The 288,358-nt window shown below is 34.8% G+C and overlaps 2 protein-coding genes across 7 annotated transcripts; one reads left to right on the top strand and one right to left on the bottom strand.

Annotated features, from left to right (window-relative positions):
* Positions 1 to 92,643: 92,643 nt before the first annotated feature.
* On the bottom strand, positions 92,644 to 212,114 carry CSNKA2IP (casein kinase 2 subunit alpha' interacting protein). Of its 6 annotated transcripts, XM_032882223.1 has the most exons (5): positions 212,058 to 212,114; positions 210,461 to 210,534; positions 129,877 to 130,023; positions 119,527 to 119,657; positions 92,644 to 96,162 (listed from the first exon to the last, which is right to left on the bottom strand). In XM_032882223.1, exon 5 carries the CDS (start codon positions 95,881 to 95,883, stop codon positions 93,730 to 93,732), a length of 2,154 nt encoding a protein of 717 aa, XP_032738114.1. In that variant the 5' UTR covers positions 95,884 to 96,162; positions 119,527 to 119,657; positions 129,877 to 130,023; positions 210,461 to 210,534; positions 212,058 to 212,114; the 3' UTR covers positions 92,644 to 93,729. The 6 variants fall into 6 exon arrangements, with proteins under 6 accessions (XP_032738114.1, XP_032738116.1, XP_032738115.1 ...); XM_032882225.1 differs by lacking the exon at positions 212,058 to 212,114 and having other exon boundaries at positions 129,940 to 130,023; positions 210,461 to 210,661; XM_032882224.1 differs by lacking the exons at positions 210,461 to 210,534; positions 212,058 to 212,114 and adding an exon at positions 194,143 to 194,229.
* Positions 181,888 to 183,855, top strand: LOC116882025 (glycerol kinase-like). Its single transcript, XM_032882230.1, has 2 exons — positions 181,888 to 183,572; positions 183,660 to 183,855. The coding sequence occupies exons 1-2, from the start codon at positions 181,991 to 181,993 to the stop codon at positions 183,668 to 183,670; spliced, it is 1,593 nt and encodes a 530-aa protein (XP_032738121.1). The 5' UTR covers positions 181,888 to 181,990; the 3' UTR covers positions 183,671 to 183,855.
* Positions 212,115 to 288,358: the final 76,244 nt, after the last annotated feature.

The following is a 288,358-nucleotide window of genomic DNA, read 5'->3' as shown; positions in this document are numbered from 1 at the left end:
TAATTCACTCCCTTTGATTTCCCTCAGCCGCACAGATTAAAGATGGGTCTTTCTTTTCGCCTGGTGTGTCTCGCTGTGGACGCACTCGGAAAAAGAAAGAGCCAACTTTAAAGGATTCTTTGTCCAACATGGTCTCTTTAACTACGGAAACATCTTCCGGGATGAAGTGCCAAGGGGTTTGATGGTGGCTCAACTAAATACCACTTTCCGTCAATCAAATGCAAACCCAGGAACTGGCAGCACACTATGAAAACCAGAAAAAAATAATAGAAAAGGGGGGGAAGCTCCCCATTAAAAATTCAGTTTTGAACTACCTTACTCCATTCAGTTCCATAAATATGAACTGAAGCGCCAAATGGAAGAAATCATTAAAACAGCTCAACTGAAAGGAATGGATCAGCATTGTTGTAAGAGGATGGACTCCAGCTCCGCGGGCACACATCTTCTGTATAGGCTCATGGCAGTGAAGTCACAGCCCATCCACCTATCAATTGATAACGGCAAGACTGATGTTTCCAAATCAGCAGCCATTGTCAGAGCACAAGAGCAAACGTGTTCTAACCATATGTCTTACATGGTACAATCACTCTGTGTACAACTAGTGCATCTAACACCATGTATATGGCACTAATACACCCTGAGAGCTGTGCTACAGACAGATAACACATTTCCCAGATCATTGGAGGCTCTAATTCTCCCCTTATGCCTCACAGCGCTTTCCAAGAAGTGTGTTATCTTGAAATAACACACCCTTGGCTTGCGCCTTATTGCTTAATTATAATCCTGAAAATGTCAGATCAGAATAATTGCCATCCCAATTTGCCATTACCCATTGTAGGCTTTCTTGAATTAACCTAAGTGAGCATTTGAAAAATATGTTCAAAGTTTTATTGACCTTGGAGGGAGATTCCTTTACTCGTTCCTGTAATTACATTATGAGCAGAAAATGCCTGGGGAGAGAAGCAGAGAATCAAGGAACTGGATATTTCTATGCTTTGTTTTTAATACAGCCCAGCTTCATAACTTTACCTGCATTCCAGAGTGTACACTTTCCACTCTATCAATGTAAAGCCATAAATGCATACTATTCGTACTCACTTAGCAAAAGCAGACTTCTCTTATCTTTCCCTGGCAGATCACAAGACTGAGTTAACTCCACAGATTGTATCTCTAAGAAGCACTTTTATCCTCATCCATAATACCATTCAATTATACTAAGACAGGGTTGGTACACCCTACAGTAAGTATAAGAGCCTTCCCCACCAACCACCAAAATGAGTAAAACATCTCTCAATGCCTGGGGTTCGTAGTATTGAAGATCCATTTTGCATATGCGAGAGCTTCCCAACTTGTTTCCCTGCTAAGGAATCCTCTCTGCAACCCTTCCTATACATCATTATCAGAATAATTTTTAGATACAGCTCTGTCATTTACATTCTGGAAAAAAAATTTAAAATGAAACCATTCTGAGGCTGCCTATTCATTTTAGAATGAATATCTAAATTCTGAATCTAAAACTAAAAGCTCTAAACTCTAAGACCTCAATCTATTCCCTCATTTGGCCACCTAGTTCATACCCCTCCCTCATGTCATGATTAAACTAAACTCAAAAACTTGCTGTACTTACCCTGTGCTTTCCAACAGCCGTACTTTCCTTTTGTGTTGTTTCCACTTGCATGAATTTGTTCTCCACATTTCTCTGAGTTCATGTTTCTTTTCCTTTTCTGTTGTTGAATCCAGTTTCATCTATTCCTAAGATTCTATCTTATTCACTCTCTACCTCCACTTTGTCAGACACGATATTGGATGTTCACATGAGAAAACAAGCTCAAAAAATCTAACATTGACCAGCTCAAGGGAGAAGTGCTATGACAGATGCAGCCCTGGTGCCGAAAGGTGCCCAGATGAGGGTTACCTAACTCAGTCTGTGTAGTCAAGGGAAGCTTCCTGGAGAAGGTGGCCTTTGAGCCTCAATGGGTGGAAGAGTATAAGCTTAGTTGGGGGAAGGAGCAGGAAGGTCTTTTCAGGTAGAGGGAATGGTGATCACTGCTGGACCCAGATTCTCTCCATACCCAGTGCCTTTGGTCTGGCTCAGGAGCTGTCTGTCTCTTACTTGGGCTCCTTCAACACTTTCCCTGCTTCCACTCTGGTTGCTACATAATTCCCAGAGAGCTTTTCATAGAAATTGAGTGTAATCACTTGCCTCTCTGGTCCCATGGATCTTTTCAATCTTCCCCCTGCCCCCACTGGGCACATTCACTATTATTCCATCTGAATGGCATGCCTTTACCATTTTTTCATTAATTCTAAGTAGATCCTTCCTTGTACTCACAAAGCAGAATTAATTGATCCCACCTCTGTGATCTTATGCAAGCTGTACATCCTTTTATCATAACACTTTATTTTGGGTAGCCACATGGGACTATTTCTTTTAAGCACTTCCAGTGTATATCAGGTTGCCCTTTCCACTGTTGCCCAGCTCAGAAATGCTAGCAGCCACCTTTCAAGCTCTGCTAAGAAAAGTCAGTTCAATGAGTTTTATTTTATTGATTTAATTTTATTGTGATATAGTAGCTTAAGAGAGACAGTTATCACTTAAACTCTTCATGAGTTTAGGGAGAAATATGATCTGACTTGTATTGTAACTTATTATATTCTAGGCACTGTATCCAACACATGACCATGATATCTCCAATTCTCTCTCTCTTCCTCTCTCTCTCACATCACCATCACCATCACCACCACCCCAACAACAACAACAACAACAAAGACAAAGGCTAAGTGCGCATTTTTTCTACATATAAAGTGCAGAGATTATGAACCTACAGAGGCACAGCTTGTAAGAGGTAAAACCATGTACAAGCCCAGGTCTGTTGGTGCCCAAGGACTTTGCCTTTACCTGAGAGTACACAGCAACATTAAAGTTTGTGGGGTTTTGTGCTATATTTTATCATGTCTTTGGGTTATTATGTCTTATTTTTCTTAAATTAGAAATCATCTAATAGACAGCACTTCTCCCAAGCCATCTATTATAAAAAGGAGAATGAAAACTATCCTTGGGTTCTTCAGTTGTATCATGAAATCCATCATCTTCTTTCTTATAAAATTTCTGAATACTTGAGGTATACTGGTTTTTATTGTAATATAGGATAGATTTTAATCCTCCTAATTTAACTTTGAATGGCAACTTGTCCCCAACTCGACAATCATGGTCTCTATTAGACTGGGTTACACTAGTTCCTATACAAAGTAAACTCTAAATTTCAAAGGCTTAAAAAATTAGAAATTTATCTCTTGCTCACATAGAAATAACATGAATGTTCCTACTGCTAGGGAAGTGGTGAATCTCTGCACCATAGAATCACTTAAGTTGAAAGATGATTAACTTATAGTGACCTAAATAATTATCCATAAGATGTTTGAAATTTTTATGTAATCATACATATATGGACATACATTTGTACAAACATGTAATTTATTTTTCTAATGTTTCACATTTTATTTTTATTATAAACTAATTACTTATGAACAAAACTGTGTTATAGACTATATTAATCAGGCCAAATTTATATAACATTGATTTAAAATGCTCAAATGCATATTATATGCGTAACACTGTTTTTATTTGTTTCCTGATTGTGCCATTTGTTAGATGTGAAACTGGAGGCAAATGCATAGATCTATCTGAACATTCTTTTTTCATCTGCAAAATTGTGAAGACAGCATCTGCTTTTTAGTATAGTAATGAGCATTACTTGACATAACACTCTGCATAGAGGCTAGAAGAGTCAATGTTCTATAATGGCTATTTTTTTTCTTTTCATAATTATCAATACATTATAATTTTAAAACCTCATGTTAAGGAAAGTATTAAAGGAATTTCATATCAGGAGAATTTAAGAACCATTTAAAGGATGTAGTTACAACACACCTTAAATTGTCTGGATGGTTTTCTGTGTTCTACAATAACAAGTACTAACCCTTGATATCACAACCCTAAACCAGGAGTTCTCTTCAGCACTTTCCTACCTTGGTTCATTTAACCCTTTCGAGGGCATTGTGAGGGGATATTATGCACATGGTATAGATCTGAAAAACAAACTCCAGACTAATTTTTAATAATTAGTAATAATTCTTATTAATAGAATAACCAAATTTTTATAATAATTATATACACTTACCCAATGATAAGTCATGAATTTACAACCATGGGTACCCTGATTTCAATGTTCTCCATACTTTCTTATATTTGACTATAATTATACCTATTTCTATATTCCTTTCATGTACAATTCTATATTTAGAAGTGCCAATTAACAAAAATTTCTCCAAGGGAAATTTGTATACCTACAAAATTCATAAATTTAGTATCTTGGTGGGCAGGTTCTATTTCATATATTTTCATATACTACAAACAATGCATATACTACAAAGTGAGTCATAAATATAGTTACAGAAAGATTATGTAAATGAAAACCAAATGAACAAGAATATCTTAAATTAGTTATGGTAAGAGGTAAAGATAAAGAGGTAAAGATAAAATCTTACATCTTTCTCCTTAATGTTTCATTATTTTCTTTACTTTTTTTTAAAAGATTTTATTTATTTGACAGACAGAGATCACAAGTAGGAAGAGGCAGCAGAGAGAGATGGGGAAGCAGGCTCCCCGCTGAGCAGAGAGCCCGATGCAGGGCTCGATCCCAGGACCTTGGCACCATGACCCAAGCTGAAAGCAGAGGCCTTAACCCACTGAGCCACCGGCACCCTATTTTCATTATTTTCTTAATAATTATAACTGGTAGGGATAAATTCTTGATAGCCTGATTTAAATAGAAATCACACACATGATAAAGCCTTGCAAAGATAAAAACATTATTAAGGGATATGTGTGTGTGTGTGTGTGTGTGTGTGTGTGTCCTCTCCATGAGCCAGAGAAATGATTTTGGATCCAGGTAGCCCAAATCTCTATGCATGACGATATCTGAAGTAGGACTTATACTAAAGAAGCTATCAAGTTTCCTGAATAAGAAATGTAAGAAAAAAGGAACAACAACAAATACTATAGTGCATACAAAATAATTTCTGATATCAGCTTCTGGTTTCTCCTAAAAATATAGTAACAACACTTGGTTTACTAAGGCTCAGTGTGGCATTTTCCTCTAGTTCGGGCAGATTTTCCATTCAGTCCCACGCTGTTGTGTCCCTTTACTTCCACTATAATTGAGCCATATCTTAATCAGGGACCTTCTTAGTCCTTATAGAGTAGTTTCAGATTTGGCTATTCTACTTGCTCAAGGTTTGTTTCAAGTATCAAGTCCTGAGCACCATTTTCTTTTTGAGGTTTGCTTCTGTTGATAACTTGCAAAACACCTGCTGCTATCAACCCCAGGGGGGCGCCCAGCTCTCTAATGTGAGTACTCAAAGTTGAATCTATGTGTTTTTCCCTCCATATGTTTGCATTCTGTTGTGTGATGTAGATACTCTTTCTAGTTTCGTGAGTGGAAACACCACTCTCTAATTCAGAGCATAACAATAAATGAATTTCCATTCGTGGGGCAGAAATGTGGGTCTTCATTAACAGACTCCTTCCTTTCTACTGGAGAGAGGTTTTAGTGCATTATTACTTGATGATGTGTTGCCTGAGGAATATTTAATCGCATCAAGCTTCCTTGACTGGAACATCTCAGACCTTATGAGGTCCAGCATTTGCTCTACTATTTGGCTCTGCTGATATTCTGCTGAGTATCAGCCTCTTACTAGGAAACTTACAGGAACAACTTAGCAACAAATGATAGTGACCTTCATGGTAAGGTACTAGGCTATACCCAAATGGGAAACATCTCCTTAAATACTCTTGATAACCCATAAAAATGAGCAGTTAAGTTTTAGCAAAACGAGACTTCAAAGACATAGCAAATTTATCATTTTGAACTTTTATTGTAACATACTCATCTGTGACATACTATAAGGAATATGTGAAAACTATTGCTGGCTTATTTTATAAAGGAAAAATGTCAATCAATTTGACTTTATTTGTGAATATGTTGAAGTTTCTCCTAGCTAGGTAAAATATAAATAAATTCTCTTTAATTTAGCTGTATTGGGAATCTTAGCTGAGCACTGATCAGTCATTTTCTCATTTTTTGCTCATAAGCAAGCTATAGAGACTTTCAGGGTGCCATTGTTCCACAGTACCCATGCTTTGGATTTGGCCTACTTTGGTAAATATTCAAAATATAAATTGTAAAAATTACTTATTATTCTTTACAAGGAAGTAAAAACTAGATAAAGGTACAATATTTTTTGCCAATTATGGATATGCATTCATTAATTTTTTACTACTTGAGAGCATTTCTATCATTTTGGGTTTTTTTTCATATAAACTTTTTAAAAAAAACAACATGTGGAAAGTTAGCTGAAATAGAACTGAAAAGCTGAGTTTATGAAATTATATGACTATGGGCAATATAGTCTTAAATAACATATAAGCAAATACAGCAAGAAATTTTTTTTAAATATACCTCTGTGTTCTACCACAAAGTCCCATCTCATTTTCAGAACTGTTTTGAAATTATTATTCTATGCAAAATAAGTTTCCCTTTTTATTAAAACCCAAATATTTTTATTGTCCTTACTACATCATCAAATAAAAACCTGTACAAACTAAACAATATTCTATGGACTTTAGAGATGTAATGGTACATCTTCATTTGATGAGAAGACTGAAAAAAGTGATTGGTGTCTCCTGCCTCAGGGCTTGTCACTTACTGTTCCCTCTACCTGCAACATTCTTCCCTTCACTTCTGTGTTGATCTTGACCTTGTCACTTTTGGATCTTAGCCCAAACATACTTAGAGAGGTCTGCTATGACCAAACTATAGAACAGTAATATTCCCTATCCATCTCCTCAATTTCTTTATCCTGTGATCTTGCTTTTTTCTCTTATTTGCAGGTGACACATGTGTACCTTTTTACTTATTTTCTGACTCCCTGTGCTAAATGGTTAACTCCATGAAAAACAAGATTTTTTTATTTTTTACTGCTCTATCCCCAGTACCTAACATACAACCTGTCCAATAGTAGGACTGCAACAAATGTTTGTTAAAAATAATAACTGGATAAATAAATTAGTAAGTTTAACAAGTCATAATTGTGTATACCATGTTTAATAAGAATCCCTCAGAGTATAAGTTATTTGTTGTATTTTTTACATTTCCCTCCTTACTCTATATACACATATAGCCATGAATTACTTCTAATTTTTCTAACTTACTAAGTATATGACTCCAGTGTTCATACCTATATCTCAATATGGAATGCTTTTTCTACCATCCCCCATCCAATGCCAAGTTCAGACACTGATCATTTTTCAAAGCTCATATTAAAAGACATTCCCTTCATGAATATCTCTATTTTCCCAAGCAGAATTAATCAATTGTTTGCTCTCCATTGCTACTGCTATATTCCTGTTACAATTCTTACTTAAGTCTTTGTGACCCCATCCTAATTGGATACTAGAATTTAAACTCTTGGTTAGTAAAGAAGTTCATTTATTTCTTAGTACCACGACGTACTCAACACAATGCATTGCATTTTTAAGATATCTAAAATATTCTGTGGTAGAAAAAAAAGAGTAAATAAGTGTAATTTAATGTTTTCAGTAAATGTTCATAATAACATTTAGGGTCAGAGAGGTTGTTGCTAAAATTACCATGAATTCTATTTTATTAATTTGATCTACACTTTAAAAACATGAGGCCAGTTGAAATTGACCAACATAGGTAGAATAAAAAATAAACCTGCAAAGTTGTATCTTCCCTCCAAAAAAATCCTATCCATACATGAATTTGGGGGAAGCATGTTTATAGACAGAACAGTGCCTACTTGAAACAGGAAAAATATATCAGCTGCAGAAATTCACAGCCTGATGTTTCTGTCTCTGTAATAATTCACGTGTCTTAAAATGTTGAAACTATTATGTGTAGCCCTTAGTTTGCCATCACATGTGTTCAATAATATAGACACTCAATATCTAGGTCAATGAATACATTTTGAGTGTATGTCTAGTCCCACATATATAGATCTCCTGGTGATAATGAGGAAACTTCAAGAAGGTAGCTGAAATGGTTTCCTTTTTATCCAAGGCTTCTCAGTTTCTAAAGATGCTTCCTGATGGGTGGACAGCCAATAAGTATCAGCACTGCCAACATCCTGACACAGCATCAGATCCTGCTCTTTGTGGCCATTTCTTAACACTAGTGGGAAACAGCACATATTGACACCGAAATCTATTTAAAAGCGAGGTTCCTGACAACTAAACTTCAAGAAGGCAGAGCCTTTGAAAATGCACACAGGCACATTTTGTTGACAGCAGGCACTATTGACTTTTCTTGCTGAACAATCCCAGGCCAAGGGCTCAGTAAAGGCACGAAGAGCCTTGGGGGAGAAAAGTCACTGGTTTTTCCTAGAAACTACCTGCTGTCAGTAAGTTTGGCATTATTTGGGGCAGCAGGTGTTCCATGAGATAAAAAGAAAGATCATTAGAGAATTTTTTTTTCCTTTTTTTTTTTTTTTTTTGACAATTCATTGATGGTGACACCTAGTTGTGATGAAAGTTCAGTTCACCTTGACAAGGTAGCTTTTTCTCCAGGCTATTAACCCAATCATTGGCCTGTGACAGATTAGGAAAAGGGAAAACATAGAAATTTGACTTTCCCTAACTTGACTTTTTTTTTCCCCCTGTACAACAAGCTATAGCTGGGTAGATAAAACCATGACTGCATTTCAATACAGCTTTCCAAAACCAATTACTATGCAAGTGTTTTACTTCTGTGGGGTTTTAAAAATCTGTCTCTTTGGGGGCACCTGGGTGGCTCAGTGGGTTAAAGCCTCTGCCTTCAGCTCAGGTCATGATTCCAGGGTCCTGGGATCGAGCCCCGCATCGGGCTCTCTGCTCAGCGGGGAGCCTGCTTCCTCCTCTCTCTCTCTCTGCCTGACTCTCTGCCTACTTGTGATCTCTCCCTATCAAATAAATAAATGGAATCTTTAAAAAAAAATCTGTCTCTTTGGACATCTCTGATCTATAGGAAGATTATACTTTGCATGACGCTGCTATGCTGTATTGCCTGAGGTGGATGACCTGACTCTGTGTAAGGTCAGTAGATTAAATGCATGCAATTTTGTGTTATGGAGCTGGACATAATTTACCAACAGGAAGAAGTGGTAGTGTGCAATGTCACAATTTCACGACTTGAATTCTCATTCTGTGGTGATAATACAAGGCTGCTTTGTGTCTGGATTAGTAGCAAAAATGTGTCCCTGTCTGCAGAGAGGTCAAAGTAAAATTCATGAAAGATGCTAAAAGTAATAGAATGTCCAATGTTACTACTACAGGAAACAGTGGAGAACCATGGGTGCATTTGGCATTTACATGAATATTATATGTTAAAAAATAAAACAGATGATGAGGGCACTTGGTTTAAGCAACGAATTAATTTTAAGTAAAAGCTGTCACCATCACAACTGAAGAAAAGAGAGAAAGACTATAATATGCTCTCGTTAAAAGTGGATTAACAAGGGGGGGTGGAAAGGCAAGGAACCATATGTAACAAGCGAAATTGAGACAGATTAGATTTAAAGCCAAATTTGTGTTCATTTAATTATAATAATATGCATATAATTATAAATACATAATTAGAATAACATAATTCACTACAAATTGCTTAATTTAAAATGCTGATAAATACTACAAACAACACAAAATCAAAAATAGCATGATATGCTGAATAATTAATTTCCTAACACTTTTTTCTACCTTTTGGGGCTATATTGTCTTTGGTTATGTCTTCATATGACAATAATTTTGTAATGTCTGTTTCTATAGAGAGAATAGAAAAATAGAACAGTGTTTCCTCTTGCAGAGTTGATCAGAATTTGTTCTTTGGACTTGAAAATTTGGATGATATTCTTCCAGGTTCACAGCCCACTGGTAATGACCTGCCTGGACTTGATCTAGCCTGGCAGGATGCATAAAACATAGAGCTTTCCACACAGTCCTTAGTGTTTGTCATACTGCTGCAAAGTTGTTCCTGAAGCACAGGGACCCTGCATAATTCCCATTCTGAAAGGAAATGAATGTGTAGTGTATTTTTAATTATTTATACTGCATTGTCAGGAATATTCTTCACAGGAAGTCCCTTTGACCAAGCAGCCACGGGTTCTACATTCTTTCTGAATTGTCTGATGGATTAGATGAATTTTTAATAGACTAGTTTTTTGGTTTCTGTGTCTGTGCTGGGAAAGCCAAAGAAGTAGCAGGATGTCCAGTTTCCCAAAGATCAGGTTGAGAAAAACACAAAGGAAACCCAAAGGTCAGGTTGAGAAGCTGAACTTATTATGGTGGCAGTGGACTGGTCAGGAAGTTATTTTGTTTTTTTGAACAGCTTTACTGAAATGTAATTCATATAGCACAGAGCATACCCATTTAAAGTGTACAGTTCACTTTTTTTTAATTGTACTCAGCATTGTGAATCATCATCACAATTGAATTTTAAAACATTTCCATCACCCCACCACACCCCAAAAAACTCATACCATTTAGTAGCCACTCCCATCTTCCCTACCTCCAGCCTATGACAATCCCCAATCTATTCTCCATCTTTTGGGATTCGCTTATGCAGGACATTTTATATTAATGGAATTATATAATACTGTGTATGAGGATTCTGGCTTTTCCACATTTTCACTAATGCTTGTTATTACCTGTCATTTTTATTACAATTATTCTGGAGGGTGATTTTATATATAATATATATAATATTTTTTTCCAATCTGTCACTCCCCTACTAATTTTCTCAATGGTGTCTTTGATGAGCAGAAATTGCCATTTTGATAAAGTACAGTTTATCAAGTTTTTCTTCAATGATTATTATTTTTGGTGACCTAATAAATTATTGCAATTATATTATTATATAAGATACATAATACAGGTATATATATGTGTATATGCATATTACATATTATAAAAGTTGTACATGTGGTATATACCTATTAAATATATATTAAATATTATATATATGAATGCATTTTCTATTTATCCTATTTGGTGCACTGCATTCCTTTCTAGAGATTTGGGCATTCATCTAGTATCATTTCCTGTTGCCCTTAGGAACTTTTCTTATAATTTATTTTAGTGAAGAGCCTAAATAATTTACTATCTAGTCCTTTACAGAAAACATTTGTCAACCCCTGCTCTAAAACTTAGTCTTCAGCTTTCCCAATACCAATAGACCTGCTTTCCATTGTGTTTCTTAGCTGGCTGAAATTTCTTTTGACTTTTTAATCTTCCACTTACCCTAGTCTTCAGTGGGCTAGTGTATTGCATAAGATGATAACCTTCTTTAACTCAGAATGTGAAATGAATTTCTCTTCATTCCCCAGTCTTGTCCCAAACTTTGTGCACTACAGATAGCCCATGAAAGAGTTCAGAGTTGGAGGCTGGGTTGCTTTAGGGTTGGAGCCTCTTGGGGTTTTAATCTAATCTTTAACACCTCATACCAGTGTTAAAAGTTTTTAAATCTTCTCCTAGGTTCACTTTTCCTTCTGACATTCTGCCAGGGATGACAACAGCCATGATTTTCCTCTCCCATCAGAAAGATTCATCTTTTTTTTAAGAATGTAGTGCATTTTGGTTCCTTTGTATACTCAGATATTTTAAGGTTTAAAAAAAAACTATATAATTTTATGGCTCATCTAGTCTGATCTTATTGTCAATATGTGAACAGTAGTCTCTTGTGACTTGCTATATCCTAATCAAAAGCAGAAGTCCGGAAGTTTTACTTTTAAAAGTATTGAATTACCATTCATTTAAAGTGAAGAACATTGGGGTTTACAGTCCTTTAAATTCTTTTTAAACTAATAATCTAGTTTTCACTTCTGCTCAATTGTTTTAGTCAATTTTTTATGCTAAAAAACTATACATTGTTGTTCTAATTATATGAGAGGCATTTTTTTTTCTTTCAGTGCTTATTTTTCGTATTCTGCAACACAAGGACTCAACTGTAGTTTTCAACCCATTCATTTTATTCACATGCACATACACATACATGTTTTTGTTTATGCGAATGATGTGGAAAAATTTTATTAAGGAAATGTGGAATCTTTATTTTGTGGTAATATTGACTCTTACTAGTTAAATATTAGCTATTTATAAATGAGAATTTGACATTAGCATTCACCACTGTAATTAACAAGTTACTAGTTCTGGCAAAAAAAGAAAAAAAGTCTATTTGGGATACCTGGTAAGCTGTAAATTCCTGAGGGATGCTAGCTGAATCAGAGCTTTCTTGTTTAGACACAGGATGTTGATTTAAATAGGAATACGTAATTATCTTACTGTATTCAAATGTGGTGGCAGAATAATGGCTCCCCCCAGGATGTTCAGGTCTTAATCCTGAAATCTATGAATATGTTATCTTGCATGGCAAAAGGGACTTTGCAGAGAGGACAAAGTCTAAAGAATTTGAGATAGGGAGAGTATCCTGGATTATTCAAGTAGACCCAATTTAATTACATGGATCCTTAAAACTGGAAAACCTATCGTAGCTGTCTGAGAGAGGGAAAAGTAACTATCAAAGGATGGTCAAAGAGAGATGATTATGAGGAATGGCCAGAGATGCCACATTCCTGACTTTGAAGACAAGAGAAGGATACCACAAGCCAAGGAATGTGGATGGCCTCTAGAACCTGAAAAAAAATCAAGGAAACAGATATCTCCTAGAGACTCCAGAATAGAACACACCCCTGCCAACACTTTGATTTTAGCTCATTTTGACTTGATGAACTTCTAACCTATAGAACTGTAAGATAATAAATTTGTTTTAAGTCATTAAAGTCATGATAATTTGTCATATCAGCAGTAGGAAACTAATATATTAAAGAGGCATTTTAAAATAAACTACAAGTGTTGTAAAAATAAAGGTTGTTCATAATAGGAATGCTTCTCTAGCTGAAAAATCAGATAACATAAATGGTCAGTAATAAGGGATTACTTAAATATAATCCAATAGCCAAATTACTGAATAATAAACAATCATTTAAAATGGTTATAAAATATATTTAAAAAAAAATTAGGAGAATACTTGGGGCTCCTGGGTGGCTCTGTGAGTTAAGCGGCTGCCTTCAGTTCAGGTCATGATCCCAGGGTCCTGGGATCTAACTCCATATCGGGCTCCCTGCTCAGTGGAGAGCGTGCTTCTCCCACTCCTTCTGCCTGCTGCTCTGCCTACTTGTGCTCTCTCTCTCTCTATCTCTCTGTCAAATAAATAAATAAAATCTTAAAAAAAAAAAAAAACTAGGAGAATACTTATTTTATGAAATAAAAAAAAAAGTGCTCAGCTCATTATGCTTAGTTTGACCATTTTGTGTTTTTTTTTTTCCTTTCCATCACACTTTATGTATTTTTATGGATGTGTTGTTTCCCTGATGATTATAGAGGTAATATTGAAATTAGAGTGAAAAAAAGAAAAAGTTGTATAGTTGATAATTATTAAAAAGAAATTAACAAATAGAATCCAGATGTTTGCACCACATTTTAATCTATTTATCACCTACTAAACAAAATAATCAATTAAGTTGTACTAATGGTTGTATTTTCAGGGAAACAAGTGTTAGATTTATTTCCTAATTCAATTCTGTACTAATGGCATCAACTTGCTTGAAAAGATAGAATTTGATATTGGTTTATAGGAAGGGCAGGTTTAGATACATTGAATGATTGCTCTCAGGATTTTCTTTCATTTTTTCTGCTATCCTAAGCCTTTGCTATATTACTAAATCTAAATTCACACATCTTGTGAATTTAGTACACTTGTTGGAGACAAATGCAGGACTTGGAATATATTTAACAGTATGTGAAAGGGTCATGTTTATATTGTTTGCTCTAGAGAAGTTAAATAGCAGAATGTCTGCGGCTTCTCCACCATAATGCTTCAGTTGTTAGAAGGATAAAAGTTTGTCAAATAATTAGAAAAACAATGTAGAACTTTTTAGCACATAACTTAAAACACGCCTGAAAAAACGTATTTCTGAGAGTGAGGATTATGGAATTTTAGCACTTTTTTCCATACTAACTCAACTTTGAAACTTTGACTTCAAACAGACTAGAATCCATGTGTGGCCAAAAGAAAAATGTTTCATGTTTCCTTTTAATTACTGGCATTACAAAATAGCATAATGAGAGAAAAATTAAATAGTGCTTAATTGATATTACTCTAATGTTTGACTTCCCTTTTCCATCTTGGTCTCTCTAATAAACTAGCCCAAAAGAGCCATAACTAGTCTGATTATGTTAGACAAAATTCTGGTATTTTCTTATTACATCATAGATTTTAGCATATATTATACCTACTATCCAATACTATTAGGGATCTAAGTATTTTTAAAGACTTTTTAAAATTCTCATTATTATTCAAGACAATAGCCTAGATCAGGGGCTGACCAGCTATAGTCTGCATGCCAAATCCAGCCATAAATAATTTTTTTGGAATACAGCCACCCTTAATCATTTACTCATTACTTATAGCTGTTTTTGGTCAGGATGATGGAGTTGAGAGTTGTAACTGAGAGTCTATAACCTGCAAAAACTTTAAAATATTTACTATTTGGCCTTTTATAGAAAAAAGAAATTTGCTAGTCCCTGGTTTAGATGCAAAATAAACATAAATGTTGTAGAAGTCCCTTCCCAATAGGCTCATCAACTTAAACAAATGAAGAGAGCTAAGTGAATAATGAGTGGAAAGTTTTCATTAGGAAAAGTCATTAAGTAGCTAGATGGTAAATAGTACTTAGTTTCAGAAATCATTGAATAATTGACTATTAATAGATTTTGCTTGAGTAATACTTAAATTGTATATTTAAGAAATGAGTTAAATAGTTTCAGTTAAAATCATGCTACAATGAGAATTAAAATCTGTCACTTGGTAAATATTTAATATCATGGTGATTATTTTTCTGTTAAGAGAGTGTGTCCAAAGCATGTACTACCATTTTCTACCCTGAGTAAATAAGTATGTGTATGTAATGTTAATGTATATTGACTTATTTAAGAAGAAATCAAATATCCAAAGTCAGTTGCCCACATAAATGGTTTATTTTAGTACTTCTCTTTGGACCATATCCCTCTTTTTGTCCCCCAATATTAGAATAAGATATGTTTAAGGTTTAATCTCAAAATAATATGATAATGAACCCATCAAAATTAATAGATATCTATTTACTCACATAAAGCTTAGAAATATGCCAAAATCCTTCTTGCTAACTCTTACACCAGTTCTCATACATTACAAACACCGATTTATTTTACTTTACATTTAAAAACTTGTATACACTAAATATGTGTTTGTCTTCATTTTATTTTTCAAATACACTAATGCATATTAGTAGAATTTCATTTTACTGCTTCCCTATAGTAAGTTCCTATCTATCTATATTTCTTTAGAACTTGACTAGGTTTAGTACCATCTTCCAGCTGATATCTACTAATTATATTACTTGCCTCACTTATGAAAATATTAAGAAACATCAGATTTAACATTGATACCAATGAAAATATGCTTGACAATTATGAATACACATTCATCTATTATTACAATTAAACTAATTTTTCATCCATTCAGAAGCCTATGTAATTACTTTGAAATACCAGTGTAACAGTACAAAAAACACTGTTAATCATGTTTTATACCTGAAAATGCCTTTAGAAACAAAATTTGACCATGTTAAAATAAAAATCAGATGAATTTAAATTTCTAACTGTAGATGTGATACTTTTTAACCTTCCCTTATTTTGAAAGTACGTGAATACATTTTTTTTTGCTGTGTGATGATTAATATACTAAATACAATTTTTTCTTTAAATAGCTATAGATATCTTTCTCTTTTCCCTAATTATGGTTCTGAGTCTCATCTGTAAAACACAGAATGTAATATTTAGCCCAAAGTTTTTGAGCATATTAAAATAATGTTTAAAGCAATTTATCAACTACAAAACAAGGAGAAAAAATTATTATTTGGCACTTTTATGACCATCATAGTTATATTTTGTCCATCATGGCAACTAGAATTTAGAATTTATGTATCGAAGAAGCTTTTTGTTCTAATTATAAAGTATCAACATGAAAGAGGATAAACAAATCTGCTAAATATCTATCATGTTAGGCATTATGTTTGGTGCATTATTAAGAAATATAAATATCTTTGAGGCACCTGTGTAGCTCACTTGGTTAATCATCTGACTCTCGGTTTCAGTTCAGGTCATGATCCCAAGGGATAGTGAAACTGAGCCCCATGTCAGGCTCCCCAGTTAGTGAAGTTTCTTAAGTTTCTCTCTCTCTCTCTCTCTCTCCCCCTCTGCCCATCCTCCTAGCTACATGTGCTCTCTCTCTAAAAATAAATAAATAAAAATCTTAAATATATATACATATATATATATATATATTTATCCTCATTTCTTATTAACATATGACCATACAATTACTGCCATAGTAACCATTAAATCTAATACCACAAATTCCTTGTCATGCAAGAACTCAAGCCCCACGAAAAATTCTCCTTCAAATTCCAAATAGATATTTTGGAAATATCCAAGGAGTGTCTTTGTTAACATTTATAAATTAGCTTTCATCCTACCTAACGTGGGAAAAATCATTGCCATCTCTACTGAGCTAAGATTCTGCTGAGCAAAGGTTCTGCACACCTTGGAAATCTACAATTGTTACTGTAATTTAAGCTGCAGATTTGCCAGTGCCAGCGGGGTGGAAAGCCGTCCTTAGCCTTCCCTGACCATTAATGCACTTGACCCTTATAGCACACAAGATTAAAAAAAAAACAAAAAAAACCTCTTATGCAAGGAGTCTTGAACCTGGGAAATTTTCAGTTTACATGTAGGCCTTGTCAAACCAGATGATAGAATGGCACCAAAATGGCTCAGACCAGATTCAAGTGTGAGCCTTTTAACTGCAACTGGAACCTCTATATCCTTCTGACTTATTGACCCTCTAGCTTAGCCTAGCTCATTATAGGAGAATTATTTCTTGTGACTGTGGAGGTCACAATCCATATCATACAAAAACTTAACTTCTTTACCAAATGCTTGGCCCCACATCGGTCCACCAACTTGTGTATGTGTATCTTAATCAACTTTTTGGGTGAACGCCCTTTTCCTTCCTTTATAAGCATAAAGATACTCTGAGCCACCATATAAATCATGAAAAAGAAAGACTTGATCTCTGCTTAAGAGGTTTGGGGAGAGTTTTAGGGAAGAGTATTACTTAAGCAAATATACCAAATGTATCTGTATCTCAAATCTCATTTATGTGTGCCTTTTCCGATTTTATTATTATAATAGACTTATTGTTATAATAAGTCTATATATAATATATAATGATATATTATATATATATATAATGAATGTTTTAAAGATAATAAAATTGAAGCTCAGAAAACTCATGTGTTATTAGTTACATCATCTAAGAATTAAGATTCTAACTAAGGCCTATGTAAGTTCAGTGCCTGTTTTCTTTTATTACATTAGAAAATTAGAATATTATATGGGCCATTCATACATTTTACATGCACACCTACTTATAACATTAGGCACATACAATTATTATTACTAGATAATTTAGGGGGCAATGAGATTGTCTGCTCTCTTTTCCCCAATATTGCTGAGTGTTTTGGGGAGAGAGAAGGAGAGAGAAAGTGTGTATATCTATTTCCATAGCTGTGTGTGCTCATTTGCAGCAAGGTGAGATGAGAGAGGGAGTAGGTGCCAAGGAAGAGATGCTAATTCTTCGGGGAAGAGGAGACAGCACACAGAATGACACAAAGTGGCTCACTGCTATTCTTAGTGCCTCTGACCCTCTCCCCACAGCCTAATTACATTATGCAGGAGTTCAAATTAATGCCTGAACGCTTCTTCTCTGAAAGCTTGAACCTGAAAGCATGTTATCATGCTACATGCACCTAGCATCAACAATTGATTTTTTTTAAAAAGGTGCGTGGCCTATTTTTAAATGCATGATGTGTACTATAATAAAATTTCTCCTGAAATATGAATTTTCCCTAAAATCAAATTCTTAAAAGAGCAAATAAAAAGGAATAAAGTGCCTGAGACATGTTCAAATTCAAGGGCGCTGTCAGGTTATCAGCAAGACTTGTACGAATGTCTCCACTGAATCCTCAGCAGCACAAAACAAACTTGCACAGGGCTCACATGGTGTCGTGATGTGCGGGACCCACATTATAATAGCTGCTAAGAAGGTATATTACATGTGGGTCAGGGACAGTATTTGTCATAAAATTATGCCACATGTTTTTGAATAGTCAAGTGCTAGACTGACTCCACATATCTAGGCTTTGACAGGCTCAGAATCCAGGCATTCCAGTGGATAATGTGATTCCCATGGACAAATAACATAAACACTTCTTCCTTTCAAATCTTTAGCAAGTAGACTCCATCACTCAGAGAACCAGTGACCTCTGGGTCAAAATTGGCAACAGTGCTGTCAAACCTATTAACATATTACCATCATTTTTTCCTTTCAAGAAGCTCGGTTATAAAGAATACTCTTTCACCTTTGGACAGCTCTTTCTCCCAGTGGTCTTCAATCTTACAATTCCTACAATTACACATGACCTCAGAAATATGAAAGGAAATTTATCTGTCCCCAAGATATTTTTCCTATGCATGCTTCTCCATTAAAAATAAAATGGAACATGAAACAATAAAAAAAACTAAAATTGATTCCCAGTAATTACAAACAATATTGATTTTTCATACTGATCAGAAAAGAAAACTGAAAAAAATCATGTCTATAGTCAAAAGAAATTATGTTTTCAATTTGCATATGATTTATCTGTTGATTAAGGAGAAAGGTCCTTCCAAATTAAAAAAAAATGCCACTTTCTTGTGAGTTTTTCTAATCTTTATTCCTTTGTATTTTATGAAGGGAGGATACTGGGGACATAGTATACTTTAAAGCAGTAAATTCAAATTACCTAGGAACCTGTTGAAATGCTGTCCTGGTGTGAGGCTTGATAATTTGCATGACGTCACACTGTTGGTCCAAGGTCCATACTTTAAGTAGTGAAGTTCTAATCAATAGTACAGAAATTGCACTTGCTCCAGACAAAGAATACCTGTCAGATCATAAATTTATGTAATTGAGATATCTACTTAACAGAGTAGTTCTTAATTAAGAAATACAAAACATAAAATCTTACATTGGTGAACGATTTCATTATATTGTGAATTCATGAAAAGAATAGTGAAAACTCTACCCTATTTAATTCATTCATCTAATAAATCCTTATATAATATGTATATAATTACATAATGCTTATATAATATAGTCCTTATGTAAATTTTACATAATAATTTATGTTTCTTCTTCCTCTTTAATATACTTTATGGTTATAAATCTCTTTTCTTCCTTATAATAACCCTATGAGGTAGGCACTATTTTTATCCTCACTTTACCAGTGAGGAAACTAAGACATAGAGTGGTCAAGTGATTTGTTAAACATTACAGTCTATTAACTGTAGTATCTCATGCTACATGTCACAAAAATATTTTTAGATTTTCTTTATAAGAGTGAAAATCCCACAATGCTAAAATCTTCTTACATCCTTAACTAAAAAACATATCCAACTATATTCATACTCACATTCAAATATATTCATATTCAACTACTTTGTTTAGTACTTAATATGTGCCTAGTAGTACTAGTTTTTTCCCTCTTAATTTTTAAAATAACCTTACGAGATATATAGTGTTATCACTAGTTGGCAGATAAAGTAGAAAAGACCATAATGGGTACAGTGACGATGTAAGTTATAAGTCATTGGCTGCACCACATTCATGTCTACAGAATTCATGCAGACTTCTTTTTTGAATGTATGTATGTTCCCCCTAAATAGAAATCACCCAAGAATGCTAATGAATAGTATAAAAAATAATAGGTTTTCTCCTAGGAAAAGTGAAAATTTCTTTAAATGTATAATTTAACATTTTGTATCTTACAAAATTTTATTAAGTTGATATGTAAAATATTTTTAAATAACAAAGATAAACACATTTCAAATCATTAATAAAGTGGTTTGTAAATACCTCAACTACTTTTAAGTTTAACTAAATTAAACTATATAGAGTTAAATGGATGTTTTCTTTTTGGGGGCACTCTTTTGAACACTCTTGATATTTAGTTACTGAAATCAGTAATATATAGTTGAATTCCTTACTAGTGATTTAATTATCAAAGCTTTCTGAGAATTTTGAGGGTGAAGAGACACCAGGAAACAGCAACTAAAGAAAACATAACTGGTTGTAATAGAAATAAAATTATATTCATACACACACAACATAAGAGGGGACAAAATCCTGGGAGGCCAGAGTCTTCAATGGAACGGCCAGAATGGGGAGGTACAGCTGCTAGATGTCTTTTACACTGGGATGGTATTACTGGAGACAATCCAATCTGCAACTGTCAGTCAAACACATAACCTTCACACTCACCTTTTGCAAGTTATCAGGACCACATCCTCCTAATAATGGGCATGCTTGCCAGTGGATAGGTACCGGGAGTGACACCTGACTTAAAAGGTTAATCCACATTCTAAAATAAATGTCTCATACTAACATTATAAACAATGAATGGTTTGGGGTGTTACTTTTCTCCTCTTATACTTTATTCCCCAACACAATAGCTAGATTTTGATCTTATTTATTTATTTCCTTTCCTCCTCTCTCCTCCCTGTCCTTGCTACTTCTTTTTCCTTTCCCTTTTCTTCTCTTTCACCTTTCCCATGACCCAGGGCAGAGGGCAGGATTAGACTAAAACAGGAAGACACCCAAGCAGACTCATAATTTTAGAGCTTCTGCAAACAGATGAACTGTGTGTATTTTCCCAACATTTTCTGGGTGGGTCTTAGGAATGATTGATTTTATTTATATATAAGTTAAAACCCTTTTTATTTGGTGTATCCCTTATACAGGTTGTCTACCTATGTCTTATTATGGCTCCTACTATTGTTTATATTTTTAATACACATTCTTACCAATTTAATTTCCAATTGTGAATTTTCTGGTCATGAAATTCATTCATTTACATATTGTGGTATTAATAATTTTCTTATCTAAGTGAATAAAATATTGTATTCAATGCATAGATTTAAACTTTCTTTTGTTGTACTTGCTACTGATCTATGTTCTCATCCATCAATTGTATTTGTTTTGATTCTTTTTTCAATATACAAGCTTTTATGATTTTATAGAATCAACTCATATCTTTATTTGTGAATAATTCTCTCATTTCTAAGTTAACATAGAAAGTCAATTTAGGCTTGAAAAAATAATATTGATATTCCATTGTATTATGCAGAATGATGTGCCATGTATCAGTGAATTGCTTACCTCTACATACACACTTCATTGTTCTACTTTGTGAAACTGGAACTAGACTCTGCAAACATTTTTCCTTTGCAAGCTGACACAGTGCTAAGTGTCATCAATAGAAGGGAGTAGAGGGACTCTACAGGAGAAGTCTTCTCTGTCTTTCTTCTGTTGTGCTTCCTCTTTTCTTGCTCCTATATCATAGATGCCAGCAGTAAGTGTACCAGGAACCCACTGGTTATCACCCTCCAGCAAATTTTTTTTGAAACCCCGGTTCCTGGTTTCAACAACTGTTTTATTGACATTTTGTTATCCATTTTAACGATTAGAGATGGTCAAAAGTAGAGTTCTACATTGATTCATTGGCAGTTATTAACTGATTGGCTGGATGATCGGAGACTTAGAAGAAACAGGATTAGAATACTGGTAACAAGGAAGTCAAGAAAACATATGTGGATAGAAATCTCAGACTGGACACAATCTATGAGAATATGTGTGCCTATGTTGTGAATGCCTGCCAAAGGACATCTACCTTAGAGGGGCTCTTAGTGATCAGGTAGAAAATTAACAAACTCGATGGGTGTCCGTCAGCTTCTTTCTCCAGCCATCCCAGCACTTGCTCAGTAAACACATGAAGAAAAGTGGCTTTGGGGCCAAGAGCTCAACAACATAGATTTACCATTACCAAAACCGGCTAGCACTAATACTCACTGCCTAACTCTATAGGAGACACCAACCAAACCCCAGTATGACACCAGTTAGGCAATGAGATAGTCCTCTTTAAGTAGCAAGTTGTTAAAGATTTAAAGCTGTGAATGTAAGCAGGTTGGCAAATCTGGAGAAACAATTTCTAATAATTTCTGCCAGTGGTTGTGTAGGTTGGTTTTATTTTCTAGTGGTCAGTTAGGAAAAGGGCCTCCTTTTCTAATGATCTAAGGATCTTCTTTCTAACAACATACAGAGGCAGATTTACTGTGAAGCTAATGATGTTGAAACTTCACAGCCTTACACTGTCCTGAACCCCTTCCAAGATTGGGAGGGTCCTAATAAGGTATTAACATGGTCAAATGGTTTTGAAAATTTGAGAAAGAGACATTGTATATTCCTTATTCATCCCATCAGAAATGCCTACCACATAAAACTGTATCAGCTAAGGCCTCACAAAACTGGCTCTGACCTGAAAGTATATTCTTATTAAAAGAAGAAGAATTAGAAGGAAGGAAGGAAGGAAGAAAAGAAAGAAAGAAAGAAAGAAAGAAAGAAAGAAAGAAAGAAAGAAAGAGAGAAAGAAACAAGGAAACAAAGAAAGAAAGAGAAAGAAAGAAAAAAGGGAAAGAAAGTGCCTGGGTGGCTTAGTCAGTTAAGCATCCCACTCTTGACTTTGGCTCAGGTCATGATCTCAAGGTTGTGAGATCAAACCCTATGTTGGGCTACACACTGGGTGTGGTGTCTGCTTGAGATTCTATCTCTCCCTCCTCCAAAAAAAAAAAAGAAAAGAAAAAAAAGAAAAAAGAGATAAAGATTCACTCAGAAACTCCTCAATGCAATTATGTTTAGTAATTATTTTAATCCACACTTGAGAAAGTTACAGGGCTTTCTGAAAATATTAAATGTAGTTTTCTTTTATTTAGCTTATTTTTTATATTACTTCTACTATATGAGCATTCATTCTTTGATTTATGTGACCCCTTTCCTAAAATTCAATGAGACTGATCCTACATGGGCTAAGTTAAAAAAAAAAAAATCAATATATAAGGGATAACCAGATACCTTGAATTTATATGAAGATTCATCCTTTTCTATGAAGACATAGATACAGGATTTCTTTAAAACTCCAGAATGTTAACAATATCAGTATTCATGGAAGCACATATGATGATAGCATAAGGATGTTTTGACTTCTGTTGAAGAATGACATTAACTACATCCATAAAAACAGAATTAATTTACCACAAATGAGTTTATGAATACCATGGAAAATCAATCTTGCCATTCTAAATGCCTACAGAATCTGAAAGTCTTATGGAATGTCAGGCATTACTAATATTGTAAAATAATTTTAATGCTAGCATACAATTTTATAAAATGTTTGATCACATTGTCTTATAAATATTCATAAAAATATCTCCTGAGTTTGCCAAAATATCAGTGGCTTCTTGTTATTTTCAGCAGGTAACATAAAGCTAAGTTGGAAGTGCCAATGCAATCAGAACTACAATTTGGGAAGAGCAAGTGAAAAGAGCTTCTTTTGGAAGAAGTTTCCTCCATTTTGTACAGGTCTAGAACCCAGAAGAGTAATGGCTCTTCCCTTACTTCATGTAGACTTCTCAGGCTTCAGACTGGCTTTGTGAACTCTTTCTTTTTTCTTTTTCCTTCTAGATGTCACTGAATTTTTTTAACTCATTGTGTGTGTGTGTGTGTGTATACATATACACACACACATACATACACAATATTATATATAATTATATATAATATAATGTTAATATAATATATATAATATGTATTATAATAATAATAATAACAACAACAGCAACAACAACAACAACATATCTTTTTGAGTTAGTGTTTTCATTTTCTTTGGGTAAATATCCAGAAGTGGAATTACTGAATCATATGGTATTTCTATTTTTAATTTTTTGAGGAACAGCCATGGAGAGGGGATGGACAAAATAGGTAAAAGGGACTGAGAGATATAGATCTCCACTTGTGGCATGAACAAGTCACAGAATAAAAAGCACAGCATAGAGGATATAGTCAATGGTATTTTAATAGTGTTCTATGGTGGCTGATGATAGCTACACTTGTAGTAAGCATAGCATAATGTATAGACTTGTGGAATCATTATGTCATACACCTAAAACTAATGTAACATTGTATCAACTATATTCAAAATAACAATAATAATAATAATAAGATCAGAGGGAAAGTGTGATTTACAATGGAACCTATAGCTTTTCAGAAATGGCTTTGGTTACAACTATAATATCAGACAGGTAACAGGCAATGTTCCCATCTTTTAAAATATTTTATCTATTTATTTGACAGGCAGAGATCACAAGTAGGCAGAGAGGCAGGCAGAGAGAGAGGGGGAGAAGCAGGCTCCCTGCTGAGCAGAGAGCCCGATGCAGAGCTCCATCCCAGAACCCTGGGATCATGACCTGAGCTGAAGGTAGAGGCTTTAACCCACTGAGCCACCCAGGCACCCCCAATGTTCCCATTTTTAAAAAAGCATGGATTGTATCCTATAATCCAAGTGGGTGGAAAAAATCTTGAAAGATTGAGAGTTAATTTTTAAATCAAACACTTATATTTAATTTGTTTCTGTGTGGTCCAGTTGTATTCAGCATTATATTTGTTTCTATTACTTGCAATATTCAGGTAGATTTTGTCAACTACCTTAAAATTTTCATTCTTACATAATAAATCTATAAATGAATGATATGAAGAGATTAAACAATCTATGGAGAAAAAAAAACCGTGTTTTCTAGTATATGCCTTCAACACATGTAACAAATTATCATGAAGACACATATTTTTCAAAATATGTCCATATTATTTCTAAAGTTCAGTGGAAGTATTTGGTTCTTACAATTCCTTTTTGGTCAAATGTTGTAGCTTTGAAAAGAAAAACTTAAGATCATTAAAAAAAAAAAAGAGTGAGTTACATATTAAGCCAGTACCTTTGCTAGATATGAAATCTGAAGTTTGGGGAATCTCCCCAGACTAAAACCTAGTAATAATTTATATTAAATTACCACAAAATAAATAATAGAATAGTATAGCATATTATAGGATAAGAACAGTTATATTGAAAAGGATCAAATGAAAATATAATTATCTCCCAGTGAACACACACATACACAAAAGAAATATAAATCCATATCACCTGCCAGATCATTTTTCCTTTTTATGAAACAGGAAATTTAAAACACACAATTTATTTTACCTGTTGAAGTAATGTAAATGAAGGTGGGTTTAGCCCTATGATAACTGCATTCCTCTTTAGATTTACCAAATGGAAACTAGGCAACCATTGGTTATATATTCTATCAAATAAAGCTGACTTTCAATCAAAATCTTATAAAATATCATGTGTCATAGGAAGAAAAACAAAATGCACCAACTATAACAGCTGAATAATAAATTATGAGAGTTGGAATGTTTTAGCTTTCCTGAAATAGGAAGGAAATATATGTGTAGTTTTAGTATTTGTGGCAAGCTATGTGACTTAATCACTCTAAGAGGTAGTTTCTATATCTGTAAGATGGATTTATCAATATCATCTACCTCATAGGATTATTGTAAAGATATATAAAATAAAAATTATAAAGAACTTAGTGGAATTTAATACACATTTACAAATATTGTTATTGCTTGATAAATTACTTTGCTCAGAACAAAGCTAGTTCTTTCTTTCCCCACATCCATAATCTTTTTGTGAATACTATTGGCCAGAATAAAAATGTTAAAGGTATATCTGATTTTGTTCTCTTTAAAATCACATAATAAAAAAAAAATCCTGAGTCTAATTAGGATATTTCTATTATAAGAACTATCTGGAATTGAAATAATATGTCTCCTTCATTAATCCACATTTTTTTTGTTATAAACACTCCCCATGTACTCTTCACTTATTGAAATATACTGAAGAAATTAAGAGTTAATAATTCAAAAAAGCCTGTCCTGTATGAGGCCAATCCTAACAGATGTATTTGTCAATTTAGTACAAAAATTACTATCGAGCACTTACTATCTACAGGCATTCTGTGAGGCACCACATAACAACATTCCAAAAATTTTATAACACACTATATTGGTGAGTGCGTGGGAAATAGGCCACCCTCATTCATTACTAAAGATAAATTGATAAAACCTAATGGAGACCAATTTGACTATATTCGTGGAAAATTTAAATGAAAATACCCTTTGAAAGAACAATCAGGATTGTTTTTTCTTTCTACAGATATTGCAGGATAGTGGCATTATTTGGAATAGCAGACATGGAGCATACTAAATATAGATCAGTAAGGGAGATGATATGTAAACTATATTACAACCATGCAATTGAATATAAAGCATCTATAAAAGGAAGAAGAAGGAGGAGGAGGAGGAGGAGGAAGAGGAAGAGGAGGAGTAGAAGGAGGAGAGGAGGAGGAGAAGAAATTACATTGTGTGTAGTAATAAGAAAATGTAGAAATAAGAAATATTCATTGCTAACTATTGTGATATTGTGAAAATAAATAAATAAAAATATACAAAAGTTCACATTTACATTTGCCAATAAATTCAAAAAATAGATTTTGAATAATACATAAGATATAAGAAGAATGATATCAAATGGGAAGGGGAGTAGGAACTAGATCAAGGAAAGATCGGCTTTTCACTATATGCCCTTTTTATATTTTCTGCATTTGGAATAAGATGACTGTTTTACCTTTCAAAATAAATTAAAAAATTGACTATTCTGTCTTTTCCTAGCTGTTGCTGTGGAATAAACTGTAAGAGAGTAAAGTAGAAAGCGGAGAGACCAGTTAGGATGCTATTGCAATGGTCCAAATAACAAATGGTAGAGTTGATTCTGGATGTATTTCAAAGAAATTCAGAAAGGAGTTGGTGATTATTAGATGTGGGTTTAAAAAAGGGAAGAGATAGGAGAAGGAGTTAATATGGCAGTGTAGTAGGGGGACCCTGGGCTTTCCTCATCCCTTGAACACACCTAGATCACAGCAAATCATTTGAAAAACTAGAAAATCATCTGAGGATTAAGGCAACAATCTGCACAATTGGAGGGAGAAAACATGGTGGATGCAGGGTTCAGAGATGTTAACAGAAAAGCCACAGTGCTGCAGAGGGGAGGGAAGCCTTTCAGCAGAGAGAGGTTAAGGAGAGAGGGAGTTAGCAGAAGAGAGAGAAGTGCATAGGTTTCACACAAGATGCTGTGGTGTGGGGATCTCATGGTTTGCACTGGGAGAGAACTGTTTCCCTTCCTGGAGCACATTTGGAAGAGGGTATATTGCCTCTCCAAGAACAAAAGACCCACTAGGTGTCATCGAGCAGCCATTCAACAGCAGAACACAGAGGCACATGCAGAGGACAAATAACCCGGTAGGAGCTTTATGCTGTGCTTCAACATAGACTCTGGACATCCACACACACTTTTCTGGAACAGAATGGTTCCAGGAGCAGCACTGTGAAGCTCTCCTCTCATGGAGGGGAGTGGGTCCATGCCTTGCGAGGTCCTTTAAGATTTGGAGTTTTTAATCTCAGCCACTTACCAGAGATAAGACATAGGAGAACTGTGGTGCCAGGCATTCTGATAGTCTGGGTAAAGGCAGGTTGAGGGTGGGGATCTGGCCAAAATCCTGGGATACAGGAGCAGAGATTGTTCACTTTCTGTGAGGACCTTCTGAACAATTGTGTCTCTGATTTCCCTTCCCATGGGACAAGAAAGCAGAGTGACACCATCTTTCATGACCACCTCCACCCCACTCCCCTGCTTCACCTCTCCCCACCAGCCATGGTAGGACTTCAGAGAGAAATCCAGTACTTCCAGTGGAAGTTTGAGTCACTTACACCAAACCCTACCCCACTGTGTCACAGGGACATCTTTATAAGAGCAAGTCTAACCATGAGCCAGCACAGTGGGCCTCTCCCTCAGAAGAATGACACAGCCCCCGCCCCCCCCCCCAACATTATCAAGTCTATTGATTGTAGAGTGTTCCAAAGTGTTAGTTTCAGTTCTGGTAGAAATAGGACCAGGATTTCCTTTTTTTTTTTTTTTCCCCTTATATTTTATTTATTTTTTTTTTGTTTGTTTATTTATACTTTGGAATCAGGCTTATAGTTTTTACTTTGTCTGTTTGCTTGCTTTTTTGTTCCTTTCCCTTTTCTCTTCTCTTGGATCACAATTTTTTATTCTTTCTAATCAGGCTTACCTTAAACAAATCAAAGCACACCTATTTAAATTTCCAAACACTCCCACTGCAAGCAAGGAAGAGCTCGGCAAGAAAGAGCAACCAAAACACACCAGCAGAATGCACACAATACACACCAGAAACACTTCCCAGAACTCTAGGCCGTGGACAGTGTAGGACCCATTCTTAATATTACTATTACCCTCATGGGCATAACATGCAAAACACAGAAACCAAGACATAATGACAAGACAGAGGAATTCTCCCTCCCAAAAAAAACGAAAGAAGAAATCACAGCCAGGGATTTGCTCAAAACTGATATAAGGAATATATCTGAACAAGAATTTAGAACAAGTCATAAGAATACTAACTGGGCTTGAAAGTAGCAGAAAAGACACAAGAGAAACTCTTGCTGAAGAGATAAAAGACCTAAATACTAGTCAGGGTGCAATAAAAATGTTATAACTGAGACAGAAAACCAACTGGATGTGATCACTATGAGGATAGAAGAAACAAAGCAATGAGTAGGTGATACAAAAGATAAACTTATGGAATATAATTAAGCTGAAAAGAAGAGAGAAAGAAAACTATTAAATCATGAATATAGACTTAGGGAACTCAGCAATTCCATAAAGTGCAATAAAATTCATATCACAGGAGTTCCAGAAGAAGAGTGGGGAAAAAGGGCAGAACGTTTAATTGAATAAATTATAGCTGAGAACTTCCTTAATCTGGGGCAGGAAACAGGTATTCAAGTCCAAGAGGTACTGAGAACTCCCCTCAAAATCAACATAAACAAGTCAATATCAAGATATATCATGGTGAAACTATCAAAATACAAAGATGAAGAGAAAATTCTGAAAGCAGCGGAAGACAAAAGGTCCTTAACCTATAAGGGTAGGCACATAAGGTTAGCAGCAGATCTGTCCACAGAAATTTGTCAGGTCAAAAGACAGGGACATGAAATACTCAATGTGCTAAGCAGAAAAAATGTGCAGTCAAGAATAAAGGCTGTCATTCAAAATAGAAGGAAGATCAAGAGTTTCCAAGACAAGCAAAAACTAAAGGAGTTTGTGAACACTAAAACACCTCTGTAAGAAATATTCAAGGTGACCTCTTGAGTAGGAAAGAGAAAAAAGAGCAACAAACACTAGAAAGGAACAGAGACAATCTATAGGAACAGTGACTTTACAGGTAACACACTGTCACTAAATTCATACCTATCAATAATTCCTCTGAATGGAAATGGACTAAATGGTCCAATTAAAAGACATAGGGTATTAGAATGGAATTTTTTTTTAGAAAGATCCATCAATATGAAATCTTGCCATTTGAAACAACATAGATATAAGAGCCCAAAACTCCATCAACAGATGAATGGATAAAGAAGCAATGGTGTTATATATACAATGGGATATTACCCAGTCATCAAAAAGAATGAACTCTTGCCATTTGAAATGATATGGATGGAACCAGAATGTATTATGATAAGTGGAAATAAGTTAGAGAAGGACAAATATATTATTTCACTCATATATGGAATTTAAGAATCAGATGAACATAGGGGAAGGGAAGGGAAAATAAAATAAGAAAAAAAAGAAAGGCGAACCATAAGAAACTCTATAGTTAAGAGAACAAACAGTGTTGCTGGAGGGAGGTGAGTGGGGGTGGGTAAATAGGTGATAGGCATTAAGGAGGGCATTTGTTGGGAAGACCAACAAATGGGCATTATATGTAAGTGATGAATCACTAAATTCTACCCTGAAACCAATACTACACTGTATGTTAACCAACTTGAATTTAAATTTATAAAAAAGAAAGAGAGAGAAGTAAGACAAAATTAATGGTATCACAGAAGACCACTAGAGTAACAAAATTGTAAGATAAATGCCAAGAAGTTTGTTTTTTGTACATATGAGACTAAGAATTTTTTTTTTAAATGAAAAGATATACTAGGTATTTAGCCCAAAGATATAAATGCCGTGATCTGAAGGGGCACCTACATCCCAATGTTTACAGCAGCAATGTCCACAATAGCCAGCTATGGAAAGACCCAAATGTCCACTGACTGATGAATGGATAAAGAAGATACACTTGAATATTACTCAGCCATCAAAAAAATGAAATCTTGCCATTTGCAAAAATGTGGATGGAACTAGAGGGTATTATGCTAAGCGAAATAAGTCAATCACAGAAAGACAATTATCATATGATTTTACTTAGAGGTGGAATTTAAGAAACAAAATGGAGGAGAATGGGGAAGGGAGGGAAAAATACAACAAGATAAAATCAGAGAGAGAGACAAACCATAAGAGACTCTTAATCATAGGAAACAAACAGCATTGCTGGAGAGTGGGTTGGTAACTGGGTGATGGACATTATAGAGGACACGTGATGTAATGAACACTGGGTGTAATATAAGAAAGATGAATCACTGAACTCTACCTCTGAAACTAATACACTGTATGTTAATTAATTGAATTTAAATTTAAATTTGGATTTGAATTTAAATTTAAATTTAATTTAAATTTTAAAAAATGAAAAGTTGACATTAATGTGCAGAAAGAATAGATAAAATGGAGACTAAACATGGAACTGAAGATTATTTTATTCAATAATTTTATACTTGTTGGACCCTTAATTAGAGTGGTGGAAACTGCAATGAAAAGGAAATAATTAAATGAAAGAAAAATGCATTTTGAGATATTATGGAATTACCTATCCATTTATATGTTTATTTATTGTACTTTTTGCTTATTTGTACTTTTTGCTTATTGTACTTTGCTTACATATCCATTTATGTGTTTATTTATTGTACCTTTGCTTACTTGTTTTCACATATTTTGAGGAAAGTATTATATGCTTCCACAGTTTGAATTTATGTCAGGGATGTCATTCATTGGTTGATTTGGAGTTCTAATCTATTAAGGTATACTGAAATACTTTTAATTTGAATGTCTTTGGATAGGGAAGTACCCTTGAGTTCCTAGGGCTTTTCTTTTTACATTTTCTTATACAGTTAGTGTTTGTACTTGTCTGTCCCCTCGATCTGTGGGCATTGAGTTTGTTTTAGGTTTAGGGTTTTTTTGTTTTGTTTTTATTTATTTGAGAGAGAGAGAGACAGAATGAGAGAGCACAAGCAGGGCAGACTTTGAGGGAAAACAGACTCCCAGACTCTCTAGCAGAGAGACAGATGTGGGGCTCAATCCCAGAACCCTGAGATCATTACCTGAGCCAAAGATAGACACCTAATATACTGAGCCACCAAGGTGCCCCAGGCATTTAGTTTTTGATCCCAAGTTACACTCTGCTTTTCCCCCAGGATTAGGACACTTTAAAAAGATAGATGATAGATAGATGCAGATAAATAGATGATAGATAATAGATTGATGATAGATAGATAATAGAGAGATGATAGATACATAGATACATAGATAGATAGATGATAGAGAGATAGACATGGTTTCATTCTGAGAATAGATTCTATATGGCAGAATACAAATTTGGCTTTGAGCTTGCGAATTACCGCTGACAGAAGGAAATACATGATTCACAATGTCCACAGGATAAAAACAAATGAATTGCTATAGAAAAACTAATGAAGAAAATCTAAACCAAGAAATAAGAAAAAAAAAAAAAAACAAGAAGAACAACAACAATAAGTTTTTCTTAAATTACAATATTAAAGAATTCTTTGATGGGTCTTTATATAAATCATCAAAAACATTTCTACCATGAATGCAAAAAATATTTGGATGAACATAGTTCTTAAGATATCTTTCAATGTACAAATATTAAAATTCAATTTCCCATTTGAAATTATGTAAAGGTTCAAAATAATAGGTTATTTTTTAAAAAAGATAAAACTGTGTGGCCTGGGGCGCCTTGGTGTCTCAGTCAGCTAAGTGTCTGCCTTTGACTCAGGTCATGATCCCAGAGCCCTGGGATTAAGTCCAGCATCTGGCTCTCTGCTCAGCGGGGAGTCTGTTTTCCCTCTCCCTCTGCCTGCCATTCTGCCTCTTGTTCTTCTCTCACTCTCTCTGCCAAATAAATAGATAAATTTTTTTTTTTAAATTTAAACACTTTGTGAACTAGAAATCCTTTAGATATTTGTCAACAGACATTATTTATTAAAACCACATTTTAATAAAATTTGGTACACCAAATCTTGGAAAAGTATCTGGAAATATTTATTTTCAGAATAAGAGCAGATTTAAGGTTCTTAAAAGGAAAGCATGATAGGTGAAAATTAAATGCTGGAGATAAGAAAGAAACCTGTTCATAAAACTACCAAAGTCCCTGTCACCTCTGCAGGAAATGGCTGGGGAAAATAATCTGAATCTGCTTCAATTTATTGAAAAATCTAATGGGTAATTAAGGTTTCCAAATTCCAACTAATATAACGGCATTACTCAAAGTGCTGGCACGATATGATGCATTACTATTAATTTTAAGGTATAATGTAAGTAATTTGTTAAAATATAAAGTGCAAAAGCTTGTGAATACTTGATGAAAAGAGTGATTTTTTACATAATTTACTTACAAATTTAAGCTAACACTTCAGTAGAATTTCCTAACTGAAGTTTTCAAATGGCATATTTCCAATTCCCCATTCTATCCACCAGGTCTTTTGTTTAGCCTAATGCCAAGTCAGTCGCCTTTTATCGTAATCCTTACATTATTATTTCCCTTAAAATAGGGAACTCTTATCAATAGTTAGGTTTCTATCAAAAGTGGAAAAACAAGATGAAAGTAGAGAGTGATAAAAATTCAAGAAAAATGAGCTCAGCATATTTTTTAGTTTAATATACATGTACTGAAGCATCTTCATTCATTTGCATTGCCTATTTGGTTCCCAAAGACATTTGAAATTGTCTATCCCTTTTCCAGTCAAGAGATAAAAGCAGCTAAAAGAATGGCCCATGGCTAGACATTAATGCATGAGGGTGAGAGTATCAAGAAGGCAAAAGTAAACGCAGATCTCTAGCTTTTAAACCACCATCATAACCAAAATATGCAAAACAAACCAACTGTGACCCAAGATTACACAGGACTTCCAAGGAAGGTCCCAGTGAGAAGGAGAACCTGAACACTCCTTCTTATAGAGTCTAAAGCTTTTGGTACATCCAGAATCAAAATGACCTACATCCAGTTAAGCAGCTTGCATTAGTCATGGTCCTCTGGAGAAACAGAACAAATGGGATGCGTATTTATATACAGAAAGAGATATATTTTAAGGAACTGGCCAATAAGATTATGGAAGCTGGCAAGTCCAAAATCTGCAGGGTGTGCCCACCGTCTAGAAATCCAGGAAGAGTTGATGTTGTAGTTCAAATCCAAAGGCTGGTTGCAGGGAGAACTTCCTTTTGCTTAGGGTAGGTCAGTCTTTGTTCTAGTTAAAACTTCAACTGTGTGGACGTGACCCACTCCCATTATGAAGACCAATTTCCTTTAAATGTCCAAAGTCCACTAATTTGAATGATAAGCTCATCCCAAAAAACCTCCACCAAAAAATAAAGAATAGTATTTGACCACATATCTGGGCACCATGGCCCAGCCAAGTTGATGCATAAATTTAGCCATCACATATTTCAACTTAGGGAATTCTTCATCAGTCAAAATTTATGCTCTAATAAAAATTCACACATTTTCTTTGTGTAGAATTCATTTAATTTTTATTTTCTTTCTTTTATTTCCTATTTTTTTAGAGAGAGGGTATGTGCGGGGAGGGTGGGACAGAGGGGGAGAAAGAAAGAAAATCTTCAGCGGGCTCCATGCCTAGAACAGAGCCCAACATGCGGCTCAATCTCACTGAGATCATGACCTGAGCTGAAATCAAGAGTTGGACACTTAACCAATTGAACCACCCAGGCGCCGCCCCCCATTTTTATCATTGTTTTTATAGGACAATGTGAAAAAAAAAAAAATCCTGCATAGAAAACTGTCGACCATTCAGAAATAGTTAATTTGGACCTCCCTGAAAACTTGAAGAAATATAGACATTTTTTCATTTATTTAGCTGACTCTGATTTGTGGCATTAAGTGCTTAGTGAGCTATGGAAGATTCAAAATAAATCAATTTATGCATTTATTGTTGCCAGTAATATTTACCTTTCTGAGAATGTCCAAGAAAATTAGTTATAAATTTTATCTACATTTACGTATCTACTTACAACAATAGTTATAGTATGTTTCCCTGGCCCGGTTACTAATGTGAAGGATTTTCCCGTGGTTTGAAATGAACATTTGTAGAAACCAGATCAATTTTCTTGTGTGTTTTTGTTTTGTAGTGTTAGCATTTCCACCAGTGGCTGTTGTGTGTTAAAGCTTAACCATGTTTATAAATACTGTCTTATAATGTTATGCTACGTGGCAATCATTAGTTGTGATTATCTTTAGCTTATGTCACTTGAGCAAAACTGTTACTTTTTTATATAAATCCAATATTATTTGGATCTAGTGGGCTTCTTGCTTCCAATTTTCAGAAGTTTGAGATGTACTGCAAGATTTTGTGTCCAGTTACTTTGGGATATAGTATGAAATGCTTCAAAACACCAATATTATTTAGAATAGCAATATTACTGAAAAGGATGTTATCATCCTTTTCATTTTTAGAAATGACTGACATTTCCTTAAGATTTTATTTATTTATTTGACAGACAGAGATCACAAGTAGGCAGAGAGGCAGGCAGAGAGAGAGGAAGGGAAGCAGACTCCCTGCTGAGCAGAGAGCCCAATGCTGGCTCTCTGGACAATCCCAGGACCCTGGGATCATGACCTAAGCCAAAGGCAGAGGGTTTAACCCACTGAGCCACCCAGGTGCCCCTAGAAATGACTGATATTTCTTAAAGATTATTATGTATTAGATCTTATGGCAAATTCCATTAACTTTGTGGATAGTAAAACCACATTACCAATAGTTAAAAAATTATTCAGTAAAGAGAGGATATTAAATGAGTAAACTTTTTGGCAGGCTAGTGCAAAGGGGATCTCCAAAAGTACTTTAAAGGGATATTTAATAAGCCCACCAGGACGTAATGTATAATTATTAGCAGTAGTCTAAAAAAAGAAGAAGAAGAAGAAGAAAAAGGAAGGAAGGAAGGAGGGGAGGAAGGAAAGAAGGAAAAGAAAGAAACTTCTATTGCCAATTGTTACTTTTGTATGGATGTACTAACATAAAAGGATTTTAAGAAATTAAATCACTCACCCATTTTCTAATATGTTTTTCTATATATTTGCCTCCTTTTAAGATTGTTTCGCCATGAGCAATTTTACAGGATATTATAGATTTATTAGCACCACATAAAAATCTTTGGGAGCATGTTAATACAAGGTTTGAGTCTCCAGCATATGATCTTTTTAAACAAGAACTGCTTTCTTTAATATAATAATAAATTTTCTCTAGTTTTTTTACTTTAAAAATTAAATTTCTAATCAATTAAAACTGAGTTCCTTTTTGTATCTATTTAGTTCCTCCATGTTAGAATATTTATAAAAAAATTATTATTTGTCATTATCAATTCAGATCTTCATTATTATATAAATATTTTGTGGCCTGAGAAGATACAGAAAAAATTTAGAAATATATACTTATCCAATTTAGTTGGCACAGTTATATTCAAAAGGAATAAAAATGACACTTCACTTGAAAAATCTTATTTCTCTTGCTGGTGTGTCCTAAGTCTCTTCAAAGCCAAAGGAAAAAATAACTATTGTCTATGAAAGTAATGTTAAAACTCAGCATATTGCAAAATTATAAACTAACTAAGTGAAACCAAATACTAACCAAGTGAACTTCAAATAAAAATTGTTTTCATATTTTATTGTTCAATTTAGTGGGTATTTTAAACTGATTTTCAAACCTCATATCTGATTACATATTTGTCTCCTAGTATAAAATTCCCTTTTTGGTAAATTTTTCTTTGACTCAATTATTTAGCCCATAATTATATCTTTGCATTTATCTACTTAAGGCAGTGATTTAATTAACATATTTGGATAGTTTTAATATCTGTCATCTTTTGTATCAATGAGCAGCCCAGTTTATTCAGATTAATTAGTATATATTTTTTCTCTTGAAAACTGTATATAATAATTTTGTTTTTTTTAATTTATCAAGAATTTATTAGTAGCTTGTATTACAAGGACTTTCAAAGTGCCTTTAAAAAGTGACACTCCTGATGTCAAAATGCTCATTGTTTATAGTGCCTGAGCTCTGCTTAATTAAGGATTCTTTGTGTGAATCATTCATGTTGTTCATCCAATGATGCCAAAAAGAACTAAATAATGACATTGAGATTAACAGTGTAGTGTATTTTGTCATATGCACAGTTTTAATTGAATGTTCAAGGTCATATGAATTGCCAATTTGACTAATTTATCTTATATAAGTTTGGGAGAAACTAAATATGCATCAAATGCATATGGATAAAGGAATGATATTTATTGTAATGCATGTTAAAATTCTTGAGTTGCAACTTTTCCCATGAAAATGTATCTTCGAACATATGAAGAATCCATTAGAAAATAAGAATCAATGTCTCAAACATTTTAAAGTATATTGTATGTAATGTGTCTTTTATATGAAGCAGAACATATATTTTAGATAAAGTAAAAATGTATTTATAGCGAAAAATATAATTTCACTTGATGATTCAAATTACATTTGATGTTTTCAAAAACAACAGATAATGTTGATTAAAGAAAATAATAAAAGGTGTGTGTGTGTGTGTGTGTGGACAGGTGGATGGATGAACAGGTAGACAGGTAGAGAAATACATGGAGAAATAGATATTTCAGAAATACAAGTAAAAAGTACTCTAGAAATTGAAAGTTGGGATAAAGATGAGTATTTCAATATATTGACACAACTAACATATTAACATTTAAGGAAAATGAAATGATAAATAATACACTATCATACTCACTTCTTGGTAAACAAATTAAGAATAACACAATATCATCAAAAACTTTTACCAGACTTCCAAAAACAAATATTTTTGCAGACAATAGAGTTCATTGATTACAGGTTGTTGTAACCTTGATATTGAAGTTTGATAAAGGAATTAAACAAATGAAAAATAATTTAATAAACAAGTTTGCAAAAACTTCAAGTATAATTAGTCAATGAAATCTTTCAAGGTATTAAAATATAATTAATCATGTCAAATATAATTTATTCTAAAAATGCAAGATTGGTTTAAGATAACCAAAAAATTTAATAAAATTTATCTTATTTTGGAAAAGAAGAAAAAATTATATATAGAAATTAAATACAGAAACAACATTAACTTTCTTGACTGTCTACACCTATGTACGATAAAATGTTTTAAGATATCAAAATGATGCAAGAATTCCCTTAACCTATAAATTCTGTTTCACAAAAACCCACAGCAAATATGCACTTAATATAATTCTAAACTTGAGTAACATTTCTTTAAGATTGGGACTAAAACAAAAATATCTATCATATGTATTACTATTTAACTTAGAACTAAAGGTCTGACCAAAGTAATAACTCAAGAAGAAATAGGTAACAAAAATACTGTAAGAGAGAAGCAAAACCTTCATTATCATCTGATACAAAATATTTTATACAGAACATACACAGAAACAATATTTAAACTAATATAAATTTCAGAAAGGTAGCCAGATAGAAGATTAAGAAAAACAATAATTTTCCTCTTTAATAGAAGGAGTAAAGGGGTCCCGGGTGGCTCAGTTGGTTAAGAAACTATCTTCAGCTCAGATCATGATCCCAGGGTCCTAGGATGGAGCCTCACAGCAGGATCCTTTCTCAGTGGGGAGCCTGCTTCTCCCTCTCCCTCTGCCTACCACTCTGCCTGCTTGTGCTCTCTCTTTGTCAAATAAATAAATAAAATTTATTTTAAAAAAGAGTCAAATAGGAGATGTAGTAAACAAGAAGTTGTCATTGGGTATAACTTAAAATCAACACAAAAAATAAAATAAACGTAAGATTGACATAGCCACACGAGCCATGAAACTTATCCAGAATGTTTAAAAATATTTTATAGAGCACACAAAAGATTTGTATAAATGACATATGAACATTATTAGTGGATTGAGAATTGGAAGATTAAAAATATATAATTTGGAGGCCAATTAATAAATTGTATTTATTCTAATAAAAAGTACTGCACTGTTTTAGAGAATTTTGATGGTGTGGTTATAAAATGTATATAAAAATAATTTAGGGGTGTCTGGGTGGCTCAGTTGGTTGAGCATTCAGCTCTTGATTTTGCCTCAGGTCATGCTCTCAGGGTTATGAGATCAAGCCCTGCATCAGGCTTTGCATTGAACATGGAGACTTCTTAAGATTCTCTTTCCCTCTCCCTCTGCCGCTTCCCCACTCTCTGGCTTGTGTTCTCTCTCTGTCTTCCAAAAAAAGAAGAGAAAAGAAAAGAAAAGAAATCCCTTTAATGGCTAAGATAAGTTTTGGAATATTAAAAAAAAAAAAAAAAAAAAAAAAAGCTGACCTGTGTCTTACTTAATCAATATGAAAAAAAATCAAAGTTATTACAGTAGTAGGTATAGGCAGAAGAACAGATAAATAGACTTTTGGAACAGACAGTAGAACCTGTGATAATAGGATATATATGGATGGCATATTATAGAAATAATATCAAAAATCAGGGGTGCCTGGGTGGCTCAGTGGGTTAAGCCTCTGCCTTCAGCTCAGGTCATGATCTCAGGGTCCTGGAATTGAGCCCCGCATTGCATCTGGCTCTCTGCTCAGCAGGGAGTCTGCTCACCGCCCCCCCCCCACGCCTGCCAATGCCTACTTGTGATCTCTGTCTATTAAATAAATAAATAAACTCTTTGTAAAAAAAGAAATAGTATCAAAAATCAGAGTGGCTCAGTTGGTTAAGCAGCTGCCTTCGGCTCAGGTCATGATCCCAGCGTCCTGGGATCGAGTCCCACATCGGGCTCCTTGCTTGGCGGGGAGCCTGCTTCTCCCTCTGCCTCTGCCTGCCATTCTGTCTGCCTGTGCTCGCTCTCTCTCTCTCTCTGACAAATAAATAAATAAAATCTTTAAAAAAAAAATCAGAATGAAATCTACTAAATGGAAGAAGATATTTGCAAATGACATATGCAAAATATATAAAGGATTTATAAAAATCAACACCCAAAAAACAAGCAATCCAATTTAAAAATGGGCAGAAGGGGCACCTGGGTGGCTCAGTGTGTTAAGCCATTGCCTTCTGCTCAGGTCATGATTTCAGGGTCCTGGGATAGAGCTCTGCATTGGGCTCTCTGCTCAGTGGGGAGCCTCCCCCTCTCTCTCTGCCTGCCTCTCTGCCTACTTGTGATCTCTCTATCAAATAAATAAATAAAATATTTTAAATAAATAAATAAATAAATAAAGGGCAAAAGACATGAACAGACATTTCTCCAAAGAATCAAACAGATGGCCAACAGACACATGACAAGATGCTCAACATCACTGATCATCAGGGAAATGCATATCAAAAAACTGCAATGAGATATCACTTCACACCTGTCAGAATGACTAAAATAAAAAACATTAAAAAATAGTGTTGGCTAGAATGTGAAGATAAAAGAATTTTCAGGTACTGCTGGTGAGAATGCAACTGATATAACCACTATGGAAAACAGTATGGAAGTTCTTAAAAAAAATTAAAAATAGAACTACCCTATGACCCAGTAATTGCACTACTGGGTATTTACCCAAAAAACATACAAAACCAGTAATTCAAAGGGACACATGTTCCTTTATGCTTATTGCAGCATTACTTACAATAGCCAAATTATGGAAGCAGCCAAAGTGCCCATCAATAGATGAATGGATAAAAAGATGGAAAATAATTCAGACATTAAAAAAGCATGAATAATTGCCAATTGAAAACATAGATGGAGCTAGAGTATAATGCTAATCAAACTAACTCCACCAAAGAAAAACAAATACTATATGATTTCACTCATATGTGGAATTTAAGAAACAAAGCAAATGAACAAAGAGGGAAAAAAATTAACTGAGAGACAGAAACCAAGAAACTGACTCTAAACTACAGAGATAGGGGGTAGGAAAATAGATTAAATAGGTGATGGGGATTAAACAGTACATTTATCATAATGAGCATTGAGTATTGTACAGAATTGCTGTATCACAATATTGTATACCTAAAAGTAATATAACACTGTATCTTAACTGTATTGGAATTAAAATTAAAACTTAAATCAAAATACAAAAGATAAATCATCTAATACAAAGTTGTAGAAAATTGGTTTGTTTTATGAGGGAAAAATAAAAGTTATATCATGTACAAAAGAAACTGTAGATGGGTTAAAGACTTAATCATAAAATACAATTTAAAAAAAATTATTTGTGAGGGGCACCTGGGTGGCTGAGCTGATTGATTGACTGCCCGACTCTTGGTTTCAGCTCATGTCATGAAGTTATGGGTCATGGATTGAGCCCTACATTGGGCTCCCAGCTCAGTGGGGAGTTAACTTGAAGGATTCTCTCCTACTGTCCCTCTCCCCATGCTTGTCCTCTCTGTCTCTCTCAAGATAAATAACTAATCTTTAAAAAATTGAGAAAATATGTGAACAGTACTTACGGCATTTGTATAAAAGCATTGTTGTTTTTTTTTTTTTTTAAGAAAAAATGGTAGGAAGGGAGAGATGAAGGGAGAGAGAGAGACAAAGGGAAAGAAGAAAAGAGGAAGAAGAAGGAGGAGGAAAGAAGAGGAGGAAGGAGGGGGAATAGGAGGAGGAGGGAAACAGAAGACAAGGAGGAAAAAAGGAAGGAAGGAAGAAGGAGGACAGAAGAACAAACTAAGCCCAAAGTTAGCAAAAGGAAAAAAAAATAAATACTAGAGTGGAAATAAATGAAATAGAAGTAGAAAAACAGTAGAAAAGAACAACAAAACTAAGAGCTTTTTTTTTTTTTTTTTTTTTTTTTTTGGAGAAGATAAACAAAATTCACAAAACTTTACCTGGACTAAGAAAAAAAAGACTCAAGTAAAATAAAAAATGAACTAAAAGACATTGCAGTTGATACCACAGAAATATAAAGAATCATATGAGAACACTATGAATAACTAAATGCCAACAAATGTGATAACCTAGAAGAAAGGGATAAATTCCTAGAAACATACAACCTACAGAAACTAAATCACAGAGAACTAGAAAATCTGAACAGACCAATAACTAGTACTGACTCAGAATGAAAAATCTCTCAACAAAGAAAAATCCAGGACCAGATGGCTTCACTGGTGAAGTCTTCAAAACATTTAAAGAATTAATATCAATCCTTCTCAAATGCTTCCAAAAAATTAGAGAGGAAGGAACAAATCCAAACTAATTTAATGAGGCCAGCATTATTCTATACCAAAGATAGATAAGGAAGCTATAAGAAAAGAAAATCACAGGCCAATATCCCTGATGAACAGAGATGCAAAAATATTTAACAAAATACCAGCAAACCAAATTCAAACGTACATTTAAAAAGTAGTATGCATGATTAAGTAGGATTTATCACTGGAATTCAGGGATGGTTCAACATATGCAAATCAATAAACATGATAAACCACATTAATGGCAGATAGATGAGGATAAAAATCATATAATATCAATAAGTACAGAACAATCATTTAACAAAATTTACAATCTTTCCCTAGTTAAAAACCCTCAAAGGGAACATAGCTCTACTTAAAAAGGCCATCTATGACAACGCAAATTTGACATCATATTCAATGATGAAAAGCTGAAAGTCTTTCTTCCAAGATCAAAAACAGGACAGGTATGTCCACTCTCACCATTTCTATTCAACATAGTACTGGAAGTCCTAGCCAAACAATTAGGCAAGAAAAAGAAATAAAAGGCATTCAAACTGAAAAGAAAGAAGTAAAATCATCTCTGTTTGCTGATGACATGATCTTATATATAGAAAATCCTAGAGAAAACCCTACCACCAAAAAACTATCAAACCTAATAAACAAATTAAGTAAATAAAATTAATATACATACACCAGTTGTATTTTTATACCCTAACAAGAACTATTGGAAAGAGAAACTAAGAAAACAATACCATTTACAATAGTATCAAAAAGAATAAATACCTAGGAATAAATTTAACCATGGAGGTAAAATACATGTATACTGAAAACTATAAGGCATTGATGAAAGAAATTGAAGAAAACACAAATGAGTGAAAAAATATTGTGCTCACAGATTGAAAGAATTATGATGTTGAAGTATTCATACTACCCAAAGTAATCTATAGATTCAATTCAATATTTATCAAAATTCTGAGAGAGAGGAATATTTTATATATTCAAATACTATTTATTACAACATAGATGAAATTGGAGGACATTATGTTAAGCCAAATACACCAGACAAAGAGAAATATTCTATTGTTTTATTCATACATGAAATCCAAATGAAATTTGAACTTATAGAAACAGAGTAGAGTAGTGATTTCCAGGGGCTAGGACATGGGAGAAAAAGGTGAAATTTTGGTCAGAGTACAAATGTTCCTTTATACAATGAATATGTTCTGAAGATCTAATGTCCAGGATGGTGACTATCATTAATAAATAAAAATGACAGGAAGAAAAAAGCAAAACAATCTCAAAGCCACAAATGAAAATATTAATGGATTTCACTACTGCAATATGAAAGGTTCTTGTTCAACGAAAGACAATATAGAAAAATTAAATATAAATATATTTAATATTCACAAATATTATATAATGGAAAATTTTTTGAGAAGCAACAAAAGATAGAAATCTAACAAAAAATGGGAATTCACACACAAAAAGGGAAACCTAAAAAGTATTAGATATATGAAAGACAGTAGATATATGAAAAGGTTCTCAACATCATGTCCTAGCAAAAAAGGAAATTTTTTTAAATGCTTATTTTTATAATCAGGTGGGCAAAATTTTAAAGGGATTATTTCCAGGGGCTGATGATAATACCCCATTACACACTACAGTGGTGATGGAAACTGGTCAGATGTTCTAGAGTAATTTGGAACATGAATTGGATATGAAGAAACACTACAGCCCAGTAAGTCTGCCCCCACATTAGACTTTAAATTTTTGTCTCTGCCTTTATTAAGTAGACATAGAGAGGAGGAGTTTTGCTGCATAATTTTAATAGTGAAGAATTGTAAGTAGGATGGAGAAGTGGTTAGATAAATGTGGAACTTTCATATATAAAAATATATAAGATAGTAAAATAGAATAAACTATCTCTTTTCATCAGTCTGTAGAAATGTGAAAAGCCTAATAGGAACAAGAAAAGGATATTTAGCATTTATGTAAATTAAATACTCAGGGATTGGAGATGTATGGGAGGCTAATATGATTAGGGAAGAGAAATATGAGTTCAAAAGTAAAATAAAATAAAAACACAAAAGGAGTGATGGATAGTTAACAGTGTATCATAAACTGTTCCTCATTAATCCCTCTAGAAATATACTGCTCATTTTCTAGTTAGTACTTTATATGTGGGATATTTCATATAATGTCATGTGACTTTTTAAAAAATACATTGTGGATAGCTTTCTCTATCTGAACATAGAGAACCGTGGTATTATTTTGAGGTGGTATTTGTAATAAATTATATAGATGAATCAAAATTGATTTAGTAAATCCCCTAATGGTAAACATTTAAATTATTTTGAATTTCTTCCTGTTTAAAATAATTGTGCTGTGAATTTTTTTTTAAAGATTTTATTTATTTATTTGATAGAGAGAAAAGGAACATAAGCAGGGGTAGTGGGAGAAGGAGAAGTAGGCTTCCCGCTGAGCAGGGAGCCCAATGTGGGATTTGATCCCAGGACTCTGTGATCATGATTGAGCCAAAGGTAGACACTTAATGACTGAGGCACCCAGGCACTCATACTATGAATATTTTACAATATTTTTGCAAAATTATAAAACATAGCTATACTTTGTCTACTTACATGATTTTAACAGTGGAATAAATGCCTGAACACTGATTGCTAAATTGAAGATTATGTGAATTTTAATTTTGGAAGATATTTCCAAACTTTCCCTTTGGTTTTACATTAAACTCAGAAAGACCTTTCCATATGAAATTTTTAAGCAAAACACTATTTTTGACACATTATGGTTTCTTTTTTATATTTAAATCTCTGAGCCATCTGGAATTTATCTTAGCATAAAAAGAAAAACAGGGATATAGTTTTACTGGGTTAGCCAGGTTCCCCAATATTAGGTACTAAAGAAATCAACATTTTCCCACATTTATTATAAGCCATATCTTCCTATGGATCTCAGTCTCTCATTGATTATCCTTTCCCTTAACAACACAAACTTACTACTAAAGTTTTATGTTGTGTTTTTAAATGTGATTGCTCTAATTGCCTCTCCTAAATATTTTTAGGAATTTCCCTTGATATTTTCTCATAGGTGTTTTTCCAGATGAATATAATGTAATTTTATCACAACTGGAAAAAAAAATCATTAGTATTTTTATGTGGATCATATTCCACTAATTACTATATGAAAAATTAAAACTCTAATAATACTGAGTATTTTTACTTAAGAACAAGACATATGTTAAATATATTGTCTTCTTTCATATCCAGAAATAGTTCTAAAATTTCTTCATATAAACATTCTGAATTTCTTATCAAGTTTATTGCTAGTATTTTATTTATAAATTACTTCAGTATATGACATTATTCTGACATATTACTAAATGGTTGTTTAAATCACAAAACATAAACCTCTTTGACATTGGCTGTAGTAACTTCTTACTAGATAATATTTCCTGAGGCAAGAGAAATGAAAGCAAAAACTAACTATTGGGACTTCATCAAAATAAAAAGCTTCTGCACAGCAAAAGAAACAATCAACAAAACCTATGAAATGGGGGAAGATATTTGCAAATGACATATCCAATAAGAGTTTGGTATCCAAAATAGATAAAGAACTTACAAAACTCAACACTGAAAAAACAATCCAATTAAAAAATGGGCAGAAGACATGAACAGACATTTTTCCAAAGAAGACATACATATGGCTAACAGACACATGAAAAGAGGCTCAATATCACTGATTGTCAGGGAAATACAAATAAAAACTACAAGGAGATATCACCTCCCACCAGTCAGAATGGTTAACATCAACAACATAGGAAACAACAGAAGTTGTTGAGGATGCAGAGAAAGGGGAAACTTCTTTCCCCATTGGTGGGAATGCAAATTGGTGCAGCCACTCTGGAAAACAAGACAAAGGTTCCTCAAAAACTTAAAAATAGAACTACCCTATGACCCAGCAATTGTACTACCAGGTATTTACCAAAAGGACACAAAGTAATTCAAAGGGATACATGCACCCTGATGTTTATAACAGCATTATCAACAATAGCCAAATTATGGAAAGAGCCCAAGTGTCCATCAATTGATGAATGGATAAAGAACAGGTGGTGTATATATATACAATGGAATACTACTCAGCCATAAAGAAGAATGAACTCTTGCCATTTTGCAACAATGTGGTTGGAGATAAAGAGTATCATGTTATGTGAAATAAGTCAGTCAGAGAAAGATAAATATCATATGATTTCACTTATATGTGGAATTTAAGAAACAAAACAAATGAATATAGGGGTGGAAAAAAAAAAGGGAAAGCAAACCAAGAAAAAGACTCTTAACTATAGAGAACAAACTGAGGGTTACTAGAGGGGAAGTGGGGGGGGATGGGTGAAGCAGGTGATGGGGATTAAGGAGTGCCTTATGATGAGTACCAACTGTTGTATATAAGTGATGAATCTCTAAATTCTACACCTGAAATTAAAAGATACACCTTATTTTAACTAACTGGAGTTAAGATTAAAACTTGGAGAAAAAACTAAAATCACAAAGCTAACAATTTTTGAATATTAATTTTGAGAACAAGTAGCTTAGCAAACACCATTTCTTTTCAATTTTCCAATCATGAATTATAACATATGCAATAAGAATAATAACTTTGCATTCTCCTTCCCATTCTAGTATGTATTCTATCTTTCTGTTGACATTTTTATTGACAAGAATTTTTTTAAAAATGTTAAATAATAATGGTGATAGTGTTCCAGTTATTTGTTGCTATACGACAAACAACTACAAGCTTTCACAACTTAAAAACAACTACGACAAAAATCAAACAAATAAAACAAAACAAAACAACCACTTCTTAGTTTCTCTCACAATCCTCTGACTTCCCTGGAAAGCTCTGCTCCTCTTACTTGAGGCTGCTTATGTAGTAGTCCTCAGATAGCACCTGGAGCAAGAGTCAACCTGGCTGGGACACTGTCACAGCAAGGGTTCTCCTATTTTCATGTGTTCTCAAGGCCTTTTTGCTGATCATAGTCTTCCAACATATTCTCTTCTGCACTATAATTAGGCTTCTTAAATGGAAGTTCAGAGCACCCCAAAAGTGTAAAAGTGAAAGAGAGAGCAAGATCTTCTTAAGTCTTGAGCTTGGAACTAGGTCAGAATTACTTCTGCCACTTTTTATTGGCTAAACAGTCACAGAGACAACCCAGATTTAAGGGATAAAGAAAAAAGTTTCAGCTCTCAATGGAGAAGTGAAGAATATGCAGTCATTTTTAATTTCTCACAGTATTCCTTTGGCCCACAAATTATAGTGCTCTTTCATGTAAAGTACACTAACACCTTTCCAGGATTCAAAGAGATTTCATCCTAAATTCTAGTTTCAAGAAATCATCTAAATCAGGTCCAAATGTGGTTTAATTTCCTTAGTAGTAATAATCTTTGACTAAAAATCTTAGAATTAAGAAAATTTTATCTGCATATACTCAGCACTCAATGATAAGACAACCTAAACATACACTTTCATTCAAAAATTGGGGAAAAAAAAGGCACATAGTAGTCACTGTCCATGATAATTCTGAAATTTAAGTAGGTACATGTAACCAATCCCTTGATGAGAGCCTAACTTTACTCCTTGGAAGTGGTCCTGTCGCTTACAGTTCTAATCTCTGGACTCTTGGCTTTAATCCTAGGAGTTATCCTTTCTTTTTACAAGAAACAGCCCATGTAAACAACTGGGTAGCTTAGTTTTTCAGTCTGATTCCTGCTTGTAGGAAATTTTTGGTTCAAATGCCTCCTTCGGAGCTTATGATTATAATTCCCTTGAAAATTATCTAGGTTTCTTGTGTATCACATGAAAGCTACTCCAGGAAATCAAAGTGTCTTTTCAATTCAGGCTCCTCTCTACCTTGGACTGAGAATCAAAGGACTATGGAATAATACCTTTAAGAACCTTAGAATACTATGGTCTAGCAAAGAGGGTCTATGAGGCAACATCCTAAATGCTTCTGATACCTAAACAGAGAATCTTACAGCTGTAAGCTTCAATTTCTTGATCCTGAAATCATATATATATGTTTTTTTTTCTTTTTCCAGTGTCATGTTTGATCTTTACACTGAGGTTCTCTTACACCAAGAGTCTTTTGGTGTCCAGAGAATCTGGGAATAAGAAACAGTTTCATTTTCCAAAAAAGCAAACCTTAGGTTTAAAATATTTATTTTAGGTCTGTTTGAAATCTGCTTTTTCTTTATCATACCTAGACAAATGAAATACATTGTCACTACTGGCATTCTACCTGGAAATCTCCTTATCCCAGGCCACAGATAGGTATGTACGCATAAGTCAATTCTCATTATTTGCAGTAGTTATGTTTAATAAAATCCCCATGAATACTGAATTAGCAAATACTGAATCATTGCCTCTAGAGAAAATACAGGGTCAGGTTCCTATAAGCCTCTAGTCACATTTCCATCAGCAAATCAGTCCATAACTTTGAGATATATATATATATATATTTCTATTTAAGTACACTCTAATATACTTTGTAATGCATTAACATTGACCTTGCAGCCAGCAGTTCTATAGCTCATTTCTGAACTAAGTTTATCTCCTATACACTTGTTCCATAAGGCATATTACGTACTCCTTGCACTTAGGGACACTAGACAGGATGGGAATACTATGCTCCAGACCACATAAAAAAAGTAAAGTCACCAAAAAAAGCAAAAAATGTGAAAATTGTGGTACTAAGTAGATGACAAATAGGACACCTGTTTATAATATGAGATCTGAAACAAGAAGACATAATGTTGCCTTGTTCAACTTCAGCTGGGACCATGCTTGCCCTGGGTGACTCAAAATTTCACTACTCTGGGTAGGTTCATAAATGACTGCAAAAGCGTGATGCTGTTTTATATGTAATATATTAAAACATATGTCTAATTTTTCATATTACATTGGGAGAACCCAGTGCCAAACTCTGTAGAACTCTTATCGCAGATAGCCTTTTCCCAGTTTCCGATGACAATTGTTTCTTTGTCCCTTCCGGCCTTTACTAACAGTCTCCTTGAGACCCTTCTGACTTCTGCTCATGACCAGGGTCCAAAGCCAATACAACATGTGTTTTTTGTTACAAGAACAACTTCTAAGTACCATTTCTATTTCAGTTGTTTTTTAAGGAAAACGATAGAAGTAGATTATAACAATCTACTTCAAATCATTAAGGTTAAAACAAAGATTATTTCTATATCTTTCTATATCTTTCATATCTGTGGGTTGCCATGGATCAGCTGGGCAGCTCATCTGCTGCTCTTGCCTCAGGTCTCTCCTGCAATTGTAGTCAGATGGCAACAGTGAGGACTGGAGTCTTTTGGAGGCTCGACTGGGTTGGTTGCCCCATGCCATCTCAAAGCCTTTCCTTCAAGTTTTTCCACTTAGTATCTTTATGTGATTTCTTAAGCAGGGTAGTGGTATTCTCCCATGACTGCCCTTTGCAGCCCAAAAAGTACAAAGCAGAAGTTGTCAAGCCTTTTATAAGCTTCATATTGGAACTAGTATACTGTCACCTCAGAGTCTTCTATTAACTGAACAGTCACAGAGCTAGCCCAGAAAAAAAAAGAAATAAACTTTACCTCTTAATGGAGGAGTGAAAAAGGTGTATGGTCATTTTTAATTCAACAAAAAGAATATCCCGGCTTTATTTCCTCCTTCAGTTAAAATTTTTGCATTTCAGCATTAAGCAAGATGTTTTCTTTGTTTTGAGTTAAAAAGGTCTTTTTCTTCCTTTTCATCATGTTTAGTTATTTGAAAAAAAAATCACATATTTCATATAATCTTAATATCTCTTAAGGTAAGAATTTCTTTTCTCTTTTGATGTATTAGTATGGTAAATTTATAAATGGATGCCCTTAATCTGAACCATCCTTGCATTTCTAGAGTAAAACTCTTAAGATTAATAAATAAAATTTTTCAGTATATTGTGTATTTAAAAAAATTATTTACTTAAGAATTCTACATCAATAATTGAATGTGGGGTCATTCATTCTGTAATTGTACGATCTTTCTCAAGCTTTGTGTGATCTTTCTCAAGCTTTTGTAGCACTGTTATTCTAGCTTTGTGCAAAGTATTTTGGAAGACTTTCTTTTTTTTCCCTCTAATCTCAAAGAATTTAAATTACATCCTGATTATTCCTGAGGATTGTGAAAGAGATCATCTGTGAGCCCATCTGGGCCTGCCTAGTAGTTTTTATATACTTAACTGTCAAAAATTTCTTATTTCATTCCATAGTTTTGCTCTATTGACTTTTTTTTTTTTAATTTGCACTGGACTTATTTGCTCAATTTTATGAAAATATAAAAATAAACATTAAAAAGTCTATTAAAATCTTTATAGGAATGAACAAAATTCTTCCAATCTCTGTCTTAATAAATCTACCCATACTAAACTAAAATTTTATATATTTTGGCATTCTCCCAGTTTTTATTAAATTAAGAAGCAGTTTATCTATAGGAGAATCTCATCATTTATAATTTTATAAGGTAAAAATCTGGAATATGGAATTTTATCCTGGAAAAATCTTTCGGGAATGTTTCACTAGAAACCCAATATATCATTTCTCAATAAATCCAAGAGAACCAAAATTTCCTCAAGCTTTGGAAGAAAGTTCTTTTTCTTTGAGTACAAGATGAGATATTGGCTTATGTTTGAAGCCATACTGTATGAAAAGTAAGTACATTTAAATCCTAGAATCATAAATACATGCAGTGGACCAAGATGCTCATATTAAGAAAGGTAGGAGGGAGGTGTGATTAACAAAAAATTCTTCTAACCAACACATGCTCACTCAGAGGCATATTCATGGATAACAATGGAGAAATGGACACTGGAAACCTTCAAGTTTTCAGACTTACAAGAAAGTTTTAGCCTAAGATCCAAAGAGAAGGCTGCTTGTTCTGGATATTTTTTTTCTTATTTTGGCTCAAATTCCATGCATTTGGTGCATATCCTTCATAGTTTAGGATCTGAGGTTATGGATATTTCTTTGTTTCATTGAAGACCACATTTTTTCTCTGTTACTTTTGTTTGTTTTCTGTGAGTTTAAGGGGACAAAAATCAAATTAAAATGTTTTATTCCTTCACATTTAAAGTAAAGTTAATCATTCAATTTTATTATTTTTATTTTAGTCGTACCTAATACCTTGTTTTATCAGAAGGTACACTGTATTAGTAAACTCAATCTATTGAATTATAATAGTCCCTATTGTTCTAATCATTAATTTTCTAACTGGCTTTTTCATATGATTTTTAAAGTCAATTTGTATCAGCACAGAATATTTGCAATTTAATGAAATTTTGGCTCTTAAAATGTTGGTATATCAAAATGATGAATAAAGTAAATTTCAACTTTATTGTTTTATTTCAAAAATATTAACAATATTTAAAGCATTTAATACAATACTTGCTAAAAACAAGCATGAAGATTTAACGACATTAATTAAATAGGAAAAACATGAGAAACCCAGAGTTCAAATACGTACATCTGTTCTCAAGTCAATAATCATGCCAAAATCTATTGCTAGTTTTATTTAAATTACTATAGTACATACTCTTCCTTCTGTCATGTGCAGTCACCCTAACTTAGTTTTCCAATTAATTTCTATATTTGCTTATGTTTATAATGAGAACAAGGATTTGAATATAAATGAGGAGGATTTTTAAAAATATTTCCTTAAAAGTAAATTTATTTTTTATATAACATTTTCCCTTATTTTCTGAGAATGCTTTTCTTTATTCATTCAGCTCTTTATGTGTAAATGAGAACTTAGCTTTGGCCAAAATCTGTGCTCATTTGCTGTAAATACAATGTAGAGAAAGATGATGCAGTCTGTTCCTGTAAGGAAATTAAAATATAGTAAGAAAGTTATAATAAGCTAAATTTAGAAATGTAATACAGTTTGATAAGCGCTATAATAGAGGAAGTAGAGTTTCTAAGATATACAGAAAGAGCTTACCTAGAGTTGAGAGAGAGAGGAAATAAAAAATAAGGAAGAGTTTATAAATAGATCATCTTTGTATAAAGGAGCTATGTTAGTTTTCTTTGTATAGTTCTAACCTTTGTGCAATCTCTGGCCTTCCTGGGCAAATCTTGTACTTTAATTGTGAAGTCTGATTAACTGTGAATTTACTAAGTAGTAAACTCTCTGTTTCTATTTTTCCTATTTGTTTTCTACATTAAAACAATTGTTTCTTCACCAAATGAACTTAATGTAAAGCGATAAAGCACTGGAATTAGCCAAAGTTGAATGAAGAAACCACAATGTTATTAAATAATAAAAATCACTGTTTCTCCAAACAGGATCCCAATTTTAAGGTCCATGTCTATACTCATGGAAGACCACTAGGTTTTGTTTTGTTTAGTTTTAATATTGAAAAACAAAAACCTGATGTATGTTTTAATAAGACTATAGACTAAAGCCAACATCAAATTTCTGGATTTTTATTTCTGGACCTTCTGCAAAATTAGTTCTGGAGTTTTGATTAATGGAAAAGGAAAACATTAATTCATTTTTTTAAAAATCTAGGGAGAGGTAATTCCAAAATATAAGGTCTTTATGGTAAAACAGTAAATGAAATAATAAATAATAACAAAATAATAACTCTTAATTTATATTCTAATTCAGTTTAACAATCAGATTAACATTTTTAGACTTGCCTTGATTGGAAAAACAATAATCTCTATAGACCTAGATTTTAGAAATAATATAACATCTTATTTTCTTTAAATCATACATTGTTTTTATAAAAACAACTCTTTTCCAGTTTTCCATTAAGAGAAACAATTTAAAGCCAAGTTGCTTATCTCATATATGTGCACTAGGCTGATTTCATTATTCATGTCTTTTAGCATTTTCTAGATAGTCTGTTGCTAGGTAAATAGTTCTTGCTACTGACATAAAGTTGTTACTAAGTAAACGATTTTGATTCTAAATTGCAGAAATCAAATAGAATAATATATATTCACCAAAATGCTCCATACTTCAAATATATCTCAAAACCTGTAATAGCTGTCTTGATAAAAACATGTTTTCTCTGGAAAATTTGGACATACCACAATGGCCTCACCAGCACAAAACTCTAGTTAGTCTGGATGACTGGCCCAATGACATCAACACTAATCTTATATTTTATTCTATATACTAATCTATTTTACTATATTGTTTTGAAAATCAAATGAGAAGGCACATTTAACATTATTTTTCAAAGTCCAAAAGTACATGGCAATTTTATTGAAAAATTTCAACTCAGAATAATATATTAAATGTTTTTCCAATTATTGATTTTCAACTATGATCGATAAATTTATTTTTTTCTCATTTTTGAATTCCTGTAGTTATTTAAATTTTAGTCCAGTTTAAAATTTCAATTTCAGACTCAATTTAAGGCTTTCAGTGACCCATGGCTGCTTTGATATAGATGGACTGATCATGATACTACTCTGACCCACATCTACTCTTTCCCCCTTAAGACTATACTTCCCAGGGGCACTGGGAAGTATAACTGAGCCTGGGTGACTCTGTTGGTTAATCATCTGATTCTTGGATTTAGTCCAGGTCATAACTCAGGGTGATGAGCTCAAGGTCATGAGCTCAAGCCCTGCTAAGGGCTCCATGCTCAGCACAGAGTCTGCTTGAGAGTATCTCTCCCTTCCCCCCCAAATTGCCCCTCCCACTGCTTGGCATCCTCTTTCTCTCTCTCTCTCTAAAATAACTAAATAAAATATCAAAATTAAAAAAAAAAACCCTATATTTTCCAGAACTGCAGGATTTTTTTTTTACCTTCTGTGCTGGTCATTACTGTTTCTTGAACTCTGACCTGTGCATTAATACTCTCTGTGAAGGTCAGGCAACCAAAAGTAGATGGTTGTCTCATTTGGGAGTTATGTGGACACTTAGGCAACCCCAAATGGGACTCAACCTCCTTGATGCCACTCAGTTGTGTATTATCTGCTAGGTTACCTTTACCCTACCTAGTACTGTATTGTGGAGCATAGTTATGGGGACTCAAGTTGGATATCCTGGGTGTGTTCCTTGATCCTGAGGAAAGTCTCACATGCTGGCCTTAGCAAATGGTGAGAATGTGGGCTGCTCCACAGCATGTCTGACTCTTGGCCCTGCTACCCTCTCTAATTCTTCTCTCTCCGGCTCACATAGCACAGTCTGATCTTTAGGACTTTGCCTAAGCAGATATCCAACTGGGGAATGGATGTAAGTCTATAATTTTGAAAGATATCCTCATCACTTCTCTTTCATTTGACGAGAGGAAGGTTCTAAGCAGATGGGAACAGATAAGGGTCTTATAAGTGAAGCTATAGACATGGATCATATCTCTCAAAGGTAGCTAATTGATTCTTCATTTGTCAAGTAACACATCAAGGGACAGCCATGGGTCAATAAAAATAACCAGGATCGGGCGCCTGGGTGGCTCAGTGGGTTAAAGCCTCTGCTTTCGGCTCGGGTCATGATCTCAGGGTCCTGGGATCAACCCCTGGATCAGGTTCTCTGCTCAGCAGGGAGCCTGCTTCCCTTCCTCTCTCTCTGCCTGCCTCTGCCTACTTGTGATATCTGTCTGTCAAATAAATAAATAAAATCTTAAAAAAAAAATAACCAGGATATGGGGACAAAATAAGTAAAGGTAAACATGGTTACTATCACAAAATCAATAGTCTGGGTGAATGGATGGCAAATACTGACCAAATTATACAATAAAGGCAAAATTATACCTAGATCATTTTATTTCTTCTAATGGCAATTTTACTAAACAGCACCATTAAATAAATAATTATATCAACAACATGGATAAATCTTATGAATACAACTTTAAGGAAAAAATAAAACCAGATAGAAAAAGTATGAACATAGGGAAAACTAACTATGGCACAAGAATTAAGGTGGTAGTTTCCTTTGAAGGATAGTGGGAGGATTGAGAAGGGGCTAAGGGGATATCTGAGATGCTGATGATGTTCTAATTTTGGCTGGTTGTAATTTTATGGATATATTTCTCATATTATATCAAATTGCTCTCTGCTTCATGCGTTATTCAATATGCATGTTTGCCTATGGGGAGGCACTATGGACTAAATTACGCTCCCCCCCCAATTCATATATTGAAACAATAATTCCAATGGAACTATATTTGGGGAAGGCCTACAAGGAGATAATTAAGATTAAATGAGGATATAAGGGTAAGGCCCTAATCCAATAGGATTAGTGGTACTATAAAAAGAGGAAAAGAGAAAACTTTCCTCTCTTTCTTTCTCTCATTCTATAAAGACACAGTGAAGAAAGGTCATTTGAACACACAATGAGATGTCAGCCACATATAAAACAAGAGAAAAGACCTCAGATTGAAATTTACCTTGGTGGCACCTTGTTCTTGGGCTTTCCAGCCTCTAAAACTGAAAAAAAAAAAATTCTGTTGTTTAAGCCACCAACCTTCTAGAATTTCATTATAACAGACAAAGCTGACTGAGACAGAAGGTGATCATGAGTTTAGTTTTGCACGTATTAAGTTCAGGCTGGCTTTAAACTAAGAAAAGTTGTCTAGGAGATAGTTAAAGGAACAACTCTAGAACTCAGAGATGTTGATGTCTACAAATCTCTTTAAAAATATGTTTGTGAGTTAACTTTGACAATGTGGTAATGGAAGAGATGGGTTTAAATAAGATTACAAGGGAAATAATATGAAATGAGAAATATTCTAAGAAGCCAGCCTCCAGAAATGCTAACATTTAAAGTTGGGTATAGGCTGAGACTAGATAAGAGATGAAGAAGGACCTGCCAGAAAGTTAAATAGACTAGAAAGTTCTAGTTATGTCAAGAAAGATAAAATATGTGACCTAATCAAAAGCTAATTGAGCACAGAACAATAGCAAGGTGTCAGATTAGAATGGGCCAAGAAGTGGTTGGACGTGAGGAAATGGAGATAGCATATAGAGACAAATATTCTTAGAAAGTAAATTTAAATATTTAGGAGATTAGCAAGAGACAGCAAAGTAAAGAAACGATTATAATTTGAGAGGCAGGGCAGGGGGGTTGGGGGTAGGGAAGGAAAAATATGAAACAAGATTGGGAGGAAGACAAACCATAAGAGACTCTTAATCTCAGGAAACAAACTGAGGGTTGCTGGGGGTGGGGGAGGAGGGATGAGGTGGTTGGATTATGGACATTGGGGAGGATATGTGCTATGGTGAGCACTGTGAAATGTGTAAGCCTATGATTCACAGACCTGTATCTCTGGGGGCAAATAATACATCATATGTTAATAAAAATAACTTTTTAAAAGAACCCAATATATTTTATACATTAGAATATTCAGAGAAAGAAAGTATAATCTTTAGTGTGAATTTCCTGCAACAAAGTTGAGATGCCAGATACCAGTGGAAGCAGCACTCATAGATAAGGGTCAGGAGCAGGAGGAAGCACAGGATATGAACAGAAAGAAGTCATTTTTTTAATGGTTCTTATCATGAAATCAAAGGAGGTCCCCTCTAACAGATTCTCTTTTTCAGTGAATCATAGGAGAATCATAAACACTGAGCAGGGAAGATGGGAAGATCAGAAATTTTGGTAGAGTGGAAAAGGTTTGAAAAAGGCATTATTTAAATAGGAGAATATATGTTTTTCAAAGACACACAGCAAGATTTCTGAGCAGTGTTGGAAGACCCACATAAGGCCAGGAACCATGAATTTATAGTGAAACCAAAAGACCAAATTTGGCAATTTCTTGCCATATTGCTTGACTACTTGGGTTCGGGTGCAGAGAAATTAGGTGGCTAGTTTCTTCCAGAGTTAGGATTTTGCCAAATGGATGCAACTAAAACAGAATCAAGAAAGTTGTGATGCTGGAGAAAGAATTCTTTGAATAATAACTAATTACTATAAGCTGAATCACAAGAAAATAAAAAAGGAGGAGGCCAATGTATTATGATAAAGAAGAGAAATCAATGGATTAGAGTTTGACTGCAATAAAAATTAGACACAAATATTTAGATAAACAAATTCTGAGAGAAGTTTGTGGCCAGAATTAAGTGCTGAAGATATCTGGAGAGATAGATATCTAAGAGGTTGAAAGGGAATAAATGTGGATGACTCTAGAAGTAGGAAGGTCAAGAACTACATGAGAAGATGGATAAAGCTCTTGAGTGCTGAAGTGACCCGGGAAGATGGCAAATGAGGTCTGTTAAGTACATGTCAAATTTTCTGAAAGATTAGAATTGTCTGGAAGCCATCAAATGACAACAGAAAGTGAGTAACTCATATATATTAAAGACTTAACCAAGTTTTTATGTTTAGTTTTACAAAAGAGTTAATAATGATCTGGATGGGTGGAACAACAAGGAGTAGGAATAAGCCTAATCTCACATGATGCACTTGAGGTTTGAAAAAATAGTCACTTCTTGAAAATCTTCTGCAAGATTTCTCATAACAGAGGGAGTTTCACTTAAAACAAGGATATTAAGAAAATACTCATAGAAGAGTTTGTAAGTTAAAGGGAGTTTGATAATTATGAAACTTGATTCTATTGGGTGCAGTAAAAGGATTTGTATAGTGGGCAATAAGTTGGTGTGGGGCTGGATCAGACACAATGAATATTTTAGGTTATGGTGTTTTAGAGAACCCATGATAAGAGGATTGCATGTTTTTGTTAACTGATGAAAACAGAAATAGAGAAAATGTATGAATTTAGTCTTAAAAGTTGCTTGAAGGTCTACACATTTAATGCAATCCCTATCAAAATCCCACCCATTTTTTTCAAAGAAATGGAACAAATAATCCTAAAATTAATATGGCACCAGAAAAGACCTTGAATAGCCAAAGGAATATTGAAAAAGAAAGCCAAAGTTGGTTGCACCACAATTCCAGGTTTCAAGCTCTATTACAAAGCTGTCATCATCAAGACAGCATGGTACTGGCACAAAAACACACACATAGATCAATGGAACAGAATAGAGAGCCCAGAAATAGACCCTCAACTCTATGCTCAACTAATCTTCGACGAAGCAGGAAAGAATGTCCAATGGAAAAAAGACAGCCTCTTCAACAAATGGTGCTGGGAAAATTGGACAGCCACATGCAGAAAAATGAAATTGGACCATTTCCTTATACCACATATGAAAATAGACTCAAAATGGATGAAGGATCTCAATGTGAGAAAGGAATCCATCAAAATCCTTGAGGAGAACACAGGCAGCAACCTCTTCGATCTCAGCCACAGCAACGTCTTCCTAGGAACATCACCAAAGGCAACAGAAGCAAGGGCAAAAATAAACTATTGGGATTTCATCAAGATTAAAGGTTTTGCATAGCAAAGGAAACAGTTAGCAAAACCAAAAGACAACTGACAGAATGGGAGAAGATATTTGCAAATGACATATCAGATAAAGGGCTAGTGTCCAAAATCTATAAAGAACTTAGCAAACTCAACACCCGAAGAACAAATAATCCAATCAAGAAATGGGCAGAAGACATGAACAGACATTTCTGCAAAGAAGACATCCAGATGGCCAACAGACACATGAAAAAGTGTTCCACATCACTCGGCATCAGGGAAATACAAATCAAAACCACAATGAGATATCACCTCACAACAGTCAGAATGGCTAAAATTAACAAGTCAGGAAATGACAGATGCTGGCGAGGATGCAGAGAGAGAGGAACCCTCCCACACTGTTGGTGGGAATGCAAGCTGGTTCAACCACTCTGGAAAGCAGTGTGAAGGTTCCTCAAAAAACTGAAAATAGAACTACCCTATGACCCAGCGATTGCACTACTGGGTATATATCCTAAAGATACAAATGTGGTGCTCCAAAGGGGCACGTGCACCCGAATGTTTATAGCAGCAATGTCTACAATAGCCAAACTATGGAAAGAACCTAGATGTCCATCAACAGATGAATGGATAAAGAAGATGTGGTATATATACACGATGGAATATTATGCAGCCATCAAAAGAAATGAAATCTTGCCATTTGCGACAACTTGGATGGAACTAGAGGGTATCATGCTTAGTGAAATAAGTCAGTCGGAGAAAGACAACTATCATATGATATCCCTGATATGAGGAAGTGGAGATGCAACGTGGGGGGTTAGGGGGGTAGGAGAAGAATAAATGAAACAAGATGGGATTGGGAGGGAGACAAGCCATAAGTGACTCTTAATCTCACAAAACAGACTGAGAGTTGCTGGGGGGAAGGGGGTTGGGAGAAGGGGGTGGGGTTATGGACATTGGGGAGGGTATGTGCTATGGTGAGTGCTGTGAAGTGTGTAAACCTGGCGAGTCACAGACCTGTACCCCTGGGGATAAAAATACATTATATGTTTATTAAAAAAAAAAAAAAAGTTGCTTGAAGGAATATAGACACTAAACCTAGAAGTGGGTAAACATGTCATCTGAAATGATGAAGAACACAAGAGCCACATTCCTTGGGTAGAATGCTCACTGTTAAACCCAGAATTCAGATTCACATTCTGAGTGGGCTGAATTATTAATGGTGAATTCAAATGCTATCACCAGCATCAGTATCTGTAAAATAGCTGCCATAAAAAAGAATGAGATCTTGCCATTAACAACAACATAGATGGACCTAGAGGGTATTACACTAAGTGAAATAAGTCAGACTGAGAAAGACAAATACCAAATGATTTAACTCAGATGTGGGATCTAAAAAAAAGAAAAACAAAAAAACCCCCACAAAATAAATGAACAAACAAACAAAAAAAACCAGAATCAGACCTACAAAAACAGAGAACAAACTGATGGTTGCCAGAGGAAAGGAGGGAGGCAGAATGGACAAAATGGGTGAAGGGGGCATGGGAGGTACAGATTTCCAGTAACGGAATGAATAAGTCATAGGAATAATAGGCACAACATAGGAAATAGTTAATGATATTGTAATAGTGTTGCATGGTGACAGGTGGTAGCTACACTTGTGATGAGTATAGCATAAAGTATAGAGATGTCGAATCACTATGTTATACATTTAACACTAATGTAACATTGTGTGTCAACTATACTCCGATAAAAAAATTAAATATAGGTAAATGAGTAATACAGCACATGTTATGTACCATGTATAGTATATTATATATTACATATATAATATATATATTATATATATAAAATATATTATATTATATATAGTATATTATAAATATTAATTTAACCCTCTCTACAATTCAAGAAGGTAGTACCTATCATCATCACCATTTACCATTACCATACTTAACCCTCTCTACAATTCAAGAAGGTAGTACCTATCACCATTTACTGGGGAAAGAAGAGATTAAGTCACTCTTCTGAGATCCCAGAGCTAACAGATGGTCAAGCTGGAATTTAAAAGCTGGCAATATTGTTATAGCTGTTCTAAGATAGAAGAGAATTTCATATAGTTAAATGTTGGTTTTAAGAAGTTAATATCAAAGATGAGGTTGTAGAGGATGAAGAGAGAGGACATATATAATGGAGTGAGGATGCATAGTTGCAACCATTAAGTACCTCCTTTCTCTTTCTTTTTATTTTTTTTATTTTTTATTTTTATTTATTTTATTTTTTTTTACTAACATATACTGCATTTCTCATTTCGGGGGTACAGGTCTATGATTCATCAGTCTTACATAATTCACAGTGCTCACCATGGCACATACCCTTCCCAATGACCATCACCCATCACCTTATCCCTTCCACCTAACTCCCATCCAGAAACCCTCAGTTTTTAATCTCAGGAAACAAACAAACAAAAATCTCCTTCTTTTTTAAAAAGAACCTCAAGTATATTCCAGTAGGTGATTTTATTTCCCAGGTTTCCTTTTCTTAGCCATGACCGTATTTTGATTTTGTTTCTGAAGGAATATAATGTGGACTAAGAAGTTGGCTTTGAATTGGAAGTTGACTCAGTTGGAAGAAAGAGCCCTTTATCTTCTCATCCGGCTCCTCCTTCTGGCCTTAAATGTAGCATAATAGCTAGAACTCCAGTAGCCACATTGGACCAGAAGGTGGCCTTGAGCAATGACATGGAAAAACAGGATCCTGGATCTGCAATATCTTGGAGCTGCCAGACTGTCCTACACTTCCTAACTCTAGAACTATTTTAGATGAAAACACAAATGTATTTCTTGTTTTAGCGATTATTTTAGTATTTTTCTTTTAAATCCAGTTGATCATCATCTAACCAAGAAAGCATGGTGTCCAGAAACCAGTGAAAGAGACTATCTTAAAAGTGAAGGAAATGCTAGGTAATATCTTAGAGATGCGGTAAGTTGTTAACTGAAATGTGCTTATTGATTAGAGTAGGCCATTGAAGAACTTAACAAAAGAAACTTCATTACAATGGAGTTTAAAGATAATAGCAAATTGAGAAGAAATACAAAAGTAGAAAAGGGAGACAATTCAAGTATATAATGTAGTAGAAGCTTGTCTCTGAAGGGCAGTATTATGATAGAGACAGCAAATGGAGGGAACATAGCACTCAAAAGTATCGATGTTTTTTGGTTTGTTGGTTTTGTTTTCTAGATAATAAGGAAATATATTAGAACAGGTTTCACTTACATTCTGCCTTAAAATGCTGTGTATTTTCTTTTTGGAAAGGGGGAATTCTTTCTATCTATCTATCTATCTACCTATCTATTCACCCAGAGAGAGAAGCATGTCTTAAGTAGTGTGAATTTTTACTCATGTGTGATGCCATGAGTGAAATTTCTAAATAAAGTAAATCAATTTAAGGCAGTTATAAAATAAATACATCATGGGGATTTAATGTATAGCATAGGGAATATAATTAACAATATTGTCATAACACTGTATGGTGACAGATGGTAACTAGACTTATCATGGGAATTATTTCATAGTGTATAAAAATATCAAACCACTATGATATACACCTGAAACTAATAGGAAATTTTATGTCAGTTATGCTTCAATAAAAAATCAATTTAAGGATTTCTCAAATGAAATAAACATAAAAATTAAACAGAGATAACACCCACACCTTATAGCATATATAAATATAAAGTTTACACATGCAAAGCCTTACTTTAAAGTAATAGCATCTTAATAGCATCTAGAATGCATCTAGAATGATGAATCCTTTCAGGTAGGTTTTCAATTTACTTTGCCCAGAACCATGGAAGGAATAACTATCTATGGCAACCATAGCCTTAGAAAATGTATCTCTTAACATAGTAAGACTTGAAAGTTAAAATTACCCCTTGATCTATGAGCTACAGAATGTATGTTGTGTTGGTAAGCATTAAAACGTTAATCTTGTACATGTCCATCAGAGCTCTTGGGTGACTGAATACATTATCAATAAGCAGCAATATTTTTAAAGGAATCTTTTTTTTCTGAGCAGTAGGTGTCAAGAGCGGGCTTAAAATATTCAGTAAACCATGTTGTAAACAGATAAGCTGTCATCTAGGATTATTGTTCTATCTATAAAACACAATAAGACTAGATTTAGCATAATTCTTAAGGACCCTAGAACTTTCAAAATGGTAAATGAACATTGGCTTCAATTGAAATTCACCAGCTGTACTAGCCCTAACTAGAGAATCAGCCTGTCCTTTGAAACTTTGAAGCCAGACATTGACTTCTCCCATCCAGCTACGACAGCCCTAATTGGCACCTTCTTCCAATATAAGGCTGTTTTGTGCACACTGAAAACCTGTTGTTTAGTGTACCCACCTTCACTAATGAAGGTCTTTAGGTCTCCTGGATAACTTGCTGCAGCTTCTACATCAGTATTTGGCACATCACCTTGCACTTTTACGTTATGGAAATGGCTTCTTTCCTTCAACTTCTAGAGTCAGTCTCTCCTAGCTTCAAACTTTTTTTCTGTATCTTTCTCACTTCTCTCAGCCTTCATAGAATTAAAGAGAGTTAGGGTCTTGCTCTAAGCTAGGCTTTAGTTTAAGAAAATGTCATAGTTGGTCTGATCACCTGTCCAGGCTAACATTTTCTTCATCTCTTCTATAAGACTATTTCACTTTCTTATCATTTATGTGTTTAATGGAGTAGCACTTTTAAGTTCCTTTAAGAACTTTTCTTTTGTACTCATAACTTGGCTAACTGTTGGACATAAAAAGCATAGATTTTAGCCTATCATAGCTTTCAACATGTCTTCCTCCCTTACCTTACTCATTTCTAGCTTTTGATTTAAACTGGAAGACAGGAGACTTTTCCTTTCACTCGAAGACTTACAGACCATTGTAGTGCTATTTACTGGCCTGATTTCAGTATTATTTTGTCTCAGGGAAAAAAGAGGCCCAAGGATAAGGAGAGAGATGGAGGAATGGCCAGTTACCGGAGCAGTCATTTATCAGTTAAGTTCACTGTCTTTTGTAGGTGCAGTTTGCGGTATTCCAAAACAATTAAAATAGTAACATCAAAAAGCACTGATCACAGATCACTTAATAAACATAATAATGAATAAGTTTGAGACATTGTGAGAATTACCAAAACGTTACACAGAGACATGAAATGGGCAAATATTGTTGAAAAGATAGCACAAATTGAGTTACTTGATGAAGAGTTGCCATAAATTTTTCAATTTGTATGAGCTTTTTCAATTTGTAAAATATATATATATATGTATATATATATATATAATTTATGAAGCACAATAAAATGAGATGTGCCTATATTTAACAAAATCCCTACTAATATCCCTAGAGTTAATGGATTAATTCAATTAATACTTGATTCAGGGTATGAATGCAGACGGTTTTATCTAATTATTCTCCTATATTTAGGCTGTTTCTAGTATTTCTCTGTTGCTTAAAAAAATGTGTTAAGTTCTATAAAAACTAGAATGGGTTTGTAAAAATTAGACATGCTCCCATATTTTTTACTTTCCTTTTTTTCCCTTAATTTTATTTTCCTTATATTATTGTCTGTATTAACTGTGAAGCACAATAAAAAGCAGTTAAAAAAAATAAGTATGCCTATATATAACTAAGGATGCAAGATCTGTTTGTGATTTCCATGATGATTCTATCCAGTCTGGTACCCACTTGGACAGTCCTTTTGATAGACTAAATAAGAACTACCTAAATGTTTGAATTTATTAACATGACTTACATTTTTGTGACTATCATCTTATTATTTCTGTCTGGAGTTTGATTTGCAGTGACTGAATACAAACTTTTATCAATTCCTTTACCAAACCCAGATTTTTGCCCTCTGATCAATCATTTTATGGTATTAACACACATGGATTTGTTTTGGTACATTGTTCAAGAAATAACTTCATTATTCTGAATCCATAAAAGTATTAGGTGGTAATTTCTTCTAAAATTCAATGTTAACATCTTGCCTTTTATATTTTAGTCTTTAGTGATACTTGAATTATTTTGCATATTTATGATGTAAGGCAGGAATCTAATTTTATTTTTCCCGTATGGAGAGCCATTATACAGCAACATTTATTAACAAGTTCCTTACTTAACTAATCTGTTTAGCATCTCTATCATCTGCTAAGTTTTCATAAATATATTGATCTATTCTTGTACATATCCCTGAAATAATACTAAACTAAATATAACTAAATTAATAAACACTAATACTAAGCACAGCTAAAGTACTTTCTTTAGAACTAGAACTTAAATATTGATAGGCACACCTGGGTGGCTCAGTGGGTTAAGGGACTGACTTCAGCTCAGGTCATGGTTTTGGGGTCCTGGGATCCAGCCCTGTGCCATGCTCCAAGCTCAGTGGGAAGTCTGCTTGTCCCTCTTCCTCTCCCTCTGCCCCTGGCCCCCACTCACACATGCACATCCATGCTCTATTTCTCTCTCTTTCTCAAATAAAGTCTTTAAAAAAAATAAAATATTGATATTTCATAAATGATACCCTTATATCTTACTTTTCTTCAAAATTGTTTCAATTGTTGACCTTAATTCTTTGATATAAATTTAAGTTGATCAATTCCTATAAAATCCTCAAATTGTTGAATTTCTAGAACCATGTCTTAAAAACTAGTATCTATATGAAATGTTTCTAATGTTTCATCATTTTGTATGATGATTTCTTTGATATTTTTAATGAAATTAAGGTCCCCTTTATTTCTAATTTGCTAGAAACATATAGTATAAATTTTCTCCATGATTTCAATTTTTTTTTCTTTCAGCCTATTGGTTCATATTTTAGTTTTGTATCTTTTATTTCATGAATTCTTGTTCTATTTCATGGGTGTTATTCCTTCAGTCACCACTTTGAGCTCTAAACATTCTTATTCTAACGATTTTTTCAAATTGTTCATTTTGTAATCCTTTCTAGAGTGAATTCTTACTTTTATTATTGGTTTTTACTCATTTTTATAAGGTTTATTCACTTGCTTTAGAATTATGCTGGCATATTCATCTTGACTAGTATAATTTTAGCTTTTCTATAACCTGGTTAAAATTGCATTTTGCTGTAAATGAAGAAAAAAACGGAAACTAAACAACTGAATGGTTCGTTTTTCCCACATAAGGTGTACAGAGACAAGATGTCATTACTGGTATAAAGCCCAAGGATGTCATCAAAAATGCTGGTTCTATCTGTCTTCATGCTCTGTCATCCACAATGTGCAGGTTCATCGTTATGGTCTCAATACAACAGCTGCACCCTGAGATATCATGTTACCTTTTCACAGAGAAATAATAGGGATGGCCCAAGGATTTTCCTTTAACAAGATTATGTTTGGTCCAAAAAGTCCTCATCCAAAACTAACACCTCCATATCAGTGAGTAGAATGGTATCATAATCTTGCTTTTAAAGGAGTCTGAGAATTAAAATATTTTTATTTATATAACTAGTAGAAAAGAAAGCTAAGGAGGAAAGATTGAGAGTGGCTGTTGAAGAATCCAGCCTATAATCTGTCTTTTTATCTCTTTTCTGTGGTTCCTTGCTTCACTGACTTGATTCATTGCCTTACTCATATGAAGCATTATTCTCTCCCATTACCCCGTTTTACCCACATAGACATATTTCTAGACCCACAGCTCAGTAGGTTGTGGTTCAGCCCTCTTAACCACTTCTCTTGTCTATTTTTGATCAAGGAGAAGGTTTTTATATTTTGGGGACTTGATATTATAATATGTATAATTTTTATATTTTATCTGTCCTTTTAATGGGTTTGGAGTGATGAGAAGGGTTGTTGAAACATGTTCTTATGGTTTCAGCTTGACTAAAAGCACACTTCATTTTTTGAGATAATTTAGTCTTATATAATACATTAAAAAACAATACACCCTTTATCCAGCTTTCCCTTATGTTAATAACATACAAATTCTTAGAGTAATTATCACAAATAATAAATTTATCCTGAGGAAATACCATTAAATGACAGAATTCCTTCCTTCCTTTCTTCCTTCCTTTCTCTCTCTGTCTCTCTCTCTCTCTTTTTTAAGACAGAGAGAGAAAGACAAGGGTCAGAGGGAAAAGGAAAAAGAGAATCTTAAGCAGGATCCATGCCCAGCACGGAGCCCAATGTGAGGCTCAGCCTCACTATTCAGAGATCATGATCTGAGCCCATATCAAGAGTTGGATACTTGACTAAGCCACACAGGCATCCCAAACTATAGAATTTCTTTGAATGCCAACTTTTCCTCCCTAATGTCCTTTTTTTCATTCCAGGATTTAGCTCAAGCTTTCCTTGTCTTTGACAAGGATACTTGTCAGTTATTTTGTAGAATGGTTCTCGGATTGGGCTTGCCCAGTATTTTCTCATTTTTAAATTAAAGTCATGCATTACTAGGAAAAAAACCACAAAGGTGATGTGCTCCCTTCAGTGCACTATTTCTAGACACACAATGTCCATGGGCATTAGTGGTATTCGTAGTCACGTTAACCTTAATCACACAATTAAAGTAGTATCTTCCAGAATTATTTCCTATAAAGTTACTATTTCATCCCTTACTAATAACTGAATATTTAGGGAGAGATACTTCTGGACTATACAAATACCATTTTTTTCTGTTTAATTTCTGCCCTGTAACTTTAACAGCTATCAGTGGATCTTGTCTGCAGTAATTATGGTGTTCTAGTGGTGATTTTCTATTTCCCTTATTCTATCTACATTTATTAATTGAAATTCTTTATCAGGAAGAGCTATCCCTACTGTCCATTTGTTTATTCAGTTACTTATATCTGTCGTGATTCTTCTTTTTTCTTTATTTGAGGTTTAATTCAAGACAATAGTTACTCTGTTGCACAAGGTGTTTCCATCTTGGCCATTGAGAGCTTTTCTATATGGGATCCTATATACCCTCTTCTCACTTTCTCTCTAGCACTTCCTTTCTACAACCACAAAAGGCTGCAGTTTCAACTTAAACTTTTCCTGCCTCAGTCCTGGAGTCCTTTTAGGTCTCCAGCAACCTGGTGTAATTTCACTTGAGGAAAGGTATTTAGATACCAGGTTATAGGTGCTAAATATGCCAATTTTTACTTGGCTGTCACTGCTTCTACTCCCCATTAGTGGATAGAGCTAGAAAATATATTTCTGTAGATTAATCCATGCACATGGACACTCACACACACATGCACACACCTGTAGTTATATCTGTATCTATTTGTGTGTGTGTGTATTTTTTTAAAGTCTGTATTAATTGCTCTGACTACAATCCAGCACCATAAAGTTTATTACAGCCATCTCCATCATTTTCAACTTTTTCTCAGACAATGAAAAATCTGGCCCTCATTATCTACTGCTTGTTTTAATCTTATTATATAGTTATAGTAGTTTTAGATTTGCCAACATATATCCTTGTGAGAAACAAATTTACCAGTTAGAGTACAGTCTTTGTGTACCACGTCCAGTAGCCTTGGAGTATTCACTCAAAACAATTCCAAAGTTACATGTCAACTTCTTTCTTCCCCCATTCCCTTCAGTATGATTATGTAATTCATTTTTAATACAGTTAGACTCATTTGTGGCAATTTGTATTCCACCACCACCTCCATATCATGGGGGGTTTGTTTCTTTTGAAATTTATTCAACACAATCTATTCTTTATGATATGAAATTCATATTTTTTTTTTAAATTTTATTTATTTATTTGTCAGAGACAGAGGGAGAGAGAGCGAGCGAGCACAGGCAGACAGAGGCAGAGGGAGAAGCAGGCTCCCTGCCAAGCAAGGAGCCCGATGTGGGACTCAATCCCAGGACGCTGGGATCATGACCTGAGCCGAAGGCAGCCGCTTAACCAACTGAGCCACCCAGGCATCCCGAAATTCATATTTTTGACAAATTCAGACTTTTGACAAATGCGTAGAATTAAGTATCTAAAACCATAATATCATACACAGAAGTTGTAATACTCCCAAACTCTTTCTCTTCATAGGAACCCATTGCCCCAACCCTCATCCTCAAGCAACCTTTTGCCTGTTGTCCACATCTATAGTTTTGCTTCTACCACAGTGTCAGCTAAATGAAATCATAAAGTATGAAGTCTATGGGTTTTGCAAAGTGCATTTAAGATTTATATGTATTGTCGTATAAATCAATATTGTATTTCTTTATATTCTGAGTAGTATTCTACTGTAAAGATGGAGCACAATTTCTTTACCCATATATAGACTGAATGACATCTGGTTTGTACCCATTATTTGGAAGATATAAATAAAGGTATTATATTCATATACAGATTTCTGTGTGAACATAACTTTTCATGTATCTTATGCATATACCCAGAAGAGCGTTGGCTGGATATGTGATAGTTCTAGGTTTAAATATATAAGAAACTACAAAACTATTTTTTCAAAATAGCTATACCATTAGCTTTCCCTCCAGCATTATAATGAGGTTCTAGGTGCTTCATATCTTAGCCAGATATGAGTATTACCAGTTTCCCTTTTTGTTGTTGTTACTTTTAGTTTTAGCAATATCAACAAATGTGTAGTGATATACCATGAGTTTGGACTTTGATCTGCTCTTCATTGGCTTTATGACCCTGAGTAGGTTGTATAATCTCTCTTTCAGTCTTTTGAACTGTCAAAAATGATTAATAATAGTGCCAACCTCATAGACTTTTACAAATTAAATGAGATAAACATAAAATCCTTAATATTGTCTGATACCTATGCCCCCCAAAATTAATTCTTCACCTTCCTTTCTCCTCTTAATGTCTTTACACTTACTTTCTAAGTCATTAAGTTTTCCAAACATTTAACTTTGAACAAAGCTAGCATTTTCAGGTAAATAAAATGATTTATGCCTAAACTCATAGATTTTTGTACACTTTGCTATGTTTGAAATTGTTGGGTCCTTTTCCTTAACATCACTATCATTGAGAGCATCTCTGCCTCTTTCTAAATTATCTTGTTTTGCCTCTGACTCAAATTCTAAGTTCTATCCAAGTCCAACTCTACATCTCCTATTGCTGACATATTCCAAGCTGAGATTGTTCTTTTCTCTAAAATATTCTTATTCATTCTCAAAATTACTGAAAATAATTTCCAAATTATTTTGAGAACTTTTTCAAAATTGATACATTTATTCCTGATTCCTTATTGTAGTCTCTGGTGATCAGAGTATACTTTTTTTTTATTAATCATTTTTTTAATTTATTTTCAGCATAACAGTATTCATTATTTTTGTACCACACCCAGTGCTCCATGCAATCCGTGCCCTCTCTAATACCCACCACCTGGTTCCCCCAACCTCCCACCCCCCCACCTCTTCAAACCCTTCAGATTGTTTTTCAGAGTCCATAGTCTCTCATTGTTCACCTCCCCTTCCAATTTCCCCCAACTCCCTTCCCCTAACTCCCCATGTCCTCCATGCTATTTGTTATGCTCCACAAATAAGTGAAACCACTTTTTTTTTTAATAACACTTGCTATAATGCCGCTTCCCTTACTTCCCTTTCAAACCGTTTGCAAAACATGATTTAGGATGTGAAAGTCTTAATAAACACTATTGCATTCTAATTCTTTTCATGTCTAAACATAAGATGCAGTGACCTTTTTTCCTCAAAACTCTTTTATGCTAGATTTAGCAATTCTGGGAGATATATTTTTAAGCTGCTTTTTAAAATTCCCAAATGACCTGGAAATTATTTTTGACTTTCCATGTGAGTTTGAAATGTATTAATAGAGGTCCCTTAGTATTTTCTAGTGGCCTCTAATTCTGATATTGGAAAGTTAAGGGGAAGGAAATGGCTAGTATTCTCTTTAATCTCCTGGAGCAACCCAAAAAACTATAGAGTAATTTTACTTTTTTAAGAAAGATATATTTAAGGACAAAGAAGAGAGTAGGTCCCTTGATTGAATAGTTTTTCGAAGAAGCCGAATCAATTACTCAACAGAAGTGCTTATAAATTGTCAGCAAACAAAACGAGTCTTGAGTAAAGTTTTTAAAATAATCTTTAAAAATGACCCTATCTTTCATGATTTAAATATAAAATTGTAAGGTTGATAGTAGTGCACAAATTAATCTGGAAGAAGAAAGTTGCTCTTTATTGAGATGGGGAAGACTTTTGAAGAAACAAGTTTGGGATTAGAGCAGAGATGTGAGAATAGAGATAAGGAGTTTGGTTTGTAATGGGTTAAGTTTAAAATCTCTATTGCCATTAGAGACACTAAGTACTTTGGAGTTATAATATCTGATCAGGATGTTCAAGTTCAAGAATTATCATCCTATATTGTAGTACTGAAAGCCACTCTGTGAAATGAGTAGAGAAAGAAAAGAGGTCCAAGGACTGAATCTTGGGGCACTATTCTATTCCAATCCAGGGTCCTGATGAGGAAAGGAGCAAGGGTACTGAGAAGGAGAGAAAGAAAAGTAGGAGGTATGTGGTGTGATGAATCCAAGCAAGTATGTGTTTCAGAGAAGAAAGATTAGTAAGTTTATTAAAGAAGTGCCACTGAAAATTCAACTTAATTGAAGATCAAGAATTGTAGTTAGTAGGGTGCCTATGTAGCTTAGTCAGATAAGTGACTGACTCTTGATTTCAACTCAGGTCATGATCTCAACTTGGGTCATAATCTCAGGTCATAAGATTGAGGCCTACATTGATTGACTCCATGCTCAGCACAGAGTCTGCTTGAGATCCCCTCTCCGTCTGCCCCTCATCCCTGATCCTAGAATAAATAAATAAATAAATAAATAAATAAATAAATAAACAAAATCTTTAAAAAACTGTATTTAGCAATAGTAAGGACTATAATGACCTAGACAGTAGTGACTTTAGTATAGCAGAATAGGTGAAACCATGATTGGATTTAGTATATAAAAGAGCTTAAGAGACATATTTAGAGCCATCATTACTTTTCTGAGTGGGTAAATGGATAAGTAAAATAGGCAGTAGCTGTAAATGGAGAAAAATTAGTTTCCTTTTTTAGGATAATAAAAATACATTATTTCATTTGCTAACAGGGCAAAAATTAGGAAAGGGGAGAATTTGTCATTTAGGGGACAATTGGTAGATAATTTTCCTTTTGTAGCTAAAAGGAGATAGAATTAAGTATAAAAAGGGAAGAGGCCTTGGGTCACAGCACAGAGCACTCAGAACTCAATGCTTTTTTGAGAGTGAGATGACCAAGGTGAGATGACCTTTTTCTCAAAAGGTATCAAATAGTTATCTAGGAGAGGAGATAAGATGATGGATTTTGGACAGCATTAAAGGCTCATTTGAGGTTTAAAGTGAGGCTTTTCAGCACACTAGTTTTTCTCAAGCCACATTCACCTGCAGAGATACAACTTTGGAGTAGACAAAGAATTAAATTTAATAAGGATTGGGGTTTTACCAGAAAATTATAAAAAAAAAAAAGAAGAAGAAGATGTGACAAGAGATGAGGGTATATGTAATCATTTTTATAATGATAGGTTATAAAATTTAAGCCAGTTTAGAAAGACATCAATGAGGTAAAAGATAATTAAATGTTTTTAAGAACAGTAGATTGTGTCCCCAAAATACTGTTGGAGTAAGAGCACTTACAAAGAAAATGAGTGGAATGTTGGAAATTGAGATTTTAGGTGTTTAATGATGAATAGATGTATATTCTGGCCATGCTTTTGAGAGGGAAGGGGCAGGCAGAATGAAGAAATCACAGGAATGAGAACTTTGAGATACCATGAGTTTTAACAGGAGTACTGAAGGGTATTAAAGTAAGTGAGGATCCAAATGAGACTTACACCACATTCAGAAAATGACTGGAAAATAAAAAAGGGTGCGAAAGTTGAGGATATGGCTGGATGATAGGACACTGAAACTTGGGATGGGAGTTAGGAATTAAATAGAAAGAATGGCTTGGAAACCCCAATGAGAATCAAAAGTGAAACTCTATTTCAAATAAAGAATGATATAATAAGACACAGTAACTTGAGGGATGCAGTGTCCTCTGAAGAGACCTAGATTTCAACCATTTAGATTACCAGGAGGGGAATGATCAGAGAAGAGCTGAGTATGTTGTTTAAGAAATTGTTCTGAAGACTGACCATACTGTAGGGCTCAGAGAAGAACTTCAGTATTTGGGTAGAGGTAAGGAAGAGGGCTAAAAAAGCCAGTGGCACACAGGAGCAGCACGTTGGCCAAGGGTGATGATGACCAGAGTTAGGGATTTTTCTCAATGACTGACTGAAAAAGCACATGAGATGAATCCTTACAGTATCAAAACAATACAGTGAGATAATATGCTTGTTATATGTACAATAAAACCCTACTTTTTCCTAAGATTTATTTATTTATTTGAGAGTGTGTGTGCATGAGTGGAGTGGGTGGGGCAGAGGGAGAGGGAGAGAGAGTCTCAAGCAGACTCCTCGCTGAGCATGGAGCCCACCAGGGGCTTGAGCTCACAACCCTGAGATCATGACTTGATCCAAAACCAAGAGTTGGACACTTAACCCCCTGCACCACCCAGGCACCCTTCCACCATATATTTAAAAAAAAAATGCAAAATATGTATAGATAAAATATGGAATAATATATTACAATCTTCTAAGAATTATTTTTAAGAGGGAAACAATGTTGGATTTCTATAGTGTATGTTTGGTTATTGTCTGGTTATTCTCTGAATTTTAATAAGCATTCACTACTACAATCAAAATTTATAAAACTGTAACAGGGCCACATAACATCAAAGTGTGTACATTTTGATGCCAGTTATTGTTTTAAAAATGTGGGAGAATAGAAGGATAGCAGTAACAAATTTGGAATGATATACCAAATTAATAGCAGTATCTCTCCAGACTAGCATCACAAGACAGATATTACACTTGCCAACATTTGAATTTTTTATGACAATCATTTTTAATGAGAAAAAAAGTAGAGAAACAGAGATGGAATAGAGAGAGAGAGAGAGAAAAAAAGAGTCCTGCTTACACATCTCAAACATTTCTATCAGAAGTTTGAGCAAACATTTTTCACTCAAACATATTTGTTAACTACCAAATGCGTGCCAAGTATATTCCTCTTAGGCATCAGGAAATGGTAGTTTTCAAGACACTCAACCCTTATTTATATTCTGGACTATCACTGTTCGATAGACATACAAGTGAGCCACATATGTAATTTTAAATTTTCTAGTAGAAATACTAAAAAATAAAAAGAAACTAGTAAGAGTAACATTAATAACATTTTATTTAACATCATATATCTAAAATATAATCATTTCAACATATAGTCAATATAAATATTATTAATGAGTCATTTTATAGTTTCTGTACCATCTTCCTCGAAATTTGATGTATGGTACCCTTAAAGCACATTTCCATTTGGATACTAAATTTTCATCAAATATATTGGATCTTCATTTAGAGTTGCTAAACATACAGTTAAAAAATACATTTATATACACAAGTTATTCTAAATATATTTCAGAGGTTTCAAATAACTGAATCAATTTCTAAAACTTATTTTGCTTTTTTACTTGTATCTAAGTTGATAAAACTGGCTCATCATTTATAGAAGATTTTTTTTAATTTGGAGCAAAAGCATACTGGTTTCAAAACTATGTCTGTTCAAGTTAAATACATTTATTAACTCATGTCAATGCAGTCTTAGTGTTCTTCAAATTTTTCTCATATTTTGAGGACAATTTATATAATGCTGCCAATTACAATTCAAATCTGCATATTGATTTGTGTTGGAAAAAGTGCAATAATTATTATTGACTTGTATTATGAAGAGTTTTCATTTCAAAATAAATTCATGTACCTGTTTAACTAAATCACAAATAAGCCTTTCCTTTCTTTGATGCTACACATTTTGCTTGCTCATATGGAATGTTATATCAATGAAATATGTAAATCACACTACTATTTTTTTGGCATATTGAATATTTGGCAAGCATCCTTTTTGTTTCAAAAAAAATTTTGAATTAACAACACAGTAAATCTTTAGAGCATTCATCCACAACTCAACAAGGGGAATTGGCAAAGAACACAAGATTATTAAATTCATTCTCTCCTCTTTCTCAATAACTTCCATAAACTGGCTATAATTCATAGCACTTACATGCATATATTGAATGGTTTTAACTACTGTGTACATTATATTTTTAATATAATTTTCTCAAAAACTGAGCTCAGACCATTTTAATATATGTTACAGAGTGGAATGGAACAATAAAGGAAATATCAGTTTTAATTCCAATCAGTACGGAATTTTGACCTAACATAATTAATTTTTCCATAATCTAGCTGAACTTTGACTTTAGAAGATAGAAAAGATTCAAAAATAAGCTACAATTTCTATTTTACACAAACAAATGATATTTGTCAATTCAAATGTCCTCTGAAGAGAAAGCTACCCCAAATGTAGACTGGACAGTGTGTCTCATATGATGCATGACTGTCAATCTAAAAATAAGCTCTCTGCAATTTTTCAAATTTTGAGGAAGTGTTTTTTGATATTGTTAGAAAGTTATATATTCTAAGAGTTGTTATTTGGCGGCTTTACTGAAAATATTTCACTTTAGTGCTATGTCAGTTTAAGTCTTTCTTCATAACTTCTGAATTTCAGAGTTTCTGAAACTGAAATATTTTTTGTAACCCTCCATATAAAAATGCTTTTTTGTGTGTGCAAGAATACAAGACTATTTAGAGTCTACCAAACTTACAAGTTCAAATTCTGTTTTTAAAAAAACAACTAAATAGGAGTGCCTTGGTGGCTCAGTTAGTTAAGTGTCTAGACCCTTGGTTTCAGGTCAGGTTCTAATCTCATGGGTTGTGAGATTCAGCCCTGAGTCAGGCTCTGTGCTCTCCCTCTACCTGACCCCAACCTGTCTCTCTCTCTCTCTCTCATAAATAAATCCTGAAAAAAAGGCTCACTCAGGGGTGCTTGGGTGGTGCAGTTAGTTAAGCTCTGACTCTTGGTTTCAGCTCAGGTTGTGATCTCAGGGTCATGAAATCCAGCCCTGCATCAGGCTCCACACCAGAATCTGCATGAGTCCCACTTGTGTTCTCTCTTCCTCTAAATTAAATAAATAAATCTTCAAAAAAAAAATTCTACTCATACAGCTTTATATTGGACAAATTTTCTGTATTCTCAATTTATCTTTTAAATTATTTGAAGGAAATATTCTCAATTCTATTATAGTTGTCCATAAAAAAAAAGTTGTTCATAAAATTTTAATATCACATATAGTATCTCAGAAGATATATCACAGAATCTTTGCTTTCTAAAAATTACAAAAATGTTGAAATATTTTAAAGCACATTAATTATACTTTCCAACTTAGATATTAATGGCCAATATTTTAAATTCACTTTATGTTAATGCCAGAGTAATCATTAGAATGTTTTTCTTTGCTGTTTGTTTTTAAAGATCTATTTAATTATTTTAGAGAAAAAGAGAGAGAGTGCATGTGCCCAAGCACAGGTAGGGCCAGAAGGAGAAAATCTCCAAGCAGACTCCCAATTGAGCATGGAGCCCAACTTGGGGCTCACTCCCATGACCCATGAGATCATGACCTAACCAGAGACAAAAGGTCCCCAGGCACCCCTGTTTGTTTGTTTTTTAATAAGGTCTATACTGATTTAGAAAACAACTCCTGTTAGAAATAGTTTCTAAATATTTCTTAGGTATTTAATTACACTTTCTGGCAATTAAATGTGTTGACACTTTTGACTATTGATAGAAAACTTATTCGCTGGGTTGCCTGTGTGGTTCAATTGGTTAAACATCTGCCATCAGCTCATGATCCCAGAGTCCTGGGACCAAGCTCCACATCAGGCTCCGCACTCAACATAGTCTGCTTCTTCCTCTGCCTGTCTGCCTGCTCATGCTCTCTCTCTCTTCTGTTTCTATCTCATGCTCTCGCTCTCTCTCAAATAAATAAATAAAATCTTATAAATAAAAAATAATAATTAAAAAAGATAACATATTTGCTGAAATATTTCCTAATATTATCCATCATATTATATTTAATTTTTAACACAATGAATAAATTGTTGTGTTGTTCTGATTTAGCATACTAAAATTGTCATTCATAAATTTTTTACAAAACTTCCACTCTCTTTTTCACTATTATTTTAGATGTAGTGCAAAGTTCCACACCTCCACTTCATTCTGCACAGTGGTATATTTTCATTTTATTATTTTTTTTTAAAGATTTTATTTCTTTGACAGAGAGAGATCAGAAGTAGTCAGAGAGGAAGGCAGAGAGAGGAGGAAGCGAGCTCCCTGCTGAGCAGAGAGCCTGATGTGGGACTTGATCCCAGGACCCTGAGATCATGACCCGAGCTGAAGGCAGAGGCTTTAACCCACTGAGCCACCCAGGTGCCCCTATATTTTCATTTTAAATTTAAAATATGTCCATATTTATTTGTAAACTAAAAATGTTTTAATTATATTGTAATCAAAACTTTCACAAGAATTTCAATTTAGTTACCAATTACAAGTTACATATAAGCATTACTATAGCTCATGCCATCCACATAAAATATTCGAGTAAACACATTACAATATTACAACAGTATATTAAAAAAATCATTTGAACTGAATGAATTCACTGATATCAACTAGCTTTTTGATATGCTTATGTATAATAATGGAAATAATGTGCAGGCCCCAACATGCACACAACTATAAAACAGTAATATCTTAAAGTGATGGAATACTTAAAGGAAATGTAGTCTTACCAAAATGATCAATTCTGTTTATTTGGAAAAACATTTTATAGTGTTTCAGTTTTTAAATTTTAAAGTATGGTAAAACCACATTTTAAGCACTCAATAGCTACATATGACTAATAGCCACCATACTGGAGAGTGCATGCAGTTTTAGACATTTGAAAAAAACATTTCTTTGACCATTGTGTAAACTCCAGTATTAGACTAAGCCTTTCCTTGTATTGCATATCTTCCTTAGTACAATTGGGATCATAATATGCTTCAAATTTCATAAGAATATTATGCAACTCTAGGGAAGATGGTACATAGGAAATGCAAATCAAAAATAATTTCTGTTATCTTTTTAAATCTCCAAACAATTTGAGATTCTTTAGATAATTTTTCATATCCAAGATAGTGGTAAGATCCACTCAGAATTACAAAATTTATACTAAATATATCTAAGTTTTTTACATGTGATTGATTTGAAAATTGATGAGACCAATATCCCCGATGAATGAGGATGCAAAAATTCTCACAAAGATACTAGCCAATAGGATCCAACAATACCATAAAAAAATTATTCACTACAACCAAGTGGGATTTATTCCTGGGCTGCAACAGTGGTTCAACATGAGCAAATCAATCAATGTGATACACCACATCAATAAAAGAAAGGACAGGAACTATCCTGTACTATCAATAGATGCAGAAAAAGCATCTGACAAAGTACAGCCTCCTTTTCTGATTAAAACACTGCACAATGTAGGGACAGAGGCAACGTACCTCAATATCATAAAACTCAGATACAAAAAGCCCACAGCAGGGGCACCTGGGTGGCTCAGTCATTAAGCATTTGCCTTTAGCTCTGGTCATGATCCCAGGGTCCTGGGGTCAAGCCCTGCATTGGGCTGCCTGCTCAGCGGGGTGCCTGCTTCTCCCTCTCCCACTCCCCCTGTTTGTGTTCCTTCTCTCGTTCTCTCTGTCAAATAAATAAGTAAAATCTTTAAAAAAAAAAAAAAAAGCCCACAGCATATACCATTCTCAATGGGGAAAAACTGAGAGCTTTTCTCCTAAAGTGAGGAAAATGGCAAGGATGTTGATTCTCACCACCTTTGTTCAACATAGTACTAGAAGTCCTAGCTTCAGCAATCAGACAACAAAAAGAAGTAAAAGGCGTATGAATCATCAAAGAAGTCACACTCTCACTCTTCACAGATGGCATGATGCTCTATGTGAAACCTGAAAGACTCCACCCCAAAATTGCTAGAACATATACAGGAATTTAGCAAAGTGGCAGGATATAAAATCAATGCACAGAAATCAGTTGCATTTCTATACAGTAACAATGAGACAGAAGAAACATAAATTAAGGAGTTGATCCCATTTACAACTGCACCCAAAGCCATAAAATACCTAGGAATAAGCCTAACCAAAGAGGTAAAGGATCTGTACTCAGAAAACTATAGAACCCTCATGAAAGAAATTAAGGAATACACAAAGAAATGGAAAAAACATTCCATGCTCATGGATTGGAAGAACAAATATTGTGAAAATGTCTAGGCTGCCTAGATCAATCAATACATTCAAGCAATCCCTGTCAAAATACCATCAACTTTTTTCACAGAGTTGCAACAAATAATCCTAAAATTGGTATGGAATCAGAAAAGACCCTGAACAGCCAGAGAAATGTTGAAAAAGAAAATCAAAGCTGATGGCATCACAATTCCTGACATCAAACTATATTACCAAGCTATAATCATCATGACTGTGTGGTAATAGCACAAAACGGACACAGAGATCATTGGAACAGAATAGAAAACCCAGAAATGGACCCTCAACTCCCTGGTCAACTAATCTTCGACAAAGAAGGAAAAAATATCCAATGAGAAAAAAAAAAAAAGGTCTCAACAAATTGTGTTGGGAAATTTGGACAACCACATGCAGAAGAATGAAACTGGACCATTTTCTTACACTATACACAAAAATAGACTCAAAATGGATGCATGACCTAAATGTAAGACAAGAATCCATCAAAACCCTAGAAAAGAGTACAGGCAGCAACCTCTTTGACCTCAGCTGCAGCAACTTCTTGCTAGACACATCTCCAAAGGCAAGAAAAACAAAGGCAAAAATTAACTATTGATATTTCATCAAGAATAAAAACCTCTGCACAGCAGAGGAAATAGTCAACAAAACCAGAAAGATAAGCCACAGAATGGGAGAAGACATAAGAAATGTCTTACCAGATAAAGGGTTAGTATCCAAAATCTGTAAGGAATTTATCAAACTCAACACCAAAAAACAAATATTCAATCGGACACATAATCTAATCAAGAAATGTGTAGATGATACGAACAGACAGACATTCCTCCAAAGAAGACATACAAATGGTCAACAGACAAATGAAAAAATGTTCAACAATACTCAGTATCAGGGAAATACAAATCAAACCACAATGAGATACTACCTCACACTAGTCAGAATGGCTAAAATTAACAAGTCAAGAAATGACAGAAGTTGGGGAGGATGAGGAAAAAGAGGAACCTAATCTTACAGTATTGGTGGGAATGGAAGCTGGTGCAGCCACTCTGGAAAACAGTATAGAGGTTCCTCGAAAAGTTGAAATTGCATTACTATGGATTCACCCCAAAGACACAAATGTAGTAATCCAAAAGGGAACCTGCACCCCAATGTTTATAGTAGCAATGTCCATAATACCCAAACTGTGGAAAGAGCCCAAATGTCCATCTACAGATAAATAAAGAAGATGTGGTATATTTATACAGTGGACTACTACTCAGCCATCAAAAAAATGAAATCTTGCTATTTACAACAATGTGGATGGAACTAGAAGGTATTATGCTAAACAAAATAACCACTCAGAGAAAGACAATTATCATATGATCTCACTCATAGGTGGAATTTAAGAAACACAACAGAGGATCATAGGGGAAGAGAGGAAAAAATAAAACAAGATGAAATCGGAAAGGGAGACAAATCATAAGAGACTCTTAATCATAAAAACAAACTGAGAATTGCTGGAGGGGAAGGGGTGAAGGGATGGGTGATTGGCATTAAAGAGGGCATGTGATATAATGAGCACTGGTTATTATATAAGACTGATAAATCACTGACCTCTACTTCTGAAACTAACAATATATTATATGTTAATTGAATTTAAATTTTAAAAAATTCCTCAAAAAAAAAATGGAAATACAAAACATAATCCCCCAAACAAGTGGGATTATTATTATCATTATTAGTGAAAAAATTAAATACAATATATTTTCTGTAATCGATATTCAAAGAAATTGCAATTGCTAGGACAGATGAAGGCCAATTTAAAGTTTAGTAATTAATAAGAGTATCAAATATCACATACTATGATTCCACTCACATCACAGATCTCCACAGCTTTCTCTTATGAATAATATGGTATGGTCTCAACCTTTAAAAAATCATCTTCAATTTATTATATATCTATTATATCTTATACTTTTCATTTGACTGAGGAGTGGTTATACTTCAGTTCATTTTCATTTTCTAAAGTACTGTAATTCACACTTCTTAGTGAGAGATTCTAACACTTCAATGTTACCTTTCTAAACACTTCTCACTTTGTAGTGTAACCCTGGCACAAATCCCAGAATGTGATTCTGACACACCATTTCCTCACTGTAGGAAGAAACATTAGGGAAGTCATTTTCTATAAGAAATAAAAATAGCTCTATGCCCATCCCTCTATACTTCCTGTCTAGAGCCAAATATTTATTTAAATATTTACTAGCAAGGCATTTACTAAAGGCAAGACCTTATACAACTTAAAGAAGAAATGAAGAAAATACGCTGAAGGGGTTTAGACTTTAGGGCACTTAACAATCTCAAGGGTTAATTGGAAATTGTAAGTCAAAAGGATCTATGCATAAATGGAATCAACGAACCCATGCCAGAGGCATAGGAATGCTAAGAAAGAACCACTGGTTTAGGGTATAAGCGGGGTGCTGATATATTGCTAACCAAGATGAGCTTACATAATGAATAGGATATTAACATAGGTGGGTATGGATGTTGGATGTTCTAAATGACCCAAGCAGCAGTAAGCAAAGTCTGAGAGGCAGAAAATACTGGGTATATTTAAGAAATTGCAAGAGGCAAAGATTACATGGAATTGAAATGCATTATGGGTGTAGTACCTTGTGAAAAAAGAAGGTGATGAAAGTGTTTGATATGGACAAAATAGAAGGACTATACTTGACAGGCTGAGGAGCCTGGATTTTGCTCAGTGAGCAACAAGCAGCCTTGACCTGAGTGGTAATGATTAAAATGGAATACAGATTTAATTGACAGAAGAGAAACTCTCAAGGAACACTGTAACTGATATTTGGAATATGGATCTCAGTCCATTATTATCCTAAAGCATCAAAAATGTTTATTACCAACTTTAACTACTAAAGCACAAAGTGGATGCATAAATGTGAAGAACAAGGAGGAGGGGGAGAGGGAGGAAGAGGAGGAAGAAGGAGGAGGAGGAGTAGAAGAAGAAGAAGAGGAAGAACAAGAAGGGTAGGAGGAGCAGAGTGGGAGGAGGAAAAGGAGGACAAGGAGGAGGAAAAGGAGGAGGAGGAAAAGAAGAGGAAGAAGGAGAATTTCAGCAGAATAATGAAGGTGGGAATGATACTATTCATTTCAGGGTTACTGTGTGCCAGATGCTCACCATATATCATCCCTCTTTGATGAGGGAACAGATTTTCACAGTGATTAACTAACTTGCCAAAGCTGTGCAGTTAGTGACAGAGCCTGAGTCTGAGTGTGTCTGAGCCCAAGAGTGTGGAACACATGATCATTATCCCTGAGTGTTAAAGTGGTATTTTATTTTTTTCAACCTGGAAGAGAAACACATATTTAGACCAGAGACACAGTACAGTTCTATTTCTTTTTTTCCAGAAAAAGTTTAAGTCATAGTTTAGATGAGGTTCCAGAGGTTGCAGGAAATGCAACCTTAGGAAATGCCTTGTGTAAAAGACACACAATGTCATGCAGATGAATGAAGGAATGAGCCTGGTTCCACCTTCATTCTAGTTGTTGTCAGCACCTCACATTTCATGAATTTAAATAACATAAAAAATAAATGGGTGGTTTGCATGGCTCTTATTATATGTATACACAGGGTCAGTTAATGTGACATGATGATTAATTGTATTTCACGTCATTATACAGTTACTTCAGGTGTTTGAAATCTTGTGAACAAAAGCATGATGAAAGGAAGTCTGATACTATCTGATTAAGTGAGGAACAGTTAGATTTAGCTATAACTTTGCATTTAAAGACATTATATGCAAGAATATGGAAGAATTCTAGAAAACATACACATTAAGTCTTTTGCTTTACAGCCATATAAACAGAGATTAAAAGAGGCTAATAGAGGCTAAGTTACTTGCTGATGATCCTATAGTTTGTAATGTGAAAACTACATCCAGGTCTTATATAAGAAATTCTCCAATTTTCTGGTTCTTTCTATGTGTGTTGGAGGGCAGGGAGGGGAAAAGGCTGTGGTTTCTGGGAAGGGACTGGAAAAGTAAATTGTAATGGAAGTCAGATGAGTTTTCCTAGAAAAGGGAAGAAGCCAATGAAAGAGGTTTAAAGAAGAGGATTTGCTGTTTTTTTCTTTTCCTTTTTTAAGACACTATTTGACAATGAACTTGCATGGATTGTTTTAGGAGAAAAAGGAGGAGGAGGAGGAGGAAAAGGAAGAGGAGAATAAGAGAGGAGAAAGTGGAGAAACAGGAGGATCTGAAAGAGAAGAAAGGAAATAGCACTTTAGTGCAATAAAATTTAATAACTTGAATACTAATTTTTGAAGAAGGACTGCCAATCCAGCTGACACAGAAGCAAAACAACTGACAGCACCTCACGAGAGATGGAGACAAGAGGGAAATAGAGAGTCTGGTCCACCAGCCTGCCCCAAACTTCATTCCATTTTCATGAAACATTCTCCCTTATTTCTTGCCTGAAATGTCAGGCACCCAACTCCCCATCTTCTCCCTTGGTGATTCATTTTCTTTATATTAAGCTAGAAATGGGTAAAATGTCATTTTAAAAGTTAACAAAATTAATTTTATAAGCATTTATAAATTAAAAAGAAACAAATTTAAGAAAAAAATTATCCGCTTAACCCACTGGTTTACCCTTTCAATTTTTTCTTTAAAGCTATTGACAGTAAAACTCAACACTCAAGACTAAGGCCAAACAACTATTACTACTTCATATATTGTAAATGGAAAGGGAAGAAAAAAATCTATTGGGGGTTTTCTTGTTTTGGGATTTTTTTAAGATTTATTTATTAAAGAGAGAGCACAAGCAGGGGTAGCGGGAGAAGGAGAAGCAGACTCCCTACTGAGCAAAGAGCCAGACATGGGGCCCGATCCCAGGAATCTGAGATCATGACCTGAGCTGAAGGCAGATGCTTAACAGACTGAGCCACCCAGGCATTCCTATCAAGGGTTTTTTTTTTTTTTTTTAATGATATGTCCTGTCCTCACTTCAGAGACAAATGTTACTTGCCAGAAAAGCTTTCTCAAACCAAACTATCAAGAGGAGGAGTTAGCAAACTAAGCACCACGGGCCAAATCTGATCTGCTACACATTTTCATGAAGTTTTATTGGAACATAGATGAACTCATTTATTATACTGTGTATAGCTGCCTTCATGTTACTCTGCATTGGAGAGCCATAGGGGAAAATGGTTACATATATTATCAAGGTTTCGATATTATTGTGAAATTATTCTCCAGATATGTCATACCGCTTTATATCAACTGGTTTGCTGCAGCAGCTGTTTTTCCAGTACCAAGTCAGAGGCTGGAAAATAGGCACTTGAACTCACTCAAAGGAACAGAATGTCAAGGGAGATTTAAATTATAAGAGACCTTACCTTACCAAAGATTACCTAAATTATTTTTTTAAAAAATACAGGTTGTCAAGGGCAAAGACAAAGTAGAAAGAAGACCTGGACATTCCAGAATGTTCCTATACTCTTCTACACTCAATATGTAGTCTCTGTTATACCAGAATAACATGTGAGGTTTATAAGAGACATTTTGTAAGGTATCACATCTATACATCAGACTTCTGATAAATCAAACCACGGTCTCTAGCAATAATCCTTACACAGTGAGGAAGATTTAAGTTATGAAAAATCATCATCTTATACCCAGGAAGTTGTACAGCTTTTTTGGCATTTTCCAGTGAACCATGCAATATGAGTTCATAGATTATTTACTATAAGTACCGATTAAACAGGGTATTTTGCTAATGGCATTCTACAAATAAGGACTACTCTTCATAGCAAAGGAAATTCCATCTGATAAGAAGATTACATCAAGTTACCTGACCCTTTTCTCCCCAGGCTTGGGAGGGCATCTCCTTCCCCAAGAATTAGTGGATCACAAATCTCAGGCAAGCTGCTTTAAATCCTTTTCCCCATCACTTAAAAGGAATATTTGGTGAAGGGGTGACTAAAACAAATATAAGTAGAGTCTTTATAAACCCCCTCCAAATTTGTCCCAATTCTGAAACACAAAGGATCTATCAATTAGAAAAATAAACAGATGTTCCTTTAATGTATTTTGATATAGTTTTATATGGCTAGAGCATATATGCCACCTAAAACACACACACACAGAAAACTACTTTTGGAAGAGTAATGATAAAAAGAGAAGCGGGGAGGAAGGAAGCTTCTCTTATTAAAGAGAAACAGAAAAATAAAACTATGGAGTCAGAAATGTATAGTACACTGGATCCTGAGCAACTAGTTTCTCCAAGACAAATTTCAGAGAAAGGAAAAGATGTGCTAGTAATACCTGTGAGAAGAGTGGTTTTATGTAGTTCAATTTTGTGACATGTCAAATAACTATAAATCTTGATAAATATTTCATGTTTGAAGTATTTAAAAAGATTTTTAAGTGGTTCTATAAATATCCTGTAAAACATATGAAAGAAAACAATCTAAATACTGACAGCCATTGAGAAACATATCTCAGTGATACTGACTTCTTTTTTTTTTTAATTTATGGAAGGAAACTAAAACATACAAAAGTAAAATTAAAATTCTAGACGGGGCACTTAGGAACACAAATGATAATACAGAATTACTGATGTGAAAAACAACTCAAGATAATTTCCCAGAATTCAGAGAAAAAAAAAAATCATGGTGCAATGAAATGTAAGATACTAAAAACAGAGAACAGAACTCCAACACATAATTAACTAGTGGTCATATAAAAAGATAAAACAGATTAAAAAAAGCAATTTTCAAAGTAATAGAAGACAAATAGAATAACAGAGTACTATGTATACATATTGAAAAAGATTACTGCATTCTAAAAGCACTTGCTGACAACATTTTCAAATTAAGATGACAGAAAAAAAATTCATTACAAATCAAGGCAGAGAGAAAGTGCTCTAAAATATATCAGATATCAGAGTAATCTAAATTACTAATTACCAGGAAATTTATGTGAAATTTTTAAGAGAAACAGAAGAACCAAACAAAAAATTGTCACCTATCAAAATATGGGATACAAATTGTTTTAAAAGACTGAAAAATAGGAAAATCTATTCAATTAATTTAGAATTCTATAACAAAACTCTCAAGACAGTATAAGAAAAGTTTACACAGGTCATATTGACAGAATAAATATATAGACGATGACCATGTATAAACATAAACTCTGATCTATAGCCTGCACTTAGCAGCCCAAGAAATCATTCTCTGCAGTAACCAGCCTAGAGAGCATGCCCACTATTAATATATAAGACTTGTAAGACATCAGACCACTAACTCTAGTCACAATCCAGGAAGCCAAACAATAATGCCTGAAACCATTGGTCCAAAATATCCAGGACATGATTAAATAAGTAACAGCTTCACTAACTTTTGTTCCCACTTCTACTTCCAACTAAGGTCCAGAGAAAGCTAAATGTGCACTCTTAACCAATTACATAGATTACCTTTCTTCTAGTAAGCCTGCCCATAGCTTCCCTTTGCCAACAACTTCCATGTAGGGCATACCTGAACCCTTCTCTTTTTTTCTGCTACAAAGCTTTCTCTCTGGGGGTGCACGGGTGGCTTGTTTGGTTAAGCTTCTGACTCATGACAGCTCTGGTCATGATCTCAGGGTCGTGAGATCAAGCCCCACATCAGGCTCCAAGCTGTTGTGGAGCTTGCTTAAGATTCTCTCCCTTCCTCTCCCTTTGCCCATCTCCCCTACTCATACTCTTCCTCAAAAAATACAATAAAATTGGGGCGCCTGGGTGGTTCAGTGGGTTAAAGCCTCTGCCTTTGGCTCAGGTCATGATCCCAGAGTCCTGGGATCGAGCCCCGCATTGGGCTCTCTGCTCTGCAGAGAGCCTGCTTCCTCCTGCCTCTCTGCCTAGTTGTGACTTCTCTCTGTCAAATAAATAAAATATTTTAAAAAATAATAAAATAAAATAAATTAAATAAAATAAATTTAAAAAAGCTTTCCCACTGTTTTTCTGGCCTTTAAATATCCGCGAATACAAGTAGTGGTGACTGACTCCCTTGCTATAAAAAGCTCTGAATAAATAGCCTCCATTTATTCTCATTTGGTTGGTTTTCATTTTTTTCCATAATACTTTTGAATATAGATATAAAATTATAGTCAGTTTTAAAAACCTGAATGTGGTAGGGTATAATCACAACATATGATGACCAAGTAGGATTTATTGAAAATGTCAGGATCGTTTAATAACAAGCCAACTGAAAGCCTATGTTTGGAATACACACACAAATCCAAAAAAAAAAAAAAAAAAAGCACTCAATAGAACAATGAGCAATGCCTATGAAAGATAAATCATAAATTAGGAAATCCAGAAGATCAATAAATATGTAAAGATATTTAAGGAAGCTAGCTATAAGAGGGGTAAAAATTTAAAATACAGTACAAGGAGATCATCTTATTAGTATAAACCACATTATTTGTATAAGTCAAGAATTAAAAAGTCTGAAAATTATGTAGTGCTGGTAAGACTATGGAACAGTGGAAACCTTCATGCATTACTTGTGAGAATATAAAATAGTAAAATTACCTTAAGGAGCAATTTAGTAATATCCAGTAAATTTTAAAAATGTTTTAACACTATGACCCCATACTGTTCAATGTGGCTACTGAGTGCTTAAATGTGGCTAGTCCGAGTTCTGATGTGTTGTGAAGTGTTAAATTCAACAGATTTGAAAGACAGATATATATGTGTATGCACACACATTTATATACTTCACACTAATATCTGTCATATTAATTTAAGGTTTATCAACCTTGATACTAGTAACATTTTAGAATGGATTAATTGTTTGTCAGAGATTATCCTTTGCATTGTATGATTTTTAGCTGCATCCCTGGCCTCTACCTTGTCATAACCTAGAACCGTTGAAATATCCCCCCAGTAATGACAATCAAAAGTGTCTGCAGAGGCACCCAGGAATCTCAGTTAAGCATCTGACTCTTGATTTCAGCGCAGACCATGATTTCAGGGTGTGGGATGGAGTCCACCCTGGGGCTCTGTGCTCAGAACGGAGTCTGCTGGAGATTCTCGCTCCCTCTTCCTCTGCCCTCAGAGGCAAATCAATCCTGGTTGAGAACAAGTCTTAATTACATGTTGAAATGGTAAACTTTTAGATGTATGGTGTCAAATAAAGTATACTATCAAAGTGAATTTTACTCATTTCTTTTTACTTTCTAATGTAGTTACAAGAAAATTTAAAATTATATATGACTCACATTATGTCTTTATTGGACAGCATTGTTGCAGTTATCAATTCCATTCTAAGACACTCACATAGTGTTTCCCAAATGCTTAATGTGCATAAAACTTATCTGAGAACCTTACAGAATTCAAATTATGATTTAGTGGATTTGAGATGGGGTGAGATTTTGCATTCCTAATAAGAACCAAGGTTACATTGATGCTGCAAATCCGTGGATCAAATATTTCACAGCATGACTTTTCAAAATTTCTACAAGTGCAAAATAGAACATGAAAAAGAATATGCATAGTGACTATACTTAATAATCCTGTATGGCATATTTGAAAGTTGCTAAGAGAATAAACCTTAAAAATCTTCATCACAAGAAAGAAAAATTTTGTTACTATGTATGGGGACAGATGTTAACTAGAATTACTGCAGTGGCCATCTTGTAATATGTACAAATATTGAATCATTATGTTGTATATCTTAAACTTAAACATTATACATAAATTATACCTCTGTTAAATTTTTTTAAGTAATGTCAATGCATATATGTGCACTGATGTGGAGTGTCATAATAAAAATGTTAATTAACTATTCAACTAAAAATAATAAATTGTACTACATTCACACTTTGCAGTTATACAATATATATCTATATATGTGTGTACAATATATATGTATGTATACACACACACAAAGCACTTGAAATGACCTATCTATAAAGTATTATAGAATAAATCTTAAAATATATTCCAGATCAAAAATTATACATTTCAAAATGTTATATATATTGTGATAAAACATAAACAAAGTTTTAAAATATCCAGAAAATTAGATTTTTAGGTTCTATAAATATTTAAGAAATTTTTAAATAGTAGAAAAGTAACTTACAGCAAATTTATGACAGTGATTACTCCTGGGGAGTACAAGATAGGATTGAGAACTTGGCTGGTTATATACAAAGGGGTTAGCATTCATATCAAAATGTTTTACTTCTTTAACAAATGAAGTAAATGTAACCAAAGAAGATTTGATAAAGCTGGATAGTGGTTAAAAACTTTCACCAACATATTGTCAGTCTTTCTCTATAGGATTGAAATATTTCATAATTAAAAATAAATAAATGCACAAATAAATAAAAGAACAGTGTAAGAAGTCTAGCAACAAATACTGAAATAGAAAATATCCATTTTTTACAAATATTTTAATGGATTTTAAAACTTAATGGAAATTTTTTGCTTCTGAAAAAAACTATGTATCTCATAGAAACATGTATTTCTTCTGAACTTGTAATGCCACAAATGATACCAATAGGTGGGCAAGAGTACAACAGCAAAATTGTGTGCTATATACCCCATCTAAAGTAGAAAAAACAAAGCAAGTTTAATTTTCTATTTTTGAAACATTTGTTTTAAGTTGATTATAAAAGGAATTCATATTCATTAAAGATTTGGAAAAGATTAAAAATCTCATCATTTCCTAAACGTTCTTTTATAACATTTTCTAGTAATAATCACTTCATTATTGTTGGTGTTTATTTCATCACCCCATCTTTCTCATATATATGAAATAGATTTTGCAGAAATATGAAGACATACATATACCTATATGCATAATTTCAATGTTTTACAAGGTGGAATCATATATAAACTGCATATAATGTCTTATAATCCAAGTATATTTTCACTTAAATCAAAAATGTTATATTCTCTCTTTTCATTGGTCTTTCATTGAAAAAGTCCTGTTTAAAATTTAAATACAGTGGTTTAGCTATCTCTTCTTTGTTCAAGTTTATTCTTCCAACCCATGCTCAGGATCACTATCCATGCTTAAGGATTTTCAACAAGACATTTTCCTGAAGAAAGTAGTTCTATTCCTGAAATGAATGTAGATGCAATATTAGAAATAAGAATTTTTTCACTAGGAAAAATATCACATGCATGAGTCATAATGTATTTAAACACTTCTATAAATGAACATCTAAATTTGTCCCCAATCCTTATTATAAGGAAACACAAAGCTTACTTCTTTCTATAACTCTATATAGTCATGATGATTTCTTTAAAATAATTTTGAATAAAGATGATCATAGGGCAAACAGTTATGTATATTATCCCCAAACAGTTACATATATTATTAAGGTTTTGATATTACTGTCAAGTTATCATCCAGATGTGTCATTCCACTTTACATCAGTAGTTTGGATCAAAATGAGACAACTCATAGGATCTACTTTCTACCTCTCAACTATACTATGATTTGTTCTCATGTCTAGCCCTTTCCATTTAAGGAGAAAAGCATTAATGAAATGCAATTAATATCTTTTTCTATTATGTCTCAGATAATCTCTTTTTTTCAAACGTAGTGAATTATAAACAATGAATTCTGGAACACTGAAAAGAAATTTTAAAAAAACTTACATTTTTGAAATCTGGTCTCATCTATACAAGATCTGTCAGAAATATTTTGGCCTCTCTGGCATGACACATGTTCTTTCTTATTTTATCGGTGTCTTAACAGAAACTGGGGAGAAACAGGGTTGGATAACCACTGTTTATGCATTTTCCCCGTAAGTTTGATGCAGTTTTATGTTCAAATTAGAAAATACTGGTTAAAGAACTCTTTTGAAGAAATCTTGAAAGTAGACATTGTTATAATTAAGAACAAGATAAATAACTGCCAATACATTAGAAAAGTAAAAAGCAACTAAATCATAGCCCTAAAGAGAAAAAAAAAAAAAAAGGAAAGAAGTAAAAAGAAACTACAATAAGGTATAAAGTTTAGAAAACAAGCTGATAGTTACAAAATTAAACATGTAAATTATGCGAAGAAAAGTCAGTTGAGCTCCTTAGTTTAACTTAATTCCATAAATATTTGTTAAATACATAATACGCGCCAGGTACCACATCCTAAGGAGTTAGTGGTAAACAAGGTTGACACAGGATCTCCACTCTTAAAGTTTAGTCTAGTGGAAAACATATTAAACAAGTAATTACAAAGTGATGTGTGTCACCAAAAGAGAAGTTCAGGATGAATAAAACACATGTCAAGGGTCTTCTAAATGGGTTGGACAAGGCCATGAACACATTATCACATACATAAGTTTTTCCTCATCATCACTGACCAGCTATATATCAACCAACATCACATTTAATACTGAAGTACTAGAAAGAAGCACTGTTAACATTCTTTCTTAACATAAGAAATAAGACAAGGATGACTGCTGTCATCAATAACAGTTTTATGTATGTTCTCACCAAGACAAAAGGTACAAAGAACAATTCAATCTTACAGGAAAGAAGCAAACTGATGAACTGTTATTTATTTCAGAGAATTAAAAAAAGATGAAGAACTTCAACAGCATTATTCAATATCAACACTGTTTTAAGGCATGCACTCTATGCCAAGGACTAGGTTAAAAAAAAAAAAATAGCAGGACTTTTCAGCATAGTAAGTGAAAACAGACAAGAAATGATTATTTTGTAATGGGTTAAGAGCAGTACAGAGAGTTAACACAGTTTTATAATAATAGGAGAGCCAACTAACCCCTTCATAAATGCATCAGGAAAAGGCTTTCCAGAAATTTCAATATTAAACAAAGTCCTGTAGGATAAAAATGTATACATGGGAAGGTATTTCTGGACAGCAAAATTTTCTATTTAAAAATGTAGGATGTAAGGTCAGCAAAATTAAAGCAAAAATAAACTATTGTGAATAAATCAAAATAAAAAGTTTCTACACAGTGAGTGAAAAAAAAATCAACAAAATTAAAAGGAAACCTACTGAATAGGAGAGGATATTTGCAAATGACATTTCAGATAAAGGGTTAGTATCCAAAATATAAAGGAACAGATACAACTCAATACCCAAAAAGCAATCCAGTGGGAAAATGGGCAGAAGACATGAAGAGACATTTCTCCAAGGAAGACCTACAAGTGGGCAACAGATAATGAAAAGATGCTCAACATTACTCATCATCAGAGAAATACAAATTAAAACTACAATGGATCACCTCACACCTGTCAGAAAGGCTAAAATAGAAAACATAAGAAACAAGTGCTGGCAAAGATGTGGAGAAAGAGGAATTCTTGTGCACTATTGGTAGGAATGCAAACTGGTGCAACCATTGTAGAAAACAGTATGGAAGTTTCTCAAAAAATTAAAAATTGAACTATACTATGACCTAGTAATTGAACTACTGGGTTCAAAATACAAAAATACTGATTCAAAGGAAGATATGCACCCTTATGTTTACTGCAACACTATTTGCAATAGCAAAATATGGAAGCACCCAAAATGTCCATCAACAGATGAATGGATAAAGAAGATGTGGTATATATATGCAATGGAAAATTATTCAGCCATAAAAAGACTGATCTTGCCATTTGCAACAATACAGATAGAGCTAGAGAGTATAACGCTAAATGAAATAAGTCAGTGAGAGAAAAGCAAATACCATATGATCTCACTCATATGTGGAATTTAAAATATAAACAAATAACTAAAGGAAAAGAAAAATAGAAAGACAAGAGACAAACCAAGAAACAGACTCAACTCTTGAGAACAAACTGATGGTTACCAGAGAAGAGTGAGTTGGGGGATGAAGGAAATCGGGGATGGGGATTAAAGAGTACACTTAACATAATGGGAAAAAAAAAAAGAACTAGAATAAAATGAGAAACAAAAAAGTGTAGGATATAACAGAGACCTTGGCACATTCTGTGCATTTTAAAACAATTAGTATAGCAGTAGCATCCAGGAAGAAAATGGAGAAGAACAAGAAATAAGTGTTGGGAGGCTATCATAGTTCAATTATAAAAGAAATTTAGACTTTGCCAAGAAAACACTGGACAATGATGAAAGGATTCTAGGCAGTGGAATGGCATTACCAAATTTGTTTCTTACAAATGTATTCAAAAGTTAGAAATGCACGTTTAGGAGTTATTGCAGTAATCCAGGTGACAAACAGTTGTGATCACAACTAGGACAGGGGTTGGGATTGGAGAAAAAAAGCTGGATTCTAGGAACAGAAAGGCCATAGAACTCATGGACCTAAGAGAGGGGCAGGCAATGAAAAAAAAAAAAAAAAAGAACAGTCAAACATGCCTCCATGATGAATGGTGGTACATTCATTGAAACAGGAACACTAGGGGCAAAGGATTGTAAATATAATGATCCAAATTGTAAATGTAAAGATAATAATTCTGGTTTCATCATGTTGAGTTTGAGATGCCTGTGCATTATTCAGTTGGAACTGTCCAGTATAGAGTCAAAAGATATTGGTAGAACAGAATTTTAAGTCATCAGTGCATGTACGAGATACTAATTCTAGTCTTTGGGGATTGAGATGATCACTTAAGGTGAGTAGATAAGACAGTCCTTCTCTTCCCACTACCAGTAGACCCAGTGGAACAAAAACATTTTTGAAACATTTTTATTAACCCATTTTGGATGTATAGATAGAAGTGATGAACAGGTAACTTTAGAGCCTACAATTTAAATATTGGCACAGAGCCTATAAATACTGGCACAGATGACAGGTAGAGTTATTTGTACTAGTTAGTTCTCTGCTGAGATTTGTTAACTAAGGTTGAATAAATCACTGGATTTCAGAGTGTGGGAACTTAGCATAGAAGGATTTTCCTTAGGAACACATAACTAGAAAGAGATTCATATAACTAGAGAAAAAATTCCTCTCTATGTACATTCTTACCTGTTGAACATGATCTGAATTTTCTTTAGAGATACGGAAACAGATTAGCATGAATTGGCTTAAGGATACTGTCATTATCATGTTTTATGAGAAATGAGAATAACAATGAGCTAGATACTGTTCAGGGCAAGATAGATGAAGTACTTCTGATTTATGGCCAATTATGATTAATTCATGTAACAATGATTATATGTGGCTACTATAAGCCAGGCTTTTGGTTAAAAACCTGGGATTCAGTTTTGTCGTCTAGGAGATCATAGTCTATTATTTAACTAGAAAATAGACTTAAGAGTATTAGTCCCCCTTAACTAGGTGTTTCATCAGCTAAAATATACAGTCACACTTGGTTATTACTAAGAATTTTAATAAGCATGATAGGAAATCAATCTCTAGTTTCAAAGAACTAAGAGGTCAATTGCTTTCAAAGAAACAAAAAGTTAATCAATATTTCTCTCATTTTGAAACTGTCTGGAAAAATTTGAACAGTATCTTTGGCCCCTTTGACCCTTTTACTGTGGTGCTATTCCTCATAGGCCTTGTTTTGGGAAGTCGTGATTGACTTTGTTGTGGTTTTCCAGGAGGTGGCTGGTGATTTTTACTACATATAAACTCAAGCCAGGAGACCCCTGGAGGCAACCGGTGGTAACTAAGTACCTTAGTGAATACACAACCTGAGAGAGTAGATGTGGTAGACTCTTTGGAAGGAGGCAGTAAGGAAGGTGGAGTGCAAGAGGAAGAGGAAGAAGATGATGAAGAGGAGGAGGAGGATGTAGAGGAGGAAGAGGACTGTGGCTGAAAATTACTACTTTTCTTAACATAAAGCAGCCAGTCAATAGCCTCGGGTTGTTGGCTTACAACTTTGTTTTCAGGGGCTACTGTCGGCCATTTGTTATTTAGCTCCTGTGTGATTTCAGGTTCAGATGGAGAGAAAATACGTATCTTCTCCATTCCTTCAAGGTTGTCTTCAGGGGCTTCATCAGGCTGATTTTCTTTCACAGGGGATGGGAGACAAGATGAGAGAGAAGTCTCTGGTAGAGAAAGGAGAAAAACTAATTTCACTTCCGTTTCTCCCTCAGAACTGAGTTCAGGTGTTGGTATGACAAACAGTGTTGCACCTCGAGGATCCTTCCTTCCTGTAAGATGGTTACACTGAGATTTTATGCAGGAAGCACAAGCTAAACAAACTACATAATTTGATGAAAGACGGGGACCAGGATGAGGATTTGGTCTTCCCCTCATCCTTCGAAAGAGAATCTGCCTACAGAGATCCCTCTGGATTCTAGTCTTGGAAAGAGAATTGACAATTTTATTTAGGACATCATCAGGGACAGTTCCACCTTTAACAATGCAGGGATAAATGTAATTTAAACTCCATGGAATTTCTTTATTTGATTCTGTCTTTGCACAAAGATCAAAGCTGCTTTTACTTTGGAATCTGGAGCCCAATGTTGAAGCAGCTATATTTCTGATAAAGTGTTTGGAGCTTGATAATGATGGACCTAAAACATTTGGTTTAGAATGGGGTGAAGATAAATCTGTGGCTTTCTGTTTGTCATTTGGTGACAAAGTGCTCTGAAACTTGGAGTGACAAACTGGTGAGCTCAAGGTCCTAAAGTCATGATTAAGTGTAAGCACTGTCTGAGATTTGAGTGAGAACAATGGCAAACTCTGAGCCTGGCGGACAGAATGTGCTAAAGGTGATTTCCTTGGTTTTGAGTGGGACAATGGTAAACTCAGAACACAGGAACTAGAATTCAGTGCAGGTGCTGTCTGAGATCTTGAGTCAGGTAATGGTGAGCTCAGAGCCATTTGATTGGATTCCGATGAACGTGATGACTGAAGCAAGTCATTTATTTGAGGTGTAGAGTTGAGCGATGGTGAACTCAAAGATCTCTGATTGCGCTCTAACAAAGATGTCCAAAGGCTGTCCAATGAAGATGCTTTCTGAGGGTTGGATTGTGGTAATGTTGGGCTAAGTACTCTTTGATTAGATCCCAAAGATGATGATGTCCAGAGGACGTCTAGAGAAGGTGTTTCTTGATGTTTGGAGGGGAATAATGATGAACTTGAGACTCCTTGATTAGACTTCTGTGAAGATGATGTCTGGCAAAAGCCTGGTAAAGATGTAGTCTGAGGTTTGGGGAGGGGTAATTGTGAGCTCAGATTTGTTTGGGTGGACTCCATAGATGAAGATGTCTTATTAAGTTCAAGTGAAGGTGTTGTCTGAGATTTATGGTGTATCACAGGTGAGCTCAGTGCTCTCCGATTAGGCCACAGTGAAGTTCTCTGGTGGAGGTCTAGTGAAGGTGTGGCCTGACATTTGGGTTGGGATACTGGTGCTTTCAGAGCCTTGTTATTGAAGCCCTGTGAAATTGTGTCCTGAGACTTGACAGATGACAATAATGAGCAGCTCTGCGCCATCTGCTTAGAGCTAACTGGAGGTGCTGCAAGATGATTACTATGGGACTGAAGTCTGACCACAGGCTGGTTATTAGATTGATTTAGTTTTTCACCTGTGTGCTGTTGTGTTAATGAATTGGTTGTGGCCAGTTGGTAAGAGTGTTCTAAAGGCACAAAGTGTTGATCATAATATGCCAATGGTACCATCTTGTGCTACTGATAGAGGTCTTTTTGAAAGCAGCTGGCTTGTGGGATATTTGCAAGTCTTTTAGATGGATTCATTGGACAATGAATATTTTAAAATAAATAGTCCTTGGTAGTTTCTTCCTTCTATCTTGTTTCCTCACTGTTAATTGCCAAATATCATAGAGTATCTCAAAATTCAGATACAGATGAAGTTGGAAAAATTATGACCATTTGAGATTCTCTGCTATCTTCTCTTTCATTTCCTAGAGGTATTTTTTTTTCCTCTTGAGGAAATAATGCCTGTTAATAAAATAGTGAAAGATTTCAGAAGAGATGCTGATAAGGATATTAATTTTCTCAAACAATTTGTTGTAGTGACTAAGGCATGGGTTTTATGTTAAATCCAAGCCATTTACTCTGTGTGTAACTTTATTTTTTTAAATTTTATTTATTTATTTGAAAGAGAGAGAGTGTAAGTGAGAGAGCATGAGCAGGGGGAGAAGCAGACTCCCTGTTCAGGAAGTCCAACGTGGGGCTCAATCTCAGGATCCTGGGATCATGACCTGAGCTGAAGTCAGATGCTTAACCAAGCCACTCAGGTACCCCTGTGTGTAACTTTTGAATCCAACTTTCTAAACCCCATTTATCTGTGAAATAAATATTTAATTGATTGAGCTAAAAACTAACTAAATACAATTGCCCAGGATATAAGAAAAGGTGATAGCCATTTCTGGTACTCTTAATACCAGCTTTAGTAAAACAAACAGAAAAACAAACAAACAAAAACTACAGTAAATTTGTTGCAGGAAATAAGAGAATCTTAGAGGAAAGTGAAAAGGAAGTTCTTCTGAAATGTTGGTTTTCAATTTAGATTCAGTTACCTATCATTATTTTTAACTTATTTCCAAAAGTCCATAATTCTCATTGAAATTCTATTGCATACTTTTATTCCTGTTCTTATATGTCACCATTGTAGCTTTTGAAACTGTGACTACCACCTTTTAAAACTAACGTCTTTGGTCATATGCTTTCTTTCTTTCTATTCTGGGTCTCTCTATTCATTCTCTCATTTCTCTCTAGGCCTTCAGTAAATTATTTTCTTTTCCTCTCACCTCAATGTAGTCCTCAGTGTTATATCACCCATTCTCTTCTCTTTTTTATTTTATTCCTATGCGATCTCACTAGTTATGTTTAGGATTTAAAAATGAACTATAGAAAGAAGCCTCACAAAAAACAGAAACATATAGCTGGCCCAAGGAGCAAGCTCAGAAAAGATAGATGTGCTGCTTTTTTAAAAGACAACACATTTGGGGCACCTGGGTGGTTCAGTTGGTTAAGTGTCTTCCTTTGGCTCAGGTCATGATCCCAGGGTCCTGGGATTGAGCCCCACATCAGGCTTCCTGCTCAGCAGGGAGTCTGTTTCTCCCTTTGTCCTCACTCCTCTCTCACTCTCTCTCTCTCAAATAAATAAATAAAAATCTCCCCCGCCCAAAATAAAACTGCATAATATAAGATGACATTATTATAGTGCATTTTCATGGACTGGGGTCTATTCTTCTGGTTTTTAGGCTAAGACACATCATATGACAAAAAACTGGAAGTGATTGCAACAGACCTTGGGATCTGCCAATTAAGTCATTGGTCGAAAGGCTCTTGAAGGATGGGAGCTATCAGTTTTGGTTTCATGACCCTTCCAAATGCTTCTGTGACTTACCAATCAAATTTCTGATGGACAAATTTATTGTTCATATATTGTTCAAATTTATTGTTCATATTGTTCAACTTATCCAATTTGTTAACTATCAATTCTATTATTACTAGAAGGTCTTCCCTTATGTCAAGGTATCTTTTCACATATTTACTCCATTTAAAAATATATCTTATTGATATCATAATTTATTTGTTTTCAAGTTTTGAGTCAGTCTTTGTGGAATTTTCCAAGTACCAAGAAAATTATTTACACACCAATGAGCTCCTAATCTTTTGTCTCTAGTGCTGGTTTTCTCTTTAGCTTCAAAATTGTATTTCCAACTAATCATCAGACTTCTCTATCCCAAAAGTCCCAAAGACAATTCAAATATAAAATGCATAAAACTCAATAAAGTTATTTCTCCTTCTAGAGAAATCTTTTTCTGTATCTTTTATCTCAGTGCCTAAAGCCTAATTATCTAATTTGGAATCTTTGAAATCATCCTGGAGAGCTTCAACCTCTAAAACCATTTAGATACCAATACTGGCTGAGTTTACCTCTTCCATATCTGAATTTACCTTTTCTTATCCAATGCCACTATTTCAGTTCATATTGTAGGCATTTCTGATTTAGACAAATATATAATTAATGTTTATATCTTGCCCTCCTGACCTCACTCCTTCTCTTCCATCTCATCTTCCAGATGTTTGAAAAGAAATTCTTGCTGGTGAGACACAGCTACTGCTCACCCAGGAAATTCTTTCATTTTGTCTATGTATGCATGCATAATAAGCACTGAAGTTATTTGTGATTGCTGGATTTTGTGTGATGTGATTCAACACCAATTTTTTAAAGAGGAGCAAATGGTACACTCCACTGTGTACTTCTGACACCCTAACAAGCTTCTGGATGGTAATATAGAATAACTTCATGACCTTGAGGTATGTGAAAATTTCTTAGATGGTATCTAGTAAGCACTAAAAATTGATAAATTAAAACCAAGAACTCCCAATCACCAAAATACACCATATTTATAAGGAGTAAAGGCAGTTCTAAGAATGTGAAAACATATTTACAATACATAATCTGAAAAAATACGGATATGGATATTATCATGGAAATATTATATATATAACCTCTGCATGTTGCTTAGAAAAAATTCATTTGGCATCATGGAAAAATACACAGGCAAGCACTTCACAAATGAGAATATATATCCATACGCTAACACATATATGAAAAAAAGCTTAGCCTCATTAGAAACCCTTGAAATGCATATTAAAAAAACAGAGATACAATAATATATTATCAGGAGATGACTAAAACAAAATAAAATAAAATGGAATAAAAACAGACAAAGCCAAGAATTGGTGACTATGTAAATTAATTAGCACATTACACACACACACATTTACTATATTTTGCTCCCAGGTATAATCCAACAGCCATGCAATAAATGAATATTTGCACCAAATACATGCACTAGGATGTTCAGTGGAACATTATTCATAATATCTCCAAACTCAAATTAACTGTCAATTAATAGCAGAATATATAAATAATTTATGATATATTCATATAATGAAATACCAAACAGTAATGAACCTAATAAAAGTCTAGCACCATTCAACTACATGGATGCATCTCACATACAAAATGCTGAATGAAAGTAATAATATGCACAAAAAATACTTCATAATTTTACAAAAGAAAATACAAAATAAGGTCATACTAACTATGATCTTAAAAGTCAAGCTAATACTTAAGGAAGTAGAGATTAAGAGGAAACAAAAACTTCTAGGGTGGTGGTAATATTCTGTTTCCTGACCTGGAAGATGATTATATGGGTGAACTTATTTTGTGATAATTGAGCTCTAACACTTACACTATGTGTATTTTTGTATGTTTCTTAACTTCAATAGAAAGTTAAAAAATACATTAACTTGATGTTAATATGAAAAGACACATCTGAAACAAAATTGCACTGAAAGGTGAAACATTAAAGAATGAACCAAGATCTGGCACACAGATGTAATGAAAACTTGAAAAAAAAAAAGAAAAAGAAGAATGTAATGTGGAAATCCTACTATCATATGTAGAGGAATAAAGAAATTCAAAACAAATGGAACTAACAAAAATCTATTTAAGACAAGAACCAGAGAAAACTAACATGTCTGAATATTTTCCACTTCAAGACACTAACAAATGGCACTCCCATTTCAAAGAATGTCTTTTGCTAAAGCATATAAATATTAAAAGTACTCAGAAAATGGTGGAAATTTGAGTGAAGCTATAACTACAGAAGAAAATGAATACCACTTAAGAAAAAAATTAACCCACATATATAGTCTTTGTGCCCAAATTCTTTTTTAGATGAGTTCTTTCAAACTTGAAATGAAGAGATTTAATACTTATACAAACCTTTTCAGAATATGATAAATAGAAATAGTCTAAATTTGTTCTATGAAACTGCTGTACAGGATTCTGATATTAAACCATGACAAAAATAGTTCAAAGTTAAAAAAAAAAAATAAAGTGATACTCGTTTCATATGTAAAATTCCTAAATAGAATAAAACATTTAACACTATAATAAAATAACAATCAACTATCACTAACTTGATCTTATTCTGGCAATGTAATGATTTATTAGTAAATATTATCATTTGTCATGTTCGTAATTCAGAATAAATCTTAATAGTTGCTCAAAAAAAGTCACTTTATAAAATCTAACATTCACTCCTCATAAAACCCAGTAAACTACTAGGAAAAAATCTAGTTGTTTAGTGAAAACAAACCTCAATCCGAAAATAAAATGAAGTCATTAAGTTGATATTGAAATATGAGCTAATCCTACCATAGGCTGATAATAGACAAGTACATCCATCATGTAGTCACTACTATGATTTAATATTGTTTGGGAAGGTCTGGCCAATGTAATAATGGAGAAAACAGAAAAAAAAAAAGAAATGTAACTATTGAAAAGACATAAATTAAATTATCTCTCTATGCATATTGTGTGATTAAAAACCCAATTTAGACTAAAGAAAACCTGATAGAATCAGTAATATATTTAAATTCAGAAAGTTCAGTGAAATCACTTTACTAAGTCAATGTATATGAATCAAGAATTTTACTAAATATCAACATTTGGCAGGTTATATAATCATCATAGATACTTTATATATAATTTTCTCATGCCTAGTAGTCAAAGAAATCCAACAATTTACTGTGTCTGCTTCTTTTGTATCTTTCAATTCTTTTTCCAATGCACAGATGTTCCTTGTTCCTTCATTCTACTTCCTTTTTCAAAACATATTTCTAATAAGCAGAAAAATTATAATTGGAAATTGCAGTAAGTTTTTCATTAATGGATAGAAATAAGCAGGAAATCAGTAAAATTTTGTACTTAAGATTAAAAAAACACGGTCAATTAACTTGACTTAATTGAGAACATTTCACTCCAAAAATATTCTTCTCAAGTGTACATGATATAGTCACCAAAACATTATAGGTCATACAACAAACTTCAATAAATTCAAATGGGTTTGAATTATACATAGTATGTTCTTGGATTTTACAATGAAATTAATTATAAATCAGTAACAAAAATATTTGAAAATGTAACCAAACATTTAGTATAAATAATACACTTCTAAATAACCCATGGATAAAAGACAAAAAGAAAGGAATTATTTTGCAATAAATGAAAATAAAACTAGAATGTATAAAAATGTGTAGGATGCTGCTAAAGCCTAACTTAGGAGGAGGGAGATATCTGTAGCATTAAATATCTGTATTAGAAAAGAAGAAAACTCAAACCAAGGACATTAGGTTACTTATTAAACAAGGAGAAAAATAGCATACTAAGTCAAAATGAAGCATAAAAAAATGATAGAATTAGAAGGGAAATTAATAATACAGAAACCAGAAAATCAAGGATGCCAAAATCTGATTGAGATCGATAAAACTGAAAACATTTAGTCAGACAAGTCCAGAAGAAAACAAAGAGAAAGAGAAAAATAAAAATACCAGGAATGAAAGAAGTGGTATCACTACCAACTCTATAGATATTGAAAAGTAAGGTATAACCATTAATATTATGCCAATATATTAGACAACTTAGATGAAAGAGACATATTTCTTGAAAGACACAAACTGCCAAAACTTGCTCAAAAATAAATTTAAAAAATTACAGATCTGGGGTGCCTGGGTGGTTCAGTCCATTAAGAGTCTGCCTTCGGCTCAGATCATGATCCCAGGGTCCTAGGATTGAGCCCCATATTGGACTCTCTGCTCAACGGGAAGCCTGCTTCTCCCTCTCCCACTCCCCCTGCTTGTGTTTCCCCTCTCTTTCTCTCTCTCTCTCAAATAAATAAATAAAAATCTTAAAAAAAAAAAAAAAAAAACAACCTACAGATCTCTAGGCGTGCCTGGGTGGGTCAATCAGTTAAGCAGCTGCCTTCTGCTCAGGTCATATCTTAGGGTCCTGTGATCACTTCCACATTAGGCTCCCCACTGAGAGAGGAGCCTGCTTCTGCTTCTCCCCCTCTCTCTGCATCTCTCCCTGCTTCTGCTCTGTCACTCTCTCAAATAAATAAATGAAATCTTTAAAGAAAAAAAAAAAAAAAACTACAGATCTCTATATCTATTAAATAAATTGAATTTGAGTGTAAAACCTTCCCACAAAGAGGGACACCTGGTTGGCTCATTTGGTTATGCTCCAGACTCTTGATTTCGGCTCAGGTCATGATCACAGGGTCGTGAGATTGAGCGCTGTCAGGTTCCATGCTGGTTGTAGAGTTTGCTTGGGATTCTCTCCTCTCCGCCTCTGCTGCTCCTCCAAAAAACAAAAACAAAAACAAACAAAAAAACCTTCCCACAAAGAAAAACCCAGACTCTCATGGCTTCATTGGTGTATTGTACCAAATATTTAAGGAAGAAACAATACCAATTCTGCACATAATCTCCTAAAAAATTAAAATGAATCAAGTATTATCTTGATACCAAAAAACAAACAAAAGCATTACTAGATTAAAACATACAAACTTAAAGACTTGTCTCCTTAGATAGATGCATAAATCCCAAAGTTCTAGCAAGTCAAATCCAACAACATATAAAAAGGATAATACTTTCCCCCAAATCCATGAACCCAATCTTAATCATGAGAAAATGTCAAACAGGCCCAAATTAAGAAAACTTCTATAAAATATTTCACCACTACTCCTTAAAAGTATCAGTCACAAAAAAGCAAGGAGCAATAGAGAAGCTGTCACAGATTGGAAAAAATCTAAGCATAACGACTAAATGCAGTGTGGTATCTTGGATTAGCTCTTGGATCAGTGAAAAGACATTAATGGAAAAATCCATGAAATTCTACTAAATCTGTAATTTAGTATTAGTATATAATAGTATTTTATCAATGTTAATGTCTTTGTTTTGATAAATATACAATGGTTGTGTAACATGTTAACATTAGAAAAATCTCAGTGAAGAGTTGGAATGCAAAGGAGCTAAAATAGAACAGCTTTGAAAAAATAAAATTGGAAGACCAACATTATACCTGACATCAAGACTTTTAAAGAACAATAGCTGGGGCCCCTGGGTGGCTTGGTTGTTAAGCATCTGACTCTTGATTTTGGCACAAGTCATGATCTCAGGGTCATGAGATAGAGTCCTGAGTTCCTGGGCTCTGCATTGGGTAGGCAGTCTGCTTAAGAGTCTCTCTTCCTCTCCATTTGCCCCTCCCCCTGCTCTTTCTCTCTCAATCTGTCTCATATAAATAGATAAATCTTAAAAAAAAAAAAAAAGGCAACAACAGTCAAAATCTTCTCTTTGGGCATAAAGGGACTCAAATAAATCAATGGAACAAAATAGGAAATTAAGAATTACACCCACACATATATGGACAGCTGATTTTTTTTTAGAATGTGCAAAAACAATTCAGTGGAGAATAATCCTTTCAAGTGATGCTGTAATCATTGGATATACATCTACAAGAAAATGTGAAGTTTGACCCATACCTCAAATTATATACAAAAATCAATTCATAATGGTATTACAGATCTAACATCATACCTAAATCTACAAAATTCTTTTTTTTTTTAAAGATTTTATTTATTTATTTGTCAGAGAGAGACAGAGAGGGAGAGAGAGTGAGCACAGGCAGACAGAATGGCAGGCAGAGGCAGAGGGAGAATCAGGCTCCCTGACGAGCAAGGAGCCCGATGTGGGACTCGATCCCAGGACGCCGGGATCATGACCTGAGCCGAAGGCAGCTGCTCAACCAACTGAGCCACCCAGGCGTCCCAATCTATAAAATTCTTAAAGAAAATAGAGAAAATCTTTGTGACTTTGAACTGGGTATAGATTTTTAGATGTGACACCAAAAGCACAACCAATATAAGACAAATGGATAAGTTGAATTTCACCAAAATTAAAAGTTTCTACTCTTCATAAGCTACTTTTGGGAAAATGGATAAATTATAAACTTGGGGAAAATATGTGCAAACCATGTATCTGAAAAAGGACATGTTATCAAGAGTATATAGATAACTCTCAAAATACAATAACAATGTAAGTGATCCAATTTAAAAAGTGGGCAAAATATTTGGACAACTCTCCAAAGATGATATATGAATGGGAAATAAACACAAGAAAAGACACTCAACATCATTAATCATTAGGAAATGCAATTTGAAACCACAAGAGATACGACTAAATACCCATTAGAGCTGTTAAAATTTTTTTAAGTTCTCCTACTAAGTGTTGACAAGGATGTGGAAGAAATAGAACTCTGATGCATTGTTGGTGAGAATTTAAAATAGCCCAAGAAGTTTGGAAAATAGGTTGACCATTTCTTAGAAAGCTAAATAACACATGCGTCTTATGATCCAGCCACTCCACTCCTAGTATTTACCCAAGAGAAAAGAAAGCACACACCCATACAAAGACTTGCAGAGATATGTTCACTGCAGCTTTAGTTTAATAGTCCAAAACTGAAAATAATCTCAAGTCCATCAGCAAATGAATGAACCAATAATTTGTAGTAGTTCCATATACCACTACTAATTTCAGGAATCCCATCCTCAGTTGAGAATTTAACAGCAAAATTAATACAAATCAATAGGCCACACAAAAAAAAATAAAATAAAACCTAATGGAGTCTCGTAAACCAACCTCATTTAGCATCTCAAATGTTAAGACCTCTGAAAAAAGACAGTACAATGAGGTAAATGCTTTGTGTTCTCAGTAAACCATCAAAATAGAAATAGGTGCATCCTCCAAAGAAAGCCTTCTTCAAAAGAAGTCAGAGGCCTCTAAGAAACCCATACAACAAAATATAAATGCACAGATGCCTTAAAAATTGGTGAAGACTCAGGGCACCTGGGTGGCTCCGTGGGTTGAACCTCTGCCTTCGGCTCGGGTCATGATCCCAGGGCCCTGGGATTGAGCCCTGCATTGGGCTCTCTGCTCGGCGGGGAGCCTGCTTATCCCTCTCTCTCTCTGCCTGCTTCTCTGCCTACTTGTGGTCTCTGTCTGTCAAATAAATAATAATTTTTTTTAAAAAATTGGTGAAGACTGGTTTAGCATTTTATATCCAGCATTCTTATTGTATATATAGATTAATTTTCCAGCAATGTCACATTGAGTTAATAGTCAGAATATGCAATATCTAATTTTTTCTTTTTAAATTTTAGTCTGGAGTAACCTACCATTATTTGTGTTAAGGTTTGGTTTGCTTAAACCAAATAGTCTCCTGCCTGCCAAACTCAACATCTAAAGTACCCTTGGGCCTATATTATTTTTGCAATTCAAAAGATCTGAATTTAGAGAATTTCTTGGAAGTTAATTCTTAAAGTGCTAGTCATTGATCATTCGAAGAAGATAATCCTCTTTTGGGAGCCAAATGCATAAGATGCACTGGCTCAGGTATACAGACTTCAGAAGAAACCTCTGCAATCCTAGGCTTATCTCTAGCCTGACATGAGTACTTGACACAGAATACCTGACATTTCTACTTTGTTGAGCTCACACATTCAGCTCTCATCTTTTCCAAATATAAACCCAAAAGAAATCTCTCAGATTTATACTCCAGGGTTACATTCTCTGAATGTTATTATACCTGCATATTCATGCATTGTCATCTATATATATTCCTGATTATAAATGTGCCTCTCCCCAAGAGAAGTTGCATGAAAACTAAAAATATGGCTCTTTCAATGATTCTTAGAAAAGAAACTTGAGCTACTCTCATGCTAGATAATCCTGTAGGCTATATACTATTTACATTCTTTGTGAGGAAAAGTAATACTGAAAGGACTATGTTCTATGGACAGAAAAATTATAATTCCTAGGCTGCCATTTCCAGAAAAAGCTCTACAATTCTTTATTCAATGTAAGAGCATTGAGAAAATTCTGCCTTTTCCACCTGCAATCAAGTTGTCATCCAAATATAGGGAGTTGTTAGTGGAGTGGACTTCAAGCAACCCTGCCATGAATTCTGCAGAAATCTATCTATCACTATGCAGCTCTATTCAATGCTGTCTATCTTCTCTACTCTCTCCTAGACAAGTTCAAGAAACATGGACTTGGTATGTAAAGAGCTAAATCAGCCCATTCTAGACACATTTTACAAAATATGTTTTGTAAAAATCCATTAATTTTTCTGCTGTGATTGTTTAATTTCAGGAAAATTAATCATTTAAATATTCTAATGAGAAATGTAATATGTATTTATCATTGAAAACTTGAGAATATGATCAATAAAAATAATACATAATCCCATTATCCAGAGTTATTATGTGTATATCATTCCAATGTTTCTATATACCTGCATTTTTATACAAATAAGAGGTGCTTATCGTTTTCTTTTTTGTTTGGTTAGTGAAATAACAGATATTTTCATGTCTTTAAATATTCTTCTCAAATACAATCTTAATCCATGTCCATAAGTTTATCATTGTATTTCCATTATTTAAAAGTGAGGCTTTGAAGATCATTATCCTAACCAATATTTTTTTACATCTCTGCTTTTAGACTATTTTCTAGAATTAGTAGTTTAGGATAAAATTTTGTATTTTCAGACTTTAAAATATTTTGCTAAATTTTCCCCCAGGAAATTTGTAAAAATAAATAAAAATACATTCCCATCAATAATAGATAAGTGACATTTAGCTACTTCATAAACTCTGGCTCCAGAATATTTAAGATATTTTTCTATTTGCTGGCCTTTATTCCATGGCCACTTGTTTTAATATCCATATTTTAAATATCAGCTAAATTTTGACTATATTTTTTTGTTGTTAAGTCCATGGTCCCTTTATTTACCCATGATTCAGTGTGTTCATCTTTGTGTTACTGAGTATAAGGGTTCTTTATATACTTTTTATTGTATATTATAACAAATTATAATTAATATATTTATATGTATAATGTATTATGTATTATAATGTCTTCTTTTATCACAAATACTGCAAATATTTCTCTTACACTGTCTGCTATAAAAAATTTATCATATTGTCTCTGATCCACCCAATATGATCATTTCATTCAAGATTTATATAAAAGTTTTTACTTGTGACATGTGTGAGAACATAAACAGAAGTTCCAACAAAGTTAGTATGTACAACAAATCCACAAGGATGTTGAACACTAAAGTAAATAGGGATGTCTTATGATATCAAATTAATTATGAAGATCATCAAGTTGTTTAACATAAAAGCACAATTTAAAAGTTTTGAGGTTCTTTCCATGTTATTTTCAAGTAACAGAAGCATGTGTATTTGTATGTTTTTGTGTTGTCAAATCAAGAATGTTTTACACTTTCATAATCATGATCTTAAGAGATGCATGAACTTCTCTATCAGATGGGAAGTCCAGTAAGGCTGCAAAGAAGAAGAGACATACAAATTGGATTTTTGAAAAATCATTTCACCGTTGATAATGAAGGGAAGGTCATCTTATGAAAAGGCACAAAAATATGAAAGAACTTAAAACATACAGGGACAGTGAGAAATTCACTGTGGCACTCCTGGAAAGATGAGGCTGGAAGCAGATGAAGAGGGGCCCTGTATGTAGTTCTAAAAAATAAGCTCTTATCCTGGGGGTGACTGATGAGCAGGGGAAACAATCAAATGAGAAGTGAGACCATTAAGATAAACATGAATAATCAGACTATTAACTCTCTAGCAGGAACCAAGTAGCACAGCGTCTAGCTAATTGGCTACTTGTTGCTAATACAAAGTTTATTGACATCAGTATGTTTTATTAGAAGGGTATCTGTTTTAAAAAATCAATTGTGTAATTTGGTATTAAGTTCATGGCATTACTGACCTACCAATTTTATTTTTAAAACCAATATAGTCTTTGAGATCGAGGATTTGAGGTATCTCTTCAAAGCCAATAAATCATCTGTAAATCAACTGCCCTATAACATAATATTTCTAACAAAATGATTAAATGGGACTACATGTTGGAATACACTATATTCTGTGGGCTAAATTTTACATAAACATTTCTTCTTTTTTAATGTAGCCACAGTTTAATATTATATTAGACAATCCAAACATCTTGCCTGCCTGTACAAAAAATTCAAATGATTCAAATGGTATCAATGATAATGAAACAATGGGTCAAGTTTTCATAAGATCAAACATTTATGCACGCAACTTTCTTCCTGGAAATGGTCACGAGGTTTAAAAAAGCAGTGACAGTATCATAAGGGAAATGTGATATATAGGTCTCTTAGAAAGCAGCTGTGCAAACAAAGAGAAGAACCTTATGGAAAACCACAACACATTAAGAGACCTGTTGATTACATTGCATGTCTAATTCAAGATATTTTCCTTATAAAATCAGGGACATAGCCCCCAGTGGAAAATTTGGTAGGTTGTACGTTGCCTTCATATTGCTTGATTTGTGTTTTTCACTTAATAGAACACCCTTGCTGTCTGAATTTAAGGGGTTAGATTTCAGTAATGCAGATTTTGTTTCAAATGCATTAAACTAGTTAATGCATATACATAACATTTCTATATCTTCATATATTTGACAATAGCTTAATGCTAACCATTTTAAGATAAGAATGAAATAGGATATTTTAAAATATCATATTTGGCAAATAACTAGCAATTTAATCTTTTCCAAATTCAAGAGATTAGTTTTCTCATCATGACAACATATCAAAATGTATATTTAAAATATACAAATTTGGGGGCGCCTGGGTGGCCCAGTGGTTTAAAGCCTCTGCCTTCAGCTCCGGTAATGATCCCAGGGTCCTGGGATCGAGCCACACATCAGGCTCTCTGCTTAGCGGGGAGCCTACTTCCTTCTCTCTCTCTCTCTGCCTGCCTCTCTAAGTGTGATCTCTGTCCATCAAATAAATAAATAAAATCTTAAAAAATAAAATAAAATATACAAATTTTAAAATTCTTCCTATAGGAGATGATGCTTTCTCTTGAAAGCACTATCTGTGACACTACAAAACAAATTTTGTTATATATTTTTCCTAAAACATTATCCTGAAAGTATAAACAAAAATATGAGAATTTCTATTTAGACCTTTGATATCACAAATATCTCAGGTCAAGATGATTCCATTACTCCTTTACTATTTTTCTATTCCTTTATTTCCCAAATATTTCTATTCATAGAAAACTGAGGAGTGGCAAATGAAGTAATATCTAAATGATTATGGTGAAATTAATAACAGACTGCATTTGCTCAGTTCTTGATATATGCATTAACTCTTTTACTGCTCTACAACAACCCTTTTCAGACCATATTAATATTAACTCCATTTTTGTGAAGAATAGTGCCCTGGCCCAGCGCATCACACACTAGAGTTGACCTCAGGATTGTTCTCTTCAAAGGTGGGTAAGAAAATATCCTTTCTGTCTTTCTCTCTGCATATAGAAGGGCATTTGATTTCGGTTTCTCTATCATTAAAAGATAAATAACCTTCAGAATCATGATCTCCTCTCTCTGCCTCTCCTTTGACTGCTGCCAGCATCTGTTTTCAGTCATCCTCTACATACCTTCCAAGACTTTTCTCTTCATCTTCTTGACCTTTTCCTCTGACCCACATCTATGCACCTCTTTTCTCAATTTGCACTCATTTTTCCTAACTCCTCTTTCTAAACCCTTCTTCTATTTCCCATCAAGCTCATTGTTTTTATATGCTTCCTCACTTATAATACTATCAAAAATTGCTATGTCAACAATTTTAAGCATTTGAGGTAAAATCCAGATGTTTATATTGAACAACAGTGCCAAACAGCAGACATTTAATATAAACAGTATGTTTACAAATCCTCTTGTACTGAATAGAATATTTTTAACTCATATAACTAGCCACAGTATTAAATGTGTATGAGAAACAAAAAGCATTAAAAATTATTAAATTTTAAAAATCACTCATTATTTTTACAACTTCTTTAGGATGGATTTAAGTGTGCAATTTGTATTTTAGTGTATTTTTTAAAAAAAGCAAACTTTTATGTATTTCTTTATCTTTTCATACCAAGTTGAAGGATTGGTTATGAAAGCAATTAGATTAGACTGTAAGTTTGTTTGTATTATAAAAAAAAATTGCAGCAAAAAATCTCAAATTTTAATTAATCATAATATGTGATTATTGATTGTACCCAGATTTCTGTGTATGAAGAAATATAACAAGACTTTTAAAGAACTCAATGTAACAGGGTTAAAACAATTTTTATATTTTTGATAAGACAATTTAAAAAATCTTGGTCACTCAGTATAATACTAGATGCATCCATGTTGTCACAAACAAACACCATATGATTTCACTAATATGTGGAGTCTAAAAACAAAACAAACAAACGGAAAACAAATAGACTTAAATACAGAGAATAAACTGGTGGTTGCCACAAGGAAGGTAGCCAGGGGGGTGGACAAAAGAGATGAAGGGGATTAAGAGGTACAAACTTTCAATTATAAAAGAAATTGTCACAGGAGTGAAAAGTACAGCATAGGGAATGTAGTCAATGATACTATAATAATACATGGTCATAAATGGTGAGTATATTTATTGTAGTGAGCACTGAGTTAATATATAGATTGCAGAATCAGTATGATGTACACCTGAAACTAACATAATATTGTATGTCAATTATATTTCAATGATTTTTTTTTAAAGTCTAGGTCAAGTATACCAAAATTATAGTTGCAACTGTGTTGTTTTCTAGCTCTATAATCTTGGATAAATTAACTAAATTCTGTAAGCCTTAGTTTTCTCATCTGTAAAATAAAGAAAATAGTAGTGGTTATTTCATATAGAATGTCTAGTGAAGTATATATGATTAATAACTTGTCATTTTTATTATTATAAAATAATTCCCACTGCCTCATTATATAGTGGAAACTCAAGTTATGTAAATAACTCTCCTATAAGCTATTACAGTTGATGTGTATTTGGGTGTTCTTGCTTATGGGAACCCATGGTGTTTCCATTTTATGTAATTATAAGGAAATAAAACACTGTATGTGTGTGTGTGAGTACTCAAAAGATCTCAGAAGCCAAATGCAAGTTAACAGGATCTCAGTGTGAGTGTGCACACGTGCACACACATGCACATAATATGTATATCCTATAAATAGGAGATATGTATATCTTAATCTAGCATGGCAAGTGTATAAGAGATATATGGGTTTCGACCTTCCAATTCTGGTGTTCATTTTTCTGTCTAGCTATTTAATTTTTAAATTTTCCCAAAAACTATATAACTTTTTAAAACCTCACAAATTATTAAAAACAAAAAAAAAGGGGTTTGCCTACTAAGCCTTGTTCCTACTTTTAAGTAAGATGGTCTTTTTAAAACTGACATCACTATATTTTATAAAGATGATAAACAAGAAGCTAAACTCTGGTTGTAGAAAATTCCTATGTAAAAACATAGTTGCATGCCAGCATTTCATTCTGATTGGTGTACCTGAAGCATATATTTGGATAAAAATATAAAGTCTACATACAGATAATCAGTTCACAACACAGAAAAAGAAGAACTTACATCTAAATCAAAGCTATTTTATCTAGATGTAGCATGATAACTTCACTAAGTATAAGACAATTCTATTTAATTAGGAAGTAAAATTGTGTTTCTCCATCTAAAAATTATATTCTAATTTATATCAGACTTTTAAAATGTATAGGAATGTTCAACAAAATATCATATTATTGAAACTAAAGAATTTGACAAGAAAACACTTCTACTATTTAAGGATTTAACCCAGCTTATAATCAATCATGGAAATGCACCATGAAAATTTTTAATTGTTTATTTTTTCTGGTATGACAGATGAAGGAAGAAATAACCCCAAAATCAGTTAATGTAGGAAACCAAGAAATAAATTCCATTTAATCCCCAAGTTTCCTTATTGTTTTTCCCACAGTAATAAAATATATCACTCTGCAGAAGTTAAATTATTTAAGTGGAAATGTAGATTAGGCAAGTTTCAGACACATCTAAGTCTTACAAACCCAAACCATCAATAACAACAAACTTTAATCAGTTTCTTAGCAATAGATAAAAAAATTAAGCAGGGATATCTTTCGAAAGAAAACGGGTTTACACCTTTCTGATATTGTGTGATTAGTTAACAGAAGTTCCTTTTGCTAATATAACATACTGTTCTTCCCTAACGGACTCATAACTTCTCTAGGCAACACCTAGTTAAATTGGTCATATATTAAATTGTACTATATTCTTAATTCACCTTTGAACTCTTGGAACAAGTTATTAAATGAGGCAGCCAAAGTTCCCTTTTGCACCTGCAAATAACAACTGAATCTACAATTAAGGATCATTTCCTCTTTTTTGAAATTCAAATAGTGGCATTAAAACAGAATGTAATATTTTTATCTGCATCTGGTCAGGCTATTTCCTGGCATTTGAGATGAGGTAACAGGATGACTATATAAAAATGTTACATAAAGATGCTGAGATAATCTCTAGGTGACTTCAGAATAGCAGGCAACTTCTAGACATTAGAGTATACGGTATTAAAAACAGACCACACATCTCTAAAGTCACATTAGGGCAGATATTTAGTTTGTACATGAAAACAACAACAAAAAAAATTCAAAATTAAATCAAATGCTAATATTTAAATTGGATCAAACACATTTTTAGAATATATTTTACTAGAATGCTTGAAGTCCATTATCCAGAAAGACCTAAAATATTTAATGCAGTTTACCCTTTCCCAAACAGATGTATACACTTTCCTTATGCCCACTGCCATACACATATTCCCAGAGCAGTTCCCATGTCTTACCTGCCAGAGTTCTAGACTTTTCAAAAGCCTCTCCCACACAACTCCTCTCTGAAACCTGAAGATTATGTTTAGTAGCTGTATTAATCTATTTTGTGTTACTAACTATTCCATTTTTATTGCTACTGAACTCTTTGAGCTTATCTGAAAAGTATCTGATCCTTAACTGAAACTAATAGTTTTCCAAATTTTATCATTTTACTGAAAAGGTTCTTTGTCACTACATTTCCTGCATTCCCATTTCCCTGAGTTTGAAATCCAAAATGTGGTAAAGTATTAATAATATACTAAATTTGCAATACTGCTATACATTTTATGGCATAAAACATATTTTATACCTTTCACAAATTTTAGAGATAGAAGAAATCTCAACTGTTTACTTCAAACGTGTCATCTATGGATGAGGAAACTGAACTCAAAGAGACTAAATTACTTCCTAAGATCATCTAGCTAGTTAATGAAACCAGGATTTCCCAACACTGTCCTAAATCATAGTTATCCTGTTATCTCTCCAAACTGTCCCAGTTTGGAAAACAAATCATAAGGCCTCTCAACTTAATGTAAACTAGAGGTCAGCCTTTAGTTTAAAAGTCTTTCTCATCTCACCCTAAACTAAAATTTTTTAAGCACTGGATCCTGGTGCACATACAATTATTGGTAGTGCTAACTCTGCTTTGTAAAAGTACTAAACTAAATCAACCTGTAAAAAATGTAAGAACTATTACAGAACAATGTGTGCTACCAAATTATTTTTTTAATTCTAAGTTTATTCTATAGACCTCAAAATAAGTTTAAAAAATAACAAATCAGTGTAGAAACACAGGGGCACAGTTCCAAGTGTCTGTATTCAATTTATTGGTAAGACATCATGTTACTCAACAGATACACAGTAATAGTGGTCTCAACATGGCAGTGGAAAGAAATTCAAAGAAAAGTGGGACATGTAAAATTTTTAGAAACTGGAAGAGGTTGAAGGATAGAGAGGGTGGCTATTAGAAAAGATTCCATGGGATCGATGCCATATTTGTACACGGCCTTGAAAGGGGCACAATTTCAAAGGCCAGAACACTGGAGAGGAAGTCAGAGCAAGGGGGAAAGTACGAACACTGCTTAGAGAATATGAAATGATTTGAGGCAAGTGGAGAAAGAAATAAGGGTTATGGGAGTTGTGAGATGAGAGTCTGGGGGCAATACGAAGGAATGTGGATGTATGGACAGTCATTTTATGTAAACTAGTAGCTGTGGGAAGCTGGTAAAAGTTTCAGAGAAATTGACAATAAATACATCTTTGAGATAATCTGGTAAGTTTATAGATTTACAGTAGAAATTATTCTAGACAATTGCTGAAACTCTAGCTGTGAAGTAGAGAGAGAAATGCTATGCCAGACTCAATAAGAACATGAATACAGAAATTAGTTAGATCTGGGTTTGAAATAGGCTCTGCCATTCACTGAGTGTTTTGTTTTTTTGTTTTGTTTTGTTTTGTTTTTTTAAGATTTTATCCATTTATTTGACAGACAGAGATCACAAGTAGGCAGAGAGGCAGGCAGAGAAAAAGAAAGGGAAGCAGGCTCCCCGCAGAGCAGAGAGCCCAATGTGGGGCTCAATCCCAGGACACTGGGATCATGACCTCACCCAAAGGCAGAAGCTTAACCCACTGAGCCACCCATGTGTCCCTCACTGAGTGTTTTGAATACTTTTCTTATTCTTTACAAATTCCTTTCTAGATTCCACCTTTGTAATCTAAGAAGATTAATAGGGAAGTCGATGTTATGACGATAAGTGAAAGTCAACATATTTAGCTCAGGACTGAGAAGATAGTAAGGACTTAATAACTGTTAAATATTATTAAAAAACATTACTAAAGAAGCAAATAACGACGGTAGCCCATTTTTAACACTCATCTAAGAAAAATAAGTAATAAATTAATGCTTTATAATAATAAAAGAACTTGATTTTGTTTTTATGTTAAGATTCTTAAAAAACTTCAGGATTTCTGGTATTAGGAAATTATTTTGACTTAGAAGAAACTGCAAATTTATAATTTTGCTAATATAATATATAGTCTGTATACAATATGAATAAGATTAAAGGTGTTTAAGAACAGTTTTATAATAATATTATGATTGAAGAATTCCTTCTTGGCCCATAATCATGAAGGTATTGCACAATTTTCTAGTTCCTGCTAAACTCCAGTTGAACTTGAAATATAGTAGCTTCCATTTAACTGAGGGCAGTATGCCATGAATTCTAAAACATCTGCCACTAATTGAGCAAGACCATTAATGGGATTTGAATTTGTTCTCTGTTAATGGTCCTCCAATGAGATAAATTCTTAGGTACCCTCAAAGCAGGCTGTACTCTTGGAAGAGATAGACAGATAGCAGGCAGAGACTGTGCTGCCATTAACATTATATTACTTAGACACCAAATAGAAAAATGGAAAATTAAACTAGTGTGAAAAAACTAAACTTGGCATTTACTTACAATTTCGAAAGAGAATATTTATGGCCTGATAATAAAAAGGCACCAATCATTTTTTACTCTAATTATTAAATTTATTAAACCAAACAGTAGATTTCAAATAAATAAGGACTAGTTAGAGTTTTACTTTCAAGCACATTGGACTTCATTACAACCTAGAATTAATTTTTTTCTGATCATAAACACTAATAATTTTGACTGGAAGACAGTGTTACTCATGCTTTTGTATTAAAAATTCTAGAAACAGACGTATACACACAATTACAAACAGATTTGCTCCCAAATTTTAAATACTGATGGTACACCAAGAACTCTAGTTTGTTTTCTTGTTGCTGCAGTGCAATAGGTAACTACCCAGCAAACGGACACCTCAAAATTCATGTGTCTTCAGGACCATATGAGGATTTTCCTTCTTCCTGAATGATCAGATAGCATTTACAGGAGATAGAGTTCATCAGCTTCAAACAGCCCAATGTTGTTTTAATTATTTTAATTGTGAACTTATGTAGTATTTCTTTCCTTTTAAAAGTTTGTACATTTTTCTATTTTATAATTAAATTTAGATTTTGTTTAAATTTCATGAGAGGATTATGTTTAATGAAAAAGCCATTTTGTTAACATGATATAACTCAACCATCAGTTTGACTATGAAATGTGGCCAGAAGTGCTTTTTGGATCAAAAGATGTTTTTCAAGGAAAAAAAAAATTCATTTATACCCTTTTTCAATTCATATCAGCTTCTCCAAATCCTAAAGTTATCCTGCTGGTATGTCACTCGACCTCTCTATTTTGGAATCTCCCTTAATGATCTTGACTTTTTAAATTTCATTTAATCCAGCATTTCAGTGCAGAATAACCGATTAACCTTTCATTCTTTTAAATGTTACCACTTAAAATTCAGAAGATATCTGGCATCTAGTAATGCATATTATGCAAAGTGATAAAGTGTTTACAAGGTTTAAATATAATGTGTTCCACCTTGCTCATTGGGGTAAAGTGATTCAAATTATAAGAACCATTGTGCAGTAAACACCATTGTCTTTTTTCTTTTCTCTTTCATTTCCTTCTTTTTTCTTCTATTTGCTTCTCCCTCCTTCTCTCTCTTTCACCCTTTCCTTGATCACATGCGTACTAAAATTTACCTAAAAAGTCTTCTATTAGCTACAAGTTTTGAGGTGTTCTGCTGATTCAGACCTACAATTTTTAAGAACCAGATTTTTTTCAGTTAGTGCTTTGGGTAAGAGAATATCCACAATAAGTTACTATGAACACTTGCCACATGATAAAGAAATTTCAACTGTGTCTATACAGTACTGTATGTGCTTTGACAGTCCTCAGGATATTTTTTAAAGCTGCAAGCAACAGAAAATCCAAATTTTCTGGTTAACAAATGAAAGAATATTTCATAGAGCATTAAATCCAGAAGGGTAATGGATTCTGAGTGGGGGTAACATCTACTTCTCTATAAACTTATGAATTGGCTCATTCTCCCTGTATTGGCTTATCCTCGTTTTAGTTGCTAGATAATTTTATGTTACATATTCTTAGCATCTCATCTGGGCACACATGAAAATATTCAGAGACAGTCAAGGCAACCTTTTTCTCTTCTGTCTCTTTCTTGAGAATTGTTACATTCTTCCAAAAGCGTATCAGTGAACTTCATCTCTCATCTCAGCCAGAATCAAATCACTTGTCCATTACTAAATGAACTGCTGGCAAGAATGCTGGGATTACTAAAATACACTTAAATATTCAATTTGGAACCCCTGGAGTTGAAAAAAAAAATAGGTTGGGACACTTAGCCAGAGAAAGGAGGGATGGATACCTCACCAATATTGGGATTATTCAACAGTATTCATTAAGAAGTGGGAAGTGAGGTAGGATGGATACTACAGGCAAACAACAGGACTTACTTGAAATTCTGCTTTCTGAAAAGATGCCTCCTTCCCATTAACTTCCATGGGCCCTGATATCTGCTACAGCCACACCTAAGATGGGGACTCAAGAACTCTGACAGTCCTTTTCCTCTTAGGTGGAGTTTAGTGACACTGAATTCACCTTAAAGATTGAACTTTTGAGACGATCATGTCAGCTTTGGGGTTTCTTTGACAATATAAAAATTCATAAATACCTTAGCAGGTTTTGGTCTTCCCCTAATTCCATGACCTAATATTTGTATTCAGAGTGATTGTTGTAGTTTGGAATCTTTAAATTTCTGTGCCCTGTCAGACCCAAGCTTGTGAGAGGGCTCCTCTCCCTGAGTCTGTGCCTTCAAGGAACTGTAAAAAGCAGCTTTGAGGAGAGAGCCATCACCTATCACCTGTTTTTGTTTTACAACTCTTTTTTTCCACAGTAACCCTGACTGTTCTTTTTTCAAAGAAGAGAATAATTAAGAGAAGATGTTTGGTAGAAACTTGGTAATTTAGGACTGTTTTCCTCCAGCTAATGTTATCTCCATCTTTACCTACCCTAACTTCAGTTTGGAGAATTCAGTTTTCCTTTCTTAGAGGTTATGCTGTAGTACAAAGAAAAAATTAAATTTAATTAAAAATTAAATCATTACCTTTTATTGGTAAAATTCAAGACAGTTTATTTTTTTACTTTATTGATTTTTGCCCCAAATGAGTTTGCATATATTTTGAAAATTTTTATTCTTTATATATTAAATTTCAGAGAGATAATAGATAGGTTTCATATTTTCTCTTCCCTCCTATAGGTATTATATATGTAATTTAATTAATTTGAGTTAAACAGAAATCAACTGACAGATGAAATCAGACAAATTACTAAACCTTAGATAAATATTTTTCTTGGTAATAAAAATCCTTTCCTAAAGCCATCTTCTGAATTTGAAAATTGAGAAAATATTAAATGGTTGGGGTCACTAGTGTGTGATTTTTTTAAGATATGTGTTTTGTAAATGACCATAGCTTTATTTTTCAGTAAAAATAAGAGGAAGTAATCCATAAAAAATTAGACGGCATCTCAATTGTATAAAAATAAGCTACTTTTAATAAAAACACAAAAATTTTAGAGAAACTGTAAGATAAGTGTTTTATTATAATTAAAGTATCCTATAAAAACAGCATACTTTTAGAGGAAGAACCACCAACACATCATAGAGAAATGAGTAGAGACCTTATCTATTAAAACTTTAAAGATATTTTATATGAATTATATGAATTATAGTATGTATTGTCCCTCCTGAATCATCTAATCAATACATAATTGCTTTATTTTTCTAAAAGCATGCTACATACTTATTTGTTTCACTTCAGGAACATTTTTTAGTACTTCATCTTTCTCAGAATACCAACTGATTTTCATTTTTCTTATTAGTAGAAAACACATTTCTACAACTCTACCCAAGCATTTCTGGGGCCTATTCCTAAAATTTGTGTAGTTTCCTAATTTTATTCAAAAACTTCAGACTTCATATTATGAGTTGGAACAATTCATTAAAAGTTTGTTGCATTTGCTATTATCTTGGAATTTTATGTATTATATTCTTGAATAACTTCTACTAATTCCTTTAGCCCAATCATTTATTTTTCTCAAATTATTTTGGTAGAGTGCCTCTTTAAATAATTTTTCTAAAATTTGAAATCCTAGCTTTATTATCTCTTACTATTCAGTATTACTGAAATTCTAAATAGACTTTTAAATAAATTCATTGCTCTGTTTAGAAATAAAGCTCTTCTTTTTCTGGAAGCTTTTGAATTTTCACTGACCCCTTGGAAGTGTGAAATGTCACTATTATATGGCTAAGGCATGTGTGTGGGGGGAGGGTGAGTATGATTGTATGTGTGTGAGGTTATTGTCCTCCTTTCAAGTCACTGCTGTTTTGTTTCTTGGGTTGCTCCTTTCCATTAGATTGGCTCTTCTAAAAATTGGAAAGTTCTCTTAAATTTAGTCTCCTCAATGGCTTTATTCTGTCCTTCTGAAATTCTTACTAGTCTAATATTGGAGCCTCTATACTCCTACCTCTTACCTCTATTCTCCTTTCAATGTCTTTGTCCCTCCTCTTTATGATGGTATATTTTCTCAAATGTATTCATTTCTCTTCTTGATAATTAATAGATATTTTAGCCCTTCTATTGAATGTGACTCTTCTGCAATATCCTTTTTTTTTTTTTTTTACTTAATTTTTAGGTGCACTATCTTGTTATAGGAGATATATATATGTATACATACATATCGCAGCCCTTTCTTGTTGGGACGTACAATATCCTCTTGAACTTCTCTTACAGGAATAGTTAGCTCTAGTTAGAAGGTTCAGTGCTGAGCAGGAAGGAGTCCTTCTAATTCTTTACTGCAAAATTAGTCTGGCATATAAAATAGAATATCAAGATGTCAAACTGCCACCTGTGGTATAAAAATTTTTAGAAAATGCACCTAGGAAGGGAGGAGTTTTTAGAGGCTTAATTAGAAGAATGTTGAGCTCTAAAAGAGTTTGGTGAATTTAAAAACCTTCTGTAAAGACCTACTATAACATTACAAACTTTAGCCCAGCTGTCCCATCTGAAACCAAAAGGGAAAGAAACATTATCTTGTTCAGAGAACCAGCTATAGGGGTGCCTGGGTAACTCAGTTGTTAAGCATCTTCTTTTGGCTCAGGTCATGATCCCAGAGTCCTGGGATCGGCCCGCATTAGGCCCCCTGCTCAGCGGGAAGCCTGCTTCGCCCTCTCCCACTCCCCCTGCTTGTGTGCCATCTCTTGCTGTCTCTCTCTCCGTCAAATAAATAAAATCTTTAAAAAAAAAAAAAAAAAAAGGGAGAGCCTGCCAGCTATTTAGCGAGAATGAATATCAAATAATTTTTAGGTTTGCAAATTAGTTATCTGCCCAAGATTAAAGTTAGTGTAGGCCAAGTTACAGTAATAAAAGTATAGCAGGAAATAATAGTAGGAAAGGGAAGAGCCAGTAAAATAGGAAAAGGAACCCTCACCTGGCATTTCCCAGGTGCTTCCTATTGGCTTCCTCAAACATGTCCTGCAGGGCACTGCCTGCTTAAGAAAGTAAATAACATCAAAATGAAGACCCACCTCTAAAGATGGAGCTTAGAGGCCCATCTCCTTGTCTCACTCCCCAGGCTCATTGTAGAAATACACAGAAGCTAAGAGACATGAGGATAAGCAAAGTGCCGAAGCTCGTACTTTAAACTTTCTAGGTGATGACTATGTTTGAGGAACATATTTGGACAGAGTCTAGTACTGGTTATCAACCACTGGCCCATGGAAAAAAAGAATACAAATAAAGAACCTACTGGAGACTGTTAAAAGAACTGTTACCAATGGAACCCCAAATCTAAAATACAGGGCCTATATTTGCAAACCTGTAACAGATGTTCTCACCCAAACGGAGTAGAGAGTACCACACTTAAAACTACAGAAGAGCTAATTATTTTATAAATTGCTTAAATGCATACAAATATTACAGAAGTCCCCCCTCACCGCGTTTTGCTTTCCACAGTTACCTTTGGTCAACCAGTCTAGGAGCAGATGATCCTCCTTCTGACACATTGCCAGAAGGTCAATAGCCTAATGTTATGTCACAATGCCTGTCTTAACATCATTCACCTCAACCCATTTCACTGAGTAGGCATTTATCATATCACATCCTCACAAAAAGAAGGGTGAGTACAACACAATAAGACATTTTGAGAGAGAGACCACATTTATGTAACTTTTACTATAGCATATTCTTATAATCGTGCTATTTTATTATTGTTGTTAATTCCTACTGTACCTAAGTTATAAATTAAATTTTATCATAGGTATGTATATATAGGAAAAACCATAGCATATATAGGGTTTGGTACTATCTGTGGTTTCAGGCATCTATTGGGTGTCTTGAAATGTATTTCCCCATAGATAAGGGGGGAAGATGTTGTTAGACAATCATGTACCAGCTAATCTAGAAAAATAAATGCAGATAAGGAAATGGAAACAAGCTAGGAACATCTAATCTAATCATTTTGTTTTAGAGATGAGGCTGCTAAGTCTCATTTGATTACGTTCTTTGCCAAATGTAATATAGCTCCTTGGTGGTATTATGCAGCCTTCAAAACTTGTCTGATTTCCAATGTGGTTTTATACTATACTATTTCCAATAAATCCGCCATCGATCCCTCTTTACCTATGTGGACTAGTGTATAATGAACTAAGAATGACTTTGGGATCTTGTTACAGTGCAAAATCTGGTCCACAAAGTCTGAAGAAGGGTCTGAGAATCTGCATTTTCATCTAGCCCTCAGTTACTGTTGATGCTGTTGTCCCTGGACCACATATTAAGTAGCAATACTGTGGCATGTTCATTCTTCCTAGTACTTCCACAGACACTAGTACTTTTTTTTTTTTTAAGATTTATTTATTTATTTATTTGACAGACAGATCACAAGTAGGCAGAGAGGCAGGCAGAGAGAGAGGAGGAAGCAGGCCCCCTGCTGAGCAGAGAGCCCGATGCGGGGCTTGATTCCAGGACCCTGGGATCATGACCTGAGCCAAAGGCAGAGGCTTTAACCCACTGAGCCACCCAGGTGCCCCACACTAGTACTTTTGACATAGACATAGAGAGTTAACTCTGCCCACTAGAGCAACATTTAGTACATTTATGATATCTAACAAATATACAGTGATCTTAACTCAAAAAAACGCATAAGCAAGTTTTAAAATATTCATGATTTTCTTGTTTCTGCATAAATACCAAGAAACATTTTAGTAATTCTTTTGTGTTTCTGTTTGTTTTATAGGAAAGAACTCTTTCACTTAAAAATAGGTGTCTGTTATGTAAAAACATTTAGAATGTTTATGAAACTTTAGCTCATTAATTCTTAGTTCTCTTGCAGCAACTAGCAAGTTGCCCACACACTGTGTGTCCAGAATAAATGAGTATTTAGTGAATGCATCACTTATTTCTCAAGATTTCGGCTTCTTCATGGAGTAAAATCGAGACACTAAATTTGCTTAAATATATTCTGGCTAATTGAACATAATAATAATTTAAAAATTGACTTTATTAAATAAATAAATAAATACATAGATAAATTTGCTTACCACCCTATTATAACATCGTAACAAGGGGAATGAAAGTCTGAAGATTGGAGACATAGGTGGGAGTTCTACCAAGTAATCTTGTTGGAAAAGCAAACTCTTTGAGCATCTAAATAATAATCTGTAAAACAATAATGATTTCAGTATCAAATGTCATAAGGAATATGTCAGTGTATTTTAAAAATTAAAGCGTTATACAAATGTTTATTACATTACTACTTCAACTTCCACTGTTACTACTACTACTGTTACTAGCATTACTGCTATTTTGTAGCAATTATGTAACTATGTCACCTAGACCACTTAACTCAAATAACATTATTATAAAAAGATATTTTTTACATTCAAGTTTGTATATTATTATAAAAAGAACAAGAAAACTGAACTGAAGAAATAGAGTCAATTCAATTTATACTTAGGATAGGATAATGGTGATATAAATGAACAAATCTAATTCCAAAAATTAAAAATTAAAGATTCAAAATATAACATATCTATTTATTTTCATTACTTATTTAGGTTTGGAACCATCTTAACATTTGGAAAGAAAGAAGAGCGTATCTTGGTTTAGTTTTAACCCATCGTGATGCAAAAAAGAAAAAAGAAGCATTGATTAGTCAGAATATTAAATGCCATAGAGAGCTAATTACATTTGATTTAAACAGTATTTACAAAGTATTTTCAAAAACAAATAAACTTTGTCATGTATGTTTTAATACAGTCATTGCTAATCTGCAGAAAATATTATTTTTTATTATGCTTATGTGGTATATAACTTTTCTTAGTTATGATTCTGAAAATAACTAGAGTAACATATCTGAAATCAAATGTTAATGATGTGCCTCTCTGTATAAAGATTTTTATAAAAATTTTCTGCTGTCTCTTCAGAGTTATTCTAAAAAAATTAAAACTAACAAGCATTTGCAACTCGACAATCGCATTTGTGTCTACCTCTTTTTTTTCTAAGATTTTTGATTTATTTATTGGACAGACACAGAGAGAGAGGGAACACAATCAGGGGGAGTGGGAGAGGGAGAAGCAGGCTTCCTGACAAGCAAGGAACCCAATGTGGGGCTCCATTCCAGGACCCCGGGATCATGACCTGAGCTAAAGGCTTAAGGGATTGAGTCACCCAGGTGCCCTATGTCTTTTTAGGTATTCATTTTTTAAGCTGAAACCTTTTCAAATCTCCAACTCTTACATAACTTGTTCCTTAAAAAGTTACATCATTACACTTCTTTGAGTTTATGTTAGAGAATTTTCACATGCAGAAAAAAGTTTTGTTAAAGATTATGGCTGGAAATAAGTAATTCATGAAGGCATAACTGGTAAACTGGTAAGCATAACTTTTTCATACACTAAACCCAGGAAGCCATGGTCCAATAATTGCATGTTCCTTAATTGAGAAGAGTTCAAATATAAATATCAACAGTTGATAAGTAACTTTTAAAGACATAGGCATCTATCCATGTCAAGCCAATGGCAGAATTTTGCACACTTTGGGATAATGATATTAAGTAAATGATGGAAGTTCTCCTAGTGATGTTCTGACACACCATTATATTGTTATTCTTCAAAGCACTTATCATGGGGCACCTGGGTGGCTCAGAGGGTTAGGTCTCTGCCTTCAGCTCAGGTCATGATCTCAGGGTCCTGGGATCAAGTCCCGCATCTGGCTCTTTGCTCAGCAGGGAGCCTGCTTCCCCCTCTCTCTCTGCCCGTCTCACTGCCTACTTGTGATCTATCTCTCTGTCAAATAAATAAATAAAATCTTTTAAAAAATAAAAATAAAAAAATAAAGCATTTATCACTAAAGTTAGAATTTTTAGTTGTTTTTTTTTTTTTAACTGTATCCCTGAAGTACAATGTCCTTTTTGAGTTGCCCTTAGATGTCTTCAGGAAGAGTAAAATATTAACTTTGTACAATATCATATTATATCAGACAGGAAAGTCTTCTCCCTACCAGAAGACCTTAACTAGGGCTCACATGGTTATTCCTATAGAATATGCCACATGAACACGTAGTCCAAAATGTTATAGCAATTTAGACAGAAAAAGATATTTCAGAGAATAACCTTCTTGTAAGGATTATGAACTCAGCAAACTGACATTCATTTAACTAAACATGAAGGTTAATCCATAGAAAAAAGTTAGGCCTGGAACTAACTTTGGAAGTAGGGACAAGTAAGAGCTGAAATTCTTTGCATAACAGATGAGTAAGAATTTAAAGGAAGAGGTAAACAAATATATCAGAATTGAAATGAGGACAGAAGAGCCATCACAATGGTGACAGTAGCCAGGCCCATGTCCATTAGTAAAGTCAATAAGAAGTCCCCCATACTAAATAGCCAAAAGGATGTCAACAACAAAGATTCTAATATATGATTTTTAGTTTCCTTATTTGTTTTTTACTTGTGAATTATGTGTGTAATATTTTTCCCTGAGAAGGAATACAAATTCTCTGAAATAAATAAAATTCTAATACATGCAAAATTCATTTTATAGTTAATTTGGCCAAGAGAATAGTGGATAGGCAGAATATAAGCAATAAAGTAAAAATTCCAAGATAGTAGCAAAAAACAAGAATTTAGTGGAGGTGGAAAATAAAAATGACAAAGAGAACCCTTAAAAATGTTCATAGGATGTTCCACAGGGAAATGAAAATTCCTCTTAAGTTTACGTGGAATATAAGTGGTATGCTCATCTAACTAAATTTTGAGTTCGACACTATTTCAAATTTTGAGAAATATAAAGTCCCTCCCAGAATTAACTTAACATTTTATTGTGACAGAGAAATGGGAATTCACAAAAATAAATCTCTCCAACACTGTCTGTGCTATAAATAAATAAAAAAATAAATGGCATTCAGATTGCAAGGGAAATGGGAAAACTGTCTTTACACACCAAAGATATCCTGTATATAGAAATCCTGAGGAATTCATAATAAACCTAGTAAACTAATAAGTTTGGTGAGTATACAGGATATAAGATCAATATAAAAATCAACTGTATTTCCATATTATAGCAATGATCAGAAAATGGAATCAAGAAACAATTCCATTAGCAATAACATCATAAAAGAATAAAGCATATAGAGATCAATTCAGTAGGAAATGGGTAAAAATTGTACACTAAGAAGTATAAAGCATTGGAAGATACAAGACCAAAATAAATGAGGACACATTTTGGGATGTCTGGGTGGTTCAGTTGATTAAGCTACTGCCTTTGGCTCAGGTCAGGATCCTGGAGTCCCAGTCTCTCAGCTCAGCACGGTGTCTGCTGCTTCCTCTGCTGCTTTCTCTGACTCTTCCCACTCCCGTGCACTCTCTCATTCTCTCTCTCTCAAATAAATAAATAAAATCTTAAAAAAAAAAAAAAAGAACCTGCATCTAATTAAAAAAAAAAAAATCAGGACGCATTTCATGTTCATGGATTGAAAGATTCAGTATCTATTCTCTTCAGGATGGCAATTCCCTCCAGTTGATCTATCAGTTCAATGCAGTCCCTATAAAAACCAACTTCTTTCTTATTTCCCACTGTAAATTTAAAGTCAACATCCATAGAAAGAGATTCTCTCAGTGAAATCTGGGCTCCTTCTACAGCAACTAGAGTTGACTTTGCTGCCTCCTCTCTTCAAAGATTATTCTAACAAAAATATTCTCACTTAATATGTCCAGAGTATAACGAGTCAAATGGACATATAAAACTATTTTATTACTATTATTTCTCACAACTGAGAAAACATGAATACTCTAGAATAACACGTCAACTACACAAGCTTATGCATGCCTCATGCACTATGATTTCGGAAGACAAGACAGTCTTCCCAGCACTGAGTTGCCTATTATAATCTACAATTATAATCTACAATAATAATACAATTATAATCTACAATTAATAGTATCACCATGACTAGTCAGATAATAGTACAGTTTAAAGTTATTCAGGAGGAAGATTGAGGAACAAAGATAGGGAGGAAGCAGGGGTAGTAGGGGAAAAAAAAAAGAGAGAGAAGAGAGAAAAATTTAAAACAATTGCAGCTTCACCAAGAAGCTAGTAAGGGTAAAACTCACTTAAGAGATATATCCCATTAAGAGGCTAATTGTGGACACTACCTTCTGCATTCTGGGGAAAAAGTTCACCCTCTATGTAAGTAAACTTTTCTATGAGTGGCATATAAAACATAATGTCTTTAGGGCAAAGCAACAAAGAGGGCCAGGTACAAGAAAGCACTGAAACTTGGTCAGGTTTTCTTCATATCATAGGCTCCTAAGATCCCTTACCTATAAAATGGGATTCTCCTCTGCTGTAAGGACCTACTCTGCTGCCAGGGTCCATTTTATCTCCTCCTTGCTGCCAAATGTGGTTCCCTGATCTGCCACAAAACTTCTGAAGTCTGTGCCATGAGATGAAAGAATCTTCTAATTTCCTGAAACCTAAATATTCCTGTATTACAACTTGTGAAGAGGCCCAATCAGCAAGAAGGAGACAGAAGGTACCTGTCAATCTCTCTTTCTCCTGATCTTACACAGAGAGGGACTTTCTATAACCTGTCTGTATCAACATCAATCATGTTTGTATTTTCTGTGAATATCATAGTATCTACTGCATAGGGACAATGAATGAAAAAGTAAATATATGAAGGTGTTCATCAATCTATCAACATATCGATAGCTTTGTTAGGACTGCTCAGCCTGGGGCACAAAACCAAAAATCTAAATATAACACATAAAAAAACACAAAAACTGTTTTTTTTTTTAAAGCTGTGAGATGCACCCCTGCATGTATTCAATGTTAGAGAATATCACAGATACTCCTCAAGGCTCTTTATGTGTTGGATGGATGAGAGGCTAAATAGATTATCTCAAAATAAAATTTCCTTGTTTAATAGATATATTTTTTTAGAAAAGTAAAACATTAGTGTGAAATCTCATTTTTATTTCCAATGCAAGAATCAAGAGAGAAAATATGATCGTAAAAGGAAAATATTATAAGAAATAAATCTATGCCAATGTTTTTTAAAGGTGATATCATTTATTTCTATAAAAGAGAAACATAAGGAGGTGAGATAAGGAAGCCCTGCTCACCATCACTTCTTGTAACTTGTTAAAGCATTGCATTTTCCATTTTGTTCTCATTAGAAGATTGAAAATAAATACATATCATCTGAGAATTTTCCAAATTATTAAGACTGTTGTCAGAAAAGGTGAGAATATAGTCATAGTTTCCTCCTTTTATTTGATATAATTTTGTAATAAACTACAGAATACCCTAAAACAGAAAACTAAGATATTACCCACAATTATTTTAGACCATTATTATTAGACCTGAGTTTAATTATCCAATTTCTGGGATTCTTCTATGGTTGATACATTGAAGATTAAAGAGAAAATTGCTTTCTAAATGTTTGAGTTTGTCTAACCAGTAATTATTAAGTATTTACTTGAGTATGAGGCAGTAAGTGCTAGACGCAAATAATAAGCAGTTAACCAGACGGACACGATCCCCTGCCGTCATAGAGTTTATGCTCTAAACTGATTAATTGGTTCTACTATTCAGAACTAATCCAAATACATACATTTCTGTCCTAATGATGCAAAGATAGATGGAACTTGAGTTGTATTATTTTTTTATTGTTTTGTTGTTTTCAAATTTACTTTAAACGGATGTAAGTCATTATAAATGCTACTTGTAGAAAAAAGACCTTATTAAAGCTGTTTGTCAAAGCTTGTACAGATGATCCCTGACTTAATGGTTCGACTTAAAATTGCTGACTTTACAATGGTGTAAAAGTGATATGCATTCAGGAGAATACTGAATATACTTCCAATTTTGAATTTTGGGTCTTTTCCTATGCTAGTGATATGCAATAAGATACTCTCTCAGTGATGCGGGGTCAGGACCAGCAGCAGGTTACAGCTCTCAGTCAGCCACACAATCACAAGGGTGAACAGCCAACATACTTACGCCCACTCTGTATCCAGACAATCATTGGGCTTTTCACTTTCGGTACAGTACTCAGTAAGTTACAAGAGATATCCAACACTTTTTATAAAATAGGCTTATGTTAATGATTTTGCCCAAATGTAGTCTCCTTAAAACGTCCTGAGCACACTAAAGCAGGCTAGACTGAGTTCAGTAAGTTAGGTATATTAAATTCATTTTCAACTTACAGTATTTTCACCTTACAAAGGGTTTATTGGTACACAACGCCATCATAAGTTGGAAAAGATATTTAATTTGAAAGGAACATAGATCAGAAATGCTAACTTTTCAAATGTGTACTGGAAAGACCCTGCAGGAGGTTATTAGCCTTCTCTGATGCCTTTCTTTCCTGCATTCATTCAGCAATGAGGGAAAAAGAAAATAAAGAACAATAATAGACCAAATATTTGCCATGTCTTAGATACGCAAAAAAAAAAAAAATTAAAATTAAATAAATAAATAAAACCTAAAAATTTTCTGCAATAGATTAACAATTGTTTTTTGGGGAAAAATATTTACATTGTTCTTTCTGTCATAGTGGTTAAGCTAATAATATTTTTAGATGTTTAAATTCTAGGACTGTATTAATGTTTTGGTTGTGGTTTGGTTTTGATTAGTTCTATTTTGTTTTGTTTTTGTAGGATGGCTATTAGGTCTTGAATGTAGAAAAATATTTTTCTTCCTTAGTTAAAAAAAAAAAAAATCTCACTAAAGCCATAAAAGAAAGGGCAATTGGGGCACTTGATTGGCTCAGTCAGTTGAGTGTCTGACTCTTGATTTTGGCTCAGGTCCTGGTCTCACGGTCACAAGACTGAGCCCTACATCAAGCTCCATGCTCAGCATGGAGTCTGTTGGGAGTTTCTCTCTCTCTCTCTCTCTCCTTCCCCCACTCTCTCCCTCTGCCCCTCCTCCCCACTCTCTCCCTGCCTTCCTTCTCAAAATAAATAAAATCTAAAAAAATTGGCTTGGTGTTTGTTTGTTAGTTTTAGAGAAAGGTAACCATCCAAAACATTCATGTTTCAGTTTAAGAAAAAAAAATTTTAAGATATTTCAATTGGACAAATAAAGATACACAGAAAGTAAAAAGGAGGGAAAAAAGATGACACAAGAAAAGGTAAATAAAAGGAAAATAAAATAGACTAGCATAGAGGAAGATAGAGAGAAAAATGAGTGCTCTGTCCTACGAAGAACCCATGTTGCCAAATATGCAGATACAAATAGACATAAAGTTCCTTATAAATATGTCAAAAGCTAACCCATGGAGACCCATGTGGAATAGACAAACATACATACATAGACACATACTCAAACATACAAAGAGATATTAAGAAAAAAACTCTAAAAACTAAAACAGAGGCACATATGCTGTCAGGTACAAAGAGAGACAGACTATTTTGCTAATTGAGGAATTAAACAGCTCTTGAATTCTTACTGTGATGCTATTATATCTATGTTTTAACTTCTGCTGAAATAATTATTACGTTTTTTTCTAAGAAAAATATACAGACCCTTTAAATAAAACTGTTTCTAGGATGGTTTCTGTTAAAAGTTGTCCTCATAGGCAAGCTTACAACACTGCTAGGGGCAAATCCAGATGGCTTTTTGGAGTCATATACGTTTGTGGAGTTTTCTTGACAGGAGGAAATGCTGTGTCTCTGTAAAAAAAAATAATAATAATAATTTTGAAGCACTGAAAATATGAAATAAAATCGTAAAAACTAAAGAGAAGCTTTAATTGTAGCAGGACAACTGTTGCTTATATGGAAGCAGTGCTGCCTTGTGGAATGAGGATACTAGACAGACTTACAGCAAGGCTCCCTCCGTACATATAATCTTCAGGCTGAAAGAAGGAACCAGGACATGGCCACAGTGACTTTGAGTGCAATCACAAAAACGGTTATTTTCTCTTTAAGGATATAAGTTATGGAAAAATAAAAACAGTATACAAACTGATCTAATACTCAGGAAGAAAGTGAAAAAAGGAGGTAAGGCATCTCTCTTCTCAGACAAGAGTGGGGAGAAAAGGACACAATGAATAAGAGAAGTTCCAAATGTACCCTGTACAAATTTCCCCTGCATAAAATATATTTAAATATATTTCTCTTTAAATATATTTCCTTATGTTTACATTTTAGTTTTAATAACAATTTTTATTTAAAACAACCATATTTTTTGGATCTGAATTTTTGTGTCAGATGTTTCATTTATGACTTTTGTGCTCTCCCCCACTCCTATTATATGAGACGGATCCCATATAAACCACCAAGAGATCATTTCAGATTGGAGCAAACAAATATTTCTTACACTGGCCCCTACCAAGTCATGTTGTATTCTTCTTAACTCATCCTCTCCTATCTGTCATATACTCACATGTCATAACCCAAGTAACATATACAGAGTCCTTAGTCTGGGCACTGAATGCAACTTAAATGTTCATCTGACTTCTCCAGAATTTTCTACTTCACTCTCCCTCTAAAGTATCTTACATAAGCTCATAAAAGAATCTACTCATGATTAAACTTTTTTTTTTTTTGGCTATAGAATTTTATGGATATTTATCCCCATTTTTTCATAATAATGAAAATAGAGTTTATTATTATATATACTATAATCAGTGAACATTTAACTTTTATCTCATTTCAAATGTTTTTTCCAAAGAAATGCCTAGTGCTTTAACTTTTGTGCAGAAGTAGTACATAGTTTGAATGTCACAGAACAATTCTGAGTAATTACTCATGGCTGCCTCAAAAGCAACACTGAAGGAGACTATGATGCTTTGTGTAGGCTAATTGGTAATCGAGGACAATTAAATATGCCTACCTGGGAGAATGGCAGAGTGGCGGCACTAGCAAGACAGATCAGCCATGGAGTCTTATTCAAAAGTGATAGCCAGGCATAAGATAAATCAGCATAGTATTAAGCTAACCATCTACTGACCAACAACTATATTTTTTGGATCTGAATAAACCATCACAACTAGCTAGAGACAGTGAGATATAGCTCCACAAAAGTGCCTAATTCAAGTGTGGAAGCCGCCAAGTAGAAGTTTTATGTTTATGATGCTCTCAATTAGACTAGTTGTTCTAATTCCTAGCTACACATTAACATCACCTAGGAAGATATATAAAATACCAACGTCCAAGCCCCAAACAAATAAAACAAGAATTTTTCTAGGGAGGGCCTGGGAATGAGCAGTATTTTTAAAAAATCTTTCCAGGTGTTTCTGATGCACTGTAAGTGTAAGCGATAAATGCATGGGGTTTTTTGGGTTTTTTTTCCCCCCCTGCCTTGATTTTGCATAATGGCTATAAAGCCTTCTGGATCTCAGAACATCCTTTCAACTGCTTTAAAAGGAACATCAAACAAGACATGACAGTAAAAGCAAAAGACTTTTTGTTGATGTTTGTTTTATTAAAGGGATTTATAAAAGTTCTCCTTGCCATTAAGTTTTTTCCATATTCAAGAAAAGAAAGTTTAAAGTACAAAGAAACAATAACAATGAAACAAATACCTAATTTCAAATAATATTAATTTTAGAATTCTACTTTTCTTTCCCCTCACCTTTCCTCATTGTAACGAGTAAATATGAGCTATAACTACAGCTGATTTTAACGAGTAAAATCTGATTTTATTACATACTAATTGTTGCTGAAAACCAGAGGAAAAAGGTACACAAATGGGCACATGCGTGCACAAGGTCACATGCGTGTGTGCACGCACACACACACACACTCACACACAGACCTTTAGCTCCAGTAGACATTTGGAAGTTGTCAGCAGTAGTAATGACAGTCCTAATTATTAAAATTACTCTCGTGTTGTGAGTGCTTTAGAATAAGATCGCAACAGGCATGCAATATGTTAACTAGACCAAGGTGTTTCTCCTTTTAAAATGAAATTCTTAGGACTCTTCCACTGGCTTTCATCAAAACACCTCTCGTCATCCTGGTGACATGTACCCTCTCACACATTCCAAAGGAATTACCAGTGAATTCTGATTTCACAAGAATTCTAATGCCCTAAAAATATATATTTTATTATTCAGTTTGGTCAAGAGACTTCCTTACAAATGCATCTACAAAACCTACTACTATCACAATTTCTCACATTTTTCAGTATATAATCATATTTTTACCAATTCCCAAATTCTTTACAGTATCACAAAGATGCTATGATAAAATATTATAAATTTTAATACTTTACATGTATTTTCTTTTAGGTCTCAAAAAGGGCTAGTCCTTGATCTTTAAGGGAGAATTTCATATCCTCCATTATAATACGGATGTGTAAATACTTAATTTTTTTAAGCACTACAAGTAAAAATACCACAGGGTCTAACACAGGCCTTTGTGGATTATAGGAGATGTCTAACAGCCAAGAGCTACAGTGTGGAAAAAAAATAGGTCTTTTTTATGTTGCTTCAGGGAGAACCAGGACCGATGGGCAGCAGTTAGATGGAAGCAAATTTGAGATCAGTATAAAAAAGAATGAATGATCAGATCTGAGTGAAAAATGCCCCATCTTTTGTAGCATGCCTATTATACTTATAGTTGGCTCTTGGTGTCCAATGTGGGAATTCTCCATTTTTAAAAAATAATAGAGCTACAAATGGGAGATGATACAAGGCTGATAATTCTCGACTTGCTCCTATCCCATGGAGGGCGTATCAGACATCCCTTCTCAGAAACAACCAAGCACCAGCCCAAGCAGAAGCACTCTTGTTTCTCTGTGCAATAGACTGTCTTCTGAACCAGGCCAGGAGAGGTAATTAAATATTTGGGTTTTTAAATGCCTGCCCTTCCAGCTCCCAGGCAACCTTCTGTTGGGGCCAGATAACCAAAAATAAAGTACATGCTCAAATCTTTATCTCAGAGCACAGAGGCAGTAAGAAAGCAAACATTAAATACCAACAAATGGGGCTATTTATTGTGTAAATAAACTAAATTGCCTCCCTGTTTTTCTGTCATCACATTTTCCCTGTGCTTCAATCAGTGAAGTATGTAAATGAAGGTCAGGTCTTTTTTAGTTTAAAAAAATATTCTATAATCTGTGCCTAGTAATCTTAAATAACGTCACTTAGTTTTGATCCTGTTTGTAAGAAAAAATGTTTGTTTGCAATAAAGGACATTGAATAATTTATGTACTACTTAATAATGCAGTAAACTGGGGAAAATTCAGAAAGATGTTTGTGGTGCTCTACATTATTTTCATGCTGTATTATTCCATATGAGCCCATATACTAAAAACTGTTAGCATGGGCAATTAAAAAGGAGAAATCCTACCTAATTTGCAAACATAGCAAAAAAAAAAAAAAGCTGCTTTTACTTTGAATGATAACATTATGGCTTTTTAATCAAGCAATTTGAATTGCCAAGAACTTTTCTTGATAAGTAAATAAATGGATTAGATTTACAGTTATGTTGTCTTAAATTAGCCATTGTTCCCTCTATACACAGAAGCTGCCTAAATGACTAAATGTGTGAAGGGTGATAAATGTGTTGGATTCAGTGATATGGTATAGCAAGTGTCTCAGGAGAAGAGAAGTATAATAATTTCCATACAGTCTCAAAGCTGTAACAATGCATTACTGATCTCTGTCTCTTAATTTTAATCCTATCTTGATTTGGTTATCTGAGGTTTGAGAATGCTATTGGGTCTCCTTATCTCAGCTGTGTGCTGAACCCAAGCTTTGAGTCTACAGGGAACAATCTGATTCACTAGGAAGATGTAAAAGCTATAAACAAAGTACAAATTCAAGTGGCATTTTCTTGAATCCCTCTGAGTTCCATTCCTCTATAGCTGGCTCAAGTTTCTGTCACCCTATTTCATCCAAGCCTTCTGGAGAGCAAGACTAACCTTGGTTTTTGTGTTTCTGAATTTTGGCACAGATTCACTTTGAGGCATCTCAGTGGAACTTAAGGTCTAATGGGAAAATGTTACACTCCTAGGTTATCATACCTACCAAGGAGGTTCACTTCAGGCTATAAGACAAAAGAAACATTATACCTCCAGGATCCGGAGTTAGGGCTTGTAAAGCAAGCTGTATGTATGAGTATGTCTTGAAGTCAGATGAACTTTGCAAGGAACCATGTCCAGAACACTTCACTGGTCTATGAAGACTAGGTGAGACTATGCATGTCAACTGAATAGCCAAGAGTTTAGAGCAGTGGAGGAGGGACATATGCTGGTTCCTTGCTACCTTTCCCACTCCTTACCCACTTTCATTATTTCATTTAAAAGATCACGCTACTCTTATTTAGGTACTATTATTCTGTTTACAAATGGGAAAAGAAAAATTCAGAAATGTTAATAAAATTTCCCCAAATTATACCATGATGGACATGAGAATCAGTCTTTACCCAAATCAATCTGATTCCATCACACCACTATATTTCTAATAAAATATGACACCATCCTGATTGTGTTTACTCTGTAGAGTACTTCGAAAGACTAGGAAGACACTTTGCATGATGCTAAATTCCTTACTATACTGGTTTCTTGAGCTCATCTTCCTTATCAATTTTATCTTTTTAATCTAGACAGGGAATTAGAAACCATATTCCATTTTCAAAGATGATTATAATGTTGTTGCTAGGTTTTTTTACATCAGTAAATGAAATGATTGTGAAAAATTTAGAGAAAAAGAGAAAAAAATTAACACTATCCATAATTCTACCATTAAGTAATTGCTGTTATATGGCCTTTTATGCTTTTACATGGTCATGAATTTTTTAATAAAAACAAGATCATACTAAACACTTTTTTGGAAGGTACATATCACTTTTTCTTTTTTATTAAGATTTCATTTATTTAGAGAGAGAGAGGGAGAGAGCGCTGAGGAGCAGAGGGAGAGAGAGAATGTCAAGCAGACTCCATGTTGAGCACAGAGCCCAACACAGGGCTCAATCTCATGACCCTGAGACCATGACCTGAGCCAAAATCAAGAGTCAGACGCTCAACCAAGTGAGGCACTCAGGTTCCCACATGACTTTTTCTTTTAAAAACATAACTAAAAATCTTTGAACACAATTTCAATACATTAATTGTTTTTAGTTGTATAGAAATTACAAAATTTATTTACATAATTCCCTAATTGGGTTTCTGTGTTGGTCATTTCTATTTGAATATGGTTTTAACTGCTGTTTACTATGTGTTTATCATCTTGTTTAATCCTCTTAATTTTCGTTATTTCACTGAATATTTGCAACTTCACCCAGAGGCAGGCATTGAAAATACTTTCTATTCTAAATATCAGGAAACAGAATCCAGAATCTATAACACTCTGTCTTTAAAAAATCCTGCTTTAAAAATCTTTGTAGCTATTTTATGGATAATTCAGATTTTCTTAGGCTATGTTACTCAAAACAAAATTACAAATAGTTTTCTCAAAACACTGTACTTTTATCAGCAGATTTAGCTGTTGCTTTGGACTGTCTTGTTATTTATAATTTTAAAATATTTTAGTAAATGAGAGACAAAATTTCTGCCTTGATATTATATTTAGATTCCTGCCTTTGATTATCAGTGATAAACACTTCATAAGTCTACTGGCCATTTGTCTTTATTCCTCTGTTGATAACCTATTTATGTTAAACATTTTACTTCTAAAAAGGTTATTTTTTCTTATTGATCTTAAAATTTTCCTACAAATTAGTTTTATTAGCCATCTGTCATATACATTGTAAATATCTGTCACTCCTATGTGGAGGTCTTAGAATTATCAATTACATTTCTTATCCCTAATGTGACACATATATAAAAAATGTTTATGTATCAATATTTATTTTGAAAAATGTTAAATCCACTGAGAGTTTAAAAATTTTTTTGAAAACACAATAAAATCTTTAAAAATTTTTTTTAAAACACAGAAAAATCTCAATGATTTACCAGCTGTTAACATTATGCTATACCTACTTTCTATCTATTCATCTCTTTCTCTCTCTCTCTCTACATGTACACGCATGCGCACACACACACACACACAAACACACACCTTTTATCAAACTTTCCAAAGTAGGTTGCAGACATCATTAAATTTCACCCCTAAATACTTTGGCATGCATCTCCCAAAAAGTGGAACATTACATCCTACAAAACCACAACATCATTACCACACCAAAAAAGTTAACATTAGTATTATCCATACCCATACACAAACACTCTCAATTATCTTAAAATACATTTTCAAAATCCAGTGGTTCATAAAATTGACTATTATGTCCCTTTAGTTCCCTCAATCTACAAGATATCTTGTAGATATCTACAAGAGCTATATGCTCCTTCCTTGGTCATTTGTGATACTAAATACTCAAATAGTCCAGGAGAGTCAATCTGTAGAACAACCCTCTTTCTAGATGTATCTGTTTTCTCATCATGAAGTTTAGATCAAACATATCTGACAAGAGCATATCTAGATTAGGCATATTTCCCAATGTATTAGGTCATTAATCAGCATCTGCTAAATTAAAGTAAATTAAAGTCACACAAGGCAAATTAAGATTAATACACTATCATCTTTATAACCCAAAAGATTCTTCAGGAGACTAGATTAGGAAATATATACCTGAAAGTTTTTAAGAAAAAAGATCTTAAAGGTTCTCATCACAAAAAAGAAATAACTAACTATTCAACATGATGGAGGTGTTAACACTACCATGGTAATCATATTGTAATATATAACTGTATCAAATCAACATGTACACCTTAAACACAATGTTATATGTTGACTGTATCACAATAAAAATGTTAATTCAAAGTAAAGTTTATTTTTTAAAAAGTATAGCTTAGACCAAAAGCCAAAATAGGGATACCTACTTCTCTACCCATTGAAAAGTACCAATTTAATCCACCCATTCTAGGTGGCTAAAAAATGACAAACCATGTACCCCAATCCCTACTCTCAGTCATATAGATTTCATAAATTTACAACTGAAAAAGCAGATTTGCATACTGAAATTGTGCAAGCATACTTAAATATTTTCCAGTACTAAAGCTTAGCACAAAACAGAAATAAAGACAATATGTTTCCCTAAGGAGAGAAAGATAAAGACCTTGTCATAAGATAAGCAAGTATCCTTGATCCAATCATCAACATAAGGTGAGCCCTTCCTCTAGCAGAAAAATAAATGTCCAGAAGGATAATCTGAATGCCACCCAACTCTAGGGGATGAGCAAGAGAACTTCTCCCCTAGAGAAGGTAAGAAGAACTGATTCCACAACACACTAACTGCTGCTCTTTAATTTTATTCACAGTGGGATTCTTAAAAGAAATACACAGAGAAATTCACAGCTTACTCATTCTATATAGTCAAAGTGATCAATACATTATTTATTATTTCTTCCCTTTTCTTAATTCTGATAAAACAATTATTCTTCCAAAGATAAAATGAATATTTATCATCTAATTGTTAACGATTAATTTTTTCATACCAAACTCTTTATTTCAAGTTTATTTTTATATGCAGGACAGATTATACTACCCTTTCTCTTGGGATATTTATTCTTCTAACAGTGTTGTCAAATAGAAGTATATGCAAGCCACACATATAAGTTCGAACCTTCTAATCACCACATTAAAAAGTTACAGAGAAACATGTGAAAATGATTTTAACAATGAAGCAGCAGAAAAGGAAATCAAGAAATTGATCCCATTTGCAACTGCATCCAATACAATAAGATACATAGGAATACACCTAACACCTAACGAAGAAGTAAAAGATCTGTACTCTGAAAACTATAGAACACTTATGAAAGAAACTGAAGAGGACATAAAGAAATGGAAAAACATTCCATGTTCATGGAGGGGAATAACAGACATTGTTAAAATGTCAAAGCTACCTGGAGCACCTGCGTGGCTCAGTAGGTTAAGCCTCTAAGGCTTGATTTCAGCTCAGGTCAAGATCTTAGGCTGGTAAGAGTGAGTCCCAAGTCAGGCTCCATGCTCAGTGGGGAGTCTGCTTCTCTTCTTCTCCCTCTCCCTCTGCCCCTCCCCCTATCCTGCTCTCTCACTCCCACTCTCTCTCTCTCTTTCTTTCTCTCTAATGAATAAATAAACCTTTTTTAAAAAATCTATTCTACCCAAAGCAATTCACACAATTAATGCAAGCCCTATCAAAATACCACCAGGATTTTTCACAGAGCTAGAACAAACAATCCTAAAATTTGTATGAAACCATAAGAGACTCCGAATAGCCAAAGAAATTCCAAAGAAGAAAAACAAAACTAGAGGTATCACGATTCCTGATTTCAAGCTGTACAAAGCTCTAATCATTAAGACAACATAGTACTAGCACAAAAACAGACACATAAATCAATGAAACAGAATACAGAACCCAGAAATAGACCCACAACTATATGGTCAACTAATCTTCAACAAAGCAGGAAAGAATATCTAATAGAAAAAAGATAGTCTCTTCAACAAGGGAAAATTGGACAGCAATATGCAGAAGAGTGAAACTGGACCACTTTTTTATACCGTTCACAAAAATAAATTCAAAATGGATGAAAGACCTAAATGTGAGATAGGAAACCATCAAAATCCTAGAAGACAACACAGGCAGAAACCTCTTTGACCTTGGCCATCGAAATTCTTACAAAACACATCACCAAAGGCAAGGGAAACAAAAGCAAAAATAAATTTCTTCAAGATAAAAAGCTTCTGCACAGAGAAGGAAGCAATCAACAGAATTAAAAGACAGCCTATGGAATGGGAAAAGATACTTGCAAATGGTATATCTGATAAAGGCTTAGTATCCAAAAACCTATAAAGAACTTATCAAACTCAACACCCCAAAAACAAATAATCCAGTTAAGAAATGGGCGGAAGACATGAATTGACACTTTTCCAAAGAAGACATCTAGATGACTAATAGACACATAAAAGAGGGTCAACATCATTCATCAACAGGGAAATACAAATCAAAACCACAATGAGATATCACCTCACAACTGTCAGAATACCTAAAATTAACAACACAAGAAACAAAAGGGGTTGGTCAGAATGTGGAGAAAGGGGAAAACTCTTGCACTGTTAGTGGCAATGCAAATTGGTGCAGTCACTCTGGAGAACAGTATGGAGGTGCCTCAAAAGTTAAAAACAAAACTACCCTACCATCCAGCAATTGCACTACTAAATATTTACCTACCAAAAGGATACAAAAGTACAGATTTGAAGGGGTACGTGCACCACAATGTTTATCACAACAATATCAACAATAGTTAAACTGTGGAAAGAGCCCAAATGTCCATCTACTGGTGAATGGATAAAGAAGATGCAGTATATATATGCACGGGAATATTACTTAGCCATCAAAAAATGAAATCTTGTCATTTGCAATAATGTGGATGGAGTTAAAGTATATCATGCTAAGTGAAATAAGTCAGAGAAAGACAAATACCACACGATCTCACTCATATGTGGAATTTAAGAAAGAAAAGAGATGAGCATATGGAAAGGGAGAAAAAAAAAGGAGAGAAGGAAACAAACAATAAGAGACTCTTAACAAAAGAGAAGGTGCGTGGGGAACGGGCTAGATATGTGATGGGTATTAAAGACAGCACTTGGGATGAGCACTGGGTGTTGTATGTAAGTAGCAAATCACTGAATTCTACTCCAGAAATCAATATTTCACTGTATGTTAACTAAAATTTATCATAAAAATTGTATTTAAAATTTCAAATTAAAATTAAATTTTTAAAACTGCATTAAATTTAAAATAATACATTAAAATTAAATTATATACACTATTAAAATAATATACATTATTATTAAATTAATACATTAAAATGAAAATGATAATATACTTGATTTAACCCAACCTTTCTAAAATATGATCGGGGCACTTGGGTGACATAGTCAGTTAAACATCCAACTCTTGGCTCTGACTCAGGTCACGATCTCAGGGTCAAGAGATCAAGCCTGTTTTGGGCTCCATGCGCAGCATAGTCTGCTTATGACTCTTTCTCCCTCTCCTTCTGCCCCTCTCCCCTAAAATAAATAAATAGTTAAAATAAAAAAAAATAATAAAATTCGGTCATTTCAACATTTAACTGATATGAAATAAATTTTTAACAAAATATTTTACATTCATTTTTCATGCTGTTAAAGTACCCAGACTAGGGCCAACATAGATACTCATGCTAAGCCCCTCAACAGCAAATTAAAACTTAACAAAATTTCTATGATCAGCTCTCAGAACAGGAAGGCTTAATTCAACCAATTAGCACTTGCTCACTCACCACAAATTACCTGATCAACTTCAAGACTTCCTTTTGCTCCAAATAAGCAATGCCCAGTATAACTCCCTTGTTTCTAGCTCACTTCAGTCTATAAAACCCTCAGTTTATTCAACTCTTTGAAGTTCCTCTCTTTTCTAGACTCGATGCTTCCCAATTCATGAATCAATAAATAAAAAAGCCAGCTGGATCTAAAATTTTCTTTTAACTTAATACCAAATCTTGAAATCTTGAATGTATTATATACTCACAAAACACCTCTTTCCAGATACTATATATTCATCATTAGTACCTATTTAGGTTTGATAAAATACAGCTGAAAAAGTAGATTCACATACCCAAGTTTTCCAAACAAAATAATATTTCACTAAGTGAATCAAATATCAATTTTGAAATTAGAATTAATTAAAATCAAATAAAATTAAAAATTCAGTTTTTTAATCACACAATCCATGTCAAGTTCTTAATAGTTACATGGGGTTAGTTACAAATAAGACAGTCTAGAGAAGCCATATATGCTTAGTGGCTGAGTAGAGATTCAACTTAATGAATCTCTTTAGTTTATTGCTTACAATATATTTAGCTTAATCAAACTCATAAGAGGCTGATACGAACTTAATCATTTAGGGGAAACAAGGTAAAGGGATGTTAGATAGATGATGATGATAGATGATAGATAGATAGATGATAAACAAACAGAATAAAATGGGACATAAAGTTTCATGTCACTTGTAGACCTTAAAAAGTATCTGGAATTAGAGAAACAAGATGGCTTACTTTTGCTTCAAAGCTAGGAGGAAGTTGAGATTTGTTCTAAGTCCCACACAAAAAAATAAAACACAACTATACCTTAAAACACCTTTTAGGGGTGCCTGGGTGGCTCAGTTGTTTAAGCGACTATCTTTGACTCAGGTCATGATCCTGGAGTCCCTGGATCGAGTCCCACATCGGGCTCCCTGCTCGGCGGGGAGTCTGCTTCTCCCTCTGACCCTCCCCCTTCTCATGCTCTCTCTCTCTCATACTCTTTTTCTCAAGTAGATAAAATCTTAAAAAAAAAAAAAAACACATATTTTAAATCTGACCTCATTCTTTGATGTTTTGCTTACTAGTTTTAGTAAAAATAAAATTTCCATCCTAATTATGATAAAAAGTTATCTTTCTCATTCATTTAAAAATGAGCAATAAATATAAGTATATTCAATTACATATACAAGGTAATTTGCAATAGATAATTTAAGGTAATAAAAACATGTTTTCTAATACTATATCACAAACATTTAAAATTTTAAAAGCTAATATGTCTTGCTTAATCAGTAGTTAAAATGGAAAATAGCTTTTTTTTTTTTTAAGACAACATGAACATTTCATTCCATTGCTGTTTGTTTTGTTCTATCTTTCTGAACACAACAAAAGTATCTTATAGATGAGTAATCTTGGGCACCAAAGTCAAGTGTTTATCACCAAAATTCATACAATAAGCCACCACTGTGCTAAGAACTCATTATGAAGTTGACTTCTTGTCCCATGAAGCCAGGAAGTAATCAAATGGCAGCATTTGACAATAATTAAATTCATGCTTAGATTTCAATGGGAATGGGAGACTAGAAATCAGGATAAAATGAGTTAACTTATAGGAAACAATTTATATTTAATCAGAAAAAAGTTTTAGAAGTAATACCAATATCTATAATGCCCTGAAAAATCTTTTTGATTTATTGAACAGTTGTCAATCAGATCACCACAAAAGACAAGTTCTTTAAAGGACTTTATTGGCAGGAGAGTTTCATGAATGGACCAATGGTTCACACTGCAACAAATCAAAGGAAGGCAGTCTCAGGCTTCTGTAACTAGAGATCTTTATAAATGTAGTACTCCTGGTGATCTCAAGTATGGGTCTGATTTTCAAGTACTTCCATTGATTTCTTCATGTGCTGCAAAGGAACAGACCCTTTTCATTTATAGGCATAATTCACTATATAAAAGAAAACCCTCCCAATTTTGGAAATATGTGGGAGTGGGTCATCTTCAGGATATTCTAAACTTTGCAATTTGATAAAGTTATTGCCCAAGTGCAGTTTTCATGATTTCATTTACAGAGCCTTTTTTTTTTATTTTTGAGATCAGTGAACCACATTTTTCCATGAAATAAAGTGAACACCCATATGTTTTTGCTCACTCTGTGACAAAATTTGGATTCTTTCTCTTGAAGATTTTGGATTTTGATTTATTGACTTAGTCCCGATAGGATTTCTTAACTACTGTTGGGTGAAATGCTTCTTGTGACACACAATGGTCCTAATTCAGGCTGAGATAATGGCCCTAGGACAGCTAAAAATACATCACCCTGATGCATTTGTTATGGAAGTTGGATATTATCACTGCTTGTATAACTGTTCCTGTAGCAAAGGATGATTTGAATTTTTATTGTTTCATTTTATAAGTGACCAATAAAATGAACAATATACATTCCATTATACTATTAAAGACAAAACCACTGACTTGACTAGAAAATAGAACAAAAATAGAAATATGAAAAAAGAACCCAAAGGAAACAAAAGAAAATGATCTTGTAATTTAATAACTTGCTCCTTAAATTATATTCAGCTTATGTATAGCATCATGCATGTGTGCTACAATTTGTCCTAAGAATAATTTTTATCAATTCATTTGGCTATATAATCTAGTTTTTTTTTTCTATTTGCCTCACTGTAGTGTAAGTGCCTGACAATTAGTTTTGATTGTAATATAAGTACTTGACATTAAACTGTTGATTGCCAAGAGATCTACTTCAAAGTCATCCACCTCAAATAAACATATTGCCAGCTACACAATGAGATAAAGAGCCTGACAGCCTCATTTATGAAGTTCTCCTTTTAGAAAGCTTTGGGTGACCTAGATACCTGACTGTTAGAGTGACCCTGCTTTCCCGTGCTTTAATTCCTGCTATTATGTTTTAAATTCACCAATGAAGAGCAAACCCAAAAAACCCTAGGAAAAAAAAAAAAAAAACCCTTCCCTTGACCTCAATAAAGACAGAACTCCAGATCCTTGAGCTTGCTTTCGAAATCTCTTTACCTCAGACCTTGCAGTGTGGCCATGAACGTGCCATGTACCCTGCAGGATTTGTGAGTAATAAACCTTGTTTTACTGAAGTTCTTTGATGGTGTTGCTGAGGCATGTCTTGCAATAAGGAGAATCACAAGAACCAGTCCAGCCACAACACTGACTCTGGTCAGAGAAACATAAGTGGGGCTCACCACAAATCATAAGGACCCAGGAGAGTGCCCCGTTGGCTTTCCTAGCCAATAGTATCACTATTTTCTTTTTCTTTTCAAAGTTTTATTTAAATTCTAGTAGTTAACATATAGTGCAATATTGATTTCAGGAGTAGAATTTAGTGATTCAACATTCACACACAACACCCAGTGTTCATCACAACAAGTGCCATCACTATTGTGTAGGCTGAGACCAACACAAAACACTTACTGTCTGTAATTTGGTACTGAGGGTATCTAAAAAATAAATTCTAATATTTAGAGCAAAGTTTTCATGTGTACCTGGTCACTTAGACATTTTTCCCCAATCCCAGAAATGAGAGAAAGAAATCATTTTCTTGTGTACTAGATACAATTGATTTAGCAGGGAACAACACATTGCTTTAGCCAATCCTGATTCTGGGCAACGAATTTGAATAGCCAGTTAATTTCTGCAAGTAGCCTCCTGTTTTCTCAGAAAATGAGGGGAAATCCAGATTGGAAGAGAAGGAACAGGCGGAAAAACAGACAAATACAGAAATGGAGTAGGTAACTGCTCAGGCATGGCAAATTAGAAAGGACACTCCATGCATATTATGGACCCATTGTGATAATAAAATTGGAATAAAATTGCCTACCCAAACCACTTGAGACACTGTGCATCTTTAATTTTTAAAGTTATGAAGACACTTGACACAGAAGGGGATCAATTATCATGAGTTTGCGTGCAAATACTTACTTAAGCAAGGCAGTGGGATGGAGTCAGTAGGAAAATTGCAGGCTTGCAGCCTCGTAATGGCAACTAATTACACTATTCCAGGGCCCCTTTCCAATGGTCTCAGTTGACGGTAATGGTCATGGCTGATTTATTCTGAATCACTTTCAGGGGGCTGAAGTTATGATAAATTTATATATTTGTTAATGAAAACTGGTTCTGATAATGAATCCACCAAAACAATAAAACAAAAAGGAATCCTCCTGTTAACTTGGTAGGTGCTCAAAATTTGAGGTGAATGGTTTGGCACATTTTAATGATGGAATAGAAGCATCTGGTACAGTATACAGGCAGCTCCCAGACCACAGTAACTCCTCTTATAATGGGCAAGCTTGAACATATACATTTTGGGAGATAAGAATTTAGACTCTCTCCCTGTATGGAACATTAATAGAGTGTTTTATTCCATGTAAAATAAAGTGAATAAGGTGCTTTTCTTTGTGGTAATAATAGTACTAAGGGCCTATTCAGGCACTAACTTGGTTCCATATTATCAGGTAAATTCAATTTTTTTTGTTATTCTATAAGATTAATCAGCTGATTTAGTAGAGAAGTCTTTATACTTCTTTATTGTTCCATCCACAAAATCTTGAGAGATTACCATTTCCATAAGGTCAAATCCAAGGAAAAAAACCCAACAAGTTGGTCTGATAAACAATTGAACTTTACTAAGTTCCATTAAATGAGCAGTCTGACTTGCAGTGAACAATAAAAATGAGCAACCTCCATGTATTGTCTTTATTTCTTTAAGGAAAAACTTAATCTCTCAAACCTCACTGTCTATGTAAAAACTAAATAGACACCACATTTTTTTCTATTTCTTATTTCTTAGCAATGTGCCCATTAAGAAGTCAGTTAAGTGCTGGTGAATAAATTGCTTTTTCTTTCTGTTCTACTGAATGTACTGCTTTAATGTATATTTAAAAATTAATACATTACATATAAAAGTAAATCCATTCCATGGTATTTCCCTGAATCTCTTCCAAAGGATAGCACCTTTCAGTAAATATCCATTGTTTATTTGGAGGAGAAAGAAAAAAAGCATTAAATCATTAAAAAAAAAAAAAGTGTATGTTCTCAGTCTACATAGCCACCTGTATCACCACCCACACTGTGGGTGGACATGATATGCTGACCTCCACCAGATGCAGTGACCATGTCACCAAAAACGGGAAGAGATTATTATAAATACTACATATGCCACCAAGAAGCTGATCAAATTTTAATGTCAGCTCCTCACTTTCCTAGCTTGAATCTAGTAGCATAATCTTTTGTTTCAATCTTTAAAAACATAAAATATACATATTCACATGTTTAGCATAAAAAATGTTACATGAAATGCATAAATTTGCATTCAGAATCTCCCTTCCTTTTCTTACCTTTTCTAAAGTTTTCACTTTATTTCTTCATGAAACTTATAATCTATTTGAATTAGGAGAAGAATGTTGGCACAATGCTGGGAAATGCTGGGCTCAACACTGACTAAATGGTTCCACACTGGCATCTTCAGTGACATCCACAGTGTGAGGAAGTAGGACTGAAAAGCTACCCCCCGCTATTGATACATGGATCAACAGGGTTAGAAGATATAGTAGTTCTTCTTTCTTCCATCCTTTTTGTGGTCTAGTTGGGAGTGGGAGGCTATTAGCAGTGGAGTAGGAACTAACAGCATTACATGCTACAAAGAGCGATTGCCTGAGCAATTTTCCTAAGCCAGAGCCAAGGCAAAGCAAATGTAAAGCTCCCCCTCGCCTCTAAGTCAGCCACATGAGAGTGGAGCTGCACAGTGATCTCCACAGGGCAAATTCCGTGACAGAAACTGAATTCTGTGGCCAATTGCATGGCGGCATGGGTCTGTCTCAAGTATGGAATTTAAATATTATACACTATGCACAGTTTTTTTTTTTTTCTTTTCTGGGGCTATCAAAAGTAAAAACTTTAATAACACAGGTTTATTTGCTTGACTTCTTTGGAAGAAAATACCTTCCAGCTAGAAAAAGATGCATACTGTTATTTGGAAATATTAGTATCATATTATGGTTTGGTATTTTAATATCAAGTCCAATGAAATAGTGATCAAAAACTCCATCTTAAAATTGTTCAATCTTCTATCTAAAGCTAAATATGGACAAAATATTCCTTGAGATCTGACCATTCAATATAGAATGTTTCTTTGCCCCTTTTAGAATGTCACATATTTCATAAAACTCTCTCGTCACACCTAAAGATATAACAGGCAAATGAAATGGAGAAGTTCAACTGCCAGCTAAATCTTCTATAGATAACATATAAAGAAACTGTTCTTCCCATATCCCATGCCTGAAAATATAAGTAAATTGTACTCGTTCAATCTAAAGGTTCAAAGGACATATAATCAATGTGTATTAAATAAGTAACTACCTGTGTTTAACTTTCTTCTTTTGATTCTACTTTTGGATAGAATTTTCCTGGCTAAATTTCAAATACAAAGCTACATAATTATGTTAGCTGTTTACTTTGTGTTTTTATATTGATATTTTTATATCTTGAACCCATTTAGGCTTATTTTCTTCTTTTTAAATTTTTATATATAAAAAGTGATATTCTTTTTTTTAAGATTTTTTAATTTATTTATTTGACAGAGATCACAAGTAGGCAGAGAGGCAGGCAGAGAGAGGAGGAAGCAGGCTTCCTGCTGAGCAGAGAGCACAATGTGGGGCTTGATCCCAGGACCCTGAAACCATGACCTAAGCAGAAGGCAGAAGTTAACCCACTGAGCCACTCAGGTGCCCCAAAAGTGGTATTTTCACAAAGACATCGTCTTTATATAAAGTCACAATAAAGCAAGGGCTAGAGTTAAGCAATCAATGAGACTGAAAAATTATATACTGCTCATTTTATGAAACTGTAAAATCATAAAACCAGAATATAATCTTAGAGATCATCTAATGTAACTACCCTTATTTTTCTAGAAGAAAAAGAAAAAAATAATAAAAAAGTAAGGTTCAGAGGAAATAAGTGATTTGCTTATGACCACATGGCTAGTAAATGGATACCAGATTGCTTTATTCCTGAGATATTTTTACTCTACAAGCTCCCTAATGGAATAAAGATTAAAACAGGAAATCACAAAATAGATGGATAGATAATGGATGGTAGATAGAGAGATAGATAATAGATAGATAAATGGGTATCTAGGACAAACTAAATCAGGAAAGTGTGAAATAAAGGAAAAGTGTCTTAAAATGGCTGGTTTGGTCAGAGTCCCAACAGGAAAGAGATGACACATTCAAACTGGTATAGTTGTGTAATATATAAAGTATTTACCAAGGTGTGGGCAGAGTATAAAGAAATCTTAAAAGATAGGGCCAGAGTCCAGGTTAGAAAATCTGAGCTATTACTATTCCTAGACCAAAACTAAGGAAGGGCGTGTGGTTTGGCTAAGTCAAAACAAGGGTCCTCTATGAAGGACAAGAGCTCTGACCTGTCTGTGGTCAAGGGGCAGAGCCAATGGGAAGTGATTCTGCAGAGGAAAGCAGAGAACCAAACTCACTGACCTCTTTTCCCACCCTCTGATCTGAAGAAATCATGGGCAGATAAAGAACTAAAGAAAAAAAAAGATCAATTTTAAAATTAGGAGCAAAAAGGATTTACTCAAGCAAGGACAGAATAATGCAGAATAGGAAAGTTGTACTGGATAATGAATAGATGGTAAATTTGGGTTTCTGGAGGAGAGGAAAAGAAGAGTAAATGGAGAGAAAGAGCAAAAGTTGAAAGCTTTCTCTCTTTTCTCAAGAGAGAAAAGGTTGAGGGTGCAATGGGTATAAAAATACTAAAATTTAAAGAACAAAAATCCTTTTTTCATGTAAACCTGTTCCAATTGGGCCTGGGCTAGAGAGGTTTCTATTGGACTGCTCTGCTGTAACATTTATGCAGTATTAAATATGCAAGCTGCACATGAACACTGAGAATTTCCAAATTGCCTCAGTCTATGAAATATGTTCAATCTATCCAAAATCCTTGTCCTCTCCTTGCTTGCATAAGACTCCTGCAGCATGTCACTTACCATTAACTTAACTAACTTTTTTTTTTTTTAAGATTTTATTTACTTGAGAGAGAGAAAGTGCCCACACGCATACACACATGTGGGCGGTAGGGTAGGAGCAAAAATGAAGGGGAGGAAGAATCTCAAGCAGACTCTGCGCTGAGCAGAGTCAGACTGGGGACACCTTCTCAGAACCCTGAGATCATGACCTGAGCTGAAACCAAGAATCAGATGCTTAACCAACTGAGGCAGCCAGGCTTATCTAACTTTCTGAGCCTTCACCTGTATGACTATGCTGCCTCCATGCACTACCAGCCCCACACCCTTCCTGAATAGTCAACCATGTGAATTTCCCCAGACTACCCTTTACAGATGCCATGCATGTACTAAACCTATCCCTGGTCCACCATTTTCCTTCCGGTATTTAGGACTTGATTTCTTCCACAGGAACCCTCAAGTTATATAGAAAACAAGAAAAATACACTAACTATGTGGGACTTACCTGCCAATATTATCAGGAAAGAACAGAACTTATTTCCCTTTACTGGAAGTTTCTGTGTGTTTCATGGCCCCTACCACATATCCATAGCTCTTCTTTTCCTGTCACCAGCAAATATCATTTCCCACTTTTTTCCATATTTCTTTGCCAATTAAAGGATAGACTTTCTTTGCTGAGACATTTACCAAATGTAGAATGAAATATTTTCAGCATACAATTTAATTTATGTTTATGCTGTCAGTGATGTAGAGTTTTTATGTTCTTTTGAGATTTCATGGGCCCCTGTAAACCTTAGTTCCTGCATCTATAAAGGTAAATAATAATAGCTTCTTCCTCATAAGTTGTTAAAATGATATGAGATAATCCATGTAAAGTGCTGATTAGAGCACTGAAAATAATAAAAGCTCCTTAAATGTTAACTATTATTATTATTGCTCTCTAAATGGCTGTCCATAATGGGCCAATGATTTATTGTAAAGAATGGTAATGAAGCAAGCTAAGGGGTCAACTGCTCTCCCAAGAATGAAGAGGAAAGAGCAAAGCTGCCCCCATTAGAATCCCTTGGTATCAATGATTAAGATCATCTCTAATGACAAACTAGTCTTTTCTCTCAGAAATGGCACATATTTATCTCCGTCAATCAGATTAGCCAGTCCAGAATAAAGTTACATTTTTTTTTTCATTGTAACCTTATTTTTCCAGAGCTTGTGTTTAATGAATCATATTTAGGCCATTCAGTTTAATCTTGAAAAAAACTAGTAAAAATATTGCTCAGTACAATTCTAGAGATATTCTGAAAATCTTTGAGAAAGAACTTTGTAAATGGATCATCAAATGCATGATAGTACTAGAGAGACCTTGTGCTATCAGAACACAATCTAAGGAAGAATACAAGCCAGCTGCCTGAAATGAAAAATAGGATGATCTGAGACTGAAATAGAATTAATGGAACCACACAAAGCAACTCAAATTAAAACCACTACCAGATTATTCATGAGATGATGAATATATATGGTGAAATAAAATATGATCCTTTATTTTTCAATTGGTTTATACTTGAAAATGCAGAAAAGTACAAAAAGATAACAAATACCTTGTACCCACTCTCAAATTAAACAAACATGCTTTCACATTTCTTTAACTGTGGAAAGACATAAATCAGTAAAGGTTTGATCATTCTTTTTTTGTATCCTAATTCAATCTATTCCATGCCATCCCCACTGAATCCTAGACAAATTGAAATGTATCCTTTCCATCCAAGTTTTCATACTTTTTACATACAAATATGATATGTTGTGTCTACATACAATATATATTATTCTTATGTGTTTCAAATTTTAAAATAACAGGCATCGCATTGTAGGAGTTCTTAAGAGTTTTACTTTTTCTCTCAAGATTTCTCTACTTATTTTCTTTATTTATTTTGACTGCTGAATATAAAATTATCCACTTCTAATAATGGATATTTAGGGTTTTTTCTAGGTTTTTTTTTCCTATAAACAACAATGTCGCATTGAATACCCTTATGCATATTTTCTTGTGCACATATGCAACAGTTTTTCTGCAGTAAATACAGCACTTAGAAGTGGAACACTGGATCCTGATCAACTTAACCAGATACTGCCAAATCATTCTCAAAACTTGCTGTATCAATTTATACAGCCACTACCAACATATAAGGGTTCCCTTTATTCCATAACCTCACTAGCTCATGATAATGTCAAAATTTCTTAAATGTTTATTGTTCTGGTGAATGTGAAATCAAGTAACATTGGTTAGATTTTATTTAAAAGCCAAAATTAAAATGAATTTTAAAGTGAATGTCTTTTAAGCAGTCAATTCCTGGGTTATGGATTTGAAGTATCTTACTAAATTTCCATTTAACCTGTTTCAACCTATGTAGACTGTTACCATGTGTGATCTTACAGTGAGCTGCCCGAAGAAGAAATGAAATATCAGATCACTTTCTTTCCAAAGCAAAGGAAAAGATTTGTTCCATCTCATTTTCCTCAGGCCCAAAATTACCTAGACCCTTAAAAGAGCTTACTTAACTATAAATCAGGTCTTTTAAAGTTAATTTATACTTTTGTAAATAGTAATATTCTTAGAAATCCTGTTTTCTTCTTCCTCTCCTCCTTGCCCCTCACCTCCTTTTCCTTTTCCTCCTATTTGACTTTTTTTTTTCCTTAAAAAAACCCCATTTAAATATACTGTTATAAAGCTGGACTGGTTAGCCACTTCTTAAACGTGGCAAAGATTAAACTTCCCACAGAGATTTTGCATTTGAGTCTTTTCATTAATACAGCCAGCAGGATTTGAGGATTTCACTAACTCTTCATTAGGAGTTTGACAATTATAATAAACTCATCTTTCTTCTATAAGGTTAACTTTATCCAGTAGCTTATGCTGCCATTACAGTAATGTTAAAAAATCTGTTCTCAGTAAAATTTTCTGCAAAAAGTATCTTTCTTTCTAAAGTTAGTCCCTAGAAGATATTCATTTTTTTAAATTAAATGAAACTTTCTTCAAGATGCCATAGGCCTGCAAGAACTACATAAACTATGGACTATTAACAAAGGGGTTACTATTTTCACTGTTATTATTGATATGCAAGTAATCATGTAGGTTATGTATGCATATGGTAATGTTTTTACTTAAATAATGACAGTTTGCTGGAGTCAATCTTATTTTTTAAATTATAAAAAAATAATTTAATCTCTTGTGAAATAAGAAATAGTTCTTTAAATATGCAGACTGTATTATTAATTTTATAAGAATACTTTGACTTTTATGATTTATGTTTTAATGATTTGTTAAAATGCAAAGTATACTCTATACTTTTCCTTTCAACTTCTATACCTCTCAAGAATTTTTGATAACTTCCTATTATGATTTTACCATATGAAAAATAATCAAATAAATAAATTGAACTATTTTGCCTAACTTTCAAGGCCCTCAATAATTTAACTCATTTGTATTGATTCATCTTCTGTTATTCCCCTATACACACTCTTCACCTCAGCCAAATTTCTTACAACTTATCTTTGTTCATCAAAAACATTTGATATTTTTTCCCTCTGCATCATGGACCTACTGTAACCTTTACATAAACACTTTTACATTAGTTTCCTACTGCCAATACAAAAATTACAACAAACTTAGCACTTAGAACAATACGAATTTCTTATCTTCCAGTTCCATAGGTTAGAAGTCCAACACTGGTCTCACTGGGCTAAAATCAAGATGACACTGGGCTGTGTTACTTTTCCAGTTTTTAGAAGTCACCCATATTCCTTAGCTTGTGGTCTCCTTCTGTCATGTTCAAGGTCAGCAATGTTACATTTTTCTGACCATTCTTCCACAGTCATATCTCCCTCTTTCTTACAATACCAGGTAGTGTCTCCAATTTTAAGTGCCCATGTAATCAGATTGAGTTCACCTAAATAATCCAGAACAATCACCTCATCTCAGGGTCCTTAGCTTAATCACAACTGCAAAGTCCCTTTTGCTCAATGACACATTCATGGGTTCCAGAGATTAGTACACAGAAATCTTTAGGAACCATTATTCTGTCTGTCACATTTTTACTCTATTCCAACTACCTAAGAGCTTCTATCTTTACCCATAAAATTAGAGCATGCAGTGGGTGGTTCAGACTGAAAAAGTTCATTCAACCCAACTTCCCATTTTACAAGGAAGTCCAAGAGTCTCATTGCTACCAAATGACAGACTTTTAGCAAGTATTTGTTACTTCACTATATGATGTAACTTACCTTTCTAGGTCCAGCTCAAATAATAACATTTTTTGAAACATCACTTAATTATATCAGCTTAAATAAATTTCTCACCCAAAGTTTCCCTAGCATGTATTATCTGACCACCAATTTGCAATCTATCATTTATTTTTGCAAGGACAAATATTAGTTTTCTACTCAGATATATATTTATTATGCTTCATTTTATATTTCTATTATTTGATGTTTCATAGTTTTCCCTTTATTTCATTATCCGATCATTCATTCCATTGTGCATTCTCCTTAATTTATATGTCACATTTTACTAGCCTGGGTCAGTTCTACACCTAAAGGCAAAATCTGCTCCTTGGTTTATTTTCCTTCTCAATTCACTTTTGTAATTCTCCTGCCAAAAGACACACTAGGCCATAGGGAAAGCACAGAGGCAGATTTTCCATTCCTTCCCTACTTTCCCAGCATTTCTGACCTTAACAGGTGTGGAAACTCAGGTTGGATTAGCATCGCTGACCTAGCTGTTTTGAATTGATGAAGAAGTATGAAGCCCCACATCAGTCTCAGGCTTATGTGTCAGTTGTATTATTTTTTTCCACCAGGAAGAATAAATTTCAGTCATCACTACAGCCCAATGTCCAGCTCATTCCCTGAATATTTTAAGTACTCAATAAACATTTATCAAATGAATAGATGAGAAGAGGAGTGAAAGACTGACATAAAAATTAGATTCTGTATTAATATGTCTGAGCTCTGCATGCAGGAAAGGAATAGGTAGGTAAATTTGGCTACTCTACACAACCCACTATGGATACTTACTCATATAAATCCCTTGCATTAGGGATAATATATTTTTTAGGATACAGGTATGATTTTTTCAAGTGCCAAAGTCAATAAATCATCTTCAAAGATGTAAAGGAAAAGCCCAAGACAACCATTTTGGCCCAAGAATGAAGTAGTAAAATCTTCTGTAACAGAATCTTTCCAAAGTATTTCAAAAATGCTTTTAGTCTTTATGCTATTTTTAGAGAATGCATCTCTCTAAAATGACTTCATTAAAAAACACCACATATATCACCACTAATGTCCTATCAAGTTAGTACTTTATTATGAATTTTAATATGTTTTTCTTCTCTGACAAATCTTGAACTCTTTGGTGTGTCTAACGAATCTGTGCATCCTTAGAACCTAGGACAGTTTCTGTTTCTTTTTTAAAAATGAAAACAAATAAATGAGTATATATTTCACTTGGTATTATACCTTCCTCAGATATCAAACATTAATATGTGCAAAGGATTATGAAAACTACACATATTCCATGCCAAAATGGAATAAGAATGATAACTCCAAATAAAAAATTATCTGTCTCCATACGTAAGACTCTTAGTTACAGACAAATCAAGATATCCTCCCCAGTATCTCAAGAGTTTGTGGTCAGATTAGCTTTCAACTTATAATTATTAAATAAAACCCCCTAGCTCTTGTATCTAATCGCTATGGCTTCATATTCAAAATATGTCTTCCTCTATTTTTAACAGTAAGCCTACCTGCATGGAAAGTGTTGCATTGGGAAAAATGAAACATATATTTTGGCATATACAGCATTTTAAAATGTTTAATCCTATATACCCCTAGTTTATTTTAGAATTAATTTATCTAGCTGATGCTTAGATTTAAATAATTTTTTAATTATTATATTTTTGCATTTATATTAGTAGGGTACACTAGCAGTATCATTCCTTACAACTTTAAGGATTCAAGAACAAAGAAAAAGTGCATTTTTCATTCTACTTCACTGATGATGAAACAGGAGTATGGACTTTTTAAGTATCTTATTCTAAATCATATAATGAGTCCTGATTAAAATCACTGTTGGAAATCAAAGCTTTTTGTTCAATGGGTTCAACAATGAGCCATTCATCTTCCTTGGACATTTTGCATAAGTAATAGCAGCTCAAGTTTAAGAACAATTCCAGTGGCCATAATATCTATATTCGTTCTACATTAGAGAATTTAATTTTCTGTTTATGAATTCAGCATATTTCTCTGAATTGGATGAAGTTCAGTATTTTATTATAGGAAATCATATTTTTTCCTATAGGTTGTCAGGAAACAGTTATCCAATTTTACAAAGTTGTAACAATGGTTCTTATCCAAAACTGTTGTAAGTCATGAAAATGAAATCAATTTACTGGCTCAGCTCCCAGATTAAGGATTGCTTTATGAATAAATAATAAATGGCATCTAAAAGGGGAATGGACAATTTATATATTATCAGCCTACTTCTTACTTTTTTATATTTAGCAATGAAATAGTTATTATTTAGAATGGAGATGTCTCAAATTGTGGTGATATTTTCCAAAAAAGAAAAAGAAAAAGAAAAAGAAAAAGAAAAAGAAAAAGAAAAAGAAGGAAGGAAGGAAGGAAGGAAGGAAGGAAGGAAAAGGAAAAAAGAAAGGGAGGAGGGAAAGAAAACCTCACAAAAACCAAACCTGGGTATCATCACCATCATTGTAAATAATTAAAAAGCTAATTTTGCAAAATACAGATCTTCCTCGACTTATGATGAGGTTATGTCCCAATAAACCATCATAAGTTGAAAATAGGAAAAGCTGAAAATGCATTTAATACACTACCCTACCAAACATTGTGATTTAGTCTGGCTATCTTAAACGTACTCAGAAGATTTACATTAGCCTACTGTCGGCCAAAGTTACCTAAAACAAAGCATATTTTATCATATAGTGTTGAACATCTCATGAAACTGACTGAATACTGTGCTCAAGGTGAAAAAAAAATGGTTATATATGTAGAGAATGATTGTGAGTGTATTAGTTGTTTACCCCCAAGACCACATGGCTGAGGAAGATGTAGCTCGCTGCCCCACCCAGCATCACCAAAGAGTGTCATACCTCATATCACTAGCCCAAATTCAAAACTCAAAGTGTGATTTCTACCAAATGTGTACTGCTTTCACACCACTGGAAAGTCAAAAAAATCATAAGTCAAACATTGTCACAAGTAAGGCACCATCTGTACTCATATCTACTTACAATTTAATATTTTATGAATATAACTACTATAACACATCTCTTCTTCTACTTCATTCTCAATTTTTCTTCCCCAGACTACTCACATTTTATCTTTCTAGTGATCATCTACAGAGCAAATATGGCCAGTTGAGTTTAATTAACAAACCCCCATTATATGGCAATTTTGGGATATCACATGAGGAATTAGCATTTTGACAAATTATCTTCTGTCATTATTATTACAGAGAACTTGATAAAATTAGCAAAAGATTAATAATTGTACAAGTTTAATGTCATAAGTAAACTACACAAATGTAAGACAAAATATAAGAAATTGAAGGAGAAAAACTGACAGAATTGGAAATCTTGGTGGAAAAAAGAATATGAAAAGATCATCTTGACACACTTATAGCTAAAATGTATTTGAATTAGCAAGAAGAACAGGAACAGTGAGCGGCCCTATTCCCTTTTCATTCTATAATCCTTACCTAGATAGTTTCATCTTCATGTAAAATTTCAACTGATAGCTATACTCCTTTGGGCAATAAATGTTTCTCTACTACCTAGACATCTTTTCTGAGCTCCAAACACACATATAAACGATCTACTCATATTCCCTTTTGCTTGTCTTTAAAATGTCATTTAAGGGGTGCCTGGATGGCTCCATCGTTTAAGAGTCTACCTTCAGCTCAGGTCAGGATCCCAGGGTCCTGGGATTGTGCCCGACATCAGGATCCCTGCTCTGCGGGGGGGGGGCCTGCTTCTCCCTCTCCCACTACCCCTGCTTGTGTTCCCTCTCTCACTGTGTCTCTGTCAAATAAATAAAATAAAATCTTTGAAAAAAATGTAGTTTGATACATTGATACCATCCTCAATCTTTCCATCTCCCTTACCAGCCATATCCAATTGATCATTAACTTATTATTTGTTTTCTCTAAATTATCTCCTATATTTAATCACTTCTCTCCATTTATAATTCATCATCTATTCCAAACCACCATCTCAGACAATTGTAATATCCACTTAACTCTTCTAATGCCACTGTTGCTCCCCTCTAATCCATTATTCACATGGCAGCCACACTGACCTTTTAAAATGTAATCATAATAATGTTATGTTCCTGCCTAAAACCATTCAGGATAAAGACAAAGATGACTTCCAGATTATGATCTACCACTAAGCTATCTCTCAAGTCAAATCTATTGTCATGGTTCCCCTTATTCTCTTCTAACTAGCATGATCATCCCTCAGTACCATATCCTCACTGTGTTTCCTCCCACCAGACAGTCTTCGTCCATGTTCTTTCTTCTGGTTAGACTCTTCTTCCTCTCCCTTCTTTATTTTGTCAGTTCTTGTTCATTCTTCAGACCTCAATTCCTTTGCACTTTATAGGCCAAATTATTCTCCTAGTAAAGTCAAACTGCCTCATTGTGTGTCTTAATGGACTAGGCACTCCTCTTTTATTACACTTACTGTGTCACTGTTTTACGAATGTCTGTCTCTTTCACTATGCTTTAACTTGAAAAGGACAAAGAGGACCTATTATTTTACTCATCATGATAATTCTAAGATAAAGCAAGAGAATGCATATAGTACATGCTCAAAAAATATCAGTTTAATATGACTACCAATTAAAAGTAATTAACTGCAATAAACAATAAGCAAATTTTTTTAAAGATTTTATTTATTCATTTGACAGACAGAGATCACAAGCAGGCAGAGAGGCAGGTAGAGAGAGGAAGGGAAGTAGGCTCCCCACTGAGCAGAGAGCCCAATGTGGGGCTCGATCCCAGGACCCTGGGATCATGACCTGAGCCGAAGGCAGAGGCTTTAACCCACTGAGCTGCCCAGGTGCCCCAATAACAGCAAATTTTAAAGACAATATTATTTAAACAACAAAAATATAAAACATTTACAGATATGTTTGGCAAAGTAAATAATGAACCTGTACACTAAAAACTAGAAAAAATTTTCTGAGACAAAGTAAAAAGGAAAGAAAGAAATGGAGATATGCCATTTTAATGGATCTGAAGACTCAATATTGTTAAAGGTGTTAATTCTCAAATTTATTTGTAGATTCAACTCAATCCCAATCAAAAGTCCAACATGCCCTCTTTTTTTAAGAAACTGACAAGCTGACTTTAACATTAATATAGAAATGCAAAGTATTTAGAATAGTAAAATAATTTGAAAAAGAAAAAGTTGGAAGACTTACATTAGCTGTAAGTATATCTAGACCAATGCAAGAGAAGAGAGAACACTTAAATAACCAAACACATAAAGTCAACTGATTTCCACAAAGATGCCAAAATATTAAGTGAGGAAAGTTGGTATTTTCAACAAGTGCTGTTAAACAACTAGAAATCCGGGCACCTGGGTGGCTCGGTGGGTTGGGCCTCTGCCTTCAGCTCAGGTCATGATCTCGGGGTCCTGGGATTGAGTCCCGCATCGGGCTCTCTGCTGGGTGGGGAGCCTACTTCCCTTCCTCTCTCTACCTGCCTCTCTGCCTGCTTGTGATCTCTCTCTGTCAAATGAATAAATGAATTCTTTAAAAAAATAAAATAAAATAAAAATTTAAAAAAAAAACTAGAAATACATTATGGAGGGAGAAAACAAATTTTGATATTTCACATATTTCTCAAAAATTAACTTGAGATGGATAATAGATGTAAATATAAATGCTAACATTATTAACTTTTGAAACAAAAACAGAAGAAAATTTCATTATCTTAGGATAAGATAAGCAAAGATGTCTTAGATATGAAACAAAAAGGACAAACCATAAAAAACTGACAAATTGAATTTCACAAAATTTAAAATCTACTCCTTAGAAAATACCATTAAGAAAATGGAAAGACAATTAGGATAAAATTTTATGTATGTGTGTTTATATATGTGTATGTGTGTGAGTATAAGCATATATGACAAAGGACTTCTACCCAGAACACATAAAGAACCATTACAACTCAACAAAAACCCTTTTTTAATCACTATATTGTACACGTGAAATTAACATAACACCATATTGTTAACTAACTGGAATTAAAATAATAATGTTATGGATGAACTAAAGGATATTAAGCTGAGCAAAAAAAGTCAATCAGAGACAGACAATTATATGGTTTTATCCATATGTGGAATGTAAGACACAGCACAGAGGATCATAGGGGAAAGGAGGGAAAACTCAATGGGAAGTCATCAGAGAGGGAGAAAAACCACGAGTTTCTCTTAACTACTGGGAACAAACTGAGAGTTGCTGAAGGGGAGGTGAGTGAGGGGATGGGGTAATTGGGTGATGAGCATTAAGAAGGGCACATGATGTGATGAGCACTGGGTGTTACACACAACTGATAAATTATTGAACACTATATCTGAAAAAAATTAATTAACTAAAGTAAGAACATTAAAAAACCCTTTCTTTTAATTTAAAATTTTTTTAAATGGGCAAAAAACTTGAACAGACTTTTCACAGAAGAAGGTAAATGCATCAGAAGATACTCAATATCATTAGCCAATACCACCAGCTACCAATACAGCTAAAATTTTTAAAACACCAAATATTGGTGAAGATATGGATAAAATTAAATTTTTGTAAATTTCTGGTGATAATGTAAAATGGTACACCCATTTTGGAACACAGCTTGGCAGGTTTTTATAAAGTAAATATACATATATAGATAGCACCCAAGACAAATGAATGTCTCTATACAAAGACTTATACTCAAATGTCCTATAGTACCTTTATTCATCATAGCTCCAAACTGAGCACAACCCAAATCTGTGTCATGGATGAATAGGTAAATAGATTTTGGTATACTTATTTTTTTTAAGATTTTATTTATTTATTTGACACAGACAGACACAGCAAGAGAGGGCACAAGCAGGAGGAGTGGAAGAGGGAGAAGCAGGCTTTCTGCCCAGCAGGGACTCGATCCCCCAAGCCAAAGGCAGCCGCTTAACAACTGAACCACACAGGTGCCCCGATTTTGGTATATTTTACAATGAGTACTACTTATCCACAAAAAGGAGTGAACTATCAAGACACGAAAGGACATGGATAAATCTCAAAGATGTTATACCGAACAAAAGAATTCAGATAAAGAGTAAATATTCCAGCATTTCTTTTATAGGAAGTTCTAAAAAAGGCAAAAGTAATTTACACCAACAAATCTACATCAGTTGTTTATTAGGAGAGTGAGGGGTACATAGACAGCAAAGGGACACAGGGAACATGTGTCTGGGTGAAGGACATGTTCGATAACAAGTAGAGTGGTGGTAACACTGATAGATATATTTTCAATCTCATAAAATTGTACTTAACCTGGGTGAATTTTGTTGTATGTAAATAATACTTCAACAAAATTAAATAAGTGAAAAAACTAATTACTTAAGTACAATGAGCTAAAAAATAAGTAAAAGACTGTAAGAAAATAAAAATGCTTTGGCTGACACAACTAACCATGTCTTCTTTCAAAGTGGGAATGTGGGAAATGAGAGGACCTGAAATAATCATCTTCTGTCCCTATTTTCTCTGGTAAGCACCAAAAATTAAGCCCCCACAGTACTATATTCTCTCATACTCTTTCCTTGATGATAGTCTATACTTCTTCCCCACCTAAAAAAATTTGACCATTACCCCATGCAAAAACTTCAAGAGTAATTCAGGTCATATATATCCCTTGATTCACAAACTCCTGTTTATTTTTAAGATTTTCAGTGTCTTCAACATTCACTGACCTGACGTGTAACTCTGTTCTCCTCTGAGAACACCGTATTTCTGGTAGTTTCATCAAGTAAAGGCCACACATTAATTCCCACACCACAAGTAATTATATAGAGTTGTGTCAGTGTCAGTATGTCAGTGTCTCCCCTGTTCTCTCATACTACTTGCAGGCTGTAACCCTTGCTCATTTGTGGCTTACATCATTTTGGTTCTTTAATCCTCCTAACCCCCTCTAGTATCTACCAATTTCTCAGTCATTTTTACTTCTTTTTTAATAACCTTGGCAACCAGCTCAACATTGTTACTCTCCGGCCAAACTGTATTATTATTTTTGAATTCCATGTTCTCAATATTACATCTGAAATTCTATTACAACTGAAATTATATCTGAATATTACTTCTGAAGTAACATTTTCTTCCATTCCATTTCAACCACACATTTCTTTTACCACAGAATAAACCAAACAATCATATTAAACTACTTCAGAAATCTCACTGACCACAATCTCTGCAAATTCTGGATATGTCACTCTGCTACTTCAGTTACACTCTAAAAAGAAAATATTCCTGCATTCAAACCATTGTCCTTTCTATCATTGTATCTATCTTGTCTATACCTATTTATCTATCAATAGCTTTATTTATGTTTCTCCCATCTACTCTGATTTGATCCTTGTTACTCACGATACTTTTTCCTAAAATTCCTTTGTCCATAAATAAATGCCAAATCTCTAACCCCAGATGAATCCACTATATACATTCTCCATGCTATAATCTAGGTGAAGGAATATCAATCACACAAGTTGATATAAAAAAATTTAATATTCTTCAGTTGGGCTTTCAAAAATTTTTTTTAATTTTTTTTATTTTTTTCAGTGTTCTAAGATTCATTGTTTATGCACCATACCCAGTGCTCCATGCAATATGTGCCCTCCTTAAAACCCACCATCAGGCTCACCCAACCCCCCACCCCCCTCCCCTCCAAAAACCTCAGTTCGTTTCTCAGAATCCATAGTCTCTCATGGTTCGTCTCCCCCTCCAATTTCCCCCAAATCACTTCTCCTCTCCTTCTCCTGATGCCCTTCAACAGACGAATGGATAAAGAAGATATAGTCTATATATACAATGGAATATTAACGCCTCTTTTGGAGGAGGAGTATTACTATTCGACTTCTGTATCAACATGGGCAGGACTAGAGGAAATTATGCTGAGTGAAATAAGTCAAGCAGAGAGAGTCAATTATCATATGATTTCACTTACTTGTGGAGCATAAGGAATAACACGGAGGACATTGAGAGAAGGAGAGAAGTGATCCAAAGTTTGGCGATTGTGGCTAATGCTGCAATGAACATTAGGGTACATATGGCGCTTCTTTCCACTACATCTGTATCTTTGGGGTAAATACCCAGTAGCGCAATTGCAGGGTAGCTCTACTTTTAATTTCTTAAAGAATCTCCACACTGTTTTCCAAAATGGCTGCACCAACTTGCATTGCCACCAACAGTGTAAGAGGGTTCCCCTTTCTCCACATCCTCTCCAACACTTGTTTACTGTCTTGTTGATTTTGGCCATTCTAATTGGTATAAACTGGTTCCTCAATGTGGTTTTGATTTGAATCTCCCTCATGACTAATGATGAGGAACATTTTTCATGTGTCTGTTAGCCATTTGTATGTCTTTTTTGGAGAAGTGTCTGTTCATGTCTTCTGCTCATTTTTTGACATGATTATCTGTTTGGGGGTGTTTTTTTTTAATAGGTTTTAGATATCAGCCCTTTGTAGTATCATTTGCAAATACCTTCTCCTATTTTATGGGTTGCCTCTTTGTTTTGTTGACTCTTTCCTCTGCTGTGCAGAAACTTTTGGTCTTGATGAAGTCCTAAAAGGTCATTTTCACTTTTGTTTCCTTTGCCTTTAGAGACATTTCTTTAAAAAAGATGCTGTGGCCGATGTCAAAGAGGTTACTGCCTATGTTCTCCTCTAGGATTCTGATGGATTCCTGTCTCACGTTGAGGTCTTTTATCCATTTCGAGTTGATCTTTGTGTATGGTGTAAGAGAATGGTTGAGTTTCATTCTTTTATACATAGCTGTCCAATTTTCACGGCACCATTTATTGAACAGACTGTCTTTTTTTCCACTATATTTTTTCCTGCTTTGTCAAAGATTATTTGACCATAGAGTTGTGGGTCCATATCTGGGCTCTCTACTCTGTTCCACTGGTCTATGTGTCTGTTTTTGTGCCAGTACCATGCTGTCTTGGTGATCACAGCTTTGTAGTAAATCTTGAAATTAAGCAACGTGATGCCCCCAGCTTCATTTTCTTTTTCAACATTTCCTTAGCAAATCGGGGTCCCTTCTGGTCCCATACAAATTTTAGGATTCTTATTCCAGCTCTTTGAAAAGTGCCGATGGAATTTTGATCGGGATGGCATTGAAAGTATAGATTGCTCCAGGCAGTATAGACATTTTAACAATGTTTATTCCTCCAATTTATGAGCATGGAATGCTTTTCCATCTTTTGTGTCTTCTTCAATTTATTTCACAAGGGTTCTGTCGTTTCTCGAGTACAGATCCTTCCATGACTCTTAGTAAGTTTACCTAAGCTGCTACTTCTGCATTCTCCATGTCATTAAAGCTTCCCTAATCTGTTTGAAAATAAAACCCTTCATTTTCCCTCATATCCTCTGCAGATATGTGAGATATTTCTCCTAATTTTCAACACCAAAGATGTAATCCAAAGTACAACTATACCCATACTTCCTTTCTCCTGATTCAAAGAAAAAATTTGCCCTGCATCCTTTCCAAGGCCAATCCTCTTATTCTCTAGATTCCAGTTCTCTCTCCCTTCTCTGAACCTTGTACAGTTAATCTCTCTCCACTGTATCACAACTATGTTTTTAACCTCTATGTCATCTGCTTTTAAGAATGCTTATATGGCCCCATCTTGAAAAATATATAAAATAAAACAAAAGCATCTTTCCTTTGACTCACTAATACAGTTAGTATTCTGTCTCTACACATGGCAGCCAAACTGATACAAGGTGTTGCCTACACTTTTCTCCGTTTTTTCATACTATTTTCAGATTCTGGTCCATTCTAATCTGGTTTCAACTTCCACAAATCCACTGAAACTGCTTTTAAAGAGGTCATTAATGTCTTCTCTGCTCCAAAATTCAATCGATAGTGTTTATTCTAAACTTGCCTAAATTTTTGGAAGAATTTGACCTGTTGGTTGATCCTTCCTTTTTGGAATTCTTTTTCCTAAATCTTCCTGTCCCTTTAGGTCTCCTATTTTTTTCTACTATTTATCTAACTATTCTTCATTTTTGTTTATTGTTCCTTTTCTGTCAACAAGTTTCTCAAGATTTATCCTAAGTTTCCATCTCTTCTCACTCAATACTCTATTCCTAGGGATATCTCACACCTTACACTGGGCTTTAACTATTCTGGGGTGTAACAACAGCTATCTTCAGTCCAAAATTCTCTCCTGAATTCTGAACCACACACCCAACTGCCTACTTGAAATTAACACATCCACAATTCACAGTGCAAAGCAATAGGTGTCATCTTCTACTGTTCTAGGCTGCCCTGCACCACCTGCTCTTTTCCTATTATTTTAAATGACACCCCAATCTTCTCAGGCAATTCACTCAGAAATATGAAGCTTGTTCTTGGTTATTCTCTCTTTGTCACTCCTTTCCATAACCAAATAACTACAAATTCCTTTGATCATACATCTTAAAAGACATTTTGGTTCTTTTTATTTTCCTCCATTTAAACTATCATGAAGTCATTCATCTCTTGAATGAACTGCTACTATGCTCCGCTTGTTGATCCCACTATAACCACTCTCACTTGCCTTCCTCCGCCCTCACTACTTCAACATAGAGTAATCTTTTTTTTTTTTAAATGCATGTATGATCATGTTACTCTTGTCATAAATCATCACACTGACTTCCCTTGGCTCTCAGTGTAAAGCAGTAGATTTCCAGGATGGCTTATAGAACTATACACAATTTCATCTTTCCCTACTTCTACAACCTCAGCAATGGAAGTCCCACTTTACTGCTTGTGCTTCAGTGATGATGGACTTATTAGTTTCCTGAAAAAAATCTTACCTCTGATTCTTGGCCTCTGCTATTCCCTGTCCTTAAAATATTCTTCTTCCCCTGGATATTTCCCATATAATCAAATAGTTTTGTCAAATATAATTTTAAGAAAAACAACAAAAAAAAAAAACTATTCTAGCTTAGATGTCACCTGCTATATGGACCTTTAAAAATCTATTTATTTCACTTTTCAGGTTTGCATTTGTGTTTTCAGTATTTTAAATATGTTATGCCCTATACTGCAACATCCATGAATTCAAATATCATGTCCATTTGAATCACATGTATAGGCCAAGTGCCTAGCACAATACATAGTATACAGTAGTTCTCAAAACCTGAATGAATAAATGAGTAAATAGTGCTACTCAACAGGGCAAATATCTAAAACTCAGAAGTGGAAAAATTATTCCCAAGAATAATAATAGTTAACTTTTAGTTCTTGTTATGCAATAGGCACTAATATTAGGATGGATAGATGGATGGATAGATAGATAGATCTAGATAGGTAGAGGGATGAATAAATACATGTAGATATAGGTCTGTCCTGGCAGATGGCTGTTAAGTTTTATCCTCTTTTTTGCCCATGAGGAAACTAGACACACATTGGTTAGGTAATTTGCTCTAATCACAAGCTAGAAAATGAGATCTAGGAATGAACACAGAGAGGTCTGATTCCAGGACCCAAATTCTTAATCATCACACAATATTTTATCTTCAATAAGCACTGACTCATTTTTACATTTTTACACATTAGGAAGGAGATATAAAATAACAAAATAATGTTATGAATGCTACTGTTAATATAATTGTCATATTTTCTTAGTATGCTTTCATGTGTAACTCTATGAAAATACATGATACAGAAACCCAAATTTTCCTAGACCTTTAGATAATCCATGGCAAAAACAAACAAACAAACATATATTGTGGCACTAATTATTTCAGGCTGTCCATGAACTCCTTAGTTAACATTTCATGAATTCAGTGTTACTTCCACATCCAAATAGAAATAATGTATCCCCAAAGTATGTAACTTTTAACCAGAGAATTAAAGAGACATTAAGAAAAGTCTGTTTAGAGAGAGAGTCAATTATTGTATGGTTTCACTTACTTTTGGAGCATAAGGAATAACATGGATGACACTGGGAGAAGGAGAGAAGTGAGTTGGGGGAAATAAGAGGAGGAGACAAACCATGAGAGACTGTGAACTCTGAGAAACAAACTGATGGTTTTGGGCGAGGGGGCTTGGGGGGGTTGGCTGAGCCTGCTGGTGGGTATTAAGGAGGGCACATATTGCATGGAGCACTGGGTGTGGTGCATAAACAATGAGTCTTGGAACACTGAAAAAAAAATTAAATTTTTAAAAAAGTAGTCTGCTTAGGCTCCTTGTTTGGTGGAGAATCTGTTTCTCCCTCTGCCCATGGTCCTGCTTGTGTTCTCTCACTCTGCACTCTCTCTCTCAAATAAATAAAAATCTTTAAGAAAAAAAAGAAAGGAATGGCTCCTTAATTTGGTTATTAATTTTTGTTATATTTTTATTTCATCAAATATTTGTAGCTGGCATGTCCCTCTGAAAAGACCACTCATTGGATGTAACATATGGTCAACAGCTTGATGAAGTACTACAATAGCTTCATGACTAACTCATTTATTTCCTGGTTTATGTAATCGTTTTCTTCCACTACATGCCACAGTGCCAGGTTAGTGCCACTGAGTCAGGGAATTCTCTAGTAGTAGTCACTTTCCTGGTTTGAATAAAGGTTTTATTTTCAAATCTCATATCATGATATTTATTCCTTACCATTAGTCCAAATATGCTGCATGTAACACTAAGTTCACTCCAAGACAGCCCTTAGTTCTTCCTTCCCATTTGCCAGCCTCATTTGGCTCCAGTGAAGTGCATCAGATCTGTTAAATAATTTCAATCTTATCCTATCCAAATGTATCACCCCACCCTTCACATGTACACAGGTCCCTCCACACCCCTGAAAATTTAAACTCTGTATGGTTTTTACATCCACGGGATGGAGGAAGAGACCTTAAAATCCTATGCAGTTTCAGGATGAGCCTATTCTTGGATTCAGACACAGTTTCTACCTTCTTTCCCTAGAACACTGAGGGAGGTATTTGTTTTATATTTGCATACTGACACAAGCTATTCTGGTGGGTTTCTCAGGAGAAAGGAATCATTCTAGCAATGGTTTTCTTAGTTATAAAAAGAAAAAAATACAGGGTTTTTAGTTTTTCTGCTTTCACCTCTAGGTACTCTAATGCATATTTTTGTACTAGATTTTTACTGCTGGCTCTATCTTCAAAATTTATCCATAATCCAACTACTACTCATCATCTTCATCCCCTATAATCTGGTATAAACCACCAAAGTCTCCCACCTAGATTATTTCAATATATGCTAACTGTTCCCCCTGCTTTACCCCTGTTCTCCCTATAGTCAATCTCAACACAGAGGAACGTTTTTAAAACTTATGTCAGATCATCTTATTTCTCTGCTCAGTAACTTCCAGTCTCAATCAGAGGAAAAGTCAACATCTTTACAGTGGTTTTTAAGTCACCCATGATCTGGCATGTTCTTTCACTCTCATCTTTCCCTACTCTGCTCCAACCACAACAGCTTTCAAGCTGTCCCTCTAGCACAGCCTGATAAGAGCCAACCATTTCCACAACCCTCCTCCCAATAAACACAAACCTCATTTTTCATGTCCATGCATTTTTTAATCAAATGTTCCCTTCTTGGTATCAGAGGCCTTTCTGAGCAATATTTGGAACTGTACCTTTACCCTGGTACTGCCAATTCCCATTTGTTGTCCTTTTTTTTCCCTATAGAACACAAATTACCATCTCATATACCCATACAATGTTTTTTTTTATTTTAGTATATAACTCATCCACTAGAATGTAAGCTGATGATGGCAGAGTGTCTTAGTTTGTTTTTTGTTTATTTCACTGATGTATGCACAGCTCCCAGAACAGTGTAAGCGATAGTATAGATAGTTAATAAATATCTGTTAAATGGATGAATCAGTATTATTTGGTATTAAATTGGGCAGAGGGAAAAATACACACCCTCCACAGAAGACTCTTTCCATAGCTAAACAAAACAACCTTAATCTGACTAACCAAATTCAACTAACCAAATTTATTTAATTCAATTATTTAATTCAAGAAGCATTAATAATTATAAATTATTATTATTATATTATTAATAAGTATAAATATATAAATAAATATGTTTCTTGACTTAATTCTTGGCAAAATTATTTAATTCAACTAACCAAAATTAATTAACCAAAATTAACCAAAATTAATAATGAAGACAACTTGACTAAATAGAAAATGTTTTTGTCTGTATTTTATAAGGGCATAAATATTTTCCAGAATAACAAAATGCAATAAATAAGCAACAAACTGGATAGCCAATCTTATATCTGGTTACTATTAATAAACCAACATTTTCTGCTTCCTGATTTGGATACATTTATATTCTCCATACTAATACTGAATTACAGACTTGCATTTAATTAGACAATAAATTCTGTACATTTACACTTCCTGTAAAATAAAGGACCATTATTTTGACCTTTTTAATTGACTTTATCTGCCAAGATTCTGACCAAAGACTGTAACATTTTGACACTACATTTTGCAAAAAGCTTTTATATATTGAAGCTTGATCAAATTGAATAATATATGTGCAGAGACTGGAAATATGTACTTTGCTCAATATACTCTAATTAACATAATTGGCCTAGCACCAAAAGGACTAGAAGAGTTACATTTTTTAAAACATAGACATTAAACAGACCATTCTTTCATGTAAGACATTAATAGTATGTGTGAATTTGTGTGTGTTTATTTAGTCAGGAATTTATATTAGAAAAAAAGTAATCAGGAGAGAAATAATGGGAATTGTTAGAGCCTAACACAGGACTAGCAAAAGAGGAAGTCTAATAGTACAACTACCTTCAGGGGGAAAAATAAGTACTGTGTTGAAATAAATAGGAAAGAATTAATGCAAAAGTGAAAGGAGGGTTATAATAAGGCTTATGGATTATCTCAAGGCAGTGCTACAAGTGGGAGAAAATGAAAAATAAAATCACATACCAATGCCATCCTATAAATTAAGGGTAGCAACAATAGGCTACACACAAAATTCCAGTGCACACTCATGAAAAAATAAAGGTTTAGGAGATAAGGGGAATCATGAGAGCTACAGCTAGTATCCACAGTGAGATACACACAGGTAACCTTCTAAATAGAAAGGGGATAGTTAAGTAAAAGCATGTGTTTTCAGTCAATTATATTTAAAGAATAGTGGTTGTTGCAATGCTAAAATAAAAACCAAAGTTATGAAATTACTAGAATAAGAAAAAGTTTCCAGGTTTCTTGCTCATTTTCATCTCCACGTGACTTCTCACCCACTATTTATTGGTGGATGATAATAGCCTCAATTTCACTCTATTTCCATCCCAGATCTCCCATCTGTCTTAGTGCCTGGTTTTATTACTAGTGACATCATTATCCATGTAGATGATCCACCTAAAAACTGACCTCTGTTTCTTGACTTCCTTATCTTGGGCCATCTTTGCCTTTCTCCACAATAGCCACCTGGTCACATGGCCAAACCCTGGACTTCATCATCACTAGTAACTACCCTACACTAAACATTTCATTTGCTGACTACCATATCCTTCTTCCTCCATTTCATTTGCAACTGTACCTCCACTGCCACATCTAACCTTTTTATGATTAACCCTACTGATTTTTTTCTTGATTATGTTATGTTATTCTTCCTCACTTCCCATCTTCATACCATCTTAATTCAGTTTAGAATACATGTGTGGTAATTATAACCGCTGTCTAAAAATAGTCTCAATTAGTTTGTCCTCTCTCTGTCATGCTTGCTTGACCAAACCTCAAACCTGAATTAACCAAATTATACTTTCTCTGTACTTTCTATATAAGACATTGAATACTATTGCAAAAATATTTCACAAATGGACTGCATATTTCATTTCCCATTCATAAATTTCAAACTGAACTGAATTCTCTGTATTTCTCTCAGTCTTACTACATCTGACAAGTTAATCTATTTTCCTACTCTCTAGCTCATATTTCACACCTTTTCCAATGTTCACAAACAAACTCATGTTCTATCTTCCTCCATTTTCAGTAAATGATCTCATACTTTATTGAGAAAGTAGAAACCATGAAAAGTAACTCCCTCATTCCTTTGCCTCCATATCTACAAAATCATCTTCCTATATGCCCATCTTTTCTTTTATTCTTCCTGTTAGAATGGACTAAGTGACATGACCATGTCAGTGATGACTCTGACGGACTGTTCATGCCAGCTTGAGATACAGATTCCAAATGCTCTCATTTTCTCAAGGATTTTATTCTATAGTTACATTCTACTGTAACAATTTCTCTCTCTCTTTTTAACTACTCTTAGTCCACTAATATATTCTAGGAGCATCCATATCTTAAAAACAAACTTTCTTGACCCCACATTCTCTTCTAGGGGAATATCTCATATCATTTTCAGCTTATTTAAATAAGAAAAATAATAAAATCTTAAAAGATTATCTCATGTGTTGTTCACTACTGCTATCTCAAGTTCCTCATATTCCAATTACCTCTTCAACTTCCTCCACTATGATTTCTAACCACTAAACACGTTTGATAATCTTCCTCTCAAGTCACCAAAGACCTATACATTCCCTCAATTCAATGAAATCTCTCTATTCTATTCTAATGATGGCTCACAAAATTGAAGGTAGTTTCTAACCCCTTCTTCTTCAACACCTCTTTTCTCTTGGCTTCTATATCACTACACATTTTGAGTTTTCCTTCATCCCCATCAATGCCTCTTTTTCAGCCTCCTTTGCTAACTATTCCTCCCGTCTCCAACATGAAATTGGACTCTCTTGGGATACTACTAACTTGAATCACCTTTTCTCTTTGTCATTTATTTTCTCCCAAGATAATCTTTAGTACGCAATAACTTCATGCTATTCCAATTCTGCATCTCCATCTAACAACTTCTCCTATTCCTATTCCTAACTGCCTAAATTTAAACTCCTATATCTAACTGTCCATTTTATATCTTCACTTAAGGTGGCTTAAGCTAGGCTTCTCCAATATATCTCACCTCAAAAACAATTTTTGCTTTCTTTTTCACCAAAAGTCTTCCCCAATCTTTTGCAACAGAAACTGACACGCCTTCTCTTATTTTCTTATAAGGCCAACTTCATTCTTACATTTTCCTCACGGCCTTCCTCAAATCTATCACATCACTTTGATTCTACCTCCTGTCCATTTTTCTACATTTCTGTTGTCTCCACCCTAGTTAAGTCATCAGTATTTCATCTAACCTGAACAACTGCAGTTCTCCCTGCTTCCATTCCTTTTTTTTTTTTTAAGATTTTATTTGTTTATTTGACAGAGAGATTGCAAGTAGGGAGACAGGAAGAGAGAGAGGGGGAAGCAGGCTCCCCGCCGATCAGAGAGTCTGATGTGGTGCTCTATCCCAGGACCCTGAGATCATGACCTGAGCTGAAGGCAGAGGCTCAAGCCACTGAGCAACCCAGGCATCCCCTCCCTGCTTCCATTCTTATCTCACTAGAGACCATTTTTCATAGCTACAAAAATGATTCATTTTAAATTGTAAATTGAATCATGTCATTTCCTTGTATGAAATGGTTCCAGGAGTTCCTACTGTTCTTTTGCGGGGGGATTACTCCCATCACATCTCATATCTCATAGTATATAACTCTATCCCTCTATCCCATCTCACTATGCTACAGCCACACAGGCTTACTTTACTCTTCTCATTCCTGACAAGTTCTTTCCAGCCTCTGAGCCTTCCAGTTACTTATGCCAAGGCTTGCAATTCTCTTCCCCTGGCTCTTGACTTTGCTAGTTTTCTTTAGAGCTTCAGGTCTCAGTAAAACAGAGAGAAAGGGAAGGAGGGAGGGAAAAAAGAGGGAGAGAGGGAAGAAGGGAGGGAGGCAAAAAGGAAGAAGAGAGGGAAGAAGGGAGGGAGGGAAAAAGGAAAAAAAATTCCTTCACCATCCAATCAAAAATGGACCTCTATTTCCAGTTACTTTAATTGAATATAATATTTCCTTTTTATCATTTTTCACAATCAGTAATTACCTACTCCATGTATTTTCTCCTATTTTGTTGTCCATCTCAGGCTACTAAAATGTAATTTTTATAAGGGCATTTATCTATCTTATTCATCATAGTATTCCCAGTCTGGGAAGAGCACAAAATAGCCACTCTAGGAAATATTTCTGAACAAAATGAAATAATGAATGAATCTGAGCTTATCATGTAAAGGTTTATTTGAGAAACTTATTATTTTCTATTTCTGCATTAACATTTACACAGTCAATGCAAAATTTTAGCATGAGAAGACCTGGGTTTCCACAGGCTATTCGAAATGATGAGTAACTCCCGGGATAAGGCCTGTGACTGACTAAGCAAGCACAAGAAATACCACTTAGGCCATATGCTGATGAGTAAACAGTAAAGTGGCTCCCTGAGTGTCCATCTGGAATGGAGCAAACAATAATGGAGAATTAACTGTGCACCAAACATTGTGCTGAGTACTTTGTCTTTATTACCTCTGTAGTACAACACTCTGACATGTACATAGTCATCACCATTTTAGTGATAAAAATTCTGACATCAGAAAGACAAGATATTGCCTAAGATTTCATAAATAATGAATGATGAATCTTAGATTAGAAATTATGTCTGCCCAGCTCCAAAACCTATATTCTTTCTACAATATCACATAACCTCTTTTGTTTTCTATTTCATTAGTTTCAAAGGTAGTGTCCTCTGACTCTAAGAATTAAGTTATAGGCCCAAAAGAGACTTAGAGGATCCCTATTTTTAATATCTTAAAGTACCTCCAAAAAAAGTCTCCTGAGAGGAGAAAGAAGGGGGAGAAAAATACTTGAGGTTAATTTTTGCTCCACAAAGGTAAGATGTCACTGTGAAGCCATGAGGTTAGTTAACAGGGAAATGTGAGAGTAGAAACCAGCTTCTAGATCTAATCTAGTACACTCATCCAAATAACTCAATAATATAAACTAGAAACATATACCTAAATAATAATGAAAACTGAAAGACTAGGTTTTCATTGGGCACAAGGGAACCAAATCAGCAACAGAATCTATTACTTAAAAATTAAATAAATAAATGACTTATATCAGACCCCTTAGATATGAACCTTCAAAGTCCAGAATTCCTTTAACAATAGGGACAAAAAGTCTCAGAGCATTGATGAGTGCATGACTTATTTCTACTGAATCTTCCATCTTCAAGCCTTCACAGCTGAGCCCAGTACCCCCTTTCGCCTACCCAACAATGGGTTCATACTCATTCAGGATTATTTTGTCAATGGACAGACTAAGAAGCTTCCAAAATTTCCTATAAGGTAGAAGCCACAACGACAAAAAGAATAGCAAAAAAATTAAGAAACAAAGAAGCTTAATAGGAAAAATCAGAACTGTTTCAGACTTTTTTATGTATTCTGTAAGTTAATATATTTTGATTACACATTTAGAAGTACCATAATAGGGACGCCTAGGCGGCTCAGTCAGTTAAGCACCTGCCTTTAGCTCAGATCATGATCCCAGGGTCCTGGTATTGAGCCCCACATTGGGTTCCCTGCTCAGCTGGGAGCCTGCTTCTCCTTCTTCCTCTGTCTGCCACTCCCCCTGCTTGTGATCAATCTCTCTCTCTCTCTCTCTCTCTCTCTCTGTGTCAAATAAATAAATAATCTCAATTTAAAAAAGAAAAAAAAAGAAGTGCCATAATATTCTCAGTGCTCAGGGGCTCTGGAAGTCTTAATGAAGCCCACTCTATCGGGAGCTTCTGCCTAGCTATCCCCAATCTGGTAGGGCTATAGTAGCATCATCCTTCTGTATCTATCAATTGCCAATTCTGGGGACAAGATTGCCCTTCAATTTTTCAATACTGATATCCTGACTACACAGGATTGTATTAAGGATCAGTTCCTATGTCAATGGCAGCCATCCTTCATGTAAGAAGCTAACTCTGATATTGCTTAGCACAAGAACCATATCCAATAGAAATGTGCTATACTGAATAGTAACTAAACAAGTTAGATTCTCTCCCACAAAGTGTCTGAATGAAAAGGGATACAGAGAAAGTCCTCATTTGGCAGGAAAATTGGGCAAAGAAGCAGGTGGAAAGAGAAACAGAGGACCAGAGTAAAGGAACTGTGATCACTTTTCTCAGAATGAGCAGAAAGCACTTACAATTGATCCTTGGCTAGTACATGTTATCTTTTTAGTTCTAATTGATTGATAGTTATTTCTAACATTATACCTGAACTGTTAGGAATTGCCACATATAATCAGATCTCCTTTCATTTTTCTAACTCATTGTTTGAACCCCTATATATCTTATCAGAAGGAAGTCGAATTTCTTCCAACATGACCCACTTTTATGCAGGAATCCCAAGGGCCAAACCCAAAGAATGAAGGTCAACCCTCTTCTGAAGTCAGGCTTATAGGTATCTCACATTTAATCCTTCTATTACCACCATTGTTCGTTTTTTAAATTGTGCTCCTACTCAAGTTTACTTTTGCCCAGTCTTGTGGATGTTTATTCTCCCTGTCAACATAGCCACAGAGGGTCTCCATGCTGGAGTCTGAAGATACACCTCTCTTAGGAACCACTCACATATTCTAGCAATTGTTCCCCACACAAAAGAACCAAGGCTTGGTTTATGAGGGGTACCAGCTCCATGTTGTATCCTAACCAGTAAAACCTCACCCCTCCCATAATAGCAACATGAATATTAGGTCACTGTATACCATCTAAAGTATCAGCCCATACTACTCCTGTCCTATAGGGAATTTTATTGCAGGGGTCTCACTGCCTTCCTCCTAACCACCAGGTTTGGTCAGGGTCATTCAGATCCATTCAACTTAGTCTTCTATACTAAGAGTTCCAAGTAAGATTATTTAGAACACTTACAGGCATCTTCCCTTTCAGAAGGCCTCAGATCTTCATTTACAAACAGATATACCTTTCCCTCAAGGAACACACTTCCTCACCATGGACATTTGAGAGTGGTAGCCTCAAGTTTCTGCCACACCCTGACTTGTTGGTGACTGGACCCTAGCCCTACCCTGACACAACTGCAGCACCACTGAGGTGTCTTTCCTCTGTATTAGAGGCTTTTTGTCTCTACCTGAACAAGCAAGAGCCCATCATTTTAAGTATCCTCTTCATGGGGAACCTATTTAATCTCTACTTTGACTGACACCCTGTTTACACATCTATAAAAGAGATACTTTAAGCCCAAACTTTCGAATATGTAAGCTTCTTGGCAGGAATAAATTAAACACTAGCAGAAAGACATTAATTCTTAATGGCTCAACATGTGAAAGGAATAAAAATAAGTCTGTGAATATGTTACCTTCAAAAAACTTTAGTGAGTCTAAACCTAATTCATTTTCTTTTCCTAGCATAAAGCTCTTATTTTTCTTCTATTTCTTATGGTTATTGTGTTCCTTTCTTGCCTTAATTCTGAATCTATTTTAGAAATATTGACTTCGGGGCACCTGGGTGGCTCAGTTGGTTAAGCATCTGCCTTTGGCTCAGGTCAAGATCCCAGGGTCCTGGGATCAAGTCCTGCATCAGGCTCCCTGCTCAGAGGGAAGCCTGCTTCTCCTTCTCCCACTCCTCCTTGCTTGTGTTCCTTCTCTCCCTGTGTCTCTCTCTGTCAAATAAATAAATAAATAAATCTTAAAAAAAAAAAAGTATTTATAAAACATTAAAAAAAAAGAAATATTGTCCCCTTCATTCCCTTTTACATGAGCATTGTCTGTCAACAAAAATGTAACTTAATAGCCTTATTTTTAAGCAATCTATTTAGAAATAGTTACTATTTTTCTAAAGTGAATTTTATAGTTTTTACTAGTGGTATTTAGCTTCCTAAATAGTGCTATTGTCCCTTATGATCTTAGTGTGCGATATAAAAATTAAATGCAATACTTAAGAAAGACTTAAAATGTAGCCTGATGCCTTTGCTACCAAATTCTTTTTGTAAGCTGCTAGTATTTACTGACATAATAGAATATTCTTTTTGGGTAATTTTTTTGTCTCCTACAAGATTGCAAACATTTGCTTTTTAGCATTACTAATTTAGTTGCCTTAGCCTACTATATTCAGAGTTTAATCTAAATAGAATTGTTTACATTTTTTTAAGTTGAAAATTATTTTTGCTTTCCTTTTAAATACATTTTTCTAATCTCCAATTTATTTGTATAGTCTTCTCTCAATAAATATTAACAACACCTATAATATTTATAATAATAATTTCATTAGTTTCCAAAGCATGTATGTTTTCAAAATCCCTTGCACAAACTGATATCCTAAAAATGTACTAATACATTTTAGAGTCATTGAAATGTTTTACAGACTAAAATGAAGTACTACAAATGTAAAATGTTTAAATAGCAGCTATAATAAATGAATACCTAACATTAAATTGGATGATGAGAATCACTAGTGAAGATGTTAGCTATCTACATGAGATAAACTTAGCGTGCTAACATAAAAAAATTAAAAAAATAATCTCCCTGGGAAATAAAAAAAAATCATAGTCTGCATTTCTATCAATAACAACAAATACAATTAGATGCTGAGGAACTTTTGAATATGCACATGTGTGCAAGCACTCAGGCACACACACACATACACACAGACTCAAATTTTCTTAAGATCTGCCTAACAATACCAGGGAATGCCCTCACAAATTTAGGGACAATAATTAAGGTGATCTCAAATCCAACCCTCTATCCCTATTCTCTTTGAACAGAATGAGACTGCATACCATCTTTTGTATTTTTCAACAACTATTAATTTACAGGACTGAAGGGGGGAAGACCTAGAGGATGAACTTAAAGATGATCCAAACTATTCAAACCCTAGAAAGAAAAGTTTATCTGTCCATTTGAAAGAACTTTAACGACATTGTGATATGAAGCAGAATTATCACTACTACTAATTGCACAGCCACATTAAAAAGAAGGTGACCTCCCCTAAAACACAGAATGTATGTAGAAAATGTCTTCATCTTCTATTCTATACTTAGATAAATGTCAAGTATATCTATCACCTCAATTAACCATAGGAAAAAAGCTGTCAAGATCTAATTCTTTTTTTTTTTTTTTTTTTGACAAGGCGTTTATTCTGAAACCAGCAGAGGGAGAAGCAGGCACTTGCATTAGAAAGAGATGAGTGTCACAGGGGTCTAAGCCATATGGGGAGCATTCCATGTGCAAAAGACTGATTAGAATCATGGTGAATCTAGTGGACATATTCCAGGGTTTGTTGACTGAGCTATAGTAAATCTGGGGATTTGCAGTCTGGCTGACTTGAAATTGAGCTTGTAAACAAAATAGATGCTTTCATTTCTAACAATGTCAGGAAAAAATAAGGATGAACTGATGAAATGAAAGCACTTTTTATTAAAGAATCGAATCATATAAGCAATTGCAAAGATGAAAGCCAGTTGTTTATTTTATAAGCATTTATTTTACCAGTTATATTGAAAAAAATTAAATTATGGAACACCTTTGGATATCACTGATACTAACACAATCAAGCAAAGTTAACAGATAGTCATCCATTCATTTAGTCACATAACAAATATCTATTGTGTTCTTTGACATACAAAGAAATGTGCTAGATGCATTAGAATACACACAAAAAAATAAAATGAAGATTCTTCCTTCCAGGAAACTATAAACGATAAAATATATTTATATGCTACAGTAACAAATTTTTTAAATATATTGGTCATTCAGCTGTACTATCTACTATAGGAGCCATTAGCCATCTGGGGCTTTTTAAATTTTAATTTTGATTAATTAAAGTTAAATAAAACCAAAAATTTAATTCCTCAGTCTCACTAGCCATATTTCAGGTGCTCAACAGCCATATATGTTTAATAGTCTCTGTACTGGAAGTCTATTTCCATCATTGTGAAGAGGCTCACTGGAAAGCACTGGTTTAGGATATAGAAATATCCTATCCAGTTAAGGAATCTATTAAAACCACTTAGTTGAATCTTCATAAGTGGAAAGAATGGAAATAATTTTGACATTCAGGGGCACCCCGTTGACTAGTTAGAAGAACATGCAACTCTTGATCTTGGGATCTTGAGTTTGAGCCCCATGTTGGATGTAGAAATTACTAAAAAATAAAATAAACTTAGCACTACATGTGAAAGTTCACTTAATAATGTACTAAAGATAAGGTTTTGTTTGCATGAACAAAAATCAAAAACCCAGAAGTAGTGGGATATATAGAGGAAGAATGGCATTTATTTATTTACTTATTTTTACCTGTGGGAGAATAAAGGATAGAAGTGGGAAGTAATATTACATATTTAAGTAGCAATTATCATTAAAAAATGAGTGGTGAAAAATATCTGCATAACAGCATAATGATTTTAACTTTGTTTTGCAGATAGGTATGTCCTAAAGTGTGGTATGTGGTATGATTTTAAGTGATACACTGATGTAATTTTTTATTTTAACCGCTTTATATGTATTTTATGAGTATGGAAAAAGTATTACTAGCACATAAAATCTGTTATATCACTGACAGTATTGCTTAAGATAAGAGTGAATTCTTTTCAATTAAAACAGAGTGAATTGAATCAAATTCACAGACAGTCCTGTGTAGACAAAGAGTCTTCAGGTTTCATTGCTAAGGCGGTACATAGTGTGCTGGCTAAAATCATCAAATACTAGCCTTAACACAGTGTCACTACGGGCATATTACTTCTTCCTGTGTTTCAGTTTCCTCTTCTGAAGAAAGATATTAAGAATGAGGACATTAAGAGTATCTGTGTTGCAATATTTGTGTAAAAGATCATTGAAAAACATTTAAAGAAGTGGCCTAGCAAGCAGTAAGCACTTAATAAGTTTTTGCTATTATTACTATTAATGGCGAAATTTGCAACATTATTAGATTTGTGTTTTAGTAAAGTTAATCCATCTGCTAACTGCAACATGGATGAGAGAAGAAGACAATGCATCTGGAAATAACAGAATACAGTCAATCATTCAAAGGCCAAAGGAAGTGTTGTGCCTAAACAGAGTAGTACCAATGAAAATGTAGAGAAGGGAGAAGTTTATAGATCTAACAGAGCTAGAATAAACAGGACTTGATAAATAGTTTAACAGGAAGATGAAGAAAGAGAAAGATCAAAGGAAATACCGCAGTTCCAAAGTCTAGGTAGAGGAGTACCAATGCATAGTGAGAAGCATGTGTTTGGGAAGAATGATGATAGGTTTCATTTGAGAAATACTGACTTTGAAGTTATGGCAAGAACTTCAGGTCAAAGCACCCCATAAAAACAGTGGAAATAAGAATCTGGATCTCTGCAAAAAAACCTCAAACTGTATGTTTATAACTATTGGCACATTGTTAATTATCAAAACCATGACCCAAAATGAAGTTGCCAGTGGAAGAAGATGGATGAGAAGATCCTTAAAGAACATCTTCTCTTTGCAGGTAAAATAAGGAAACTCAGACAATGACTGAGATTGGGATGAAAAAATCAGAGATGAGGATGAGAACCAAAGGACAAAGGAGCTGCAAAAATGAAAGGATAAACAAGAGTATCAAGTGCTGCTGAGTGTCTGAGGTAGGGACGTTAAGAGAGATCATTGAGTTTAGGAACTAAGAATTATTGGCAAACTTAGAATAAAAACATTGGTACATAGGTCAGAATCAGTACTTGAGCTTGAATTTAAGGTCCAATGGTGATACTCTCAATAAGTTTAGCTACAAAAGTAATGAAGGAAAGTATGTTAGCTTGAGAAAATGGCAAGAACAAAGGAAAGTCCTTGATTGTTACTGTTTTGAATCTATGAGAAGGCTGAAAAAAGTAGTGAATGTAAATAAAGGGTAACCGAAAACTAAAACAGATTATAATTCAAAGAGCTAGCACCTGTAGGTAGTGAAATAGGGGATCAAGAAAACATCAAAAGAGCTCAGTCTTGGAGAGGATGAAGAAATTTCTCACTAGGGAAAAAAAGATAGATGAAGATGGGTGAAAATGTATGGTAAGTCAAACTGAAATTAGTCATTTTAGGTAACAAAGATCAAAAGTCCTCATATTCACTCACATTTTCATTCAAATTCAAAACACATTTGCTGAGCACCTATGATATGCCAGATAGACACTGTTCTAGAAGCTGCTGATGCAGAAATGAACAACACAGGTGGTATACTAAAGAGTTAATACATTCTAAAGTGAGAAGAAATATAATGTAAAATATAAGAAGGTTGAAGTCAGATCCTGGAGAACACAAATATTTAGAATGAGGGAAAACAAGAAAAAAGAGGGAATAAAATGCCAATTAATAATAAAAATTTTTTAAATAATGAAATGGTTTTGGTGCAAATTAAATCAGATAATAGGATAGAATGAAAGAGTAGCTTTGTGGGGAAGGGAAGCAGGGAGGCGTCTCTGAGTTTGGAATAACGTGAACTGAATTCTGAATGTGATCAAATCTACTGTAGGGAGACCAATGGAAGGAATGCTCCAGAAAGAGAAAAATAGCAATTATAGAGATCTAAAATGGGAATGATTTTAGCCTGGAGAGAGAGGAAAAGCAAAGGGTGGCCACTGCATAGTCAAAGTGAAGGGGAAAAAAATCACAGTGTCTTGAGTGAATATGGCTGTCAGAAGTAAGTTTTGAATATGAAATAGAATTTAGGAAGAGACATAAAGAAACGAAGACTATTGAAGAGTCACACTATTTGCTGTCTTCTCTTGCTCACATGAGCTTCCAAAAGACTAGTAGACCTTAGCAATCTGTTCACCTCCATCTACATTCATTGCCTAGATGATCTCATCCAGTTCATTAGCAAAATTTTCTAAATGCTGATGATTCCTAAATTCATGTCTTCATCCACAATCTCTCCACTAAACACAAGACCATCCCATCAATTATTCCCTTGGAAATCTCAAGAAGCATCTTGAACAAAACACATACAAACTAAAATTCTTTGTTACCCCCCTCACCCTCAAATATACTTTTTTCAAATCTCTTGTATTGTAGTTAATAGCTCTCTCATGGATTTTATTCCTTGGGAAAAGGTTAAGGAGGCATAGTGATTGTTCTCCCGTATCCCACATCTGTCAAAACTCAGTAAGTTCTACCTTTTCTTAAATATATCCCCACTTAAACCACTCTTTCCAAGTCCACTGCCACAACTCAAATTTGATTCATCATCAATTTAATGCATACTTTATAAACAAACTCCTACCAGTCTCCCTATTTCAACTCTTGCTTCTTTATAGTCCATTTTCCACCAAGTAGCCTATAAGGTAATGATTTCTTAAAAGAATCTGTAAAAATTGGTAGTATGTATTTCTTAAATACTTGCTAGAATTTGCCAGAGAAGCCATAAGGGCCCAGAATTCCTTAATGGAAATATTCTAAATTACAAATTTCAATGATCTATATTCACTGATATGAAGTCATTCCAATTCTCTAATTCATCTTGAAATTTTTTGGAATTTTTATTTTTCAAGAATTCTGTCCACTTCATTAAATTTGTGAAATTGGCATTAAGTTGTTGATAATCATCTCATTTTTTATTCTTGATATCAGTAATCTATTTTCTAATTTTTGTTCAATTAGCTGAGTTAGTATCAAATTTTTTCTCTTTCAAAAATCGACTTTTGCATTCATTAAGCTTCTCTGTTTCATTCCTCTTTTTTTCTATTTAATTACAGTAATTTCCATTCTTATGCTTACTATTTCCTTCTTTTGACTTACATTAGAGTTCATTTCCTCCTGTTTTCTGAGTCTCTTAAGATGGCAACTTAAATAATTAACTCTCATCCTGTCTTCTTTTGTAAGAAAACATTTACTGTTACATTTCCCTTCAAGCACCATGTTAGCAGCCACCCACAAATTTTGATATGCTGTGTCTTAAATTTTATTCATTTCAAGATATTTTCTCATTTCCTTTTCCTTTTTAACCCATAGGTTATTTAAAAGTATATTATTTAGGTTCTGCCGTGCATGCCGCCTCGCCTTACCGGCTCGCCGTCTGCCCCTCCCCCGCCCGCTGCCGTCACCGGGGAAACGGGCCGCGTTAGCCCGCTGACCCGAAGCTGGTTTCATGGCAGCCGCGAAGAAAACAGTTTTGGGGCCACTGGTGGGGGCAGTGGACCAGGGCACCAGCTCAACGCGCTTTTTGGTTTTCAATTCAAAAACAGCCGAACTACTTAGTCATCATCAAGTGGAAATAAAACAAGAGTTTCCAAGAGAAGGATGGGTGGAACAAGATCCTAAGGAAATTCTGCAGTCTGTCTATGAGTGTATAGAGAAAACATGTGAGAAACTTGGACAGCTCAATATTGATATTTCCAACATAAAAGCTATTGGTGTCAGTAACCAGAGGGAAACTACTGTAGTCTGGGACAAGTTAACTGGAGAGCCTCTCTACAATGCTGTGGTGTGGCTTGACCTAAGAACCCAATCTACTGTTGAGAATCTTAGTAAAAGAATTCCAGGAAATAATAACTTTGTCAAGTCCAAGACAGGCCTTCCACTTAGCACTTACTTCAGTGCAGTGAAACTTCGTTGGCTGCTTGACAATGTGAGAAAAGTTCAAAGGGCTGTTGAAGAAGATAGAGCTCTTTTTGGGACCATTGATTCATGGCTTATTTGGAGTTTGACAGGAGGGGCCAATGGAGGTGTCCACTGTACGGATGTAACAAATGCAAGTAGGACAATGCTTTTCAACATCCACTCTCTGGAATGGGATAAAGAGCTCTGCGAATTTTTTGAAATTCCGATGAAGATTCTTCCAAATGTCCGGAGTTCTTCTGAGATCTATGGCCTAATGAAAATCTCTCATAGCCTGAAAGCTGGGGCCTTGGAAGGTGTGCCAATATCTGGGTGTTTGGGGGACCAGTCTGCTGCATTGGTGGGACAAATGTGCTTCCAGGATGGTCAAGCCAAAAATACGTATGGAACAGGCTGTTTCTTACTATGTAATACAGGCCGCAAGTGTGTGTTTTCTGAGCATGGCCTTCTTACCACAGTGGCTTATAAGTTTGGCAGAGACAAACCAGTATATTATGCCTTGGAAGGTTCTGTAGCTATAGCTGGTGCTGTTATTCGCTGGCTAAGAGACAATCTTGGAATTATAAAGACCTCAGAGGAAATTGAAAAACTTGCTAAAGTAGTAGGTACCTCTTACGGCTGCTACTTCGTCCCCGCGTTTTCGGGGTTGTATGCACCTTACTGGGAGCCCAGTGCAAGAGGGATCATCTGTGGGCTTACTCAGTTCACCAATAAATGCCATATTGCTTTTGCTGCATTAGAAGCTGTTTGTTTCCAAACCCGGGAGATTTTGGATGCCATGAACCGCGACTGTGGAATTCCACTCAGTCATTTGCAGGTAGACGGAGGAATGACCAACAACAAAATTCTTATGCAGCTGCAGGCAGACATTCTGTATATCCCAGTAGTGAAGCCTTCGATGCCGGAAACAACTGCCCTGGGAGCGGCCATGGCGGCGGGGGCCGCGGAAGGAGTTGGCGTTTGGAGTCTCGAACCCGAGGATCTGTCAGCGGTCACAATGGAGCGGTTTGAACCACAGATCAATGCTGAAGAAAGTGAAATTCGTTACTCTACATGGAAGAAAGCTGTGATGAAGTCAGTGGGCTGGGTTACAACTCAGTCTTCAGAAAGTGGTGACCCTAGTATCTTCTGTAGTCTACCCTTGGGCTTTTTTATAGTGAGTAGCATGGTAATGTTAATCGGAGCAAGGTACATCTCAGGTATCCCATAAATGACACCAACTCATGGATTCCAAAGATGCGAGTTCTTTGCCTAATGAGAGAATTCAGCGACTGTCTCTTAATGTGGTGACACTATTCATAGACTCTGATTTTATTTATAAGCCACTTGCTGCATGACCCTCCAAGTAGACCTGTGGCTTGAAATAAAGAAAATGCAGCAGAAAGAATGCTATAGAAACATTTGGTGTGTTTTTTAACATCAAGAGTTAAGATTGGACCAGCCACCTTGGGGGCTGACCACTCCTTTGCCATCGTGTCGTGCCCCATTCCCTAGAGATCTAGGAAGAATTCAGGTCCTTCATTTCATTGGAATCTTTCATCAAACACACTCAAACACTGATGATGGTCTAGGATTTGGTTCTCTGCACTACACACACTTGACTAAGGGGTGATTACTAACCAGCTAAAAATGAGTGGCTTTTTGTTCCATTTCTTTTTAACAGTCCCTAAAAGTCCTCTTTTCTGCATATTAAGGAGGCCACAACATCTTCCCCGAATGGTTAAATGAAAAATGGGCACCTCTATGGAATTCTTAAAATGCAAATTGAGTACTCTCATAGCTTAAACATTTTCCAGAAAAGTATTTGCCAAAACTGAAATTCTTCAGATACTTTACGTGGTCTCACTCATTCACTGAATTGCTGTCTGGATCTTCTAGGGAAGAACACTTTTTCCTTTCTTTTTTCATCTCTCTTTTTTATATTTTTCACTTTGTATATATAACATACATGCCTATATATATTTTATATAGTGAGGGAAGCCCATTTATAAATCAAGAGTACATTTTACATGATCTCACTAATACACTGAATATCTGTCTGGATCTTACAGGGAAGAACACTTTTTCTTTTCATCTCTCCTTTTTATATTTCTTACTTGTATGTCTAACATACATGCCTACATATTTTATATACAGAGGGTAGCCCATTTATAAATTCAGAGCACACTGTCTTCAGTAGGTTATAATGGGGCTGGTCTTAAGTGGACCACTGTGTGTATAAATATTTTGGGGAAATCACCGTATACATTTTTAGGCTACGGTTACGCATATTTACAAGGAGAAACTTTTTCTTAAGAGAGCCAGCATTTAAAGTTTAAGTATATGTTCTTAGTCAATAAAAGAAAATGTACTTTATCGTGACATCAGCTATATTTCTTATACCTTACCTTTTTATTTAATTGTTTTAGCTGGATATATGTCTTTAAAAAAAAAGGAAAAAGACAAAACTGTGGAATACTATGGTAAATACTGTTTTCAAACAAGCAGTAGTCCATATAAAGTTATCTTCCTTTGACATAATTTTAGAAATATTTAGGATTGTTTAGAGGGGATAGCAAAAAAGTTTAAACACTGAAGTAGAAGAAAACCTTAGGAATAAAGCCAAGAATCTCTTTGTATCCAAATATGTTATTAGTTGCTTGTAAGCAAGTATAATTTCTATTTGGGATCACAGAGACTTATCTCCATAACTGTCCTAATACAACTGAAGAAAGGTTTGCAATTAGAAATGGCTTCCAGTGAAAACAAGAATTTCTCAAAATAATATTACATGTTATAAAAACCTACCTAATCCAGCATCTTATAATGTCAATTTTTTAAAATCCTAAAATTAATTTCTGTTTACTACAAATAAAATACTATCTCCTAATATTTTCTTCAACCAGTGCTGAAAATAGGGAAATATTTATATATTAGAATAAAAGGTCTTGTTTTGTTTGGCGTTAATGGTGGCTTGCATTTGCAGTTCTGATTATGCTGTTTCTAAATTATTCAATCTACTTGGGTTTTATTGCTGCAGCTGCCACTTGAGTGACAAAAATATTATAGAAAGGTACTGTGAAATTATTACTTTGTGATGAGGGTACTTTTAAACATAATTATGTTTCCACAAAATCAGTTAATTGTAAATAATTGTTAAATCACTGTTCAGATAATTTTAAGATTCCATTAATTTTCTATAAATTGAAATATTTATAAATGTTTGAAAAAATATATATTATTTAATTTCCAACTATATGGGGATTTTCCACATATCTTTAATACTGATTTCTAATTTAGTTATATCATAGTCAGAGAATGTACTTTTAATGACATTTAAAGGTCCTTTTAGAAGTATTGATACTGTGTTTTATTGCCCAGGATATGATCTACATTGCTAAATACTTCATAAAATTTTGAAAAGAAATCTTTATATTTTATAATATTTTATAAATATCAATTAGGTCGAATTAGCTAAGGGTATTGTTTAATTCTTATGTATCTTTACGGGATTCCTATCAAGTTAGTATATCAATCACTGAGTGATAATATAATCTCCAACTGTAATTGTTAATTTACCTATTTTTCCTTGCAGTTAAGATTTTCTTTAAGTTTTGGAATTCTGTTATTCGATGCATTCACATTTATAACTGTTATATCTTCCCACTGTATTGACCCTTTATCATCATGAAATCTCTACCTCTGTCTCTAGTAATAATCCTCGTGTTAAGTCTACCAAATCATATTAATATAGCTACTTTAGCTTTCATGTTTATCTTTGCATGTTACACTTTTTTCTATTATTTTATTTTCAAAACATACTTATATAAAAATATGAGGGTTGCTTTTTTATCTGGTATAGTAATCTTTATTGACTGAAGTCCACTTACATTGAATGTAATTATCAGTGTGACTGGATATCTTTCTGATATTTTGCTATTCTTCTTTTGTTTGACTCACTTCCTCTGTTCATCTTTCCCACTTCTTCTTTCTTTTCTTAATTTTTCTTTTACTTCTTTAGCTATAATTCTTCACATTTTTAAATGGTCATTTTAGGAATTAAAACATTAAACTTTAAATTATTTCAATCTACTTAAATATTGACATTCTTTGATGATAAATGGGAAACTTGCAACAGTGTAGTTTTTATTTAGCACCCTCCATCCTTTGTGTTATCACTGTTATGCATAATACATCATCTATGTTACAAGCCAAATAATATAGTGTTAAAAATTTCCTTTACATAGTCACAGGTATTTTAGAAAAATTAGGAAATAAAACTATAAATAAATATTTTCTTAAAGTTATTTACAATTTATAGTCTCCCTTATTCCTTTTGTATAGCTGATTACCTTTCAACTTGAAGGTCTTCCTTTAGTGGTATAGGTCTTCCTTTAGTGGTGTGACAAATTCTCTCAATTTGTCTATTGGAAAATCTCCTTCACTTTTGAGGGACAACTTGGCTGAAAATAGAAATCTTGGCTGACTTTTTGGTGGTAGTGGTTGTTCTTTCAGCACTTTGAAAATTTCATTCTAATGTCTCCTTGTGTCCACTATTTCTAATTAGAAGTCAACTTATAATTGTATCATAACTATAAGTGATGAGTCATTTCCTCTCTTGTGATCTTCAAGATTTTCTCTTTTATCTTTGATTTCTAACATCTTAAACATGAGGGATGTAGGTACAGCTTTTCTTTATTTTCCAAATGAGGGTCATTGAGTCTCTTTTATCTGTAAGTTAATACTTGTAATCAAATTTCAGAAGCATTCTGTTTATTTCTGGAAATACATTTTGTGTCCCTTTCTCTTTCTTTTTGACTCTTGACTCCAATTACACATATGTTGGACCCCATGATACGCTCCAGTGTTCTCTAAAGAAGCTCTGTTCATTTTTCTTTGATCTATTTTTATTTCTGCCCTTTGGAATGTATAGTTTCCAGTAAACTATATTAAGTTAACTGAGTCTTTCTTATGCTATTTTCAGTCTGTTTTTGAGCTCACCTAGGCACTTTTTATTTTCAGTTATTATAATTTTTAGCTTTAGAATTTCCATTGGCTTATTTTTTTAGTTCCCATTTGTCTGTTAAAAAATCAGTAATTCAATGTACAATAAACTTTTAACAACCTTTGAATATATTTTTAATTCATTGAATATAACAGCTACTTTGACATTTGTGCTAATTTAATATCTTGACCCACCTGCAATCAGTTGGTATTGATGTATTTTTTTTTCCTGCATATGAGTTACATTTTCCAATTTATTTCCACGGCTAGTAATTTTTTGTTCCAAACTTGTCATGATAGATAATATGTTAGTTAGCTCAGTAGCTCAGGCTGTCATAACAAAATACCTTAATCGGCTGGCTTAGAAAACAGAAATTTACTTTCCAGGTTTCATAGTTCTGGAGGCTAGAAGTCCAAGCTCAAGGTTCAGTTGATGAGTATTCTCTTCCTGGCTTGCAGCAGCCATCTTCTCACTATGTCACCATATGGCCTTTCCCAGTGTGTATGTGGCAGGGTGGGGGGAAATAAAGTTTTCTAGTCTCTCTTATAAGAACACCAAGCCTTTTGGATCAGTTTCCCAACCTTATGACCTCATCTAACCTCAACTACTTCCTCAGAGACCCTATCTCCAAATACAGCTAAAGTGGGGGTTAGGCCTTTCATATGAATTTGGGGGAGATACATTCTGTCTGTAAGAGAGTATGTTGTAGTGAATCTAAGATCTCTTTTCTTCTTAGGATTATTGGTTTTTGGTTCTAGTAAGTCATTAACTTGCCTAGATCCAAACTAAAATTTGTCTTCCCCGTGGTCTGGAGAAGATAACTCTGGCCAAGTTTTCTCGGCTTCCAGATGCTGCTTTTAAGTCTAGCCTCCATGTTGGTCTCCTCTGTCCCTATTAGTTTAGATGTCTGCCAAGAAATTTAGCTGAGTCGATGCTTAGATTTGGGGGTTCACTCTTTTGGTGTTTTCTTGCCTCCAGGCCCTCCTAGTAAACTTCCAGTCACTTTTCCATCCCAGAATTCTGTCTTCTGACAGGTCAATCTAATAAGATTTCTATTCTCTGCCATCCAAGCTCTCTGTGGACTAGGAAATGCACTAAATAAAAGGCATAACTACAATATTTCCCCAGAAGCAATTCTTTCATTCAAAAGCAAACCCATCTTTATTTTCTCCCTGCTTTTTCACCAGCATTTCTGGGGTCATATTTTATTGATCATCCAGGAATTTGCAAAAATATTATACTCACGCTTTTGGATTTCAGACCTTTGTGGTGCTCTTGCTTCTAGAATTTTCCCTGAAATTGAGTCATTTAAGCTGAGGCTTTCTAAAAAAGCCACAACACATAACATTGTACTTTCTAGCCAATATAGCAGCAGTCTTTCAGTAGTAAACTCTTGTCAAGTTTCTACCTGCCTTTGGTCATTTTCCAGTATCTTCAAATGTCTGTTTTGATTATTTTCCAGTTACTATAATGTTTTCTGTGGGAAGAATTGCCTGAACTTGTCACACCACCCTATTATCAATGATAAATCTAACATATATCAGATCATATCTTACACAAACACACACACACACAACCAGTCTAAAAATCCAGAAATTGCTCTTCAACTGGAGTAGAATGAAAACTCAGTATCAAACTCTGCATAATCCACCCTCTCCCTAAAGGCCTGGAATGTTTCTTCACCAAGAGATCAAGAGTCCTCACAGTCTCTGGTGGGCTTATCACCTTGTGTGGGAATATATTTCCTTATTTCTGCTTAAGTATGTGCATCATACAGCACCTGACAACCCCACTGTTGTATCCGCCTTTTGCAGGCTACAGCACAAGACGGGCATATGTAGGTAAGTCTCTATCAGCTGCCAAAAGGGACCAATGAGGACCAATGCCACCAGAGAAACTGTCTTACACTGTGTCTCCACTATAGCCAGTCCAGTGCTTGAATGCATTGTGTTTCTGATGATTCCATACCAAGATGCGGGCACAGAAATGTTTGAACTTCTACTCCTGATAAAATAGGCAACAGGTGCTACATGGTTGACAAGATCAAACAATCCTAAAACTACCTGATCTTTGTACTTCTACCTGTAAGAGGCAAAAAGTGTCCTAATCATTTTTAACTACTGGAATTTTTTTTTCTCTCTCTTGTGAAAGAAAGCATATTGGTCTTCCTTCCACTCCACAAAAATGCCAAACGTGTTCCTGTGTTCATGCTTTTTTAATCATTATTCTTTTTTAGGCCCCTTCCCCAGATTTTAATTTAACTGCATCCTTTTAATCATTCAGATCTGAATTCAAGTTTAAACTTTTCAGACAGTCTTTCCCCAACAGCCTACCTAAAGTAGCCACTCAATCACTACGTAGCTAAAGTCCCTATTTTAATTTCTCTTTTAAAATATCAAGTTATTTGGGCGCCTGGGTGGCTCAGTGGGTTAAGCCGCTGCCTTCGGCTCAGGTCATGATCTCAGGGTCCTGGGATCGAGTCCCACATCGGGCTCTCTGCTCAGCAGGGAGCCTGCTTCTCTCTCTCTGCCTGCCTGCCTCTCTGTCTACTTGTGATCTCTCTCTGTCAAATAAATAAATAAAATCTTTAAAAAAAAAAAAAAATATCAAGTTATTTGATATCATACTGTTATATTTTTCTTTTTATTATCAATTTTTCCCAGAAAGTATATCAATCTAGGAAAGCAAACATTATCTTGTTCACTACTATATTTTTGGTGCCTAGAAGAGGATTTGGCAGCTAATAGACCCTCAACAAATGGTTATTGACTGAAAAATAGCAGAAATGAGTCAATTTAGCTGGAAACAGCTAACAATGAAACTCATTCATTAGAACAGAAACCTTTCAAATTTACATTATAAAACTGGTATACTCATAAAAGAAAAATGTCAGTAATATCTGCTCAAGTCCATATGGTTTATCTCATAATTTTTTGCTCCCCATAATTCCTTGGAGATTTGTATTCTCCAAAATATTTGTGTGTGAATTTTCACAATATAACAGTCTCTTCCACTTGAAAAATAGGTTTAAAGGTCATTTTTCCATAGTTCAAATTCCTGGAAACCAATCTGTTTACTTGGGAGAAGAACCAAATACTATAATCTTACTATTAGTCAAAAGACTTGCATTTTTTATTAAATGCTATCCAAGTGAGGTTTTTTTTTTTCAACCAGCCTTTGCAAATTTGCAATAGTTCATATGCCCAGAGAACAAAACAAATAATTTAGATAACACCAAAATCCTTCATTACTTTAATATTCAACAGCATCAGAAGAACTATTCTGGTGTGTTGGAAAGGAAAGTATGCATTTTGTTGGTATGAAGGGTTTGCATTGACCATTTCAAACTTGGGAATCTGTTTTCCAAAGTGCTGTCTGCAACAAAGTTAAAGTGCAGTTTTGAAAACACAGATTACTAACTGATAGGGAAATGTTAAGTAAAAAATATGGGGTTCCCTTAGAACTTCTTGTTTTTAATCTCTAAAATCTTTGGAATTCTTTTTTTATCTTAATTATAAACACTACAGGGTAACAATGCATGAAATACAAAACTCAGCATGTGCTAAGCCACTGTGCTTAATTAAATACTATCTTCCATGTAGCCTTTCCTGACTCTCTGGCTGTATCCCTACTTGACACTTTCTCTACCTCAACCTTAAACATCTAGTGCCTCATCACTGATTAAGACTCACTCTAAGTTCAACTTTCATAAATGAAGCCTCAGTGTACTCAGCAACTATTTGACTCTTATTTCACTTTGGTTTCATTTTCTATTCCCTCCTGTGAATTAGAAAGCTTCTCTTGAGAATAGTAAGAGATCAGGCTGAAACACAAGCCATTTTTTTTTTGTTTTTTCTAAAAGAACACTTAAACTTACAATATTAATTATATTTAAGAAATATTCCTTTGTCCCTGCATTGGCTCCAATTATGCATTTCACCCTTAACTTGGCCCCTCTTTCTCTCCCTTCAATTTAACTACTACCTATTTCCTTTTTTAATCCTAAAAAACAGTGATAACTTTAACACTCTATTTAAATTATCCTATACCTACCCCTTCTCTAATAAAATATAAACATGATGGGGACACAGAATTATTGCTTGAGGAAATAAAATATTTTGTTTTCAGCTTTAAGACTCATTTACAAACCAAACTTTAAGACTTGCTGACATGAAAACTTCAAATCTCTTAGAAAAACAAATTTCTCTTTCCTAATTTGCCTTATAGGTTGGTTTTATGCCTTCCCTGCCCCATTTGGTTTTTGGTCAACTCACTCTAGAACATGATGACAACATGATACCCACATACATCTGTGGCTTAACCATTACACAAACTGATGGCACTGAATGCCAACACTGCCTTGTCACTGATATGCTCTGAAGCATTTTAATCATAGAACTGGCCACAAATGGAAACCCATGACCTGGCACAGGTCTGTGGGTCTGTGCGACCTCAAAGTGCTAGAGCTTAAAATCCACTGAGGACCAAATTCCTGCAGAGCAGGAAACCCATGCTAAACAAAATCAGGGAAAGAGAGTATTGCCAAAATGCAGTTACTGTTGGGCTAATTTTCATATTATAATCTCATCAAGTATAGTATAGAATCCAGAATGGTCTCCTTTCTTAGGCTGAAGTGGGCACCATCTTTTCCTTCTCTCCAAGGAGAATTTACATAAAAAAATAAGCCTGGTAAAAGAGTTTGTTTTAAAAATATTAACAACAATTATGTTGTAGTAAAATAATACTAAGGGACACCTGGGTTAAGCATTTGCCTTCAGCTCAGGTCATGATCTCAGGGTCCAGGGATCAAGCCGCGCATAGGGCTCTCTGCTTAGCAGGGAGCCTGCTTCCCCCTCTCTCTCTGCCTGCCTCTCTGCCTACTTGTGCTCTCTCTCTGTGTCAAATAAATAAATAAAAATAATACTAGGAGTTAAGATGACATTGAAGAGCTAATACTCCATGAGATTACCTGACAAATATTAAATAACCAGCCAAGAAACTTAGGCATTCCACAAGCTTTGGTCCTTCAATATATACTTATCCTGGTGAATTCCCCTATCTGAAGCAGGAAAATTCAGATGACCCTAACTGCTAGTATATGCTGAAATTCCTCTCTGGCACTGATGAAGTACCTGAACAAGGGAGCCAAAAAGGCCCTAGCGATTAAGTGCCAAACAGTGACATTAAAACCTTTCCTTGACTGAGGCTCAGATGACTTCAGGAGGTATAACAAGTAGTGGACACCAGTAAAGCAAGTATACCTATTTATTAGATTGTTTGCTGGCAGGTTGAAGACCTGGGACTCTTACCCTGACTGATTAAATAAGGTGTCTGATGTTAAAGTTCCTCAACTTCTTGAATTTTCCTAAAGGTTTAACGAAAGCCAGTCAGTATGACAGAATAGGAATATAAAATTTCATTAGTCTTACTTTCTACCTCAAATTCAGCCAGTATCATGGACGATTTTAATATCCATGAACATGCATTACCCTGCCTAAACATTCTTAAATTATGTTCATTCTAATTACATTAACTTCAACCCTATTCCAGCCACCCACCTTAGATCCAACACCACCCAAAGCAGCTCTGTCTCTGACATCTTTAACTTTAATATCCTGCTTTCTGACCACAACCCTCAATCCTTCCAGCTCTCTTGTGTATTTTAATTCATTTCCATTTTAACCTCATTGGCAATATACTCAGTGGTTAAGTGTGTGGGCTCTTAAATCAGTCTACTTGGATTCTACTTGGATCCACATCCTGGATCAGTTGCTTCCTAGCTCTGTACACTTAGGCCTCAATCTCCTCATCTAAAGAAAATGGAATTGTGTTTAATCTAGCAGATACTCATGCCCACCTAATATAGTTTTTATGAAGATAAAATGAGATAATCTGGAACATTTAGCATAATGCAGGTGAGGAACATAGTAGGTGATAAATAAATATTAGTTCTTTTTTACACATTTATTCCTAAGTTTATTTTTCACTTATTTTTTTTTTCATATCTGGCCTAAAATCTGTACTTCATTATTTATTTTCTCCAAATAAGATAAGCTAGTTGGCAAATTTAGCCAACTAGCTGCTCCACACCAAGACTGCTAAAAACTGATGGGAAAATATGTTACTGGGTTTTAGGTATTGAAACTATAAGACCTCCAAAAGCAACTGTGTTATTGCCACATGTCAACAAACAGTAACATCTCTGAATGTTTAACAGCACATTTAATAAATCACATTCTTCAAATACCCCATATTACCTATTTTCTATAAAATTTTAGGAAAAATACTTCCTTCCCTTTTGAAACTTTATTACATCAATTATCCCTCTTTTTCCCATCTACTTTAATTCTTTTTCCCATATACACCATTATATTTGCTGAGTCCAGGGCAATGGTACAACTGGAGGCCCACATACAATATTTTTAAATATTTCAAAGCTACAAATCAAAATAACAGAGCCTTCTAATTCTACCCAAGGTGGAACAGCAGCAACTAGATTTACTATCCCACCTAAAACCATCTTTCCTCTTAACAACTATAACAACAAACAGACAAAACATGTAAAACAATTTTTAAATACATAAAACCGTTTTTTAAGACTTTGGACTTAAATGGACTTAAATTTGGATAACAAATGACAGTGATCATTATGAGATGGAGAACAAATGAAGTGAGCTCTACAGTTTTTTTTAACTTACTGTTGGAAGAGAGTTCTCAGGTGATGATATGGAGAGGGAGAAGCCAGGAGGACCCCAGTGGACCCCTTGAATTGAGATGACAGCAAGAATAAGACAGGAAGAATAAGGCTGCTGCAGTTCACTGGACAGAGTCTTAGAGAGGAGAGAACTTCATAGAGACAGAACCCTGGATGTCGGTAGAGGGTGCCCTTAAGTATTCAGCAGAGAAATTATCAGGGCATACACATGAGGAAATTACCCAAAACTAGGGAGAAAAAAATCAGGAACAATGCTGGGATAACACAGGGTCAGAAAGAGGCCTTTTCACATCATTCAGAGTAAGTAATCTCATCACTTCCAGGTAATGAGGTGGACCACCCAGGAAGGTCTTGCCTCAATGGTGAAGAAAAAATTAACCTTAACTTAACTGCAGCAAACATGTATAAAAAGGAAAACTAGAGAGTATCAAACTATTTCAAAGTAATTTCAAAGTAATTTAACTGTTTGCTGGAATAAAGTTCAAGAATATCTATAGGATACAAAAGATACCTAACACTCAAAAAGATAAAATTCACATTGGATGTCAAAGATTACCAGGCTTGCAAATAAGCAAAAATGCATGACACATAGAGAGGAAGAGAAGCAATAAAATGAAACTGACCTAGAACACAGGTGTATTAGAATTAGTAGAGAAGGACAACAAAATGACTTCAGTAACTGTGTTCAATACATTATAAAATTCAGTAGAAACATGAAAGATATGAAAAAGACCCAGATCTACTTTCTAGATAGAAATACTAAAATGACTGTGATGAAAAATACACAGAACAGAAATAAAGGGAGATTAAGCAATGTAAAAGAAAAGACTAGTAAAATTGAGAATATAACAGAAATATTAAAAATGAAACATAGAGAGGAAAACATAACATTAAAAAAATAAAAATCAATTTACTGTGGAACAACTTCAAGCAACCAAATAACAAACTTAAAAGATACTAAACACTCCATTCAACCTCAGGATACACATTCTTTTCAATAGCAAACCATTTGCAAGGAAAAATCATAAAACAAGTCTTGATAAATTCAAAGCATTCAAGCCATAAAAATCTTCCCTGACCATAACTGAATTAAATCATAAATCAATAAAGAAAAATCTCTGGAAATCATCAAATATTTTAAGAATAATAATATAATTCTTATAACCCATGGATCAAAGAAGAAACTTAAAGAAAAATTAGAAAATATTTTAAACTAAGTAAATTAACCAAATAAATAAATAAGCAGTACTAATAGGAAAATTCATAGCATCACATGCTTACATTAGAAGTCAAATCAGGGGCACTTTGGTGGCTCAGTTGGTTAAGCAACTGCCTTCAGCTCAGGTCATGATCCTGGCATCCCAGGATCAGGTCCCACATGGGGGGGGGGTCTCTGCTCAGCAGGGAGTCCGCTTCCCCCTCTGACCTCTCCCCTCTCGTGCTCTCTCTCTCTCAAATAAATAAAGTAAAATAAAATAATTAAAAAAAGAGGTCAAGTCAATGACCTCAGTTTCCATCTCAAGGAAACTAGAAAAAGAAAAGAAAAAAAAAAAGTCCAAAATAAGTAGAAGGAGTAATAAAGACCAACAGTCTTCATGAACATAGGGTAAAAAGTATAAACAAAGTATTAAAAAATAGAATATAGAATATAAATATTAATGTGTCATGACTAAATAAGGATTAATCCTAAAAAGGTAAGTTGTTTTAACATTTGAAAATCAATGTAACTCATCATATTACCAAAATTTTTTAAAAATATATAATCTCAGTAGTAATAGTAAAAACTTTTGACAAAATCTAATATTCATTCCTGATTTTTAAAAAGTACAGCTAACATAAATCCTGCACAAAAACTAAATGCTTTTCAAGTTCAGTAACAAAACAACATGTCCACTCTTAACACATCTATTCAATATTACACTGGAGTTTTTAGCTACTGTAATCATTCACCTGAGAAAGGCATCTTTATGTAGAGAAAGAAATAAACCGTCTATTTGTAGTTGCTATTACTGTCTCAAAGAGAGTCTGATGGAATTTACCAAAAAGCAGCGAGTCATGATAAATTACTTACCAAATTACCAGATATGAGATCAATATATAAAAAAATCAACTGTATCTCTAAATATTAGTAATAAACAACAGAAAACAAATTTAAAAGTTATTTACAGTATTATCAAATGAAATTGATAAATCTGACAAAAGATGTGAAATGTACAATGAGAAAGCAAAATGGTGCTGGGTAAATTAAAAGATCTAAAGAAATGGAGACATAAAATTGTTCATGGATCAGAAGACTCAATACTGTTAAGATATCAATTCTCACCCAACTGATCTATATATTCAATGCAATCACAATCAAAATTCCATCAGGCTTTTAAGTAGAAACTGAAAAGTCAATTCTAAAGTTTATATAGAGATACAAAAGACCTATAATATCCAAAACAATTCTGAAATGCCAAAATAAATTTGGAAAGCTAATACTAACTCAAGACTTATAAAGCTTATCTCAAGACTTATAAAGCTATAGTATTCAAGATAGTGTGGTACTGGCTTAAAGACAGCTACACAGAACAATGAAACAGAAAAGAACTCTACACATATTTTAAAAAAAAAAAGACTTTTTTCTTCTTCTTTTTTCTTAATTTCTTTTCAGCATAACAGAATTCATTATTTATGCACCACACCCAGTGCTCCATGCAATACGTGCCCCCCATAATACCCACCACCTGGCTCCCCCAACCTCCCACTCCCCACCCCTTCAAAACCCCCAGATTGTTTTTCAAAGTCCATAGTCTCTCATGGATCATCTCCCCTTCCAATTTCCCTCAACTCCCTTCTCCTTTTTTTTCTTTTTTTGAGAAAAGTGTAATAGCAATTCAGTGGGAAAGGACTATCTTTTCAACAAATGGAACCAAAAATTTGAACCATTCCTTGTATCAGAAAAAACAAAAACAAAAATAAACCTAAAAATGGGTCATAAAGGTTTATTTAGGTTATGGGTCATTTAGGTTTAGGCTCATAAATCTAAAACTATAAAATTTCTAGGAGAAAACCTATTTGTGACTTTGGGTTAGGCCAATATTTTGTGGATAGTCATCAAAAGCACCATTTCTTTTTAAAAAGTAACTATTAAGAAGATGAGGACATTTCTCCCACAGACTGGGAGAAAACATTTGCATAGCACATATCTAATAAAAGACTTTCAGCCACAATATTGAAAAGAACTCTCAAAACTCAATTAGAAAACAAACCACCCCATTAGATTATAAACAAAAGATTTGAATAGGCACTACCAAAGAAGATGTATATATGCCAAATAGTGCATGAAAAAAGAAATGCCCACATCATTAGGCATTAAGGAAATGCAAATTAAAACTATAGTGAGATACCGTTACACACCTGTTATAATGCCTAAGATTAATGACTAGTTATACCAAATGTTTTTGAGCATGTGGAGAAATTGGATTTCTCCTGTACTGCTGGTCAGAATATCAAATTTCCACTTTGGAAAGCAGTTCAATAGCTTCTTAAAAAAAATAATCCACCCCTTTTTTTGCTAGTATTTACCTAAGAAAAGGAAAGCATACATCTAGACAAAACCTTGTATGAGAATGTTCAGAGCAGCTTTATTTTTTACAGGCAAATACTGAGAACAAGTACCCATCTGCAGGTTAATAGCTAAACAAATTTTAGCATACCCATATAATAAAATACTACTCAGCAATAAAAAAGATAAACCATTAAAAAAATCAACATGAATGAATCTTAGAATAGTTATGCTGAGTAAAACTAGCTAAACCAAAAGCAAACAAGCAAAAAGGAATGTGTGGTATATGAAACCCAAGAAAATGCAAACTAATTCAGAGTGACAGCAAGCAAATAAGTACTTATCTGGGGGCATGGCAAGCAGGCAGACCTGGACATTATTAGGGGTACAGGGAAAGTTTTGGAGATAATGGATATGTTTACTATCTCGATTATGGTAATGTTTCATGGGTATTTAGATAAATCAAAACAAATTGTGTTTCACAGATGTATACTTCAAACTTACTAGGTTGTATACATTAAATATACACAGCTTTCTGTTTATCAATCATATCAATAAAGTGGTTAAAAAAAGCAATCTAAAAGTTATAAATTGAAATAAAGACAGAACACAAATATAATAAATAGAAATTTGGGGGAAAAAAGATGCCAAAAATGAGCCCCCATGCCGCAGAACTCATAATATATATTGTAGAAGGGTGAAGATTAAAATAATTGATATTCAGACTTTCATTTTGAATAATAATTATGTCTGATAAGAGACACTACAAAGGTGAGTGCTGTGAAGTTTGTAAACGTGGAGATTCACAGACCTGTACCCCTGGGGGGGGGAAATATATATATATATATGTATGTTTATAAAAAATAAAATTATAAAAAAAAAAAAAAAGAGACACTACAAAAAGCAAAAAAAGTTCAATACAACATTAGGAAAAGAAAAAGCATACTAAGCATACAGGATGTAAAAGAAAGCTAGGTGGTGATGTTAAGACCTGAGAAAATTGAATTCCCGATAAAGATATTTTAAAGGGCAAATAAAGATGTGTGAGATAGTTACACTGTTCTTGGAGCAAGAGGATACAACCATGACTAATGTATGTTTACCCTGTAGCATAGCCTCAAACATGTAAACTGAAAACGACAAACTGCTCAGATAAATATCTGGAGATTTTAATCCCTCTTTTGAACAAGTAAAGAAGGAAAAATAAGCCAATACATAGAGGATCTGGGTAACATATATTAATTACTATGCACACTATATTAGATAAATTTGTAACAAACTGAACATAAGAACATGTGTGAAATATTTAAAAAATTGATCATATACTATGGGAAAAATAAACTTCTGTGTGCTTATCTTTTATATATAAAAACAAACATTAAACTGTACAATTTGAGTATGTGCAGAGATTATTTTATGTTAACTATACCTCAAAGCCGTTAAAATACAAATCAATCCAGCTAACAAACCATTAGGATATATTTTCTTACCTTGACAACTATAGCTCTATAATGACCTGAAAGGCCAGGTTTGAATTTGGAATTCCTAAACTCCTTGGAGTTCCCATCCGCCACCTGTCCACTTTCCCAGCAGCTATTCCATAGTCACCCCCACCCTCAGACCTAGCAGCTTATAACTGCAGGAGTACAAATTAAGAGGTCTATGTAGTTTCTAGAAGCATAATCAGAAACATTTGGGCCCAGAATTCTCAGTAGGGTATGCCATTCAGACTGCAGATTCTTTGCCCTGGGTAAAGATGTGGCCAATAGGGCAGAGGGGTCTTTTTGAAAGTGAACACCCTGGGCCGGAGCTCCATTTGCTGGGTTTAAGAGGGATAGTCCACAGCAAACATTTGTTTAAGTCTCTTCATTTAAAAGGGAAAAACAAAAAAACAAAAAAACCTTTTTTCACTCTGTAGGACCACTCCCCCTATCATACACAGCCAAATTTCTTGAATTATATAGTCTATACTTCCCCACTCTACATTGGAGCAGTGTCACCCATTCTATACCAAATACAGATTTAGAAAATGATAATAATAATAGGAGCTACCTTTTCCTGAGTTTCATACAAAAGTCTTCATTTCAATATAGTATTGAGTAAGAACAATAAACTTTCTGGAGACCTGCCTGATTTAAAGTTCCCTATAAGTCTATGGAACTCGGGAAGGCCATGTATCCTCTTAGTCCCACTATTTCTTTATTTACAAAATAGAAGGACTATGTCAAATATCTACAAAATCAACTCCAGATTCAGTGTTCTTTAAAAAATAAAAATAAAAAAATTTTAAAAAGCTCTCATTGCCTACTTGGAGAGTATAAAGTTTTTATAAAGTTAAAAAAAAAAAACCCTCAAAGACGTATTTCCTATACTCCCCTGCCATCCCCTTTCCTACAACCTACACACTCAAATGTAAGATAAACTTCTTTCCCTCAAAATGATCCCTGAAAAAAAAATGAGGGGCACCTGATTTGCTCAGTTGGTTAAGCATCCAACTCTTAATTTCGGCTCAGGTCACGATCTCAGGGTCATGAGATCGAGCACCAAGTCAGGCTCCACACTGGGCATCCAGCCTGCTTAAGATCCTCTCTATCCCCCTCCTTCTGCCCTGCCCCAAAAATGAGTTAGCTTAAAATCAGTATTTCCAAATGGAGCTTCCTTAATTTGTCTTGAATAACATTGTGGGAATTGGGAGAAGACATTAGCCCAAAATAGCCTTCATTAAAGTTAGCTGGTTTATGCATATATTTAAATAGATGATGATAGATGGATAGATAGATATAGAGAGACAGATATGACAGGGAGTTGACATGACTAAAATCAAAAAATGGAATTATAGAAAATTAACATATTTAATAGTTATTCTGAGAGTCTGACCACACAATTCCACATGTTGATATTGTGGTAAATAAGATCACTTTTAAAAGCAGTAAGACAAATGATTATATTGTGGAGATTAACAAAAATACTATAAGCCTTAATGTTATGTAAATGAATACTTGTATCATGGTATGAAATTTCCAGTAACTGCATCATAAACAGATACAAAGTATAGATGATGGGCTCTAAAAAGCTGGTGACTCCAAAGAATGTCTCCAATGATGAAAAATTAGTGGCATTTCATGAAACATAAGATTTTTAAAAATTGGCATTTTAAAATGAATTTAGTATTTGCTAAAATATGTGATTTTAAGAGTCTTTATAACTAAATAAATTGGGCTTCTAGTAGGGCAAATGGGAACTACCTTACATTCAGTGTTACTTTAAATTGGACACTGAAGCTCTAGTATAGTATTAATCTGACATAAAAAGGACTATATATTAAGTAAAAAATTTTACTAAACAGCATAATTGTGATATAATTTTTTAATAAAAAATGTCTGTCTATACAAAGCTACCTCTTGGTAAGATTATCACCAATATATTGACTGGGGTTCTCACTTGGTGGTAAAATGAGAGTAAGGGTAAATTTCTTATTTTGTGTTTTTCTCCCTGTCCAAAATTTTTATAATAAACATTGTGATAATTTGATATTAGAAAAATAAAAGACAAGAAGTCAACATCTCTGAAGCCATGTGCACTTTGCACTCATTTATTTGAAATCATATTATTCATTTGTAGCATCTCACTTTCGTGTATTACTTTTAATTCACTCTGCTCCATACTTTTTAATATACTATATTTGTGTTGCTTCAAATTGGTTATTAAGGGATAAGAAAAACCTTGTACTGTATATGTTCAGGTCACAAAGACATGCTTAGTGAACCAAGGGAACCCAATGATCAACATTTGTTTTCTAATATTAGATAACTAATTCAGTTGTAGCTCTTACCTTATTTTTTAATTCATCAAAGTTAAAGGTGTTGTTAGTCCTTAAATGAGAATCCAGAGTTTTGTGTTGAGGTTTACAGGAGAAAGTATCAAACTGCATCAGCTATCCTGATGCCCTGATTGACCCAAATATTAAGCTTTGTTTCCTTCCTTGGATCCTGAAAATGTGAGTGGGCATGTCTACTGAGGGAAGGAGGGGTAAGAAAAGGGCAGAGACCAGAAGATCTTATGGGAGCAGGGTATGCAGCAGCAGCTTTGAGTTGAGAAGGGACACCTTAACAATGGCTCCCTGGGTATGTCTTCTATTTTGAAATCTATTGCTCTGCATTCTGACTTAATGTTCTATTGTTTTAATTTGTCTCTTTGTTGTAACTTGTCTCTAAGAGATGAAAGATGAAGATGGCTAGTCTGTTAAGATCCTCTTTCAATATCTGGTGTTTACTAAAATTCTGTAAAGTTTACTCATTGTTTTTTAAGATTTTATTTATGTAATTGACAGAGACACAGAGAGAGTGAATACAAGGAGGGGGAGCAGCGAGGGAGAGGGAGAAGTAGGCTCCCCTCCGAGCACGGAGCACAATGTGGGGCTCAATCCCAGGACCCAGGGATTATGACCTCAGCTGAGGGCAGACGCTTAAATGACTTAGCCACACAGGCATCCCCCAGCTCTTACTAAATCCCAAACTTCATCTATCCTAACTCAGTATCTTGTTTTATACAATTTCCAATAGGCAACGTCTGCAACTCAGGGGCAATTATTTGAAAGTAGAGGGAACAGGGCCTGGCGCTCTCGCAGAAGAAATGATACCTAATTAGGAGACAAATCAGTCATCTGAAAATAACTCAGAGCTGCCACAGATGTGAGAACCGGTAGAAAAGGACATGAAAACATTTATTATAACAGTTTTCCATCACTTGAAAATGAAAAATAGATAAATGGAAAATATGAACAAGACCCTATCTTTTTTTTCCATGTTTTCTCTTTGAATTTAGTGCATTTGCTTCCTTAAGACTAACAATTTTATAGACACTGCAATAAAATAAAATATTCATTTCCCAATTTTTTTCTTTTACCCAACTCTTTTTGCCCCCCTATCCATCCCAATAAATACAGTCTTAGCAATGACTCTCTCAAAGAAGGCTTGTCAACTCATCAACTAAGGTATACTTTTCATTGAGTCCCTTTGTGAATCAGACCTTATTTCACAAGATTAAGATTTTTATGAAAACTCAAAACAAGTTTAGAAAATAGGGTATGAATCAAAACTGAACTGTCAACTCAGATAGGGAAAAGTGAGAAAAGAAAAGGAAAAGATAAAACCACTACATCGTGATGAATCTCGCCTTTCAAGAAAGGTCAAGTGTTTAGTGAAAAAGACACCAGAGCATCCTAGGCTGAAGAAAGAGCATACAGGTAATGATAAAGGTGTATATTTTGGCATGAAATGAATAATCCTGCCATGTGGAAGCTGGGTTCAGTTACTGAAAGACATTATGAAAGCAAGATCGTATCACTAGCTTTATTGAGGAATAGTGAGAAGAAGGTGCTTAGAGATTATGGGTGATCCTGAAGACCAGACCTAAAAATATGGCTTTGTATAATAGACAATTTAGATCTATCACAATATTTTAGGAAATAGTGTGTCATAATATTAAAGACTAGCAATGAATTGAAGAAGATAGTGGAAAGGGGAGAGAAAAGTCAAGAAAATGTATTAGAAAACAATTGCAATAATCTGGCTATGTGGTAATGGAGCCTGGATTCCAGTGGACACAAGGGAGCAGAGAGAGTGTGTAAAGAAAAAAAGTCAAAAATAAAATTAATAATTGGTGATAGATTGGGTTAGGGGAATGGAAAAAGTGTAAGGAGTTGAAAATGTCCTAAAGCATAAAAGGATGTGGTACTAATGACAGAAATGGAAACACTGGGATGGGACTTGCATCACAGGATTGGTGTTTACCCATATTCTTCTTGCAAATTTTTGGTTCTCTAAGTAGATGCACGCTAGTTCTAAAAAGGGCTTTATTGTATTGACTTAGAAGTGGTTCACCCTCAAAAAAAAAAAAAAAAAATCCTGGCTACTCATTCATAAGAGAGTATCTACACAAAAGAAGACAAAAGAGCCTTCAGGAAACCTAAAAATTACATTTTCTAATGCAGAGTTGCATATTCCCCCACTACACTTTAGATATATCTGTCATGCCAAATGTTACCTTTTTGGTCTTACTTAGATGACATTAAAATTCTTATGTTTCTAACAATTGTTTTCACTTAACTTGAAATAACAAATTATGCCTATTTTCTATAGTTTCTTCTGGTTCTATATGCAGAGCCTCTGAATTTTAACTGTCCTTTTGAAGTCCAAGTAAAATAGGCAGTACGCTGTGTTCACCGATATCATTTTGAAACTGACTGACCCATTATTACATAAAGATGAGCGTTTCACTTAATAAAACCTTAAAGTAACACAATTTGTTACACCATAATTAAAGATGGACACATCTGTTCCATTTTAATTCAAACCCCTTTGAACATAATTACATAAAGCTGCAAGAACAGAAATTCTCAGTCTTAGAAATTTACTATCAAAAAAAAATCATTCTGTCTACAGAAACTACATGGTCAAAGGACAATTTGTAAAATGAAGTCAAATAGATATCTCTCACTCTATATCAAAGCACGAAATAAAGCTAAGATCCCAGATTAAAGTACTGTCCCCAAATGAAAGCCATAGTTAGTTAAGGAAACCCAGGTGAAGGACAATCTTTATAGTAAGTCCTAGCGTTCGATTCCTGTGGAGTGGTACTATATTTTATTCTCTGAAACCATAGATAAATAACAAAGGAAGAAACAAACAGGAAAGATAGTTAAAAGGAAAAAAAATGGAGATATTCAACACTTATGCATCACCTTTAAACTGCCTACTAACTTCTAAATTTCCAGTCATATTAATCTCATAAACCTTACTTAAAATATAGTGTATCTTTTCTATAAAGTCATAGTCATAGTGACCAAAATAGTTCTTCGGTTAATAATAATCATATGTATAAATAGAGGAAGCAGAGGTAAAGGAAACCCTGTAATTTCAGAATGAATTCTGAGAATTTAATAACATGAGTTAAATGGTAAGCCATGCACACAAATATCCCTGAAATGTAGGCTGTTAGTCTGTTTTATTTATGTTTCCATATCCTGAAGATGGTTTAATGAGGAGATGCAATCAGGATTAGCTAAGCAGTGAGAACTTGGAGGGAGCAGGGTGGCAGTTAAGATTTATATAAATATTTGCAGAGACTGGGAAGAGCAGATGCTCATATAATCCAGACAATGTGTGTGCACTTCATTTTAAAATAAAACAGTTGAAAGCCAAAATATAATTAATCAGAGGAAACGCTTTAATCAACATCTTCCAAATCCTTCAGCACTGCTAAAAAGATTAAAGAAACATAAAAGAAATTAAAATATGATATTCAGAAGGAAACGAGAATTAATCTATTCCTGACATTCTCCTTTTATTTCAGATGTGGGATGGAGCATGCAATTAATATGCATTTCCAACTGCTGACAACTAGTGAAATTTCCTAGGTGTTTAAGCTACTAAATGAATCACCTAAGACTTACTGTATAATTTACAATGTAGTAATGATAGCTCTTGAGCACCTGGGTGGCTCAGTTGGTTGAGCAACTGCCTTCAGCTCAGGTCATGATCCTAGAGTCCAGGGATTGAGTCCCACATCGGGCTCCCAGCTCGGCGGGGAGTCTGCGTCTCCAGCTGACCTCTCTCCTCTCATGCTCTCTCTCCTTCTCTCTCTCTCTCAAATAAATAAAATCTTTAAAAAAAATGATGGCTCTCTCTTCATTATTAATTTATTAGGAGTAAAGCGTATGCTTGTCCTTATATCCTGTAGTTCTAAACAGGGATCTTTCCAATAGAATACGAGACAGCAAATTTAAATGAGTGTCAGTCAGTTTTATATTCATAGGTTACTACAAAGATAAAAAAGAAGTTGCATATCAAGAAAGGAATTAGTATATCAAATCCACGTAGATATCCAAATTGGACATTTTATTTAACTTTAAACTCAGTTTTGGGCTCAGTTCTCCCAAACTCAGAAACTCTCTTGCTATTATTTCTGTCCTGTTCTGCCCAACATTTGATGAGCTGCTCTATATGAACCTATAATTATTACTAAAGCTCAAAGAAGAACATTTTTAAACAGAGGATTTTAAAACAATGTCTTAAGGAAATAAAAAGCACATGCCTCCATGGCAAGTTCAAAATATATAAACATTTAAAACTGAGAGCATTTTCCCTTTCCACAAACAAAATTTTATTGGTGTCAGGAATTATCTCATATATATCACCAGAATATTATAAACTGTTTTAACACAAAATGGGCCCACCCCTACAGATAGTTAACAGTTTATGACTATTAATTTCAAGAATACCTTTTCAATAGAACTTGAGCCTAGTTCCAATTTCTAGCAGAAACGTTATTAGTATCTACTAAAATTCTACCAAAAAGTCTTTAGCATTTGGGACTAGAAGCCATAAAATCTTAAAGATTTAATCCTGCAAAACACTGCCAAAATTATTCTTATTGAAATGCCAAGGATCAGAATTTCTTATTATGGGTCCTCCCATAAATAAACTTAATAATAGAGAAGAATGATTGATTGACCAGGAAGATCCATTGTGAAATCAAAACTGGGAAAATGAAAACCACCATGTAGCAATATCTTCTGTGTTCCATCACAGTTAAGGTAACTTTGAAGTTCACATTGCCGTTATTTGCTTCATAAATGCTAGCTGCTTGATGTTCTGTTCTAGCAAAAGAACAAAATATAAAGCAGCTAGTATATAACTGAAAAGAGGACATAAATATTTTTCTCTCAGTGTCTAGATGGCTTTTGGCATTTGTTTAGTAATTTATGTGCAATGGCTCTTTGATCCCCAAATTACTGACCCTGTCTACTTCATTATAACATGAATTCACTACCATTAAAATAGTCTATATTTTATTATCAGAAAATACTTAAAAGTTGCCTACTTTGATTTATACATCAATGTCATTCTTTATCAAATAGGATTGTGTTACTCAAATTAGTGACTTTCATATAATGAATTCAGCTAATGATTTCTAACCAAGCCCAGGGATAATGCTTATTAAGAATATGGCCATTTCTGTCAACAGACTCACTAGAAAGATAAGAAGCAGAGTCTAGTTATAAAAATGTTCCCTTTATTCTGTATCCTTTTTCTCATTTCTTATCAGTACGCCACAGAATGGCACATAGAGTTTAATTATTGTGGTTGTTGAAGATCATTATCGCCATCTACCAAGTTTATCACTTGTCATAGGAAATCAGAAATTAAGTTCTGTTGGGGATTCTGCTGCTTTATAAACTTCTGCATGGGCCATGTCTATAAAATGAGGAGATAGGTTTAGGGATATGCCATCCCGAAGCACTTTGTACCCTGGGCATTTTCAACAGCAAGCCATGGCATAAATGTAACCATATATGAAAACTACTCATAAATCTGGAACTCTGTCCAATAAGGCATCCCCTCGCCACATGTGGCTGTTTAAATATAAATATAAATAAATAGCAAATAAAATTTATAATTCTATTTCTCAGTCACACAAGCAAAACTTCAAATGTTCATAGTTCCATGTGACTAGTGGCTACCAACAGAAAAGGAAATTTCACATAAATGGCTATACTATATCCGTCAACTCTTGGAACTGGGAATAATATTATCAACTTGCCAAAATTATCAACTTGCAAAATTAATCAACCTGTATCCAAGAACTAGTGGATGTAGCAGAGTTATTTATATACAGTTTGTTTTTTTTTCTAAACCATGACTCTTACTCTTTTTATTTTCTAACACTGGGGGAAGATACATTCAAATGACTTTTTAATAAAAAAATTATTTTTAATAAAAAAATTTTGAGTATAATATATGCTTCCCAATGCTAAAGTATTTCTTACTAAGTCATGCAGAATCCTCAAATCATATATCTACACTGTAGCAAAGATTTATTTCAAAGATTTTTTACTGTGGTATATTAGTTGTTAATGCTCAAAAAAAAAGACATACATATAAATATACACACACACCCCACATGTTTTCAAATAAAAACTATCAAACAATACTAACACCAAAACTTATTTGGCTAGCAATATAAGCAGGCAACTGAGATTGATCTAAGTTTGGTGACTCAGATTTAATAATACCTATTTAATGACATAATATTTTACATCTTCTACTTATTAAGAGGCAGAATACAATGAATAAAAATATGCAATATAGAATTATAGAACATCCATTGTTTTCAAACATTCCAAATATATACATTCAAAAATGGTACCTGCTTCAAGGAATTATTTTCAGAAAAATGAATTGCCTTCAGATTTTCTGAAATATTCTTGTAAATAACATTAATGGTATCATATCTTAATGCTTCAGGAACTTACTTTGTTTTTGAATTCAAGATCATCTTAAGCCAAATCTGGATCATAATTTATGGTTATAATCAAGATGAAATTAAAAATAAGGTATTTCTTATGATAATGACAATAATAGTTATGTTAATGATAATAAGGTAGCATTTATAGACTGTCCATGAAATATCAAGAGGTGTTGAGTATTTGAGATAATTATTGTAGTCTTCATAATTTTTCCCATCTAACAGATAAGCAAACAGCTATTCATAAAAGTATCATAACTTGCCAAATGTCACATGACAGTCACACTGCAGAACAAGGACTCAGACTCAGACATTTCTAGATGCAAATCTAGAATGCTAAGGTTAATTCTTAAAGAGAAATTTAAAAAAATGTTTTCTTACTTAATAATGCTTTTTACTTCCACAGTTTCTGTTCTAATGATTTACATTATATCCTGATTCTGGTCAATATATACTGTACGTTTTAAGATGTGATTTTTTTAAAGGAAAATAAGCTATGAACTGAATTATTCCTCCAAATACATCTTATTTTTAATGTAGAAAATCAATAAAACCCTTCAATGAAAATTAAGAGTCTTCAAATAATTGTTCATTATAATTAGATATTGGGTCATTTGGTATGGTTTTCATCAGTTAACATGGTTACTTTTATTTTAATTGAAACATAAACATGTGTCCATATAAATCTGCAATGTGAAAAAAATAGGAAAAATAATTTGTGTAAGTTTTAGTATGTTTACAAAAGACTAACAAAATTTGATATGAAATAGTAAATTTGTTGATCTAGCATACAAACTCTGAATCCAGAGTTTTAGTTTTTGAAGTTGGTACACAGTTTTAAAATATAACTTAGAATGATTATCTCATATAGAGTTCAATACGCCAAAGGCTCACATAAATATCATGTACCACTGAACACTATCAATTAAGTATATAAACCTAAGATAAAGCTGTTCAGGTGGCATACTATACAAAGTGGAATCATTACAGACAGTTTGTATCAATTAAGAAAGTTCAAGCAGTTATTTAAATACTTGAGGCTATCCATTAGCCTTCAAAGCTCAAAGAAATCATCAAAATGTAATTATATCCAGCCTGGTGATTGGCACTTAAGTTTATAAGAGGTTATGAAAGCCCCACAGGTCATGATTGAACAAATAACTCCTGATCACGGGACCAGTGATATCTTAGAAGAACAAGATTATAGAGAAGAGATCTTGGTATTTAAGTATGTGCAGTTTTTGAAAAGAAAGATCTGAAATAGCAACTGTTATTTTAGAAACAATGCCAATGAATCAGCATAAAATATATCTTTGTGAACAATTCAGTTTCTAACAATATGTACACAAACCATATACTACTTTTTTTTTTTAAATGGGGAATGCTATAAATCTTAAATTCAATCTCAGAAGGAGCATTAACCAGTAGTACATCGCGTCTTACCTAGAGGTTTCCTTTCTACAGATGTCTTAACCCATTTAATCATGCTCCTAAATACTACCCCATGGCAGGCAATTAAGACTAAGTATTCAGAATATACATCTGTGTACCTATTTCTTTTGAAACAAGAAAAGAAAATTACTTAGCTGTAATTCTTACTCTCAGTGAATCGTAATTACAATGACTCTAAACCTTCTGAACTCAAGTGCTCCTCTTGGGCCTCTGAGATGTGTGTGTGTGTTTGTGTGTGTGTGCACACGCGTGTGTGTGTATCACAACCAGCAAGTTTCGAGTGATTCGTTGTCCTCACAAATAGGCAAACACACCTCCAATTCTTCAAGTCCAAAGTATGTCTAAAACTATCAGCTTTACATTTCAAGACAGGCAGAAAATAGTTAATGGAGCCAGTTATAATGATGACCCAGAAGATCAAGAAGAAAAGTTAAAAAAAAAATTACTTCAATAGGTCTAAATAAAGTGTCTCTCCACTTAAGGACACAACCTTAAATTTTTACCCCTGTAGCTGGGAGCTATTCTAGTTATTACTCATTTTACCCAAGAATTATATGGTTTATCAATGTTCTAAGATTTGTAAGAGTACTGAATCTGAAAATAGTTTAACTATGGGTGATTCAGAATTCCCTTCAGGATATTTTTCCCTGCCCTAAGCATCATCTTTAAAACATATATCATCATCAATGCTAATCTTATAGGTGCAGAATGCATAGGAAATGGAGTTTTCCTGTATATACTTTCAAATATGTGTGGGAATAAATCTGCTTTTAGTTTACTTAATGGACATTGCTCCCTTAATCATAAAAGCAAAGATGGGAACAAAAGTTTATTCATTGGCATTTTTTACATGTTAGGTTTTCAGGTCAACAGGACTTCAGTATACACAGAACAACAGTATACACATGTATGTGTGTGCATGCACACACACACACAGAAAGACTTTAACACACCCTTATATATGGTATAAACAGCCATGTAACGAAGAACTCACCAAAACACTCTAGCTGCTGAAACTTCTTCTCATCACTATTGCTGCAGTAACTCTTGGGTCTTCATTAATTTTCACTGGTGAGAAAATAAATGTCCAGGATCTCCATTACCCCATTGCTTGAATCCTTGGTGCCATGAGAACTTTGATGGTTTACCCTCACTGCTGGAAGATGAGGGTGGGGAGTGTGACTAGGAGGCTGTGTTTCCACACCCACCTTTAAGTCCACTTCACAATGGAAGATGTGTTCCAGAATCTTGGATTGAAAACTAGAATAAGTTTTCCATAGAAATAAAAATCTGAATAACTGAGACTTCTCAGATAATGAGTATTACAACTCAGCTACTTTACAGAATTTTGTAGACTGGTCAGAATAAATTACCTCATATAACATCAATGTTATTAGAAAAATATATTCAGAGTTTTAAAATCTTTAAAAAACATTTTTTTAAATATATACTGCTCATATTTTGGAGAATGTCCATAATTAAAAATACAAAGAAATCAAAGTTACTATTTTATAAAATCATAGAATTTTACATAATTTTTAGTGGACATACTTTTCAAATATTTGCACTAACAAATGATTAAATTGTAAATAGTAAAGCCTGGGGAGAAACAAGCTTTGCCCAAGATAGAGAGGATAAGATAATGAAGTAATATATTTATGTGCATGATTTTTATTCTAACTCAATTGTCTATTTTGGGCTTTTTTTTCTTCTATAGATGTGATAACACTGCACAATTCTTTCCCTTTTTATCAAAATTATCATTTTTTTTTGCTTTTTTTGCTAATCAGCATGTAACAAAACAAAACAAAACCTTCTATTGACCCCAGTCTCCACATTACCTACTACTCCACTTCTTTTTTATGCAGAAATCTTCGAAAGTTGCCTTTAATTATATTTTCAATTCCTTTCCTCTCATTCTCTTAAACCCACTCCAAATCAAGCCTTAAGCCCACTGTTCTACCAAAATTATTCCTGTCAAAATTATTACTGACATCCTTGTTGTTCAATCCAACAGTCATTCTCTGCCCTTGACACAATAGAGCATTTGACACAGTTAACCATAGGCTCTTTCTCAAATCATTTTCCAGGATACTTCCCACTCTGTTTTCCATCTTTCTTACCACTTCACCTATTCTTGCTTCCTCTTCTCTACTTCCTTAGTGATCCCATGTAGTTCCAGGACTTTATGTCAGTACTTTAAGGACATTGTTCCATCACTTTATGAAGTTTGTGGTTTTTCAAATCATTATTACCCTGTAGGTAATGAGTCATTTTTCTATTGCTGTTTTCAAGATAATCTCTTTACCTTTGGTTTTCAGATGTTTGACAATGATGATCTTAGTTTGATTTATATTTGCCTTCTTCTGGTTAGCTTTTTAAATCTGTAGTATTGTATATTTCATCAAACTGGAGAAACTTTCAGCCATATTTTCTTCAAATACATTTTCGGGCCCATTCTCTTTCCTCTCTTCTGGGCTCCAATTACAACTGTGTTAGACTTTTTGCTATTACCCACAGATGCTTAAATATCTGTTAAAATTTCTGATCTTTATTATTTCGCTTTTTCAGAATGAATAATTTCTACTAACCTTTCTTCAAGTTCATGGACTCTTTCCTTTGTCATCTCCATTCTGCTGTTAAGCTCATCCAGGGACTTCTTTAATTCAGAAACACTTTTTCTGTTCTAGAATTTTCACTGGATTCTCTCTTCATGTTTTTTGTCTTTCTACTAAAATTCTCTGTATTTTCATTCATTATAAGCATTTTTACCTCACTGAGCACAGTTAAAACAGCTACTTTAAAATACCTGCTTGATAATTCCAGCATCTTCATTATCTGGGTTGATATTTCTCTTTAAAATAGTCACATTTTCTGATTCTTCATATGTTAAATAATTTCAGATCACATTTAGGGTACTATAAACGTTATTTTGGAGAAACTCTATATTGTATTCCTCCAAAAAGTAGAAAAAATTTTCAATAGAGAGTTAATTAAATCAAATTAAAACTACAAACTATCTCACCAAAGTAGCTCAAATGTCCTTTCATTTCTTTTGTCTTTAACTGAAATTTTTTTCAATCATGTATGGTTCAAGGATCAGCCAGAGATTTCATAGAGTTTGTACATAGGGAGTAGGGCTCCCCTTTTCTGGCTCTGTATCCTCATTCACTCTCTATTCTCTGTGGTTACCCCAAACTCTGTCTTCTGATTCTTCAGGACAGAAAAACAAGCTTTCCTACTGCAGTTTAAAACAGGCCTTCCAGAAACCACTGAGACAGTACTCAAGCTAAAAGCTATAAAAATGAAGAAATTCACCCAGTACTGTTACTTCTTACAAGTTTCAATTTTCCTTCATAACCTGCCTGGTTTGTTAACTCCTCAGAGCCTTTGTAGTAGTTGTTTTTGGTATTTTATTTAGAATTTATAGTTGTTATTTGCAAGATGATCTGTTAGAAGTATTACTCAAACATATTATTGGTGAACTAGCCTTCAATTCAGCCTCAGAGAGGCTGATAAATATTATCTCTATGCTGAAAACTCCTTTATTAACTACTTCTCTACTCAAGGTTTTCCAGACTCATGTAGTTAACTGTATGCTCAAATTCCAATTGGCCAATAAACACTTCAAATTTAATATATCATATCAAAGATTGATATCCTGATCTTTCCTCCAATCATCTGAGTAGGTTGCAACTTCATCCTTCCAGTACCTCAAGACAGACATTGTTTTTAGCCAACTTTGTAGTTCTCTTGACTCCTTCCTTTCTCTCATATCCTTCTTCTGGTCCATTAGGAAATCCTATTGGTTCCATCTAAAAAATACACTCAGAATCTAATCACTTGTGTTCAACTATCTTCCCTTGCCTGGATTATAGCAATAGCCTAACTGTTCTTATTGTGATTATCTTTGCCCCCTCAGTCTATATTTACTGTAGTTGGCAGAATGATCCTTTGAAAAGGCTAAGGGCTGCATTACTCCTCAACACTTTTACAGCATCTTGTTTAACTCAAAGTAAAAGACAAATTCTACAAAATGAGTTGTAAGCCCCAGCTTACTATCTTGCTTCCTCTGTTTTATTCCCTTCTACAGTTCAGAGGAGCTCTGACAGGAGTACAGGGACTTCTGAACTAAATAACAAGTATTCTTCTTAAATACTTACTTCTTATATAGGAAGTGAAGATTTTAAGTTTAAAAGCCAAGGATCTGCTGCCTTTTTTTCTTCCAGTCCTACAATGATAACATGCAATCCTACAATGATAACATCCTACAATTTCTGGATGCCTATGCTGGAATGAAGGGTCCCAAGGCCCAAGAAAAGAAAATCAAAGAAGTTTAAGTGTAGGGGAATGAAGTCAGGCAGAGAATGAAATAAGTGATGGTAAGGAGGATATTTCAGTCAACACCTCAAAATATTCACAAATATTAGCTTTAATCTTTACCACCTGAAGAACTTACTATACTTGACTTAACCTTTTGTTTAAAAAAAATGTAGCAAAAAGAATAAAGGAAGATGAGAAAATGCAAGTAATCTTTTTTCACAAGGTAGATTTCCACTGTAATGTTGAACTTACCCAGGATTTTCATGAAACCAAAGATCATATACTAGTTCTGAGGCTTGATGAATTAAGAAAAAAAATCGAATTGGGTAAGAGTGTGAATGTTTTGCTGTCTGAGCCTAAGTATAGTTTAGAGATTCAGGAACACATAAATGGAGAAAGAAAAAGAATTATCCTCCTTTGACATAAAGTAATGAGAAACAACCTGACATAACATATTAGCATCAAATAAAGCCAAAATCGAAATGAAGAAATTCTTAGCCTTAATGGAGGTCATATGTAAACATACAGAGAATTCCACACTAGCTTTAAAAGGAAACTTGGGAAATTAACTTCCACACATGATTAACTTTGAGGTTTTTAGAGGAAAGTAACAGCCTATATCCCAAGTAATATTATTTAAAATTTAGTTTCTTCTATAATTAATGAAGCAATTGAAAGTGATTACCTTCTTATTGCAAGGGAGTACAAATTTTTGTGGGAGTAAAAAATTTTTTTAAAGTTAACTCCTCGGGATACTTGCATTGTCTCTTCCCCTTGCCAGGCACAATCTTCCCAGCCTGGTCTCTGTCTCGGCTGAAACAGCACTTCCTCAGAGACCTTGCTGGACGTCCTGCTTAAGAAAGTCAATGCCATCGCATTTCTATTATTCACTAACTCTACAGTCTGTTTATCTAATTTTGTAATTATATGCTCACTTTTATATTTACTCCTTTATCACCTGCATTCTACATCAGATTATAAATGACACAAACAAGCTGTGTCTTTACTTAATTCCTTAAAGTGTATCAGTCACTTAGCATAATGCTTTAGTACAGGGCACATAATCAATTAAATATTTGCTAAATGAATAAAAGAAAAAAGCAATAAAATTTGCAGCTAACTACTCTGAGGAGTTTTTAAGTGATTCATAGTTTTCTGAATGACAAACACACTCTATGTCATTAAGTACTTATTAAATGTAATGATCTTTTCTGTTTCTAACTTAGTCTAATACTCCACTGCCTCTAAAACTGCTATATAGGGCTATTCTGGGAAATGCTTAAAAATGTGCTCTCTACACAAAAAATAATGTGCATATATATACACACATAACTTTATTTTAAGTCTTAACTTTATTTTAAGTTTTACTGACATAAAAAATATATAGGATACAATTTACAAATAATAATAAAACATACAATATTCCTCATTGAAAATTCCAATAAGCCAATTATCACAGACGGATTTTGTTGATTTTTGCCAAACTCCTGTATCCATAGCCAATCTATATTTGAGACTGACAAATGAGTATAATTCCAATGTGGGTATTGTTTGACATTTTTGTTAATGTTTCTGAGTACAACAAAAATGACAAAATAGAGACATTCATCAGAACTTCACACATTTGTCAATGGTGTTAACAACTTTCCTGCTGACTCAAATAATAGTTTACAAATACTAGAAGAATATTTTCTCAGATTCTTGTGGTCTTCACACTAACACCTATACACACAACACACTTTTAAATTTAATCTGCATTATGCATATGTTCTTTATCACTTTCTTATGTGTAGACCAGCAATAGAAAATAAGGGTCAGATATTAAATATGTTAGATTATATGGGCCTTATACTCTGTGATAATTATTCCTATTCGCTATTTTAACACAAAAGCAGCCACAGACAGTATGTAAACAAAAGGGGATGCTTGTATTCCAATAAAACTTAGACTATGCACACTAGTCTATGTACAAATAGTCGAACTATGTACAAAAACAAGCACTGGGCTGAATATGGCCCAGGGATGTAGTTTGCAATCCTTTGCCTAGATAATTAACAGAACTATAAACTGGGCCTAAATTTAAGCACTTGCCATTTTAATGGTTCACATACTCCCTCATTGCTGATTTCAAGTTACCAATGTGATATCACTGCATGCTGAATTGAAAAGAGATGGAAATAGAACACAATTATATAGTATTTCCACCATACAGTTACCTATAATATATATAGAAAACCTAGAGTATGGATAACAGTGAAAGATAGTAAAATAATTAGAAAGTGAGAAGTTATATTTATTAACTTTGCTTTTAATATATTTCGCTTAACTGAAGTTTATGTAATTTAATTTTTTTGAATGGCTGAGTTTGAAAACTGACCCATAAAATTCCCCCAAATTTAACAATCTGCTTTCCTGAGCTGATAGGAATAGGCTTCTGCACGCTACAGCTCTATCTCCTTCCTTGAAATTCTCTCTACACTTTGCATCTCCTACTTCAACATGGTTCTCTTTTTTCTTCTCTGACTCTATTTATTTTCAGGTAGCTCCTTCTCCTACTCTCATTTCCAATTTATAGTGTTCAGCGTGACTCTGTCCTTCCATCTCTTCATAATCCTGTATCATGCTCTGTTACCATAACTTCAACCACTCCTTCATTATTGATTATGCTCAGAAATATATATTTTGCTCTGTATTATCATTCACATTTCTAAATGCACTGCTGTTTTATTTATATATGTAATATATATTTATATATTAAATATATTTTAATATATATTAAATTTATGTATTTATATTTTTATATATTTTTAATATATATTAAATATATATTATTTATTTATTTATTTCCTTGTGGATGCTTTGATGCCCTATAGTCATTTCAAATTTAATGAGCCTAAAATCAGTCATCAAATTTTCTGGTCCCCTCTCCCTCATGCCTTAGTTGTTGAAGGTATTTTTGTCAGTGAGACCAGCTTGAAATTTCTAATTCACCTTCTCCTTGGGTTAGATTCCTTCTTTAAAAATAAAAAAAAAGACTTTACTGATTATTTATTTAACAGAGAATGAGGAGGGGGTAGGGGTAAAGGGACAAGTAGACTCCCTACAGAGCAAGGACCCTGGGATCATGACCCAAGCCAAAGTCAGATACTTAACCTACTGATCCACCCAGACACTCAGGCCTATATTCCTTCTTATCAGTATTTCCTGCTAGATATAGTCTGTCACATCCGTCTCTATTCACATTTCCACCATACAGCTCACACAAGAATTATAGTCTCTTGGTTGATCTCTGGATCTTCAACTTTATCACCCATTTAAGGTTTCTTTTTTGTGCAATGAGGCCCATTTATTCTAAATCCTGAGTTTATCATACTTAAACCCTTGATTAAGGCCTAAAATGTATTTGATTGTCTACACCAATGATTTAAGTCTAAATTTCATGCCTCTCAATTTCAAGAGTTTCATTATTTTTCAACCAAGTTTACCTTTACTAAGCAATGCCATTATTCAGTATTTCCCCAAGTAGACAAAATGCTTAGATATTGTAATTTACATTTCATTTTCATATGAGTAGGCAGGCAATAAATAACTTCTTGATTTGTTATCTGTTAATGCATTTTTAAATGAGTGGAGCTGCATCAGGAAACTCAAAAGATATGCTCCTATTGAAACAATAAATATACAATATATTGAGAAAGATACAGGCATCCTAAAGATATTTCATAAAGAAAAACTTACCATTCATCTATATTCAATAGACTGAATAAAAAAGCCAAGTCTTATGAATTGTGCTGTGCTAAGGACACTAGGATAAATAAGATACTTTTTTTGATTTCAGAAAGCTATAGTCTACTCAAGTAACAGTATGATCAACATATTTTTAAAAGAACATTGCCTCAGAAAGTCTGCATAGTCTTGGTAAAAAAGGAATTAAAAGCTAAAAAATCCACGTGTCATTTCAAGGGCTAAATATTAGGCTTATTGAAGAATATCCCTTCATTAGATAAATTAGAAAAACTATTTAACAAGGTATTTTTAAAATTAACTTTTAAAATATACATTGAATTCCAGGCAATATTAAATATCATGTAAATATTTAAAAATATTTTATCTCATTTCAAATTTTAATAGAGATTTTTATGACCTAAACATTTAATTAATCCATATTTTATGAGAATTTTTATTTTTTAAAAAATATTTTATTTATTTATTTGAAAAAGAGAGTGAGAGCAAGAGAGCATGAGCCGGGAAGAGGCAGGGGGAGAGCCAAAACAGATTTCCCACTGAGCAGGGAGCCCGATGTGGGGCTGGATCCCAGGACCCTGAGATCATGACCTGAGCTGAAGGCAGACACTTAACCAGCTGAGCCATCCAGGCCCCAGAGAATTTTTACATTTCTGTAAATTTTGGGATGCTTTGGAAAGCACAAGCAATTTTGGATTATAATGTGTTCTACCTAGCAAATTAATAATGTTCCATCCACGAGAACATACATTTCTACCTGTGGTGAAAAACAATCTTTTGTTAATGACCAGATACTCCAGAAAAGGAAATTGAAGAGATGCCTGAATGGCTCAGTCAGTTAACCATCTACCTGCAGCTCAGGTCATGATCCCAGAGTTCTGAGATCAAGCCCCTCGTCAGGCTTCTTTCTCTGCAGGGAACCTGCTCTTCCCTCTGCCTGTCACTCCCCTTGCTTGGGCATTCTCTCTGTCTCTGGCAAGTAAATAAATAAAATCTTAAAAAAAAAAAAAAAAAAGGAAACCGAGTATGTTTAAAAGCACTTCTTAAGCACCTCAGAGTAATCTCTCGTGCAATTATAAATATTACACAGGATGTTATAGATATAAAAAATACTGTAAGATTTAAAGATTATTACTTAGTTGGCTTATCTAAGTAAAAGTATTTGGTACTTCCCTTCTCATTAAGGGACAACTGTATAGTTTTGAGAGTTTTTTTCCTAATATAAATTCACCAAAATTTGTTAGTCGTAAGAAAAGTGAAATTCTATTTTTTCCATTATAAACAACTTCCAAAATCTTAGAAGTGACTGCCCATTATAAAGATATTAAACAATACAAACATATTTAACTCAGCCATCAGAAAGCATAAAACATACAATCTTTCTGCATCATAAAAATAGTAATGAATAATGATCAAAATCCAGAGTATTTAAGTCCTCACTTATATTTTAAAGTGAAATTAAAACACACTTAAGAAAAGGAATGAAAAATACATAATATATTGTTTGCCCATCTGGATTTCATGAAATTCTTAATCTTCATTGTTATAGGAAGCCTTATAAATTAGCTTTCCTTGGTTCAAGGGGATTAAGCAGAAATCTGTCTTCACTGTTCCATTAACTCTAGTGGTGGACATTAAATCTCCTTCTTGGAATTAAATGTCTTAAAATTGTGTAAAGACAGAAAATGAATCTTTGTGGTGAACATTTTCTTGAGTAACTTTGTGTTTCTAATGTGATAATCTGTATGTTACCTTTAAACCACACTTAAACCACTTAAAAGTAACTCTGAGCTGAGTAAGAAAGTGGGACAAAGATCTGTTTCAGCTCCAAAATGCTATGATCTCACACTATAAGCCTTTTTTAATGGCCTCAAGAGCTTAGGACATTTTTTCTAAAGTCAACGTAGATGTCATACCTTTTAAACATTAAGAATTTTTATCCACTAGTTACCCAGTACCAAACCTCATGATAATTGTCAGTGACCAAACCAGTGTCAATTTTAGACATGTATGATGTGATGAGACATGAAATAAAACTCTTTTTCTCACATGGCTCACTTTGAAGGCAAATGCCAAAAGGTGCTCTGATTTGTTTTGTAAAAAGTAATGCTATTAGAATATCTGCACAAAGCTACTACTTTAGAAATAAAAGATACAACCTTAAATGTGTACTTTATGTATATTTGACAAAAATCAATACCCCCCTACTATGGAAAAAAGAAAGAAGGATAAGAAAGAGAGAAAACAGAGAAATCTGCATTTAAAAAGCAACTCTGCAACTCAATTGCCTTACATTCAAAAATTACTTACCTTTCAAGCATCATTTTTCTTATATGATTGGTATGAGGATAATGAAAAAGTATACATGAAACATTTATTGTATACCAGCTTCTTTAACCTTAAAACTGAAATGAAATGTGATTTACTACCGATCCCTTTTTTCATTGGAGTTTACTATATGTGAGCATTCTACGTTCTTAAATTCTTTTTAAAGAAGCTATATGATTCACTTGTTCAGCAGCAGGAACCCAGAAATTTGGCCAGATACCTAGAGTGTGGGTTAGTTTCTGTGCTAGTGATTCATTAATCTATATTAAAGTGAGCCCAAAGTGAAAAATGCCAGTATGAATACATTGGTTAAAAACATACAGTCTTCAGAAGAGTAGCAATGATACAGCTTGGATTCTCTATTTCTATGTCCCTCTGTGGGGGATGCCCTTCTTATCCTTCAAAATTCACCAAAGTGAGAATAAATATCCCTTCTGGAACAGTAAGATCACAACACACAGAATTCCTCTGGTGACTTTGAAACAGATCAGTACCAAGGCATCTGAGACCACAGGGGCATCTGGTCCAGTTTTCAGTCACCACAGATTTCTGCTGAGCTACCTATGGCTCCTGCTGCATGGCGCAGGCAGATCTAAAGGTTCTGCTGCGTCTACGCCAGGCTTAGGGGCTTTGTTGAAGCTGTCTGTGCCCATGATCCCACCTGCCAAGACTCCAACTAGCCATTCTACCCTCAGATCTCCCAGCCTCACCAGCAGTGCTACTGGATATAAGGAATGGTTGTTCCTAATTTCAGGACTCAGAGATTTCCTCCTCAGCTCCTTCCCTGAACTTCTAAAGCATGGAGAATACTTGCAGTCTAGAGAGGAAATATCACTCTCTAACACGATATGTTCAAGACATTTTGTCTCTACCCATGAGAAGTATCCTTTTAACTCTTCCACTTTCCCTCCAAATTTTCCTAAAGACAGGTTTTCAGAAAACAAAATGCAGATTCGCAACTTCCTTTCCATTCTCCCCATGCCTGGTTTGATGACCATAGTAGAGAAATAATACCTCCTTAAATGGACAAAAGAGGAAGAAAACCAGAACACAAGAGAAAAATATATAAACTTAACATCTCAAAATTTTATCTATCTATAAGGGTATTACCTCACCCTTTTTGTTTTTCACTGAAATAATCTGAAGTATATGAAGGTTCCATTGCCCTACCCTGATTTTATATAAGAGAATGAAAGAAAGGTAGAGTCTTTGACAAAAAAGGTCCTTTTTTCAGTTATTTTTACGTTCTCACCTTTTGCATTACAGAAATCTGGGTAAAGAAGAAAGGAGGATAGTAGATAAGGCCTACAATCTGCCTCAACTGTCTTACCTGAAAAGTGAATCCTAAAAGATGCTCAGTCTATTTGCTACTTCAGAAATGATGCGTAATTCCTACCCTTACTAGCCCATGGGTTTCATTGTTTATTTCCATACATCTGAATGTCATTGTGTATTTCTGATTGTCCAGCATCCTCAACCTCTACCTGTCACCTAATTCCCTCTGGTAAGCATTTGAACAAGCTTAACTCTCTTCAATCTCGAATACACAAAGCTTCCCTCCACTGATAAGCCTTCAGTCAACTACCACCTCCCCCCATCCTTCAACCATCAGAGCCCAACTTTACTGAAGTTACCTATAGTCAGTCTCCAATATCTGTCATTCCTCAAATCACACAATCACTGATACTTTACTGAAGCAGGTCTCAGCGAAGCTTTCTCCTCACTGCTATATCCAATAAGACTTGCCCAGTTCTTATTTTATTTCCGCTTTACTATTTTCTGGTCTGTGTCCCCCATTCAACTATTATCTCTATGAAGGCACCTATGTATACTGACTAGCATATAGCATCCACCCAAAAATCCACTGTCTAATGAATGAATAATAGAAAGGAATAGAAAAAAAACAGTCCTCCCTAACATAATTTCCAGCAAGGAAAAAATGTTCTCTTGAAAAACAAAGATTTAGACTTTGTCTGAAACAAATTCAGATACACCTTAGGTTTTAGTGTTGTGTTATCTTTGTTGCTTTGCCACTGCTATTGCTACTTGATTTTATAATATTGCTACTTGATTTTATATTAAGCTTTGATGGAGCTTAGGGAGGACTTTTTTTAATATTCTCTTCAAAGTGATTTTCCAGCCACACTATTCTTGGGACTCAGTTCCAAAGTAAGAACAGAGGACCCTATCAAATACTTCAAAATATTTAGTTGTAACTAATCTCTCAAACTCATTATGAAACAAATCTTCATTTATAAGGTTTCAAGTTATTTTTACCTTGGTATTATATTACTTTTACATTTACAGTATAGAATTTTCATGGTAGGGAAACTGTTTTATCTTACATTCCATTTTCTATTTCAAGTATCTTATTTTTGTAATAATTCAGTAGATACTATGTAATTAATGGAACCAAAATCCTTTCCATAAAGAAAATTTTCACCATAACACCATCAATTTTATAATATTTCAAAAATCACTGAAAATAAAAATAATAGCACATATAATATTCAGGAGGAAGGAATACAATATGAGGAGAGGGGTAAGCTAAAATTCTGAAGAAAATAAAGAATGCATTTTTACTTTCTTCTGGTTTGAAAATATAGTAACCAAAGAACTCTAATGATCAGTTTTACTTCTCAGATAAAAAGGTCTCCAAAATGTATTTTAAAAAATATCATAGTAGTATTAAATATTTATTTTACAAATAAATTAACTTCTTTGTTTGGCTTTTCTATTTCTAGTTAAACCACAATACTCTATTGTCTCACAGATGAAGAGCGGAGTGGATAGGGAGTAAGATGGTATGAGAATTGCCACATCTAAGTAATCACAGAATACCTTTAAAAATATCTTCTCCCCATTGGGGCCTCACAGAGGAAGCAGAAGCACTCCCCATTTACTGTACGTTTCAGAACACTTCGTGCTCTCCAGTATTTGGGCCACCTCTGTCCCAGAGGCCCTACTAGATCAGGCAGTCCAGGACCACCTTATCCCAGTTGGTGGGAGTGCTGTTTGTTTTACCCATACTCACCAGGTTCAGAAATAAGGGCATGGGAACCTTCTCTCCAAGACAGACAGGGGTTATGCTTGGCCATCCCTGTGCTTGGCCATCCCTGTCCTTCGGCCTAGACTCGTTGGTAGGTAGCACAGAGCTCTCCCTTTTCCAGCAACACTCTTCACTTCATAATAAGCTTAACTCAGAAACTGAGAGAAGATTTAGATCAGAGGGACCTGGGGCAAGGATCCAGGCTTCTCTGGCGCTGATATTGTAAAGTTCGTGGCTTTGAGGTAGCACGTGTATCTGGTTTTAACTCTGTAGCAAAAGTTCTGAGAGGAGCCCAGGCTTGGCCCCTCCCTTCAAGAATCGAGCCCTCCAGGACCTGCCCGCTTTCTCTCCGCTGTCTCCCCCTGCCCGTCCCCAGCCCAGTCCCCATAGATGGCTCAAACTATCTGCTCAGTGGCTTGTGGGCTGCTATCCTGGTCACCGCATCAGATTCCACTGTATACTTCATAGTGTAAAAATTTATATTATTGTGGGGTTTTGGTTTATTGTTTCGTTTTTGTATATTGCTGTATCTACTTTAACTTCCAGAAATAAAAAGTTACATAGGAACCGTCAAAAAAAAAAAAAAAAGAGAGACAGAGAAAGGGAGAAAGTCCACATAATTCACGCAACTGATACATGAATTCATTTAATTCTGTGGTTGAACAATTCCTTTTGATGGTTCTCATCTACAAAAAATACTTTAATCATCTTACTTCTATCACTAGTATCTCCACTGTCTGTAAAGGTATCACAGATGCCTCCATTGTCTGTTAGGATACTCTGCAGGGAGCACAGAGCACAGCAGGGTCTGGCTTCTACCTGCCTCTCCTGACATAATCTGACTCATTCATACCCCCTATTAAAGTATTAAAACAGTTTACCTGCTTTCTTCATGCTCTCTCACATTCCTCTGCTTTTCCATGAGCTAAAACCTATTCAAGACTGTGTAACATGTTAAAGTGGCCAGATTAGATCCAAAATGCAGTCATTCATGCTCAGCCCTTACATCTGCAAACCAGAACTTAACTAAATTTCTATGTTATGCTCTCCCAGAAAAGGAAGGCCTAGATCAATCAGCACTTGCCCACTGAGAACAAGTTACCTGACCAGCTTTCAAGACGGTCCTTTGTTCCACATAAGGAAAGAAACCCTGTTTTAACCAATCAGCAAATGCCAAGTAAAACCTCCTTGTGCCTGCTCACTTCATTGTGGAGAAATCTGTCTCCTTGGACAGCTCTTTGGAGCACCGTTCTGTCTACTAGTTTGAATACTTCCTGAATTCATGAATTGCTGAATAAAAGTCAACAGGACCTTTAAAATTTACACAGGTGAATTTTGTCCTAATGAATGTTCACCTTTCTTAAGAAGGCTTCTCTTTCCACCACAAGAACTCCTTCTCTGCACCCTTTCCATACCTTTATTATCCTACTGACCATGTCACGAGGCAAATGTTTATTTCCTTCCATTTTATTTCAGGCTCCAGAAGGAAAGTTTATTCTTAATCATCTGTGTTTCCTCGTGATCAACTACAGCATTCTTTATACACCTTATAATATAAAGGGATAAAGATAGCAAATTTATGATCTACCTCACTTCACAATTACAGGGATATGGTCTAAATGAAACATTTGTTAATAATTGAACTGTCAGTATTTGATGATATAAATAGCATCCAAATGTGAAGTGCAAGTTATAACAGGAGGCAGGTCATTGGCAGGGAGGGCAAAATGCTTCTCTTACCCTTGAGTCCCCTAACCACTGTGATTTCCCACTTGGCTTTTCTGACTTCTCAGTCACCCCTCAGAGCACTGAAAAACTGTTTTCAAATATTCCTGAGCCCCCTCTGAGCTATCAGTGAGCACTCTGTAAGAAGGTTCTTTCTATACTACCCTTGCACTGCTCTAAATTCTCCAGAGGAAAAAAAAAAAACACTTGGCACCAAAGACCCTGAGAAATAAGCCATGATACAACTTTCCAGTTATATTCCAGTGTTGAAGAAACCAAAAACCTACAGTCGGAGAAAGTGGCCTCAGGTTTCGGAGATTTTCAGCCCTAGAATTAGAGAAGAATATAACATCTCTGAGCTTGTGCAGTATAGAACCTGACAAGCAGATTCATCATCTGGTTCTCCATGCAGGAGAATGACACAGTAAGGATACTATCCGGTAGCCTGATATCCATTTGATTATCTCTGTTCTCTGAATCTTACTTGTAGGTGTAAAGCCAAAGGGCTTATATTGAACTCAGGTATATATGTATCCACATGTTCTCTGACTGAATAAATTCTCTCAGTCTGATCCCAAATTCCCACCTCTCATTCTACCTTCTCTTCACTGGCTATGTGATAGAAAAGATCCACCTTATGTGAAGTGCCATGATAGGCCTAGTCTTAAACACCCTATGCACAAAAGCTCCTCTGAGAATATGATCAAAGGGAATTTTAAAAGCATGAATAATCTCTGGGCTTCCACACCCCCACCGCATTAATGACCAATCAAGGCTTTGTCATATATTTCCCAGACTCTAGCTCAGTCTTAGGTTCTCTCATTTCCATTAAGTCCACACCAGCTTGGACTGTCATCTGTACTTTTTACGTCTTCACTGTCTTTTTCCGCTGCATGCAGTTTTATCATTTCCATGGCCATCAAGCAACTCTTATCCTTCTCAATTCTCTGGAGGTGGAGGAGCACGGCCAGTGACTTCCATCACCACCAAAAGTTTTCACATCACACCTTGAGAACTCAAAACACACCTCACTTTGAAGTCTACTCAGTCACCCTCAACTATTTGAGCTTAAGGAAAGTATAGGAGTAAAGTGAGAGTTTTCCTTTACACAGTTCTTTCCTTTATCATTTGTTTGTTCCTGTTCTCTTTTACTGTGGTAAAATGTACATACATAGCATAAAATTTACAATTTTAATTATTTTTAAATATGCAGTTCAGTGACATTAAGTACATACATATTGTCATGCAATCATCACCATCACCCATTTCCAAAACTCTTTATCATCTTTCCCAACTAAAAGTTCATACCTATTAAGCAGTAATTTCCTATTCCTCCCCTCTTCCCAGTCCCTGACAGCCATCATTATACTTTATGGTTCTATGAATTTGACTATGTTAGGTACCACATAAAAGTGGAATTATACAGTATTTGTATGATTATTTCACTTAATCCAATGTCCCAGTTTTATCTTTGTTGTAGCATCTATCAGAATTTCCCCCTTTTTAAGGCTGAATAATATTCCTTTGTATGTGTACACCACATTTTGTTTATCCAATTATCTGTCAGCAGACACATGGGTTGTATCTACCTTTTTGCTATTGTGAATACACTGCTATAAACATGTGTACAAATATTTGCTTGAGTCCCTGTTTTCAATTCTTTTGCACATATACCCAGAAGCGGAACCGTTGAATCTTACAGTAATTCTACACTTAATTTTTTGAGAAACTCCGTACTGTTCACATTAGCTTTTACATCTATCATACCCAACGTCTTCTCCTTAGGTCAAATATATACAGTTGAATATAAACAAAGAAGGAAGATGTATTAGTTATCTGTTGCTATTTATCTATTTACACCTAAAGCTTAGCAACATAAAACAATAAATATTTATTATCTTATCATTTCTGTAGGTCAGGAATCTGTGCACAGCTTAGCTGGATACCTTTGACTCAAAGTGTCCTACAGGCTACAGTCAAGGTATTGGCAGGGGCCATAATCAACCAGAGGTTCAACCGGAAAAGGATCGACTTCCAAGTTCAGTCTATTTGGGAAGTCACAAAAGATACATTTCCAGATTCACTCAGGTGGCTGCTGGCATGTGCCAGGTCCTCACTAGCTATGGGACAGAATTACAGGTTCCTTGCCACATGGGCCTCTCTATAACGCAACCTGCAGCCTGAAGACTGCTTTTCCCAAAGTGAGGACTCCTGGAGAGAAATATAAAGAGAGCAGTAGAGAATTTGAGTAAGACATCAGTCTTTTTGTAACCTAATCTCAGGAATGACAATCCATTACTTTTGGCATATTCTGTTCATTACAAGTGAATCATTAAGTCTAGCAAACACTCAAGGAAGGTAGTTATACAAGATTGTGCATACCAGGAAACAGGTCATTGGGGGCCATTTACAGGCTGCTTACCACAGACATGTGTTTTGGTTTGGTTTTCACTGCTGTAATATGGAACAACTAGCACCTAGAAGATATTCAGAATATTGTTCGATAAGTGATATTAGCGGAAATGGAACATCTGCCTTTTCACATGTTTATACAGCATTTGAAATCTGAGAAAATTTTATGATTTTAACAACCAAAATATATCTTTCTTTCTCTCATTTTATCATGTTACATTTAAAAAACCAGAATCAAATTTAGCATCTCTCTCGAAGACATTAGGAAAATAACACCACTTACTGACCCCTTTTGTATATTTCCTGGTATTCTGGTAGAAACTTAGTCATTTTATGACATATGGAAATAGATAATATGGTTGAAGATAATGTAGTCTATTTTAAGAATATAACATCAGTTACTGAAAGGCTTTTATGCTTCAAGTTAAGGAAAGCAAAGACTACTACAATGAAGATATGGATGCTATTTATTCTTGGGATTCTTTTTTTTTTTTAAAGCATATTGAACTGCTAGAGGCTTCTTCTTTAAATTACAACAGTAATAATAGGGAAAAAATACATCTTTATTAAGAATAGACCAGCTGCTACATTGGATACTAAAGGCATACTGAAATGTGCCCTTATCTTTTAAGAGCTTTAAATAAAGTTAATTGGTTTTATTTCCTGGAGTAGATAAGTTATACTCAGAATTTTAGGATTGTTGATCATTTTTAGGCTTCCTCATAATTATTAGACATGTTATACCACCTACAAACAGATAAATTCTTGGATTTATTCAAAAGTCATAAGCCAGTTTAAGGAGAAAGCTCGAGTATTTGGCACCAGTACACTAGGCAATCCCAGAGAAAAGTTATGCAATAAATGTATTGCCAAATCTTTCCAAAGAAAGTAAAAAAGAAAGAAACAACAACGTAACTCTTAACCAAGATTATAAATTTTCTGGAGGGTGTTGTACTGCAAGAAGAAAATGATAAGTAAGTTTCACCTGTTAGCCCACTCAGATAAATAAGAAGTGTCAATTTAAGGAATGTGTTGTAAAGTATTTTGAAGCCACTCTCTGAGTTCAGCAGATGTATGCAGTTTTCAGTTAGTGATTGCCAGTGGTGAGGGAGACAAAAGCAGCAGGAAAATACTCAGGTATCATGTTCTTTGTTGTGATTATAATAAAATAATGTCATGTATTCCTTCTACATTACATGGTGCCTAGCACAGTTAATAATGAAAGTTATTTTTGAACTTTTTTATCTCAATATTGAGACCTCCTCAACATTTGTTTATTGCACCTGACTTAAAATGAAATAAACTCAAGTTCTTCTATTTCTAGAAGCTTGTGATTCTACAGCAGACATCTAGACTACTGTTATTTTAAATATGTAGGAATATTTCTTTCACTTTTTAACAATGAAATTATATTGTGTTTATTTTATAAACACAAATTCTGACTTTGCTGCTAATGTTTCAAAATGATTTTATAGACATATAAATTTTAGCTTCTTAAAAATTCCTAACTCAAGGGGTGCCTGCCTGGGTAGCTCAGTTGGTTAAGTGTCTGCCTTCAGCTCAGGGTATGATCCTGGGGTCCTGCCATGGAGCCCTGCATAAGGCTTCCTGTTGAGTGGAGAGTCTGCTTTCCCCCTCCCTCTGCTGTCTCTCTCTTGTCAAATAAATAAATAAAATCTAAAACCTTTAAATATTTTTCCTAATTCACTAGAACTTTTAAAAATTAATTAATTTCTTAACCCATAAACTTTTCTAAAAATTAGAATTGTTAGCTATATTCCAATATTATTACTAAAAATTTTTTTGAACTTCCCAACTTTGTTATAAAAACACATAAGTATACCTTGAAGAGTCTAAATTCAATTTGTTCTGGTCATAGTAAGTAAATTTTATTCCTGCTCTCTCAGGATTTATAATCAATATTTCAGCTGAAATGTTTCAATGACTATTTTAAATTTGGAAGCATTAATTTAAAAGTTGAATTTTTCACTTATAAATGATTAAACATTAAAGGCAGAAAATGAAAACAGAATTTTGTTAGAAAAAAAATTATAAAAGGAGTAGAAAACAGTTATACAGCCAAATAAAAACCACACCCTTCACTGTTGCTCACACCTAAAATGATAAGCAGACTCATAGAGCAATAAATAGACTTTGTCATAACTCTAAGATCAAGAACTTCTTAGAGTTTCAGGCAGGGATTTTTCACTTTCAACAAACTTTTTATGATAACAATGCAATTTCTAATTGCATAATGAAAATTTACATGATTAATAGTAATTAACTTGCCAAAGAACAAGGTTCCCAGTGAATCTTAAAAAAAAAAAAAAATCCAAGTTTCTAAGGTCTCTTGCTTATACACATAGGTGGTATTCTTTTCATATTGCAATTTTTAAATTAATGTTTAAAGCCTAATGAACCACAGAAATCCTGTTTTTGGTCATGTTATGAATATCTAAGTTCTCTCAATCATAGGCAGACCTGAGGTTATCTGATCCTTAAGTTCCTTCATGACAGATTTTCCAAATTAAGATTTTCTTACTATCAATACTTGAAGAGAAAATGAGAAGTATAAAAGGTATTTTTTAATTGTATTTTAAATGTATTTTAATTGTTCCAAGATTCATTGTTTATGCACCACACCCACTGCTCCATGCAATACATACCCTCCTTAATACCCACCACCAGGCTCACGTATCCCACCACACTCCCTCCCCTCCAAAACCCTCAGTTCCTTTCTCAGAGTCCATTGCCTCTCATACTTTGTCTCCCCTTCCGATTTCCCCCAACTCACTTTTCCTTTCCTTCTCCATGTTTTTCCTTATGCACCACAAGTAAGTGAAACCACATGATAATTGACTCTCTCTGCTTGACTTATTTTACTCAGCATAATCTCCTCTAGTCCTGTCCATGTGGATACAGATGTTGGATAGTCATCCTTTCTGATGGAGGAATAATACTCCATTGTATATATGGACTATATCTTCTTTATCTACTCATCTGTTGAAAGGCATCGTGGCTCTACCCACAGTTTGGCAATTGTTGCCATTGCTGCAGTGAACATTGGGGTACATATGGCCCTTCTTTTCACCTCATCTGTATCTTTGGGGTAAATACCCAGTAGTGCAATTGCAGGGTAGCTCTATTTTTAATTTCTTAAGGTATCTCCACACTATTTTCCAAAGTGGCTGCACCAACTTGCATTCCCACCAACAGTATAAGATGGTTGCCCTTTCTCTACATCCTCTCCAACACTTGTTTACTGTCTTATTAATTTTAGCCATTCTAACTGGTGTAAGGTGGTACCTCAATGTGGTTTTCATTTGAATCTCCCTGATGGCTAATGATGAGGAACATTTTTTCATTTGTCTGTTAGCCATTTGTATGTCCTCTTTGGAGAAGTGTCTTTTCAAGTCTTCTGCCCATTTTTTGACATGATTATCTGTTTTGTGTGTCTTGAGTTTGAGGAGTTCTTTATAGATCTTGGATATCAGCCCTTTGTCTGCAGTGTCATTTGCAAATATCTTCTCCCATTCCATGGGTTGCCTCTTTATTTTGTTGCCTGTTTTCTTTGCTGTGCAGAAGCTTTTGGTCTTGATGAAGTCCCAAAAGGTCATTTTCACTTTTGTTTCCTTTGCCTTTGGAGATATGCCTTGAAAGAAGTTGCTGTGGCCAATGTCAAAGAGGTTACTTCCTATGTTCTCCTCTAGGATTTTGATAGACTCCTGCCTCACCTTGAGGGCTTTTATCCATTTTGAGTTTATCTTTGTGTATGGTGTGAGAGAATGGTCGGTTTCATTCTTCTATACATAGCTGTCCAACTGTCCTAACACCATTTATTGAAGAGACTGTCTTTTTTTCCACTGTATATTTTTTCCTGCTTTGTCGAAGATTATTTGACCATAGAGTTGCAGGTCTGTATCTGGACTCGCTACTCTGTTCCACTGATCTATGTGTGTTTTTGTGCCAGTACCATGCTGTTTTGGTGATCACAGCTTTGTAGTAAACCTTGAAATCAGGCAATATGATGCCCCCAGCTTTTTCTTTATCAATATTTCCTTAGCAATTCAGGGTCTTTTCTGGTTCCATAAAACTTTTAGGATTATTTGTTCCAGCATTTTGAAAAATGCCAGTGGAATTTTGATCAGGATGCATTGAGAGTGTAGATTGCTCTGGAAAGTACAGACATTTTAACAATGTTTATTCTTCCAATCCCTGAACATGGAATCTTTTTCCATCTTTTTGTGTCTTCTTCAATTTCTTTCATGAGTGTTCCACAGTTCCTCAAGTAAGATCCTTTACCTCTTTGGTTAGGTTTATTCCAAAGAATCTTATGGTTCTTGGTGCTATAGTAAATGTAATCAATTCTCTAATTTCCCTTTCTATATTTTCATTGTTTGTGTATAGAAAAGAAACTGGTTTCTGTACACTGATTTTGTAGCCTAACACATTACTGAATTGCTGTATGAGTTCTAAGAGTCTGGGGGTGGAATCTTTTGGGTTTTCCATATAAAGTATTATGTCATCTGCAAAGAGATATTTGACAATTTGAATTTGCCAATTTGAATACCTTTTCTTTTTTTCTTTTTGTTGTCTGATCACTGTTGCTAGGACTTCTGGTACTATGTTGAACAACAGTGGAGAGAGTGGGCATCCTTTTCATGCTCCTGATCTCAAAAGGAAGGCTGTCAGCTTTTCCTCATTGAGAATGATATTCAGTGTGGGTTTTTTATAGATAGATTTTATGAAGTTGAGGACTGTTCACTCTATCCCTATACTTTGAAGAGTTTTAATCAGGAACGGATGCTGTATTTTGTCAAATGCTTTTGCTGCATCATTTGAGAGGACCATGTGGTTCTTCTCTCTTCTCTTATTGATTTGGTTCTATCATATTAATTGATTTGCAAATCTTGAACCACCCTTGCATCCCAGGGCTAAATCCCACCTGCTCATGGTGGATAATCTTTTTAATGTACTATTGAATCCTATTAGCTAGGATCTTATTGAGAAATCTTGGCATCCATATTCATCAGGGATATTGGTCTGAAAGTCTCCTTTTTGGTGGGGTCATTGCATGGTTTGGGGATGAAGGTAATGCTGGCTTCATAGAGAGAGTCTGGAAGTTTTCCTTCTGTTTTTATTTTTTTTTTTAATAGCTTCAGGAGAATAGGTATTATTTCTTTTTTGAATGTTTGTTAGAATTCCCCAGGGAATCCATCAGGTCCTGGGCTCTTGTTTTTTGGGAGGTTTTTGATCATTGCTTCAATCTAGTTACTATATATTGATCTATTCAGGTTGTCAGTTTCTTTCTGTTTCAGTCTTGGAAGCTTATAGGTTTCCAGGAATGAATCCATTTCTTCTAGGTTGCTTAACTTATTGGCATATAACTGTTCATAATAATTTCTGATGATTGTTTTTATTTCCTTGGTGTTAGTCATGATCTCTCCCCTTTCATTCATAATTTTATTAATATGGGTGGGTCCTCTCTCTTTTCTTTTGGGTTAGTTTGGCCAGTGGTTTATTGATCTTAATAATTCTTTCAAAGAATCAGCTTCTAGTTTCTAACTCATTTACCTCTGCTCTAATCTTAATTATTTCCCTTCTTGAGCATGGGGTTGGCTTAATTTGTTGTTGTTTCTCCGGTTCTTTAAGGTTTAAAGAAAGTTGGTGTATTTGGGATTTTTCAATTTTTTTAAGTGAGGCTCGGATGGTTATGTATTTCCCCCCTTAGGACCACCTTTGCAGTATCCCAGAGGTTTTGGACCAATGTGTCTTCATTCTCACTGATTTCCATGAATTGTTTAAGTTCTTCTTTGATTTCCTGGTTGATCCAAACATTTTTGAGCTGGATAGTCTTTAGCTTCCAAGTGTTTGAATTCTTTCCAAATTTTTTTCTTGTGGTTGAGTTCCAATTTTAAAGCATTGTGATCTAAAAATATGCAGGGAATAATCTCAGTCTTTTGGTATCGGTTGAGCCCTGATTTGTGACCCAGTGTGTGGTCTATTCTGGAGAAAGTTCCATATGTGCTCAAGAAGAATGAGTATTCTCTGTTGTTTTAGGGTGGAATGTTCTGTATATATCTATGAGGTCCATCTGGTCCAATGCATCATTCAAAGCTCTTGTTTCTTTGTTGATTTTCTCCTTAGATGGTCTGTTACTGAGAATGGCATGTTAAGATCCCCTACAATTAATGTATTCATATCAATATGACTCTTTATTTTTATTAACAATTGGCTTATATAGTTGGCTGCTCCCATATTGGTGGCATAAATATTTACAATTGCTAGATCTTCTTGGTGGAAAGACACTTTAAGAATGATGCAGTGTCCTTCTGTATCTCTGACTACAGTCTTTAGCTTAAAATCTAATTTATCTGATATGATAATCACTATCCCAGCTTTCTTTTGCAGCCCAGTGGCATGAAAGATGTTTCCCCATCCCTTCACTTTCAGTCTGGATGTATCTTTAGGTTCCAAATGTGTCTCTTGTAGATAGCATATGGACGGGTCCTGTCATTTTATCCAGTCTGCAACCCTGTACCTCCCTGTTTTATGGGAGCATTTAGGCTATTCACATTCAGAGTGATTATTGAAAGATAAGTTTTTATTTACATCATGTTGCCTGTGAAGTCCTTGTTTCTATAGGTTGTCTCTGTAACTTTCTGTTCTATGTCACTCTTGGGTTCTTTTTTCCTTTATAGACCCCCCCTTAATATTTCTTGTACTGCTGGCTTGGTGGTCACATAATCTTTTAAACCGTGCTAGTCTTGGAAGCTCTTTATCTTTCCATTCATCAGTTTGTTTTCTATCAGTTTGTCTTCTAGATCACTAATTTGATCTTCTGCCTTGGTTACCCTAGCTGTTAGAGTATTTAGATTAGATTGGATCTCACTGATAGCATTTTTTAGTACTTCCAGAACAGCCCTCACTTCTGCCCTTAGAGATTCTATGTTGCCACTAATGGTCTTCTCCAACCTAGCCATTGCCTGGATAATTGTTACCCTGAATTCCCTTTCCAACATATTGTTTATGTCCATATCAAATAGTTCTGTGACAGAGGTCATAGTCTCTGAATTTTTCCTCTGTTGGTGTTCCTCCTCCTAGTCATTTAGTGAGATGTGGTTGAGGGGATGTATAGCTGAATATATCAACCATGATCCAGGCAAAGTGCACCCTGGAAAGTTTTGGAGCAATCGGAAGTCACCACCAAAAAGAAACTAAAAAGAGAAAAAAAAAAGAAAAAACCCAGCCACAATGAGCCCCCAAAGTAAGATTTACAAGGTACATAAACAAAAATGAACAAACAAAAAGACTGACAAAAGTAAAAGACAAGGGAAAAAAAAAAAAAAAACCCAGCTGAAATGAACCCCAAGAATAAGATTTATATAGTACAAAAACAAAAACAAATACACAGAAACACTGACAGAAGAATAAGATGGGAAGAATTATAAACCTTCAATGTGAGCAAGGAAGGTTATTTTGGTTCTTTCTAGATGTATCTTATTATCATTGTTAAAGGACTCAACTTTCCAGAGATACAGGGAAATTAAAACTGGTTTATATATAGAGGTATTACTGAATAGGGAAAAAGGATTACCTTGAAGCTTATATCTATATCTATATATAAAAAAAAAGAAAAAGAAACTCAAGTATATGTATGAAAAAATTCAAGTTAAAAAGTTATTGTGTAATACGTTGTACTAAACATCTAGTTATAGTGGTAAGTAGGTTTAAAAAAAAAAGAATCATGAGAATGAACTTAAAAAAAAAAAAAGTTGTATCTATGAAATATACAGGTTTGGGGACAGTACCGGGGGCTTAACATATTGTTTTCCCCTGATGTTGGGATTTTACAGTTTTATGGGGACCCTGTGGTTATTGTCCTCTTGTTCTTTTGGCTTGTCTTCTGGGGGAGGGGCCTGCAGCATTGTTTTTTTAGTGAATCTTACCTGGGTTGAATAGCCCTGCCCACTCTCAAGGAGCTGGGCTCTATGGAAACTGGTTTTTCAGGCTTTTGTTCTCTGGAGGTTTTTGTTCTTTGGCGGCTTTTTGCAACCTTTCAGCAGGTTAGTGCGAAATGAACTGCCAGAACCCAGTCCTCTACCTCAGTGAGAATCCTCAGTCTGCTCCCCTCTGGGTGGTCCAGAGCACAGACTCCTTGTCTGCAAACTCTACTGAACCTCCCAGAGGGGGTGCATACCCCCAGCCACTGTCTCAGTAGTTGCCAGAGGCCCCCACTTGTCTCTGCACCCCCATGCCACTAAAACTGCCAGCGTTATGGTCCCGGGAGCCTGATTCCAGTGGCTGCCATTGCCCAGACTGCTGTCTGGAGTCCAGGGTCATGCCACGTACCCTCTGACATAGCAGCAGCACAGGTCACAGGAGGCAGCGGCACAGGTCGAGAAAGGTGGTGGGTCCAAGGACCTCTGGCAGGAGCCTGTGCCTGGGTTCTCAGGTGCAGGCAGGGGTGCACCCAGCCCAAGCCATGATGCAAGCAGCAGAAAGCCATGGGCTCAGGGGCCATGGACTGGAGCCCCTGCCAGGTTCTCTCAGGCACAGGTAGGCACCAGCTGTGACTGTCCTGGGACAGTGGCTTAGGGCCATGCCCAAGGCCACCTGATTCCACTAGTTGCCTCTTAAGACCCTCTGTTCTTTTTGAGTGTTTTAACCAGACTCCAAGTTAATGCTGGTCCCAAAGCACAGGGCGTTTTCATATTGGGGTATTACTTTCCAATGGGTCAGTTCTGGTGGCTCCCTCCCCCTTTTGTTTATCCTCCAGTATCAGTCCAAGTGCCCCACTCCACTTCTTTATCCTCCAATATCAGTCCAAGTGCCGCACTCCACTTTACCTCCCCACTGATGTTCTTCTGCCCCCTCAGAGATCCAGAAGTGTATAACCTTACATCTCAGGCTGATTTCATGAGTGTTCAGAGTGTTCTGGTAAATAATTAGCTCATTTCAGGGGACTGGTTGAAACAAGGTCTCCTACTTCTCTGCCATCTTGCCCATCCCCCAAGGTATTATCTTCTATTGATTAAAGGAACCAATATTTGTTGGAAAATGAATCATATTTCATTTTGGATCATTTTATGATAAAAACTTTCATTATAAAGCATAATGTGATTTTAAACCTGGAAAGGGCATTTTATAGGGGTTCTTCACCTAAAGTCCATAAAGTGTCTGGGCTTCAGGGCATCTGTGAAACTCCTGAAATTATATGATATTTTATGTTGATGAATATGTTTCTCATTAGAGGATCCAGAGAGAGAAGGAAAGACAACACTGAAGGATGACTCAAAGGTCTGTGGCCCAAGAAACAGAAAAAAAGGAATATGTCATCAACTAGGAAAGGATGATTTTAAATAATCTGGGAACTTCAAGTGGGGCTGAGATTGTGAGGGACAAGTTTTCAGTTTTGTATGGGTTAACTCTGAGATGTCTATTAGGTAAATTAAGCCAGACTGAACCAACTGGACACAGGATGACAAGACAAGTAAAACAAGCAAGCAGAAAATGTTCTGGTAAGTGTTCAGGTAAGTAACAATGCTATAAGGATATACTACAAAAATCCTAGGACACATTTCCCCTGGGGCCATTTCCAATTTTGTACACAAATCTAATTTACCTCCCAGTCCATTTAAAGGCAAAGATATCAGTTTTGCCTTTGAGAAAGAAACCATTTTCTTTCCATATGTATTTTTTGTTGTTGTACCAGTGATATATAGCTATTAAGTATGGTTATAAATATTCAAACTATTAATGGTTGTGTTACACATTATAAATAGCTTTATGAGCTCACCAAGCACTGTTAAGTGATATACTCTAGTTCCCCAAGGAACCGTGGATAAAGTCACTGTCATGGTGTGGGACATAATATGCATTTTCCAGTGACAAATGGGAGCCACGTCAGTAACAGATACTATGTTGAATTTATTTGAGTCAGTAAAACTGGTGGCAAAGATAGGATATTATGTAAACTGACCTCATCTAACTGATACTACACTAAGACTGAGAAAAAAAGTTCAAATTCTTATGGAATTAACTTTACACCACAGTAACAAATACCAGAGTTTTTCAAATCCCATAATTAATGTAAAGAATGTATCAGTGGCATGGGTTATTCAAGAACCCTACATACTGCATTTTGAATTTTTCTACTCTTATTCCTTTCTCATTTCTCTGCCTTCATTTTTCCCTTCTCTTTTCTCTGGGGGCATTTCTCCTGCTTATATTTAGGATCACTACTACAGGGTAAAATTAATAAGTCATCTAGGTAGACAGCAATAGCATAAGGGCAGATGGGCCAACTTGACAGAGGTCCAGCTCCCCAAGTACAAGCTGTGTGGCATTTCTTGGGTTGATTACTTAATTTCTGTGAGTCTTGGTTATGTTACACATATCCATTACTCTACGTCTTAGCTTTCTCATATGTAAAACAGAAATAAAACAGTTGTTGTGAAACCTATCAGTTGTAAAATGAAATGAATAAACGTAGAGAGCTGCTGCATGTGAAACACTATATTCATATAGTTACTGTAATAATCAAGTTTTTCTAATGGAAATAATATGTGTAAAGGGACCATAACTCAGTTATATTATTTGACCCTCAATTACTGAGCTTCTGACTATATGTCAGTCTCCTCCTCGAGTACTTATGGTGCCTCATCTGTAATCTTCACAGCAACCCTGAAAAGCATCATTTCTTTTTTCTGCAAGGCACTGAAACTCATATTCAGAGAGGAGATGTGCTCAGGAAAGCGACAAAGCCAAACGTTGGCCCCAAGGCAACTCTGCTAATTCTAAACCCTGTACCCTGTCCCTCAACCACAAAGACAGTGGAGAGGTGACCAGGATGAGGGCCCCTGCTGGAGCAACCAACCCATCAGTCTATGGTCCTGTGCCCCAGGCAAATCCAGGGAATGTGTTTAAACTCAGTGTTCTCATCCATAAAATTACACTAGCTGATCTTTAGGAACCTAGGAAAAATAAATTCCCAGAAGAAGTGAAGATTCTGGGATCTGTGTGTTTTTAAAGTGTGGTTTGTTTTTGCAAAGTCAGCTACCTAATTAAATCTTTTGCTGGTCTCAGATTAGTCTCATGCAAGTACTGACGTCAACACAGAGAAGGAATTTCCTTAGGTCTACAAAGGCAAGAGAAAGCTGTCTAGAATACATAAACTCTGTCTTTATTCTCTCATTTTGTTCACTATCCACCTTAAATCTTCACCCAAAAGAGTGAAATTACATGCTGCAACAAAGAGTGAAACATATTTTCAGGTACTTATATTATCTATTTCAGGTATTTTTTAAAGAATAGTTTACTACCTATTTTGAATAATAAGGACTTATTTTCAAGTTATAATTTGCTCATTTCTATATTAAATGTGGATAAATACACTGGATTTAGCTCTTAATTCCTATACAAAGAACATGAATGTCCCCTGGGATTTAAGGAAATTAAAAAAAATGTTTCTTACCTTCTTCATTATTCTATATATCTCAGCTTAGACTCAATATATCTGGATAATATCAAGCCTCTTTTAGCCACTCTTAGCCTACCCCTATTAAACAGAAAAGTTGTCTTATATTACCTAAATGCCATATTACAAAATTCTTGCCATTTTTTTATTAATGTAAAGCCACTTATTAGATTTTATGAAGAAACAAGAACAAATTCATTAAAACTCCAGCCCTCAGATATTCTTAAAAAGAATCAATAATTCTTTTGGAAATGAAATATTATATTCAGAATTGAGGATAGCTAAGGAGACTCCAGCATAGATTATTTTATGAGTATTTTTAATATGTAAAATTAAAATGGAAAGTTGAGATGAGAAATTTTAATTCTTTTTGATTTAAAATAAAAAATAATGAATATAAATTAAAACTCTAAATAAATAAATGTAATTCTCTGAACCCTGCTACATCTTCATAATTTATAAAATTTCTGCCAATTTTGTAATATAGTTGTAATTTCATAAGAACTCTCACATTAACTAAATTAGTATACTGCATTTGAAGTAACACATGAGATTCTGTACATTAAAACATTATATTGATTGACTGTGATACTTAACAGGGCTTAACACTTATTTAGCACTTTACATCCTCAAAGCACTTTACAAACATTAACTAATTAATCACCATGTCACTGTGATGTCAGGAAGGTGGTAGAATTCCCATTTCTGAGATGAAGGAATTAAATAAAGTGGCTTATGGCAAAAATACCTCAGGAAAGTTTCAACTAAATTACTAAAGCAGTGAATTGACTATGCGCATATGATCTAAAGAAAGCTCTGCAAGTTAATCTCATATTACAATCTGAGCCACTTTTCAACTATGATGCTTAGAAGAATAAATAGCCATTGCCAGCAATCTAGATTTCCTTACTAACTTTTACTATTCCCAAAGAGTTATTATATAATTAATTCTGCCTTGTATATTATAATTTAAAAGTATATTTTTTCATAACTAAAAACTCCCAGTGAACTAAAAAAAAAAAAAATTCAGGATTTCCAATTTCTCATCATTAATCATGTTTAAGAAAAAACATCAACTACTAGAAATTTTTTTGATTACTTAAAAACAACAATATTAACATAGAAGTTTATGTTATCCCCAAGTCAGAATGATTATTTTTAAAGCGCTGATTTTCAAAAATACTATCTTTAAGACTGTTACTCAATATAATAGTGAAATAGTGTCACTATTTCAACTTTACTTAAGATTTTTGTCACATGATACAGTACTATTGATCCTACTTACATTAAAATTCATGCCATGTGGACTCCAAAAGTATACAAATGTTTGGTTGAAGTATATCATAGATACAGAAAGCAATACAAATCATACAATCCAATGAATTTTTATAAAGTAAACACAACTGGGTAACCACCATAACTACCAAAGAACAAAACTCCATATATCCCCCCCAAGCCTCCTACCCTCATCACTGCCTTCCAAAACTAATCTCTACAATGACTCCTACCACCATCAATACTTTGTCTGCTTTTGAACATTACATAAATATAATTATGCAGTATGTACTATTTCTTACTATTTTGTAACTGTTTTTTCCCCAATATTTTTTACAAAAATCATCCATGTTATTATAGGGGCCAGAATTCATTTTCATTGCCTTGTAATATTACATGATTGTATATATGTGTGTGTCTGTATATTTATAACATACCACAATTGATTAATTGATTCTACTGTTGAATTTTGTTCAGTCTAAAATTATTGCATAGTGCTACTATGAACATTTTTATATGTGTTTTGATACACATATTTATGAATTTCTATTTAAATCTAAGAGAATTTCTGGATTATAGAAAATGCTGAACAATTTTTCAAAATTCTCATTCCATTTCATATTCCCACCAGTAGTATATGAGAATTCCCTGCTTCATAGTCTCTCCAAACTTTTAGAAATAAAATTTTATTATAATACAGGAATACACATTAGCTCACTATTGTCTACAGCTGATTATATGCTACAAATGCAGTGTTAAATAGTTACAACAGAGATCATATGGCCCATTTCGTGTCTGCCATGACAAACTACCACAGACTGGATCACTTAAAACAGCATAAATTTATTTTGTCGTAGTTATGGAAACCAGAAGTCTGAAATCAAAATGCAGGCAGAGCTGTACTCCCTCTGGAGGCTCTAGGGGAGAATTTTTGGCATTCCTTAGCTTCCTTAGTTTGCGCCACATTTCAATCTCTATGTCCTATTCCTCTAGTATATCTGTTCTCTTCTGTCTTTTATAAGGCTTATTGTATTTAGAGTCACCTGGATAATCCAGAATGATCTCATTTTAAGATCCCTAATTACATCTGAAAAACACCCTTTTTCTGTGTCCAGTAATATCCACAAGTTTCAGAAATTTGATATGAGTATCTTTCAAAGGGGTATTTTTCAGTTACCACAGCCCATAATATTTATTATCCTGCCCTTACAGCAGAACTTTATGAATCCCTGTATTAAAGCATCTTTCTTCTTTCTATTGGCCACTTGGATGGTCTCTTTTATGAAGGTCCTATTCAAGTCTTAGCATATTTTTCTACAAACACACACATGCACACACATACACACACAAATACAGAAAAATTTTCTCTCATTTTGTGGCCCAAGGCTTGCCTTTTTAATCTCTAATTTGTATATTTTGATAAACAGACGTCCTTTATTTTAATGTAGTCCAATTTACTCTCATTTATTTTATGGTTAGTATTTTTTATGTTTTATTTAAGAAATATTTGCCTACATGAGGTCAAGAAAGTGTTTTTTTTTTAAATTCATTGCCTTACCTTTTATATCTAATTTTCAAATCAAAAATTATTTTTGTATGATATAAGAATCATGATCGATTTTTCATATAGATATTCAATTAACCTAGCATCATTTATTTAATAGAACATCCTTTCCTCATATCATTGAAATTAACATCATCAAAATCAAGTGACCATGTGGTAAATGTTTATTATGTACTCTATTCTCTGCATCATTTATCTGTCTGTCTCCTTTTTTTAAGATGTATTTATTTTAGAGAGAGAGAGAGCAGAGGAGGGTAGCACAGAAGGAGAGGAGAAGACAGAATCTAAAGCAGACTCCCCACTGAGCATGGAGCCTATACAAGGGGTTCAATCTCCTGACCCTAAGATCATGATCTTAGCCAAAATCAGAGTCAGATGCTTAACCAACTGAAACACCCAAACAACCCTGTCTGTCTCTGTGCAATATCAGACTTTTTAAATTACTGAAGATCTATATATAACATATAATATACAATATAAAATATAATCCTGGCAATGCACATCTCCTGGCTTTATTTTTATAATTCAAGATTCATTTGGTAATTCTTGGCCCTTTGAACTTTCCATGCAGGTTTTATTTAGAATTAGTATGTCAATTTACACACACACACAAACTTCTAGTTATTTTTTTAATTGTGTTGAATGTATAGATCAGTTTAAGAATGAAATTTTTATTATATAGAGTCTTTCAGTTCATGAATATGACGTGTTCATTTTATGTTTATTTAAATATTCTTTAATTTCTCTCAGTAATATTTATAGTTTTCTGTATAAAGGTCTTAAACACTTCTTATCAGATTTATCCCCAAGAATAATTTTTTGATGTTTTGAAATAGTATATTTATATTTCATTTTCTAATTATTGCCAATATGTAAAAATAAAATTTACTTTTGTACACTGACCTTGATATCTGTCAACTTGCTAAAATAGATACTCTCCTGAAATCACCATACATTTGGGGGGAAAAAAAAAACTATCTATAAATACAAAGATATATACATATACATTACACACACACACATGCATATATACTGGTCCCCATCTAGACAACTGCAATCCAAATCGAAAACATTTCCAAAGGTAAATTAAGATTTGAATGATTGCTTTCTTGCGCAACCATTAAGTAGTCCCAGTTTCTAGGCTTTGAATGGACAGTTAACTCAGGGTATCAGCTGGATGAGTCCTCAGAGGTATTTAACCACCAGTACCACTGCAAAATATATGCTGTCATTAACTCCAGTGCAAGGTTTTTTTTTCAAATATCCTGTTTTGTAGGCTCATAGTGCTGGTCAGTTGGTTTCATATCCTAGCCAAATACAGAACAAGATGGGGAGGAGAAGTGGGCTGAGGGAAATCAGAGGGGGAGAAAAACCATAAGAGACTGTGGACTCTGAGAAACAAACTGAGGGTTTTGGAGGGGAGGGGTAGGAGGTTGGGTGAGCCTGGTGGTGGGTATTATGGAGGGCATGTATTCTATGGAGCGCTGGGTGTGGTACATAAACAATGAATTTTGGAACACACAAAAAAAATTAAAATTAAATTTTAAAAAAAGAAGATTAAAAAACAGTATTAACAGAATTTAGTTATTTTATCATACAACTAGAGAAGCCATCTAGATTTAAACTGTATTCTAAATTTCGGGGGCTTCATAATTGATTTTCTTCAGTCTTGTAATTTGACACCTTGTAGTTTTCAATCTACAAGTAGTTCGACACCCTTCAGTCTTATAGTTTGACACCTTGAGAAATAGGGAATTCAAGGAAGAGGAAATGCAGATGGAATATATGCAAACATCTGAAAGGTGTTCTGACTCATTAGTACTTAAGGAAGTAAAAAATCAAATTATCATAAGATTGACAGAAATTAAGAATGATAATCAGGAATGGTGAAGGTATTAAAAAAAATGGCCTCTCTCACAAACTCTTTATGGAACTGAAAGAAGTCCAGTATTTTGGGGAGTGATATTAAAAAATAAAGAAAAACCAGAAAAGAAACACACTAGCACAAAGCATCTGTATCAGAATTCCCACTGAGGAAGTGTGATGGAAAAACAAAAAACAACAAAAGCCTCTGGTTATATATAAATAAGGAAATAGTTGAATAAATTATGGTACCTTATTGTTTTTTAAAGATTTTATTTATTTATTTGACAGACAGAGATCACAAGTAGGCAGAGAGGCAGGCACAGAGAGAGAGAGAGGAGGAAGCAGGGTCCCTGCAGAGCAGAGAGCCTGATGTGGGGCTCGATCCCAGGACCCTGGGATCATGACCTGAGCCGAAGGCAGAGGCTTTAACCCACTGAGCCACCCGGGCGCCCCTGGTACATTATTTTTTTAACATGACTCCATATTTGAGAAGTGTATGAATATTGAACAGATGTATATGGAGGGTACTTTTTATTTTTTTTATGTGTGTGTGTGTGTGTGTGTTTGTGTGTGTAAGGCATTTATTTGATAGAGAGGTGTATGAGACTAGTCCTGCCCAGAGGGCTTTCAGTAGATTGGTTACATACATAAAAAGATATATCTGAGTACTAGACACATGCTAAAAATCCTAATGTAGCATTAACAATAAAACAGTACATTCTAAGAACTGAAGTTTTTAGAAAGGTGGGACTTATGCTCAGCATTGAAGGAAAAGCAATACTAAGACAAAAGGGAGAGGACATTCCAGAAATGGGAAATATAGATGTACAACTGTTGAGGAAGAAATAGATAAATACAGAAGGAATAAGAAATTCTGATATTCTACTTCCTCACTTCAGGTAGCTCTGAACCTAGTTTTAAATTTTTATGGAAATACTGTTGAATTAATATTTTTATATCTACTTTTTTTATTTTTTTTTATTAACATATAATGTATTATTAACCTAAGGGGTACAGGTCTGTAAATAGCCAGGTTTACACACTTCACAGCACTCACCATAGCACATACCTTCCCTAATGTCCATAACCCCACCATCCTCTCCCGACCCCTCTCCCCCCAGCAACCCTCAGTTTGCTTGGTGAGATTAAGAGTCTCTTATGGTTTGTCTCCCTCCCGATCCCATCTTATTTCATTTATTCTCTTCCTACCCCCCAAACCTCCCATGTTGCCTCTCAACTTCCTCATATCAGGGAGATCATACAATAATCATCTTTCTCTGATTGACTTATTTCACTCAGCATGATACCCTCTAGTTCCATCCACGTCATCGCAAATGGCAAGATACCATTTCTTTTGATGGCTACATAGTATTCCATTGTATATATATACACCACCTCTTCTTTATCCATTCATCTGTTGATGGGCATCTAGGTCCTTTCCATAGTTTTGCTATTGTGGACATTGCTGCTATAAACACTTGGGTGCATGTGCCCCTTCGGATAACTACATTTGTATCTTTAGGGTAAATACCCAGTAGTGCGATTGCTGGGTCGTAGTGTAGCTCTATTTTCAACTTTTTGGGGAACCTCCATGCTGTTTTCCAGAGTGGTTGCACCAACTTGCATTCCCACCAACAGTGTAGGAGGGTTCCCCTTTCTCTGCATCCTCACCAGCATCTGTCATTTCCTGACTTGTTAATTTTAGCCATTCTGACTGGTGTGAGGTGGTATCTCATTGTGGTTTTGATTTGTATTTCCCTGATGCTGAGTGATGTGGAGCACTCTTTCATGTGTCTGCTGGCCATCTGGATGTCTTCTTTGCAGAAATGTCTGTTCATGTCTTCTGCCCATTTCTTGATTAGATTATTTGTTCTCTGGGTGTTGAGTTTACTAAGCTCTTTATAGATTTTGGATACTAGCCCTTTATTGGATATATCGTTTGCAAATATCTTCTCCCATTCTGTCAGTTGTCTTTTGGTTTTGTTAACTGTTTCCTTTGCTGTGCAAAAGCTTCTGATCTTGATGAAGTCCCAATAGTTCATTTTTGCCGTGGGATACTTTTTAATAAAATTAAGAAAATTTTTTAAAACAGGTACTAAAATTTCAACCATAGTTACCTTTATAGATTGGGATTTTAAGAAAAGTGGGCAGAAGAAGCTATTCTCTTAATTATTTTATTTAGTTTTAAGTCTTAGGATTATGAATAATTTTTATTTGTTTTTCATTAAATAATTTTTTTTTAAAAAAGGAAAATATTTAGGGTAATCAGCTATTCCTCTAGTCTACACCATTATCTTTACAAGCTTGTTGTTTGGTCAAAAAATTTCTAAATAATCACACTGATTAATACTGCCTTCTATAAATGATAGAGGAAAAATAATGTGATGGTTAATCAAGAAAGTATAATTTGGGAATCTAGAAGCTTCTTGCTACTGAGAAGCATCTAAAACTAAAATTTAGGGCACCTGGGTGGCTCAGTGGGTTAAAGCCTCTGCCTTTGGCTCAGGTCATGGTCCCAGAGTCCTGGGATCGAGCCCCGCATCAGGCTCTCTGCTCCGTGGGGAGCCTACTTCCTCCTCTCTTTCTCTCTGCCTGCCTCTCTGCCTACTTGTGATCTCTGTCTGTCAAATAAATAAATAAAATCTTTAAAAAAAAGATTTTATTTATTTATTTGACAGACAGAGATCACAAGTAGGCAGGGAGAGAGAGGAAGGGAAGCAGGCTCCCTGCTGAGCAGAGAGCCCGATGCAGGGCTCGATCCCAGGACCCTGAGACCATGACCTGAGCCGAAGGCAGAGGCTTAACCCACTGAGCCACCCAGGCGCCCCTCAATAAATAAAATCTTAAAAAAAAAAAACCCTAAAATTTATAGTAGGATGAGAAAACAGACCACTACTCTATTCATCTCACTATAGTATTTCCCACATAAACCACATTTCAAAAGACCATCTTGGTTTTATTAAAATTTCTCACTTCCCACAGCAATATTTTTTAATTGAATTTTAGGAGTATATCAATATGATAATAAAGGGCCAGGTTGCCATGGAGCAAAATACCCCAGAGGACCAACTCTGAAAGGTAGAGAATGTTGACATAGCTTTATTTCTGTGAATATTATGTCTATGTCAGCCCTGAATTTTGCAAAATTGAGCTCTAAAAGTCTTGTAAAGCACTTGTTAAAAATCATTCATTTAATAGTTCCATTAAAATTTCTGTCCTTTGATTTTCCAAATACCAAATAGCTTTTTCAATACCAAGAAATTTGAGTGATTTTTCAAACTCTACTATCTGTTTTAAATATAAATATTTTAAACACATAAACTTGGGCATATTCCATACCTAGAGGAGGGGGGGCAGGACGGAAGGAAGAAAGAAGGGAGGGAAAATAGATAAATTCACTGCAGCATAGCTCATCTGAATATTTTCAGCTTCTTACTTTACTTTCGCCATCTTCAGATACAAAATTGAGTTCTGAGATTTGAAAATTTTTTATTAAAAAAAATTACATCTTTCCAAATTATTACTATGTTTTCTTTGCAGCCCTATGTTCATTGCAGTAGTGTCTACAATAGCCAAGATATAGAAAGAACCCAAGTGTTCATCAGTAGGGGAACAGATAAAGATGATGTGATATATATATCATATATATGCAACGGAATATTACTTAGCCATAAAAAAGGATGAAATCTTGCCATTTGCAACACCATGGATGGCCTAGAGGGCATTATATTAAGTAAAATGAGTTAGAGAAAGACTAAAACCATATGATTTCACTGCCAAGGATTCTAAAATAAATAAATAAAAATAAACAAACCCATAAATACAGAGAAGAAACTGACAGTTGCCAGAGGGGAATAGGGGAGTAGGGAGAAGGGGGAGGAGGGAGAGAGGGGAACGGGCAAAATGGGTGAAGGAGGGTGGGAGATACTGTCAATTGTGAAATGAATGAGTCATGGGAACAAAAAAATACATCATAAGGAATAAAGTCAATGATATTATAACAGAGTTCTATGGTGACAGACGATAGCTACATTTGTGGTGAGCATAGAATAATGTATATACTTGTCAAATCACTATGTTATACACCTAAAATTACTGTAACATTGTGTGTAGACCATGCTTTAATTAAAATAATAACTAAGGTATACTCTATATTCTGCTCAATAGCTATTCTTTATTATTAGAGTCTAAGAGAAATTCTGAAAAAATTCTTACAAATGTATTGGGATGAACAGATTCCATAACTATAGAAAAATAAATCAATAGATATTTTGAAAAAGGAAAATGGAAAGGGAAAATTTTTTTATTTTATGAAATGTCAGAAGGTTGTGTTTGTGTTAATGAGAAACATTATCTTACCAAAGAATCCTGGTATCCTCATTTCCATTTATATAAGAAATTGATTAATACTTAACTAATTGGCACATGCAAATGGGGATTAACTGAATTCACTTTTCTTCACAACTCAAGGACTGTAATTTAGATCCTTACTTAGATTTAAATCTTTTATTATTTTTGAAGTTAATCATCTTCCTGTTGTTAGAAATAAAATATCAAAGCACCGTACTAATTATAGCTTATTTGTATCTCACAAATTAGCTAATTAACATTACTGAAAAGTAAATGTACAATGAGCAAAGTTTAAACTCCTGAATTGGAGTCAAGCCTTTTATACAATATAGTGATGAGATATATGCTATTGAATGCCATTGGGTCAGACACACTTGGCAACTAATAACTATAGTTATTCAGTTTTACTTCAAAAGAATAGCTTATTCTGATGTTTCAATGCAATTACATCTGTGAACTTTTAGCAATTAGCTCTCCTAGATAGATAAGAAGAAACCGAAAGATGTGCATGGCTAAGAAACCAATTTTTCAAATAAAATCTCCTAAGGTTTACACTATGCATGATTTGCTTGGGGAAAACGCTATAAAACCTGTATTCATGGCTTTGGATTAGCTGACTAGTATATTTTGAAACCTAAGTTTCTGACAATATAACTCCTTAGGTTCAGGGCAAAAATTTAGTTTAGCAGTTTATTTAGAGAGAAACAGCTGAAAACCTAATAGTTTCTGAGAGGTCTAACCCCAATCATTCAGATGCAAATTTAATAAGGTAGGATAATCCTATAAAATCAAAGGTATGTTTTAAGGAACAACACTTAGTCAACACCAGTATAGTCTTTATTGGAAGTATTGGGACTAGGACTTAACCTTGGCTGTTTGCATATCAAATATTTATTGAGTAGCTACTATGTGTCAGGGACTGTACTATAATTTCAACACAGAAGAGTAAAAAAGAATAGCAAGACTACCATCTCAAAAAGAACATATGGGATGGGTAACAAGAGACAGAACAAATATATAAACAGAAAGAAGTTAATTGCATGCCATGACGAGTACCACAGACAAACAACAACAAAATTGAGAGCTGGCATAGCACTAAAGTCAAAAGACTGATAAATAGAAAGATCTGGTCATGGAAGAAATATTAAAAAGGTCATTTCAGGCAGATGTTCCAAGATGCAGAAGAGCCTCCTGTGACTCAGGAACTGAAAGATCATTATGCTTGGAGATAGTGAATAGTGAGCATGAGAGAGAATATTAAAATGAAGTTCTAGATACGGAGGCTGAGCCAGGTCACACCAGGCCTTGTAGACCTTGGTAAGAAGCTGATTTTACTTAATTTTTTTTGAAGCTGATTTTATTTTAAATTCAACAGGAAAAACATTAAAAATCTTTAATCTCAGGAATGATATGAATCCCATTCACATTTAAGATGGTCACCCTTGACTAGACTGTGGAAAAACAAGAGTGGAAGTTGGCAGACATATACGGAGAGTATTCTACAATGTAAGTGAAAGATGTTAATGTCCCTTGTATCATGGCAGCTGTGAAGACAAAGAATGGATTCAAGAAGTAGAGTCAGCAGAAATCCCCAATGGATTAGAAACAGGGGTGAGCTATAAGAAGTACCATACCTGGGGCACCTGGGTGGCTCAGTGGGTTAAAGCCTCTGCCTTTGGCTCAGGTCATGATCCCAGGGTTCTGGGATCGAGCCCCACATCGGGCTCTCTGCTCAGCAAGAATCCTGCTTCCCCCCTCTCTCTGCCTGCCTCTCTGCCTACTTGTGATCTCTGTCAAATAAATAAATTAAATTAAAAAAAAAAAGAAGAAGAAGTACCATACCTAAGTAGCATAAACAGTTGGGTAAATCATGGTGTTACCTGATAAGAAAGGAAAATCTGGGTCCTAGTCAGGGACACCAAAAAGCCCTCAGAGTGAGAGATCAAGCAGTTTTGGCCAATCCATGAATATCACTTAATCCTAATTCCCATAGGCAGGAAGCTGAAGCTAATGTGGGGTACCAGAATGTAACACACTATAGTATGTCTCTGGCATATGGATTATTTTTAGCTAAAGGCCACTGAGAACCAGCAGAAGCTAGAAAAGCTCTAAAAATAGGGTACAAGTTCTACTTTGGTAAAGGAAATTTCTGTTTGTAAAGATGTCTCTCTCTCTAGTACCAGAAAGAGGTAGACTTCTAAAAATTCTGATCAATGAAGAAGGCACTGACTTAAATCTATACAACAAACCTTATTAAAAACTCCTTGTTTACCATACTTTTCCTGGACACCTTCTCAAAACTTGCCTTCCTATCCCAGAAGCCCCAAGCCCCTTTTCTTTTAGCCTAAAATGGTATATAAGCCTAAATCTAATCACCCCTTTGAGTTACTCATCTCTAGGTACTCCCTAGTGCATGCACATGTTAACAAACTTGTATTTGTTCTTCTCTTGTTATCTATCTTTGGCCTATCTAATTTATAAGGCCCCAGCTAGAGAACCTAAGATGGGTGAAGGAAGAGATTTTTTTTTCTCCACTTAAACTACTCTGTTTGCTCAGAAAGAGAATGAGGTGGAGCAAGAAATGAGGGCAGAGGTAAGGAGAGATGGGGAAACTTGGTGGAGGCACATGTGGGGAGTGCTTGGAAAGAGGAAAAGCTGGGCATAACAAGACAAAGGGCATATGAAACCAGAAGTTCAGAACTATCCCCTGGCTCTAGCATACTCCTTCAGGAAGATAATGTGACTAAAGTCTGATACTTACCTTAGTGTACCATAGACCAGGCTGTATCTAATGGATTTATGCTTCAAAGATCTGGTCCTATGAAATTCTAAAGGGTGGTCCAGATTTTCTTGTGGGGGAATATAAAGGTCTCAAATCAGTTAGATTACTTCAGCTTTGCATGATGTAGCCCCATGCCACATCTGAACTCTTAGAATCCCTTCAATAGCTCTCTCACAAGCCACATGTCTTGACATGTCAGATATGGCTCACTCTAAGCAACCACAGACAGGGTCTCACTCTAACCAGAGAACAACACAAAGCTGTCATGTAGGGAGTTTGTTTTGGGAGACCTCATCTTTCACATCTCTGTTTTCACACTTTCAGTCTTTTTCCCCTTCACAAGGCTTCCATTCAGCTGCCTCCAGTAAAGATTGTCTCCCTATTTTCCATCATCCAACTGGATAGTGCACCCAACTTTTCATTCACCCTTTCTCTCTCCCCTATAAAAATGTATGCATCCACTGTCCATCCCTTCATAGCTTTTCTAGATAATCAAATAAATTAATCTGGATTCAAGCTCATAATAGCTTAAATCAGAGAAAGCAGCATTCTAGCAGCATTCTAGAGAAATCTGGTCTAACCAAAATGTTCAGGGCTAATGGTGGGAACAACAGCTCCTTGTAGTGGAAAGGAAACTCTCTACAGCCTTAAAATTAGATCAAATAAAGGATTGCCTCACCCTGCTTTACAATGAGCTTCAGGCCTTGGAAATTGGCTTCCCAAATTATGAAATGCTTGTTCTAAGAAAGAAGATTAGCCTCAAATAAAGAAAATGGCCTTAAATCATCATGTGAATACAGAGCAGGAAAAAATTGTTACTGGAAAGGGAACAAAACCTTTCGTCTTTGACCCAGTGTCCCACAGAGTGGAAAACATTTACTTTGAGATTCCACACACAGGTCAATGTACCACAGAAGCCAAGAGTGGTTTTTAAAAACAATAACACTAACCATAAGCCACCCAAGAATCAGAGACACTTTTATATAGACCAGTTTCTTCCTTCACATACTCATTTTCAAGGCCACATGGGTTGAGGAAAAACTATGCATCCTGCTTAAGTGGTTTTCTGTGTGTATGTGAATGTGTTTTAGTCCTGACATATTTTCCTATCAGTAAGGGTAAAAAAAAAAAAAAATGTTAAATAAAAGACAAGGTTTACTGCAATTTAAATGTAAAAAGAAAATTTTCCACCAGCTTCAAAACTTTAGATAGATTGCTTTTAGAGAAAGTTTTATTTTAGCATTTTCATTTTAAATCCTAACTGAAGAGTATATTGTTCAAAAATAAATAAAACACTCTTTCTATAAAACATCCCAATATAAAAGATTATGTATCCTACCTTTAATACTTTGACTGCTTCTTAGCCAATGCATGGCATTCATTTTTTTCCAAACTTTGACTCCAAGAAGACTTCCCTGACCACGATATACCATTTGCTCTTGTAGCATTGCATCAATACGTAGCCTTATTTTCTAGTTGTGTGATTCTTTACATGCTCCAAGTCAACTTCTCATTCAACTGTTTACCTCTTTTATAGATTTTAATATAATAACATGAAAAAAATCTAATGAATGAAGGACCACAACATGTAAGAAAAAAAATGAGTGAATAAATGAACCAAGTCCGTTTACTTCCATAAATTCAGACAGTTGTTTAGATGAATGTCATCCTTTAAGAACCACCTCATATGAAGGTAGAAATAAAATATCATAAGAAGAGTTAAGTGACACAGTCAGGTTATGGTGGGATCATTAGTTAATACCTCTCTCCTCTAGGTACAAATTAAATCATTTGAAAAGTTTTTTGAGGCCAGTAAGATACCTTTGGTACAATGACCTACTCATTTACTAAATAATATCCTGTATGTGTGGAAAAATCATATAATTTGACCCCTTTATAATCAGAAGGCAGTTAAGCCTCTGGAGAGTAAAAACTGCCTTTCACAGCTATGGTAATCAGCAAAGTGCTGCTTTTCCAATTCTGCAGATTTGTAAGAGAAAAAGATTATCTTTTGTAAAATTATCAATAATGCCAAATGAACTTGTGTGGCTGGTACATTCAATGAAGACTCCTTATTCATTCTCATTTTAATAACATGCTACCATTGAAGGAGGTATCAAAAATTCCCTAATATTAGCTGCATGTAATAAATTCTAGGATATTATTAGTATTACTCTCTTCAAAAAAAGCATTATCTCATTTAATTCCCACAATAGGGGCTCCTGGGTGGTGCAATCAGCTAAGCCTCAGACTCTTGACTGTGGCTCAGGTCGTGATCTCAGGGTCGGGAGATCAAGCCCTGCATTGGACTCCATGCTCAGCTCAGCATGGGGTCTGCTAAAGTTTCTCTCTCTCTCTGCCTCCTTAAATAAATAAATAAATCTTTAAAAATAAAATAAAATAAAATAAATAAAAACTAAAAAAAAATTATTTCTCACAATAAACCTAATGTGAAGGTATTATAATTATCCCTAACTTACACAAGGGAAGGAAAAAGTAACTGAAACTAAGGGAGATTAGAGCTGAAATTTGACCTCAATTCTGTCCAACTTCTGAACTCAAGCTTTTAGTCATTATAATATTTTCCTGTTCATCATGTATAACTAGAGAATGTAAGCTCCATGAGGGCAAGTTTACTTACCTGTTTGGTACACTAATACCAGAACTGTTTAGTTCAATGGTTATCTCACACAGTGCAATAAGACGGTAGATAGATAGATAAGAAGGAAGGAAGGAATTTAGGAGATAGGTAGATAGGTATATAGACAGATACATAGTCAGCACGCATACATATATGATTAAAGGCATTTAAAGTAACAGAGGTACAGAAGGCCAGTTTATCAATGAAAGCTTCATCCAGGAGGTCTGTTTCAGCAGGCCTTGAAGAATGTGCTAGATTTGAATGGGCAGAAAGAAGAAGAGGCTGTTTTAAACAAGAGGAAAATCATTTTAAAAGTTTCAGAAGAAGATAACAGATAAAATTGGATAAGTATTGCTAGGACAATAGATTAGTGACTGCAAGAAAAATAATAATATTAAGGTCATAAAGTTCTCTTGATGAAAGAACTCCACGGTCAAATAAATGAGTTAATACTTTTTGAGAGACACGTTAAGACATCTTATGTTCTTTTTTTTTTTTTTTAGCAAGTGAGCAAGAGAGAAAGTGCGCCATGCATAAGCTGGTGGGGGGTGGGAGGTACACACAGGGAGAAGGGGAGAGAGAGAGAAAGAGACAGGATCCTAAGCAGGCTCCAGGCCTAGCACTGAGCTCAATCTCATGACCCTGAGATCATGATTTTAGCCAAAATCAAGAGTCAGACACTTAACCGACTTAGCCACCCAGGTACCCAAACACATGTTAGGTTCTTAATCATGGGAACAGCATGATGAAAGTGATAGTCATTTGTCAGCAGAATTCACTTCTCATCTTTCCTCTTCATCTAAATTGTACCTTTTTTCAAGGCAAAAACAAGACTACTTAGAGGTTACTTGCAAGAGTCATTTTGAAGACAAAAATTTCCAAGAAACCAACTCCAGCCAATAAAAATCTGAATTTAATTATATGAGGAAAAATCAAAACTTGTGTAAAACAAAAATAAATGTTACAACTGGCACACAGTAATACAGAAAAACTCACTAATGAAAAAGCACATTTTTTTTCAGGCAGTAAAACTTAGCCAATACTTATGTGGTGGAAAATCCCAACCTACACCCACTTTGCCAGTATTATTGGATAGTTTTAATTATCAAGACTCCAGAGACTTCCCTCATGTAAGGAAAATATTACTTAGAGATATAGGATATCAACTTTCACCTTATATATTATAATATATAGATGTTATTTTCATGGGTTTTCACCATGGGAGAAAATCCTTTCAAACAAATTACTTTCCAGTTTAGAATATTTTTCTGTACATCGGGGGCCAACTCAATAATTCTGAATTCTTTGAAAAGTGAAGCACAGGAAATTCTTTCATCTTTGAGTTGGCATGTTTCCTCTTATACACCATAATATTGCACTTAGTACTGGCTGGATAAGCCCAAGCTGGCTGTGCCTCTGCCCTCCACAAACCACAACCATGATCATATTTACCCTATTTGAAAGGCCAAGTTCAAGTAAAAGGTTCTCAGATCAGGGTCAAAGGCACGAGCAGGTTGGCAAGATTGACTGTGGTAAAACAGAAATGCCCTTTGTAAAATAACAAAGAAGCAAAAATGTCCATTTACTTTGTGTTTTTGGCTTAAAAATAATTTCCTATGGTATACCAGTTCCTTATTAAATACCAATAGCACATTGTAAATTCACCAAATAAATTCACCAAGTAAATTCACCAAATCAAACATTATTTGAATCCCTTAACTGCTTCCCATATTCTATTTCATTACCAAGTCAATAACCATTGCTTTATTGCACAGTCTCAGAATTTGAAAATCATATAGTCTAAAAGACTTTTGGACCTGAAGATGATTTTTGTTATAACTAATATTTAGATGGAATTATCCTTAGATGGAATATACTTGTTCTAAATCTATTTAGGGTTGCATAAGAGTATACACTAGCTTGTACAAATACAAAGCTCAGTAATTAAAGTACCAGGATGGCAATAACAAAAAAAAGTTTTACATTATATCATAGGGTACTATACCTTACCTCATAGGATATAATTAATTATACATTTTTATATATATTATTTATTTTTAAGAATATTTATATTTATCAGAAAGATGACTAGAAATAGAAGTTTCATTGTCCATGCTAAATCGATCAGTTATAAGTTTGGGATATATTAAAAATAAAAACATGGTAGGGGTACTTGGGTGGTTCAGTTGGTTGACCATCTGACTCTTGGTTTTGGCTCAGGTCATGATCTTATGAGTTGTGAGATCAAGCCCCATGTGGGGCATGTGCTCAGCAGGGAGTCTGTTTGAAGATTTTCCCCTTTTGCCTCTCCCCAAACACACGTGCATATGCACATGAGCTCTCTCTCTTTCTAAAATAAATAAATCTTTAAAACTTTTTTAAAATTAAAAAAAAGAAATTAAAACAATATAGATAAGTAAACAATTTTGGCCTATAATAAATTGAATATTTTGGTGGTTTTTTTCTTATTCAAATGGAAATCCATAGTTAACAATCAAAGATTATTGTAGAATGTAGTCTAAAAATAGACTTCCCAACTGAAAAATAGTAATTCAGAAACAGAAGTTCTCCTCACTTTAACAAAAGTGATCACACACATATCCTATTTCACTTTCAAGTTAGTTACATATTTTGTTTAAAGATTAACAAGTCTCACTCCTATTCCTAGGGAGAATCATTAAATAAATGAATCTCGGGTGCAGTTGTTAAATCACCTGGGCTATACTGGAGTTGCCCATTAGAAAAGCAGTTCATTTGCAAATCTTTACCTACAAATTAGGGCATCTGTCCTTGATATTTCCATAAAAGGCTCTGTTTGCTTTCTGTGTCCACCATATCTCAACAGAGGCTTCTGCTACAGACAGTCCCTTAAGATTTTTGTGGTACTTCAGCTTTAGCTGCCCTTGTAGATTATAAGTACCATACAAACTTCATAGAAATATGCACATGAATCTTCCATTACATGGAAGAAATCCTGGGAAAATTCTAGTGAAAACCACTGTTTTAGCATCTTCAATAAAAACTATTTGAACTAACAGTATGTTGAAAGCTATGAAAGAATATTATTTTTACAAAAAGACTTCTAAACAGAGTAATACTAGCAAAGGAAATAGAAACATAATTTGTAGTTATTAAGAACTATCTAATACATTTAAAGTGGGTAAAGAGAGTGGGGGAGGGAATGAGATAAATTTGCCAATGAAGGGATGCGTGGGTGGCTCAGTTTGTTAAGCAGCTGCCTTTGGCTCAGGTCATGATTTCAGGGTCCTGGTATGGAGTCCCATATAGGGCTCCTTGCTCAGAGGGGAGCGTGCTTGCCTCTCTGCCTGCCTCTCCCCCTGCTTGTGCTCTCTGTGTGTGTGTCTCTCTCTCTGACAAATAATAAATAAAATCTTAAAAAAAAAAAAAGCTTAAAAATTTGCCAATGAAGACAGCAATAACAACTTGAAAGAGAAACATTAGTGAAGATTTCTAAAAGATAAAAATCATGGGGCACCTGAATAACTTAGTCGCTTAAGTGCCCAGCTCTTTGGCTCATGTCACCATCTCAGGGCTGAGAGATAGAGCCCCACATGGGGCTCTGCACTCAGCACAGTTTGCTAGAGATTCTTTTCTCTCCCTCTCCCTCTGCCCCTCCCCCTGCTCAAGTGCTGCAAATAAATAAATAAATAAATAAATAAATAAATATTTTTTTAAAAGACAAAAATCATCAGATCTTTCTTCCTGTATATACCAGCTCCCCATGAATTTATCTACTTAAAGAACCATTAGAAATCTGCAAGGCAATATAAGTTTAAAATGTTGGTGACAGAATCAACAGATCTTCCCTTACATTCCTCCTGGAACCATGAGATACCTTGTTATTGAAGCCAGATCCCCAGAATTTATCCTAGAATCTTTCCCTCTCTCATCCTTGACATTTAATAAATCACCATTTTTTTTTTCTAAATCTCTTGACTCTATCTCTCGCATCCCACACCCTCAAAGAATTCTGCCAACTATCTATTTTAGTATCTCTCACTGACTCTCCTCCTTTTTCTCAATGCAACTCCTTCTTTCTATAGAGTTTAAAATTCTTTTTAATTTTTTTTTAAAGATTTTGTTTATTTATTTGACAGACAGAGATCACAAGTAGGCAGAAAAGCAGGTAGAGAGAGAGGAGGAAGCAGGCTCCCTGCAGAGCAGAGAGCCCGACATGGGCTTGATCCCAGGACCCTGGGATCATGACCTGAGCTGAAGGCAGAGGCTTTAACCCACTGAGCCACCCAGGCGCCCCTAAATTTTTTTTAAATGCCACATAAGATTCTGTCTCTCAGAAATCCATATTCTGGGGCACCCGTCTTGCTCATTTGGAAGAGCATGTGACTGATGATCTCAGGGTCGAGTACAAGACCCAGTTTGGGTATAGAGATTACTTAAATAAATAAATAAATAAATAAAAACGTTTAAAAAAGAAAGAAATCCATATCCTATAGTATAAAGTCTAATCTCTTTGCATTGGTACCCTACATAGTCTGCCTCTTGCCTAAATCAAGACCATCCTCCATATCCTTCTTAACACATTAAGCTTGCAGTGGTCTCCCAAAGACGTGATGCTTTTGTGTGTTTCAAAAAAAGAAAAAAAAAAGAGAATCTTTTCTTTCTTTTCTAATTGTCCAGCAAATCCCTAGTGATAAATATGTAGCTCAATTGTCAAGTCCCTTTTGAAGCTTCCTGACCACACCTTACGCCAGACTACTTGCTCTATCCTCTATCAAAGCATGTATCACTCTGTAATGACCTGCAATGTTCTTCCCTCACCAGAACCTGAGTGCCTTAAAAGCAGGAATTATTTCTTACTCGATTTTGTACATGAATGCACAATGTCTGCAATAAGCATTCTAGAAGTGAAGGAGTGAAATCAATGCTGTCCTAGATGCAGTTGCCTCCAGGCAGAGCATGGAATTACTTTCTATGCAAGGGATTCACCGTGGCAGTCCTGAAGATACAGGTCAAGAAAGAAGCAGAACAAAGGTGTGGTTTTGCATTAAGGGCCTATCAGAATTGTGTCGGGTTAAGCCAAGGGGGCAAAACGTTGCGACTTCTGTGTTAGCTATTGGCTGCACTCTGCCAAGAGCTGAAAGACAGTGATGGAGGGGAAATACGACCTCCCTCTCCATCTCCAGACAGCAACTAATGGCAGCCCAGGGTGTGAAAGGAAATAACGGTGAACCTCTAGTAGACAACGCTTACTGTCTCTGAACCATGCATGCTTATACCTGGGAGGAATCTGGGTAAAACAGCACCAGCTTCTACTATAAACATCACTACAATTACACACATCTTCACTATCCCCTTTTCAAAAAATAGGTTAGCTAGAATTTTTTTTTTTTTATGTCATACCTGACTGCTCTTCTATTCCTGTGAAATTGTAGCTCCACACCCTGAGGAATTGTCTTCTTAACCAGACATATCGCAGTGCCTTCCTGAAGTATAAATAACTATTAACTCTGCAAAGCACACCAAGGACTTTAGTGAGCTCTAGTGCAGTTATAGCGCAGCAGTGGTGTGACAGTTCTTCCAAAGGAAACTTCTAAGCAAATCAAATAGGAGAATGCTGTGTTTCTATATCTAATGCTAACTTCACATCGATATAATTGAGAAGGACACTAAGAGTTCAGCAAATACTAGGAATATTTTTTTAGAACATTTTATTATTCCCACTTGCCATAGTTACTTTCTCTTTTACTGGTGTGGGGAAATCCTATGCGTTATATCTGAGATTTGTTCCTCATTAGCTTCACCATATTATTATTTAAAATAAATAAATGGTTGGCCACAGAACATGCTAAAGACCTTATAGGGCTAAGTCTGCTTGAGATTTCATAATCTTTCCTAGACACTGGAAACTAAATAAATGATATATCATGATAAGCTGGACATGTATCTTAGGAGAGAAGCATTTTAAAGGTTTGCAGCCCATGAAAACATTATTGTGAATAGACATTTATTAATATTCATGCAACATTTATACATACCAGCCCACACAGACAAACAAAACGAATGGAAATGATCTTTCCACCACATTTTAATATCTTTTCAGAATTAGTGTATCCTAGTAAACAACCATTCTAAATATTTTCTAAAATCAATGGTCTGGGATATCAGAGAGCACTGGAAATAAAAGTCAGTCCCCAAAGAAAATTGTTCTTCTGGATTACAAACCAAGAGAGGAATTACAAAACGAGACAGAAAATTCCTGCTACTCTGCATGTCGATTTTAAGCACTAACAATGCAAAGATGTGGGCAGCAATATGAAGCTGCTGACCTTTTAAATTTTGATTTTGTACATCTTCTGTTTATTGTACTGGATTCTGTTCCGATTAAGATCATCACATACTGATGAAAGGGAATCCGACTTGCTCAAAGCGAATCTGGAGAAATGTTTGTAGAAGTATGATGGCATGTGTGGCATGTGAGCACCCGGTATGAAAGGTGTATGACAAATGTCAATGGCGCTCATGTGTAGCTGACGGCAGACAAGAGTGCATATTAATTCAGGAAGATGGCTCCACTCCAAGGACTTTTACAATCCCTAGACTATTTTTAAGAAATTCTCAAAACTGAATCACACATTTAAATGGAAAAAAACAACTAACTGCGTTCAGCTCAGGTATGCAACTAAAGATAAGGTCATTCAGGCAGCCCTTTGGCAGTGCGGTTGCAGCAGATAAAAATGGAAAATATCCAAACCCTCTGACTGTAGAAAAGTCTCAACATTTGCATTTTGTTTCATTTTATTCTTCAGGCACTATATTAACGCACAGGGGATTACTATTATAATTTTCTGTAACACTGAACACTCTAGATTCCTATTGAACACATAATGTATTACTGAAACTTTGATTTCTAATTTTTAACAATTGAGAAAGCGATTATATCCGTCTCCAAAATAATTTTTTTTAAAGATTTTATTTATTTGTTTGACAGACACAGATTATAAGTAGGCAGAGAGGCAGGCAGAGAAAGAGGGAGAAGCAGGCTCCCTGCTGAACAGAGAGCCCGATGCGGGGCTCGATCCCAGGATGCTGGGATCATGACCTGAGCCGAAGGCAGAGGCTTTAACCCACTGAGCCACACAGGCGCCCCTCCAAAATAATTTTTAAATGATCTTCTTTTAAACCAGCTATACAAAAAAGAAGCCCTTTAGTAATAAGAACCAAAATCCAGGCTGTTTCTACCCAGATGAAATGAGGAGGTAGGTAAAATGCATCAATAAAATTAGTTGGATAATTCAGGCAAATAAATTCTGATTTGCTGATATGAAGACAAATATCAGAGTGGAGTGGATAGAGCTGAGAAAAGGGTTATTTGGGTTTCAGACAAATGAAGATTTGATACTTTAAAGTTCTGGAACTTTTAATCAGCTTCTGAAAACATTTCTAAAATATTTCTTAAATATTTTAATATAATAAATATACTACATATATTTATTATATATAAATAATATACATTTAATATAAATATATTAAATATGAAATATTTCTAAAATATTCACACTATTCCTTATTATTGTATTAAAAGAAATCAAGTGTACAGATCTTTCCTAAATGGTTTACAATTATTTTGCAGTTGAAAAATATTTTCATATAATAAGGGAATCTCTAAATTTATCTCTAGACTGATCAAATACTGCTGTAACATTTAACAGGGTCCAAAACACATGCTCAAAATTATTGAAATTAAGTATGAGTTTTCTCTTTAGCTACATGTCCCCAGAACTTGGTATTTTTCTGGCCAATTCTTAAGACATGGGAGGCTTTTGCAGCCTTTCATCTTTTTCACAGTAGCTATCATGGGTTCTTATCTCTGCTGCCATTTTCTCTTATCTGTCAGTTTCTTCCCTTCTATCCACATTGTTTTCTTTCTTATTTTCTTTTGTATTTAAAAGTTTTCATATCTTCCCTTTTGCCTCATAAAAACCAATTTTTTTTTAAAGATTTTATTATTTACTTGACAGAGATCACAAGTAGGCAGAGAGGCAGGCAGAGAGAGAGAGATGGGGAAACAGGCTCCTTACTGAGCAGAGAGCCCGATGCGGGGCTTGATCCCAGGACCCTGAGATCATGACCTGAGCTGAAGGCAGAGGCTTAACCCACTGAGCCACCCAGGCGCCCCATAAAAACCAATTTTGAAAGCCAGCACCATATATGTGAATGCGGGTTATTTTTTTTCTCCTGGAATTTTTGCATTGGTAACTTTTTTGGCAACTCTTGTTGATGTTTATGCTCAGGAGCTTTATTTTCAAATTATTTCTGGGTTTTGATTAAGACAGCTGAGAATGCCAAACACCAGAGAGACTCTTTCTACAGTGACTAATTCCTTACCTTTTATAAACTGTAAATGTGTGCTTTCCTCCAAGGGCTTTAAAGTATTTCCCAACTTTCCCCCTAGGTAATTAAGTTTCCTCTTGCTTTTTTTAAATAAATGTTTCCATTACACCGATGTTTCATATCAAAATATAAAAATACTTATGGAAATTTCCTTCCCCTTAATTATATTGCTTGTATCAGGAGACAGTTATTCCTAAAAGACTTTTGGGGGATTTTGGTGTGAATAGGTTGAGAAATATCATTTAAATTAACAGGAATTTATTACACATCAGTCATATCCTCAGAACTAAATAAGATGTTGTTTAAAAGCAGGGGAACAATCCAGGGTCTTTGTTAGAAATTTTAAGAAATACCAAAATAAGATAATTTCCTTAGAAACAATTTTTGCTTTAAAAAGTTATATTCCATTGACTGATATTAGCTGATTAATTTATTGATTGAACTTCCAAAATGTTGTCAAAGACAGTCATTTGCTGTTAAAAGAAAATACAGCACTATACGCACATTTTTGAGACTAAAATAGCATTATTATTTAGCAACTATTAAGACATAACCTGAGGCAGTCATGATCTCAGGGCCATGGGATCGAGCCCCCAAGTCAGGCTCCACACTCAGTGGGGAGTCTGCTTGAAATTCTCTTCCTCTCCTTTGCCGTCTGCCCCTCCTCGACTTCTGCCTGCGCTCTCTCACTCTCTCTCAAATAAATAAATCTTTAAAAAAAAAAAAAAGATAAACTCAGATATATTAAAAATCTTCAGAGTTTCTTTGAGCAAAAATTGGTTAGAATTCGGCAGCACCAAATCAGAAGTGGTTAGGAGCACTGCCAAAAGGCCCCAAGGAAAAGACTTATACAGAGAAAAGTGTAGAAGCAAAGAAAGAAAATTACTGGATTGGCTATAGCTTAAAGCCTTGCTGGCTGTGTGTGACTGGTAGTCCTTGCTGTTTTGATTTTATAACCTTGAGGCATTAATAGGCTTAGATTTTGGTTTGTTTATTTAGGCCACCATGGCATTACAGCCACCTCAGTGTATTGGCCTCCCTGTTTGTTTAATTGATTTAACAACACTTAAGTATGTTGATTGATACATTGTTTCACTTCAGTGGTTCAAGCCATAAAATCCAAGCCTATCTGCTAATTTAAAAGGTTCTCTGAAGCTAGCTGGTTTCTCCATACCTGTCTGGGCTGACCTCTATCCCTATGCCCAAAATCACTTTCACTTATCTCACCTGACATACTTAATATCACTTGATTTCTCTCTATAGTCTTTCCCTCCCTTTATTATCAACCTCCTACCACATACTCTCTTAGGCTACCTTTGGCTCTTCAGGTCAAATTAAATGTTATTTCTCCAAGAAATCTTCCAGAGGCCCTCCTCCCCCCCAAATCCAGGCCAGAGTACATAGCATAACCAGCCTTAGGACTGCATTATTATCTTGTCTCTCTGCAGTTTCTTCATTTCATAGCCTGCATAACCAATCAAAATTGAGACCTTTCCTGAACAAGGTTTACTAATGACAATTTACTTAGGATTAGATTTGGTTTCCTTAAAGAAAAAGCCAGGCTAATATTTATGTAAGCTTCTATTTTATTGTAAAAGTTAATGAAAAAAAATAGAATTTTTAGCACAGGGAAGAAGCTAACATTTATCCGTGAGGATCTTGCAAGAATGGGTATCAGAAAAAAAGAGGGTAGGGACATTAGATAGGGAGGGACGAGAGAAATAACACGGGAAATATACTAATGAAGCGGCTGTTACCACATTCTGACTAAATGTAGTGGGAATACATTCCATTTTCAACTGAATCATTTATATGTTAATAAGGTATCCAGAGCAGTGATGTGGCTACCAATGGAATTAATCACATGTTTTCTATTTAATCCAAAGACACTATGGGATATGTAAATATTCGAATGTAATATTAATTGAAGCAAAATAATATGACCTTGGAAAAGTGGTCAACCAGAAATTAGTGTTTATATTCCTAAAACTCCATTGTTTGGAAAGAATATAGCATTGAGGAGAAAGGCAGAGACTTGATTCTACCACACATTTATGGATTAAAATCTTAGATTCTCTGAAGAAATACCCTGAAAATACAATCGTGTCAAAAATAAATCAGAAAGTTGGAGCCTATAAAAAGGGATGAATGTGATTTCCTACTAACGACTTATTAAATATGTAAATGAGGCTGACATGCGTGGTGCATGCCACATAAATAAATAACATTAATAAAGAATAAAAATCTTCAGGGAAAAGGAATCACTCATTTCTACATGGACAGCAATCTGCAAAATGAAGAACAGTTAATAAATATATTTCTTTCAGAAATATCCTGGGTTATTTTTAAACTTTGGATTAGGACCAGTATGGCTATTTAATGGGGTAAGTCTATGTGTATTTGCCTGTGCTAAGCACAGCTAGACAGACCAATAAAGACAAATGGACAGATGAATACAAAGATATTTCTATACATGCATGCATCTTATACTTTCACAGCTAATTTTTATTAGATATGGTGTAAACCTCTCAAATCTCAATGAGATAGCAAATCTACACATAAAGTCACAGTTCAGATAAATTAATGTCTGTCCTGTGAACTCTTAATCCCAGTCATCCGTCTCTTTTGACTTCCAGAACTCCCTAGTAGCCATCAGTGTATCTCAGATTCCTTGGTCTATATCCCTCTTGTCAATGCACCAAACTAATAGGAAATGCTATTATCCATAGCTCTCATCTTTCCCACAATAGTCTCCTAAGAGTTTTTTGAACTTCAATCTTTCTTCTAAATTGTTTATAATACCTGCCACTATTAGCCCTTTGAACATAAGAATAATGCCTGAGAGTTTATTACATGCCTGCCGAACTAAGGACAGTTTTAAACCTAAACAATTGATTTATAAATACTTATTGACAGATGCACCTTGAAATTCTTCTTTAAGAATCTAGCCCAAACACTTAGCGAAATAAGTCAGTCAGAGAAAGACAACTATCATATGATCTCCCTGATATGAGGGAGATGAGATGCAACATGGGGAGTTAATGGGGTAGGAGAAAAGTAAATGAAACAAGTTGGGATTGGGAGGGAGACAAACCATAAGTGACTCTTAATCTCACAAAACAAACTGAGGGTTGCTGCGGGGAGGGGGGTTGGGAGAGGGGGCGGTGGGGTTATGGACATTGGGTAGGGTATGTGCTATGGTGAGTGCTGTGAAGTGTGTAAACCTGGAGATTCACAGACCTGTACCCCTGGGGAAAAAAAATATATATATGTTTATAAAAAATAAAATTAAAAAAAAAAGAAAAAAAAAAAGAATCTAGCCCAAACAAATAGAAACTATGAAGATGATAAAATTTAGCTATGACTTTTGATTTAATTATAAAACTAGTGATCCACACCCATAACTTTTTCAGAATTTTATGTTAAATATGAAGCCAACAGAAACTGAACAGCATGCAGGAGTACTGGGAGGTGGAAGAAAAGGAAGGCAAGGCAGTGTTTGGGGGTGGGGAAGAGGAAACTGCAGAACAATGCATTTTGGGGAGTCTAAATTGAACTGTATCTTTGTGACAGTTATTTAGGAAATTCCAAGTTTTTCATGGTTTCCTTAAGTATGGAATCTGGCAATAAAAAATAATCTGGCATTTATCTTGTGGAATTCAGGCAGCCACAGAAGTCTAAATAAATCTAATTTCCATGATTCCCATGATTTTAATAGCCATTTGCAGCATGGAAACTGTGTGTTTGCTATTAAATTAAAACTATAAATATCATAAAATCTGTACACTATAAATATGTAATCATTATGAAATGATCGTGTGACTTCAATTGTTACAAATATAATGAAGGCTATGAATTCTCACTAGATTGAGGAATCTAATTTCAGAAGTTTAAGGTCAAATGTGGCAAAGGTCATGATTTCTACACACCCTTCTCGCAGAGCTAATCCACATGTTTTTTAAAGTCAGGTAGAAAAATGAGAGAATGTGACAAAATGTCACTTTTATTAAAAATTTTAGGTTATGTTCCTAACTACATCTAATTTTTTAATTAGTGGACAGAGAAGTATGCCTGAACTGGAAACACTGGGCAAAAATCTCAAGCCTCCCTCCACATGCAAAACTCTAGAACTTCCTTGTTACTCAGTATCATTTAAAACTTAACTACCAGGGGTGCCTGAGTGGCTCAGTGGGTTAAAGCCTCTGCCTTCAGCTAAGGTCATGATCCTAGGGTCCTTGGATGGAACCCCGCATCTGCTCAGCAGGGAGCTTGCTTCCCCTCTCTCCCTGCCTGCCTCTCTGCCTACTTGTGATCTCTGTCTGTCAAATAAAAAAATAAAATCTTTTAAAAAATAAAAAAACTTAACTACCAAATTCTTTATACATAAAGCAAACACTGAATTCCTATGTCAGCAGGTTATCATACCCAGAGAAAAATCCATACTTTTTATAGCAGTGCTTATAACATCCCTGAAGGAAAAAGGATGAGAATCCCTGCCCCTATTCACTAATACTGGAACTAGTGCAGAGTTCTATGCTGATATGAGAAGACACATGTATAGAAACAGGAGTCATTGATGTTTGGCATCATCAAGCAAAGAGAACTTCAACTCTCCTTTTAAGATGAATTATATCCTATTCCTCTTACTCTTTGTTCCCACTCTAGCTCAGAAATTTAGACATTGTTTTCAAAAAGGCATTAAGGGGTTCCTGGGTGGTTCAGTAGGGTGAGTGCCCAACTCGTGGTTTAGGCTTAGATCTGATCTCAAGAATTGTGGGATAGAGCCCCACAGGGCTCCATGCTCAGCAGGGAGTCTGCTTGAGATTCTCTCTCCCTCCCCCTCCCCCTTTGCTCCTTCACCCCCCTTAAAATAAATAAATAAATACATATATATTTTTAAAAGCATTAATGGGGCACTTGGGTGGCTCAGTGGGTTAAGCCTCTGCCTTCAGCTCAGGTCAGGATCTCTGGGTCCTGGGATCGAGCCCCACATCAGGCTCTCTGCTCAGCGGGGAGTCTGCTTGAGATTCTCTCTCCCTCCCCCTCCCCCTTTGCCCCTTCACCCCCCTTAAAATAAATAAATAAATACATATATATTTTTTAAAGCGTTAATGGGGCACTTGGGTGGCTCAGTGGGTTAAGCCTCTGCCTTCAGCTCAGGTCATGATCCCAGGATCCTAGGATCAAGTCCTGCATCAGTCCCTGCTCAGGGGAGAGCTTGTTTCTTCTCCCTTTCCCTCTGCTTCTTCCCACTGCTTGTGCTGGTTCACTCTCATGCGCTCTGTCAAATAAATAAAAATCTTTTAAAAAATAAAAAGGTATTAATATTTCTAAATCCTCATATTGGATTTTAATATTTCAATGCTAGAAGAAATCTTGGACATTGACTAGTCTAGCTCAACAGATTCTGAGCACACAGAAGGCTACTCAGAATGCTACCTGCCAGTTTAGTATGGTAAGATTCAGAGAAAGAGAAATTCTATCACACAAAGACCCTCATTCTTTCACTGATAGAAATTCAGAAATATTAAAAAAGAACAACATCCAGAGGCTACAAAGTCAAATCTTGTTTAGGGAGGTTTAGAAAAAAATGGGGGGAGGGGATGCATGGCTGGTTAAGTCAGTGGAGTGTGCAACTCTTGATCTCAGGGTTGTGAGTTCAAGCCCCATGCTGGGTGTAAAGGTTACTTAAAAAATATTTTTTAAACAAAATTGTTTTATTGCTCATACAATATTTCTGCTATGGTCTGCATGTTTGTGTCCTCCCAAAATTCATATGTTATGTGCTAATGCTAGAGACCTTGACATAGATGGAAGGATTAGAGTTTTACACTACAAGTTGCATTGAGTTATAAAATGAAGTTAATAACAGTTCCTTGTTAACCATCTTCAGAACCAAAATAGCATTTAAGTTCTGTTATCAGGCCACAAGCTTTTAGACAGGGGAAAGAAAAGTAGCTCCTACCCAGAGAAAGATCAGAGACCACTGACATAATCTGACTGTCAAAATGAGAAAATACAAAAAGAGGTTAAGTGTCTTGCCCAAGGTCACAGTGCTAGTTAATAATAGAATAAGACCTAGAAGTCAGTCTTTCTGAAAAGAAAGCCTCACTTCTTAAGCCATCTAAACATTGTATCTATAGTCTAATAACAATTTGCCAGTTGAAGTCCTACAGATATATATCTGTGGCTTAATCAAATGATTTTCTTACCTGTCCCCTGCACATGAAAGGCAAGGTCAGAGTTCTCTGGCCATAGGCTAAAGCATAGTAATTTGCTGCCTGCTAATATTTATCGCCCATCTCATAACTCATATAAGAAGATAGTGAAATGATGATTCATACAGGTTTTCAGATATCCTAGAAATTAGTTTCTGCAGAACATTCCATACCTCTTCATTTACTCCACCATCAACTTATAGTAGTAACTTTGAAAGGAACTTGCCCACCTTCCTCATTCACACACACCCAGAATATGCAAAACGATTTCAGAAGACTGCTCCCAGCACATGCTGTGTTTCATGAATTGAGTGTAGAAACTAATATATATAGACAAGTCATGCTCATACCTAAGCACATTTCTCTGAGTTCTTACTCAGATTTCAAGGTCTAATTCAAAGGAAAACTATTTCATGAAATCTGTTCCAGCAAACCCAACCACAGCGATTTTTCCCCACTAGGACATTCTACAGGGTTCAGTTTAAGTTTCAGCATTTAGTGCGCCCTGTCTTCAATTCAGAAACACCTCAAGTGTGATCCTAGCTCCATCACGTCTTCCTGCCTCTGGTCTGCTGGGCAACTGGGGCGCTCACACTGACCCTTTTGTTCTCCATATTTAGACAGGAAGAAGAGAGAGAAACTTTTTTTATTCCATAATTCAGTTGCAATACACTGGAATTTTCAAAAGGGGCTCTCCTAAAATGCTAAAGATTGGAATAAAAACAACATAGTGACAAAATTATAGAAACAGTCCTATTCACGCTGCACATTTTTAAACCATCACACAAATTTGGTCTAACCACAGAATGGCTTGGCTGGTAAACCAAGCTGGTAACCACAGACTGTGGTTACTTGGCTGGTAACCACAGACTGGCTTGGCTGGTATGACTTCTGGACATATAGGCCCTTGGTTCTTGTCCTCACCAATTCTGACTACCCCAGATGCCATAAACCTAATCTGAACAGTATTCACACTAGAGCCTTTGTGTTGGTCATCTCTCTGGGTACTGGGCACCTCAATGCTCCCTTTGATTTCAGACTGCCCTTTAATCTGAGCAACTACCCCACCTAAAAATCCTAGTTCAAACTTCCATGCCTTGAGTAAAAAAAACCTTCGATAACACCTTCAGCAAGGTACCACTTTCTGACGACTCCCTTCAAACCTTCCTCCCAGAAGTCAAACACATCCACTTATCAGATTCTAAGAGAAACAAAACACTTACAAGCTCTCTTTAAGAGTCATTCACAGACCCTTAAAGCTCATGTTGAGAACCTATATTTTAGAATCTAGTGATTACATGACCGTGGACAGGGAGCACCATTCCCCAGAAGTCTGTTTCCTTACAGGATTCTCTGCTCACTTCCACCTTCATCCCTTCTTCTACACCCAACACTGACAGCAGCAGATTTCTTAAACTACCCACCCTCATCTGGCTTTGTCACTGACTTCCTCTCTGGAAAGACTACTTTTAATTTTCGGTTAATTTGTGAAGCAGAGAAGATGGACAGCCTTTAGCCCTTCTTTTTTTTTTTTTTTTTTTAAGAATTTATTTATTTATTTGATAGAGAGAGCACAAGCAGGGGGAATGGCAGGCAGAGGGGGAGGGAGAAGTAGGCTCCTCAATGAGCAAGGAGCCTGATGCAGGGCTCAATCCCAGGACCCTGGGATCATGGCCCGAGGCGAAGGCAGAGGCTTAATGGACTGAGCTGCCCAGGGGCCCTCTAGCCCTTCTTTGATGAAGCTGTCAATTCTTCACTCTTTCTCAGATCCTCCAAGTGGCCTCCTCCAGGGGCCTTTCAAAAATCTACACGTTATAATCAGGCAGGGTTAAAATGCACTTACCAAAAACAACAAACAAACAGACACATTCAGATAGAAAAGATCGTTCTCTTATGCTTCATTATTATTTGGTCATTAATCAAATAAAGTTATTTAAGATATTAATTTTTTTCTCAATATATTTCTTCTTTCTCTTCCCTCAAAGAGGACAATAGCCTCTGTGACTCATTGCTTCAGGAGAGGCAGAATAAGAAGTAGTTTGAATATTTTTCTTACTCTGGAATTTCAGAAACCAAAGCCCAACGGACAACTTAGAGAGTTCACGAACATAAACAGAATAGCTTTGAAGCAGTATGAAGGGAAAATGATTCACCCCAGACTAAGGATGTATCCTGAATAAGATGAAGACAGTATCCACAATTCTTCAAAGCGCACAGGTCCTTAAAGGCACCTGGTAAAAACTCAAAAACCCGGAGTGTTGCCTGGAGGGAATGTGTCACAGATGGACACAGGCAGCCTTGCAGAAGTTCCCCAGGTCCAAAATACGACAAGGAAGCAGCAGACCAGCTCAGGATCTGAGGAAGCCAAGCAGGGCTTCCTTGCCTGCATTTCTTAACTTTAACATCTGACCTGACAACTACATACCAGAGTCTCCCCCAGCTGAACGTGTAAAGGCCCCCACAACTGTGTGTGACATAACTCTGGAGAAGAACAGGGAACCCCTAAAGTAACTGAGATCAAATTTTTTATATTAAGTTTACTTTTTGGAAAACAAAAAGTTGCCTTATTTTTTGTACAGCTGAGTTTGTGGAATGGGATTTATACTTTTTCACTTACTCCTATATCTTGTTTTTCCAATTACTTTCATGATCCTTGAAGACAAAGATCAGTCTTAAACTCCTGTATCACTCAAATTTTTCAGAGTGCCTTGAATTTAATCAGCATCATTGTTAATAAGTTGTTTGATTAACATTATCAAATCATAAAATCTTTTAACTGGATGCATTAGAAAATCTTTTATTCCAATCTCTTTATTTCACAAATAAGGAAACTAAAGCCCAAGGAATTAAATGTTCCAAGTCATACATGAAACCTCATCTTTGTTTTCCTTCCAGAATAATTTTAATCTTCTAAAGTTTGAGGGCTGAATTGTCAGCTACCTTCTTGAAGACTAGACCTAATTAGCTGACACCCAATAAAGCCAACTTAAATGGATAATGCACACTTAAATTTTCCAATCAAATCCTATCCTAGAGTGCAGACTCGACATTGGTCCAGTTTATCTTCTACGCTTCCCACTCCTGTAAAAATGTCCCCTTTCTCTGGAACACTGGCTAATAAGCCATAGTGTGACTGCCTCTTTAACCCTCCCCTCTATCTTCAGAAAAACATCAAGAGCATCATTTTTGTCAGGGTGTGTTCCACTCAGGCATATCCTTAGGGGGCAGTAAAACCAGAAGATTGAGAAAGGTCCCAGGCCTTGAGGGAGAAGATGCAGCTTTGCCAGATGGTGCTAAATAAAAGCCTGAATTGTTATATAACCCCTTTGACAGAGATCAAGTGCATAGATTCATCCCATTTTTAACCAGTAGCACTTTGTCTTCTGAATGCTTGCTAGTTTGATTTTTGGGGTTGTTGTTTTTTGGGGTTTTTTTTTGTTTTTGTTTTTTTAATTTTCTTCTCTGAAGGCTGTGCCTGGCTTTGTTTTAATTTCATTTAACCTATATGAAACATTTGGGGAGGTAAAAGACTAAAATGCCATGAACTGGGGACTCTTATTATTTCACCTTTTCTCTTCTCCACTCTCCTTTTGAGCTTATTTCTACTATAAGGAAGTTGCCCCAAATTTTCCAATCTTCAATAATCTTTTTTTTTAATTATTATTTGCATAAAATACCAAGAGTCCAGCATGGGAAGAAGGGGAAGGACAAATAGGTTGAGCACATAGGACTTCTAGGACAGTGAACTGTTCCTGTAGGATATTATGATGATAGATACATGTCATACTTTTGTCCATACCTCCAGAATGTACAAGAGTGGATGTTAAGGTACACTACAGACTTTGGGTGATTGTGATCTATCAGCATAAGTTCATCCTTGGTAAAACATTTCCCTTCTGGTGGGGAATGCTGACAATGGGGGAGGCCAGGCATTTGCGGGGGTAGAGCGTATATGAGAAATTTCTGTACCTGCCTCTCAATTTTGTTATAAACCTGAAACTGCTGTTTTAAAAAGCCTTTAAAAATAATAAAAGATAAAATTTTAAAACCCTGAGGCCCATGAGCATAGTACAGTAGAATACTCAGCATCTCTACAATATTCCTTAGACTACTGACTCCAGCTTCAAATTCTTAGGCCAGGTTTAGGTCCTTATCTCCCATCCCACTCTCATGCACATTGGAGCTGCTGTCCTTGCTACACAGCCCAAAAGAAGACAGAGCTTCTCATTCTGCATCCAAGAGCATTATTAACTCAAGATGATTAGATCTGTTTTACTAAATGTATGGGAATAAATGAGGGAGATTATAGCACAGGACCAAATAAGAAATTAAGATGAATATTTAGGCATCATTTTTCTTTGAAAATTCCTTAGTTATCCCACCCCATCCCACCATGGGGAATTTCTCCATAATCGCTTGTGGTTTTGCCCTTGTCCAGTAAAATTTCCTGGGCCCCACTCCCACTTTTTGTCCTAATACTTGTCTCCTCTCTGCTATCTACTTCTAGACCCCTTCAACTTATCACCCCTTCCAGACACAATATTAGAATCCCCATCTTCCTCTTACTTAGTCATGCAATATAGTTTATCTCACATTTGTTTTATTTTCTACTCCAGACTAAGTTCTAAGCTTATTTTCATACAGCCAAAAGTCTTGTCATGAAATTTCTTAAACAAAAAAGCCCCATACCTCCAAGATTAATTATCATATTCCTATGTTATATAGAAGCAGCAGTCTCATTTCTCTTTTTTTTAGCAACTATTTTTACCCAATGTGAAAGCTTGGAGCCTTTGTGTGTCTAAGAAGCAGAGTCATTCTAGGAGGATCTGCAAGTGGAAATATCTTCATTTGAGACTCACATTTCTGTTTAGGAATGAATAAACCATCCTGAAGAATCTCCACTGTAGTCTAGTTACAACTGTGCCTCCTAAATCAACTCCTGCATGGTAGACCATAGTTCAAAAGAGATGCCTCAGATTACTTTAAAAGCCATTATTTTGATTTAAAATTTCCCCCCATCTTAGAAGTTTTGAGGCAGCTTATCAGACATCTACAATATAACCTTTTTAAAAATGTGGCCTCACGGTGGGCAGCTCAGTGGGTTAAGTGTCTGCCTTCAGTTCAGGTCATGATCTCAGGGTCCTGGGATAGAGTGCCACAATGGGACCTCTGGTCCGTAGGGAGCCTGCTTCTCCTGCTCTCTCTGTCTGCCTCTCTGCCTACTTGTGATATCTCTCTCTCTCTCTCTCTCTCTCTCTCTCTTTGTCAATTAAATAAATAAATAAAATCTTTTAAAAAAATGTGGCCTCACGCCAAGGCCTAGAGTGACAGGATGGTAGACAGTGATTAGGATGAGCCAAGCAACACTAGCTGCCCTAGGAAGCAAGCTTCTGACATTGAAAGAGAGAGGCAATCTCTATCAAGAAGTTGTCCTTGGGGTGCCTGGGTGGCTCAGTGGGTTAAGGCCTCTGTCTTGGGCTCAGGTCGTGATCCCGGGGTCCTGGGATCGAGCCCCACATTGGGCTCTCTGCTCAACAGGGAGCCTGATTCCTCCTCTCTCTCTCTGCCTGCCTCTCTGTCTACTTGTGATCTCTGTCACCAAATAAATAAATAAAATCTTTAAAAAAAAAAAGAAGAAGAAGAAGAAGTTGTTTTCCTAAAAAATGATTTTATGTGATCAAAGGTGATGGTATCAGGGTATCTGGGTGGCTCAACTGGCTAAGCACCCAACTCAGTTTTGGCTCAGGTCAAGATCGCAGGGTCCTGAGATCGAACCCCACATCTGTCTCCCACTCAGCAGGTAGTCTGCTTCCCCTCTCTCTCTCCTTCTGTCCCTCCCCTCAACTCATGCGCTCTCTCTCTAATAAATAAACAAATCTTAAAAAAAAAAAAAAAAAAGGTGATAGTATCATTATACCCAAGAGCAGCTCTGGATCTTCCTAATTACCTGCAGCAATAATCTAAGGAAATCTTTGCGTTGATGATAGACAGCCAACTCCCAGGCAATTTTAATGCTGTTCTAAGTAATCACAGACAAGTGCATTCTGAGTCTGTTTTCTTCCAAAACTTCTTGTTACAAAAGAAACTATTTGCCATTAAGTTTATCTCTTATGAAGTAATTTGGAGCACTCTATGCCCATGGAAAACAAATAAGGGAATATTTTGAGTAGCGCTGCCAAATGAGCTAGCTCTAATGGTAATATTTCAATGTACACATGCATTGACACTTGTGTCTCCTCCATTATGTTTCCTCAGGTTTTTTGGTGAAAGGATCTCTTCCTCCTCCCTGGCACAATGTCTCTCATAGAGTAAGACTGTGTTTTCATCAAAAGAATGACCTACTGGATTGGATTTTCCTATTAGTAGAATAATCACCAGGCAGAGGCTGTACTGGAGGTGGTTTATAGACGAAGTAATGGTTAAGGAAATCATATTAATACTTTTCTTCAAAGAAAAGTCACTTCATAGTTCATTAGCTTTCCAAAAGTCACATTCATCATGAAAGAAAATTTCAACTCAAAAGTCTACGTCCATTATTTTCAATTCTCTTCTGTGATCTAAACTTATATCTAAATCAGAAGGGGAAAACCTCTTACACTGTTAGTGGGAATGCAAACTGGAAAACAGTGAAGGACGTTCCTCAAAAAGTTAAAAACAGAACTACCCTACAACCCAGCAATTGCACTACTAGGTATTTACCCAAAGGACACAAAAATACTGATTCAAAGGGGTACATGCACCCCAATGTTTATAGAAGGATTATCACCAGCAGCCAAATTATGGAAAGAGCCCAATGTCCACTGGCTGATACATGGATAAAGAAGATGTGGTACACACATATACAAGAAATACTACTCAACCATCAAAGAGATTGAAATCTGACCATTTGCAACAACATGGATGGAGCTAGAGTGTATTATGTTAGGAAAATAAATCAGTTAGAGAAAGACAAATACCATATGATTTCACTCATAGGTGGAAGAAACAAAACAGATGAACATAAGGGAAACAAAAAGAAGAAGAAGAAGAAGAAGAAGAGGAAGAAGAAGAAGAAGAAGAAGAAGAAGAAGAAGAAGAAGAAGAAGAAGAAGAAGAGAGGGAGGCAAACCATAAAAGAGACTTTTAACTGTAGAGAACAAACAGGATTGTCAGAGGGGAGGTAGACAGAGTGTTGGACTAAACAGGTGATGGGTATTAATGAGGACACTTGTGATGAGCACTGGGTGTTATAAATGATGAATCACTAAATTCTTCTCCTGAAACTAATATTAAACTATATGTTAACTAAATAGAATCTAAATAAAAGCTTGAAGCATTAAAAAAAATAAACACATCTAAATCAGTCAGGAATATCATCAAAACAGCAGGTATTTGAAAGCAGCTCACTTTCTAAATTAAAATTTCCTAGAAGTTCCTTTCTAGTAGAAAGAAGAAGAAAGAGGAGGAGGGAGGAAGAGGGAAGAGGAAGAAGAAGAAAAGAAGGAGAAGAAGAAGTTGTTTTTCTTTTGATTTTAAAAAATCCTAAAAGCTAATAGTTGACAAAGTCAGAAATCAATTCCAGGATCTTTACTATGCCTTGTTGGGTACCTTTCATCCATTCATCTGTTCATTCACACCTTTGATATTTACTGAAATCCTGCTATAAACAGGGTACAACAAAGTGTTTATGACAACTGAGTAGAGCAATTTACTTCTGCAGTGATGGTCATATGACTGCTCCTTCCAGACTTCAAAAGAACAACTTTCTTTCCCAAATCTAAGTTGGAATACATTAATTACACTGATGTAATTAGGGACAGTTATTGGATCAGAGCAGTGGGAAATAAAAGAAAAAAGGAGGAAAATTTGTTGCTTGCACTGACCTTATTGATAGAAGCCAATAATTAAACTTAAACACACTGAGAAATTTCCTAATATTTTCACCTCACCTTCCACTGAAAGCCCGAGGGATGAACTTTTTGGTAGTTATTTTTTGCCTAGGCAAGTGGAAACCAACATGGTGGCAAACTTACAAATCAATGTATTAATACACCAATTTACAGAACCCAGAGTTTAGAGAACACCACTCTGGAAGGACCATAGGAACCAGGAACAGAAAGAACCCAAAATCAAATAAATGATAAAAGCTGATGTTCTCAAATGAAAGTTTTCATCACTTCAGTCTGTGAAATAAAATCACAATTTTTTTAACACACTGGATATAAATACAAGAGGAAAACTGCATAGTGTAGAAAGTCCACATCACTTACAAACCAGAACTGATTATTTACACACTTGTGTGAAAACATGATTTGGCACTACTGCCACTGAATGGCTTTACCCTAATCTGTAATTGAATTTAAACTAGAACATGTGGTATAAGCATCATGGTTAAGTCAAGTTCTGCTTGAATTAATACTCAATACCTCAAGCCTGGATTGTTATAACCTCCTGATTGTCTTTCAGCCTCTCCACTACAAGAGATCCTCAGACCACTGCCAGATTCATCTAACTAAAACAATGCTTACTCTCAAGGATGCCCATCGAATGGCTCCCCATTCTCTAATAAATAAAATAAGAAGTTTTGATCTTGGCATTTGAGGTTTTCCAAAATACAATACCAATCTAACTTCCTATCTGATATGTAAGCCCCCAACTCCAACAGCACTGGGTTTTTCACTGTTCCCTAAATAAACAATGCTGATTCCCTTCTCCATAACTTTGTTTATGTTGTGTTTCTCCAGATGTAACCATGTTAGAAGTTCATGGAAAAACACAGTTCCTTGGTGAAACTTTCCTATCTTTCCTTCCCACAGTGGTCTTCCCCCTGGATTTCTAGAGCCATTTCTCAACCTCAACCCTATTAATATTTTGGTCCACATAAGTTTTGTGTGGAGGCTGTCCTGTACACTGCATAATGGTTAGCACATTCTTGGCCTCCACTCTATTGGTGACTCTACCAATAGGAGTCACCATCCCCCTAGTCAAGACAAGTAAAAGCATCTCCAGACATGTCAAATGTGCCCTAGAGAGAGAAATGATTCCCAGTTGTTCCAGATCAATATTGCCTATATCACTCATATTGGCATTCTAAAATATTCCTTATGTTTCTTGCCTCCTAAACTAGACTGTTTTTGGTACAAGTATTGTGTCTTACCTTATTTCAAATACCTAACAGAGCACTGTAGTGAATACTCAACAAATATTTGAAATTTGGATTTAGTATCTGAAAGTTAGAAGCAAAATGAAAGATCATTTGACCTAACTGCAGGTTTTGAAATGTGGAAACTGGAAACCAGAAGATAAAGCTATTTGCCCAAAATGAATGTTTGTTGGTCGAATAGTTCTCCTCTTCCCAATCAGTAGTATTAATACTATTTACATCCTTTTTTATTGAATCTGCAATTACTTAGTTAATTTTACATCAGCATAAGCAAACTATAATCTGTAGTTTTACTGAAGGTTCTTTATCTTCCCTGGTTTTAATAATATGCATATATTATATTGATACCTTTCTATTTTTTATATTTAATGAAAAAAGTTCTGAAGTGTTAATGGTGTAAGAAAGAGACCATGAAATTGTGGTTGAAAGATTAGGATTTACCCTATATAAGTGTGTGATCTTCAGTGAAACACTTAACTTCATTTCATCTCCTCGTCTCATCTTTTTAAAATTCTTTTTCCACTAAAAATGAAATAAAATAAACTCCTTGACAGAGAAGACTCTCTTTCTTTGCTAGCATATCCCTAGTACCTGGCACAAAGAATGGCATTCACCAAATATTTGCTAAATGACTGACTGATGAACTGAGGATGTATTAAGGGCTTGTTTCAACTTAACCTGAAATAAAATGAGGTTAAAAAAAATTTTTTTTTTGTTTTAATCCTGGAAAATGCAAAGTGTTAAACAAATTCAACATATTACTGTGCTTTAAAATGCCTAAGTAACTTAATATGTTTAAAAAACAGTAAAGTGAGAAATCAAAATTAAAATTTATGATGTCTCCAAAACAGTACTTTAGAATAAGTTTTCAGAATTAAGTGCCTGGATTAGAAAAGAATGATCTTCAATCAGTGAACTCAGCTTCCATCTTAAGAACCTAGGAAGAAGGGTGCCTGGGTGGCTCAGTGGGTTAAGCCTCTGCCTTTGGCTCAGGTCATGGTCTCAGGGTCCTGGGATTGAGCCCCGTATCAGGCTCTCTGCTCAGCAGGGAGCCTGCTTCCCTTCCTCTCTCTCTCTGCCTGCCTCTCTGCCTACTTGTGATTTCTGTCTGTCAAATAAATAAATAAAAATCTTAAAAAAAAAAAAAGATATTACATAAGTCTCTAAAAAAAAAAAAAAGAAAAAAAAAAGAACCTAGGAAGAGAAGGGTGCCTAGCTGGCTCAGTCAGTAAGGCATGCATCTCTTGATCTCCAGGTTGTGAGTTGTGAGTTTGAGCCCCATACTGGACATAGAGATTACTTAAAGATTTTTTTAAATCTTAAAAAAAAAAAAAAAAAAAAAAACACCAGCAAACAAAATCCAAAGTAAGAAGAAAGGAAAAAAATAAAGATCAGAGCAGAAATCAATATTTTTTTTTTAATCCAGAAAATCAGGAGAGAAAATTAATGAACTCAAAAGCTGGTTCTTAGAAAGATGTATCACATCACATGCCATTGAGGAAATGCAAATTAAAACAACAATGAGATAGCACCGCACACCTATTAGTATGACCCAGATTTAGAACACTGACAACACCAAATGCTGTCAAGGAACTCTCATTCTTTACTGGTAGGAACGAAAAATGGTATGGCCACTTTGGAAAACAGTTTCACAGTTTCTTATAACTACTGCACATAGTCTTACCATAGAACCCAGCTTCTTGGTATTTACCCAAAGAAGCTGAAAACTTATGCCCACACAAAAACCTGCACATGAATGTTTAAACTAGCTTTATTCATAATTGCCAAGACTTAGAAGCAACCAGTGTGTCCTTCAATAGGTAAATGGATAAACTGTGGTATATCCAGAATGCTTATCATTTACATTGACATGGATAGAACTGGACAATATTATGCTAAGTGAAATAAGTCCATCAGAGAAAGATAATCATATGGTTTCACTCATATGGAACATAAGAAATAGTGCAAAGGATCATACAGGAAGGGAGGAAAAACTGAATGGGAAGAAATCAGATAGGGAGACAAACTATGACAGACTCTTGACTCTGGGAAACAAACTGAGGGCTGCAGAAGGGGAAGTGGGTAGGGGGACGGTGTAACAGGGGGATGGGCATTAAGGAGGGCATGTGATACGAAAGCACTGGGTGTTATATACAACAAATGAAACACTAAACACTACATCAAAAACTAATGATGTACTACATGTTGGCTAATTGAATTCAAATTAAAAGAAAACAAAAAAACTGTGGTACATCTAGATAATGGAATACTGTTTAGTAGTAAAAAGAAACAAGCTACCATGAAAGAAATCTAAATGCACTTTATTAAAAGAAAGAAGGCTATCTGAAAAGTCTATGTACTGTATAATACCAACTGTAGGACACTCTGGAAAAGACAAAACTACAGAGACAATAAAAAGATCAGTGGTTATGAGAGATTGGGTAGGGGCAGGAATAGGCAGAGCACAGAGGACTTTTAGGGCAGTGCATGAAGTATCTATGTCATTATACCTGTTGTATCTATGTCAAACCCATAGAGCATACAACATCAAAAGTAAACCCCAAGGTAAACTATGAACTTTGGGTGATTTCAATATGTCAGTGTGGGTTCATCCTCTGTAACTCTGTGTCACTCTGGTGAGTTATGTTGATAGTAGAGGAGTATAAATGGTGGATGCGGAGGTATAAAGAAAATCTCTGTACCATCCTCACAATTTTGTTATAAACCTAAAACTGCTCTAAAAATAGATCTTAAAAAAAAAAAAGCTGGTTCTTTGTGAAGTAATCAATAAATTCGATAAAACCCTAGTTAAACTGGAAGGATAAAGAATATACATATTACCAGGGCACCTAGGTGGCTCAGTCATTAAGCGTCAGCCTTTGGCTCAGGTCTTGATCCCGGGGTCCTGGGGTGGAGCTCCACATCAGGCTCCCTGCTCAGCAGGATGCCTGCTTCTCCCTCTCCCACTCCCCCTGCTTGTGCTCCCTCTCTCACTGTCCCTCTTTCCCTGTCAAATAAATAAATAAAATCTTTTAAAAAAATAATAAACATATTACCAATATCAAAATAAAACAAATGATACCACTACACTTTCTATTGATACTAAAAATATAATAAGAACTATTATAAATATACTATTAATAGATTTAGGCCTATAAATTCAACAACTTAAATGAAATTAACAATTTCTGTAATAATCAAAATGATAAAATCTCACTCAAAAAGCAATAGATAACTAGGGACATCTGGCTGGCTCAGTCAGTGGAGTGTGTAACTTGATCTCAAAGTTGTGGGTTCAAACCCCACAAAGGGTGTAGAGATTACCTAAAATAAAATCGTAAGTAAAAGAAAAAATAGATAACTGGAATAATCCTTTATCTATTAAGGATATTGAATTTATAGTTAAAAACCTTCCCACAAAGAGAATTTCAGGCCCCATTGGCTTTACTGGTGATAGCCAAACTTTTAAGAGTAAATAATTCTAATTCTACACAGTTTTTTCCAGAAAGTTGAAAAGAGTGTTTCCTAATCCAAGTTGTAAGGCCAGTGTTACTCTGATACCAAATAGTGACAAATACATTACAAGAAACTACGTATCAATATCCCTCATGAAAATATATGCACTTTCTAGGCAAAAGTGTAACAAATAGATTGCAACAATATGTTTTTTTAGATAAAAGATAATACATTGTATCCAAGTGGGTTTACCCCTAAAATGCAAAGCAGTTTTAAAATCTGAAAAAATCAACATAATCTGCCATACTAATGAACTAAAAAAGAAAAACCCTATGACCAATTCCATTGCCACAAATACAGCATTTGACTAAATTCAATATTTATTCCTGATTAAAAATTTTTTTAAACTCTTAAAAAACTCATAACTAATGGGAATTCCCTCAATCTGATAAAGTGTGTCTGTGGAAAGCTTGTAGCTAACATCATAGGTAAAGCTAACATCATAGGTAAAGTTGAAAGGCTTTCCTTTTCAAATCAGGAGCAAGTTAAGAATGCCCACTCTCACTACCACCATTCACTGTGGGCCTGGAGGTTCTGACCAATGTAATTAGGCAAGATAAAGAAATAACAGGTATCCAGATTGAGGAAAAAAAGAAGGAAATCTATTTTTATTCACAGACAACATAAACTTTCATACAGAAAATCTTATGGAATATGCAAAAAGAAGTTCTAAGAATAAATGAGTGTAGCAATGTTGTACAATACATTTCAAAATGGAAACTCTCGGCTATATTTCTATATATACTAGAAATGAACAGTAAGAAATTGAAATTTTTTGAATACCATTTAAATACTATAAAGTAAACAAGATACTTACAATACTTTAAGTAGAATATGATATACAAAGGGATAAATCTGACCAAAAAAGTTACAAGACATATAAATTACAAACCTCAAAGCATTACTGAGAGGAATTTTAAAAGACCTAAATAAATATAGAGATATACCATGTTCAAGGGCCAAATGACTCAATATTGTTAGGATGCCAATTCCCCCCAATACAATCTATAGATACAATACACTAGGGATATAAGGAAACTTTTGTGGGCGTTGGACATTTTTATTATTATAATGATAATTTCACAGGCATATACATATATCAAAAGGAATAAAATTGTGCACTTTAAGTGCAGCTCGTTAGATATCAATTATTCTCCAATGAAGCTGTTAAAAATATTTTTTTAATTTTTAAATGCCAATGTGTATTAATAGCTTTAAATATATTCATTCATCTGCCACAGGCTTCATAGTTGGGGGATCTATTCCAGTAAAACATGGCTTGCTGAAGGCTGAATGAATACATTTACTCTATTTCTTAACCACGCTTTACTGAAAGTATAGTCATGACATTTTAAGGGCATGGCAGAGGGTGGATATCCCAAGGAAAAGAAAACTGGAGAGAAGACAACCAGAAAAATTTTGAAAGCTGGGAAAAAGTGAGTTGAGACTGATACAGCACATCAGAGAAGGAAAAGAGATATCAAGATGTCACTGCATGGAGGTGGTCTTAGAATGCCATCTGACTGACTTAACAGAACCCCAGGAAGTCCCAGGAGTTAGAGGCACTAGGGGGCACCAAGAAGAGACGGGTATACTGAACCCATCAGACCTCCCAATCCCTCTCCTTATTCCCACTGCATGCAGCTGAGTGACTGATCTTCCAACTTCTTGCATCATAAAAGTCACAGAAGTATTCTATGGAGAAGCTGACACAGATTACTCTGGGACACTGAACACAGCTGAGGGTATACTATGGACTGAATGTTTGCATTACCACCACGTTCAGATATGGTGTGAATCCTGATCCCCAGTGTGGTAGTATTTAGAGGTGGGGCCCTTCAGAGGTAATAGATCATGAGAGGAAAGCCCTTATGAATGGGATGAGCACCCCTCTAAGAAGAAATAAGAAAGAGATGCACCCCCTCTCCCTTCCTCCTCTGTCCCCACTCCTTGCTCCCTGATCTCTCCTTCCCTCCCTCCTTCTCTATCCCTCTCCCTCCCTCCCTCTCTCTCTTCTTCTGCCTCTCTCATCCACTCCACCCCCCACCATGAGGAAACAGTGAGACAGTAGCTATCTAAAAGCCAGAAAATGAGCCCCCACCAGACACCAGATCTGCCAGGGCTTTGATCTTAGGCTTCCCAGCCTCTAGACTTTGAGAAATATGTCTGTTATTTAAGCCACCCTGTCTATGGTATTTTTGTTATAGAAGCCTGAATGGACCAAGACAGGATGAAAATGGGGTGAACAAGTGAGAGCCCATATATGAAGGGCTGACTTGCAAACCCCTTGCTTCCACTTTGCACTGAGAACAATGAAAGCCAGGCTTCTCTTCCTCAGATATTACACTGGAGGATTTCTCTCTGAGAAAAGTAATTATCTCAACAGAAGAACAAAAAACAAAAACCTTCTGGTAATGAAACAAGCTCAGTGAAACAGACCAGGCTGAGACCACCATTTTGAAGCCCATTACTCAATAAACTCTGCCTTTGATAAAACACACACACACATACACACATGCATGCACATATACATGCACTCATATATGCACATACGCACATACACACACAAAGCTTCCAATCAGCTTTGTTATGCCTTACTCTCAAATATGAACAGATAGTCAAAAACCACCTGATATTGAGGAAAACCCTCTAACAAAAGCAGATTGGAAACAAAGTAGAAAGCAGAGAAAACTTAAATAAACTATACTGAATATTCTCAGAAATTGAAAAGACGATCCCTAAAGAAAAAAAATTAGAGAAAAGGAAACAAAACTAAATTTTAAAAAAACCGTCATTGAAATAATAGGATGTTAGAAATAAAATATTCAAAATATACATTAAAATAAAGTTGAAGAAGTTGCTCAAAAAGTACAGAGGAGAAATGATGGAAATGAGGAAAAGGAGAAACAAATAACAATGACTACGGGGAATTCAACACATAGTAAGAGTTCCAGAAAGAAAAAACAAAAACCTGAAGACAAGGGGATTTTAAAAAAAACAATCCAGTAAATTTCCCAAAACTGAAGGATTTGAGTTGGAAATTCGCAGTGCTACCTAGTGATCAAACCAAAGGGCCAACACTTGTAACTGTGGAATAACTGTGAATAGGAACACAATAATGGAAAGAATACATTTAACGTATGTGACCGAGTATAACAAGACATCACACTAGGTACTATCAGGCAGATAAAAGCAAGCTAAAGGTCATCCCTATTCCCAAAGGTCAAAAAGAATTTGAGGGCGCCTGGGTAGCTCAGTGGATTAAGCCTCTGCCTTCAGCTCAGGTCATGATCTCAGGGTCCTGGGACTGAGTCCCGTATTGGGCTCTCTGCTCAGCAGGGAGCCTGCTTCCCCCTCTCTCTCTAGGCCTGCCTCTCTGCCTACTTGTGATCTCTCTCTCTGTCGAACAAATAAATAAAATCTTTAAAAAAAAAAAAATTTGAATAATACGTGGAGGTGAAAATCTCATTCTAATCATAGGACATCCACCACCACACATATTCCTCTTATTCTGGTTCCCATCTTCAGATTTTTTTGTTTTTAAACAAGAGCCACTTTGGAATGCCTCTGGCTATACATTCAGCATGTGCACTGGGTGAAGAAAGCCAGTCCTTTTTTCTTCTGAGCCCTCTGCATAGCTACACACATACTCACACACAGACCTGTACACACTCTTACACACACATGCATAGAGAGACATGGTACACATCTTTTTACACTCTCACACGTTTATGTACACATTCACACACTCCCACACAGGGGCGGCTTGGTTCCTGGCAAACACCCAATTCAGGCCATCAGGGACAAAGATTTAGTTTGCTGGTTTTCAGAGTAGAAGAGGACCCGGCCACCTATGATTACGAAGGAGGAATGTAATTTATTCTCTGACTTCCCATCTCCTCCTATATTTTGCCAGAATTTCACACTTGTACTTTTTATTTTCATGTTTTCATATGCCACCTCTTTGGCAGTTTACAAGTTTTTCCCAGGGCTCCCGCTGGTAGCTTTTCGGCAACCAGCCTTTCAGTGGTTTGTTTTTTTTTTTTGTTTTTTTTTTTTTTTTGAGAAGGTAGCTGGCTGCTGTGGACAGAGGCCCTGATTTGGACATGAACAGAGCTGGGTTCAGGCCTGTCTTAGCTACTCAGTTGCTGGTTTGAAGCCTCAGTTTCCCCAGATGTATTTTCTATCAATAAGAAATTGTATTCACTGTCCTCTGAGATTCCATCCCATCTTGAAATTCAGTAATTCTATATTCTGAATATATACTCTGACACCTCAGGCACCAAGAACAAGCTTTGGGTTTTTTTTTAAAGAATAAATATTGTATTTTAAATATCCATACAACATATCCGCATATATAATTTCAAGAAAAATGCAAATAATTCCAGCTGGTTAAATTTAGAATGCTTATATTAAAACCAATTCAACAATACACTCTGGCACTATTCCCAGAACATTTTCATTTGATTGGGAATTGTTTAAATTTTAATCCATTTTAAACCCTTCTCTCTCCCAATTGTGCTCCTCTTAGAATGTCACATTTGAGATATTGACTGCAATTACAGCGACTCTCTTATTAAATCATGTATCTCAGCAGTGCTATTGCTATCCATGTGGATGTTTTTCGGGCCTTGAGTAGAACGTGTGGCGGCTGGTGAGGATACATTTATATAATTATGAGTGTTTCTGTGGATGCCCTTTTCCTTCCAAGAGCACCTGCCAGCCGCCCACTTCTCTCCCAGTCAGTAACAATACTATCTACTACTATGCTCTTACTCCTCTCATCTTTCCCCTTTCCTCTTAAAACATTTAAGATAATAGCAAAACTGGTCCTTCTTAAGCAACCTGCCAGCACAAACTCTGGAAAAACAGACCAGAAAGTCAAATCAAATTGCGCAGAGTCCCTAGTCAAACAAGGTCATCTTTCATAAATTAGTAATTGCACTGTTTTTCCTCACTAGTGCTTTGCTGCTATCCCCAAATGTTACTCAGGCTGGATCCCAATCTCCACTGGCCTTGGCAGGAGCAAACAGAAATGTGGCAGTAGAGGGCAGGAGAAGGGCTTCAGACAGGACCCTCTGTGGATGATCAGGCCCCACACCGCAGACAGAACCGTCCCGGGTCTTTACAACCAACGATGGGCTTTCACACTCAATACAAACTCTTTCCCTCCAGCCTCTGACCCAACCACTGCCAGAGACTGAGTTCCACCTTTTCATTGGAAGAGCTGTCCTACTTGAAGCAACCACCAGGTGTCACGCACCGAGTTACCCATTTTGCATAAACTGTATCCCTCAATCCTTACACTAACAAGTCAGGAACTAGCTTGTTTCATTTGTTTGTTTAAGATTTTTATTTATTTATTTATTTGACAGAGAGAGACACAGCAAGAGAAGGAACACAGGCAGGGGGAGTGGGAGAGGGAGAAGCAGGCTTCCCACTGAGCAGGGAGCCCGATGCGGTGTTCAATCCCCAAACCCTGGGACCATGACCCAAGCAGAAGGCAGATGCTTAATGACTGAGCCACCCAGGCACCCCTAGCTTTTTGTTTTAAAACAAAACTAGGGAATCTGATGCTCAGAGAAGTTAAGTAATGTATGGTATCCACAGACAATAAGGAGGTGAGCCGAGATGTGCACCCAGGTCTGCTCACTGTTTAAAATATGTCATTTGTTTGAAAGTAATCATAACCAGAAGGTAGTGCTAGATGAGCACAAAAGTGGTAAAGCCTATAAAGGTATCCCTTTAATGTGGGAAACAAAGGCAAAAGAAAAATTATTAAATTTCCTCACTACTTACAGCCTTTTGACAAGTCCTTGAAACAGGCAGGGAGAGATTCCTAGGGACTGAGCAGCCTCAGTGCTGACAGTTTGTTTGCTAAGGGCAAGAGGCAATCTGAGCCCACCCCCAGGATCCTGTAACGCTATTTTAACATACAAAAATTACTTTGGAAACTTCCTTTATCTCTAACCCCCCTCCCAAAGATATATGTTGGTAGTTATCCCCCAAGCATATGACCCATGGATATACATCTGAAGGAGCTCACGACTCAGGTTTTATTAGACAGTAATAAACGACATTTTCCCAACAACAGCTAGCCCCCTCTAAGTCCTGGAAACCTTGCTTCCAAAATTCCTTAGAGACTTACACTACCCCTAGCCCCCTCCCAACTTCAAAGTATATAATGAGCCACTTTCCTCATGACCCCAGCGCAGCTCTCTCTGCCCACAGGTCCTGTCCCAGTGCTTTAATAAAATCACCTTTTTGCACCAAAGATATCTCAAGAATTCTTCCTTGGCTGTCAACTTTGAATCCTAATATCTTTCCTACATCTTCTTGGTTTTCTAAAGCTGGCATTAGACCACTTTGGTTAATGAAAGACCTACATCAGTATCTGTTTCCGATAACCTAGAGAAATCTAAAGAGGATTTTCACTTGTGTGAAAAAAGGTGAAAGTGAAAATAGCAGTCAGCGTTCTTTTTGTAGCAAGCACTAAGAGCAAGCAGCCCCACCAGGCTCCTTCCCCGGGAACTATACCTAGCATCTCAGCCTCAGGATGCCATAACTCTGACCTGTGTCTGTGAGCATGTGGGCTTTATTTCAATTTATTGTGTGTACCCACTAGCAAGATGTATCCTAAGCATTTATTTTAGGGGTCTGGGAATGCTCAAAAGTGTTATATAAACATAAATATAAATTAATGGTAACTGTTTCTTTGCTTCATGCCATTTCAGCTTACAAAATGTTTTATAGGTTTCACTCCTACTTTCAGTTACTGCGGGAAACCTGTATCGTACTGTGGTTTGGTCAAAACTGTAACATTTGTAAGTGTGTAGGAAAGAATCAACCAATGACTTCCATGATCCCCTTATTCAGTGATTGGAAATGGCCTTTGGGAGCATCAAGGAAAGCTTTCAGCTGTAAGCAACAGTCAGCCCAACTTTTACTGGCCTAAACGTCACTTTCTCACATGCAAAAAAGTCAGGAGCAGTCCTGTCCAATAGAAATATAATGTAAGAAACAAATTCAGGTCACATATTTAACAGTACACATTCTAGTAGCCACACCAGAAAAGTAAAAAAAAAAAAAAAACCAACCAGGTTAAGTTAATTTTAATAATATATTTTATTTAACCCAATATATCTAACATATTTCATCATGCATTCGATATTAAAAATATTGACTTAATTTTCTGGGGCACCTGGTTGCCTAAGCAGGTAGAGCAGGAGACTCTTGATTTCCGGGCTGTAAGTTCTAGCCCCAGGTTCAGTATACAGATTACTTAAAAATAACATCTTTTCTTTTTTTTTTTTAAGATTTTATTTATTTTTTTAAATTATTTTATTTATTTATTTGAGACAGAAAGAGACAAAGACAGCGATGGAGACTATGAGCTGGGAGGAGAGGTTGGCACCTGGGTGGCCCAGTCCATTAAGAGTCTGCCTTCAGCTCAGATCATGATCCTAGGGTCCTGGGATTGAGCCCCACATTGGGCTCCCTGCTCAGCAGCTCCCTCTCCCTCTACTTTCTCTCTCCCTCTCATGTAAATAGATAAAATCTTTAAAAAAATATGTATATGGCTGACTTAATTTCCCTTTTTATAATACTAAGTCTTTGAAATCCAGTGTGCACTTCACACTAACAGTATATCTTACTGTAGACAAACCACATTTCAAGTGCTCATTACTCAGATATGGCTAGTGCTACCATGTTAAACTGTACATAAGAAAAATGGGTGCTGGGGTTAGATTTCTAGTTCACAGGGCTTTTCTCTCAAATATATTCAGCACCTCAGGTTCACAAAATAGTTACCAAATACCAGACATTATAACAGTACTGAAAGCAAGAACAGGGAAAGGCTACTACCTGTAAAATCTTTTTCCGAATACCTCTATCTACATCTGTGAACTGTGTCCCAAAGTGACCCTCATCATAAAAGGGGCTGAGAAAGTGAGAAATCAGGTCCTGATTTCCAGTGAAAATTCAAGAAGGAGACTGGATATAGAAATCTATTTGCTAACTGGCTAGGCTGGCCACACATACTGATTTATAAAAACAAGAAAAATTTTTTTTCATTTAAAAATAAAAAATCAGAAAAAAAAAGA

Source organism: Lontra canadensis, unplaced genomic scaffold (genome assembly GCF_010015895.1).
Source record: "Lontra canadensis isolate GAN:19392208 unplaced genomic scaffold, GSC_riverotter_1.0 scaffold80, whole genome shotgun sequence".
In the NCBI taxonomy this organism is placed as follows: Eukaryota; Metazoa; Chordata; class Mammalia; order Carnivora; family Mustelidae; genus Lontra; species Lontra canadensis.
This window is presented reverse-complemented; position numbering and strand designations above follow the sequence as displayed.

Bases quoted from the DNA above. Each gene is read 5' to 3' on its own strand.
- LOC116882025 (XM_032882230.1), top strand. From the start codon at position 181,991: ATGGCAGCCGCGAAGAAAACAGTTTTGGGGCCACTGGTGGGGGCAGTG.
- CSNKA2IP (XM_032882223.1), bottom strand. From the start codon at position 95,883: ATGGTACCATTGGCATATTATGATCAACACTTTGTGCCTTTAGAACAC.